This window comes from Lithobates pipiens, unplaced genomic scaffold (genome assembly GCF_037356315.1).
Source record: "Lithobates pipiens isolate NorthernLeopardFrog02 unplaced genomic scaffold, aLitPip1_a1.2 Scaffold_18, whole genome shotgun sequence".
NCBI classification, from domain to species: Eukaryota; Metazoa; Chordata; class Amphibia; order Anura; family Ranidae; genus Lithobates; species Lithobates pipiens.
In genome coordinates, this window is record NW_027507758.1 from 490,932,612 (window position 1) to 491,220,969 (window position 288,358).

General features: G+C 44.4%; 1 protein-coding gene and 1 pseudogene across 6 annotated transcripts; both read right to left on the bottom strand.

Annotated features, from left to right (window-relative positions):
* Positions 1-29,853: 29,853 nt before the first annotated feature.
* On the bottom strand, positions 29,854-177,547 carry TFDP2 (transcription factor Dp-2). 6 transcript variants are annotated; one of them, XM_077488579.1, is made up of 11 exons: positions 177,430-177,547; positions 142,919-142,974; positions 79,036-79,160; positions 76,562-76,609; positions 70,511-70,673; positions 68,757-68,900; positions 63,603-63,671; positions 55,881-56,032; positions 55,394-55,560; positions 40,485-40,587; positions 29,854-37,806 (listed from the first exon to the last, which is right to left on the bottom strand). In XM_077488579.1, exons 2-11 carry the CDS (start codon positions 142,919-142,921, stop codon positions 37,647-37,649), a joined length of 1,134 nt encoding a protein of 377 aa, XP_077344705.1. In that variant the 5' UTR covers positions 142,922-142,974; positions 177,430-177,547; the 3' UTR covers positions 29,854-37,646. The 6 variants fall into 6 exon arrangements, with proteins under 6 accessions (XP_077344705.1, XP_077344704.1, XP_077344703.1 ...); XM_077488578.1 differs by lacking the exon at positions 177,430-177,547 and adding an exon at positions 176,797-176,935; XM_077488577.1 differs by lacking the exons at positions 142,919-142,974; positions 177,430-177,547 and adding an exon at positions 176,797-176,952.
* Positions 177,548-274,774: 97,227 nt separating this feature from the next.
* LOC143990679 (5S ribosomal RNA) lies at positions 274,775-274,893 on the bottom strand (annotated as a pseudogene).
* Positions 274,894-288,358: the final 13,465 nt, after the last annotated feature.

The following is a 288,358-nucleotide window of genomic DNA, read 5'->3' on the forward strand; positions in this document are numbered from 1 at the left end:
GGAGAGATCTAGCGTCTAATAGACCATAATTTTTTCAAAAAATTACATTCCCTGAGATAACAATAAAAATGATAAAAAAATATATAAAAATGAAAGGAACAGTTTAAAAATAAAAGAAAAAAGCAAAATAAAATAAAAACAAAAACAAAAAAAAACATCCCTGTCCCCCCCCTGCTAAGGCGCAAAGTCGAATGCAAGCGTCGGTCTGGCGTCATATGTAAACAGCAATTGCATCATGCATGTGAGGCATCACCGCAAAGGTCAGATCTAGGCTACAAATTTTAGTAGTAGACCTCCTCCGTAAATCTAAAGTGGTAACCTGTAAAGGCGTTTAAAGGCTTTTAAAAATGTATGTAGTTTGTCGCCGCTGCACGTTTCTGCGCAATTTTAAAGCATGTCGTGTTTGGTATTCATGTACTTCACCTAAGATCATCTTTTTTTATTTCATCAAACAATTGGGCAATATAGTGTTTTTAGTGCATTAAAATTTTAAAAAGTGTGTTTTTTCCCCAAAAAAATGCGTTTGAAAAATCACTGCGCAAATACCGTGTGAAAAAAAAATGAAACACCCACCATTTTAATCTGTAGGGCCTTTGCTTTAAAAAATACTTAATATTTGGGGATTCAAAGTAATTTTCTTGCAAAAAAAAAAATATTTTTTCATGTAAACAAAAAGTGTCAGAAAGGGCTTTGTCTTCAAGTGGTTAGAAGAGTGAGTGATGTGTGACATAAGCTTCTAAATGTTGTGCATAAAAGTTCAAAACTCCCCCAAATTACCTAATTTTGGAAAGTAGACACCCCAAGCTATTTGCTGAGAGGCATGTCGAGTCCATGGAATATTTTATATTTTGACACAAGTTGCAGAAAAAAAACATTATTATTTTATTTTTAGATTTTTTTGCGCAAACTTGTCATTAAATGATATATTGCTCAAACATGCCATGGTTATATGTGAAATTACACCCCAAAATACATTCTGTTGCTTCTCCTGAGTGTGGGGATACCACAAGTGTGGGACCTTTTGGGAGTCTAGCCACGTACGGGACCGCAAAAAACAAGTTTTGATTTCACTCCTCACTGCCTATCAGTTTCGGAGGCCATGGAATGCACAAAATCCCCCCAAATGACCCCATTTTAGAAAGTAGACACCCCAAGCTATTTGCTCAGAGGTATGGTGAGTATTTTGCAGACCATGATTTTTGTCACAAAGTTTTGAAATTTGAAAAAAGAAAAAATATATAATTTTTTATTTTTTTTCTTCATTTTCAAAAACAAATGAGAGCTGCAAAATACTCACCATGCCTCTCAGCAAATAGCTTGGGGTGTCTACTTTCCAAAATAGAGTCATTTGGGGGGGTTTGTGCCATCTTGGCATTTTATGGCCTTCAAAACTGTGATAGGTAGTGAGGCGTGAAATCAAAAACTTACGCCCTTAGAAATCCTGAAGGTGGGGCTTGGATTTTAGGGCCCCGTATGCAGCTAGGCTAGCAAAAAGTCCCACACATGTGGTATCCCCGTACTCAGGAGAAGCAGCAGAATATATTTTGGGGTATAATTCCACATATGCCAATGGCATGTTTGAGCAATATATCATTTAGTGACAACTTTGTTAAAAAAACAAAAAAAGTTTGTCATATTCCCGCAACTTGTGGCAAATATAAAATATTCCCTGGACTCAACCTGCCTCTCTGAAAATAGCTTAGGATGTCTACTTTCCAAAATGGGGTAATTTGGGGTGGGGGGGGGGGGGTTTGTTCCATCTTGGCACTTTATGGCCTTCAAAACTGCGATAGGTAGTGAGGATTGAAATCAAAAATTTACGCCCTTAGAAATTCCGAAGGCGGTGCTTGGTTTACGTGGCTAGACTCCCAAAAAGTCCCACACATGTGGTATCCTCATACTCAGGAGAAGCAGCAAAATTTATTTTGGGGTGTAATTACACATATGCCCATGGCATGTGTGAGCAATATATAATTTAGTGACAACATTGTGTAAAAAAAAAAAAAAATAACGTTTGTAATTTTCCCGCAAATTGTGCCAAATATAAAATACTCCATGGCATCAACATGCCTCTCAGCAAATATCTTGGGGTGTCTACTTTCTGAAATGGGGTCATTTGGGGGGATTTTGTGCCATCTTGGCATTTTATGGCCTTCAAAACTGTGACAGGTAGTGAGGAGTGAAATTAAAAATGTATGCCCTTAGAAATCCTGAAGGCGGTGCTTGGCTTTCGGGGTCCTGTACGCAGCTAGGCTCCCATAAAGTCTAACACATGTGGTATCCCCATACTCAGGAGAAGCAACAAAACGTATTTTGGGGTACAATTCCACATATAACTATGGCATGTGTGAGCAATATATAATTTAGTGACAACTTTTTCAAAAAAAAAAACTTATTTTTTTGTCATTATTCAATCGCTTGGGACAAAAAAATTAAAATATTCAATGGGCTCAATATGCCTCTTAGCAATTTCCTTAGGGTATCTACTTTCCAAAAAGGGGTAATTTGGAGGGGGTTTGTACTGCCCTGCCATTTTAGCACCTCAAGAAATGAGATAGGCAGTCATAAACTAAAAGCGGTGTAAATTCCAGAAAATGTACCTTAGTTTTTAGACGTGACAACTTTTGCGCAAACCAATAAATATACGCTTATTGACTTTTTTTTTTTTTTTTTTACCAAAGACATGTGGGTGAATACATTTTGGCCTAAATGTATGACTAAAATTGAGTTTATTGGATTTTTCTAATAACAAAAAGTAGAAAAAATAATTTTTTCTCAAAATTTTCAGTCTTTTTACGTTTATATCGCAAAAAATAAAAATTGCAGAGTCAATCAACTACCTTTAAAAGAAATCTCTATTTGTGGGAAAAAAAGGATGCAAATTTTGTGGTTAACAAGACTCGTGGCCACTCATCAAAATTAGAAGAAAAGAGGTTTAACCTTAAACTACATAGATGGTTCTTTACTGTAAGAGCGGCAAGGATGTGGAATTCCCTTCCACAGGTGGTGGTCTCAGCGAGGGCCATTGATAGTTTCAGGAAACTATTAGATAAGCACCTGAACGACTGCAACATACAGGGATATACAATGTAATACTGACACAATCACACACATAGGTTGGACTTGATGGACTTGTGTCTTTTTTCAACCTCACCTACTATGTAACTATGTAGGAGATGGGTACAATTATTATTATTTTTTTAAAGGCTTCATCAATGCCTAGATACACAGTGAAGTCTATTATTAGGAAGTGGTACAAGACAGACCCTCCCTGGATCAGGATATCGTTCAAAAGTGGATAAAAGACAGGTGGAAACTGGTCAGAGAGGCTACCAAGAGGACTACAGCGACGCCAAAGCTGTTGCAGGAATTTATGACGAAGAGTGGCCATTGTATGCATGTGACAACAATATCACAAATTCTCCACGGGAGGGTTGCAAGAAAAAAAGCCACTCCTCAAGAAAGACCACATGCAGCAATGACTAAGCTTTGCTAAAATATACCTTGAAGATTCTGAGACCACGTGGAAAAGATGTTCTGGTCAGATGAGACTTAAGCCTCATACACACGATGCGATTTTTGGCCAAACGAGCGTCTGATTTTTGTCTTGAGGACGTGTGCCAGGATCTTGTCTTGCATACTTATGGTACACAATTGTCACAACAAACCCGAACGTAGTGACGTACTACGAGGAATTTCAGCTCTTGAGCACCACCCTTTGGGCCCCTTCTGCTAATTTTGTGTTTGGTGAGCATTGATTCCGAGCATGCGTGTTTGTACTTTTGACTTATGTGTGACAGATTTTGTGTATTGACCATGCCAAAATCTGAGGTCAAACCATTGTCTGACAAAAATTTACTAGCCTGCCATCCAAAATTTGTTGGCTGAAAGTTGGACAACAGTTGTCAAAAGAAGCGTACTAACAGTAAGATTTTAGGACAACAGTCTGTTAACAGACAATCCCCTGCCAACAAACGTACAGTGTGTACAAGGCTTAAAATTTAGTTATTTGGCCTCAACACCAAACAAAATATCTGACGGAAATCCAATGCAGTTCACCATCCAGACAGCAAAAATTACCACATAGTGCTTGAAAGAAAAAAAGGGCAATGTCCTTGCAAGGCCCAGTCAGAGCCCAGACCTAAACTCCATTGAAAATCTGGGAATGACTTGAAGATCTCTAGGGTAGGTCATCTATCTTTTCGCACACTCTTGTGCCTCAAATACTCGTCAGCAGAATTGGCATGCATGAAACAGTTGGAGGGTATTCCTTCCGTGGGTGGATGTCTCTTTGGCGAGGACCTCAACTCCTTTATCAAGAAGGTAACTGGGAGTAAGAGTACCCTTTAACCTGGTAAATGCAAGGCTACCCTGAAGTTAAGTCCCCAACCTTTACCCAGAGGAAGGGTTTGTCCCTCACTACCCCTCTTCCAAGTCCACACAGAGAAAACTGTTCAGACGCAAGCTGTGGACACCAAAATCGACTAACCCCAATTCCAAACCTTCTATTTCCCCACTGTCAGAATACACAGATCAGCGCTGATCGAGCAGAATTTTTCCAACAAGGCAGTTGAACTGATTAGTAGATCGACTTCTGTTCAACCATAGTGGCCACACATGGATCAAATTCAGCTGATCCCTGCTGATCTGGCCAAATTCAGATTCATGTACTGTATTCTTCAGTCCTCTACCCCTTCCCGCTTTATGACTTACAACCTGCCCAACAATTGTAGGCTCTTCAAGTAGTCCTCCAACAATTTCTTTACTTGGGGGTCTTTATATCAGTTCCAGTCACAGAGAGGTTTCAAGGCTTTTACTACAACCTGCCTACAGTTCTAATGGTGATGTGTGTCCCATCTTGGACCTCAAGGTCTTCAACAAATAGTTTATATATCTGGAAGTTCAGCATGGAATCTGCCTGTCCGGTTGTTGCCTCCCTCCAACAGGGGGATTTCCTGGCTTCTTTGGACATCAAAAGATGCTTATTTACATTTATCCTCCGTACCAACACGTTCTGTGCTTTTCCCTAGGCCAACAACAATTTCAATTTGTGGGACTTCCTTCTGGCTTGTCCATGACCTCTCAGGTCTTTACAAAAGGTCACGACTGATCCTTGCCCTACTTTGTTCTCAGGGTGTTGTGGGGTACTTGCACAGCCTACTGTTGTAGGCTAGATCTGTCCAGGTTCTATCCTGCAACATTCAGCTGATTGGCTCAACTGCAGCAGGCCTTCAGACTTAAATCCCCAAAAATCTGCTTCGATTCCAACTCACCACCTGGAAAACTTAGACCTTCTCCTGGATACAGCCCAGGCTCAAGTGTTGGTCTGTTGATGGCCCCCAATGCTGTATGTTCAAATTAATTTTAGGCTGTTAAAACACTGTATCCTGGCTGCATGGGGCAAGCAGATGTCTCTAAATCGACCCATGCGCCTGTTGGCAGAGGCCAGATACTCTAATATAGTGAATATACAATCTGGTGTTGGAGTCTGCTGGGATGGGGAGGTGTACTTGGGACAGAAATTGTACAGGAGACTTGGATGGAGCAGAAATCCCGACTTCTATCAACATCTTTGAACTCTGTGCTATTTGCCTCTCTTCAGAAGTGGACAAGCTAACTTCAGGTACTGTACATGGGTTCAGTCAGACAATGCCAGGGCTGTGACTTCCATCAATCACAGGAAGAGAACAGAGCTGATTCTGCTCTGGACAGAATGTCACATTCCGGGCTTGTCAACCGTATACAATCCAGACATGGTAAATTGTCAGATGAACTTTCTTAGCCAGCAGCTGGACTTGAGAGAGTGGTCCCTACACCTGAAGGTGTTTCTGGATGTTTTTCAGAGCTGATGGATCTCCAAGCGTCACCCACAAGGTGGAGAGGTTCGTGTCTCAATCATGACATCTGAGGATCTTTGGGGTGGAAGCTCTGGTGACCCCATGGGATCAGTTCTCCCTCATGTATGTCTTTCTTCCTTTAAAGATCCTCCCTTGCTTGCTCTGCCAGTGAGTTTGAAAGTATCCAAATGCTACTTGTGGCCCCAAATTGCTTGGGAAGAATGTGGTATGCAAGCATACTCTAGCTTATAGCAGAGGTTATGTTGCCATTACCAGACCTCCCAGATTTAGCGTCGCAGGGTCCAGTGTTCCATCCTGCTTTTCAGTTGCTGGCTTTGACGGCCTGGTTGTTGAAGTCCAAGTCCCTATGCTTTTGAGTGTCAGGGCCTGGAAGGCTTTGTGCTTGGTGTGAACAGCAGAAAGTTAGTCCTGGCCAATACCCCGTGAGATGTGGCTTTTTTTTAGTCAGGGCTGGATCAGCAGTTGGTCCCGAGTAGGATCAAGGGCTAAATATCTACCCTGGCTATTTTTTTCAGTGTCTGTTGGTGTCTAGTGAAGACTTTTATATAGGGAGATAGCTCAAATTGTTTTCTCAAAATGCTATCCTTGTCTGACCTTACTTGCTAGGTGGTTTTCCTGGTCACCATCACCTTTGCCAGGAGGGTTTTTGGATTGGCTGCCTTGTCTTCTAAGGGATTCCTTCCTGGTCATTTACAAAGATAAGGTTGTCTTTTGTCCCACATTGAAACACTCTCTGAATGGAGTTTTGAGCTGTTCAAAAGCTACCTTGCAGTCATGGCCACCCTGAGATAATGGTATTGCCTTTGTACTTCTGGAAGGATCTCTCAGGTGGCCCCTTGTATTTAATTCCACCAGCACTAGGTGGATCTGTCAGGTTGGGGTTTGGGCTTATTCGGCCAGTAATAAGGTTCCTCCCTTTCTGGTGATGGCTCATTCTACTAGATCAGTCACTACATCCTGGGCTTTTTAGCATCAAGCTTCTGCATTGCAATTGTATAAGGTTGCAACCTGGTCTCCCGTTCACACATTTTACTGCCGATGCTATCTTTGGACGCACAGTGCTTCAGTCTGCTGTAGTCTCTGAATCTGCTTGTGACCTGTACATGAACATGAAATTAAAGATTTTTGACCCCTGTAAAATCCATTTTTATGAAGTAGGACACAGGCCCTCTCTCCCCTCTGTGGTCCTCATATTGCTAGCTACACAACTGAGGCTTGCTGGGAATGGAAGATGTTATATGGGGTCATTGCAGGTGCCTGCCTTATAACCATTCATGTCTGAATCTGCCAGTGTCCTGTACTGTGCTCCAAGAAATAGATTTTACAGGCAAGTCAAAAATACAATTTTCCCATCTTCATTTTGTCTTTTCTATCCTATTGTCTCATTGTCCTATTTTTGTCTTTATTGGTCATATCACTGAGGTAACGTCTTGCTTTTAAAGCCTGTTTCACTCTTCTGCATTGCAATAACAGTGTGAATCTCTGCAATATTCATTGTTTTGATTGACACCCCAACACACCAGCAGGTGTGTAGCACACAACAATGTATGCTAGTGCATTGCACTAGAAAAGGGTCGTGAAATTTTAAACACATTAGAGTGCTTTGCCAGCCCATTCACCTTGAATAGGTTGCTATAACACAATGAAAGTTAAAGTGAAGCTCCACCCAGAAGGAGAAGCTCCACTTGCCAGCCTCTGCCCCCCCTTCACTGCCAAATTTGGAGGGGGGGGAGTGGGTATCTGGTTTTGATGGGTACCCACTCCCACTTCTGGTTGAGTTTGCTGCAGCAAACGCAGATGGAATTTCGGCCCCCTCCACCTTCTCCCGCAGCTGGCCAATGCGGGAGAGCGCACAGCGGGCGTCGCACAGTAGGAAACCAGCTGTGAAGCTGCAAGGCTTCAATGCCGATTTCCATTAGTGGAGTGGGCAGGGGCAGCACCCAATAGCCGATTGAAAAATCAGCTTGGGTGAAGACACCACTGGATTCTTAGTAAGTGTCCTAATAATAAAAGTCATCAGCTGACCGAGTTGAGGGACCTGTTTTTGTGATTACTGGATTGACAAACACGTAAACAGGCCAGACATTTGTCACACAAATATTACGAGCATGGCAACAAATGCGGCCGTATCATTGCAAGGGCCCTTCACAAGAAGCACGCTCAAACTTACATTTAAAAGCTTTGCTCCACATCCGGAGACATGTCGGTCCAGTCCTCCAAAATTGCCTCAGGGTTCCAAGAATACTATACCCAACTTTATAACCTGTCCCTCGAACCTCCCTTAGATCCCCAGACACCCAGGTCTGTTGCCATCCAAGATTACCAAGCCTTAATGCGCAGACCTAGAACTGCCAATCTCCCCCATGGAGACAGAATCGACGGTGAAGTCCCTGCCCAAAGGGAAGAGCCCTGGACCAGATGGCTACACTGGTACTTATTATAAAACTTTTCTGCCCCTCTTAGTACCCCACATGTGTACTTCAACTCAGTTGCAGAGGGGATTCCCATCCCACCTGAAACGCTTCTGGCACATGCCACGGTGTTGCCAAAGGAAGGCAAAGACCCAACGATCCCCCAAAGCTACTGACTCATATCCTTCCTTAACGTTGAAGTTAAAATTCTAGCAAAAATCCTGGCAAATAGACTTGGGAGTCTTAAGCCCCAGATTATCCATCGTGATCAAACAAGGTTTATTACGGGAAGGGAGGCAAGGGATAACTCCATCAGAGCAATCCAACTCATACATTGGGCCCGCACCGGTCCCGATCCAAAACCATACATAATCCTTTCAACAGATGCCGAAAAGGCTTTCAAAATTGTCGATTGGTCGTATCTACAGACTGTGTTGGAGGCCCAAGGGATGGGGATACGCATGCTGACCTCAATTATGGCCTTATACTCCACTCCCTGCACACAGGTCAAAGTGAATGGAGTGTTCTCCTCCCGGTTCCCAATTTGGAATGGCACGAGACAGGAGTGCCCCCTTTCTCCCCTCCTCTTCGCCCTGGTACTTGAGCCTTTGCTATGTACTGTAAGAGCGAATGCAGCTATAAAGGGCCTAAGGGTGGGAAACACTGAACACAAACTGTAGGCATATGCGGAAGACGTGCTCTCCCACCTCTCTGAACCCCTTATCTCGCTGCCAAATCTGATGAGAGAACTAAAGAAATTCGGGACACTCTCACATTTCAAGATTCATTTCTCTAAATCGGAGATTCTACCTATCCACTTGACCCCTTTATTGACAATCAACCTACAAGCCGCTTTTCCCTTCACGTGGGCCAAATCTTCCATTAGATACTTAGGTATACAATTAACAGATCATTTTGATACCCTTTATGCAGAAAATCCCCCCCCCCCATAATTAACACAGTCAAGAAAGATCTCTCCCAATGGACCAAGACCGCCTTTACATGGCTAGGTCGTATTAATATAATAAAAATGAATATTCTGCCACTCATACTTTTCTTTCTACAGATGATACCAATCCCCTTGCCAAGAAATTTCTTTACAAAGATAAATAGTATTTTGTCGGAGTTTGTGTGGAACGCACAGAAATCTAGAATAGCCCTGAAGCTACTAAAGCGCTCAAAACAGACAGGTGACTTGGGGATCCCAGATATCTTGAAATACCATAGGGCTATCATCCTTCAGAGGGTCCTCAACTGGCGGTTCCACACCCAATCCAAGCTATGGGTCTCCCTGGAAAAATGGTTGGCAGGGAGAAATTTAGCTTATGCACCATGGCTGTCCCGGGAACATAGAGGATTATCGGATACTACATCCCCACTAACAGTACACGCTCTTTCAACCTGGGACAGATAAAAACTTGACTTTAAATTTATCTCCTCCTATGTCCCCGCTGGCCCCAATGGGGGGATTCCTATGGTTCCCACGAGGCGAACAAATGGCCTTCTTTGGCCCCTGGATGGATGATGGGAACGCCAGTTGCGGGAAAACTGATGAGCAATAGTAAATTGGTAAGCTATGGGTCCCTACAAACGAGGCATAGCGGCTCCAAAATGAACTTCTGGAGGTATAGACAGCTTCACAATTTTTTCGAGGTCCAAGGCCACTCAATAAGAGACATCTCATCTCTCACTCCCTTTGAACAACTTTTTGTAGAAGACGAACCAATCCCTCACATGATTTCAGAAATGTACCACCTACTAAGCACTGACACCGAAAACACGAGAGCAACATACATACTTGCATGGGAGAGAGACCTGCAGCTTGACTTTTCTATAACACAACTGTCACACCTTTACAAACTCACTCACTCAAGCTCTATGGAATCCAATACCCAAGAAATTAATTCCAAAAAAAGTCACGCTGGTACAGGGTTCCCGGCAGACCTAGCGCGTATCTACCCCTCGGTGTCGGATCAGTGCTGGAGGGAATGTGGCCACAGTGCACACTCCTACACATTTGGTGGGAGTGCCCTCGAATCAAACCGTATTGGGTAGACATTCAATCTCAAATAAAAGAAATCCTAGCCCTAGATATTCCACTATCTCTGGCATATTACCTCGTGCACATCCCCCGAGTTCCGATTAGTAGATACTACCACACCTATTAAATGCGGCTAGACGCCTTCTTCTAATCTATTGGAAGCAATCCAGAATCCCCTCAAGAGAAGACTGGAAAATGATAAGGTAAATGATATTAGAGAGGCCGAACATTGGATAGCAACGGGCAGAGGCAGAAGGGAGCGCTTTGACATGTTGTGGAAACCTTGGATGGACTACGCGTCCGATACTAATCAAATATCCTCCAGCTTGGACCTGGCTCTGTTGGAGCTAGCAGAACCATCCCTGAGATCTCGCATAGATAGAGACATTGTTGCCAAGTAAATGACGCCCATCACCCTGCCCTCCCTCTAAGGTGGCCAGCCTTGCTGAGACTTGCCCGGTGCGGAACCAACAGACTTCTTCAGGTCGCAAGTATGCTCCATCTCCCTTCCCCATTCTATCACCCTCTCCCCTCCTCTCACCCTCCCCCTCCCTAAAATTTTTTCCCTTTATTCTTTTCCTTCTTTTATTATTTTGTACCCCTTTAACTACATAATGTCTCCTGGATGCTGGAATGTGGTTTTTAGCTGTGTTTTTTTTACACTAACTAGACTTATGGTGGCATTGACAGGCTGGGGGGAGGGGAGCCCCCCTAACTGGGCGTGGGCCTTTGTCCCCTCCCCCCAATATTAAGAGACCATTGTGGGTATGCTCGGTTGGAGTGGCGAGCCAGGAGAGGATGACAGGGGCAGTGTGGCCCCCCTCTCCTGGATCCGCCGCCAAAGGGATGCCCTCTGATCTCTCGAACTTGCAAAATACCCTGGGAGAGACGGAGCTGACCTTAGGCCGGGTTCCCCTCCTGGGGTTAGTAAAGATCCATGTTACGGCCATTGTTCATAAAATGCAGTGCCACTTTGGGTATAGGAAAAGAGTTACAGGCACCAGCCTAAATCAAGGCATAAGCTCTGAATATTTTGCTAGGTTCTTCTTTCACCTATTTCCTTAGACAGGTTATACATGTATGTGTGTTTTCTTGCTATACGCCTACATCAATGCGGTTCATGTAAATCTGTTTTGTATGTAGTCCTTTATTAAACGGTTTCTAAATAAAGATTTTACAAAAAAAAAAGTCATCAGCTACGGTATTTGTAGCTGGTGACTTTTTTTTATTTTTTTCTGCAGGAGCCTGGAGTACCTCTGTAAGGGCACATTTACTGCAAAGTAAACTTATCATCTCCAGAATTCTTGTTTGTTCAGTTTCTGGATCACAAATCTTAATTAAGTTTCACAGTAGTGCCAAAATCCTTGTTGTGGATTGAATAGATATTGGACCATTGTGGTACTCCTGAATTGACGAGCATCAGAAGACTTTACACCAAGTGCTCTTTATCTCATCATCTATTGTGATGAGATAGAGATATAAAAAATATATGTGCGTATACTGTATCTATGTCACTGTATAAACAAAGTTACAATTAACCCTGTCAGCAGTACTGAATATGGGGAATGTCAGGTTTCCTCCAGCAGGGAAGTCTATTCACTGTCTCAGACAATGGCAATCTGGCATCAAGGTCAGTGAATACAGATGAAGGAAATTGTTCTTTGTTTTGTGGTCTATTCTTTCTTTCCTGTTCTTTTTTTTTACAGTACTCTGTTAAGCCAAGCTGCTTATGAGCTAACATGTTTCAGTAACCCATCTGTTACACTGTTTATTATGGAATACAACATTATAAAAAGTGAAGGAAGAGAGACATTAACAAAAAAAAAAAACTGACAGACTCAAAACATTTAAAAAAATAAAAAAAGTCTCTATTCTATTACGGTAAATCTGCCTCCAAGTGTATCTCATGGAAAAGACCAAGTTAGACTTACCGGTAACTTGTTTTCCAGAAGTCTTTCAGGACAGCATCTGAGAGATAGTGACTCTTCCCTCCTCCTTAGGAAACACCTTCTTCCTCCAAACTTTAAAGGGAGGCACCTCCCTACCACACCTCAGTTGTAGAAGAGAACCTCTGACCCCAGCTGGAACACAAACATATACGTTAGTCACAGCGTAGCATAATAAAATACAATAGGGTGGGATGTTGCTGTCCTGAAAGACTTCTGGAAAACAAGTTACCGGTAAGTCTAACTTGGTCTTTCCCAAGGCATCTTTCAGGACAGCAACTGAGAGGATAACAGAGACTTACCCCTTAGGGCGGGACAACAGCTTGCAGGACCTTTCTGCCAAACGCTTGATCGCTGGCCGAAGTGAGGTCCAGTCTATAATGTTTCACAAATGTGTGAAAACTCGACCATGTCGCCGCCTTGCAGATCTGTTCAGGGGTGGCACCAGCTCTCTCTGCCCATGTAGACGGCAGAGCCCTCGTTGAGTGTGCACAAATTCCTGCCGGAGGGGATAACCCTGCTTGGGAATATGCCTCTGAGATAGATAATTTCAGCCATCTAGCTAAAGAAACTTTAGAAGCCTGGAAACCCTTTTTATTTCCTGAAAAAAGTACAAACAGTGAATCTGAACGTCTGAAAGGCTCTGTCCTTTCTAAGTAACACAACAGAGTCCTCCTGACGTCCAACATGTGGAAAAGGGTCTCCTTCTCTCCTTTTGGGTTAACGCAAAAGGTTGGAAGTACTATGTCCTGAATACGGTTCTACCTTCAGTAAGAATTTTGCATCTGTTCTAAGAATAACTATCAGGAAAAATGGACAGATACGGTTCTTTAATTGATAGAGCATTTAGCTCACTGATCCTGCGTGCAGAGACAATGGCAATCAGAAAAACGGTCTTTAATGTGAGAAACCTAAGGGGCGCCTCATCCAGGGGCTCAAAAGGACCCTTTGTTAGAGACTGCAGGACTACCGACAAATCCCATCTAGGAAAAACCTTAAGAGGTGCTGGTCTAGACCTCTTGAGAGCTCTAAAGAATCTGATTACCAGCGGATCTGAGGCCACAGATCTCTCTAAAAACACCGTTAGTGCCGCTACCTGCACCTTCAGGGTACTACCTGCTAGTCCCTTGTCTGCTCCATCTTGTAAAAACTCCAAGATGGAGACAAGGCTCCCTGGAACCTGGGTGGATGAAATACACCACGTGTTATAAAGCTTCCAAACCTTAGGCCGCGTACACACGGGTGGACTGTTCGCCCAACTTTGTCCGCTGAACAGTGTTTCAGCGGACAGTCCACTCGTGTGTGGGCTTCAGCGGACAGTTTCAGCGGACTGTTTGACGAACAAAGTCTTACGGAATTTCCGTAAAACTGTTCGCTGAAACTTGGTTTCAGCGGACAGTCCGCCCGTGTGTGGGCCAGTCCGCTGTACTTTCGAAATGAGCGGACTGTTCCCGCCCGGAGAAAAGTCTGCTCATTTCGAGCGCGTCTCCAGGTAGGCGGGGCCCGCGAAGGAGACGTCGGGGGTGCTGCGCGGCCCCCCCTTCCCCAAGGCACCCCCCATGTTGAGGGCACGCGGCCTGGTACGGCTCAGGAGGGGGGGCGCGCTCGCTCGCCCCCTTTCCTGGCCGGCCGGGTAGCGTGCTCGGACAAGGGTCTGTTGTGGACTTTGGGGGGACCCCACGCCGATTTTTTTCGGCGTTGGGGTTCCCCTTTAAGTCCATTCCAGGCGGCGGAGCCCGCAACGTCTCCGTCGCGGGCCCCGCCTACCTTGACACGCGCTCGAAATGAGCGGAATGTCCTCCTCGTGTGTGGGCGAGTCCGTTCATTTCAAAAGTTGCGTGGACTTAGTACGACGAACTTAGTCCGCTCAAAAAGTGCCGTGTGTGGGCAAGTTCGTTCATTCAAAAGTTTGAGCGGACTGTTTGACGAACTTAGTTTCGGCAGACAGTCCGCCCGTGTGTACGCGGCCTTAGAGTAAATGACCCTTGTAACCCTTTTCCTACTTGCCAACAGAGATGAGATCAAACGACTGGAAAAACCCTTGCTCCTAAGGAGCTGCTTTTCAGAAACCAGGCTGAGAGTGCCAATCTGGCCACTCCTGGATGATTTACTGGGCCCTGTAACAACAGATCGTGCCTGAGGGGCAGATGCCAACAAGGCTTGATTGTCAGTCCTAGAATGGTCGAAAACCAGGCCCTCTTTGGCCAAAAGGGCGTGATTAGTATGACTGGCACCTTTTCCTTCTGAATTTTCCTTAAAATTAACTGGATTAACTGAAATGGGGGGAAAGCGTAGCAAAGACGGAATTCCCATGGATATGATAGCACATCTGTGCCCAGCGACCCATCGCGACTGTCCAGGGAAAAGAACTGAGGGACCTGGGCGTTCTCCTTTGAGGCGAACAGGTCCACCTCTGGTAGCCCCCCCATTTCCCTGCAATCATTGCGAAAACCTCTGGGTTTAGAGACCATTCCGCTTCCTAAATAGGGTTTCTGCTTAGGAAGTCCGCTAACCTGTTTAGATCCCCTTTTAGGTGGACTGCTGATAGTGACAACAAATGCCTTTTCGCAAGGATCTCCATGGCCAGTACTTGGAACGACCTGCTTCTTGTACCCCCCTGCCTGTTTAAATAAGCCACCACCGTGGCATTGTCTGTTAGGACCTGAACATGCTGGGACTGAAGATCCTGAACAAACGACTCCAGAGCTAAGGCAATGGCCTTGAGCTCCCTCCAGTTTGAGGACCTTACTGCCTCCTCTTTGGCCCCGGTTCCCTGAGTGAAAAACGTTCCTAGGTGGGCTCCCCACCCCCAGGAACTGGCGTCGGTTGTTCGTCTTTTCTCGACTGGAAAAGCCCAGACTAACCCCTCTGATAGGACATCCTGTCTCTTCCACCAACAGAGACCTTTTCACCTGGGTTGGCACTCTTACCTCTGCCTCTAGGGATGCCACTGTGTGATCCCAAGATTTTAGAAGAAAAGCATGCAGACACCTGAAATGCAGCCTTGCCCACTGGACTGCCGGCATTGTTGAGGTTAGAACCCCCAAAGCTGACATAACCTGTCGTACCGTCAGACATTGACTGGTCTGCAGCAAAGACACTGCACCGTAAATCCTGTCCTTTTTGTCTAAGGGAAGGAAGATCTTTTGATCCACCGAATTGATTAGGTACCCTAAAAACCGAATCTCCTGGGATGGGTTTAGGGAAGACTTTTGGAGGTTCAAAATCCACCCCAGAGCCTCCAAATGGTTGCAAGATTTGTCTAAATTGATCTGCAATTCTTCGCTGGATGGGGTGAAAAATAGCAGATCGTCTAAATAAGGAATAACTGCGATTTCCTGAAGGCGCAGCGGAGCTAAAGCTTCTGCCATCACTTTGGTAAAAATTTGGGGTGATGATGACAGAACGAAGGGTAAGGCTCTGAACTGGAGATGATGAACCACACCCCCCAACCTCACCGCCAGCCTGAGGAACCTCTGAGACTGGGGCGAGATCGGGACATGCAGGTATGCATCCTTTAAATCCACTGACGCCATAAAACAACCTGGTGTCAGAAGATTCCTGACTGAGAAAATCAAGTCCACCTTGAACCTTCTGTACCTGATGGACTCGTTTTAAGGCTTTAGGTTGAGAATTAACCGAAATTTTCCTGTCGGCTTTTTTACTAGGAAAACATGCGAATAAAACCCCTCCTGCTGTTCTTGTAGCGGTACTTGGACTACTACACCCTGCTGCATCAGTTCCTCGAGAGAGGACTTCATGGCCAGGGCCCTTAACGAGTTCCGTGGGGTGTTTGTAATCAAGAACCTTCTTGGGGGGTTCTTGGCAAACTCGAGTGTGTAACCCTGCGAGAGAGTGGTCAAAATAAACGGATTTGAATTTATCCCTGACCACTACGGAAGAAATTCTTGTAGTCTTCCGCCCACCCGCAGAGATGAGTCATTGAGATTTTTCGGCCTGTGTAGGAGGACGGAAGAGAATTCCGCCTCTACCTTTCGGTTTCGGGGCGGACCAAATTTTCCTTCTCCCCTGCAACTTGCTGTCTTGATCCTGAGTTTTGTGAGGTCGAAAAAGACGTTTTGGTACCTGTTTTTTCTTTTTGACCGGGAAGGATCTCTTTTTATCGGCTGTCCTGTTAAGAATATTATCGAGGTCAGGGCAGAAAAGAAGGTCACCCGAAAAGGGTATCCCACACAGCTTGTTTTTTGATGCTGAATCACCGGGCCAGATTTTAAGCCATAAGGCTCTTCTTGCAGCATTAGTTTAAGCTGCTGACCTGGCTGACATCTTAATTGCCTCAGCTGAGGCGTCTGCAATATAAGCAACTGCCGCAGTCAGGGTAGGAAAAGAATCTAAGATTTCCTGTTTGGGGGGAATCTGCCGCTATATGCGACTTTAGCTGGTTGACCCAGTATTTCAAATTCCTGGCTACACATGTTGTGGCCATTGCTGGCTTTAAATTGCTCATAACTGATTGCCATGATCTCTTGAGCAAAAGATCCATGCGTTTGTCCATCAGATCCTTCAAAACTCCCATGTCTTTGAAAGACAGATCCATGGACCTTGAGACCTGGGAGAAGGCGGCATCCAGCCTGGGCACCTTGTTCCACACTGCTGCAGGGTCCTCCTCGAAAGGAAAACGCCTCTTGTGGGCTTTGGAGAAAAAGGGATCTCTGGATCTTGCCATTCTTTCCTAATGGCCTCAGAGATGACTGGATGAACTGGGAACGTTCGGCCCTTAGGCTCGTTCAACCCAGCATACATGCGGTCATGGAGTGATAATTCCTTTCTTTCCTCACTTAAGCCAAGCGTAGCATGAATAGCTTTAAGGAGCCCATCTACCTCTTCAAGGGACAGTTTGAATTTAGAGGGGACCACCTCAGTCTCCTCCAACTCCTCTTCCGAATCTTTAACGGAAAGAGCAGGGGACTGCTTTTCCCTATCTGAAGGGTCTTCAGGCAGAGATTCCAACACTGGGATAGAGAACGACCCATGGGAGGACTCTGAAGTGGAAGGCTGACTAACAGCCGGGTTTACTAGTGAGTCACGAAAATTCTGAATCGTGGCGTATAGCTCCTTCCTTACAGAGGCAACCAGATCCTCACATACAGAGGCTGATTCCTCTTTAACTAAAGAAGTAATGCAGGCAACTGCATAAGGTTTTCTTCCAATTTTCTCCCAATTTGGCCCTGCAAGAAGGACATCTCTTCTTTGGGTCAGAGCTTTTAGCCTATGAAGAAAAAGACAAAAAAGGGAAAAAAAACAGGGAACCCTTAGTGAGACCTAGTCTCTGCTTTGATAAGGATCACCACACAAGTGCACTAAGAAGAAACCAGTCAGCCTCTAGTGCCCAGACAGGCCCCTTGCCACCAGGGGGGGAAAAAAAAAAAGAAAAAAAGAGAGAGACCAAAAGCCAGGAAATAGGAGAAAAAGGCAGACTTTAACCGCTGCCTCCTACCTGGACTTTGCTGGTGCCTGTGCCTGAAACAAAAGTTTTCGCCGACCCAGTGACCCGCTTTGTCGTTTCTGGCGCGACCGCCGAAAGAACATGGCGGTGGCGCACGCGCGCCACCGCTCCTACGAACGTGCGGGCCACTGAATCTTCGGCTCTTTCGGAGCACTAAGAGGTGAAGAGGAGCCCGCTTGCTACCGCTGCCGAGGTCTGGGTAGGTCGGGAGAACAGCGGGTCCCTAAAGGAGGAAAAAAGGGAAGGAAGCCTTGTCCCTCAGGAACACCCAAGAGACCTTGACTCCCTCCCAAAAAGATGTTCCCTCTGGGCCGGAGGAAACACAAGAACTGAGGTGTGGTAGGGAGGTGCCTCCCTTTAAAGTTTGGAGGAAGAAAGTGTTTCCTAAGGAGGAGGGAGGAGTCACTATCTCTCAGGTGCTGTCCTGAAAGACGCCTTGGGGAAAAAAAAATGTTGGATTGAGTAGAATGGTGAAAATCTGTCTTTTTTTGTTTTGCTGAGGAAGGTCTTGGAGACAGGTCAGGTGTCCCCATTGGAAGATTTCCCCATTATTCTCAGTCAAGTAACAACTAAAATTTCTGTTTTTCCATCACTTTCTGCTCCATTAACAGTGCCCACCAGAACAAACCGCATGATGTTTTCCAGTGCAGAAATGTACAATAAAAACTTGACAGGAGTTCTAGTCCTTTCACAGTCTGTCAAACACAAAGATTGGATACACTTTAAAGCACCCTTTCAACTTTGCAAAGCAGAATAACCTCCCTGATGTGCCTTAATTTACTTTTAATATTTCTGCATCCTCTGGGACTGTGACATCATAATGGGCGGGGACATCATCCGGCGATGTCCCTATATAAGTTGCCACGTGCCTGTCATTGTGGCCAGAGACAGCGACGAGGCAACAGCTTAAGAAGAGAAGACAGCGACAGAAGACCGGGCCACCGCTTGTAAAAGAGCTAGAAGAAGGCGCGGTGGCCCGGCAAGAAGAACCGAAGAGGGGGACAAGACCCCCGAAGTCGGAAGAAGAGGGCGGCGGCGAAAAAGAAAGCCGGGCTCCTCCGCTAGTAAAAGAGCTAGCAGAAGATGGCGGAGGAGTCCGGTGAGAAGACCCCCGAAGACGGAAGAAGACCCTGTCCTGTGCAATAATCTATTTTAACCCTTGTGTGTTGTGTTTTTTTTTTTACATTTTTTTCACAGGTGAATGGGTAGGGGTGCATTGTACCCCATACTCATTCACATAGGGTGGGGGGCCGGGATCCAGGAGGCCCCCTTATTAAAGGGGGCTCACGGATTCGGATAAGCCCCCCGCCTGCAGACCCCGACAACCAACGGCCAGGGTTGTCGGGAAGAGGCCTTTGTCCTCATCAACATGGGGACAAGGTGCTTTGGGGTGGGGGGCCGCGCCCTCAACCCCCCCCATATTGAGGGCATGCTGCCTAGTACGGCTCAGGAGGTGGGGGGGCGCTCGCTCATCCCCACCCCCTTTCCTGGCCGGCCGGGTAGCGTGCTCGGATAAGGGTCTGATATGGACCTAGAGGGGTACCCCCACGCTGTTTTTTTGGAGTAGGGATTCCCCTTTAACTCCATACCAGGTGACGAGGCCAGCGACGCCTCCTTCACTGGTCCCAGCTACCTGGAGCTGTGCTCATAATGAGCGAACTTTTCTCCGGGCGGGAAAAGTCCGTTCATTTCAAAAGTACGGTGGACTAGCACATACACGGCCGTATTGTCCGCCGGACTAGCACACACACGGCCGTATTGTCCGCCGGGCATATTTATGTGCAAAACTACTTTCTTAGTCCGCTGGACTTTGGGGTAAAAAAAAAAAAAGTCCGCCGGAGCCCACACACGGGTGGATTGCCCAGCGGACTCAAGTCCACCGGACTTTTTCACCGGATTGTTTGATCGCGTGTATGCGGCTTTACACATACCTTCTATCCACCAAGTTTTTAGCCATGATGCTTTCTTGTTACACTCTCAGGTCATCTCCATTGTGGCATATTTGGACAACCTCCCGTTGAGAGAAATGTATCATTCCTGATAATCCCCATAAAGGGAAACCAGCTTCTTGTTCCACAATATTTTGGTGTCTCAAACAAATAATTATTCAAGATTATGATAATAATGGTCATGGTGGTCCTTTTCCGGTCACTCTACTTCTACCAGGTCATCAGGTTCTTCTTGGGCTTTTCAGGATCAGGCAACTGTTTCCCAGATTAGCAAGGCTGTCATCTGGTCTTGTGTTTGCACATTCTCTAAGTTTTACCAGGTAGATTCTCAGGCATATTCTGATACCAGCTTTGGGCATAAGGTCCTTCGGGCAGCTCTTTTAGCTGCAAGCAGTCTCCAGTTTCATACTTGGGCCTGTTAGTGTTTGTTTGCTGTATTGCCCACCCCTCAGTTGGATTGCCTTTGTACACTTCATATAAAGTTTATACAAAGAAAAAGGGAGCCATGTATGATGCGTTGAATCGTGAACTTACAACAGTCGGGAATGGACAGCTAGAGGAGAGGTAAAGCACACTGGCAGCGGTCTGTTCTTGTGTGATATTACCCATACTCTCAGCACAGCTTTCTTACCAAACTGAGGCATGCTGAGCACGAAAGACCAGTCACTGTTTTTTTTTTTGTTTTTTTTAAGTGCCACACCAAATCTTCCTGTAGGTGGCAGTATAACCTAAATGTCTCCGAATCCTGTATTCCTTAAAGTAGATATTTAGCCAAAGATTATGGATGCCAGGAGTACAATTTATTTTGCATGACTCAGACCGGTTTTCAGCCAACAGTGGGCTGATGTCACTCAGCTGGTCAAGGCTCAGAAAAGATTTACCCAGAAGCTTGGAGTGGCAGCTACCGTTTCCCCTAAAATAAGACCTAGCGTGATTGTCGACGATGGCTGCAATATAAGCCCTACCCCCCAAATAAGCCCTAGTTAAAGTCCTTCTATGTCTTATTCTCAGGGTAGGGCTTATTTTTGGGGAAAGAGGATGGGGTTTATTTGGGGGGTAGGGCTTATATTGCAGCCATCACCGACACTCATGCTAGGTCTTATTTTAGGGGAAACAGGGTAGCTCAGGCTCTCAGCATGCTGCCAAGAGCCTGAGCTCAGCCCCTCCTGCCCCTTCCACATTCCAGCACTCTGGTGAGCGCTGGAGGGGCAGAGCAGACTGCATTACGGTTAGTCACCACACTCTGGGACCGGGGCTGCAGCCATCTTGATGAGTATAACTTTTTATTTTTCTGTATTGCCACACTTCTCTTTTAATGAACTTGGAAGGAGTTTTAGGATGCATACAAAAATCTATTTTTAAAAAAATATTTGCAATAGTGCAAATACAACTGTCTCCCCTTTCTAGCACAAATATTGCTCTTTTCTTCTGAAGCCGAGATATAATCCTTCCCAGTGAAGAAAAGAAGCAACTGGGGGCTTGTTCAATAAGGCAATACCGAGTGGTGATGATGTGCACAGTGCAGGATTGAATAGCATCCACAAATTACCCCCTGACCCCAGTAAATTAATAAAATGATATCTATCTGATACTTCCCTGTTATGGGGCTACTGCTCTTTGCATTGTTTATAGAATAGTGCTAAGTTTGACCTGCAGGAGATAATATAGCATTTGCTGACTGGTTGGTTGCTATGGTGATAAGACTGCCACTTATTTCCGTTAACGGCAGGTTGCCAGAACTGCAGAAAAACCTGTGGCGTGAAAAAAACATTACCTGAAAAAAAGTTGAAAAAGTTTACATGCCTTAAGTAGTTCTAAAGTCAGAAGTTTTTTTACCTTGATGCATTACCTTCCACTTGCTCCCACCACCACCCTCCCTAGATACTTACCCAAGGCCTGTATCAATCCAGCGCAGTGCCCATGTGCAGTAGCACTGGTTCTCTCTCTTCCCTCTCACAGGCTTAGAGATAGCATTTGGAGCCATTGCTTCTTGGTGCTGTCAATCAAATGATGTGAGGAAACAGGTGGAGGCGGGGCCAAGCCACACTCTGTGTCCATAGATGCAAACAGCCCAGCTCAGGAGCAAGTCTGCAGGTATGCCACCATAGGAAGTGGCTTGCTAGAAGAGGAGGAGCCAAGAGTGCAAACAGTGCTGCTTTGTGCAATACCATTATACAAGTATATGTTTTAGTTTATTTAAAAAGCAAAAGCCTTTACAACCTCTTTAACTTTACCAACACCTTTTGCCTTTTAAACAACTATCAAATTTAAAGGATCATATCCACTGTCATAACTAACCTCCCCAAAATTATGAGCTGGCTGGTGCCATACTGATCCAGACATTTAACACTCTGGGGTGATTTACTAAAGGGAAATCACTCTGCACTACAAGTGCACTGCAAGTGCAGGCGCCGTAGATCTGAGGGGAAGCTCTGCTGATTTTATCATCCAATCGTGTACAAGCAAAAACGCTGTTTTTTGTTTTCCTTGCACGTCCCCCTTTGGATCTACAGCGACTGCACTTGAAAGTGTACTTGTATTGCAAAGTGGATTTGGCTTTCGTAAATAACCCTCTTTTAATCTTTGCAACATGGCCCCTGTCGACCCAACTCTGAAAAGCCAGCGTTTCAAAGTACAGTAGAGCCTCGGGCAATTGACAATTAAATGACAAATGTGGAGAGTTAAGCTGGCTATACACATTAAAACCTCTCATTCAGCCCCACATAAACAGCCTTAGTCCCTGTTCACACCTTTGCCAGACTCCGCTTGCTTAGCGTGATCCACGCTGAGCAGGTGGATGACGAGTCCATCTCCGTTTAGTGAGCAGAGCGGAGACAGCCACAGTCCCAGTCTCCTCTATGGGGATATTACATAAAAACGTACTGTTTATCGGCTTTTAAACCAATCATATCTGATCTGATCCACCAAACAGATGAAAAATAGGGCCACCATCCGTCTGGATTTTGCAGGCAGGATCAGATCGGATAAAAGCAGACATTCATCGCTCCATAGGGGTGAATGGAGCATCCGATCAGGTCCGCCTAAAAAACTGACAGACGGACCTGATCAGACAGCCCGTGTGAAAGGGCTCTTTGTGGACGAATTTGAAGTGCAAGCTATTGTCTTCCGACAGCCCATAGCGGTGGCTGTCAGAATACCCCAACATCAGCTGCATCTAATTGAATGCAGGCACTTCTCAGCCAAGAATCTCCTCACCTGGTTCCTTTGACAAAAGTAGATTGAAATATTGACATCTGTTGAGCAGGGTGGTGCCAATAAGCTCACCCACATAATTAATTTGGTCCATTTTAGCAGAAATTGTTGATCCATGTACAGCCAGATTTAGGACCCATTTATAAAGCAGCAGATTTGCCTTATGCCTTTTGTCATTTGACTTTCTAGTACACACCTTTTCTCTAAAGATGAACACACACACACACACACATATTACAATGTGATTGCGCAACCTACAAATTGCATACAATTGTACAGATATCTTTAGGTATGTGGACTTTAAATTCAGTGGAGGAAATATGTCCATATGAATGAGGCCAACTGTTAAAGCTAAATGTAAATACTATTTTTATTATAAAATGTGCGCATGGCAATGGGGCAGTAACATTTTAAAAGTTGGTTTAATGCTAAACTTTTTCATGGCTCCTAGAGGAAAAGCTAATTTACTTACCCAATCCTCTGCTCCTTCCTCCAGAAGGCTCCTCTGAGTTACTAGATCGGTCCCAGCAGGGGCAGCCAATGCATTAAAGGTGCACAGTGCCGCCGCTCCCCCCCATATCCACACGTCTGCCACCTTGCAGGACACCAGATGCAAGAACTCCAATGGCGGGGGGCGATAGAGCCAGAGGCTCTAATAGACTTCAAAATAGGATGGGCTTAGTTCGCAGTGATCTGCATCCCGAGCCCACCCAGTTGTGTGACAATAGCAAATTAATATTTGCTATTTTCACACTGAATCTCCTCCCAGCAAATCAGGAAAGTGGGTCTGTAACCCGTTTCCCAATTGGGCGAAAGGGGGGAAGCATTCCCCATTGGCCAACGGAGGAGGAAGGAGACAGAAGCCGCCAAGCAGGGGAAGGGGAAACCGCCCGTGATGCCCGCAGAGGAGAGAAGGGGAAGCCACCCATGATGCCCACGAAGGAGAGAAGGGGAAGCCCGGGGGGGGGGGGGGTTGTGGCTGTTGGGTGCAGTTTTCAGCCGCCGCCAGAGTTAGGCTAATATTCATTACCTACTGGGACATCCCAGAGCAATAGCCTTGAGGGGAGGCACCCTGGCAAATAACAGCCAGACCTTATACAGCAACCCGCAGTACACTGCGGCCGAAAGCCAAATCCTTGGCTGCTTGAACATCCACTTGATAACATTTTGTGAACGTGTGCACTGAAAACCAGGTAGCAGCCTTACAAATGTGAGCCACAGATACCTGATGGCGAAAAGCCCAGGAGGTTCCTACACCCCGGGTAGAATGAGCTTTATGTTTCAGACCATAGGCCTGAAGCTGCCTGCCCCTTCTTAGGCCCCTTTGGTAAAACAAAAAAAGGAGTCTGATCTTCAGATCTCCGCAGATCTAGACAAATAAACCTTGACTGCCCAGACAACATCCAAGGAATGCAGCCGTCGATCTTCTGCCAAACGAAGCTGAGAGAAAAAGGATGGTAAAATAATGTCCTGATTCAAATTAAAGTCTGGCACCAGTTTTAGCAAAAAGGATGGAACAGGTCATAACATGACCCTGCCGGGGTGAAGGATTAAGTATGGTCCCCTGCACGAAAAGGGCCGCCAAGTCCGACACCCTTTGAGCCAAGGTGATGGCCATCAGGAAGGCTAGCTTGTGTGACAGCAAGTCTAATAGAATTTCCTTGATAGGCTCAAATGGTTGTTTCTGTAACACAGACAGCACCAAGTTCAAGTCCCAAGGACACATAGGTGACCTAATGGGGGGAAGCAAATGAGTTGCCCCTTGCGTAAAGTTTCAGTCCAATGAACGGGAGGCTAAAGGCCTTTGAAAGTATACCGACGGGGCCGAAATCGAACCTCTGATTGTACTCAAAGCCAATCTGATTTCCACAGCTGACTGTAGAAAAGAGAATTCTCCGAATCACGTATTTCCGTGTATACCATTTTCTGGCTTCACACCAAGCAATACAAGTCTTCCAGACCTTGTAATATATCTTCCTAGTGATAGCTTTTCTAGCATTCACTAGGGTAGACACCACTGGTCCCGAGATGCCACGGCCCTTCAACACCCTATAATAATAATAGCCATACCGTCAAACTTAGAGACTATAAATTGGGGTGGAATATAGGGCCTTGATACAGTAGATCGGGGCACTGTGGAAGAGTCCATGGCCCGTCTATTGTCAGTTTCACAATCTCCAGGAACCAGGGCCTTCTGGGCCAGGCTGGTGCCACGAGAATGACTGGAACCCCCTCTCTGCGAATGCTGCGCAACAAATGTGGAAGGAGTGGGATCGGGGGGAAAGCAAAAACCAGGGAGTACTGACTCCATGGAACTATCAGAGTATCTACTCCGATTGCCAGAAGATCCCTTGTTCGGGACACAAACTGCTGTAGCTTGTTGTTGAACCTGGATGCCAAAAGGCCAACCTCTGGCTATCCTCAACGCCGGCAAATTTCCTGGAACATCCTTGGGTTTAGGGACCATTCCCCTGGGCAGATCTGCCTTCTAGTTCTCTACTCACAGGATTTGTCCCTCTGCCCAGGCTAGTATGTGGTTCACCTCCTTCAGAGCTGAACGACTCCTGGTACCGCCTTGGTGGTTTATATAGGCCACTGCAGTGGCATTGTCAGCCTGAACCCCGATAGGGCAGTCCTGAAGCTCCCCCGTCCAGGGCTATAGGGCCAGATGTACTGCCCATAACTCCAGAACTTTGATGGGCAGGATTCTGTTCTGTCCTTGACCATTTCCCCAGAGCTGTGAGCCCCTCTAAAATGTGGCAAGCCCGAAGAGTAGAACCACAAACTGAAAATGACATTCCTCTACAGCAAACTGCAGGAACCACTGATGAGGCCGATATAAAGGAGGTGTATTTACACGTAACCTATCGATGGAGGCTAGAAAGTCTCCCATCTGGAGCGAGGCTACAACTGAGCAGACAGACGCCATTCAAAAGGACTGGATGAGTAGATACTGGTTCAGGGATCTTAGATCCAAAATGAGCCTTGTGTCCCAGTTTGGTTTTTGAACCATAAACAGGTTCAAATAAAACCCTGCGCCACTTTCAAATACAGAAACCTGTACAATCACTCCTTGATGCACTAAATGATATAGTGCCTAAAACAGTAAGTTTCTTTTTGGAGGATCAAAGGGAACGCTGGATCTTAGAAACCTCAGAGGGGGAACCCTCCGTAACTCCAACTTGTAACTGCGTGACCCACTCATCCTGAACCACTGTTCTCCAAATGTCTACAAAGTGTAGCAGCCTTCCCCCCACCCAAAAGGAGGGCTTGGTGCCGGGTTTAGAAGAGCTTTGGACCCAGGGCTTATTCTGGCCCTGGCCTTGTGGCTTGCCCCCAACTCTAGTGCTCTGTTGGCGGCAGAACCGCCTTGGCGCTGAGACACCTGGGGAAGCAGTCCCTGAGGTTTTAACCGGAGGATGCCTGGTGCTTCTCTTCACCGGAAGTAGAGAACTCTTCTCTCTGGAAATCTTTTGGATATATTTTGTCCAAATTATCACTAAACGCTCCCCATGAAAGGGGAAACCTGTCAATAACTTCTTACAAGGAAGCTCAGCTGACAGGTTCTTAAAATGGTGTTCCACACACAAAAAAAAAGAAAACATTTGTAATTTTTTTAAACTCACCTCTAAATGCCTGTTGCTAGGGGGTCCCTCATAGTCTGCCTCCTTCAGTGCCTAGGCTGGTGACATCACTTCCGCTCGGCGCAGGAAGGGCTCAGCTCTGCCCCTCCCTCCTGTCAGTCATCTGGTGAGACGTGACAGGCCCCAGATGACTGTGCAGCCACTCACGGCGTGCAGCGCCGCTTGCGCATGCACAGTGGGTGCCTGGCTGTGAAGCCACAGCCGGGTGCCCACAGTTGCAATGCTGGCACCGGCGAGCGGAGGGTGAGCGGGGCTTCGTTCCCCCGCATTGCTGGACCCTGGGACAGGTAAGTGTCAGATTATTAAAAGTCAGCAGCTGCAGTATTTGTAGCTGCTGACTTTAAAATTTTTTTTTTTTACGGGAACTCCTCTTTAAGCCACAAAAGTCTGCGCATATGTACAGACAAGAGAGCCAAACGAGAAACCTGCTGTATTGAATCCTTTAAGGCATTAACAGAAAAACACAGCGCTCAAGGAATATCTGTCTTATTTTCAGCAAGATCATCTGGTTAGGCCTGTTAGGCCATCTGACCTGATACAGACGGACAGATACTAATTTCTGCAAAAGCTGGCTGAATAGTTGAAGAGGCCAAAGAAAAGGAAGCCTTTAATAATGACTCATTTCTTGACAACAGGGCCTTTCAAGCCCTGTGCGTTATGCACCGGACAAGTTAAGTTCTTGTTTAAGGAAGAGACTGCTGCATCTCCGGCTCTACTTCTTAAACTTTTCATCCATGGGATATAAAAGGTAAAACCTCTTAGGAGGAACAAGAATCCTGTCAGGATGCTCCCAATCAGCATACACCACCTGTTTCAACAGTGTGTGTAAAGGGAAAGCCTGTGCGGTCTGAAGAGGCCTCAGGGACCCCAAAGAGGACCAGGGGGGCTCAGTAACCTCTGCAAGAGGCAACTTAAAGGCAGAACAAACCATCTCGATAAAGAGTCTGGATCAAAAGCCTCTGTGATTGAGAGGCAGATACCAACTGGATATCTTATCCAGATTGCTCAGAAACAGACTCATCCGCCAGACCCTCCACAGAATTCTGAGCTTTTAGCTCTTCCCCATCCTCAACCCCTTCCTGCTCCAAACTAGGAGGCTCAGGGTAGGGAGATCCATCACACTTCTTGCCACCCTGCGGGAGGGAGGCAATTATGACAGCAATCCTGTGCTCTAACCCGGCTAGGGCCAAGGACAGTTAATCCTTGGTGATAAAGGGTGAAGCAGCAGTGTTGACTACAGGCACAATACCAGTTAGGCGCAGCAGCTCAGATTGCCCAGAAGCCTCTACTCTTTCAGGGGATATAACACTAGGGATATGACTAGGTTCATCAGGAGCTACTGACAACATAGGTGTGCCCTTCCCTGTAGTGCTAGTCCCGCTCCTCTTTTTTTAAAGACATTTACGAGCCACAAAAAGGGAGCACCTGGGTGTAGTATTAAACACACCTCAGACGGGAGACCCTTTAATAGGGCTCACGAAGCCCCTATGCAACAATCCTGCTAAGCACTTTAGCCTGCCAAGCAACACCTGGTGGCTCGCATGACCCGGGTAATTAACTGCTGCAAATGCCTGGTTCAGAGCCTGCTCTGTGTTCCACAGCTGCCTTCTGGAAGCACTGCATGCTTGGCATACACAGCTTAAATAAGCTAAATGTGCACCGGGAAGTTCTGCGCACGCACAGTCCCGGCAAATGGGCGTGGCTGTATTTGCCTTTGTGATGCGAATCACGTGCACCCAGATTAGGCTACGGTGCACGCCTATGGTGAAGCCGCGTGCACCATGGCTGCCAAACTGCAGTGCTCTTGCAAATGCACGTTAGCCATGGCGAACCAAGGCAAAATGGCACACCGTCGTGCGCCATCATACAGGTAAAAAAACAGCCAGACGCCAGCAAAAAAGGTACACTTTACAAACACCCACAGCTAGCCCAAAATTCCCCTGTATGGTCACTGCACACAGGTGTCCAGCCTCTAGCTAGTTTGATTGATTGTTACAATCACTGGGACACCCCACAATAAGTAAATAAGGGGATTTCACTTGCCAAACCAGGCGCAGGGCAGCTTAGAAACTAAGAGTCCAATCTTCATCACATCGGGTTCTTGTCACTTGAGGACCTTCGAGGACTAGGTACCCTTTTCATGTTTAGGGTCCACTCCCTTGGATCTGTACAGCACCCTGCAGAAATGCCTTACCGCTGTGGTGTCCAGGATTCCACTTCGGGGGTTGCATTACAGGCAAAACCTTGCAGGATCTTGTGTCTTCTTTGTACGGCTCAGGTACCATTTATCAAAGGATATAGAGCCTGTGTCAAATGGATCAAATCAGTCAACCACTTGATTCATTTAAGAACCCATTTGTGGGACTAGAGACCTGGAGCTCAAACAACGTGCCCATCCACCTTGCAGACACTGGTAAAAAACGGATACACTTCCAGTATGGGAGGGGTTATATAGGGGATCACTTCCTGTCTAAGACTTTGTCGACCAGTGTCCATTCCCCTAGAGATGGCGTATAACCCAGTAAGTAATAAATATTAGCCCAACTCTGTGTTCCACGATGTATGAAAAAGAAATAGCTTTTTGGCTTGTGGTGCTCAGATGCAGTGTAAATTCACGTTAGGCTCAGTTCACAGTGCCACGACCTAAAAGTCATGCAACTTCGGGAATGCCTGTGTAATCTTCCTGTAATGTTGTATCCAAATCACATTAAGATGAGGATTCAACTTGGAAGCAACTTTCATTAAAGTCTATATGCACAAGTTGCCCGACGATGGGGCTCTGCGTGGATCTGAAAGGTTGCCGCATGTGTACCTTGTGACCATATAAAGCTTTTGACCCTGCTGAGGAATTCTTGGTGTGTTGATGACATTTCTCTATTCAAGTCAGATTGACGTCGCCTTGAAGTTATACCAGAACCTTTTCTAAAGTTGGAGCGACTTCAGTAGTGCTAATTAAGAAAGCTCTCATTGACTAACATGGGATTTCAAGCGTCACACAACTTGGGGTCTCACAAGTCGGATCCCAAGCCGCGGCAGTGTGTACCGAGCCTTAAAAAATATGGGTAAGCACCAATGAAAAGAAAAACACAGACTAACATATGCAGGGGCCCCAAAGGCTGCAGGTTAGGCACTGGAGATTTTACAGATATTCAACAAAGACCTATTCTTTTATCAAGAAATTCGCAGCAGCTTTTAATTGGATCCCTTTTTTGGTTAGTAGGGCTGAATGCTGGGAAATCAAAGTGCAAAAATGGCCTGCAGGCTGGATTTTTAATTCATAATTAGTTACGAGTAATAATCGTTTCCAATAATGAACAGAAAACATGAAAATAAAAATATGTTTACTGAGATAAACACTTCATATGGTACACAGTTTCTTGGAAAGATAATGAGCATTTACAGCATTAAATACAACAAACCCTCCTCACTACCATACAAGCCACCAGTTAGACTTTCACCTCAGTCCTCGGCAGCGATGGAGTCAATAGCATAATTTTGTCACACACTGGCCATAAAACATCATCACACCGCTGCAGAGATATAAATATTTCAAACAAGCAAAACCCTTTAAGATAACAAGCGACCCAAAAATTTAGCTTATGTCACCTGCACAGAAGCAAAGTTACTTTGCACAGAATGTTAAAAAAAAAAATAAAAAAAAATAATGACTTCTCCCAACTAAATCGAAAATTGGAGGGAAGAAATGTGTCCTTTCCCATAGTGGCCTGGCATTCAGTTCAACAGAGAGCAACAACTGAAATCAGATTGGCTGATATAGGTGACAGACCGTGATATGCCTCCATTTGTTTTTAGTTTTTTTCACAATTCAGCCCAACTTGCCTAAGTAGAAATAAAAATATGAAAAAAGCCTGTGCTGCCCAATGTAGGCAGTAAGATTCCAAAATTAAAGTGGAACTAAACCCAATGATTTTAAATGCATCTATAGCCAAAACTTTGGATTTACTGCTATCCTGAGCTCTGTCCAAGAGATTCCACCTTCCTTACTGTCCTAGAGGTTCAAACATTCCCTTACTTTTAACTCCAAGGCTTCATTCACACCTGCATATGGGTAATTTCTGCATGGAATGCAGGTCCTTGCTAGAAGATCCTATGTAAAACACTCTACGTACATTTAGGTGTGTACAATTCTGCAGATTTGTACAGCCCCAGACATGGCTGTGTCTTACTCTTATTGTACACTGATAAACGCAGTGCATGTTTGCCTTTGTAGACAAAGATGTGCGTATGACCCTGTTGATTCCTATTTTGTTCGGTTTAGATGTATACAAAACTATACTCTGTACACATACACATGAATGAGCTCTTAAAAAGTAAGTTTTATTCCGGCTATGTCCTCACTTCCTGTATGATACAGGAAGTGAGGGGAAATCTCTCCAACAGAGCCCCAGACAGCAGTAAACTCTGACAAGGGGAATCCTTCCCCACTCCATCCTCTAGAAAAAAATGACAATGGATACACTTGCAGTGATGCTCAACCTGTGGCCCTCCAGCTGTTGCAGAACTACAAGTCCCATCATGCCTCTGCCTTTGGGAGTCATGTTTGTAACTGTCAGCCTTGCAACGTCTCATGGGACCTGCAGTTTTGCAAGAGCTGGAGGGACACAGGTTGAGTATCTGTTTTAAGAGCTTATTCATACTCAGAGCGACATATGATTTGACCGCTCTTCAGAGCATTTGACAGGTGGCGAGGAGTTGTTGTACCACCTCCCCACTGCTGACTTTAAACTCTTGTATCCTGCACTAGTGTGCTGCAACGGCGTGCATTGCATGCGGTTACAGGATGCTTGCAGTGACCGCATTCACTTTAAAACAACAGGAAGTATACATGTGTACACGCCCCGCCGCTGCAGCTAAAGAGGGCAATGATTGGGAAGAGGAAGGGGGGTTTTACTGTCCCCCAAACACTAGTGCGAACGAGCCCCGTTACCAAAGCAGTTGCAATTCATGGCACACCACAGTTGCAGTGCGCCGATGTCAAGGTTAGGGGGGTTTAGTTATGCTCAAAATTTTTCTAGGCTAGAAGGCTTCTAGAGGACATGCCAATAGCAACCAATCAGGATCCTCGTTTTATCTTCAACTCTGCACTGGGGAAATAATAGCTGGAAGTGAATGATTGCTATAGGAAGTAAGAATTTTTTTTATCACATTTTTCATACCGAAGCTCCTAGGTTACTATGAACACAAGCATGTGATTGGCTGTTGCAGACATTTGTATTTCTAACTTTATATATACGAGCACATGTATTCTCATGTATTGCCTTGATAGCTCTTATAGAATGTAATACTTACAGGGGATGTTAAAGTGTACTTAAAGGCAGGCCATTTTTGCTAGTTTATAATAAGGTAGGTAAAGGTTAAAAGATAACCAGATTTTTTTGTAAATACCTGTTGATCTTGCCAGAAATGCAGTGTCCTTGTCACTTCCTCTGAACTGATCTTCCTCGAAGGAATATCTTCCTTCCTAGTTGTTATCTTTTGTAGACAGCCGATTGCCCTGCGCTCAATGTAATGAGGATGAAGAGATGCAGACCTGTTTATAGTCTACATCAGGAGAGCAGCCAAGCGTGAAAACCATGGCTCCCTCCATAGATGCAGTGGAGCAGTAATGTAACCACCCACAGATAAGAAGCATGTTATTTACAGGATTACCGGGTCAAAATAAAGCAAAATAAGCTTGAAAAAATCAAATGCAACCACCAAGGACAAGTATACTGCAAGATATTACACTTTTGGTTGTGGGTTTAGATCCACTTTAAAACTCATATCAGGTTATTTTTGCTTTGGAGATTTCTCTTTACTTCCCGTTTTAATGATGCAATGACAGCGAGGGAAATTTCAGTCTTAAAAATTGTCACCTGAACATTTGTTCCCGATTTCCTTCACCTCTTGCTCTCATAAAATTCCAAAAAGTTAGGATTCTCCTCCACTATCTGTGTTGGGATGGTCATCAGGACAAAGTGGGGTGAACCCCCCAGAGGGGACATTGACAGCAATGGAGACTTGGCAGTGAATCTAACCCCTCTTCAATATATAAAAAAAATATTGCATTTACATACACTTTAAAAATCTGTTATGGGGACTTCTTGGACCAAGAAGCAATTTGTAAACAATATTCCTCAATGGACCAAAGAAACTTATTTTATTAAATTCTTATTTGTATAATAAAACTTTCTGATTTATCGGTGGATATAGAGAGGCAAGGCTATGGAGAACAAACAAGACTTCATCTAACTAAAATGAAAAGGTTCTACTTTTATCTCATAAATGCAAATAAACCCACTGGAATATAAAATAAATTATACAATTTTAGCCATAGTTTAAAAGCCAAAAAACTGTAATTTAAAATGTCCAGCCTTTAAGAAAAGGTCCTGCTCCTCAATCACCCTACGACAATCATTGAAGGGAAGGAGAAGAGTATGTTAGGAATTCTCCCAAGACTGCCAATGACAATTTACTAGCTACTTTAGCCATACATAAAGATAATTTGTCAAATATTAAATGAAAATTCCAATTGATGTATTAAAATGCACATGCTTGGCTTTGGCGCTGAGGTGCGGGTGCGCCACTCATTACTGGTTCAATGCATTGGGTTTCTAGTCAAAGTGATCTGTACCTCAGTACGCATGCTGCTTAAAAATGTGCAGCACATAGATCTGAATCAGTCCTAAAAGAAACTGGTCATGAGGCTGTCTATACTCCCCTGATACTGAAAATACTAGTTGCCTGGCCGTCTCTGGTTTCAATATTTTCTGGAAGAAAAAACAATAATGGCTCTTGTACTTTTTCTAGAAGCAGAGCCCTTTATTCAGAGTGATCACAATTGTCTGAACTATAGTAGCTATGAATTTTAAACTTTAAATACAAATCCTACTGGTTTATAGTGATCATTTGCTGGCTCTGATCATGTACACTTTGAATTCTTTTTAGTAACAGTCCAATGTTTAAAACCACTGTATTGTATTGGTGAAAAAAAAAATGATATATCTGCAGAGAATGATACTCCAAGTATGAACATCATTTCTAAACGCTTCTTTATGTGCCTACAATGCTATAATTGTTGTGTGTGTCATCAGATTTTTAAATATTGGCCCATGTATGGTCAACCAACCATCTGGTTGAAGGGTTAATTTACATAAACTGAAAACGAGAAATGTACTGATATGATAGGGTGATTCCAATGTTAATTAAGCAGGCACTGTGTGTCTTCTTTTACAGAGAGATTCTCAGACATGCATAATTCAGCAGATTTGTATGTTGGATGGGAAAGTAAATAAAGGATGTACATGTATTGCCTGCATGCACTTTCTCACACTGGTGCTATAGAAATAAATGGTAAGCTCAATAGATCTCTAATGCAGAGCATGTAGAGTGTCCACAAGACTGAAGAACTTCCACATTGCGGCAGTTTAATCAAACGTATATATGATAATTATTCCATTTGATTCTTTTCACCTATACATGGTTGAGTATGGTGTACTTTCAAGAGATCATGCAGCAGTTTCTGAGTATGAAAGTGCACAGCCAAGGTCTTACATCAAGCTTAGGCTTAATTCACACCAGCTTCAGCTAGCAAATGCTAATCCAAAGAGCCACGTGTACAGGACACATTTATAAAGCATACAGAAAGTACCAAGGAGCTACATTGAAGGCAAAAAAAGACAACCGTCATTTCTTGTACTTAGCCGGCTGATCAAAAAAAGAAAAATGAACTAATTACCCCACCCACATAATTACGGTGGATGGAGTAATCCTTCCCGCTGCAATACTGTATTCTGAAAGCGGGACTCCATCAGAAAACCCTGATCAGCGCTGATCGAACAAGAATTTTCCTTCATTCCCATTTAAAAGAACCAATTGTTAGATTGACTTTTCTCTAGCAGGAACAGCCAGCCATAGATGGATTGAAATGCAGCTGGTCTCTACTAAACAGGCCAAATTTTGATCCATTAATGGCCAGTTTAACTCACTGACCTATAACAGAATAGATCATGAAGTCCAGAGTTCCTATCTGTGTCATTGTTCTCAATCAGTGACTCAAATCACTGAAGCCTGATAGAACAGCCAGGCCAACTAGAAGTCAGTAATGGGCACCTCCCTATTTTAATGTTGGCTTTACTTGAAGCTTTAGGAGCTTCTTATAGCGGTTGGAAGTTTGCTAAAAAGCTTACGCTACACATTGATCTTCAGATTGTCTTGTATGATACGAGGCATATGTAAACTAGGCCTTATTGTGTGGTCAGATGGAAAAACCAATGTGCAGAACAGTCTAATTTGACAGCAATGGTAAGCAAACCCCCAGACTGGACTGAAAACTCTCAAAATCCCATACAACATTCTGTGAGTACATGTCTCTTTCTCTCATGGTGTGTATGTAAAAAAATGAGACACTGCCCAAATCTCCATCCTTTCTATTAGTCTACTGATATAACACAAAGGGACTTGCAGAAAATACCATGTTTATTCTATGGGAGGGAAATGGAAATGTGGAATTTTAGAGGAAAGAAAAACAAAACAGTGGCGTTAATAGCGTTAAATTTGTGGTAATATAAGGCTACAGCAGGTTTGTGATGTAAATGATGAAATTATGGAATATAAATGAGAAGCAACTCTACTACAGCCTTAAAAATGTCACTTATTCAAATGTGTTGCTGATGACCTCCCTGTTAGTACCAGGTTAGTGCCAGAATATTCCACCATTATGCTGTGGAAAGTAGGACCGACCCTCTGGAAAATGTATGTTTAGACAGTATGGGTATACATGGATGTAAGTAATCTCTTCATTGGCAATATACAGTGTTCTCTGCACTGCTAGCAGAAAAAATATAGAATTGGGTACACGATACCAACCAAATCACTGCTTTAATGGCAAGGGAGATGTATAGATATATCTATAGATCTCCATACAAGAAAAAAAGGGAATGCAGCTTAGGAACAGGACAAATGTAGGTCAAACATACCCGCCATTGTACCCTAAATTGATCTCTGAAGCATCGCAAACTTATATAAATATGAACTGGATACACCTGAAAGTGAGCAATACTATCCCATCGGCACAAGTCCTAAAACAGAGTAAAACTAACATTTTTTAAATATTGCTGTCAGGTAGGTTTTTATGACAGAAGAGACCCTACCAGTCTCTTCTGTCAAATGCTTCCCTGCGCCTGTCCTGTATTGTACACTGAGCTGCGCACGCACCACTCATCGTACAATTATGGCACTGCTCTGTGCCTTGATGATGTAACTACCATGCACATGTGCAGGAGTGATGTCATCGCGGCTTAGCCATTCAAGCAGACAAACAGACGGAACCTGGATGAAATGCCAAGAGAAGATGGTAGCTCCTGGAACCAGGAGTGCCAACAGTGCAACACTGAAGGGCATAATTTGACAGGCAAGTCTGTGATAATGTGCTAATATGTAGTGCATATTAGCACAATATGACATAGACCTCCTGGGGGTCCATTTAATTAAAACAAAAAGTTTAATTCCACCTTAATCTATTGCTGCCCATGTAACTTACACAACAAAACAACCATCACATGAAAACCATTAGCTGTTACTATACTGGTACAGCAGCCAGAAAGATGCAGGTTAAGCAGATCTTGCATTTCAGGTGTCTTATGTCTGCCTTTCAAACTACCATTAAATCTCCAGTCTGAATATCCAGGATGGGATGTTCAATACACATTGAGTATTGATGTCAAAGACTGGCATTTTATGGATTTAAAATTAGGATATCTATAGGTCACAATGACGGCAGCCATGATGGATATCACCCAGTATTAATGGGAACCTGTCACGGACCAATAGATATGTGCAAAAAGACTTCAACATGCTCGATCTATGGCAATAAACCTGCATCTGTTCATTGAATCACTATACTGGAACCAATTGGAAAAGTCTGGGAATGGATGCTTCTATCGGAGCCTTCTCACAAGGTGCTTAGCTTTGACACAGTGCCTTGTTTATGAGAATGCCCTCTAGCAGTTCACTCTAATGACTTAAAAAAACTTTATGCAGAAGTTCTCTTGTATTCCCCTTGAGCTCTGCCTCATCACACAAAATGGCTGTGTCAGTTTTGTGCCACATAGACAAAATGCACTCACACACCCTTTATTTTAATGGAAAAAAAAAAAGAATCCAAATTTGTTAGCAGATCACTGTATAGTGAAGATACCTATGCAACATTGCTGAAAATGACGAATCAGTGAGTTTTAAGCATTTTGCTTCCACCTTTTGGTTGTAAGATGGTTGAAATATTACAAGATAAGCCCTCCCAAAACTTAATGAATTCATTGGCATGAGATGTATAGCTCATTTTTTGGCTTTTTAAAACACTCAGGATACCAGTCAAGCATTCCTTGTAAGACCCAGCTGGAAGAGGATGGAACCACTGTTGAGCATAATGTTATCAGAAGCTGAAGGGTGATTCAATCCAGCTACATCGGCACAAAACAGAATTATATTTGGGAGGACTTACCCTAAAATAAAATAAAAATAAACTGAAATTCTATCTTTACACAATTAGGAAAAAACAAAAAACAACTGTCAATATAATTTGCCATGGCAGCATAATCTTCCCTTTTGAACATCAACAAGGATGATCCTAAAACGTTAAGTCCTTGTGTTTTCGGCAATCGGTCGACAGACAGAAATATGTCCCCCCCCCCCATTTCTGCAGAAGTCCGTACATAGCAGCATGTGTTCCACAAGTCATTAAAAGGCATTTTGCCTAATGTATCTAGATGTTCCATATCACTGGAGTGGCCTTAGGCTTGAGATAGGAGTTGAATAAGTCATTGCTGCAGCAGTCCTATCTTAGGAGCAGTGGAAATAAATCACTTCAAATACCCTGCACGTGATCCTCTTAGATCCAGCTCAAACAAAACTAAACAGAGTTGCTGGTGCGATCTGAACATTGCTTGGCAATCAAGAGGCCATCTTGAAGTACTCTGCACATATGACTGCATCCACTGCTTCTCTTTATAGAACTTAGTCTTTGATCTCGATGGGATTCATCGATATTTCTCTGGAAGACTAGACTAGGAGCACACGCTTACATATAGCTTCGCCCGTGTGCACAACATACAACCATGTTACTCCAGAGAGGAAGAATCGTCGTCATCATCCTCTTCATCATCAAATGAGCAGGGGGTTTCCCCCCGGGATTCAGTGTAATGGGATGTTCCTGAACTGGAGTGGTGGCTGCTGTTTGTGAGAGATACTTCTGTGTCGAAAAATAATCCTGGATTCATGCTGTGTGGATATACAAAAAAGAAAAGTAATAAACAAAGGACAAACTCAAAAGTTAATTTAAGAAGTTAGTCCAGTCAGCAATAAGAAACCCATTAATGTGAGTAATTTGTTGTGTCAGATGGATCCAGTCAATCAGCAGTTACTACTTAATTCATGTTCTAATACAGTAGTCTCCAAAATGCAGCCGGATGTGGCCCTTTGCTTGCCTCTATCCAGCCCTTGAGGCACTATTTCATCCACAACTGACACTAATGATGCGGCACTATGCCTTCCACTGACACCAAGGATGGGGTGCTATTGCTCCCACTGATATAAATAGGGCACTATTCCTTCCACTAAAACCAATGATGGAGCATGGTTTACTTGCACTGACATTTGGGCATTTTCTACTCCCACTGGCCACAGTCCGGCCCCCCATAAAGTTTGAAGGACAGTAAACTGGCCCTTTGTTTAGAAAGTTTGGAGACTCTTGCTCTAATACATTGAGAATACAGGAGTCCCAGACACTACTCTCACACTCAAGCAGTGGCCTGGGTCCCCAGCAGTTCAAATACCAGTTGCACACTGCTCTATTCACCAGCACTCTAGCCTTCCGAACTGTTCTGCTAACGGTGCAGGGGAGGAAAGGGGACTGCGGAATACCAATCCTGCTGCATTGTGTGAGAGTAATGGCCTGACTTTCTAATATGCTGCCCACAGCATTATGCTTTGAAGAAAAGATAGTTTCACTAAGAAGCAATGAATTTTTCCCTTCCAAAAAAGCCCATTCTATCTGCATTTGCATATCTGCAGTGACTGTAAACTAAGTTAAACGTTGTCCCATATTCTCTGTATCCTATGTGCAAATTCATTATTCCTTGTAGCAAACCACATCAACAATTACACAGACATTTCAATGCCTAAATGTAAAGGGCATTTCCACACATCTTTTATTTCCAGTCCTTAACTGATCTCCACCCAACATGCAATTTTTTCGATAAGCTGTACAATGGGAAGCCTGAGTAACATTTCCTGTTAAAATAGCCATGTGCTACAGCATTGAGTAAATCTGCTAAACTGCAGGGAACGCTGGGCCACACAAAAGTTTCTTTCAGTATTATAGTACTTCTTAAAGGATAAGTTCACCTTTCATAACATGTTACACCCATATAAAGGGTGTACCATGTAACATGTTAAAGATACAGAAGCCACACCCCTGGATCCCCTGTTTTAACAGAGTTCTGTGAATGGATTAACTACAAGTACCAACAGCCTTTGCGGCTGTTGGCTTCTAGTTCTTGATGAACTGCTCAGGGCGATGTTGAGTGCTCTAGGTAGTTCATTGATGCCTCCCATCAGTGTGTAACCACCTGCCCGTATGAGGTATGAGCAGACAGCTTATACAGACCGTCTGCGAGATTCCTGCATTGCACCCGCGATCAGCAATGCTTTGAAGGCTCCTAGTGAAAAAAATAAAAATAAATACACGTTTTTACCTGCAAAAAGATGTGCCATTTTTTTATATTTCCTGTTCCCTGGAACTTTAAATTAATCATCCAGGTAGCCAGTAGCCCTAAACCCAGCTCCAGATCTTCAAATTTCTATTTAATTTATATTTAATCAAGGAGAGCCATGCACTACTGGTTTAAAAATTGAAGGTTACCATCAGACATCAACTTGTGTCCTGTTTGATCAATCTGAAGCTTGGATAAGGATAAGGATGGGGGGGATATCTACCCCATGTATGAGCTGCTAAAAGCAATGGCGAGTATAAAAGCCCCAAACGCCTGAGGTCTATGGCATGGGATGGAGTGTTACAAGAGGTCTAAACTAATTTCCAAAAGTAAACTAGTATGTCTACAGAGATGATCATTAGAACTTCCTTTGTGATCATATTCGTTTAGAATGCTATGAGCAGGGCAATAGGTTTAACCAGCAGTGGAATTTGTGAGTGCCTTGGTACCCTGGTGATGCTTCCCCCATTATTGCAGTTGCTGGCAAATCCTGGCTATCAAAATGACAGACAGGAAAGGTTGCATAAATACAGAGGCTATTAAAGCTGCTGCTGTCAAAGATCCTGTTTCTTTAATGCAGGTTAAGCAGCATAGTGCTTTGTGCTGTCGAATCTGTATCTTTCTATGCTGTAAAAAACCTGGTTTATCCTGTCTGTTCCTGTATCCCTCTATGTAAACTGACCATGGTAATCAGGGCTGCTGATTCATGATTGACGTGGTCAGTTTACGTGCCTCCATCATCCCGCAAGTCTCTCCTCCCTCTCTGCGATCTCCTCCCTGCCCCTCCACTCCTGCCGCTATTAGTAGCTGGCAGTAAAGTCAGAGTAGGATTATTGCCAGCCCCTCTGTCAAACCAAGATATACTACACAGTGTAAATGTTTGTTTAAATTGATCTCAAGTACCCTTTTTCAGATCACTGAACCTTGCGCTGCTCTCCTCCCCCGATCTAAGTGCTACAGTGGGAGGGGCTGAGTGGACAGCACAGCAGTCACACGATCTCCCAGCACGTTATAGGGGGATCTCAGCCCCTCCCACTGTAGCACTTAGAGCGGGGGAGGAGAGCGGTGGTAGGTCACGTGACTGCACAGAGATAACCTTATTATTTATTTATTTAGACAGAAGATTCTAATTCTAGCTTACCAAAGATTTGGACTCCTAAAACACTCAATTTGCTTTATTCATACCTTGTCTGTGAATAGGTGTTCGAACCCGCAGCAGGCACTGAAGAACACTGTGATGCATTGAAATTAAGACCTTGTTCCACCCAAGAGTTTCCTGTGGCCATCTCTGTTATACAATAAAATACAGTGCATATGAGAAATCTTCAAACAGGAAACATTTAAATTATAAAGTCAAATTAAAAGTATTCAAAGTATTTTTTTTTTAAACATATTTTCTAAGAGTAGACAAAGATTATAATCCCTGCCTTTTTTTTCTATGTCTTTGCTGAGCAGATTTACCCCTTTCTATGTGTCCTGGTGACCATTGTCACTGACAGAAACTGATGGGAGATTCAAAACTATACAGCTATCACAAACACAGGAGGTAAGTGGAAATCTTCCAATGGAGCCACCGGTTTGGGTGACAACGGTCCAGAACACCTACAACAGTTTTGATGAAAATTGAGGGGTATGCATATCTAAAGTTTAAAAATATAGTTTTGAATACATTTTGTATCGCTTTATCACAATATCTGCAAGATGGAGCGGCAGTAGCTTTATGATTCTTATAGTAGTGGAATCACTTCATGAACACCAATAGCACTGACTAAGCACAACTGCATGCATGGGGTTTCTACACGTCAATGCTAAAATACTGCAAATGTTTTATTAACATTTTACAGCCAAAAAGGTGACAGGCATTTCCAATATATAAAATTCAGTTAAGAGGCTCCGTGTAGTTTTTGGAGGTCTTGTCCAGCTATACCATTACTATCAGCTTTACGTACCAATGCATGCTTCCTAAAAACCCCAATTACTTTCTATCCATTAAACAGATTTAAATTGTTAGAACAGGCCTGACACTGATTGATGGCAGGGGGAAGCAACTAAAATTCTAAAGACATTGATGCAAAGAGACTTAAATAGGTTAGTTTACAGAAGGTGCCAAACTAATGCACTGTATTTGAGATCCTAACTTATGTATGGGACAGTTAAAACCAATCAAATGGTCCCCATCGACAGGCTGTTCCTACAGCTTCAGCTACAGGACTAGTGTGCTCATAGATCACATACAGGGAGGTAATAAATATCTCTAGTGGCCGCACGGTGTTCATGGGCAAATTTTTCATTCAGGGATGACAGACGTGTCAATAAAAATGGCTATTAGGGCACTTGGCATTCCTTATGCTTCAATCCAATTATGTTTTCTCTCTACCTGCATCTGGCCATGCATGAGAAGAAACCTCTGACCTCTACTAATCATCCGAATAGCCTGCAGGACTGCTCATAGCCTATGGGGTACATTATGTAAGCAATATCAGAGTATTACTCCAATGTACTTAAATGACAAGTCCTAACTAACCTATACTCTGAGAATATAGAGGATACCATTGCAGACCCCCCCCCCCCCCTTCTGATTGTCATGCTGATCCAATGGCTCCAATAGCTTCTGAGTTCGTCACCTGGTACAAGTATACAGATCAGGAGTCTTGAGTTCGCTATGACTTCCCAATCTAAATGGTGGTTCCTGATGAGCGGTTAAGTATTTAACTCAGGGACAGCAGGTTAATGAGCTTTCTTGAAGGAGGTCAGCAGATGTAGCCCCCATATTTGTCAGATGAGATTTCCTTCAACCTAAAATGTCTTTAGGACAGTCCTCTTATCCCAGTAAGCACAAGTCCTGTTCTTATCGGTCACCTATGTCATTCCACATAGAGTGAGCTATTAAAGTTAGGTTTGGTTGTACTGTTCTGCAAGACCTTGACAATCTGGAATTTCATAATAAGAGCTAAAGACAAATTGCTCCTAGTGGAGGCTGCGCAACACCCTGGATGTTAGTGGGAAGATCTCAAGCAGTTAGCAAGTTGTTGTGAGAAATGACTGGCCTTGGCCTAGTCTGTAATAAACACACACCAAAACATCTGTCGATATGAGAGGCTCTGCTCCACTCTACATCACAGCCGCTGCAAGAGTAATGGCTATAAAGCAGGGGTCTCAAACTGGCGGCCCTCCAGCTGTTGCAAAACTACAAGTCCCATCATGCCTCTGCTTGTGGGAGCCATGCTTGTAACTGTCAGCCTTGCAATGCATCATGGGACTTGTAGTTTAGCAACAGCTGGAGGGCCACCAGTTTGAGACCCCTGCTGTAAAGCCTCCAATTCATTTCCCAGGAAATGTTATTATAGGGAACATTCCCTTCAATTACAAATAAGGGCTACTGTGTGTTTTTCATTACCAAATACTTGTAATATAATTATAAGCAAGGGTTTATTTTTCATGGAGGACCTAGTTGCATGCCTATTTATAGGAACTGCAATAAATGTCATAAAATGTATAGGTTTCAACAGTAATTCTGCATACAATTAACCTTCAGTTTATAAAAATGCAATAACAAAAAGAACCTTTTATGTGGATTAACTCTATAACATGATGTCCCATAGAACTATGCTGTCGGACCCTGCTACAGCTTCCAGGGCATCATTTTTTTATATTTTATTTTAATTAGTTATATATTAATTAAATGTAATGCTGCACTTTCTGTTTTTTGGGGGGAGGGGAGGGTTATTTCTGTTTGAGCACATAAACTGAGATCTTGCAGAGGTATGCATACAATGGCAAATAAACATTTGACTTGAAATAAGACTGAATAGACTGGTAAAGGCACTAAGTGAGTTCAGCACCCTGAAATGTATCTAATATAAACATCAATTCATGACACATGAAATATAACACCACACTCTAAGACCCCTTTCACACTGGGTCGTTTTGCAGGCGCTATTGCGCTAAAAATAGCACCTGCAAACTGACCTGAAACAGCCGCTGCCGTCTCTCCAATGTGAAAGAGGGCTTTCACACTGGAGCGGTGCGCTAGTAGGACGGTAAAAAAAGTCCTGCTAGCAGCATCGTTGGAGCAGTGAAATCAATGGGGCAGCATGGTTATACCTCTGGCAAAGCGCCTCTGCTTTGCAGTGGTTTTTAACCCTTTATTGTCAGCTAGCAGGGGGGTAAAACCGCCCCGCTAGCGGCTGAATAGCGCCGCTTTACCGCCGACGCTCCCCCCGTCCCAGTGTGAAAGGGGCCTAACCTTAAAGAGGAGCTCCAGTCTCCCCCATACATTTTTAAAGTCAGCAGCTACAACACTGTACCTGCTGACCTTTAATATAAGAACACCTACCTTTTCAGGGATCAAGAGTTGTCCTCACCCAAGCCGATTCTTCAATCAGCTTCGGGTCCAGGCACCGGCATCTTAAGTAAGAGGAACCGGCAGTGAAGCCTTGCGGCTTTATAACCTGTTCCCACTGAGCATGCTGAACCATGCTGCTCTTTGTTAACCACTTTCAGACCGGACCATTTTGCTGGTAAATGACCAGAGGTCTTTTTACACTTTGGCACTGCGCTGCTTTAACTGGTAATTGCGCGGTCATGCAATGTTGTACCCAAACAAAATTTGCGTCCTTTTCTTCCCACAAATAGAGCTTTCTTTTGATGGTATTTGATTGCCTCTGCGATTTTTATTTTTTGCGATATAAACGTAAAAAGACCGCAAATTTTGAAAAAAAATGATATTTTCTACTTTTTGTTATTAGAAAAATCCAATAAACTCAATTTTAGTCATACATTTAGGCCAAAATGTATTCAGCCACATGTCTTTGGTAAAAAAAAAGTCAATAATTGTATATTTATTGGTTTGCGAAAAAGTTGTCACATCTACAAACTAAGGTACGTTTTCTGGAATTTACGCAGCTTTTAGTTTACGACTGCCTATCTCATTTCTTGAGGTGCTAAATTGGCAGGGCAGTACAAAACCCCCCCAAATGACCCCATTTTGGAAAGTAGACCCCCTAAGGAAATTGATAAGAGGCATGTTGAGCCCATTGAATATTTTATTTTTTTGCCTCAAGCGATTGAATAATGACAAAAAAAAAAATATTTTTGTTTTTTTTACACAAAGTTGTCACTAAATGATATATTGCTCACACATGCTATGGGCATATGTGAAATGACACCCCAAAATAAATTCTGCTGCTTCTCTTGAGTACGGGGATACCACATATGTGGGACTTTTTGGGAGCCTAGCCGCGTACGGGGCCCCGAAAACCAAGCACCGCCTTCAGGCTTTCTAAGGGCGTAAATTTTTGAGTTCACTTCTCACTACCTATTACAGTTTTGAAGGCCATAAAATGCCAAGATGGCACAAAACCCCCACAAATGACCCCATTTTAGAAAGTAGACACCCCAAGCTATTTGCTGAGAGGCATGTTGAGTCCATGGAATATTTTATATTTTGCCACAAGTTGCGGGAAAATTACAAACTTTTTTTTTTTTTTTCACAAAGTTGTCACTAAATGATATATTGCTCACGCATGCCATGGGCATATGTGAAATAACACCCCAAAATAAATTCTGCTGCTTCTCCTGAGTACGGGGATACCACATATGTGGGACTTTTTGAAAGCCTAGCCGCGTACGGGCCCCCGAAAACCAAGCACCGCCTTCAGGCTTTCTAAGGGCGTTACAGTTTTGAAGGCCATAAAATGCCAAGATGGCACAAACCCCCCCCAAATGACCCCATTTTGGAAAGTAGACACCCCTAAATTTAGGGGTACACTAGTGAGACTAGGTAATAAATGGCGGGTGCCCTGAAACTATAAAAAAATAACTAACCAACCAGCGTCACCTGTAACAGTTATATGGTGATCACTGGTGAAAGGGTTAACTAGGGGGCAATCAGGGGGCTTTATGCGGTAGTATATGGGGGTCCCTGGCGCTATAAAAAGCTGCGGCGAACCTAAATACCTACCTGCCTAACTAGCGTCACCTGTGACACTAATACAGCGATCAGAAAAACGATCGCTTATTAGGCTGGGTTCACACTGGAGCGATGCGGGAACGCCACGAATGCGCGGCGGGTTCCCGCATCGCATGCCTCCCGGCGGCAGTTCACACTGCCCTATGCGAACTGCTGGGAGTGTCAGTGAAATGTTAATGACACCCCCAGATCAGTTCGCATATCGCAGTGCGATCTGCAAACTTGGATCGCATGGTGTGAACACCCATGCGATCCGATTCTGCTGCGGACCAAAAAAAGGGTCCCGTGCGAGTTTGCGGCGGGTGCGACACGAATTCAGCCATACTATCTGTATAGCTGAACTTGAATCGCACAGAGATCGGATGTGATTTGCACTGCAGTGCGGTGCGAATCACATCCGTTCTCATAAACCGCTGCAATGTGAACCCAGCCTTAGTGACACTGGCGACGGGGGGTGATCACGGGGTTAAACCTTTATTGGGGGGGTTAGGGGGTACCTTAGAACTAAAGGGGGCTAACCCTAACTGCCCTAACAGTTATTAGTCACAAATGACACCCGCTGGGTGATCAGGGGGTTAAACCTTTATTAGGTAATAAATGGCGGGTGCCCTGAAACTAAAAAAATAACTAACCAACCAGCGTCACCTGTAACAGTTATATGGTGATCACTGGTGAAAGGGTTAACTAGGGGGCAATCAGGGGGCTTTATGCGGTAGTATATGGGGGTCCCTGGCGCTATAAAAAGCTGCGGCGAACCTAAATACCTACCTGCCTAACAAGCGTCACCTGTGACACTAATACGGCGATCAGAAAAATGATCGCTTATTAGGCTGGGTTCACACTGGAGTGATGCGGGAACGCCACGAATCCGCGGCGGGTTCCCGCATCGCATGCCTCCCGGCGGCAGTTCACACTGCCCTATGCGAACTGCTAGGAGTGTCAGTAAAATGTTACTGACACCCCCAGATCAGTTCGCATATCGCAGTGCGATCTGCAAACTCGGATCGCATGGTGTGAACACCCATGCGATCCGATTCTGCTGCGGGCCAAAAAAAGGGTCCCGTGCGAATTTGCGGCGGGTGTGGCGAATGGCTGAACTCGAATCGCACAGAGATCGGATGTGATTTGCACTGCAGTGCGGTGCGAATCACATTCGTTCTCATAAACCGCTGCAATGTGAACCCAGCCTTAGTGACACTGGCGACGGGGGGTGATCACGGGGTTAAACCTTTATTGGGGGGGTTAGGGGGGTACATTAGAACTAAAGGGGGCTAACCCTAACTGCCCTAACAGTTATTACAGTCACAAATGACACCAATGCAAAAAAAAAATAAAAAAATGACATTGGTGTCACTGACTGGGGGGCAGGGGTAATTGGGGGGGTGATCGGGGGGTAAAGGGGGGGTGTGAGTGTGCCTGGCATGTTCTACTGTGTGTGTAGAGTGTTGGTGCAACTCACCGATTCGCTCTCCTCCGTGTCGGAACGAAAAATACCGACACGGAGGAGAGAATACATCACTTCCTCTCCTGTGTTTACATTACAGGAGAGGAAGTGATGTCACGGGGGATTTCTATTCGTCGGGAGCGATCGCGAGGGGGTGGCCATGAATGAATGGCCGCCCCCTCGTCCCGGATCGCTCCCGGACGAAAACCGACCGCCGCAGGCACCGGGCGGGGGCCCGATCGGGCCCCCGACCCGCGGGAAGGCAGGGACGTACATGTACGCCAATATGCCTGCCGGTGCCATGCTGTCGACGTACATCGTCGTGCGGCGGTCGGCAACTGGTTAATGGTCCAGCAGTCTTCTGGGACTTGTAATGTGTCCTAGAAGGCTGCGGGGAAGGAGGGTGCAAACTTTCATTCACATCTATGCAGACCAACCTTGGTATATGATCTCATCAGATTGTAGTGGGAACAGTGATTGGGGTAATAGCATTAATATCCACTAGCCTGTAACATATTCTCAGTTTCAGACTGTCTTCCGCAGCATATCCCCAGCTAAAATGTAGCATATCCACACTCTCTATGCCCCTGTACACACGGTCGGAGATTCTGCCAACCAAATCCGTCTGATTTTTTCCGTCAGATTTAGTCTGACGGATTGTGTCCGAAACTGTTGCATACACACAGTTGGACTAAGTTGTCGAAAAATCCGATCTTTCAGAACGTGATGACGTAATTTTGTTACGATGGGACTGGATTCAGGCTAGTAGCCAATAGCTTTGATGTAGGAATTTGATCTGAGCATAAGTGGCACTTGGTCCGATCAAAATTCTCTACACATGATCGGATTACGTCCGACCGGCCCAGTTGGTCGGGAAATATTTCCAACATGTTGGAAAATTGGGTCGGACGGAGATTCGGACGATGCATACCACACACAGTCGGATTTTCTGACGACACGGTCCGATAAGACGCATTCCGACGGATTCTCCAACTGTGTGTACGCGGCTATACCCTTATTTCCTCTATTAGGTCTGCAGTTTCTGACAGATCTTTCAAACATTACATATACTGAACATTATGTGCTGATGTTGATGTCATTGGTGATATCAGGGGCCACATTTGGGCCCCCTTTATCATAATTTAACTAGTTGCTGACCGCCGGCCGTCAAATGACGGCCAGGCGGCGCAGCTATTGTGGCGGGAGGCCGTCATATGACGGCCTCCCGTTTAAACAGGGATGCGCGCGATCGTGCGCGCGCATCCCTGTTTCTTCGGTGGCGGCGTGTCACGGAGACACCGCTCGCCACCGAAGGGGCTGTTTACCACGTGATCGGCCGTGATGAAGTCACGGCCGATCACAGATGGTCACACCCCCTACGTGCATGGCGCATGCGCGCGATCGCGCTGCGCGTGCACGTCGGTGACGGCGTGTTCCCCGGGAACACTGCTCGTCACCGACACTGGTAAACAGCCATTGGCTGGCTGTTTACCCACGTGATCGGCTGTGATCCTTTCACAGCCGATCACTAAAATGTAAACAAACCGCGGTAACGGGATGTTACCGGGTTCTCCTCCTCACACACCGATCGTGTGTGAGGAGGAGATTGCGGTAACATCTCGTTACCGCATACAGTGTACACCAAACATACTGATTGCCCCCCCCCCCCAATAAAGAGGACCTGTCACCACCCCTCATAGTACCTGTCAATCACAGTCCATCAGAGTACCTGTCACAGTCCATCAGAGTATTTGAGTACCTGTCCCAGCCCATCAGAGTACCCGAGTACCTGTCCCAGCCCATCAGAGTACCCGAGTACCTGTCCCAGCCCATCAGAGTACCCGAGTACCTGTCCCAGCCCATCAGAGTACCCGAGTACCTGTCCCAGCCCATCAGAGTACCCGAGTACCTGTCCCAGCCCATCAGAGTACCCGAGTACCTGTCCCAGCCCATCAGAGTACCCGAGTACCTGTCCCAGCCCATCTGAGTACCCGAGTACCTGTCCCAGCCCATCTGAGTACCCGAGTACCTGTCCCAGCCCATCTGAGTACCCGAGTACCTGTCACAGTTCATCAGAGTACCCGAGTACCTGTCCCGGCCCATCAGAGTACCCGAGTACCTGTCCCGGCCCATCAGAGTACCCGAGTACCTGTCCCGGCCCATCAGAGTACCCGAGTACCTGTCCCGGCCCATCAGAGTACCCGAGTACCTGTCCCGGCCCATCAGAGTACCCGAGTACCTGACCCGGCCCATCAGAGTACCCGAGTACTTGTCACGGCACATCAGAGTACCCGAGTACCTGTCACGGCCCATCAGGGTACCCGAGTACCTGTCACGGCCCATCAGGGTACCCGAGTACCTGTCACGGCCCATCAGGGTACCCGAGTACCTGTCACGGCCCATCAGGGTACCCGAGTACCTGTCACAGTCCATTAGAGTACCGAGTACCTGTCACAGTCCATTAGAGTACCGAGTACCTGTCACAGTCCATTAGAGTACCGAGTACCTGTCACAGTCCATTAGAGTACCGAGTACCTGTCACAGCCCATCTGAGTACCCGAGTACCTGTCACAGTTCATCTGAGTACCTGTCACCGCCCTTCAGAGTACCCAAATACCAGTCACCAAACCATCAGAGTACCTGTCACCAGGCCATCAGAGTACCTGAGTACTTGTCACAAGGCCATCAGAGTACCCGAGTACCTGTCACCAGGCCATCAGAGTACCCGAGTACCTGTCACCAGGCCATCAGAGTACCCGAGTACCTGTCACCAGGCCATCAGAGTACCCGAGTACCTGTCACCAGGCCATCAGAGTACCCGAGTACCTGTCACCAGGCCATCAGAGTACCCGAGTACCTGTTCCAGTCCATCTGAGCACCCGAGTACCTGTCACAGTCCATCTGAGTACCCGAGTACCTAGCTCCAGCCCATCAGAGTACCCGAGTACCTATTTGCAGCCCATGTCTCATAGAATATACGTTGGGGTGTTTGCTTTCCAAAATGGGGTCATTTTGTGGGTAATTTCACTGTCCTGGTGGTCCAGGACCTTCAAAAGTGTGATGGGTAGGAATGAAATGAGATGTGTCATTTATGCTCCTAGAACGCCTGAACGTACTACTTCAATGTTTGGCCTCTCTATGTGGCCAGGCTGTGTAAAAGTCCTACACATGTGGTATCGCCATACTCGAGAGGAGTAGCAGAATGTATTTTGGGGTGTAATTTTTGCTATATACATGTTATGTGTTAGAAATATCTTATAAATTGACAATTTTGTGTAAAAAAAAAATGCGTTTTAATTTTTTTCCACATATTCCAAAAACTTCTGGAAAAAAATGAACCGTTCAAAAGACTCATTATGCCTCACAGATTATACGTTGGGGTGTTTGCTTTCCAAAATGGGGTAATTTTATGGGAAATTCCATTGTGCTGGTACTCCAGGGCCTTCAAAAGTGTAATAGGTGGTTGAGAAATGAGATGCGTAATTTTTGCTCATAGAACGTCTGAAGGTACTACATCAATGTTAGTGCTCTGTATGTGGCCAGGCTGTGTAAAAGTCCTACACATGTGGTATCGCCGTACTCGGGAAGAGTAGCAGAATGTATTTTGGGGTGTAATTTTTGCTATATACATGCTACGTGTTAGAAATATCTTATAAATTGACAATTTTGTGTAAAAAAAATGCGTTTTAATTTTTTTCCACATATTCCAAAAACTTCTGGAAAAAAATGAACCGTTCAAAAGACTCATTATGCCTCACAGATTATACGTTGGGGTGTTAGCTTTCCAAAATGGGGTGATTTTATGGGAAATTCCATTGTCCTGGTACTCCAGGGACTTCAAAAGTGTAATAGGTGGTTGAGAAATGAGATGCGTCATTTTTGCTCGTAGAACGTCTGAAGGTACTACATCGATGTTGGTGCTCTGTATGTGGCCAGGCTGTGTAAAAGTCTCACACATGTGGTATCGCCGTACTCGGGAAGAGTAGCAGAATGTATTTTGGGGGGTAATTTGTTGTATACATATGCTGTGTGTGAGAAATAACCTGATAATATGACAATTTAGTAAAAAAAAAAAAAAAAAAAAAAAAATATTCATTTTGCAAAGAATTGTGGGAAAAAATGACAACTTAAAAAAACTCACCATGCTACTTACTTAATACCTTGGGATGTCTACTTTGTAAAAAGGGGTCATTTGGGGGGTATTTGTACTTTCCTGACTTGTTAGTGTCTCAAGAAATGAGGTACACCTGATGTACTGAAGGCCTGATCAGAAGTGATGAATTTTTAGTGATTGGCACCATAGATTGTAGACTCTATACCTTTCACAAAGACCAAATAATATATACTAATGTGGGTTATTTTTACCAAAGATATGTAGCAGTATAAATTTTGGCCAAAATTTATGAAGAAAAATTACTAATTAGCAAAAATTTATGACAGAAACGAAGAAAAAGGCATTTTTTTCACAAAATTTATGTTTTATTTTATTTATAGCACAAAAAATAAAAAACCCACTAGTGATTAAATACCACTAAAAGAAAGCTCTATTTGTGTGGAAAAAAAGGACGCAAGTTTCATATGGATACTGTGTTGGATGACTGAGTAATTGTCATTCAAAGTGTGAGAGCGCTGAAAGCTGAAAATTGGTCTGGTCAGGAAGGGGGTGTAACTGCACTGTACTGAGGTGGTTAAGGAACACTGCTTTTGAGTATACAAGTTACAGTGTCATCGGGTCTGTAGCTGTAACATATTACAATTCTCAAAATAAATCAACATATTCAAAATTTAGCAACAACATAACTATAGTAGGTACTGAATTACGCAGCAGTAAGAGAAACCAAATCAGACAACAGCTAAATGATCCAGATCCTTCAGGGAAGGAGTCTATCTATGACCAATCAATAGGGTTCAGCCCAGGGGCATCCAGCCGCTAAGCCCAGAGTTTCTCAAATTTATCTGGACACCCTATGTTGGTAAATGTAGCATTCTAATCTAAGCATCTCTCCCATTTGTTTTTATCTATTCTGCCAGTACTGGTGGTTCTGACAATTTTCAATGTGAGTGTCACTTTACGAGCTTGGAACAGGGCTCTGGCCATAGCTTCACTACAGAACCCCCAGACCAGAAGATCACTGAGAATACCCAGTAAGCATTAATTAGGGATGCTGCATTTTTTCCCACATAAATCCACCAAAACGCACCACAAATGTATGTAAATGCAACTTGGTAAAAAAAAAAATCCCCCCCTCCCAAAAAAAAAAACACTGCAACAACATTGCATTACAAACGCACACTGAACGCAAGGATTGTGGTGTAAACGAGCCCTGAAAAAGAACTTGTCTCAAATGAGAGAAGGGGAAAAACGTCATTAGCTTTTATTTCTATCTGTGGCTCCATTGGATATTTCCCCTTACTTCCTGCCACAGTAAAGCCTAGTACACACAAAAACGAATAGGTTAGTAAAGTACGAAAATTCTTGTATGACAGAATAAAAATTCGGAAGGGATGTCATTTATTTGTATTGTATTTTCTTTTTTAAAACATTTGTATTGTATTTTCAGACATAAACCACACCAATTAAACAAAAATGTTCGGAAAATTTTGGACGAAAGCTGTGTACCAAAAGTCAGATTGTCGTACGATCGTGTCAAAAGCAGTATTTTTTGTACGATATTCTGATCATGGGTACAGGGCTTTAAAATGCTGTTATCAAGACAGGAAGTGAAGAGAAACCTCCTCAAAAAAAGATACCAGAAAAAAAATCCCACAACTTGTCAGATGTTCTGTATCCTACTCTCATCAAAACTTACAAAAAAAAAAAAAAGTTTTGGCTGGTGGGGGTGGGACAACTTAAAAAAACTTAAGTTAACTTACAGCCACGATTCACAACTCTCTATATATAGAACAGACATGGAAATAGACAATTTTTTACAGGCATTACGGTCATTACAAGCATAAAGTACAATTCTAAAAGTATATGTGGGTGTTCTGCCCCTTTAAGATGGTAGTACTCTCTTTAACAACTATGAATGGGATTTCCCCTGTTCGTACTGGTTGTTCTCAATGATCAACAGGAAAAGCCCTTTCATTAAGAAGAAATGTCACCTAGGAGGCAATGAATAGCCGGCTCTATGCTTAATATGCACAAGGAGTCTACATTCAGCTCTGCCCTATCCCACACACAATGTCCTAGACTAAAGGAAGCTCCATCTCTCAGCTTCTTTGCATGGGCTTCCCGAATCCCAAATGACGCCCACTACCCTGTAACTCTTTCAGTTTTCTCAACTAACCATCTGTTGAGGGGCGAACTGGATGACACTTTATAGGGCCACAAGCAGTTTATTGAGAAGCTGGTGACTGTATCATAGAGATCAATGCGAGAAATGACAGTGAACCTCCAAAGTTTGGCAAGTTTTCTTTATTGAGTTATTTTCTGTCACTTTATTAACAAAATTAACATAAACACTATGATCAGATCCTTATTACATAATGGTGAAGGTGTCCTTAATTTAAAGGAGTGTGTTCATATTGAACCTATCCTTTAGGGCCTTTCTGGCCGTGGTCAACATTTGCTGCAACAATCTTCAATGTGTGGCTAGCTAACATAACACCCTTTTTTCCATAGGTCCACTCACCAGTCAGAGTACCCCTGATCCAATGCGTGCCCCAGTTTTCAAACCTTTTAAGTTGATGGGCCATCTACATAACTGAATGAAAACCATGGTGCACAAGTGCTTCTCTGCCAGATGAGCAGGTTTTCAAGATAAGGCTATGCAGTGCTAGGAGACTACTCAGGGAAGGTGGAGGACCTGAAGAAAGTGCACATATCCTTTAGAACAGCGGTCCTTTTTGGCACCAGGGGCCACTTTCACTGCAGCCAATTTTGCCAGGGACCAGTGGGGACTATTCACAAAGTCTGTCCTCAGCCCCCCCCCCCCCCATTTACAGCACAGTCCCCCTTCACATTACAGTGCCCCCTTTACAGAGCAGTCCTCATCACATTAATTTAAAGGGGAGCTGTGATGTAAAGGGGGCACTGTAATTTAAAGGGGGCACTATAATGTAAAGGGGTACTGTAATGTAAAGGGGTACTGTAATGTAAAGGGGTACTGTAATGTAAAGGGGGCTGTGATATAAAGAGGACTGCACTGTGAAGGGGCACTGTAATATTTAGTGCCCCTTTGCAGTGCAGTCCCCTTTATATTACAGTGCCCCTAGCAATCATAGCCTCCTTCATCACAGTGCCCCTGAACTACCCCCTTTCCTCTCCAACATGACACTTTCCTATTCGAATATCTGCCTCCCCTGCACAGAGCTCATACCTTTGCAAGGGCAGAGGCTGTGATCAGTACGTGCTTCCTCTTCGGGCTCCCTCGCCCACCCGATGAGGTCTTTCAATCAGGGCAAGGTGTGGGAGGAGCTCTACATTCCAATCTGCAGCCGGGAGAGGACAAGCAGACATGGCCGCACAGTAGGAGGTGAGCGATGACTGTGGACTGTGATAGCCCTGTGCGGCCCGGGAGTTGGGGACCCTTGCGTTAGAACACCTAACATAAGTCTGTGCATTGCAGAGTGCTACCAGTGTTAACAATATTTTGATAATCGCGGAATTAAGGAACACTTTTATTCAAAGAGGAACTAAAAAGGCAAACTTTTTTTATTCTAATTTTGGATATAGAGTAAAAGAAGGGTTATAACCCTTCAGGTTTTTTTCCCCATTGCGTTCCACTGGCAATATTTCGCTTAATTTCCTGTTCCACAGCCGAAACAGGAAGTGAGAAGAGTGATTTCACTACAAAGTGAGGGAATCCCTAGTTGTCAACAGAGTCACCAGAACTAGTGTCCCCCATTTAATGATTTCCCCAATATTACTGTTCTGAAAACCACCAAAATTGGGATTTTCTTTCACTTTCAGGTGAAGAGAGAGTAAATATCCATAACAGGGTCATAGACCATAACAATTCGTGTGGTGTTCTAATCCGTCTCCACCCTGTCCAGAACTAAAAGAGGTTTTGCATTTATTTATATTTTAAATTTATTTCTTAATAGCCACAGGAGATATTTATTTTTTATGTTCACATGAAAAAGGGCATTCTCAGCTAATGGGATATTGGTGATATTGTTATTTGGTAAAGTGTTAGAGAGAGATTGTGGGCTAGTAGCGATGTGAGCTTGTACATCTTAAGTATTCTAAGAGGTATAACTATCCCTTTGTCTGAAATTGCAGAAACTGATGACTTATGTCTGGATAATAATGATAAGGTACTGATGACCATATCATGCAGTATACTCTCATGAATGAAGATCCCAGTATAGTGCCCAGGTGACAGAAGAAGAGGAGAAAATGTAAGTTATTTTTGTAAACTTGCTTGCATTGTCTGGGTATACTACTAAAAAGTGCTCATATAGTGCCATCAATTTGAAATCACAGGATAAACATCTGATGTGTATGGATCCACCTCTCTCTCCATGAAAAGACATCACTCCGATAAAATTCAAGCAAACCAGAGGAGCCAATGTCTGGTGTATCCACTCTGCCACCTGCTGTTAGTAACCTTACAATAGCTCTGCAAGCTATGAGAGCTCAGCAGTGACCCAGAACACATTATCTGCATTATAGACAAGAACAGAAAGAACAACAAACCTAAAAAAGGACTGCAGAGTTTATTGATTATTTACCTGTCACATATCCTTCTAAGGCTCTTGGAACAAACGATTTGGCAAGACTGAGGTTTTCTTTTGTGCATTTGCCAGACTCGAGTCCAAATGACATGCCCATCCTCTTCAGAACCTCAATGTCATCGTGGATTTCAAAGGTATTGTCAAAGTTAAAGAGGTATTCAAACCTGCAAAAATATAGGCATTTCCATATATGTTCAGAAAGGTTAAAAAAAAAAATTTAATAAAAAAAAAAAACACACAAAGAAAGCTAGAATAGGAGGATAGGTAGAAGGTGGTCTGGAGAAGACTCAACACAGAATAAGGTGATGGGTGCAAGAGATGAGGACATATAGTAGACATAGCCTATGGCACTCGTTATCAGGATGTGTGGCACTCCAACAGCTGGAGGAGCTCAGGTTGCCCATAAGTGATGAAGAGAACACATTATTCACAACTGAAAGATGAATCGCTACTATTCCAGTACTTGGCTATCAATCACACTCACTTGTCACTAGATATACTGCAATCAATGACAGTCTTTTTACTGGTGTTCACAATGATAAAGGGCAGCTTGATGGTGGAGTTTACAGCTGGTGGCGTTTGGCTTTGTTGCTCAATTTGTCTGTTTCTCTGAATCAAATGCTTGAATGCAATTTGCTAGGGTGAAAAGGAAACATAATCAGGTGATGAGTCTTGCACTTATATCTGGATAATAATGACAAGGTACTGCTAAGTCACACTAATGAATACATAGCACCAAGTGACATTCATTTATATTCAGAATGGCAGTGTACAGAGCAATGATGATCAGCAAAGTGCATGGGCGATCAGCTGTTAATCATGTTTATATCCTCTGCAGTCACACAATTATTGAGTAAAATTCAGTGACCTACAGCAGCCAATCAGATGCTCACAAATCAGCTGACTGGTTGATACCGGTTGTTGCAATCTACACAGCAACACTGCATTGTCTTATCGACTAACACCAACAATTTAAAAATGTCCTTGTACGCCTTGGTCTGTTGTACATCCAAATCACAGCTGCTCAATGTTTGAACAATACTGGTTAGAGGAAACTTCTAAAGAGAGAAAAATGAGAGTCTGGTTTCTTCTTCAGGAAATGACAGTTGCCCGATTGTCAGTCTAACCCTTTTACCCCCATACTTGGTCTCTGACCCAGAACAAGTACTCCGATAAGAACGTGACTTTTTTCTGGCCTTCCTGATCTTTATAATTGATTAACATTAGACAGCTAGCAATTTAGGCCATAACTTATAAAATGTTAGTATCCAGTTATTATATGTGCATTTAGAAATAATTCCAAGCCTTTAAAAAAAAAAAAAAAAAAAAAAACTATCTACTGAGCTAACAAAAACCACCTGTAGAAGGAGTCTATTCCACATTTTCACAGCTCTTACAAAGAAGAAGCCTTTTCAAATTTGGAGATTACATTTCTTTTCCTCCAGACAGAGTGCTCCTTGTCCTCGGTGATAACCTTAAGGTGAATAACGCTACACCAGGTTCACTATATGGACCACGTATGTATTTATACATGTTGATATTTCCCCTTCATTTCCTCTACTCAAGAAACCATAAACTCAGGTCAGCTAAATGTTCCTCATAGCTGAGCTCCTCCATGCCTCTTATCAGTTTGGTTGCCTATATCTGCACTTTCTCCATTTCCCCCCCGATATCCTTTTTGTGAACTGGTGTACAAAACTAAACAGCATATTCCAGGTGAGGTCTTACTAATGATTTGTACACGGGCAAAATTATATATCTCTTTCTCTGGAGTCTAGGCTTCCCATAATACAAGAAAGGATTTTGCTTGCTTTAGAAACCACAGCTTGGCATTGCATGTCATTATAAAGCTTATGCTCTACCAGAACACCTAGATCCTTCTCCACCATTGATTCCCCCAGTTGTACTCCCCATAGTATGTATTATGCATACATATTTTAAGCCCCAAGTGCATAACTTTACATTTTTCAACACTAAACTTTACTTGCCACACATTTCCCCAATTAGACAATGAATTGAGGCTGGCTTGTCAAGAGTAATTTCAGTGATTTATCCATGAATTTCCCACCCTTTCCTCAAAATCTATAGTCATTCAATCCCTCCAAATACAACCCAAGGTGGATAAAGTTCCACTTTTTAAGAGAACAGTCACCCAGTCAAGAAGTCCTTCTCTACAAAATGACAATTGAAACATATAAGTATATACAGATGAAACCAAAGAAATAGCAGCCTTCACTATTGCAACCATAAATAAGGCCTCGGCATAAATAATGATCAGGTTAGAGGAGGATTTAGAACAGTACAGGTTATCCTGGATGTCCGATGAACAAGTTACTAGCAGGGGTAAAAAAAAAAAAAAAAAATTGATAACATTTACAAATGACCAGATTAAGTAAAAAAGTGGTTATGGAAAATGTGGACACAGGGATATGAAAAATAGATGTAAAATGCCATTAAACCCACATCATTTAAAACTATCAATAAATGCTGTATTACATGCTGTTGATACTCACTCATTCGCTATGGTATTCATTTTCTGTATTCTGCAAAAAAACTGGTTGATCCTGTTCTCTATCTCCCCCTTCTGTCAATTTCCCCATTGCAGTTGGGGATTTCGTAGAGCAGCGTGGATAGTGCACATGCTCAATTTTCTGTATATTTTCTACCCTTAACAGCCCATGTTACTATAGAGTCACATACATGTGGGTGTATATTCAGTGGTAAATAACATGCCATTTTTTCGAAATGTCCTCTTTCGTGCCAACTAACCAGCTAAAAACAATGGGGTGGATATTACATCTTGACTGATGGAGGCTTCACCTCCCTGTTATTCTAAGACACAGGCTGGAGGGGCGTAACACGGCCTGTGATTGGCAGAAATCCACCCACACCATGTTATTGCCAAAAATGATAAAGATTTAATTTCAAATATATATTTAAAATGATTTAACACAGTTTATTTATATATTTTTTTTATTTCTACTCTGTATTCCAAACTAGACTAGAAGCTCCTCCTGCTTATGTTTCCCTGCAGACAGGCTGGGAAAGATCTGGGTCATGTGACACACACACACACACTCACACACACACACAGTGCCATCATCCACAAAAAGAGACTGGATAATGTAAAATAAACAGTGTGTGTTTAGTACAATTTTAAATAGAGGATCTTCTTTTTAACCACTTCCAGACCGCCGCATGCTGATACATGTCCTCACTTTGAAGACTGATATCGTTATGGCAGCAGCTAGCTGCCTTAACCCTGGTATCCCCATGTTCGGTCGGCGGTCTGGTACAAGATAAAAGTGGTCTCTGTGGCCGATTCGCAGTAAAATCACTTATCGGTGGCGGGAGAGGGGCCCACTCTCCTGCCGCGATCCGGTGCCCTCTGACGCTTACCAGAGCCGTCAGCAGCGGCGGAGGCAATCGGATCCTTCCCGTGGCTGTGCATGGAGGCAAGTGAGGGGAAGATGGCCCCCACTCGTCAAAACATCACTTCCACCCATAGCTCTTAAAAGGGACATTTTTGTTCTTCATTTTTTTAAATGCATTTTAGTGTAAATATGAGATCTGAGGTCTTTTTGACCCCAGATCTCATATTTAAGAGGTCCTGTCATGCTTTTTTTCTATTAAAAGGGATGTTTACATTCCTTGTAATAGGAATAAAAGTGACACTTTGTTTTGTTTTAAAACAGTGTAAAAATAAAAAAATAAAAGGTAAAAAAAATAAGAAAAACACATTTTTTAAACGCGCCGTAGCAAACGCATATGTGAGTAGCGCCCACATATGAAAACGGTGTTCAAACCACACGTGAGGTATTGGCGTGATTTGTAGAGTGGGAGCAATAGCCCTAGGCCTCCTCTGTGAACGCCAAACATGCAACCTTTAGATTTTTTTAAATGTCGCCTATGGAGATTTTTAAGGGCATAAGTTGGTCGCCATTCCACGAGCGGGCACAATTTTGAAGAGTGACATGTTGGGTATCAATTTACTCGGTGTAACATTACCTTTCACAATATATAAAAAAAATTAGGCTAACTTTAATGTCGTCTTATTTTTTAATTTAAAAAAAGTGTATTTTTTTTTTTTTAAATGCGCTTGTAAGACCCCTGCGCAAATACGGTGGGACAGAAAGTATTGCAACGACCGCCATTTTATTCACTAGGGTGTAATAAAAAAAAAAGTATAATGTTTGGAGGTTCTAAGTACTTTTCTAGCAAAAAAACAAAAACAGTTTTTAGCTTGTTAACACCACATCTAAAAAAAAAAAAAAGAGGCCCGATCCTTAAGTGGTTAAATCCAATTAGACAAGTACTTTCTTGGTAAATTGGGTGGAATTCACCAACTTTATTTTTATATGTAGCTAGCTCAGCATAATCACATGAGTGGACAAGTCATACGTTCCCACAAGATCAGGACACACACTTAGTAAAATATATCATTGTATTGAAGTGCTGTGCATATTCTGATTATCCGATGGTCCAATCTAAGCACAGAGATGAAGGAAGAAAACTGGTGAAAGAGATCTCTATGAAAGAAAAATGGTATTATATTTTCCAAGGCACATAAAACTCACTGTTACAGCACACTGGGCCCTGAATGGTGGGGTTTGATATAAAACGGTGCTTATGAATACTAAACAGCTTCTCATTGTAATCACATGTGCCTCTGATCTTGAAAGGAAAGTGGAAATTTATTATGTATATGAACTATATGAAAGGGCCTTTCATGGCTATAATAACAGTTATAATAATGAACAGAGGAAAAATAAAGATGTAAAGGGGAATACTCTAGGCAATTCAGTATTGTTGTCCTCCTGAACCCCATTACAGTGTACCAAAAGTGGAGACCACAGTAAGATTGCATACAATATCACTTTCAGAAACAAATGATTAATATTCCAAAGAAAGATATACATTGTAAAATATATATCATACTAGATGCCCGAGCTTAAAATTTTCCAAGTCACTAATCTAGAACAAGCATGCACCAAGTAAAGTAAGTAATTTTCAGACTGGTCTGGTCACAGACAAAAGATTAAAGGCAGAGAAAATTAGGGAAATAGGATCTTTAGAAGCTGATGTCAATGATGGAAGCTTAAAAACTTTAACCAGTACAGGTTGCCTTTATTGTCTGTTGAAGTTTCCGAAAAGCTTGCATGTAAAAGACACAAATAGTGAGGAGCCAAAAAACCGAGGAAAGAACCAAATTCAGACCAAACCCCTTGAAATTAAAGAAAAATATTTCTGTTGTATATTAGGATTTCCCACCAGTAAGAGATAGAGAGTTGATTCTGGCCTGCTATATGTAGTAGTAAGAACACACTTTAGCTAGACTTAGTAATGTGGTGAGAACAGTTGAGAGGGAGGTCTGTATCTGATGGGACTCAACAAACACTTCCATTGTCATACTCTTCATTCTTACTATACTGCAAAAAGCAAACGCGTGGCCCTGTGACCGCTATTTCACATGATTCAAACTTCCAACAACAATCACACACAGAACACGCAGTGTTTAAATACAGCAGCTACGGAGCGGAATTTTATGTGTGTTTTAATGCCAATATAAAAACACAACAAATTATGACAATGAAAAAAAAGCCTACTACAGAGAGAGGAACGATAAACGGATAAAAATCAAAACATATGTGGTGATATGAATCCTCTCACGCCATTCTAGTTTAAAGCACAGCAAATATTTGCAGAAATGTAGGTGTACATAAACATAAAATGTGGAATAACTCTGTGAAATCCAATGAGAAGAATACACAATGTCACGATCTGGGGCCAGGATCAGAGACCAGTAGCTAAAGCAGTAGGGGTACTCTCACCAACCAGCAGGATAGGTATACAAGCAGGTCACCCTGGTGAATGGCACAGGCTCATCTAAGTACTAACTGGTGTTCAGCAGAGCTCCTGATTTTGGAGACGGGTTTTGTTGCATGTTAGTACCAGGTTGCGGTCCTCAGGATCACCCCGCCAGGAGGTAAGCAACCCAGGGTACAGTAGCAGATAGAGCAGGTAAGGATCAAACAGAAGAACAGTCGGTAAAGAAGGCAAGGGTCAGTAACAAGTGGTTGCAGGTTGGGGTCAGGCAGAAGCGTGGTTGAGGAACAAGCCAAGGTTGGTAATGAGTGGTAGCAAAAAAAAAAATGGACAGTAGCAGGGAACACAAGAGCAAGATATTGGCTGGAGGGAGCCTAATAATTAAACAGGAAGTGCAGAGACATGGCTTAAAGTTCATGGAAGTTCATGGAAGGAACAAAGAGTTCATGGTCAAGCAGAAGTCACGAAACAAAGCAGGGTTGTCCAATGGATCAGACAGGGTCTTGCCCAGCATCTCCAGGTAGCTCAGCAAGAAGAGACGTTGCTAGACATGGCAGAGGTCCTCGGTTCAAGTCAAGGCCCTAACACACTACTGAGTCAGGAGTTTGCTGAATGTTCTTCTAATAGGCTACTATTATTAAAGTGACCTGGAGCAGGCCTCAAACATTTCAATGGTAATAGAAGTGCTTAAAGTGATTGTAAACCTTATTTTTTTTTCTTTTTTATATAACATATCATACTTATCTCCACTGTGCAGTTTGTTTTGCACAGTGTGGACCCGAACCTCGTCTTCTAGGACCCCCCGGTGGCGCTCTCGGCTCCTCCTCGCATCGGTAAACCCCCTGGGAGAAGCTCTCTCCCTAGGGGTTACCTTGTGGGCGCCCTCCCGAGTCCAGCATTTGGGAGCATAAACACAGAATGCCAGACTCAGGCCCGTGTCATTGGACTATCAATCTATGCAATCAAGAGCCGAGAACACCAGGCAGAGAGGTAGAGAGCTTCTCCAACAAGGGAATGAATGGGCTCAGGTGAGTAAAACGGGGGGGGCCAGTCAGTGTCAGAGGTTTTTTCACCTTAATGCATAGGATGCATTAAGGTGAAAAAACACAAGGGTTTACAACCTCTTTACCTGCATAGATCTTGTGGTACCTGCAAGTCCTTGTTAATCTGTAAATAATTTCCTATATCCATTTTGATCCCCCTTGGATCATTGGATTCAGGTGCAGGGAAGTAAAGGTAGAGGACAGTACATACAGTGATCCAGGCAGGCAGAGGGCAGGATAATGATTAAGCACAGGTCGAATGTGTGAAACACATTTAAGTGACTAAATATCTGGTGTCCCTGGTGTATCCTGGTGATTTTCAATAAAGGCACTTTGTTTTGGAACCTTTGGATGTGCAACCATTTTTTTTCCCCCCAAGTATCCTACGGAGGCGGGCCAGGGTGAGCACTCCTACTTGGTTCCATTTGGGTCATTGCGCACACCTGGAGTGGCAGATTCCTTCTTCTTGAGAGGGCAGGATACACAGAGAGCCAGACAGACAGCAGGGCACACTGATTTAGACAGGCGGCATGCAGGATATAAAGAGATACAGGCAGGTGGGCTGAAGGACACACAGAGATCCAGGTATGCAGACAGCAAAACACACAGTGATCTAGGCAGACGTAAAGCAGGACTCACGATAATACAGGAAAGCAGAAGACAGGACACATGGTGACCCAGGCAGATGAAGGGTAGGACACAATTATCCAGGCAGACAAAGGGAAGAGCACAGTGATCTTGGCAGGTAGAGGGCAGGGTAGTGGTCACCAAGCCAGCTCGTCCCCAAGTAGAAAGCAATCCACATAAGCAGCTTTCAAGTAATGAGGAGACACGATATAGAGCCTACAAATGATTGCCACCAATGTGTGCTCAGCAGGATCATTTCTGTTTTCCTCCCCTGATAAGCCAGTACCAGAGGCATCTGCCGTGTACTTCTCCTACCTCTCCCCATAACACAAAATTTATTCATGATGTAGTCACTCATTTTTTTGAACCACATAGCCAGTAGGAATGAATATGGACTGCCAGATTATGCTTGCACATTCAACTGCTCTGATAGCCTTAAAATCTCTTCCACTGAATCTTCTAGACAAATACAAGCAATATCTGTATGTTCACTCCATTATTTTTGTTCCAATTTTCATAGGCCATTTTCATTAGGATTGAATGGGCCAACATACAAAAACCACTTAAATTCAGGCTTTCATTATTTATCTGCCAATGCAGTTTGGACAGATAGTATCGAAACTTAAAATAAGGCCCATTGTGTTTTAATAATTCCAAACTAATATTAATACAAGGTGATGGTATATGATATCTCAATAACGATTAGGTACCTGCAGCAGCAGCTCCTGGAGCTGAGCAGTCTTTTGTTTGATGCGTTCTATTCGCCTTTGTTTCTCCATCTGAAATTCCAGAGGATAAAATGATCAGTGTAAATGATAAGCAAATCCATTATCAATCAGGACAATGCAAACCTTTCTAACAAATCTGCTGGGTGATCACCTGTACTGGTTTACTTAAACCCTGAAAGATAGAAAGTCCTTTTTGTAGAATTGAAGAGCAATTCCAATAAGCAGATGCGTCAAGATGAGTGTAAAAAGTTAATTGCCTTTATTTATATGCTTATGTTTTGACTAAATACTAAAGTGGCATTTACAAAGAATTTTCAGGGGGTGGCATACCCCAATCTTCCTACTACATTGTATTCAATAGTTAAAAAATAAAAGTGTTTATTCCTCAATACGGCTATGGCATGCATTGAGGCTGCACACCAAAATGCAGAGATCTTGCCTCAAGTTTTCTCAAAGTAAGAATCCATTTCTTAACGCTTTAACACCAACCAAACCTAAAATTGGAGTTTTAGGCAGGTTGAGCTCTCGATTTAGAGTAACATTGGTCCAAAGAGGTAGGAAAGGCTACAGAACAAAAGCACTTCTGTAGCGTTACGAGAAAACAGAAACGGCATTCCATATACTGTTCGAAACACAGAAAAAACATTAAAGCGGAATTCCACCCATTTAAAAAAGTCAGCAGCTACAAAAAGTGTACCTGCTGACTTTTAGTAAACACTCACCTGTCCCACGGCCCAGCGATGTGGCCGCTCGAAGCCTCGCTTCTCTCCCCCTCCTCTCTGTGGCCCTGGCAGTGCAATTGTGGGCTTCACAGCCAGTCGCGTACTGTGCGTTGTGAATGGCCGGGCAATCTTTTGGGACCTGTCCCAGAAGATTGCAGGGAGGGAGGGGGAAGTTGAATTTCTGCCTGGCGCTGCAGTGCCAGGAAAGGCAGTGGGAGCTGGGTACCTCTGAAAACTAGGTACCCGCTCCCCCATCCCAAAAAAAGACATGCCAAATGTGGCATGTCAGGGGGTCATGAGTACTTACAAACAAAAGTTCAAAAAAGTTCAAGAGGGAACTCTGCTTTAAAATGTTCCCTCCCCCATTCTCTTACCTATCCTGCCTAACTTGTAAACGTAAAGAAGTGTGTAGTTACCCATTTTTAATCTGATCTGGTCACGTGAACCCACAGCTCCATATTATTTTAGCTTTTTATTTTTACTTCCCTCCACCTAAAACATTTCAGTTTGTTGTTCAATTGAGTTGTACAGTTTATATATCACATTAAAAGGTGGGTATAGTTCTGAAATGATTTATCTTTGCCTAATTTTTTACATCACAGAAACCGGCCATTTTAACAGGGGTATGCAGAATTTTTATATCCACTGTAGGTATTAATAGGGGCTGCAAAACAAAATTTCACAATTTCCTGAGATGGTTAGGAATCCTTAAGGTGATGGGGACCTTTTACTAGATCACTGCAGCCCAGATAGGGGAGTGCCATCTAAACTCAAGATCCCCCCTAAAAGTAGCTTGCAAAACTCTGACATCTATCCAGATACAAGGTTATAAAGGATAATTTACTTATATTGTGAACAAAAACACCTTTATAAAATATTAGTTCTTGGACCTTGCTTTTATAGACTTTAATTATTTCAAAACACAAAAAAAGCATAATCCTGTATGATTTATTGCAAACAAGTGACCAGGGCACCGGACCATGAATTCTAAAAGTTTATTTATTAAGCATTAGCTAAAAAACTTATATGAATGTCTTGGTGACCGCGGCTTGAGGATCAGCTTATCTGGAGGATTTCACCCTTGGCCTTTAGCCTCCCATCCAGGTGTGTTGGTCACCGAGATCTCAGCTGCCCCTGCTGTCCAGTGCTTTTTTTGGCCATCATTCGTTGGCTTCTACATTCCATCTTTGCCTTTAACCAGGCTTTTTACCACAATGCAGTGGTGTAGCGTGGGGGTGCGAGGGGGGCTGTGGCCCTGGGCGCAACATTTAGGGGGATGAAATCTCACATCAGTGTGTGTCACTCCAGGTTCTGTCCTCCTAATTTCCTGTGTCCCTGCGCTCTAGCCTCCATGTTCAGTCTCAAGCTGCCCAGTGAATGGGCGGAATGGGGTCATGTGCGGCTTTACTCTTCCACCTCTGGCTCGGCGCTGATGTCATTGTAGCGCACTAGCACCTTCAGCTCAGCTCTGCTCCGCTGGTCGTTGGCTCCCTCCTTTCCATCGGCAAGGCTCCTTCTGGCAGACCCCTCAGACCCCCAGCTTTCCCTATACCGGCCCCACGTCCTCCTGCAACCTGCGGTACCACCAACCTCTGGACGCGGCAGCGCCTCTGCCTATAGCCAGCAGCCATCGGGTGCTACATTTCCAGATAGGGTTTCCATTTTCCCCAGCATGGTCACTGGCGCCCTTCCGTGCTCCACCAGCGAGCCTTCTGGATGTTGTTAACTCCTCCACACCTTTAGGCTTCCAGTGGTATCGTTGGCTGTATTCATTGGGTTTTTAGTGCAGTGGACAATAGAGTGGTCAATGCAATGCATAGTGTAGTGGTCAATGTAGTGTAGTGGATAGTGAAGTGTCAGTGTAGTGTAGTGTATTGGTCAGTGGAGTGTGGTGGACAGTGTAGAGTAGTGGCCAGGCCAGTGTAGTGTAGGACAGTGTAGATTAGTGATCCGTGTCGAGTAGTGGTCAATGTAGTGTAGTGGAAAGCGGACAGTGGAGTGGTTAGTGTAGTGTGGTGGACAGAGTAATGGTTAGTGTAGTGGTCAAGTAGGTCAGTGTAGTGGATAGGTAGGTCAATGTAGTGGTCAGTATAGGAATCAGGTAGGTCAGTGAAGTGGACAGGTAGGTCAGTGTAGAGGTCAGTGTAGGAATCAGGTAGGTTAGTGTAGTGGTCAGTGTATGAATTGGATAGCTCAATGTAGTGGTCAGTGTAAGAATTGGATAGCTAAGTGTAGTGGTCATTATTGGAACTAGGTAGGGTCAGTGTAGCAGAGGGCAGTGTTGGAATCAGGTAGGTCAGTATAGGGGACAGGTATGTCAGTGTAGGAATCAGGTAGTGTAGTGGCCAGTATAGGAATCAGGCAGGTCAGTGTAGTGGTCAGGGTAGTGGACAGGTAGGTCAGTGTAGTGGCACTGGCCCGTATAGGAATCAGTTAGGTCAGTGTAGGAATCAGGTAGGTTAGTGTAGTGGTCAGGGTAGTGGACAGGTAGGTCAGTGTATGGGTCAGTGTAGTGGACAGGTAGGTCAGTGTAGGAATCAGGTAGGTCAGTATAGGGGACAGGTATGTCAGTGTAGGAATCAGGTAGTGTAGTGGCCAGTATAGGAATCAGGCAGGTCAGTGTAGTGGTCAGGGTAGTGGACAGGTAGGTCAGTGTAGTGGCACTGGCCCGTATAGGAATCAGTTAGGTCAGTGTAGGAATCAGGTAGGTTAGTGTAGTGGTCACTATTGTAGGAAGGGAAGGGACTTGGGGAGAGCTAAAAGTCTGCAGGTTAGGGGGCGCAAATTACTTGCCTTTTCCTGGGCGCTGACAACCCACGCTATGTCACTGCCACACTGGCTGTCAGGCAGTTTTCCTGCATGCATCCTGCTCCGGCTCACCCCCACCCAGCCCGCTATCTCCCCCTGATCTGTGCTGTGACAGTTTGTGGATTCCTCCTCACCTTCTCCACTATGTTCCAAGACATTCATGTAAGTTTTAGCTGATGCTTATTAAATAAACTTGTAGAATTCATGGTCCAGCGCATTGGTTACTTGTTTGCAATTTTCTGTGGATCTTTCCTTGATCTTTTATAGATTTTTAAGAGCTGCTGGGATCATAAACTGGAACTTGTGTTTTTCATTTTTAAGAAACTCCACGACAGTTGCTAATCCTCTACAACCTTTAGAGTTGACAATTGCTTATAGCAATCCATTGTGAGAGCGTGACTTGGTGTCATACAGAAAACAAAAGTACTGTTAGATTTATTGTTACTGGAGCAGAAAATATATACAGTACAAGAACATTTATTATAAGACAATTAAAGAGAGGCTACTAGTTACTGGCCGCATCATTTAGAAATATATACAATTCTAGTGGATAAAGTAAATCCTGTAAGACTGCAGTATCTTTACATAATGCAGAGTGTGGAAATAGCACAGGATAATGCAGAGTATGTAACACTGTCGCTCCTGCAATGAGACACGGTAGGCTGAAGCACACTAGTAATGAGCTGCTGAGTCAGCTGCTCCCCACAGTTGGATACCAGGACCAGGGCTCACTACGGCTAAGCCAGGCCTCAAACACAACACTGCATTGAAATGCTGGTTTACAGGCATTCACAAGGAAATGTCCTGAGATTCTAAATAACCTACACGCCATCATCACGCGGCTTATAGTTTTGGCAAACATTTATCGTTATATCCAGAAGTCATTCAATTTTTAGAAAAACATATATGCATGCAATATCCAGAAACTATCACCTCTCTCTTCAATACTATTTCTTCAGTGGGACTCCATGGTGGGGGCCTTCAAGATCTCAATAAAGAACTGGAAGGGTTCTGGTACAGGTAAGGGTGCTTGAAGTGTTAAAATCCAGGTGATGGCACTTTACGTTGACCCAGTTCTCACAACCTGCTAAATGGTTGCTTAAAGGACCCTGTCACTATTCCAAAGTTCTTGAACAAGGTCATACCTGTAAAAAGAAGAGCATGAATACTTTCCTCTCCTGCCATCCACAACACAGAACAGCTCCTTTTTTTGAAATATCAATCCCCAAACGGTTGAGAAATGACACTTGCAGAAGCGTCTCTCTTTTCTTTCACAGCTCCCATTGGTTCCTTTCACGCCATTATAGGAGACAGCAGTAGTGACATGGAGGAAAAAGGAGAAAGCTGTGGGGGACAGAAAGATGGGCACTTCAAGATTCCCAGAGGAATTTCTCATGGGCAGAGTGTTGTCTGGCTGTTTAGGCACAGGAGAGGTAAGTATATACACTCTTCTTTTACAGATAGAATTTTGCTTGGGAACTTTAGTGTAGTGACAGGGTCGCTTTATAGCTGAAGTTCATAGTCATATATAGTGCATGCAATGTTGTAGAATAAGAGTATGTAAGTCATAGGAGGAGAGAAGTAGGTTTTATTGATCGAACATTACCTCCAGATTCTCACATTCCTGGACGGAGTTTGAAGGCAGACCAATCCACTTAATTTCTTTTTTCTCCTTAGAGATAATATTCATGGCCATTAGTACATTAAGTGCATCGTAAACTCTTCTTCGGATATTCTTCTGATCATAAGCCTGAGACGTAAACAAACAATTTCTAATAAGTAACTTATTATTGCTTGGAAGGCTAATTTCACTGCAAATGAGTTATCATTCAATATCATATCAATATCAAGGATTATAAAATCTCCTGTGACATATCATGGTAGTCATATGAGGTAGAGAGAGTATGTCAGCTGGAAGACCATACTCAACACTGCTACGCAGCAAAGCTAAAAATTAAACCAGTTTCTAATATATTATATATTCTAACATATTAATAAAAACAGACCTCTTAGCTGCAAATTTAAAGTGTTTGTTAACCCAAAAAAGGAACCCTGTTCCCACAAAGCATGTTTATACGTGCCTCCGTCATCTGCAGCCCTGCTCTGTCCTCTCTTCTGTCCAATCTCCACTCCCCGCCTGTCTCGTGTCAGCCCCCTCCGCTCCTGCTGCTGCTGCTCCCATCCTCCTCTCCTCCCATCTAATGTCAGCAGCAGTGCTTGGCCCCGCTCGTTGGAGCAGTCAGCCAGGCAGAGGAGAGAGCCGAGGAAACACCGGATTGCCGGGAGCTGCTGTGATATAGGTACAGATCGGCATTTTTTTTTAAACACAGGCAGAGGGGCACTTATTTTTATATTAAAGAGGGGGTTGGAGCTTTTTATAGAAGTGTGTTAAACACTTTAAATAAGAACTGGGAAAAACTATTTTGGGGCTTTGCCTGCACTGCATAGGTAGGCTGCTTGTTTTTTGCCTAGGGGTGAGAAGGATGGAGATGTACTTACCTAACCTACTGATCCTCCAAAAGCAAGACCAGTCCCTGTCACTCCTGCTTGTGCGTGGACTGTTCCTGATGTTATCACGCCTATAGACCGGCTCTGGACATGAGGACAACAGGAACAGTCCACCACTGGATGTGGGGGAGTGTTGTTTTCCAGAGGATCAAAGGATTGGGCAACTATAGCCTTTTCATGCACTTCTAGATGAGCAGTTAACCCATGCAGTGCAGACACAGCCCAACTGCATGGGAGAAAAAAAAAAAATTCCCTAGAGTTCTTTACGAAGCAAAAGGTCTCTTCCACATACCTTGTGATTCTGCCAACACAGAGACATATACATTAGAACAATGAATACACTGAGAACAAGTTTACCTGGAGTTTGCACCATCCTTCTTCAATCTACAGCGACATTTGCAGAGATCAAGACCTATCATGTTTGTGTACTAATTCAAGAAACAAAGATGTGCAATACAAATTTCCCTAACACTTGTCTTATTTTGCCTTTACCACTTCCACCGTCCTTTGATAGTTATGAACCCATGAGCAGCTGCCATTTTTCTCCTTTTGTTGGAAGCCAAGGACACAATGGTCGTCACCCAAATAAGCTATCAGGGAATTTCTTTCATAAAGTTTTTTCATTGTGCTACTGTGTGATCAGGAATTGCAACAACTATCCTGTTGGCTTCAGAACTGAATATGACCTGCTATATGGGCTGGAAACGACTATACATTGTGAGTTTTGTACAGATAAATTAGAATTTGAAGTCACACAGTAAAAATATAAATGTATCATAACATTAATTGTCAATGCTTGCTAGGCATACAATAAGAGCAGATAAACAGCAGGATGATACAAATTCCACTCACCGAATCACTGGGCATGTGACCTGTAGTATTGGTAAATTCAGCCACCAACTCATCAGCCACCTCATTGTACGACGTAGTGCCTTTGGTCTGAACCTTTTCACAAACTTTCATAGAGAAATGGCGAAGACCCTTTCCACTCTTCTCTCCTCTTTTGCTCCTCTTGCTTTAGTTTGTAAAAATGAAAATTACATAACTTAGTCTTGCAAATGAATATTATGGTTGAATATTGTTATCTTCTAGATTGTAAGCTCTAATGAGCAGGGCCCTCTGATCCTTCCTGTATTGAAGTGTATTGTAATTGTACGGTCTGCCCCAATGTTGTAAAGTGATGCGCAAACTGTTGGCGCTATATAAATCCTGTATAATAATTACAGAATACATAAAATTGGGGGCGTTACGTAAAAAATAATGTAAAAACTGGAAAGCTGATAAAGTGTATCAACTACTTCACACTCTTTACAAACCTTGGATCAACTTTTAATACTCACAAAATGAGAACGTAAAACACTGATATATTGCATTTTTGTGATATCTTTTGGACCACCTCTTCCTCTAAATCTAAACAACTGGGTAATAAGACAGTTTCCTACATCGGATCGCCGCACTTTTGTATAAACCTATCCTAAACCAAACTACATACAGAATTTATTCCATATACTACAACACGACAGGCCTTGATGACTGTACATGGGATGGAGGGGCAAGTATGGATAATATATGAATATATATGTTCAGTTACTCGCAATTTTCTTTCAACAAAAGGGTATTTGACTAACTGATTGGAAAAAGAAGAGGTGGTTCAAGTCCACATCCCCAATACAATACGTAAAAACAAAATTCCTCAAAAGTGGGACTTTAAAGGACCATAAACACTCAAAAAAAATTAAAATTTTTACAAAAAGTAAATAACATCATACAACATGAATAAATCTGAAACACATCATATACAAAAATAGTCGATGGATAATTGCTAGAGGCCTAAACCAACTGTCAAGGAGACAGGTGAAATCCAGCACGTTTCAACATGTGAGGTAAGAAGGAATGGGCTGGGAAATTACAAGTGAATACAACACTATATTTGATTTTTTTGTCCTAGGTTCATTGCTATTAATCTATCTAGCCAGCCCCCCCCCCCCCCCCCCCCACATCAGGGGCAGCAAATTTGAAGTATGAGAGGTCTCTATGGCTCCATCCACGGCAGAGTTGTATTTCATAACATTAATGGCTATTTTCAGTTGATGTAGGTCTGTGAAAGAACTTCTGCTGGATATGTGTATTTCGATATATTGGTCAGCTCTAATGAGTGTTCCTTCACTATGTGCATAAGCCTCTTTTGTGCATTAAAAATCTGAATTGTTTCACATTCAGATCTGTGCTGGTCTGTGATCTGTGAGTGCTCTGGACCCCCTTTTGGGAGGTGGTTTCCAGATTAGTTCATTAGATATAGGATATTTTTGAATTCTATGTGTAATTATGTCTACATTAACATTGTAGATTGTTTGTATTCGCCTGGAAGTTCCCAGGCAATTCCTTTTCCCCGAAGAAGACCCTTACCTCACATGTTGAAATGTGATGGATTTCACCTCTCTCCTTGACAGTTGGTTTGGGCTGCTTCCATTTATCCATTCTTGGAATTTTTTGTATATTATTATTATAGAGGATTTATATAGCGCTGACAGTTTACGCAGCGCTTTACAACATATATTGTATATCATGTGTTTCAGTTTTATTCACGTTGTATGATGTTATTTACTTTTTGTAATAATTTTAATTTTTTGAGTGTTCATGGTCCTTTAAAGTCCCACTTTTGAGAAATTTTGTTTTTACGCAATTTTCCTTGTTCCATATATCATGTAGCATGCTTGACTCAACAGAGATTCTCTGCATACACTTCTTCAATCCAGGGGATTAGGAGCCCTACACTGTGGTAGTTTATGCATGACTGGTAGCTACACTCCATTCAGCCTTTGTTGTCTACATAGTAAACTCCATATAACAGCAGATCATCTATTCTACAGCAACCAACAAGATTTCAGAAAAGAGTGTGGGGTTAGAACAGCAAAACAAAGAAAACAATAGTACAGAGGGAGGAATAAATTAACTATAACTTAGAACAAAAAAACATGTTTAACTCTATCAAGCAGGAAATGTTATAAGCTGAACTGAACAAAGTATGAACCAATTGGGTTGGAAATGCCAAGATGACTGCCTGGAAAGAAGAAACCCTAATGATGTGTCCATAACTCATGGTGCTGTATTATAGTAGATATCGGCAACCTTTTCCACATTAAATGTGAATTTACAAGCATTAGATAACCACTGTAGACCCTAGATCAGCCCCAATTCCTGCTCCATCAGAAACACATGGGTTTTACACCACAAATGGTGGTTTCAGTAGGACACGGAAGAGGTTAGGTGGCTTTGTTATACAAAAACATCTACAGCCGCAGGCAGGAATACACTGGGACTGGGGGGAAGCCCTGCAGTTGAACACCAGTAACCTCAGGCAGACCTCTGAAACATCATGGAGGTGGGTAGACTGTGGGCAGACCAGGATTTGTTAAGAACAGCCTAGTGAGCCGTCAATTACAGTCACACTATATTAGTGTAGGGAACAGGGGCCCACCAGAGGATCCTGTGGGCCGGCACGCCTGCCATGTGACAATGCCATGGTTGTCACTGAAAATAGCACTGGCACCCATGCCTTAGGTTGCCCATCCCTGGTATATACAAAGTGGGCATATAAAGATTTCTGTCAACAATTTATTCCCATGTATTGGCAAAGAACAGAAGTTTCACTGTTCAGTACAAAATCTTGGAAATATTACAAAAATGTTTTTTATTTCCAGTTATTTTATGCTGCTGTGGATCCTTGATTTCTTTTTATAGGCAGCACATATGTAAAGAAGGTCTACACAGTGTTTTATGCATTATTTAATGAACAGGCTATACAAATATAATGCTTTGCATGTAATAATTCCCTTTTTTGGATAAAATGGAAAAATCCGGTCACGGAAACAGTAGCTGAAGTCCTGGGTGTCCTTCCCAGAATGTACAGCAAGATGCTAAGTACAACTATATTCTGCAGTGTCTGAAAGAAAAGGTGCTGCAGATGATAGAAACGCTTCCTGACAAGTGGTTGCCACAGTGGCCAGGCACTCTGCGAAAGCATCCAGAGGGATTAGTTCCAGATTCCTTGTTAGGAACAGCAGCAGGAAGTGAAAAGAACTGGAAGAGTCAGAACTCTGCCAGGGACCAAACAGTCTGAACTGCTCAGCATTTACTGCTTTCACATAGAGGGTTTTATAGCAGCTGCTTATTTCCATTGTACACTAAATTGTACGATGTGTGCTCAATATTCGCTCTGCATACACTAAAATTCCACAGAACTGTACATTCTGCTAGAAATACTATAATAAGGGGTTAAACAACAAATAAAACCGACAAACTGAGGACATCTCTATATGTGACTCCTTTTGATTTACTGAGAGCCACAGTTACATAATTTCTAAAAATACTTACACATAGGCTTTAACAGCAGTTGAACGCTCTGAAGCCTCAGTCAATCCAAAATTTGTGCTACAAAGAAGCGAGCTGCCACCAGTTTGATAAAACATGTCTTAAAGGGAAAGTGTTGTGAGAAAATAATGAAGGCTGCCATTGCCAACTCCTCTAGTTTCCTGGTTGTCATGCTCATGGCTTTAGCTTTAATGCTGTCCAAGTCACCGACCCACAACAAGTACAGAGATAAGGAATTCTGGCACATCATCGAGCCCCATTCGGGCCTACCTGACTGGGCCCCCCCGCTCGCCAGTCATGGAATTCCAGAATCTAGGCAATTGTGAGTCATGAATCATATGGTTTTCCATAGATTAGCCCAGGGTCAGCCACCTTTTCCCATTAAGTTTCAATTTACAAGTATTAGACAACCGGTGTGCCAGTGAACAGCAGCGCATTTTAAGCATATAGTTTATTTTTGCACCCATAGTTATACTGCTAATATTAACAGGTGAACACACAAAACATTTAATATTTACCATTTATGTGCACAGTAAGACCCCATTCACAACTGTGTGAGTTTGGACATCAAAGTTGCATCACTAGTCCTACGCCATGTTTTCCAATGATAAAGATTCAATGTTAAGCCCCAAAAGTTGCATGTCTGTATGTTTTACATGCAACTGTGGTGCAACAGTGGGTACAAATTTGCAGAGGGACAACAAGTCACATCAAAGTTGCACTCCAAAGTCGAGCTACTTTGGAGTCATACAAGTGTGAATGGAGCCTTAAAGGAGTTGTAAAGTCAGAAGTTTTTTTTTATCTTCATGCATTCTATGCATGAAGATAAAAACCCATCTGTGTGCAGCAGCCCCCCTAATACTTACCCCATCTCTGTCCAGCGATGTCCACAAGTGTTTTTGCTGTGCAGGACTCTCCCTCCTGATTGGCTGAGACACAGCAGCAGCACCATTGGCTCCCGTTGTGGTCAAAGTCAGTCAGCCAATCAGGAGAGAGAGGGGGCGGGCCGGGTCACAGCTCAGTGTCTGAATGGACACAGGGAGCTGCGATTCGGCTCGGGTGCTCCCATAGCAAGCAGCTTGCTGTGGGGGCACTCAACCGGAGGAAGGAGCCAGGAGCACCGAAGGGGGACCCGAGAAGAGGGGAAACTGGGTTGCTCAGTTCAAATCCATTAAAACAGTGGAGGCAAGTATAACATATTTGTTATTTTTATTGAAAAAAACAAAAAATTTGTATCACTTTAAGACGGCCGTTAATGGTGAAAATTTCTTTACTGCGACCACGGCTTTACTAGTCCCTAGCGATAACCGCATGTATGATCTAGCAGGCTGGTTGTACCCAAGTTCATCGATCAATCAACTTGGTACATTCAGCCTACCCATACATGGTTCGAATTTCAGCTGGTTGAGAGTTGAATCATCTATGGCCAGCCTTATGCCACGTACACATGATCGGATTTCTCATCGGAAAAAGATATGATGGCTTTTCCGATGGGATTCTGCTCAAGTTTGCCTTGCATACACACGGTCATGCAAAAGTTCGCTGAAATTACGACCGTCAAGAACGCAGTGATGTACAACACTACGACGAGCCAAGGAAATTAAGTTCAATGCTTCCAAGCATGCGTCAAATTGTTTCCGAGCATGCGTAGGAATTTTGCATGTCGGAATTGCCACAGACGATTGCATTTTCGGAGAGGAACTTTTCCAAACCGAAAAATTGAGAGCATGCTCTCAATCTTTTGCTGGTTGGAATGCCGCCAGCAAAAGACCAATGGAACATACACACGGACACATTTTCCGACTAAAAACGCTCATCGATTGTTTGCAGGGCGAATTTCCGGTCGTGTGCATTAGACTTCCTTCCAATGAGATTCCTATCCCTATCTTTCATGGCTTAGTTGAGCTACACCTGGCTTGCAGGATGTTAATTTTAACTGCATGCACACTTCCGAATTAAATCTTGTAATGCAGCTTTGAGATGGACTAACACAGTGTGAAAAAATCTGTTTGCACATGTATATTATGATTCCAAACAGAGATTAATGCAAAGGTCCATTTTTTCAAGCATAAGAACTAGACACCATTTAACAAACTTTACTACATTTATGATTTAATGAGTAATATCAAATGGATTTGTATACATGTGACTATTGATCTTCTCGGTGTCACTGTAAATAGCCTTGCATGCCGACCTGTGCATTAGGTCGATGACCCTTTGATTATACAAATCTGCATAGGTGAATTAAAAAATCTTTAACTGGTTTGTGAATTGATTTTCTTCATCTCTGGGCATGGGATAATTAGGAATAGTAGTTCAAAATCATTAGTCTTGCCAATTTACCCACCCTCTAAACCCAAACAGCCACTCAGAAGTCCAGAAATGGACTTTCCTACAAGATTTCAAAGGAACCTCAACATCCAAAAATCTCAAACTTTGCTAAACCATCTCTCCAGACACCTGACATCCTCTTCATGTACTCAACTGGACCTCTAACACCACTCTTAGCAGATAAAAACTCTCAACACTCACCCTTCAGAGAAGTCAGCCTCTATGAACTCCCGGGAACGCTTCCTGTCCCTACAAAATAAGAGACACAATGATGTTATTTTGCAAAACTACACATTTGGCAAATAGTGATTAATGCTCTTATTGCTAAAATTACAACTGGTGAAATGTAGGGATGTAGATCAATAGGAGCAGACGAGGCTAAGCTATCAGGTAGTGAATTAGGGGAAAAGGGTACAGAAATCAGTATGGGGGATCACCCATCAATATTTAGTTTTCTGTGCTAAAAAGGTTCCCGAGTATTCAATCCAATATTTTTGGGCTCAGAGCAGCCAGGGCAGTTTTCCCCACATCTAGCATTACACATAATCCTTTAAATTAGGCCATTCTACCTATTAGTCATTCATGTGAGCATCTGCCTATTCCTATTAATGTGAATGATTTTGAAGTTTGAAAATAAACTTCGTGAAGACCCCCACATCTTTACGTCCTTGAATTCTGTGACACCTAGCCACTATGCCCTGTAGGTAGGCACCGCAGTGTCATACATTTCACAGAGCCTGTGTTTTGTCAGAATGGGTAATGGAAGTGACGTTCCGTCGCCGCCATCTTGCTACACCCTGCAATCCTCCATAGTAAGGATACACTGAGAAAGGGGAAAGTGGACATCTTGTGTTGCATTTTTCACTTGTTTTTAACAGTAAATTGAGTTTATATAGTGAAAGACAGTACTTGGAACTCCGTCTGACTGGTTAGATGTTGAATTTTAACAGCAGTGAACTTCTGTCAGATCAGCAGACCTATGAGATGAGCAGGCTTTGCGCCGCTTTTAAAATTCAACACCTAACCAGTCAGATGGAATTCCAAGTACTGTATTTCACTATATAAACTCAATTTACTGTTAAAAATAAGTGTAAAATACAAAACTCTGGTGGATGTAGCAAGATGTCTGCTTTCCCCCTTCTCTGTGTATCCTTACTATGGAAGGGTGCAGGGTGTAGCAACATGGCATCGACGGAACATCACTTCCATTACACATTCTGACGGGTCGCCAAATCTGATGAAACACCGGCCTTCTGAACTACAGAGGTGTGAAAAAGGTGTCACAGTCAGCACAGGAAGTACTAACTGCATGCAGCAAGGTTGCATGGGATATGTAGTTCTTTGAAATTGAAAGTAAACCGAGAAATGAGCAGAGGAGAGGTCACAAAGCTGGAAGTCTATCAGCTGAACAGTGACTATATCCCATCAGATGCAGCCACTGCTCAAGTATTCAATTAACCTCAGATGCTTGAATGTGAAAGTCAGCAGCAGAGAACATATTTGATTTCTCTTGTGCAGCCAATGGGCTGAAGAACAGAAATTTATGCATGTATATCTAGCCTTAACCCCCTAGAGTATTTTTGGGAAGCTGATTACTTCATAATTTAAAAGTAGCTGTGCTTAAAAAGGTTCCCTTCTAACATGTTAAACACAGTACTTGTGCAGTCTAATCTGTGCGTTTCTATGCTGCAAAAAACCTGGTTGATCCTGCCTGTTCCCGTGTCCCCCTTAGTGTGCAGACCACGGTAATCATGGCTGCTGATCCATGATACCGTGGTCAGTTTATGTGCCTCCATCATCCCGCTGCTCTCCTCTCTCCCCTTTCCTCCCCCTCTTTCCCCTGCCTGTCAGCTGTGTGTGTGAGCCGATCTCTTCCCCTCCCGCCACTATTAGTAGCTGGCAGTAAAGTTAAAAAAAGATTACTGCCAGCCCCTCTGTTCTACAAAAGCATACTACACTGTGCACATTTGTAAAAATTATGCCTCTAAATACCTTATTTCAGTTGGTTTCTGGCCAGCACATGACCTCTGGCCACTCTCCCCGATCTAAGGACTACAGCGAGAGGGGCTGAGCGGACAGCACAGCGGTCATGCGACCTCCCCGGCTGATGCGAGGAGGATCTCCCCCTCCCGCTGTTGCCCTTAGATCAGGGGAGGAGATGGGCCGGAGGTCATGTGACCAGCCAGAAAGTGACATAAGGTATTTGGAGTCATAATTTTATACAAACATGTACACATTGTAGTACGGCTTGGTAGGACAGAGGGGCTGACAGTAATCTAAGTTCTGTGGAGAAAGTACTGGGCTTTCAGAGAGTGCATAGCATAGAAGGTTCATCTCACAATCTTTCATCCATGGTTTGTTCAGCATACATCTATTTATAATGATACATTGCAATCTAGGTGACTGTTTAAACACTATTAACTGCTGAATATTCAAAATAATGCACTACTATAGGTAGGTTAGAGATGCTTCCACATGATTGAGCCATGAAAAAACATAAAATGATGATCAGATACAACCAATGGTTCATTTGTTCTTCCCATGTAAGAAAAAAGAGAAGCAATACACAAAGAACACATAAATACACAGCAGTATGTGCTATGCCAAGAGTCTAAACCCCCCAAAATACAGTAACACATTAGGAACAAAACATGCATCCAAAAGATATGAATTACCCGGGGATCCAGCTAGTTGTGTCTGTGATGTGGCTCTGAGTGACCATGGCTGAGGTAGCCGTAGAGAACTGTCTCCCTATGAGAAGATCTGCTCCGGCGTTCAGTCTCTGAGGAGTGCTTATAATCTAGAAAAGATAAGTAAAAACATTACAGTATTTATTCCAGCATGGTATTCATATTATCTGGTCTCAATTTCCCCAGAATGAGTCCTTATGATTCTTTAAAGCTACAGAGGTGGTTGTCACATCTTTAAAAAGGAAAAGGTTTGGGACTTTAAATGAAGCATGTGGCATATACCGTAGCTACTAAAAGTGGTCAATGCATGATGACACATTTATTCTTTCATATACATACAGATATCATGATGGCATATTAATAAAAAAAAAAAAAAAAAAATTTATATATATATATATATATATATATATATATATATATATATATATATACACACACACATACATATACACACACACACACACACACATATACATATACACATGTCATGAATACCACATTGCAGTATAAATTATAATTGTTGTGGACTGGCTTGTAATCCACATAATAAAAATATATATTAAAATATTTAACTATTGCAGAAAGTTCATAATAATCTAAGCTTTAAACAGATGATTATAATGCATCTAAAAAAAACTTGACGTGTGCATTTCATAACAATGTAGGGTCACCAACAACTTAGACCCAGTGGTTTAATTTTAGGAAAAAGGCATATAACAGTTTTTATATTACATGAGCCCACAGTAAATTTATTGACAACATGGAACTCTAGTCTAAATTTGTTTTTCAGCTTTAGGTTTAAAAAAGGTCAGGTTTTTGACCATGGCCCGAGTCCCTATTATGGAGGCTTACTCCTTAGGTTCTGATTACTATCACCAGAACAGAAAGTAAAGAAAATCTAATATCTGACAGTTGTCACCCAAACAGCAAGTAAGCTCACAAGACCAGTGACAACTATGAAAGGTCAGATTTTCTTTGTTTGGGGAGGTTAACGCTCACGTTTGTTGTCTGTGGTTCTGTTGTGTCTCTGGATATGAAGAGCTGCACTATTAATCGTTAAAAAATCGTGATCTCAATTCAACCCCCCTCCTGATCTTAACACAGCATTTCTTCCATTGAGTGCAGAGAGTTCTCTGCTCACAGCTGAAAAAAAAAAAAAAAAAGAAGAAGGGCAGCCTGCCAAGTTTCACAACATTGTCAGCTAACTATAAACAAAGTATCTCTCAGTTCTTTGGATTAAAGAGGAGCTGCACAAAAAAAAAAAAATATTAAAAGCCAGCAGCTACTAATATTGCAGCTGCTGACTTTTAATAATATCACACTTACCTGTCCCAGGTTCCAGCGATGTCGGCGGCAGATGACGAGCGATCGCTCGTCTCGCTGCAGCCACCGCCGCCATCCTCTGTCAGGGAATCGGGAAGTGAAGCAAGAGGGCTTCACTGCCCGGTTCCCTACTGCGCATGCGCGAGTCGCGCTGCGCTGGTTCCCCGCTGTGTCTCTGGGAACTGTGTGTTTCCCAGAACACAACGGGGGGCGGAGCCATGCGGCGGTGGGCGGAGCCATGCGGCGGTCTGGCCGGAAGTGGGTGCAGTTACCTGGATTATCCAGGTAACTGCACCCCCCTCCCCCCCGAAAGGTGCCGATTGTGGCACCGGAGGGGGGGAGGGATAATACTAGCGGAACTTCCCCTTTAGGGTGAAGAACCGCTTTAACTTCTGTCTGTAAATTAGGTCAGTTTAACCACTTAAAGACCAAGCTTTTTTTCTAACACTTGTTGCTTACAAGTTAAAGTGGAACTTCAGTCTTTTTTCATCTTTCCATCTATTAAATCTTCTGCCCTTGTTGTTTTAACTTTGGATAGTAAAAAAAAATTTTTCTGCCAGTAAATACCTTACACAGCCCACTTCATGTTTCTTGTCTATGACATCATGCACAGCTCCCCTTCTCCTGAGAGTCTGCCAGGAAGGGAGGGGGAATGAGTCATAAGAGGGCAAATGAGAGCTGCAGAGCTGGAGGTGTGCCTCTTTGCAAATCCAGCAAATGAACAGGCAGCAGCTTTAGCTGCCCACAGTTAAAATGGTTGCAGACAGACTTAGTGAAGGGAGATAGATAGATTATATATATATATATATATATATATATATATATATATATATATATATATATATATATATATATATATATATATATATATATATACACACACACACACACACACACGGCTGTTGCAATATTTTATATCACACTGTATTTGCACAGCAGTCTTTTAAATGCACTTTACTTTGGAGAAAATACACTTTAATTAATTTAAAAAAAAAACAGTAAAGTTGGCCCCTTTTTTTTTGTATAATGTGAAAAATGTTACGCCGAGAATCGTGATCCTTATTCTAGGCAAAAAAATCTTGAGTCTCATTTTAGCCAGAATCGTGCAGCTCATGAAGTGAGGGGAACATTTCTGTAATGGAGTTGCAGACAGTGATAGGACCTGAACAGAGGTTCTAACTCTTCTCCACACCATGTTAAGAGCCGGTTCACACAGGGGTGACTCGTTAGGCGACTTAGCCGCCTGACAAGTCGCGTCCCGCTCTGTGCAATGGAACCGTTCTAATCGGAGCAACTCAAGTCGCTCCGACTTAGAAAAAGGTTCCTGTACGACTTTTGGGGTGACTTGCATTGACTTTGGGGCGCTGCAAGTCGTGCCGCCTCAGTGTGAACCGGGTCTCAGTTAGAAAATGTGTTTTCTGCATTAAAAAAGTGTTACAGGTGAGGTCTGGTGGACAAAGTTGGATAACGGCTCTTTATGCCTCTAGAAAACGCCAAAGAAAAGTACCTGTGGTAATATATTCTCCCAACCTTGGAGATTTGGGTGTTCCCACACCTCATGTTGCATTCTCAATAATTCAAGCATGAATGTGGGAAGGCCCAGTAATGGGCCCAGCTGATTCTTTACCTAGAAACTCAAGCTCATGAGAGAACAAAGATCTGAATAAAATAGATGTCCTATAACCTGCAAACATGCTTAATTATTATGTATTCGATTATCAAGCTGCCATATGCCATGGAGCAGTAAAGAAATGAAGATCCCACTAAGGATTTCTGTAAGCTTTTAGATTCTTTGTACACATTTTGTGTTCACCTTGTACCATTTAATGTACTTGGGGACACTTGACATAAGGCAGTGTAACAGAACTGTAGCAGACACATTTCGGAACAAAGACTATTGGCTTCTACAGGTCACGTCACTTTGCTCTAAAAAAAAATATTTTACTGCTAAACCTGTGTATACAGTGGAGAGGGATTAGAAAACCTGTGAGGTTTTAATTGCTTTATGTGCCCCGTTAGGGAGATTTACCCTCTCAATTTGTCGTTTTTACTGTTATCACCGAAAATGAAATAAAAAACGTTTGAGTTGCCCCCAGAACAGGAATAGGATTAAATATCTTCCCATGGGTACACTAGCTCTGGTGATCCTGGTGACAACCAGGGATTCCCTCACTTCAAAAATGAAAAAAAAAATAAAAAATCTTAAATAGTTTTATACATTCAGGTGACATTTCCTATAAGCCCATTACAAAAAACCTTTTAGCTCATTAGTTAAAGTGATTGTATAGTCGAATTTTTAACTTTTACCTACAGGTAAGCCTATAATAAGGCTTACCTGTAGGTAAAAAAAAGCAGGGCATTTGCACAGGGGATTCTTGGCTGAAAGCCCGGCAGACGCCGGATCCTGCCGGAAAGAAGTCTCCTGGGCGCAAGCGCGGAAGTGAAGACATTGCAGCTCCAGCCACTCACAGCGCTGGAGCCACGATACCCGGAAGACACGCCGAGGAAACATGTCAGCTACCTTGGCGTGGACTAGGTGAGATACCGACGCCTCGTTCTAAGGTAAGTGCATACTAGCTCATTATGCCTTTTGCCTTACAGGGGTATCAAAAACAAAAAAAAAGTGTCAGCGGGTTTACTACGGCTTTAATGTTTTACTATTTTTTGTTTTTATTTCTTTGTCTTTCTGCATACCAATAATTTGGATTAGCTGGGTGGCAATTCATCCATCTCTGACGTAACCCAACTTGTTCTATCCAGATTTAGTATATTGAATAAAAAAAGAATAGTATCTCGCCACAATGACACCATTCTTTTCATGGAAATAGACAAAGAGGAGTGGTCCGCCCTTAATGACTGAGCTATAACATTGGCCAAACAACAAACCTGCGTTTTTAGGCATGTTCCCATTGTCTTAAATTAGAACGTGTGTGTGTTTTCTGAAAGCACATCACAGATGCAACACTTTGCCCAAAACAGAGGCCCCCCTGCCCAAAGCACTCCCCACCCCCACATTAAGGGGAAGGGGCACTCGCTAGTCTCCCCCCCTTTTCCTGGCCTGCCAGGCTGCATGCTTGGATAAAGGTCTGGTATAGATTGGGGGGCCCCACTGCATTTTTTTTTTCTATTTTGGTGTGGGGTTCCCCTAAAATCTGTACCAGACCCGAAAGGGCCTGGTGTGGATTGGGGGGGGGGGGGCTGGCCCACGCTTTTTTTTCTTCTGATTGAATTTGTTTTCAAAACAGATAAGATGTGCGATGAGATGATACGTTCCCATAGAGGGCAAGGAGCCTGGAATTTGCATCTGAATTGCACCGCGGTGCTCAGAAAATGCACAGGACTCCAATTAAATTTGAAGAGAATTCGCATGGACGCTGCACCGCATAAATGTCCACTCCATTGAAAGCCGGTTTGGTTCACATGTCATGTGAATCGAATGCAGTTCAAAGCGCATCCAATTCACATATGTGAACGGAGGATAATACAAAGTAAAAGACTAGCTTCCTTTCCTATGGCAGAGAATAAATCATGCTCATTATTACATAACAAACACCTTTTCTAGCTCAAACTGGGAACGTGTAGTAGAGCTAGAATTGATTTGCTCCTGTAGACATACATCGATTGTCATTCTATAAAGCTGGATCAGGCCATCATTCTCCTAAGAGGGAGCATACTTGCTATGATAAATTATTGATTTATTTTCCGATCGATGCCTAATTGAAATATTCATTCTATGTGTACAACCTATTCAATCAATATACCAAACACACGGAATTGGATTTCAAATGACATTTGGAAGGTACCATCGCAAGTGTCAGGTGGCACCTCTGTTTTCCCCATGCAATCACATAATCAGATCAAAGCCTCTCCGTATTGCCAATCGATGCAAAGTGGTTGAAAATTTTACACACTGGACAATTGACTCAGCTTGATCAAGTTTAATCTAAGTCAAATCTAAAGTTGATTGGAATGGAAGATAGGTCTATTCAATTGTTTGCTGATTTCACTGAATCACAAAACGATTAGATAGTAAAAAAGTGAAGTGTGTATGGCCACCATAACCGTGAGCAGAATCAAAAACCATGGCAGATCATTCTCAAAGAACAGCCAATCCGTAGAGTTGGCTCTAACTGACCTCCATTGTTCACCTTGAGAAATGGTCATCACTTTGAATCTGTGCAATCTCTATACCCACTACAAAAACAGGATATTGATCTTTATCAATGTCCATATTCCTGAGCTGATTATCTGACAAAATGAGGGTCTAGAGCAGGGATATGCAATTAGCGGACCTCCAGCTGTTGCAGAACTACAAGTCCCACGAGGCATAGCAAGACTCTGACAACCACAAGCATGACTCTTAAAGGCAAAGGCCGGATGGGACTTGTAGTTCTGCAACAGCTGGAGGTCCACTAATTGCATATCACTGGTCTAGAGGTCCAATCACTCCTACACATCAAAGTATCATCTCTCTCTAGGTCTGTGTATTGTCCAGCCAGTGTGACAACCCCAATGCTTCAGGCTGTCTGAACCTAAGACTGACCAGAGAAAAGAAATGAAGTATTATAGCAGGCTAGATATTGGAACATAAAACCAAAAAAGCAGGTACAAAAGATTCTTGTCCAATCTGATGTTTAGATCTCTACCTATTAAAGCCTTTCTAAAATTTGCCATTCATGGCTCTGGCTGATTGTTCTATACACTGCAGCTATGGATGGGTTAATCTTTGCAAGCCAGAAGCCCGCAGTAGGTGCATAGAAAAAAAAAGACTAATGATTGTCACATGGGAGATCCGAACACCGGTCCAATCCCTTCCCATCCAGTCACAGGCCCCCCAGAACACACGTCACTGCTGTTCTTGGCTGACCTCAGGTCCACCTCTCGGCTTTGATCTCCACCGGAAGCTAAGCTGGGACCCCAGGCTGCGACCCTGCACTAGATGCTTTACTGCAGGTTTCAGAGACCTACAGAGAAAGACAGGCGTGCAGTGACAATCATTCATACATCCTCTCCGGCTGCACAAACATTTAAAGCCATAGCCTGCATGGCTGAAACCTTTGGATACTATGGTGTTTTCATTCATGGGGGTAGGAGGAGACTAGCTAAATTAGAGCACTTTATAGATTGGATGGTTTTGTCTCACAATGTATACAAGGTCAGAGGAGTACATGATGTCATTCATTCTGCTGTGATGTGGAATATGAGTGTTGCCTGTCCTCAACGCACCGACACAAAACTGACAAAACACAGTAAGCAGAAATCAGATGTTTTGGTATTGCAGAATATAGTATGTTACATGGATTACCTTCCAGCAAGTCAATCTTCTTCCACCCAATAATCCCATAACAGAATCCTGGCAATTGTAATATAAAGAATTCCGATAAGCGGCTTAGTGATTAGCACTAGGGTTAGGGTTGCCACTTTTTCTTCAATCCAAACCCTTTAGAGGCACCCAGCTATTTTATTTGTATGCAGTAAAGGATTGGAACAGACCTGGGACACCTTTGGGCACTCCAAAGAAAATAGTAATATGACGCACAGTGTCCCCTCACTCACCTGCCAAGCCTTTTTCCGAGCCACATTCCTGTCTGAATAATGTGTCTGGGTTTCAGGTGGACTGGAACCCGGACACATGACTCAAAACCCGGACAAGTGGCATCCCTAAATAGGGCCCTGGGTTCAAATCCCAACCAGACCTCTACCTGCAAGGAACTTGCATGGCCTTCAGCTCGCATTCCAAAAGACATTCTGATAGACTAGTCAACTCGTGTCTAAACTGGCCCTAGGAGGGGTGTGCTTGTATATTAATATGTAAAGTGCAGTGTAAATTGCCAGTACTATATAAAATACCAGTAATAAATTAATTCAAATAATAATTGCAACTGATATACATACAGACAGATGTTAAGGACTGGATTTGCTATTTGCCACAGCAGGCTTACATTTATAGATGACAAAAACAAACAGGCACAGGGTATCTGTATAGTTATAAGCAATAAATAAATCTCATATAAACTACTGATACAATGCAAAAAGGTTTAGGACCAATAAACAATAGAAATGTTCAGTCTGAAAGAGGTGATCTAGATTCTAGAAGGGTGTGTTTTCTTAGGCTTCAAAGATTGTCACGTGATTTACTAAGACTGGAGAGTGCAAAATCTGGTGCAGCTGTGCTTAGAAACCAATCAGCTTCCAGGATTTTTTTTGTCAAACTTTAAATTGAACAAGCTGAAGTTAGAAGCCGATTGGCTACTATGCACAGCTTTTCCACTATGCATTTTTAGTAAATCAACCCCCATGTCTTTACCAGCTATAGTGTCCGAAATCCATACGTCAATATACCTCCCCTTTCTGCTGTTCTATGTAATGTGTGCTGCCCCCTTCTTATGTTCATTGTAATCTGTCCCCCCTTATGTTCATTGTAATCTGCCCCCCCTTCTTATGTTCTATGTAATCTGCCCCCCTTCTTATGTTCTATGCAATCTGCTCCCCCTCCCTTCTCGTGTTCTATGTAATCTGCCCCCCTTCTTATGTTCTATGTAATCTGTTCCCCCCTTCTTATGTTCATTGTAATCTGCCTCCCCTTCTTATGTTCTATGCAATCTGCTCCCCCTCCCTTCTCGTGTTCTATGTAATCTGCCCCCTCCTTGTTATATTCTATGTAATCTGCCCCCCCTTCTTATGTTCCATTTAATTTGCCCTCCCCTCTTATGTTCTATGTAATCTGTCCCCCACCCCCTTCTTATGTTCTATGTAATCTGCCCCCCTTCTTATGTTCTATGTAATCTGCCCCGCCCCTTCTTATGTTCTATGCAATCTGCTCCGCCCCTTCTTATGTTCTATGCAATCTGCTCCCCCTCCCTTCTCGTGTTCTATGTAATCTGCCCCCTCCTTGTTATATTCTATGTAATCTGCCCCCCTTCTTATGTTCTATGTAATCTGTCCCCCCCTTCTTATGTTCTATGTAATTTGCCCCCCCTTCTTATGTTCTATGTAATCTGTTCCCCCCTTCTTATGTTCTATGTAATCTGTTCCCCCCTTCTTATGTTCATTGTAATCTGCCCCCCCTTCTTATGTTCTATGCAATCTGCTCCCCCTCCCTTCTCGTGTTCTATGTAATCTGCCCCCCCTTCTTATGTTCCATTTAATTTGCCCTCCCCTCTTATGTTCTATGTAATCTGTCCCCCACCCCCTTCTTATGTTCTATGTAATCTGCCCCCCTTCTTATGTTCTATGTAATCTGCCCCGCCCCTTCTTATGTTCTATGTGATCTGTTCACCCCCCTCCTTATGTTCTATGTAATCTGCCCCCCCTTATGTTCTATGTAATCTGACCCTCCTTCTTATGTTCCATGTAATCTGTCCTCCACCACCTTCTTATGTTCTATGTAATCTACCCCCCCCTTTTTATGTTCTATGTAGTCTGTCCCACCCCCTTCTTATGTTCTATGCAATCTGTCCTCCACCACCTTATGTTATATGTAATCGCCCCCCTTATGTTCTATGCAATCTGTTCACCCCCCCTTCTTATGTTCTATGTAATCTGTTTGCCCCCACCCCCTCATTCTTATTGTTTTATGTAATCTGTCCTCCACCACCTTCTTATGTTCTATGTAGTCTGCCCCCCCCCCCCATGTTCTATGCAATCTGTCCTCCACCACCTTATGTTATATGTAATCTGCCCCCCCTTATGGTCTATGCAATTTTTTCACCCGCCCCCTTTTTATGTTCTATGTAATCTGTTCACCCTCCTTCTTGTGTTCTATGTAATCTGTTCACCCCCCCTTTAATGTTTTATGTTATCTGCCCCCCTTCTTATGTTCTATGTAATCTGCCCCCCTTCTTATGTTCTGTGCAATCTGTTCACCCCCCTTCCTCCTCATGTTCTATGTAATCTGTTCACCCTCCCCTCTTATGTTCTATGTAATCTCCCCCTCCCTATTTATGTTCTATGTAATCTGTCTTCCCCCTCCCTTCTTATGTTCTACATAATCTTGCTGCTGTTCCATGTAATCTGTGCTTCCCCCATTCTTCTGTTCCATGTAATCTGTGCTGCCCCCCCTCTTCTGTTCTATGTAATCTGTGCTGCCACCCTTTTCTGTTCCATGTAATCTGTGCTGCCCCCCTCTTCTGTTCTATGTAATCTGTGCTGCCTCTCCTTCTCTTCTATGTAATCTGTGCTGCACCCCTTCTCTTCTATGTAATCTGTGCTGCACCCCCTTCTCTTCTATGTAATCTGTGCTGCACCCCCTCTTTTGTTCCATGTAATCTGTGCTGCACCCCCTCTTCTGTTCCATGTAATCTGTGCTGCCCCCCCCCCTTCTGTTTCATGTAATCTGTGCTGCCCCCCTCTTCTGTGCCATGTAATCGGTGCTGCCCCCCCTTCTGTTCCATATAACCCCTGCTGTGCCCCTCTTCTGTTCCATGTAATCTGTGCTGCACCCTCCCCCCTCCTCTTCTATGTAATCTGCGCTGCCCCCCTTCTGTTCTATGTACTCTGTGCTGCCCCCCCTTTTGTTCTATATAATCTTTGCTGCACCCCCTCTTCTGTTCTATGTAATCTTTGCTGCACCCCCTCTTCTGTTCTATGTAATCTGTGCTGCCCCCCCTTCGGTTCCATGTAGTAATCTGTACTGCCCCCTTCTGTTCTATGTAAAATGTGCTGCCCCCCCCTTCCTCTTCTTCTGTTCTGTGTATTACAAAAGTGATCTGCAATTTTTACACCTTTCACTTTCCTATAAACCTGGCCAGTTTCAGGCCTTCCTAGCTTTGGCTGAAGATGATGGCACATGCACACCACTATGAGAGAATGACGGGTCTGCTTACCAGTTCATATTGTCCTTTGTTACTAGTGGAGCACAGTGTTTCCAATAAATCTCCTCTTGGCCAGACTCAAAGGCTTTCCCGACAGCTCGAGGCAGACCTTAGTATACAGCATGCTATGAAAATGTGTTCTTGCTTTTACCTGCCTTTGTATCAGCCAGCACTTCCTTCCTACTTACTGTAAGTCACACACTGCTTTTTTACATTTGTGGGAGCTTCAGTCTCACCAAAACCATGAAAACATTGAATATGTAAACTCATCTCCACCCAACGAGAACCTGAATCATTACTGGGCCCAAATCATTCACTCTTATGTACAAAATTCAATCACTACATCCCTAATATATTCTCCATTCTGTGGGTAGAAAACATTTTAGTTATTTTTACTGAAATATGTTTAATGTAATGTGTCCGGGCAAAATAAAAAACATATGTAGGACATCTCTGCAGCCATTGCACCTTTCTCCATGCTTCTTCCTTTTAAAAAGACAAGTAGGAAAAATAGTCAGTCATCCTGCCAGAAATCTCCTGATATCTTGAAGTGAGCAGGCATGGCTGCTGCCTGGACTCCCAAGAGCCTGTCTACATACTGTCTATGGGGAAAAGGCTCTTGGGAGAAGTAGATCTGGGGGGAATTGGCCTGTGCTCATCAATAGGGACCGATGTTGGTCACCCTGACGATTCCCTTCTCCTAGTAGCTGTCCTAGCAAGAATTTTACAAGCTTGGTGATGATGCCACAGGGAGTAATAAAAGTTGTTTCTCACTACAGAACAAAGCTTAAAGTGTTACTAAACCCACAACAGTAAAAGCAGTCTGTATATGTAGTGCTCGGCAGGACACTGACTCAAGTCACATGACTGCTATATACTGCTGACGAGAAAAAGGTATATGGCAGTTCATATTTACTAAAATAATTGTACTCCCATGTTCTGTGTACTGTGTACTGTGAAAGACCATATCTAGTGAATGCAGGCTCCTGGGTTTAGTAACACTTTACAGAAAAAAATACCGGTCAATGATCTAGAAGGGGAGGCTTGGGGGTCAATTTGGGTCATGTCCAGGGGCAGACTGACCATTCAGCCACTCTGGCACTGCCCGAGGGCCCCGGGCCACTAGGGGGCCCCCATCAGGGTGGTCAGCCTCAGAAAAACCAGGGACAGTATGTAAAAATCTGTGTTTTTTTTTTTTTTACATCTGTCTCTGAAATGTCCCTTACCGACATCCTTTTGGTCTAAAAATCCAGAGATTATAGCTGCCCCACCTATCCAGTACCTTCTCAGCCAATAGAAACATGTCTGTGTATACGGTGTGTACATGTATGTGTATACTGTGCGATTGTATACGGTGTGGCACCATAATCTCTTCTGATTGCCTGGGGGCCCCATAATCCCCTATTGCCCGGGGGCCCCATGATTTGTCTTTTTAAAGTGGATTTCTAGCTTAACCCAACTACTCTTAAAACTGCCTCCCCCCTCCTAATACATATGTTTACTAACCTCTGTAAGAAAGATGTTTAGATGTTCATACTTACCCAGTTTCAACTCCAGTCCAGTCACATGATCTCCCATGTCTGCCAGCAGCGCTGATAGCGCTCTGACAGCAGCTAGTAAAGCCTAAAGCGGTCATGTCACCTATAGGCTTCAGTGGCTCATCCACTGTCTGTGGTCCCTCCTCTCCCCTACAGTCGCACTGGCCGACATAGGGGAGTGGGATCACGTGACCTGACCAGAGCAGCCTGAAAATAGGCAAGTATACACAGGGTTAGGAAGCATAGGTGTACGGAGGGGGGAGGGGATGGTTTTAAGAGTAGTTAGGTTTACCTGAAATAAAAAACATGTTATAGTTATCTGCTATGTACACCCTCTCTTCTGGGGTCCCTCACTTGCACTCTATGCACCTCTTCTGTGTCTGCCCCTCTAGAAAGTCACTTTCTATGGAAGTAGACGTGCAGACTTGCTCCTGAGCCAGGCTACGTTCATCCTTAGACACACTGCATGGCTGAACCCTGCTCGCAGGATTGAAGGGTGGGGGGCGATCCTGCTACTGGGACTTTTTTTACAAAGCATTTTTGAAGTGTACACAAGACCGGAAGGGTACACAAGACTTAGTCTGCCGGACTTTCTGGCAGACTAGGTCCGATGGAATCAGGCTGGACAATCTGAATGTGTGTGGGCTAATCCAATCGTTTTTTGTTTAAAAAAAAAAAAATCAGAAAGAATCAGAAATCTAGAAATAGAACAGGTTTCAAATCTGGCCGATGGACTCAATTTCTATTGGGAAAACCGTTCGTCTGTATGCTGGTCCAATGGACCAAATACGATGCAAGGGAAGCTATTGGCTACTGGCTATTGACCTTCTTTTTATTCCCATCTTATGTCATCACATTCAAAACTAATGGACTTAGTCCGTTTGTGTGTTGCCAAGTCCATTCGTTCGGAAAGTCAGTCGGAACTCCGCCGAAAGTCCGTCGGACCTAGTCTGCCGGAAAGTCCAGTCATGTGTATGTGGCATTAGGAATGAGGTGTATGCTTGTGTATATTGCTGCTTTCCAATGCTTATTTCTCCATAAAAGTCAATGTGGATACATATCAGCGATGTCCCAAGCTGACCTCAGACTGACTGATCTCAAATCCAAGCCTATTTTCTACATTTTGTTGAAGCCAGTGTACAACGCACACTAGTCCTTCATTTTCATTTTCTCATTTATATATCCAGTACTGGGAAATGGAGCTCTGATGATAAACTACTCATGGATGACATATCCAGGCTCCCATAATGAATGAGTGAGGCCAACATAATAACGTGCACAAGTGTTTGTATTGCACGGACATCAGCATACAAAGTATTTTTGAAGGATCTGGAAAGCAGGGTTTGAATTTAGAATTAGATATAATCGAGCACTGACGCCAAAGTTTGTTGATTTTGTCATGCATTGTGTACTTCTGCTTTTATTCTGTATGGAAGAAAGCTAGTGTGGATTTTGAGATGAATATATCATGTATTGAAAGAACACAAACTGATTGCAGCCTTAACCAATTGTTCCTATAAGTTTGTGTATATTTGCCATTAAATTTATGTAAAACTGATCTCACACATGCAGTTTCTCACTTTTGCCTACTGTACAAAGGCTTTTGAGATTGGCTAAAGTGTATCTGAAGCCCTTTTTTTGGTTTAGTTTTGGAGAGAGTAGGTAATGGATAAAACCTCCATCATGTTTTTGTTGCTTTTGACCAACTATAGACATTTCCATTCGCTTCCTGCTCTGTAGACACAAGTGTTCTAAGGATGGTAGTGCCACTATATCTTGTACAGTCCTTCGAAAGATTTTTGTTTTGCAACAGCCGTGTTTCAGGGGCTCAGTTCTCCCACTTTCAACCAAGGCTAGAAACTAGACAATAGAGAAAAAAATACAAAAATGCCTTATAGTTTTCAACATGTTTTAAGGCATTTTTGTATTTTCTCCATTGTCTATAGTTTGTAGCCCTGATGAAGGCAGGAGGGCTGATCCTCTAAAATGTGTTGGCCGTTGAATTTCCCCTCCCTTTCACTTCCTGTGGATCATGGTCACCTCTTACAACAACAAAAACCTGGCTTGGGTTTTAACCTCTCTCTATTCTCTCCAAAACTAACAAAAGTTTTAGTTTTAGTCTGACAACTGTGGTTTGGTTTGATTTCTTCACACATATCAACAGGAATACATGGGGAAATGCACATGTGACCTGTGTACACTAGCTCAGCCATGCTTCAGAGTCTGAAGGCCATGTACCCTAATGTTAATTTACCATCGAAACCACAAATTACCTGTAGAATGTCATAGCCTCCTAAGGCATGCTTTGTTGACAGTGACAGGGCCAACTACAAAAAATGTCTGGTTTTGTCACACATAGTACCTTGCTGTGATAGCATTGATGTGGGGAGCCGAGACTGTTAAAAAGTACAAATAAACCTTTATTTAAAAAAGCTGAATTTCCCATAACTTGTATTCTTTCTAAATATTTTCAACCTGTCAGAAGGGAAACCTGGAGGCTGCCATAGTTGACCTCTACTGACAATGCCAATTGTCTACCTGTCATGGTAGCGATGTGAGCCAATGACCTGGAACAAGTATTTCAGATAAGGACATCTTATAGTTTCTGACTTTCCTGCATACTTTTTCTGGGCCAGTGACTCAAAGTACTGAAGCCGGTAGGTCAGCATAATGGTCAAGGAAACAGAATTGTCATAAGGCACTTAGCAATTTCAGCACTTATTTCTCACACGACAAGTTTACTTTAAGACATCAGAACAAATCATTCCCAATCAGGTCCCTAATACTGTTAAAGAAAATACTGCCACAGCCGTCTGGCCCCGTGAAAACCAATTAAGCTGTTTGGTTATCGTGCAATAGTTGCCAGAATTCCGCGGGTAATGTTACCTTGTGTCTCTCCTGCTCAGCGGGTTTGTTAGAGGAATTATTTTCACATGTGCAGTCAAACATTCCGAGCGCTTACAAACAGAAAATTTGCTTTACTTTATAAACACTTACTCCCACCCTGACTTAACCCATTCTGTAACTCGTGTAACTGGATTGAAGAAACCACGCTCACTGGACAATCTTTAAAAGCAGTAGTAAAAAAAATACGGGATGAAAGGAGGATTCACACATTATCCTTACACTAGATTTAGACTTGATCATTCAAGCAGGTTTATGATGTACGAATGACCTTGGTCCTGGGCCCAGGAACACAGACTGAAAATCTGATTGGACAACATTTCATTAATCTTGGTCTTTTTAAATACATGTAGAACTTCTGCAACTACAAAATACTGACAAGTGTCATCAATTAATTTCAACAGAAATGTTGTCTTTGCCATCGATTGTTAAATCTGTTATGAATCAGGGGGTTGTCCATGTCTATGTGGAGATGAGGAGGTTGTCAAGCCTTTAGTCATCTACAGACATCAGATGGGCACAGACACATGATCTGGTCACTGAACAAATGTACACACTCTGGCTATTTTTTAGGCAGGCTTTGCCGACCATACAAGTTTATGTGATTGGAGAGGGAAATGGATTTGTCTGGGGGACAACAGATGTAATAGGCTTTTCAACCTGTGGTCAGAGGCTTTGTGATTTTCATCTGATTGAGATAAAAACTCATGGATTGGGTGACTAATACCTTATCCACAAGTGCTAGGAAACCTAGCTATTCCTAGTCTAAAAGCTACCAAACGCAGTTAGAATTTCAGCCAATTCAACATGAATCAGAACCACCTTATGAAATAAAAAAAGGCAACTGAGCATTTGAATTTTGTTGAAGGAGCCGGAAGGAAAATTATTGGCCAAACAGTGCCTGCATTTAATCAGATGCAGTCAGCGTTCAGGTATTTTGACAGCCATTGGAGCTGCCAATGGAGGTTCCTCAATCTATGCTGAACATGAGAAATCTAGGAGGCATATGATCAGCTTTTAAGGGCAAGTTCACTTTTACACACATTTCCTAAAAAATTCCCCAAGCACCACTATAAAATGCTGTGCTTTTTTTCCCCCAAATAAATGCCCAGATCTTCAACTGTTGACATCATTGTCTCCACCAACCAGTCCTGCAAATGGCAGGCACACCCAGCACTGGATGTACGGTCCCAGCAACATATGAAGGAGCACTCCCAAGCTTTTCTCCTCGCCTGCATATTTTAAGTCCGCTCACGCTCTCACTTTGGCGTTTCTGTGCAAGTACAGGAGAGTGGACTGTGCATGCCCAAGTGGGGATAGAGGCTGGGAGTGCTTGCTCATTGATTTCCGGGGGCCACACAACCAGCACTGTAAACAACTCTTCTTTCTATCGTGAAAAAGATCAGCTCAAACGCTACTAAATACAAGAACATGAATTCCTCTAAAATTTACAACATACTAAGTTCAGCATGGAAGTTTTTCAGGTTTACTCTACCGATTCCACTCCTTGAGCTGACAACCCTTATCTATTCTCTATATGAAGAGAAGAGATTGAATGGCTCTGTATTATGGCACTGAGCTGCGTGACTGACAAGAATAGCTGCCCAGCTACAATATCTTTTTGCAGCTAAAACAATTAGCACATACGTGTTTCCAATGTTTACTTAGCGGTTTGCTTCACACATTTCGTAGGCACAAGGTTTGAGATGTGTATAATTTAAGTTCCTGGGGCTGAACACCCTCTGTAGCCATTAAATGGGGCTCTATTCTGCCTGTTGGATTTTGAACAGATTTTATATTATGAAGAATGGTTAATAGGAGTGAAGGCATTCCGAGGCCAATCAACACGGTCAGTACTGACAGGGGAATCCCTCCTGCCAAACAATGATCTGCTCCAGGCGGGGGCAGGCGCAAGACAGTGATTACTGCTAGCAGCTATCGATAATCACAAGGGAATCTGGCAGGCTGGTTGTACCCATGTTGATCATTTGACCATCTTGGTACATTTAGCCTGCCCAAACAGTTTGAATCTCAGCCGATTCCTACTAAATCGGCCGAGATTCGAACCATCTATGGCTGGCCTAACACTACCGCTTCCCCAGAATGACAATGCTGCTGTACAAAGGTGTCTTTGTTGCTCCTCCATCCAGAGTGGAGATACCCTAAGGCCCCTTTCAGAAGGAGCGGAATCCATTAAGCGGATCCACCTGCTCAGCAGGGCATTTCTCCGCTGATCCTAGCTGAGCAGGCAGATGACAGTTCCGTGACAGTTCAGTTCCACTATGCAGTGGACACAATCGGGTCTGGCTGTCCATTTCTCTATGGGGTGGTTGGATGGAAACAGATAGTCTGTCCATTTCTATCCCATCTGACTGTCATTGGATCAGTTTCACTGGATAAATGGGGAACAGAACCCCATCCGTCTTAAGCAGACCAGATCGGATGCTGGTGGGGGTCAGCAGACACTGTCCCCTGCTTTATAGAGAATAGGTGGTCTGATTGGGTCCACCTGAAAAATGGACAGATTGGTCCTTTGGTGTGAAAGGGGCAAAGACAGGAAGTGTGTTCCTGACAGGTTCAAAAAGTGAAAACAAAAGGGTAATAAAGCCTAAAGAAAATGAATGCAGCCACCACATTTAAATAATGGTAATCTGCAATATATTACATTTCTGTTTTGGATTTTAATACTGCTTTAAAGCTCCAAGGTGCTAGGGACAGAGCCAGGAATTATGGCCCAACAAGCTTATCACTGGAGAAATGTAAGAATACAGCAGATGACCAGCCCCACTAAACTAATGCCCTGTACAAACGATCCGAAAATCAGACAACAGATCGTCCAGCTTTTTTCGCTTATTAGACACAAATAGAAATTGAATATGTTACTAAAGTCACGAAAATTCTCGTACGACAGAAAAAAATAAAAAAAAATCGGAAGTGATGTCATGTCACATGTTGTAATGTATTTCTATTGTATTTTCAGACAACTGTACTGACTAAATTAAAATCGTACAATCTGGTATCGTATGAGGAAAGTTTTCGTTCTTGTCAGATTGAATAATAATTGGATAAACTGTCATGATCTGCTCTCGAAAACTCTGTACTAACGATCCGATTATTATATGATCGCATCGAAAGCAGTATATTTCGTCCCATTTTCGGATCGTGTGTACAGGCCATAACTCAACTAACACGTCACTGTTGGACAGACTGAACCTTTAATATATTCAGTATCTTGTAGTTTTATATATAGAACGTCTGGCGGATTACCTCATTCGCCCTGCAGAACCTCCGATTTGGCTCTGCTTCTGAACAAATCTATCAGCCCATAGGAAAAGTATGTTTGAAATATGTCCAGAACAGAAGCAACTAGGTATCTGCTACAAGTACTGCTACAGTCCCTAAAGCAGTATATGGAGAACAATATTTATTCCTTCAAAACAAAGCCAGTTTCATCTGAAAGGGACATTGTATTTATTTATATTTATTTATTATCGATCTATAGATTTTTATTTCAGTGTTTACCTGGCAGTCATTTTCTATTTTTTATCTGACTTTACCATTTACATGGTTGCTAAAATAAATGTTATTATTGTTTTAAATGTAAAATTTGTAGACTAGCCACTACAATCGTTCTTCTTTCACAATTGAGAGAAGAGATCAGCCATATAGGGAGCACACAGGCTGGCTGGTGACAGCTGCTTAAGTACAGCCAATGTGTAGAGCCTGCATATGCAATGCGCAAACATAGGCAGAATAATAATAAGCCAAAGATTTAAAAAAAAAAAAACAATGCTTTTAAAGGGATTATCATACTGTTAAGATTATATATTAAACAGCTTAATTTTACCTGTATATTTAATAAAATTAAATACTTTATCCTTTAAAGTGAACTGTGACAAGGTTATGGACATTCCAGCATGTATATATTCTTAAAAAAGCAACAAAGGAGCAAAGAATCTTTACTTTTCTCTGTAGCTGCAGATACAGTATAGCAAATCATCCTCAAAATTCACAGCAGAAGCAATTAAAGTGGTTGTAAACCCTTACAAACCACTTTGACCTACAGGTAAGCCTAGATTAAGGCTTACCTGTAGGTCCAAGAAATATCTCCTAAACATATACGGTTTAGGAGATATTTACAAAAAGACAGGCCCTGCTTTCTACGGCGCATGCACCGTAGACAGCGGCGAGCAGGCCGCAGATCACTGCGATATGCCGCTCGTGTCGGCTCCCGTGCGCATGTGCAGGAGTGACGTCATCGCGGCTCTGGCGAATCACAGCGCCGGAGCAGCGAGACCCGGAAGTCACTCCGGGATACATGGCAGCGACGAAGATGAAGACGGAGGACCGCTTTGGAGGCTTTGTTCTCAGGTAAGTTATTCATAATGAGCTTGTATGCTATGCATACTAGCTCATAATGCCTTTGCCTTGCAGGTTGCATTTTTTTTTATTTTTGTTTTTATTACCTTTACTTCCTCTTTAAATCATTAAAAAGGAGATCTATGGTCATGGCAACAATTTAAGAACATCAGCATTGTAATAGTAATACAAATGATCAATATTATTAACAATCCAATATAAGCTTCTCTGAAACATCTCCTTTGATCTTGTTTGTACTGCCTGTCTGATGGCCAGCTCTTTCCACAACTTCCTAGACCCCCTGCATGCTTTGCAGCTTCTCTGCTGCTATTCACATTCGATGTCTAAGGACTACATATCCTATGGTACCTTGCTGTCCACAAACAGCGATTTCTTTACTGACTCCGCCTTCTCAAACTTCTCCTATCAGCACCTCTGTAGATCAGAAGGCAGGCTCTGTGAAATGTGTGACACAGCAGTGCCTACCTCACAGGGCATGGTGACTATGTGGCACAGGATTTATGGAAGGATCCCAACTTTATTGTGGGGATCTATCCAAATGCCAGACTGCCAGCTGGCTCAGCTTCACAGCTGAGAGCCTGAGTCAGTTGCTCCCAGCCCTTTCCCCGGTCCAATGCTCTACTCTGCCCCTCCAGCCCTCACTAGAGTGCAGTGACTTCTAGTCACCACTTTCAGCTCTCTAAAGACCAAGAACTGAGCGATCAACGGTCATGTGATCACTCAATTCTCCATATTAGAGCCTTAGAGCATTGGGCCAAATGCTGCATCCATGTAGGTTTGATTTCCCACACTTCTCCTTTAACCACTTGCTTACTGGGGACTTAAACCCCCCCTCCTGCCCAGACTAACTTTCAGCGCTGTCGCACTTTGAATGACAATTGCGCGGTCATGCTACGCTGTACCCAAATGACATTTTTATCATTTTGTTCGCACAAATAGAGCTTTATTTTGGTGGTATTTATTCATGAAAAAAAAAAAACAATATATTTTCTTCTTTCTATTTTAAAAGAAATCCAATAAAATCGAATTTTGTCATAAATTTAAGCCACAATGTATTCTGCTACATGTTTTTGGTAAAAAAATATTTAGTTAAGTGTATAATTGGTTTGTGTGATCATGGACATATGTACGCAAATGATCATGTACAGATGTGTGCAGGTGATCACGGACATATGTGTGCAGATAATCATTGGAACATGTGATTTTAGCGGGACATGCGTTTTTCTTATTTTTCTTATTTCGGGACATGTGTGTTTTGGGGACATTGTGTGTTTACACTAGACTGGTGATCAGCGAGTAAAAAGCTGTAAAAACAGCTCATACTCGCTGATCACCAGCCGGCTGCAGCGATCTGCTCTCCTCTCCTCAGTGACAACTTCCATGTGAGGAGAGGAGAGCCGATAGCAGAGGGTAAGGCTAGGTGGAGCGTACGTGCCACATCCGGATAGTGTGCTGGTCACCTGACCGGTTTCGTCATTCACTGACTTCTACTGAGGTACGCGCCATAGAAGGCAGTGAAGGACGAAACCTAGCCATTGCCCTCTACCCGGAAGTGCCTGCAGTGTCCGATATATACCAAACCTAAGGCTAGCATGTTAGAGGCATCTGGTGAGTTTGGCCCCCTGGGAGAGTGTGGTGCACATGCTGTAATATGGATCTCTTTATTCTCTGGTGGAAGGCACGCTTGGATAACAACTATGGATTACCTTTAACACCTCGGATATATTGAACTGTCCCTAACACCCTGAATGCTTTTAATACTTTGAACTGTTCTACCTTAACCGTCTGCTACATATTAATTTATAACTAGGGTGTCTGCCACTGGTTTATATTACCATATTATTAATTTCATTATTAGCGCTGTTTTAGTATTTATAACATTCAGTGTTTGGACTGTTTTTATATGTACACTGCATGTTGAGAGAATATATATATATATATTTCAGTAATTCAATTCAAAAAGTGATACTCATATTATATAGATTCAGTACATACACAGTGATATATTTCAAGCATTTCTTATTTTAAATCTTGATGATTATGGTGTACAGATAGTGAAAACCCAAAAAGGAGGATCTCAAAAAAGATTTAATATTACATAGGACCAATAGAAAAAAGTATTTTTAATACAGAAATGTTGGCTTACTGAAATGTCTGTCCATGTACAATATAATATGCACTCATCACTTGGTCGGGGATCCTTTTGCATTAATTACTGCATCAATGCGGCGTAGTATGGAGGCGATCAGCCTGTGACACTGCTGAGGTATTATGGAAGCCCATGTTTCTTTGATAGTGACCTTCGGCTCATCTGCATCGTTGGTTCTGGTGTCTCTCTCATCTTTTTCTTGACAATACCCCACACATTCTCTATGGGGTTTAGGTCAGACGAGTTTGCTGGTCAATCAAGCACAGCAATACCATGATCATTAAACCAGGTATCGGTACTTTTGGCAGTGTGGGCAGGTGCCAAGTCCTGCTGGAAAATGAAATCAACATTTCCATATAGCTGGTCTGCAGAGGGAAGCATGAAGTGCTCTAGAATTTCCTGGTAGAGGGCTGCGATGGCTTTGGCCTTGATAAAACACAGTGGACCAACACCAGCAGATGACATGGCTCCCCAAATCATCCATGAACTGTGGAAATTTCACAATGGACCTCATGCAACTTGGGTTCTGTGCCTCTCCACACCTTTTCTCCAGTATCTGGGACCTGGATTTCCAAATGAAATGCAAAATTAACTTGTATCCAAAAAGAGAACTTTGGACCACTTAGCAACAGTCCAGTCCTTTTTCTCCTTAGTTCAGGTGAGCCACTTCCGACATTGTCTCTGGTTTAGGAGTGGCTTGACACAAGGTATGCAACAGTTGCAGCCCATGTTCTGGATACATCAATGTGTGGTGGCTTTTGAAGCACTGACACCAGTCATAGTTCACTCCTTGTGAATCTCCCCAAAATTCTTGAATGGTCTTTGCTTCACAACCCTCTCAAGGCTGTGGTTATCCCTGTTGCTTGTGTATGCGCACCTTTTTCTACCACACTTTTTCCTTCCACTCAACTTCCCATAAATATGCTTGGATACAGCACTCTGAATAGCCAGCTTCTTTAGCAATGACCTTTTGAGACTTACCTTCCTTGTGGAAGGCATCAATGACTATCTTGTGGGCAACTGTCAAGTCAGAAGTCTTCCCTATGATTGTGTAACCTACTAAACCAGACAGATCATTCAAAGGCTCGGGAACACCTTTACAGGTGTTATGAGTTAATTAGCTGATTAGAGTGTGACACCATGAGTCTAAAATGTTGAAGTTTTTCACAATATTAAAATTTTCTGAGATATTGAATTCTGGGTTTTCACTAGCTGTAAGCTATAATCATCAAAATTAAAAGAAATAAATCCTTGAAATACATCACCCATTTATGTTTTTTTTAAATTGAATTACTTAAACTTTTTAAGGATATTCAAATGTTTTGAGATGCACACACAAATATATATATATATATATATATATATATATATATATATATATACACACATACACACACACACACATACATACATATACACACACACACACACACACACACACACACACACAGATCAGCTATAACATTAAGACCACTGGCAGTTAAGTGAATATCTCATTACAATGGCATCTGAAAATTGGCGATATATATTAGGCAGTAAGTGAACATGTTGTCCATGAAGTTGATGTGGTGAAAGTAGAAAAAAAATTAAATAAAATGAGTATCGCCGTTTGTTGTGTATGGGGCTGTGAAGCAAATGGTGACCCATGTCCACAGCCAAAAGCTTCTACAATGGTCACTTGCACATCAGAACTGGACTATGGAGCAATGGAAGAAGGTGGCCTGGTCTAATGAATCACATTTTCTTTTACATCATGTGGATGCCTGGGTGCGTGTGCATCTGTGCATCACTTACCTGGGGAAGAGCTGGCACAAGGATGCGGTACAAGAAGGCAAGTCGGCAGAGGCAGTATGATACTTTGGGCACTGGGTCTTGCCATCCAGGTGGATGTTACTTGGTGTCCATGATTCAATGGGTCAGGGCTGTTTTAGCAAAAGGAGGGCCATACTCAATATTAGGTGGGTGGTCATAATTTATATATATATATATATATATATATATATATATATATATATATATATATATATATATATATATATATATATATATATATATATATATATATATATTTTATTTTTTTTTTTTTTTTTTTTTTTTTTTTCCCTGCCTCTTTGTTTTTAAATGTTTCAGACAAATCAAAAATATGTACCGAAAATAGATAAACCTGACTGCAGTTAACACCAACTGTAGCGGTTAATACGGTTATGAAATGTAGAGGAGTGAATATCCAGGTTGCTGCTACACAGCTGTGTCATGGCTAACACATCAGTTCTGAAACGCCAGTGCCACCTACAGGCAAAGCAAAGGTACTCCACCACACCAACATCCAAAGCTCTGCTTTTTTTTTTTTTACCTTATATTCTTAACTGCACACTTTCAGAACAACTTGGGGTCACTTTAAGTTGCCTAGGGCACAAAAAGCAACACTTTCTTTTAGCTCCAGGATTCCAGAAGAGGATGAGGACAGTACGTATTAAGAAGCAGTGTTAATTTTGGCAGCAAATTTAGTTTTAGTCCCATTTTAGTCTTCTGCAATTGTTTTAGTTTTAGTCATATTTAGTCGACTAAATCTACAGTACATTTTAGTTGACTAAAATCTAATGGGTGTAATTAAATTGTAATGCATTAGTTAACCTTTCTCTACAATTTCCTAACTCATCATATACTGCTGTAGTGAAAAATCAATTATTTATGGTATTGAAGTATGAACATGCACTACAGACCAGTGTTAATTTTGAAGTCAAATTCAATTTAGCTTTAGTCATTTTAGTTGTATTTTAGTCATCTCAATTGTTTTAGTTGCATTTTAGTTAACTAAAATAGTATTCAATTAGTCGACTAAAAAGTTTTTTTAGTCGCCAAAATTAATACTGATAATACCCAATTAGTCAGGTTGAGAAAAAACACATCCAGTTGTAAATAGTGCTCCCTTATAACCCTAGAGCAGTGATGGCGAACCTTGGCACCACATGCACTCTTCAGTGTAGGTGAGCATCATGGGAAATGTAGTTCCAAAACATCTGGGGTGCCAAGGGTCACCATCACTGCCCTAGAGGATTGATGATTTAGGGGTGGGGGGGGGTCAAGGGCACACTTTTAGTGTTAGACTATGGGTTAGAGGGGTATATGTTAAAGCATCCGCAGGCAACATCAAGCCCGCCAGGCCATTTCATGTGGCCCTTGCACTTTTCCTGCAGCTGGCACCCTCCTAGCCTCAGCCTCCACCTTCTCTCAGCAGTCGGCAGCGGAAAAGAACAAACTCCTCCGCCAGATCCTGCGCTTCTTTGTGCAGCTGCAGAGAGGCTTGCCTCTACCCCCCACCAGCCAGTCGGCAGCAGAGAGGACAGAACTCCTTCTACAGATCACGTGCCTCTCTGTGCAGCTGCAGAACCCCCTCGCCTTCACCTTCCCTGGCTTCAGCATTGAAACGACTCTGGAAGCTGACTCCAGCCCTACTCCAGAACCTGCTTTCCAGCAGCAGTACAAGGGTAAGGGGGGGTTGCACTGTGATGTAAGAAAGGGTGAGGGGGGGTCTTAACTTCTGATGTAAGGGGGGTGGGGTGCACTAGACATCTAGTCTTACAGATAAAACTGGTCCTTTGAGGGCAACCATAATGCTGATGCAGCCTGTGATGAAATGGAGTTTGACACCCCTGCCCTACAGTGTTGTTTTTTATGCTTTAGGGGAGATGTAAATTCTTGTTATTTAGACCAGGATCTCAGCGACGTTTAATTCACAACTGGATTTCCAGTGCTGTGAAAGCAAGCTACGTATTGTATTCCCTATGGACCCAATCAAAAGAAAGTGCATTGAATGGGACCACAATGCAACCCTGGTCATGCTTTACCATATGTTGCAGTGATGTATAGCAAAACACACCTTACTGCAATACACGGACACTCAGGAGCACCGGATGTAAGATCCTCACCGCTTTCTGGTGCTTGGGGAGCTGCATGTGCTAGGTACAGCCAATACAAGTCAATGGCTGTACTTGGGTAAACGCAGATGGCACATTACGGGAGAAGCATTTATGCACATGCGTGGGTAGATGCAGACGCTATCAGCATTTACCTGAGTGTGCCATTCCCTTGTATTGGTAACTGTACCCAAGTGTTCATGTGCATGAGGCCTTGCATTGGTGGCTTCCAATGCTGATCTTTCTGAAAATGCTAGTTGCCTGGCTTTTACACCAACTCCCTGACCTGGAAGAACACTATGCAGCTCAGTAAAATCTTGCTAATTATACTGTAAAACACCAACACTGACTGCTTTTTATACCATTGCGAGGCTGCAGATCGGTCTGCTTAGGAGTACTTTTGAGTCCATTTAACATTCTATTGCACTCAGCCCTGGTGAAGGTGGGATTGTGTGACCCCCCAACATACCTTGAATGCTTGCTGTAACTAGATGGACAATCAAGGCTTTGGACTCCCAATGATTTTTCATTTGGCGCTCTTTTTGACTTATTACACATAAAGGGAATGGCAGCTTCTGTATTTCTCTGTACATTCAGTACATAATTTCTCTATTTTGCAAGCCTCCTGTGTTTCCGCCTGATTTCATAATCCTAAAAGGCCTTCCCAAAATCTAGATCAAAGGCAAAGTATCTCAGTACATTTCCTATGATGTCATTATAGACCCAGCAGCACAGAAAAATGTCCTGCACAGACAACAAAGGACTCTAGAGGGCGATCATGAATATATTATTCAAAAGATTCAACAATCGCACAAAAACAAGACTAAAGAAAATGAATTATGACCACGTAATAAGTGCTCCTTAACCACTTCCTGCCCAGGCCAATTCTGACATTTCTCTCCTACATGTAAAATTCCTAATTTTTTTGCTAGAAAATTACATAGAACCCCCAAAAATTATATATGTTTTTTTAGCAAAGACCCTAGAGAATACAATGGCGGTCATTGCAACTTTTTATCTCGCACGGTATTTGCGCAGCAATTTTTCAAACGCGTTTTTTTCAGAAAAAAAAACAGTTTCATGCTAAAAAAAAAACAAATCAGTAAAGTTAGCCCAATTTTTTTGCATAATGTGAAAGAGGAGGATACGCCGAGTAAATAGATACCCAACATGTCACGCTTCAAAATTGCACGCGCTCGTGGAATGGCGCCAAACTTTGGTATTTAAAAATCCCCATAGGCGACGCTTTAAAATTTTTTACTGGTTACATGTTTTGGGTTACAGAGGAGGTCTGGGCTAGAATTATTGCTCTCGCTCCAACGTTCGCGGCGATACCTCACATGTGTGGTTTGAACACCGTTTTCATATGTGGGCGGGACTTACGTATGCGTTCGCTTCTGTGTGCGAGCTCACGGGGACAGGGGCGCTTAAAAAAATTTATTTTTCTTTTTTATTGTTAATTTTATTTTTATTTTTTTAGTTTTACACTTAAAAAAAAAAAAAAAAAAAAAAATTGATGACTTTTATTCCTATTACAAGGAATGTAAACATCCCTTGTAATAGGAATATGGCACGATCGGACCTATTTACAGTGAAATATGGGGTCAATAAGACCCCATATCTCACCTCTAGGCTGGGCAGAATAAAAACAAAAAAAAAAAAAAACGATCCTGGCTTCCTAGCCAGATTGGCGCCGTTAATTTGAATAACGAGGCCGGGCGTGACGTCATAACATCGCGCCCGGCCTCCGAACGATCATAGAGACTCCGGGGACAATCTAGTCCACCGGAAATCTCTATGATCACATCCTGGGGCCGGCGGATCCTGTGACCGACTCACCGATGGAAACGGTGAGTCGGTAGAAGCACCGGAGGGCGGCGGGAGGGGGGGGGGCGTCCCCTCCCGCCGCCCGTAAGAACGATCAAGCGGCGGAACAGCCGCTATGATCGTTCTTATGGTGTAGGGAATCGCCGGCTGAAAACGGCAATATCTAAATGATGTCTGTGGACTCAGGCATCATTTAGATATAACCACCGAAACCCCAGGCCGTCAATAGACGTACTGCGGTTTTGAAGTGGTTTAAGTGATTGTAAAGGTAAATTTACAACAACAAAAATAAATAAAAATAAACCTCATACTTACCTGCACTGTGCAGCTCATTTTTTGCAGAGTGACCCTGAACCTGCTCTTCTGGGGCCCCGGCAGCTCTTTGCAGCTCCTCCCCACATCTGATAATCCCCTCGGAGAAGCGCTTCCCAGAGGTGGTTACCTTGCGGGCGCACTCCCGAATCCAGCATTCGGCGTCCTTAGAGGCCAAATGCAGGAACCAGCCCCGCCCCCGGCACTCGAGTCATTGGATTTGATCGACAGCAGTGGAGCCAATGGCTGTGCTGCTATCAATTTATCCAATCAAGAGCTGAGAACCCCCGGGCAGAGAGGCAGCGTGCCCCCGATGGGTCAACTTCGGGGGTTCAGGTAAGCAAAATGGGGATCCGGTCACTGACAGGATAGGACGCATTAAGGTGAAAAAACACAAAGGTTTACAACCCCTTTAAAGTTAATCACTGGATCGCCACAGAAAAAATACCTGGACTCAGTCAAAGAAAACAAACTTTTTTTGGAACTGAATTTAGGAAAATTGTCCTAAAAATTGATGGGTTTTAGGTGCTACAGGATATGGATTACATACAATGCCTTGAAAAATGTATTCATAATCCTTGACGTTTTCCACATTTTGTCATGTTACAACCAAAAACGTAAATGTATTTTATTGAGATTTTATGTGATAGACCAACACAAAGTGGCACATAATTGTGAAGTGGAAGGAAAATGATAAATGGTTTTCAAAATGACTTACAAACAAATATGTGAAAAGTGTGACCTGCATTTGTATTCAGCCCCCCCTTACAAACAATAGGTTTTTCTAGAAATTTTAAGTGTAATTCTACTTAAAGCAGAACTTTAACTATAACAATTTGATAAAAAATAATGTTCTCTAGCAAAGAACATTCCACATTAATAGTTATTCTACCAAAATCAGTGTGGGCTGTAAACTGCCATCAGCATTGCGCCCGTTTTTTCTTGCTGGAGGCTGACATTTTGCTGAAGCCCAGGGCCCCTTAGCAGCAGTAAATCATAAAATGAAACTAAACATATCGATTTAACGGTTTTAAAAAAAATTATACGTTTCCAGAATGAAGGGATTGCTCACATTTGCTAGTGTCCTCAATTCAACTGCCAAACCATCAAATGACTGGTGTCATGACTGATCACATGTGCAGCACCAGGGCAGTTGCAGATCAAACAGAAGCAAATTCCTTGGCTGTAAAGGATAGGAGGGTTTAATTCTGCTTTAAGGCTGTCAGCAGATCGGCCCTTACAAACTCAGCTGTGTCTAAAAATGGAGAGCAACCGAGCATGTGCAGAGCAAGGTAAGATTTGAAAAACAGTATAGGACATTTTTTATGTTTTACATAGCTATACCTGCAAAAGGGGCCAGCCTAAAGTGATCTAGGAGGACTTAAATTCCAGCTTCACTTAAATACATTCCTGAATAGCCACAAAGGATAGAAATCCAATTTGTGTGTACCAAATGAATTTGCAAACCCAGTTATTACCTTGTAAAAAATAGTAGTGACACCATCACTGTGCTGTACATATCCTGCATGGAGAGCAAGGCTGTAGGAGGGACACAGCAGACTCCACCAACTACAAGCTGCCTGAAGAAAACTACAGGAAGGGGTGGAGACAAGACCAGGTACACGGCACAAGAGAGAGAGAAGCGGCAGTGACCGCTCTGTATTACAGGAAGCTCTTACACAGCGGTAATGTTTCACACTGGAATATCGCACAGATCTGAAAGACATACAGCAAGCACACAACAATTCATGGAGAATACACAAATCTTCTATTTATTATTATTATTATGGTACTTATATAGCGCCATCAATTTACGCAGCGATTTACATATACATTGTACATTCACATCAGTCCCTACCCTGAAGGAGCTTACGATCTAAGGTCCCTAACTCACATTCATATACTAGGGCCAATTTAGACAGAAGCCAATTAAACTACCAGCATATTTAGACAATTGCTTATCCAAAAGTTCAGCTTTAAACTAGTACTGAAGGATACGCATTTGCATTCACAGCATTAAGCTACAAATGCCCCAGTAAAATTACAACCCCCCAACCTCCTTCCCATCCACAGACACCTACCAGTGTCGGTGTTACTACAGGGGCTGATGCAGTTTAGTGTCCCAAAATTAGCTGCTAGTAGGCAGCCCCATTGAAAGTAATGAAAGGCGGATGGCTCTCATAGCAAATTGTGCTTACTCGTATTTAAAAGTGGAGGTTCACACAAAAATGGAACCTCTGCTTTTCGGAACCCTCCCTCCAGTGTCACATTTGGCACCTTTCAGGGGGGAGGGGGTGCAAATACCTGTATAATACAGGTATTTGCACCCACTTTCGGGCATAGGCTCCTATGCCTCTTCTCCCCCCCCCCCCCCCCCCCCCGCTGTCTGCTGGGAAACACGAATTGCAGAGACAGCAGGGACCATCCGGACTCACGCATGCGCAGTAGGGAACCAGGCTTTGAAGCCGCAAGGTTTTACTTCCCGATTCCCTTACTGAAGATGGCGGCGGCAGCATCCGAAACCTGAGTGACATATCAGCTTCGGGTGCCGACATTGCGGGCGCCCTGGACAGGTAAGTGTCCATATTTTAAAAGTCAGCAGCTGCAGTATTTGTAGCTGCTGACTTTTAAAAAAATAAAATAAATTTGCGGGACTTCCGCTTTAATAATTCATGCTGCAATCACATGCAAGGATTCAGCACAAGTATGAATGTACGCTAAAAGCCTCCTTAGTGTAGGCAAGGGTTTGACCAACATATGCGCCCATATGATACCAATATTTCAGCTACCTCTCAGGTGGATAATTAAAAAAAAAAAAAAAAAAAAAAAAATCAGTTATTGCTGTCATGTAAACATCCCTTGTGACAGTAATAGTTAGTGACGGGTACTCTTAATGGAGGGATCAGGGGTCTATAAGACCCCAAACCCCTCCACTTGAAAGTATTCAAAATGTCAAGATCTGCATTTTTAAATACTTTATATATTTTTTTAAATAGGTGCCTTTAAAATGCCAGTAATTCGGGAAGTATCGAACAAAGCATTGGCTTTGTTCGGGTCTTCAGCCAGCCGGCGGAAATACCGGCTGGTTGCTTGGTCCTCCCGGTGGGACAGGTGAGCCTGGGAGAGCAGTGAAAGGCGGCAGAAGGGGGGGGGGTGACCCCTCCCACTGTTTGTAATAACAGCCGAGCGGCTGCTGAGCCACATCGGTTGTCATTACAATAAAGCTGACCGTCCGCTCTAAAGAAGAGTACCAGGGTGATGCGTGCACCGGTAAAACCCCTTGAAGTAATATCGGGTATTTTTGTGCCCGATGTCCATACTTAAAGTGAATATCGGCAGCCTATAATCGGTCAATCCTTAGTGCAGACATCTAAAAGCCTTAAAGATTGCTGCTGCGTACCACCATTTTGGATATGTCATCAGCAGCCCAAGCAGAACCAGAAGTCTCTGTCAAGTGACACTGTAGTATTTTCCCTAAGAGCTCTTTTACAGCAGGGTCTGCTCCGATCAGCAGGGGATCCATGAGCAGACCTCCTGCTGAATCCGAGTCAAACAGGAGGGATAGCAGTTTTTTATTTTTACATCTGTGTCTATTCAGATTGTGTCCAGTGGACGACCCGCAATAGCTCTATAGGTGGTTGGATGTAAAAGGACTCTGGTGTTAGTTTGCATCAGGCTACCTCCGATCCATCATGTTTAGACTAGCAGTGCACCGAAATTTTGGTGTCGAAACCAAAACTACAACTACAGGATGCACTTGGGCGAAAATTACAGCTTTTAATTATAATATAATTACCGTATATACTCGAGTATAAGCCGAGATTTTCAGCCTCTTTTTTGAGGCTGAAAGTGCCCCCCTCGGCTTATACTCGAGTCATCGCTGTCTGCCCGCTCGATCAGCGTGTCGAGCAGACAGACAGCGGCCATTCTGATTCAAAAGCCGCGCCTCCGGCTCCGCCTTCGCCTGTGATAGGCGGAACACTGAATTTCCCAGCAGCCTGTGTTCCGCCTATCACGGGCATCTTCTCATCCTCGTACTACGGACGAGGATGATACGACGTCCGTGATAGGCGGAACACAGGCTGCTGGGAAATTCAGTGTTCCGCCTATCACAGGCGAAGGAGGAGGCGCGGCTTTTGAATTTTACAATGGCCGCCGACGAAGAGGGCACGGGACGGAGGCAAGGCAAGGCACGGCACGGCACGGGACAGGACAGGACGGGACGGGACGGGACGAAGGCAAGGCACGACACGGGACAAAGGCTCGGGACACAGGTAGGCTGGACACACACACACACACACACACACACACACACACATGGAGACACACACACACGGATGGATGGATGGATGGAGACACACACACACACAGGGATGGATACACACACACACAGGGATGGATGGATGGATGGATGGAGACACACACACACAGGGATGGATGGATGGATGGATGGAGACACACACACACAGGGATGGATGGATGGATGGATGGAGACACACACACACAGGGATGGATGGACACACACACACACAGGGATGGATGGACGGACACACAGGGATGGACGGACACACAGGGATGGACGGACACACAGGGATGGACGGACACACAGGGATGGACGGACACACACACAGGGATGGACAGGCATGTCTCACCCTCGGCTTATACACGAGTCAATAAGTTTGCCAGTTTTTTTGGGGGTAAATTGGGGGCCTCGGCTTATATTCGGGTCGGCCTATACTCGAGTATATACGGTATAATATTAAATTGTATTATATTCGACTTTTTAATTGATATCATGAATTTAAATGAGTATGAATATTATTGTTGGCCATTATGGCACCTTTAGCACAAGAAAAGTTCAAGAAAAATGTATCCCTTTAAATTCTATGTATGTATGTCTTCACACTGGTCTATTGGCGCTTCCATTGTGGTGTTCAAAATCCTGCTCGCTGCATTTTGGGTCAGTTAAAAAAACTGCACCAAAAATGCACCTCCCAGTTAAAATGCATTGAAAACACAGCAAGAACGCATCAATAACGCACCTGTGTTACGTGATGCCGTTTTTGAGTCAACCTATGAAAAACACACCATAAGCACAGTAAAATCATGATAAAATTGTGGCAAAATCACATGCGTTTTTGGCTCCATTATCGGAAAAATTACAACACCATTTTCAGCCCATATGTTTCAGCCTCCAAAATTTTGGGGCCTGGATAAATGGAAAAGTATTAAGTCCTTTTACGTTCTTTTTTCCTAGACAGACTCAGAGGTAGTTCAGTGTGAACCATGGGTGCTCAACCTGTGGCCCTCCAGCTGTTGTGAAACTAAAGTCCCATGAGGCATTGCAAGGCCAATAGTTACAAGCATAACTCAAAAAATGCAAATGCATGATGAGACATGTAGTTTAGCAACGGCTGGAGGGCCACAGGTTGAGCAGCCATGGTGTAAATAAGGGGTCTAAAACTAGCGGCCCTCCAGCTGTTGCCAAACTACAAGTCCCATCATACCTCCGTCTGAGAGAGTCATGCTTGTAGCTCTCAGCCTTGCAATGCCTCATGGGACTTGTAGTTTTGCAACAGCTGGAGCTTAAGACCCCTGGATGGACACAAGTCTGACCACCCATAGAGCTTCCCTTTCACATGGGCTTTCTGATCAGGTCCACCTGTCAGTTTATCAGGCGGACCTGACCAGAAAGCCCATGTGAAAGGGAGGGAGTTGTCCTAAGGAAATGGTTTTCATAAAGTTGACAAATTTACTAGAAACTTCAAAGGCACTTTACACGTGAAAGTTTTATGGAAAGATAAAAAGCTGAAAGCTAAACATTTCAAATACTCGCTCTTTCAAAAATTGCTAAATTGGTGACAGGAACTCTAAGAATCCCTCTTGGTGTCAGGACTTCCCCACAGATTTCTGTTGGCCCAACAAATTCCATGAAAATGACTCTGGGCAAGATTACAGAAGGAGATGCCTTGATGTTGGATTTATAAAGCTACAGATTTGTGAACTATAAAATTCTTCAACATACCGCAGGAATGGGGAAGATCATTTTATAACTTCCATGTTTACTCAACACTATCTAGAACATATAGAGAGTCGCAATTTATAGGACTTCAGTTAAGATTGTCGCTCCAGTGACAACACATGAAAAGGAAAAAGCAGAGTCGTTACAAGTTCCTGTCATCTCACACACCTGCTATGAACAGCTGTCATAAACAGACATCCTCTGTATTGTAACTGACGAGTGCAGCAGCCGGCACGGTGTAACCATTTCTCCTTCTCACACATACAATGGCTGATGACATCCTGCTTTCTAATACACAGCTTTCTGCGGAGGAGCTCACACAACCAAATAAGACACACAAGTACTCAGCAACACAATACATACAGCCAGGAAGGGTTAACCTATATCTAAAGCCTAAACCTTCATTAAATTTGTGTCTAGAGTGGGATTTGTTTTTTTAGCTGTTTGTCCCCCAAGTGAAAAAAAATCTCCTCTTAGTTCTCACTGGAATAAGTGTCCCTATTTGAAGATTTACCTTCTATTTCTGTGGTGGTGACATCCAAAATGTTGGACTTTCCCTTATTTTCAGTCCTAGTTAGAGATTGTAAAAATAACTAAACTATGAAATTAATTGAAAGTAGGGGATTGGTTGGGATGTTATATGAAGCCCAAATAAGGAAAATAAATAGGTATACAAAGATATGTTTAATGCTTACTGATTGATATACATAGAATCCACAGTAAATTTATGTAGCACTGTTGACAGTAAAAGGCACCCTGGCAGTTTATGTAAACAATATCGACATCATTCACAATATATAGTAATAAACGCATTAGTAAAGAGTCCATACATGGTAAATATAGATTGTCTTGGAAATTATAATAAAACGAAATGACAAAAGTCAGGGCCGTCTTTAAGGCAAGGCAAAAGGGGAAGCTGCCCCGAACCCCATCATTGTTGTGGGGCCCAAAGCACCTAACTCATACTTGCCAACTATTCCAGTTTGAAGCGGGAGTAAACCTGCTGACATTTTTTTTCCCTACACCTGTAAGGGAAAAAGGCAAAATGAGCTAGTATGCCACATACTAGCTCATTATGAAATACTTACCTTAGAATGAGGTGCCGGCATCTCACTCGGTCCACGCCGAGGGAGCTGACATGTTCCCTCAGCGTGTCTTCTGGGTATCGCAGCTCCGGGGCTGAGTGGCCAGAGCCGCGATGTCGTCACTCCCACGCATGCGCACCGGAATTTTCTTCCCTGCAGGGTCTGAAGCCTACCGGACTTTCAGCCAAGAATCCCTGGAGCACATGCACCGCTGAAGTCAGCGGCTCATTGCGAGGGGAATATCTCCTAAACCGTACAGGTAAGCCTATAATAAGCCTTACCTGTAGGTAAAGTTACAAATATGACTATACAACTGCTTTAAATTCCCTGGTCCCTTGAAGTGTCCTAATATCTCAGTGTGAAGTTCTGTTACTAATGCTGACCAGCTCTGCCCTATTGCCATGTACAGATGACTCACCTGCAGACCCTGTGTTTACATGTAAATAACCTGCATTGATATGTACAGTAAATCGCGGCAACATGAATATGTAAATAGCTGCGGACCAGCAGCATTGATATGTTAACAGAGGCAGCATTCATTTGTATTTCATGCTCCCCGAGGTCATATCCACCATAAATTCTGCTGAATACTGCCCACGGGGGAGATAAAGGGACATATTTTAAAGGTGCTGCCTACAACTGTGGTCATTCAGCCTAACATCAGCCTGTTCTGCAAAAGGTAAGAAAATTAGAGATGAAAACCCTTTTTCAAAATAAGGTGCCACAGCATTGTGAATTTTGGCGAATGTGAATACGTACATCTCAGCCGATGCATGAGGGTGTCATCAACAATTCATTGAACTGCTGAGTACCTGCTAAAGGGCAGCACGTTTCTGTGGTGTCAGGAAAGAGATTTTGCATGCATTCACAACACACACAAAATGTGAATGTAGGCTAAATGTCTCAGTTACATTGGTGGTCAGTGGGAAACGTCTCCTTATATTGAGGCTTGGTGTGCAATCCTTTCATTTACACTAGTGGCCAGTGTGAAGGCCCCCCTTACATTGTTGGTCAGTTTAAATCCCTCCTTACATGGGTGGTTACTATGAATGCTCCTAATATATTAGCGATCAGTGTAAATCCCAATTACATGGCCAGTGTAGTAAGTCCTTTTTATATCGATAATTGGTAAAAAAAAAAAAAAAGAAAATCTAAACTTGCATTTGTGGTCAGTTTTGAGGATTCCAATGTAGAAGCCCCCTTTAAATTGGTGGCGAGTGTAAATCCTCCCCTTACATTGGTGGCCAGTGTAAAATCCACCATTACATTGGATGTCAGAGTAAATTCTTTATTACATTAGTGATCAGTGTACATTTCCCTGTACATTGGTGGTAGGTGCAGAGTTGACATTACACTGGTGGTCAGTGTAAATACCCCCTAACATTGGTGGTCAGTGCAGAAGTGTCCCCTTACATGGAGGTCATTGTATATTCCTCCCTGTACTGGTGGTCAGTGTAAATCCCCCCTCACATTGGTGGTCATTGTAAATTCCCCAATACATTATTTGCCAATGCAGAATTCCCCACTATATACTTGCCAAAGTTTTCCAACTTTGCGCTATACGATTAAGAGTTTGCCACAGTGTACTGCCTCCTAACTAATCCCAGCCCCCCCCCCCCCAATCACTGCCACTGATCACACCCCCCTCCCCCAGCATTGCCACTGATCCCAGGAGTGCTAGGAACCCTAGAAGCATTTTGCCTATTGATGGGTCCCCTCACCTCCCCAGTCCAAATAAATGTTAGTAACTAGTGAGCAGTATTGATGTCAACCAACCTCTTGCAACCAATCATTGAGCGGTAAGGATATGCAGTAACCACTATCCAGTAACCTCTAGCAACCAATCAACAAGCTAAAGTCATGTGCTGTAACCTATAGCAAATAATCAGTGAGCTATAATGTAAGCTGTAACCTCTAGCAGCCAGTGAGTAGTAGTCATACACTGTAACCTCTTGCAACCAATCACAATTGCTGCCTGATCTGGATTGAGTAAACTGATTTTGAGTCTAACTACTATTTCTTTATGTCTCAGAGCAGGCGGAGAGCGAACTTGCATGGGGGGGGGGGGCCCAATCAATATTAAAGACGGCGTTGACAAAAGTACATAATACTGAAGGATCTCAAAACATGATTGCAATAGTGTAGCATATGACTGGAGCTCTACGCATTTCGTGGCTGTTAGCACTCATCAATGGATTCTATGTATATCCATTAGGAATCATTAAACATATTTGCATATGTATTTTCCTTAGTTGTGCTTCATATAAAGTCCCAACCAATCCCCTTCTTTCAATACATATATTAGGGATGGGGGCATATGAACTTACCCACTCATTGCCTCATATATAGTGCCAATTTCTCCTTCATTAATATGCGGTCATCACAGCAAGTCTTCAAATTGTAGGACTTCCCCTCTAATTTTTTTTCAGGCAATAAACTTAAAAATGTTGGAGTTTCCCTTACTTTCCACTCGGGTCAGCAAGACAATCGTAGAGGGTGAATAACCCTAGCGGCACACAGACAGCAATAAAAATGTAGGAGATATTTGCAATATATATTACAGGTATGCAGATTGTAGAGTATTGTTTTTTTATATTGCTACAAAAGCTTAAACCTCCTATTTCAAATAACATCAACCAAAACAATTAACTTAGAGTAAAAGCCCTGGCACAAAATAGTATTTAGGGCCCATTTAAAATTTTAGCTTACCAATTCCTAATATAATTGCTTTTACAGAGGTAAGGAGCATTAGCAGTAAAAAAAAAAAAAAAAGTCCCTCTGCATGGTAGGCGTAGAGCTGCAATAAAATTTTACAGTCGAAAGATGTAAATTACTTTGAGTCCAATTAGGGTTTCATGCACTATTTAGCAAATAAAAATAGCATCAGCAGCAGAAAAGTGTGAACAAACCTTAAATTTGAATGGTGCAAATAAACAAAAAGTTTTCTGTCTATACAATATTGCTTAGCCAGAAGTTTGTAAACTGCAAGGCTCAGATAGCTTCTATCTTCTGCAGAAAAGCAGTAGGGAGTACACTGACTGCAAGCCAACTTGAGGTTATCTGTAAGCTGTTCAAGTCAGGACAAACTGCAGTAGTTCTGCTTTTTACTTTTCCAAACCTCTATCACTCCTCAAAGATCCCCCTACTTCTCATCCAGCCCTCTGAACTCCTCACAGAGCCTTCTAGGTCTCCAAAGGTTTAGCGTTCCGCTAAGATCCCCCCTACTTCTTCTCCAAAACTCTATCACTCTTCAAAGTTCCCCTACTTCTCTTCCAAATCCATGCTACTCCTTTAACACACACCCCCCACCCCCTACTTCTCCTCCAAACCACTGTCCCACCTCAAAGATCCCCCTACTTCTCCTACAACCCACTGAACTCTTCAAAGATTCTCCTACTTCTCCCTCAAAGTGCTATCATTACGCTAAGATCCCCCCTATGTCTTCTCCAAAACTCTGTCAAAACTCTCCTCAAAGGTCCTCACTACCGCTCCTCCAAATCTCCCCCCTCAAAGATTATTTTACTTCTCCTCCAAAGCTCTATCATTCCTCTAAAATCCCCCCCCCCCCCCCCCCCACTTCTTCTCCAAAACACTTTCACTCCCCAAAGCTCCTCCTTACCCTATTTCCAACCCTCTGCTACTCAAAGATCAGCCCTACTTCTCCTTCAAACCTATATTGTCCCTCAAAGATCCCCCCTACTTCTCTAAAGCTAGCCATACAACTTTCTTATTTAAATTTTCTTTAGATTTGCCTTCCTCTACATAGTGCAAGGGCCTGCCTGAATGCATACAAATTGAAAGTGTATAGGTTTGACCTCATATTATATGGTTTTGGTAAATATAAAAGGAAAGTTGTACAAGAAAATTGTATAATGTATAGTCAGCCTTAATCTCTGCCACTCCTCATAAATCTTCCCCATTTCTCCTCCAAATCTCTACCACTCATTACAGATTCCCCCTACTTCTTCAAACCTATATCGTTCTTCAAAGATTCCCTCTACTTCAACTCCAAACCTATATCATTCCTCAAAGATTCCCCCTACTTCTCCTCCAAACCAATATCATTCCTCAAAGATTCCCCCTACTTCTCCTCCAAACCTATATCATTCCTCAAAGATTCCCCCTACTTCTCCTCCAAACCTATATCATTCCTCAAAGATTCCCCCTACTTCTCCTCCAAACCTATATCATTCCTCAAAGATTCCCCCTACTTCTCCCCCAAACCTATATCATTCCTCAAAGATTCCCCCTACTTCTCCAAACCTATATCATTCCTCAAAGATTCCCCCTACTTCTCCTCCAAACCTATATCATTCCTAAAAGATTCCCCCTACTTCTCCTCGAAACCTATATCATTCCTCAAAGATTCCCCCTACTTCTCCTCCAAACCTATATCATTCCTCAAAGATTCCCCCTACTTCTCCTCCAAACCTATATCATTCCTCAAAGATTCCCCCTACTTCTCCTCCAAACCTATATCATTCCTCAAAGATTCCCCCTACTTCTCCTCCAAACCTATATCATTCCTCAAAGATTCCCCCTACTTCTCCTCCAAACCTATATCATTCCTCAAAGATTCCCCCTACTTCTCCCCCAAACCTATATCATTCCTCAAAGATTCCCCCTACTTCTACTCCAAACCTATATCATTCCTCAAAGATTCCCCCTACTTCTCCTCCAAACCTATATCATTCCTCAAAGATTCCCCCTACTTCTCCCCCAAACCTATATCATTCCTCAAAGATTCCCCCTACTTCTCCTCTAAACCGATATCGTTCCTCAAAGATTCCCCCTACTTCTCCTCTAAACCGATATCGTTCCTCAAAGATTCCCCCAACTTCTCCTCCAAACCTATATTGTCCCTCAAAGATCCCCCCTACTTCTCTTCCAAACCTCTGTCACTACATAGTTACATAGTTAGTCAGGTTGAAAAAAGACACAAGTCCACCCAGTTCAACCACAACCACCGCTAGACACCCTACTTCCAAACCTTTACAATCCTCTTAATTCTAACCCCAAACGTTTATATTTTTCAGAAGCACTGCTTTGGTGAAGGAATATTGATTGTAGTGAATATATAAAACAAAAAAAAAAAAAAAAAAAAAAACTATAAAATTTCTTTCCACCCATAATATTCTCTCTTTTTTAACCACTTGAGATCCGCGCTATAGTCAAATGACGGCTACAGCGCGGATCTCAATTTCCGGGACTACGTCTATTGACGTCGTCCCCTTTAAGAGCTCCCCGCGCGCTCCCGGGAGCGCGCATCGGGGAAAATCTGTGTTGGCCGTGTCCCCTGGACACAGCCAATCACAGATCGCTGTAAACGGCCAATCACAGCGGCCGTTTACAGCGCGATCGCCGCCTCCAATGGGTGATGATCTCAAATGTAAACAAATGAGATCATCACCCATTGCCGAATCTGTCTCATCACACAGCGATAGCGTGTGAGGAGAGAGATAGTGTGAGTTTAAAAAGTTGACTGTTTTGTGCCAGATCTACCCTGCCAGTGCCCAGATCTACCCTGCCAGTGCCCATCTGTGCCGACCCGGCAGTGCCCATCTGTGCCGACCCGGCAGTGCCCATCTGTGCCGACCCGGCAGTGCCCATCTGTGCCGACCCGGCAGTGCCCATCTGTGCCGACCCGGCAGTGCCCATCTGTGCCGCCTCGGCAGTGCCCATCTGTGCCGCCTCGGCAGGGCCCATCTGTGCCGCCTCAGCAGTGCCCATCAGTGCTACCATGGCTAAACGTGTCTTTTCCGCTGAGGAGGCGTACCAAATTATTTCCATGGCCGACGAGAGCAACGGGGAGCTCTCCTCTTCAGATTCCTTTTCGGATTCGGATTCTGAAGCCGACGTAAATTATGAGCCAGTCCTCAGCAGTGAAACACTGACTGAATCCGAGGAGGAAGATATCCGGCCCATCAAGGCTTTCTAGTGAGGCAGTGCCATCCACCAGCACCGCAGTGCCGTCCACCAGCACCGCAGTGCCGTCCACCAGCACCGCAGTGCCCCAGCAAGAAAGGCCAAGTACCAGTGGGGTGTCATCTCAGCCCCAAAGGGTTAGGAGCCATGCTGGCCTTCCCTATGCCCTTCAGAACCCCTTGTGGCTTCCTCCTAATTCAGGAGAGGCCAATGTTCCCCCTTTCACCGCCCAGCCAGGAGTCCAGGTGGACACGGAGAATTTTACGCCAATAGATTTTTTTAATTTAATTTTTACGGAGGATATGTTATCATCAATTGTGGCCCAGTGCAACCTGTATGCACAACAATTTATTTTTCAAAATCCGACCTCTTATTAAGCCCGTCCCTACGAATGGAGAGACCTAACGGTGGAGGAGTTCAAGTTTTTTTTAGGCCTCACATTTAATATGGGACTCAACAAAAAAAATCAATTACGTAACTACTGGTCAACCCACCCCCTCCACCACTCACCGCTCTTCTCCGCGGTAATGCCCAGAAGCAGGTATCAGATGATCCTGAGGTTCTTACATTTCAGTGACAATTCCCAGTGCCTTCCACGAAATGATCCAAATTATGACCGGCTTTACAAAATTAGACCAATACTGAATTAATTTTCAGAAATATTCCCCAAATTGTTAACCCCGGACCAACACATATGTGTGGATGAGTCCCTTATTAAATTTAGTGGCAGGCTTAGAATGAAGCAATTTATGCCCAGCAAAAGAGCCCGCTATGGGGTGAAGGTCTACAAATTATGCGACCGAGCCACAGGGTACACATATTCATTCAAGGTGTACGAAGGGAAGGACACCCAGCTACAGCCCCCTAATTGTCCGGACTACTTGGTATCCAGCGGAAAAATTGTTTGGGACCTCATATACCCCCTACTAGATAAAGGCTACCACCTGTATGTAGATAACTTCTACACATCTCTGCCCCTGTTCCACAACCTTCACCGGAAGAAGACGCCAGCATGTGGCACTGTAAAAAGGAATCGGAAGGGCTTTCCTCAAAGTCTGGTGAACAAGAAGCTGTGAAAAGGAGAAACCGCAAGTCTGAGAAACAAGGAAGTTCTGGCAGTGAAGTGGAGGGACAGAAGGGATGTGTATATGTTATCTTCTATCCACAACGATACCTTCGTGGAAATCCCCAGAAGGAATGGCCCCGTAAAGAAACCCAAATGCATTTCCGAATACAATTTGTTCATGGGAGGAGTCGACTTCAACGACCAAATGATGGAACCATATCTTGTCACAAAACGGACATACCATTGGTACAAAAAAGTAGCAATTTATTTTTTTCAATTGGCCATTTATAATTCCTATGTCATTTACCGCAACGCCACCCAAAACCCCAAATGTTTCTTTGGCTACCAGGAGGAAGTTTTCACTGCCCTTATTTTCCCAAACGGCCCACCAGAAAATATCCGATCAGACGTTGTTAGTCGACTCTCCGAGCGCCACTTTCCCGATAAAATCCCCCCCAAACCAACAGGCAAAAGACGCCAAAAAAGATGTAAGGTGTGTACCAGAGCAGGAGTCAGAAGAGACACATCTTATTATTGTGCACAATGTCCTTCCCAACCAGGCCTCTGTATAGGCGACTGTTTTCGGCGTTACCATACTTCAATAAATTTTTAGTGAAGTATGGTAAACATAATCCTCAGTTCCTGCCTTCATACACCTTCACACCCCTTATGCCACTGCCTGCTCTGTAACTGACCCTGGCTTGTTATTTGACCACTCTTATGCCTGCCGATTCTGTACATACCGCTGCCTGATCTGGAACTGACCCTGGACTGTTATTCGACCATGCTTCTGCCTAACGATTCTGTACATATCTCTGCCTGATCTGGAACTGACCTTGGACTGTTATTCGACCATGCTTCTGTCTAACGATTCTGTACATATCTCTGCCTGATCTGGAACTGACCTTGGACTGTTTGACCACGATATTTGCCTGCCTCTTGGACTGATCTTGTATTCTGCAACTGGACTAGTGGGATTCAACACGGGGTCTCACATATGTGAGGGGCTCCAGTATAGTTTTTCTGGAAGAAGAAAACAATTTTCTTTGTTTTCTTATTCCTAGATTAGGGTCTGGAGACTCGGAGGCTTCAAAGAGATTTGGGAGGGAGAAGCCTCTACCCCTATCCCCATTCTGTCCTGAACGAGGCTCTACTTCTGTCTGCTGCCTGTAGGACTTACTGCCATCATGCCGCACTGACCACACCACAAGGACCTGCCTACTGCCAGGACCAATATTTTTGGCACTGCTGACATCTCTGCACTGACCCTGGACTGTAATATGGACAGTATCCCTGCCTGCTGTCTAAAAAACTGTTCGCTGTTGCTGACCAAGTCCCTGCCTGCTGCCTGGACCAGTGATATCCTCCTGTGGACAACTGCGCTTCTAAAACCACAGGTAATCTTTTCTTTACCCTTTGCTCAGCATAATGTATTTGGGGGTGTAATTCTTGGTATGTGTCACTGGAACGCCGACGGTGTTTCTTGCATGTTGCGCCTCTGTATGTGGCCAGGCTGTGTAAACGTCTCACACATGTGGTATTGCCATACTCAGGAGGAGTAGTAGAATGTATTTTGGGGTGTTATTTTTGCTATGTAAATGCTATGCGTTGGAAATATCTTATAAACGGACAATGCGTTTTCATTTTTTCCACATTTTCCAAAAACTTCTGGAAAAAAATGAACCATTGAAAAGACTCATTATGCCTCATAGATTATACGTTGGGGTGTTAGCTTTCCAAAATGGGGTCATTTTCTGGACGTTTTCATTGCCCTGATGTTCCAGGGCCTTCAAAACTGTAATAGGTGGTTGAGAAATGAAATGTGTAATTTATGCTCCTAGAATGCCTGAAGGTGCTACTTCAAAATTAGGCCTCTGTATGTGGTCAGGCTGTGTAAAAGTCTCACACATGTGGTATCGTTATACTCAGGAGGAGTAGGAGAATGTATTTTGGGGTGTTATTTGTGGTATGCACATTCCGTGTGGGAGAAATAAGCTATTACAATGAAAATTTTGTGGAAAAAAAAAATCGTAATTTTGCTAAGAATTGTGGGAAAAAATGACAACTTAAAATAACTCACCATGCCTCTTACTAAATACATTGGAATGTCTACTTTCCAAAAAGGGGTCATTTGGGGGGCATTTGTACTTTCCTGGCTTGTTAGGGTCTCAAGAATGGAGATAGGCCTTAGTACATCAGATGTGATCTTTTTTTGCAAATCTTTATGCTTCATAGCTTGTAGACTCTATAAATTTCACACAGATCATATAATATGCAATAATTTGGGTTATTTTTACCAAAGATGTGTAGTAGTATAAATTGTGGCCAAAATTTATGAAGAAAAATTGCTAATTTGCTAAATTTTGTCACAGAAACAAAGAAAAATTCTTTTTTTTTCAAAATTTTCGGTCTTTTTTCATTTATAGCGCAGAAAATAAAAAAACCGAGAGGTGATCAAATACCACCAAAAGAAAGCTCTATTGGTATGAAGAAAAGGACAAAAAAATCATTTGGTTACAGTGTTGCATGACTGAGTAATTGTCATTCAAAATGTGAGAGCACTGAAAGCTGAAAATTGGTCTGGGACTGAGGGGGGGTTTAAGTGCCCAGTAAGCAAGTGGTTAAAGGATTATTTTTTGCTTGCACACATATTGTTCTTACAGTTAGGATAGTCACATCTATCCCCGACAGAGACATGTACCCAAATACTTTTTTTTTTTTTTTTTTTAATGATTCTTCTAGGTCACCTGTGCCTTGATTTTTTGATCTCTTTTCTGAGAATGCCTCGATTAATATTATGAACATCGGCCAGAGTACCCCAATCTGAGGCAGTCCAGCCCCAAAAAGCATTATCACAGGCAGAGACATTTTCAGCCTCTATTGTCACACCTTGACCACAAGTACATGGTTAATGTTGGCAGTCTGATAAACCCAGGCCATAGAAATAGAGGGTACAAAATTGCCAGCCTCATTATCAGAGACGTAAATAAAAATTGCACATATATATTATAAGTATGCAGGAACATATCAACAACAAGAAAAGCATCATTAAAAATTCAATATATTAGCAACTATAAAAGCAGAAACTTTCTTTTGCTAGAATACAGATACATGAGTGACTGAGGCATTCAGGACTGAGGAGGATAAGTGAGGAGTATAGTCAGAAGTACAATGGAGTGCTAGTAAAAGGACATTAGATGTTTAGCCAAAAAGAACATCTGACTGAGGTTTGAAGGACGAGCGAGAAGTAGAACGTGTGTGTGGAGACATGTTTAGTGTTCATATCATATTCACAGTTTCTGTAACTACAATTGCAAGACTACCAGATCTAAAACAAGTTCATACTTAAAAAGGAAGAGCAGGAAAAAGCAGAGAATGTGCAACAAAGTGCACAGAGGTACTTACACCTAGGAAAGGAGTGAATGAGAAGGGCCAGGTGGCACTTGTTCTGAGGTGCAATGCTTGACAAAGAATAACGATGGTAACAGGTGTGGGATAATTACTCAGTTACAACACACCCATCATAATGGTGATTTCCCCACCCCCACCATCATGCACATAACCATCCCCTTCATCTGCTGTAGTGAAGCACATTCTTTGAGCCAGAGGCCACACAATGACGATGGACTTTAATTTATAAAAATAAAGTGCATGGTAAAATATTGTAGGTACCATTACCTGCCAGATCGGAAGTAAGGAGATACTCCCACATAGGTCAATGCATAGAATTGCCAGCAAACCAGGGGCCTTCAAATTCCAATCTAAAAGGTATTAGGGCAAGTTAACACCACACGCAGTCTATCAAAAATGCATTGATGATTGCATGGTTTCCAATGGCATAGTTCACACCAGTGCAGTCAGTTCCAAGGTTTTCCAGAAAAAACAGTAGAACATGCAGTTTTCCTGTACTGGATGAAGTAAAATGCACTGGAATGCACTGAAACGCATGAAAAAAAAACAAACACACTAAACCCAATTAATTGGGGGGGAAAAAAAAAAAAAAACAGGAAAAAAAGCACCCAGAACACATCCGGAAAAGCATTAAAAGTACATCAAAAATGCACCGGAACACATCAAAAATATATTAAAAACGTGCATGCAAAAACGCATCTGGAGTGTGTTTTTGTGGTGTGAACTAGCCCTTATTAAAAGCGATCACATCCCAGAAAAAAAAGAAAAAGAAAAAAGAGTGCAACGCTTTCCAAAAAGAAAATAACCATGTAATATGGTCAGCTTGAGGATGCATCTAAAATGGCTGCATACACTAGCCTTAAAGTTGAACTATAGCAAACCTTTTTATTTTTCCATTTTGGATACAGCAAGGGAGGTTTATAATCCGTCAAATTTTTTTTTTTCACCATCTATGTCCCATTGTAGAGATTTCCCTTCACTTCCTGTTCCATAGCCAAACAGGAAGAGAGAGGAAATCCCTGTAAATCAGGAAATCCCCCAGGTCATCAGAACTAGTGTCCCCATTGGAAGATTTCCCCTCTATTACTTTTCTGGCCATGATCCACAATTTGGGCAATTCTTTTTACTTTCAATGATAATGGTAAACAGGACATATAGAGAGGGTGAATTTCCTTAAGGCTCCGTTCACACAGGGGGCGACGCGAGGCGACACGACTTGCCGTGCCGCGACCTGACAAGTCGCCCCTGTTCTGTACTACGGAACCGTTCTAAGAGGAGCGACTCGAGTCGCTCCGACTTAGAAAAAAGGTTCCTGTACTACTTTTGGGCGACCTCGGGGGCGACTTGCATTGACTTCTATACAGAAGTCATTTGCAAGTCGCCGCTGAGGTCGCGGCAAGGCAAGTCGTGTCGCCTCGCATCGCCCCCTGTGTGAACCGAGCCTAACACGGGCAAAAAAGACAGCAATAAAAACTGACAGGGGGTTTTCAGGCGCTTTAGCTCTAGAAATAGCCTATATTAAGCGCCTGAAAAACGCCTCCCTTTCAATTCCAGTGTTTCTTTTCATACTGGGGCGGTGCGCTTACGGGATGTTCCGAAAAGTCCCGCAAGCAGCATCTTTGGGGCAGGTTGGGAGCGCTGTATTTAGTGCTCCCAAAACGCCCTGCCCATTGGAATGAATGGCCAGCACTTTCAAAGCACCCGAAAAGTGCATTGAAAGCGCTGCAAGAAGGGGGTTAAAAGAGCGCAGCTAAAATGAGTGGCGCTTTAGCGCTAATGGCTAGCGCTTTCAGTGTGAAAGCAGCCTTATACGTAAACCACTTGCCGACCAGCCGCCAAAGTTGTACTGTGGCAGAATGGCACGGTTGGACGAAACAATGTTATGCAACGTCGATTCTCCCTGTAGCCACTAGGGGCATGCCCCCTGTGCCGATGCGAGTGCCCAGGCGGTGTCGCGATCACCGCTGTGATCGTTCGTTGCAAATGGAGAACCGGGATCGGTGTATGTAAACACAGTTTCCAGTTCTCTGAGGGGAGAAGAGACAGATCGTCTGTTCATACAGAGTATGAACAGCGATCTATCATCTCCCCTACACATTCCCCTCCCCCCTTCAGTTAGAACACGCACTAGGGTACACAATTAACCCCTTGATAGCCCTGTAGAGTTAAACCCCTTCCCTGCCAGTGACATTTTTACAGTAATCAATGCATTTTTATAGCACCGATCGCTGTATAAATGCCAATGGTCCCACAAATGTGCGCCATAATGTCACAGTCCCGATAAAAATCGCAGATCACCGCCATTACTAGTAAAAAAAAAAAAAAAAAAAAAAAAAAAAAAAAAACAATAAAAATGCCATAAAACTATCCCCTATTTTGTAGACGCTATAACTTTTACGCAAACCAATCAATATACGCTTACAGCGATTTTCTTTACCAAGAATGTAGAAGAATACACATCGGCCTAAACTGAGGGCAAAATTTTTTTTTATGTATTTTTGGGGGATATTTATTATAGCAAAAAGTAAAAAATATTGCGCTCTTTTCAAAATTGTCACTCTTTTTTTGTTTATAGTGTGAAAAAATAAAAAACGCAGAGGTGATCAAATACCACCAAAAGAAAGCTCTATTTGTGGGGGGAAAAAACAGACATCAATTTTGTTTGGGTGCAACGTTGCCGACCGCGCAATTGGCAGTTAAAGCTCCACAGTGCTGAATCGTAAAAAGTGCTCTGGTCAGGAAGGGGGTAAAATCTTCCGGGGCTGAAGCCGTTAATGTACATTTCCACTTTTGCAGCCAAATTGGTGCAACACCTACTTTATATTTGTTACACATTTCCATTCACATAGTATAGGGTAAAGAGAAATACATATTAAAAAAAAAAAAAAAAAAAAAATTTTTTTTTTTTAATATGCTCCATTCCGGACCCTCAAGCAAGAAAAAAATGCTACATGGTTCTTTTTATTTGTGAAGGGGCTGTGCAGCATTGTTTACCATAATTAACCCTCTAAGCAGACAGATCCAGAAAAGAAAGAAAAAAAAAAAAAGTAGAACATGCTGCATTTTTCCTGCACTGAACTGGAACTAAGTAAAATGCATCAAAAACTCACTGAAACGCATAAAAAAACAAAAAAGCAAAATGTGGCACTGGTGAGGGGAAAGCGGCAGATAAGCGGAAGTTCCACATTTGAGGATGAATAATTCCACAGTGCATGCAGCTACAGTGGTCACCTAGGGTTTGTTTTAAAGATGACTAGGTGTGTAAGTATTTATAAACACTTTAGAGCAGGGGTCTCAAACTGGCTCCCCTCCAGCTGTTGCGAAACTACAAATCCCATCATGCTTCTGCCTGTGGGGGTCATGCTTGTAACTGTCAGTTTTGCAACAGCTGGAGGGCCTCCAGTTTGAGACCCCTGCTTTAGAAAGACATTGGGGTTAATTTACTAAAACTGGTGCACAATCTGGTGCAGCTCTGCATAAAAACCGAACCGCTTCCAGTATTTTATTTATTTTTTATTTTTTATCAAAACTTAACTGAACAAGCTGAAGTTAGAAGCTGATTGGCTACCATGCACAGCTGCACTAGATTTTGCACTCTCCAGCTTTAGTAAATCAATTGTCACCTTGCCCATTCAGGTATAAAGCTCAACTCCCAGTGACTTTCTACACATCTCTCCAGCATTGTCAATCATATCTTTGTTGAAGCCACCAAAATACCGGATGTCCGAGCTCTGAGGGAGAAGCGATACTATTCCCTCCACTATACGACAATGCTCAAGCCTAATGATTGGCTGCTAGGCCCTAGCACTGCATCATGCAAGGAAGTACACCATACTGTATATCTGCAATGGTGGCCATAGAAGGAGCATCATGGGAGCACTGGAGAGAAGTGTATAAAGTGGCCAGGGGTTGCATTTACACAGATGATGTCAGATTGCTTTAAATTGGCCACATTAAAGTGTCGCTTTAATGCCCATAGCCAGACCACACGGTCGCTTTAAGTTTACAGCAGCATTTTGTTTTGTAGGCAAAAACACTACATTTTTGGCAGTGGATGGGCAAGTTTAAAGTGGTCAGACAGGGCAGGCTATTACAGATTCTGTTACTTTGCCCTAAAGGGGCAAGGTGGCAGAATCTCTAATGTTTAGAGCCTGGTCACAAGTTCACTTTAAGTTTAGAGGAATGAGTTTTTGTTTATTAAACTTCTAAGTGACCTACCTGTTTAACGATCAATGCTGGCGTCGTCCTCATCTGGGCCAGTTCTTCACCAGTCTTCAGGGTCCCTGGCGCCAGCATGTTTACTAAGGGAAGCTGGCTGTGACTTTTGTGGCTTCACAGCCAGGTTCCCACTGTGCTTCGTGAATGGTCCTGCAGTCTTGTGGGACCTGTGATGTGTCCCAGAAGGCTGCAGGCAAACCTCCTGGTGGGCAAAGCTCCTAGGTGATCCAAGCAGAATTGGGAGCGGGTGCATTTTAAAACCAGGTACCCACTCCCTCCCCAAGAAGAAGAAAAAAAAAAAGTGTGTCCAAAAGGTGGTAGTGATGGAGGGAGGCCGTGGAAAAGCAGAGCTTTCCCTTTTGGGTGAAGCTCTGCTTTAAAGTGGGGTTACACAAACAAAACAAAAATAATCATTAATATTCCTAAAAAAAAATGCCCCCTCCCTCCTGTCAATCATCTGGGACACGTGACAGGTCCCAGATGATTGCACGGCCACTCGCAGCGCCGCTCGCACATGCGCAGTGGGTGCCCGGCTGTGAAGCCACATCCGGGCACCCACACTTACAATGCCGGTGCTGCCGAACGGTGTGGGGGGGGGGGGGGGGGGGGCTTCGATCCCCCGCATCGCTGGACCCTGGGACAGGTAAGTGTTCGATTATTAACCACTTGCCGACCGCCGCACGACGATGTACGTCGACAGAATGGCACGGGCAGGCATATGGGCGTACATGTACGTCCCTGCCTTCCCGCGGGTCGGGGGCCCGATCGGGCCCCCGTCCGGTGCCCGCGGCGGTCGGTATTCGTTCAGGAGCGATCCCGGACGAGGGGACGGCCATTCATTCATGGCCACCCCCTCGCGATCGCTCCCGACGAATAGAAAGTCTTCGTGACATCACTTCCTCTCCTGTAATGTAAACACAGGAGAGGAAGTGATGTAATCTCTCCTCCGTGTCGGTATTTTTCGTTCCGACACCGAGGAGAGAGGATCGGTGAGTTGCACCAACACGACACTACACAGTAGAACATGCCAGGCACACTCACACCCCCCCGATCACCCCCCCAATTACCCCTGCCCCCCAGTCACAGTGACACCAATGTCATTTTTTTTTTTTTTTGCATTGGTGTCATTTGTGACTGTAATAACTGTTAGGGCAGTTAGGGTTAGCCCCCTTTAGTTCTAATGTACCCCCCTAACCCCCCCAATAAAGGTTAAACCCCGTGATCACCCCCCGTCGCCAGTGTCACTAAGGCTGGGTTCACATTGCAGCGGTTTATGAGAACGAATGTGATTTGCACCACACTGCAGTGCAAATCACATCCGATCTCTGTGCGATTCGAGTTCAGCCATTCGCCGCACCCGCCGCCAATTCGCACGGGACCCTTTTTTTGGTCCACAGCAGAATCGGATCGCATGGGTGTTCACACCATGCGATCCGAGTTTGCAGATCGCACTGCGATATGCGAACTGATCTGGGGGTGTCATTAACATTTCACTGACACTTCCAGCAGTTCGCATAGGGCAGTGTGAACTGCCGCCGGGAGGCATGCGATGCGGGAACCCGCCGCGGATTCGTGGCGTTCCCGCATCACTCCAGTGTGAACCCAGCCTAATAAGCGATCGTTTTTCTGATCGCTGTATTAGTGTAACAGGTGACGCTAGTTAGGCAGGTAGGTATTTAGGTTCGCCGCAGCTTTTTATAGCGCCAGGGACCCCCATATACTACCGCATAAAGCCCCCTGATTGCCCCCTAGTTAACCCTTTCACCAGTGATCACCATATAACTGTTACAGGTGACGCTGGTTGGTTAGTTATTTTTTTTATAGTTTCAGGGCACCCGCCATTTATTACCTAATAAAGGTTTAACCCCCTGATCACCCAGCGGGTGTCATTTGTGACTGTAATAACTGTTAGGGCAGTTAGGGTTAGCCCCCTTTAGTTCTAAGGTACCCCCCTAACCCCCCCCAATAAAGGTTTAACCCCGTGATCACCCCCCCGTCGCCAGTGTCACTAAGGCTGGGTTCACATTGCAGCGGTTTATGAGAACGGATGTGATTCGCACCGCACTGCAGTGCAAATCACATCCGATCTCTGTGCGATTCGAGTTCAGCCATACAGATAGTATGGCTGAATTCGTGTCGCACCCGCCGCAAACTCGCATGGGACCCTTTTTTTGGTCCGCAGCAGAATCGGATCGCATGGGTGTTCACACCATGCGATCCAAGTTTGCAGATCGCACTGCGATATGCGAACTGATCTGGGGGTGTCATTAACATTTCACTGACCCTCCCAGAAGTTCGCATAGGGCAGTGTGAACTGCCGCCGGGAGGCATGTGATGCGGGAACCCGCCGCGCATTCGTGGCGTTCCCACATCGCTCCAGTGTGAACCCAGCCTAATAAGCGATCGTTTTTCTGATCGCTGTATTAGTGTCACAGGTGACGCTAGTTAGGCAGGTAGGTATTTAGGTTCGCCGCAGATTTTTATAGCGCCAGGGACCCCCATATACTACCGCATAAAGCCCCCTGATTGCCCCCTAGTTAACCCTTTCACCAGTGATCACCATATAACTGTTACAGGTGACGCTGGTTGGTTAGTTATTTTTTTATAGTTTCAGGGCACCCGCCATTTATTACCTAGTCTCACTAGTGTACCCCTAAATTTAGGGGTGTCTACTTTCCAAAATGGGGTCATTTGGGGGGGGGGTTTGTGCCATCTTGGCATTTTATGGCCTTCAAAACTGTAACGCCCTTAGAAAGCCTGAAGGCGGTGCTTGGTTTTCGGGGCCCCGTACGCGGCTAGGCTCCCAAAAAGTCCCACATATGTGGTATTCCTGTACTCAGGAGAAGCAGCAGAATTTATTTTGGGGTGTCATTTCACATATGCCCATGGCATGCGTGAGCAATATATCATTTAGTGACAACTTTGTGGAAAAAAAAAAAAATAAATAAAAAAGTTTGTAATTTTCCCGCAACTTGTGGCAAAATATAAAATATTCCATGGACTCAACATGCCTCTCAGCAAATAGCTTGGGGTGTCTACTTTCTAAAATGGGGTCATTTGTGGGGGTTTTGTGCCATCTTGGCATTTTATGGCCTTCAAAACTGTAATAGGTAGTGAGAAGTGAAATCAAAAATTTACGCCCTTAGAAAGCCTGAAGGCGGTACTTGGTTTTCGGGGCCCTGTACGCGGCTAGGCTCCCAAAAAGTCCCACATATGTGGTATCCCCGTACTCAGGAGAAGCAGTAGAATTTATTTTGGGGTATCATTTCACATATGCCCATGGCATGCGTGAGCAATATATCATTTAGTGACAACTTTGTGTAAAAAAAAAAAAAATATTTTTTTTTTGTCATTATTCAATCGCTTGAGGCAAAAAAATAAAATATTCAATGGGCTCAACATGCCACTTATCAATTTCCTTAGGGGGTCTACTTTCCAAAATGGGGTCATTTGGGGGGGTTTTGTACTGCCCTGCCATTTTAGCACCTCAAGAAATGAGATAGGCAGTCGTAAACTAAAAGCTGCGTAAATTCCAGAAAACGTACCTTAGTTTGTAGATGTGACAACTTTTGCGCAAACCAATAAATATACAATTATTGAATTATTTTTTACCAAAGACATGTGGCTGAATACATTTTGGCCTAAATGTATGACTAAAATTGAGTTTATTGGATTTTTCTAATAACAAAAAGTAGAAAATATCATTTTTTTTCAAAATTTGCGGTCTTTTTACGTTTATATCGCAAAAAATAAAAATTGCAGAGGCAATCAAATGCCATCAAAAGAAAGCTCTATTTGTGGGAAGAAAAGGACGCAAATTTTGTTTGGGTACAACATTGCATGACCGCGCAATTACCAGTTAAAGCAGCGCAGTGCCAAATTGTAAAAAGACCTCTGGTCATTTACCAGCAAAATGGTCCGGTCTGAAAGTGGTTAAAAGTCAGCAGCTGCAGTATTTGTAGCTGCTGACTTTTAATTTATTTTTTTAAATAGGCACCCCGCTTTATGTAAATAAAACCAAATGGCAGTTAATTACACCTATTAATCAATTTTGATTTACCAATATCAAGTTATCTGCTCTCAGCTCTGATCTTTATGTGCTGCACAGTCATTTGGGGCTTACTTAAAGTGACCTTTTTTTACCAGACAATTCATTTCAATAATTCCATCAGATTATATTGGCATTTATTGTATTTTAGGCATGTTATTTACCCATAAAAGCCTACTATGAGTAGACATCCAAAAGCCCCAACTGCTACATGATGCAATATCAGCAGCCCCAGCTGACTCAGAGCTGTTACAAGTTTCTCTATCACAGGGATCTTCAAACTATGGCCCTCCAGCTGTTGTAGAAATACACATCCCATGAGGCCTTGTAAAACAACATTCACACACATGACTAGGCATGATGAGAATTGTAGTTCCTGAACAACTGGAGGGCCATAGTTTGAAGACCCCTGCTCTCTTGTAGTCCCCTTTACTTCTCACCCAGCAGCGACAGAAAAGATTATGTATAGAGGTGAAGACAGAAGCAGAGGAGCTGGGTCAGCACAGAAAGTAATTTAACACTCCCAGAAGAAGGGGACATTATATGCAAGGAGGGGGCTGTGCTAGGAAATTGTCCTGTTACATTTTCCAAGTACAGAGGTACATTGCATGGGAATAAAAATCATTTATGGAAAAGAACAAAAAACATTTTCAACTAAGCATTTAAAATAAATATTTTTTTGTGCTACTAACTGCAGCTTTTAAAGTTAGTTACAGGATCTCCTTAAAAACGTATTGTCATTTCAACCTTTTTTTTTTGGGAAGATTATTTCAAACAATTATATCCATTTGTAGTTTCTACTCCGGGCAATTTAGTTTTTACATGTGACCAATAGCTCCTTGTTAAGTAATGTTGATTGCAGTGACCTTGAACTAGCAACAAAATTTTGATCGAAGCTGGTCATAGATGGATCATGCAGAACCGTTCGAGATTCAATCCATCTATGGGCAGCATGGTTGTACTGAAGTCAATCCATTGATTGACTTCAGTACAACCAGCCTGTGAGCTGCCAGCAGCAATCATTGTGTTCTGCCAGCTGGGAAGGCTCCCCACTGGCAGAACACAATTGTGCTGCTGCTGCTGGTGGGATCCCCCCCCCCCCCCAATCGACACTGAAGGTGTTGATCGGGGAATCAAGCAATTTTCTTTCCTGCAACCCATTGCAGGAAAGAAAATTGTATCATCTATGGCTTGCTTTACAGAAGTGGATGGAGAGAGGAATTATTTTTGTTGCTATGTGTTACTAGTGGGAGATTAACCCTCTCCATTTGTCCTGTTTACCATTATCATTGAAAGTGCAAGTAAAAAGAAAAACCCCAATTTTGGGCTGTCCCCAGAAAAGTAATAGAGAGGAAATCTTCCAATGTTGACACTAGTTCTTGTGAGCTGGGGTCCCCAAGGAATTTCCCTTAATTTGTAGGGATTTCCTCTCACTTTCTGGTGTGATTATGGGACAGGAAGTGAAGAGAAATCTCTGAAATGGACCACAGATAAAAAAAAAAAAAAAAAAAAAAAAAAACACTGACAGGGGTTATAACCCTACCTACCCTAGCCAAAAATGAAAAAAATAAATAAATAAATAAATAAATAAGTTTTGCCTATAGTCCTACTTTAAATACAGCTAGCGTTTTTACAGTTTCAGTAACCCACTGCATTAGTGCAGACATTTAAAAAAAGAAAACATCTCAGCAGTTTTATAATAGAACCTTTGCTCAGTTCAGAATTGAATTTCTGTTAGCAAATGAAGCCATCATACCTCAGCAAAATGACATATTAAATACAGTATGCTTGGCCAAGGGTCAATGTGCAGCAAAATCAGATGAGATGCTCAGTGTTACAGAATCATTTTAAATGTTTCTCAACTGCTAGAGCAAGAATATTACTACTTTGTAGTATTCTAATTACCGCTTGACGTTGGCTCCCATATTCTACATAGCCACCCACTTTAGGCCCTTTGAAGCTTCATCACTTGAAAATACAGGACTAGATCAGCAAATTAATGTCAACTTTCCTGCTACATTGCTGTTCATTAATAATCCACTTTTCCCCAACCAGACTGGCAAACCCTTGGTCCTTTGCTTGTTGGTTTAGTCCTTACTACTCTCACGTACACCATTTCCTTACTTGATGCCACTTGCCTGAGTGGTAGGCCCTGTGAGAACATGACGCTCCTCAAACAGAATATTACAAATACCTCAAGATCAAACACTGGATCTCCATCCTCACTGGAAACTAAATCTCTTTGACCACGTTGGCTTTAATTCTCAGGGGTCCCGAGTTTTCTCTCTCCTATACTCCACTTAGAACACTTGGTAGCCCTCTCCCTCCTCACATTTGTCAAGGATTGGGAACAAGGTTAGAAGAATCCTGAAGCAACACAGGATTAGATTAAGATCTGGTCTAGGAAATCCAAAAGCTTTTTTTAAAGCGACTATATCAGGGTCAGCTTACAAGGTCCTTTTTCTGTGGTTTTCTCTACCTGCACGTGTAGCAAAAGCTGTACCATCTTATAGTGACAGAGGATTTAGGAAAGGTTGTCACAAAAGTAATGTCTTACATAAAATGGCGGTCCTGTCCAAAACAAATCCTATTTGGTCCAGGAACTTTGGCCCAGAGTTCACACCCTGTTTTATATTATCGAAGGACCGCAGGATAGCCTCCCTACATCAAACTATTCCGGGGCTCACTACCACCCAGCAAAAACTAAGCACTTTTCTCTTTCTAGCTTCCAAACACACTACTGTAAAAGCCTGGGGGAAAAAAAAACGATTTAATAAGGAGCACATGAATATACTGCTCATTAATGAGAAACTACCCAGTGCTCTTATCAATTCACAACCTAAAATTTCTAAAAATTTGGGAACTCATACAAAGTTCTTCCTTCTTTGATCCCCCACTAGCACAAGCTGTATATTAATGCCATGCCTCACCTTAAGCTCTTAGCCCTTGTACACACAGTCGGACATTCCGACGGAAAATGTCCGATCGGACCGCGTTGTCAGATAATCCGACTGTGTGTGGGCTCCATCGGACTGTTTCCGTCAGAATATCCGACGGACAAAGTTTTAGAGCTGGGCTATAAAACTTTCCGACAACATGATCCGATGGGACTTTGTCCGATTGTGTGTAGAGAATTCCGATCAGACAAAGTGCCACGCATGCCCAGATCAAATTCCTAGACCAAAGCTGTTGGCTACTAGCCTGAACGTAGTCCAGTCCTAACGAAATAACGTCATCACGTTACGTACGATCGGATTTTCCGACAACTTTGTCCGACCGTGTGCATGCAACACAAGTTTCGGATTTTGTTGTCAGAATGTCCGACTGTATGTACAAGGGCTTAGGGTTGCTTCACATGGACGTGTCCGTGTATGGAGCCCGCTCTGCTCAGCGGCGGATCAGTCCATCAATCCCTGCTGAGCAGGCAGATGACAGGTCTGTCTCTGCACACTGTGTAGGGATGGACCTGTCAGAGCGCCGCTCTCCCCTATGGGGGATCGGATGAAGACGGGCCGCAGAGTCCATCGTCACCCTCTCTGATGACGGATGTAAAAATAGGTTTTTCCTCCGTCACACTGTTAGGATCGTAGCGGGTCAGATGTCACCTAACATCCGTCCCTCCATATGAGGTCCGTTCAGGTCCGCCTAAAAAACCGACAGGTGGACCTGAACAGACAGTCCGTGTGAAAGAGGCCTTAGGCTGCATTCACAGCAGAGTGTATCATTCTAAGGCAGAAAGTTACGCAATTTTGCTGAAATTTTTACACAGGTCAAAAAGGTCACCAATGTAAAAAGCAGAAAAATGCCCAAATCTGCCCGAATTGAGCTACAAAACATGCTCCAGAACCTTTTTGAGGTTCAGGCATTTTCGAGTGGAGCTGTGAACCATCTCCACACAGAATTGATTTTTTTTCTCCATCAACGTTTTGGAGCTTCAGGCTTTAAGCTACAAAATGCTGAGATGTGACTGGGGCCTCAAGACTTTGAAGGATACCTTCCCCTTGATCTAATTTGCACCAATTTATTTCCTCTCCCATTCCTGTACACCCCCCCCAATCCCCACTGCTCTCCACTCTTCCACCCAGGTCTTAATGCAGATTACCAAACAAGTTTTAGGTTTATAGTTTTGGATATTGCATGGATTTTATTAGTGAGTTCTTCATAGCTTCAATTACTTCACTGCTCCCTTTGTTGATCACTAGCTCCTAAATATTCTGCAATTCTGATGTCCAGTCATAGTTCATTTTCCACAATGTAATGGTAAGAACCCATGCAGTTGTTACTCTACTATGTCACAGCTGCTGTGGTCAGTCTACACAATTAAACCACAGTCCATTCATTCTTGGCGAGTTATGTGCAGTTGTGTGAATGACTGAGCACAGGCCTGTACTGATCAGCTGTGACGCCATCAATAGCAGAGGCCAAAAATGTGTTCTTGGTCTGTAGCCTATACTGCACTAGGGGCATGAAAGACAGAACCTGGGTGGATGCAACTACTTAACAACAGTTCTTCCTTAAATTATAGTTAAATGCAAAAACTTTCTTTTACATTTGACTGAATGGAGTGGGTATTGGTTAGAATGAAGTTCAGCTTTTTATTGCTGTATGTGTCCTCATTAGGAAAGTTTCTCTCCGATTGCCCTGATCACAGATGTCAAATGGGAAAAAGTGAGGGTAAATCCAAAATGTTGATTTGCCACTTTCCAGAAGGGAAACAAAAAATCAGTTTTAACCCTCCTCATCCTATCCACAAAGAGAAAACAGTCCTGACTTCAGATCAACTTTAAGATGGACAAATCGAGACCTCAACTATGAAAGAAGGGCCTCGTAGCAACTGCTTATCGTTTAAAGATACACTCCCAGGTATTATATATAAGCAGCTTTTCATTTTTATTTTCAACCTCCAATAAATTAACATCTGAAGAGGTATGACACTGCATAGGTGACAAATACATAGAACACTATCATATAACCACAGCTGGTCCAGAGGAAGGCAATAAAAAAAAACGAAATCAATCACAATCCAATTTGCCCCAGCGGGGGGAAAGAAAATCCTTCCTGATCCCCCAAGAGGCAATCAGATATACAAGAATCCCTGCTGTTATCTATAAATATTAGCTTTCGGTTATATTTTCTACATTTAGGAATGCATCCAGCTCTTTTTTAAAACAATCTACTGAGCTGGCCAGAACTAGTTCTTGAGGGAGTCTAGTCCACATTTTCGCAGCTCCTAGGCTCCTTTCACACTAACGATCCGTTCAGGCCCGCCTGTCAGTTTTTCAGGTGGACCTGAACGGATGGTCCATAGAGCTCTATGGAGCGTTGGATGTCAGCGGTGACATGTCTGCTGACATCCGACCGGCTCCGATTCGAAAAAGTGTGACGGAGGAAAAAGCTATTTTTCCATCCATCTGCGGATCGGATGACGACGGGCACTGCGGTCCATCGTCATCCGATCTCTCATAGGGGAGAGCAGCTCTGTGACAGGTCCATCCCTGCGCAGTGTGCAGAGACAGACCTGTCATCTTCCTGCTCAGTGGAGATCGGCGGAGCGATCCCCGCTGAGCAAGCGGATATCCACGGGGTGGATCACCACTGATCCGCCCCGTGTGAAAAGGGCCCTTACTGTGCAGGAGTCTTTCTGTATTTGGAGATTAAATCTCTATACCTCTAGACGTGAAGAGTGCCCCCCTGTCCTCTGACAATCTTAAAATGAATAACTCAACAGCAAATTTTCTATATGGACCACTTATGTATTTATACATGTTGATCATATACACCTTAATGTCCTCTTTTCAAGAGAGAATAAATTCAGTTCCTCTAATCCAAGGATCCTCAAACTATGGCCCTCCAGCTGTTGCAGAAGTACATATCCCACGAGGCATTGTAAAACTCTGAAATTCACAGACATGACTAGACATGATGGGAATTGTAGTTCCTGAACAACTGGAGGGCCATAGCTTGAAGACCCCTGCTCTAACCGATCCTCAAAGCTGAGCACCTCCATGCCTCTTATCAGATTGGTTGCCCTTCTCTGCACTTTCTCCAGTTCCCCGATATCCTTTTTGCGAACTGGTGCCCAAAACTGAACTGCATATGCCAGTAGAGGTCTTGCTGATTTGTACAGGGGAGGAAAAAAAAAAAAAAAAATATCTTTCTAGAGTCTATACTTTTAATACAAGAAAGTATTTTGCTAGCTTAAGAAACTGCTGCTTGGCATTGCCAGCTATTAAATCTATGATCTACCAGAACACCCAGATCCTTTTCCACCAATGCCTCTCCTGGCCATTCTCCTCTTAGTATGTATGACACATGCATGTTTTTAAACACCCCCCCCCATTGCATAACCTTACATTTCTCAACATTAAACCTAATTTGCCACATAGTTGCCCAATTAAACAGTGCATTGAGGTTGGCTTGTAAATGTTACTTTCAATCCAAAGTTCTTTATCATTTATAGGTCAAGAAAGAATGGTCCAAAATCTGAACGTTGGGTACACCATATAACCTTAGACCATTCAGAGTATGAATCATTAAAAGAGAAATCTGAGATTGAGAAATGAGCGATCAAACACTGCTAAATCGCGCAGTTCTCAGTGCTCCATGGAGCAGACAGCTGGTGACCAGTTACTGGAGCTCTGGACTGTGGAAGGGGCAGGAGCAGGTAGCTCAGGCTCTCAGGGGTCCGCTGAGAGGTGAGCCAGGTGTCGGTCCAGTTTCCTGGGTGGATCCCAACCATATGGTCACAATCTTTCCCCAGCCTGCATCAGCTTGCTGTCAACTGAAAATAGGTCACAGGAGTGCAGAACCAATTGCACTCCTTTGAACCACAGAAGCACAGCCAAAACAAGCTGAATTTCTCCTTTACCACTACTCTCTCAACTATCTGAATACAATAGAGATTTCTCCATTCATGTGTTTGGTGTGGATGGGAGAATCATTGTCTCTTGTGGGCTGAAAGTCCAAAATTCAAGCAATCTATGCTCAGCTTCAGACCTGAGCTGAAGATAGGCCATGTTTTCCAAAACCATTATGAAGAGTAATGTTAGGGCAGTATATTTTCAATGCATAAATTGGTATACATATCACATTATTATTTAGGGATATACAATGTGTAGCACTTCATTTGATCCTAAATATGTCCAGTTATAGTTCAGGAATATTTGGTTCTATTTTAATGCCCATAATCTACATGCAAAATTCTATAACAACAACCTGGCTCTTCAACAATTTAAGAACCTATAAATCTAAAAACTGGCTCCTGATCAACTAACCCCAAAGTGAGCGGGTTTCTGGGATGATAGAATACTAAACTGTAATACTGGGGCGTGTATGGTTTCATATATGCTGCAAAGAGCTACATACATTTAGTAGCTGCTGCATGAACACAGGAAATAAATAACCCAGTTATTACATTTTTTTTCAACTGGCATTTAGCATCGGAAATAAAACTGTGTACTTGGCTGCTACAAGTTACAGAATTGTCCTTGTGGAGCTAAAAATTCCTAAATATTTTTTGCTTTTCTTGCTTCATAAGCCAGAGAGGAGCTTCCTGCTGCGCCTCATGATAACCATACAATAGGATGCTAGAAGACAACACTGCTGGATGCTTATCTGCAGAAGAGGAAGTGAGGAGGGCAGAAAATTGCTTCCTCCGCTGGGTAGCGCAGATCCAATGTACATATAGATGGACACCCTGTGTCTTTGTTTATATCTGCTTTATGTCTACAGTCTTCACTGTGATGCCGAATATTTCTTACATAACTGCAATAAATGAATAACTAAAATAAACTAGTTTTCATTCATTCAGATTCAGGGTGCCAACACAACCAATAATATACAGTATATGCGCTATTACAGTCATTCTCAACCAGGGTTCCGTGGAACCCTGGGGTTCCTCCAGCTGTGGCTGATGAACCACCTATTTGATGATGCCTACAGAGTTCAAGGTTCAGCACCACTTAGCAAAGCCAGCAGCATGACACCAAATATCTTTTTAGCTGTCTTTAAGGGTGGCATTCTAAACGCCACTTTAAGGGGGACATTCTTTTTATTGACCACTAATATAAGGACCACTGTTCCTATTGAGCCCTGATGATTTGGTTTTATTAAGGGTTCCTCGAGACATGAAAATTATTTTTGGGGTTCCTCCAGGGTTAAAAAGTTGAGAAAGCCTGCACTATTATAACAAATCACTGACAAAGGGAGGTCTGATAAATTGGAGGACCAAAGCAGGCTAATCACAGGGATCAGATTGACTATGCACCTTTTTCCGGTACTCTGATAACAGGAGTATAGATATGCTTCTCCTTAGCCTGCAAGGCCCATTTGTAACCACTTCTCCTCCCATAACTAATAAAGCTGGGCAGTTCTGAACCAGGGAAAAAAAACATGTGTTGGTATAATTCCCTCTTCAGTTCGTTGGCCATACTGTCCAAAAACATGAAGAAGCAGAGAACAAAGACAAAAGATTGTCAGCTCCTGCGCTGTGTATAATTATAGAGAGATAGAGAGATAGAGAGAACTAGAGCTGCACGATTCTGGCCAAAATTAGAATCACTTTTTTTTTGCTTAGAATAAAAAAAGATCACGATTCTCGAGCTAACTTTACTGGTTAGGTTTTTTGTTTTTTTAATTAAAGTATTTTCATTAAATTCCTTTAAAAAAAATTGCATTTGAAAGATCGCTGCGCAAATACAGTGCAACATAAAATATTGCAACAACCACCATTTTATTCTCTAGGGTGTCTACTAATATAAATATATATTATTTATATTTATTGTTTGGGGGTTTCAAGTAATTTTCTAGCAAAAAAAAAAATGATTTTAACTTGAAGCCAACAAATGTCAGAAAAAGGTTTAGCGTTTAAAGAGGAAGTAAACCCTTCCAAACAACTTGGACCTATAGGTAAACCTAGATTAAGGCTTACCTGTAGGTCCAAGCAATATCTCCTAAACCTATATGGTTTAGGAGATATTTGCCCGAAAATGGGCACCGCTGTCTACGGCGCATGCGCCGTAGACAGCGGCGCGCAGGCGCACTAAATGCGGCAAATCCAAGAATGGATTTGCCAAATTTGTCGACTCCCGTGCGCATGCGCGGGAGTGACGTCATCGCGGCTTCGCCGTATGACAGCGGCGGAGCTGCGAGGCGCGACTCCCGTGCGCATGCGCGGGAGTGACATCATCGCGGTTGCGCCGCTGTGATTCGTCGGAGCTGCGAGACGCCACAAGCAACATGGATGCGGCAGACTACAGGGGACAGCGGCGACTTCGCTGGCTCCTGTGTCAGGTAAGTGACACATAATGAGCTACTATGCGATGCATAGTAGTCCATTATGCTTTACCTTTGCAGGGAAAAAAAGAGGAAGTAAACCCATCAGGGTTTACTTCCTCTTTAAGTGGTTAAACTTCCCTCATTTACACACCAAAGCGTATTCCATTGACAAATTGTTACAATGTTTATACTTAAGTTCAACTGATAAAGAATGTTTTGATTCTTGGCAGACTGCCCAGTTTTTCTCTTCCTTTCTTTTGAAGACAGCTCCCAACACCAGGAGAACACATTAGCTCAGCGGGAGGGATGCCCCCATTAACACTCACTGTGTTTATGGGGGAGTAGAGGAATTTCCTCAAGGCTAACAACCTTGGTTGCAGGAAAGAAAATCAAATAATCTATGGGCACTGACACCAATGATGGGGCTCCACTAATGATGGGGCACTATTCCTCCAACTGACACCAGTGATGGGGCACCAATTCTCCCACTGACACCAGTGATGGGGCACCAATTCTCCCACTGACACCAGTGATGGGGCACTATTTCTCCCACTGCTACTAATGATGGGGCACTATTCCTCCCACTGATACTAATGATGGGGCACTATTACTTCCCCTAATACCAATAATGGAGCACTGTTTACTCCCACTGACGCCAGGATATTTTCTTCCCCCACTAGCCACAGTCTGCGCCCTGCCCAAAGTTTGAAGGACAGTCAATTGGCCCTTTGTTTAGAAAGTTGGGAGGTCCCTGCTATAAACCATGCAGAGAATTCCACCAAGTGCATTAATGCACCATGAAAGGTGCTCTCCCAGGTACCACTGCATGTCATAAAGAGTACCCTTCTGGCTGTCTCCGTACACCATGAAAAGTGCTCTCCTGACTGCCACAGTATACCATGGATGGCAATCTTCAAAAGGCCCACTGTGAATCATGCCGGTAATGTTCTGGATGCAACAATAAAGGGTGTTCTCCAAGATGCCATTGCAGGGTATTCTTCTGGGTGCCACAGTATACCATGAAAAATGCTCTCCTGGGCATTTCAGTATACCATGCAGGGTGCATTTCTGGGTGCCACAATATTCTAGGTAGGTGCTCTCCTGGGTGCCTTAATATAACACTCAAGGTACTCTGGGTGCAGCAACATATGCTGGGTATATTCCTAGCTGCCACAGCACACCAAGCAGAACACTCTCCTGGGTGCCACAAAATTCTATGTAGCATACCATTTTGGGTTGCACAGTGCACCATGCAGGGTACACTCCTGGGTGCCACAATACACCAAGCAAGATAACCTTCTGGGTTCCACAGGACACCATGCAGGGTGCTCTGCTGAATGCCCCAGTACACCATGCAGGATACTCTTGTGTCACATCGGGAATGATGTAGAAGTCGTCAGAATGCTCAGCGCACAATTGCTATGCGTGGAATTATGACATTTTGAGGCTGACATTTCTGGTATTTTTAATGACCAATCCTCAGTGCAAAGAGAGATGATGCTGATAATGTGTATAAGGCATAAAGCCATGCTTGCCTACATTTTTTACAGCTGCAGAACCAGTAACGTGTTGTCGTACCTTACTGGTTATACTGTTCTCATTTTCCTAATCAAATAATCATATCGCTTATACAAGAAATTAATCAGCTACTCACCATTTGGAGCTTGGCAGAGAAGCAGTCCAGGAACGCTGTTATTTAGTCATTCAGCCCTGGGAGAGGACAGATATAGGAGGTTACAGTGTCTCACCAGTGGGGAAAAATATCTTCTTAAATAAAATACGTTATAAAAGACCTAGACAACATAATACTGTAAGGTAAGGCACTGTTATGGTCTCACCATAGAGATGAAGTACACAAATGATTGTCAGGCTAAATGGCCTAATCTGCAATTCCTACCATATAGGGAGAGTATGATCTTTAGGCGTGGGTTTCAAGTTCAAACTTCAGTTTCAGAATGATTGGGTTTCGTATGGTTTGACTTTCATTTTCACAACACCCAATGTAACAGACAAATGAATGGCATGCATGCAATAGATATCAACGGAAAGCTGGGTAGTAATGGCAGAGGAGGCAATCAGATTTACAGCTAAACTCAAGGCAAACCACTAAATATAAAGAACATATATGGAAGCCGATTTAGCTTACCAAACGATTTGTATTTTAGTCCTTTCAAACCAGAGATTTACACAACACAGCTAGGAAAGTCACAAGCCTTCTTCCTCTGTGGTTAACCAACACAACCTGGTCACTTCCCACCCTCGGCCTGTGACTGATCAGTGAAGGAGCAGTAGTACACTGGATGAGGTCATCCCTCTGCTCCTCTCCCACAATTTTTCTTATCAGCATTTGTGCAATGTAGCACATCGGACTAGCTCTTAGTACCGCCTCTCACTCTCCCCGGCTGAGTGGAGCCGTGTGGGGGGGGTTACCGAAACTGATATCCAGACAACATCAGGTACAATTTTTAATTCCACAAAATATATATTGAGAGGTCTGTGAAATTTGACATATTGGCCAGTGTTTTTTGTACACCGATTATGAAAGAAATATAGGGATAGCAATCGCTGAAACTTTCTGAAAGTGCCTGGCTGGAAGCCTACTAATTTCTCCCACAACATGTCTCTTTCATAAGCTAAACTCTTCACAGAAAAAAATTGGTGATGTAAATGCATGCCAGCAAATTGCACTTCTGAGCAGCCATTGAAAGGAAGCCAATATGTGGATTGATCTGGTGGAGGGTTCTAGGTGAGGGCAGTGAAGTGAAATACAACCAAACTTAGATCAGTGATGCAAGTTCCTGTTTTAGGATGCTCTAAACCAGAGTTCCGTAAAACCCAATGGTTACTCTAGAGCAGAGGTGTCAAAATAAATTCAATTGCGGGCCGCATCAGCATTATGGTTGCCCTCAAAGGGTCAGTTGCATCTGTAAGACTAGATGTGCACAACACACCACTCACCCTTATATCAGATGTCAAGCCCTGGAGTCAGCTGCTGTAGTTCGCTGAATGCGGAGACCAGGAGAGGCAGGGATGAGGGGGTGTTGCAGCTGCATGGAGAAGGGCAGGATCTGATGGAGGAGTTCTGTCCTCCTCTCTGCTGCGGACTGCTCAGACAAGGTAGGGGAGGAGACAAGGGGTGTTCCTCAGCTGCATAAGAGGTGCGAGGGCCACATGAAATGTACTGGTGGGCCGGATTTGGTCTGCAGGCCTTGTGTTTGACAAATGTGCTGTAGAGGGTTCCTTGAGCAATGAGTAATTTCTGCCTCTAAGGTGAGTTCTTTTAGTGGGTATATATGGGAGGTTAGCTTCTGTGGTGGGCTATGTCAGCACTGTGGCTAGGTGCCCCATTCGCCCACTTAGGTTTTAAGGTGCGACACCTTCAGCAGTGGGCCACATCTTGCCATAGTAGTTTTTATTTGGGCCATCTGTAGAGGGCTTCTTTTGGGGATTGCTCTGGCCTAGACCCCTGAGTTGGCATCCTGTACCCTGTCCATTCACATTGGGTGTGCAGGGGGGAGTGATTGTTATCAGAGCTGGGTTTGGGGAGGTGGTTTAGGGGATACTATATATTGGGTGGATGTACATGGGGGTGTTGGCTTGTAGAGGGACCAGCTTGGTGCCACACGCTGAGGTTTTATATTTCAATAAACTTGATAGGTTACGCTAGGTGTGATAGATCTTTTTGTTTTTTGTGTTTGGAGTCTCAGATGAGTAACCAATAACAGCAGTGATATTTTTACCTATCTCTAAAAGAGAATACTTCCCAGTGAGCACAAATGTTAGGGGCATACTGACCACCACACTAATGCACTGTGAGCTGTATACAGTATAAGGTAATCATTAGCGGGGATTCCCTGAGCCCGGAAAGATTGTGCAAGGGTTCCCCCACGTCATTATACATATCTGTTTAAAAGAAGCCATTTCAGACAAATGGTTTGTGAACCACATGCAGCCCTCTCATTCATTCTGTGCTCCCTGAGTGCTTTAAAATTTCACCTAAATGAGGCCTCCAGAAGATAAAGTCTATAATTCTTTATGTAATCTTCCAGGTCAATATGAGGATTCTTCAAAACGTTTCTGCGCTTTTTTTTTTTAATACGTTTCCCAGCCATCTTCACCACAGCGTGACAACTCTAAAAAAGTCAGCTGGTTGACCAGACAAACTAGTCACATGGCACTCAGACATGACCAATTACTACTCCTCCCACCCTCACCACTTCCAATGAAAATATAAAAAGTGCAGAAACTTTTTGAAGACTCGTCATATTTTAAAGCCCCTTTCTCCGAGATAATCAGTTACAACTGTTACTACGGTATATCACTAATTACTATATTGCGATATTTTTTCTGGAATCAAGTAGGTTTTCAACAGGCCAGATTTAAAGAGTTCAGCTTTAAAGAGACATGTATAGTGACCAGACACTGTTATCTTATTTGATGTGCTCCATGAATGATCTGAGATTATATATTTTAAAGCAGTTCAAAAGTTTAAGAAGTTATACAATTTTTAACATTAAAAGAATCGTCATGCAATATACTAAAAAAAACACATATCTGCCTGACTGAAACCAAACCATTTTTTGAACATTTTCTTAACCTTCCTCCCCCCATTCCCACCATACTCACCTATTTTACCCCCCCAGTTCTTCTACTGTAAACTCACGCAATACTGGCACCGAGTCCACCAGTGTTTTGCCACAATGTTTACCTATGGTTGATGCATCTTCTACTTCTCTTTGCCTGCATGTGTGCAGTAGAATCCCACAGGCTTATATAGGGTTCTACTGTGCATGTATAGGAAGACTTGGGGCCAGAATTTACAGACTGTCCTGACGATTTTCTCTAGTCTCCACTCCAGTGATCTCCTCCAATCTCCAGAAATCAATTCACAGGACAGGAAGACTCACATCACAAATAACTTCATTGCCGCTCTCTCCAGTGGATAATGGGAGATGTAGGCTCCACAAATTATTTGTGAGTGATGGGAGGATTCCGGTACTGAGAGATAGTTGGCTGCATATGCAAGTCCACTGTAAGTGTAGTCTTTGGGTCAAAATGGCACCAATATCTGGCACATGTACAGTAGTGGCAGGAAGGTAATGTATTGCTACTTACTGTGTGTGGTTTCATTGATATTTAGGTGTAGACCACCACCATACACAACGGCCATACCCAGTGGGAAGGCACATCAAAAGTGGTTCCTGCAGCAGGTGACTATGTTGCTATGGGACATAATTTCCATCAGCTCACACCACCTCCCCACCTTCAAGATTCTGCCAACCTCCTTCTCACCACTGCTCCCGATACCCATCCTCTTTCCCTGCTCTTACCACCCCCACACCAAAGTCCCCCTCTGCGCTTACTGCCACCATACCAATGCATACTTCTTTGCTCTTTACCACTGCAAGAAAGCATCCTTTCTTATTCAGTATGTACAGACAGACACACTTTTGCAAGTCCCTGCTTTAAAGTAAGCGACAGGGTTTCAGTTTGAGCTTCCTAAGCCTACAGTTTAAAGGGTGTGTGTATATTATCTATCTATCTATCTATCTATCTATCTATCTATATATATACACATATACACACACACACACACACACACACAAATGTGTTTTTGTTCTCCAAAAGGTTGCCATAAATCTTACTGCCAGTTCTGTTCTGGACTTTCTCAGTGAGCTTTCCATGAGCTTCATGCCCACTAAACAGTGGTCCAATCAACAGAGCTGTTCACGGAGTTTGAGCGCTGTTGGCTTTTTTTTTTTCTTCTTCTTATGAATTACAATGTATACTGTTCTTTGTAGCTTTCAATAGAACATGTAATTGTGCTTTAACCACTTCAATGCAGGGCATTTTCACCCCCTTCCTGCCAAGGCCAATTTTCAGCTTTCAGCGCTGTAATGTTTTGAAGAACAATTATGCAGTCATACAACACTGTACTCATATAAAATTTTGATCTTTTTCCACAAATAAAGCTTTCTTTTGGTGCTATTTGATCACCTCTGGATTTTTTGTTTTTTTGCGCTATAAACAAAAAGGAGCAACAATTTTGAAAAAAATAAAAAAATTTTTTTACTTTTTGCTATACTAAATATCCCAATGTTTAAAAAAAACAAAAAAAATAAAATAAAAAATTTCTTCCTCAGTTTAGGCAGATATATATTCTTCTACATTTTTTTGGGGGGGGGGAGGCAATAAACGTGTATTAAATGGTTTGCGCAAAAGTTATAGCGCCTACAAAATAGGAGATAGATCTATGGCATTTTTGTTTTATTATTTTACTAGTAATGGCAGCGATCTGCGATTTTGTCAGGACTATGATATTGCGGCAGACAGATCAGATACTATTTTGGGACCACTGACAATTATACAGTGATCAGTGCTAAATCATATGAAAAAAAATCCTTTATATATCAAACTCCTGCTTACAGTAGGAAAATGTAAACGGCACATTATGGCAGAAGGCGGCATCCTATGGCTGGCTGTACAGCTAATAAAGTGACATTCTACATCTGTCCTGCCAGAAGTCATAATTACAGTATGGAAGAAGAGTTCTCGTCTCAGCTTTTTCCTCACTGGCAGTTAAATACACAAGCTTACTTTTCCATACAAACCGCTTATGTCCAGTCAACCCAATGCCAGCACAGAGCCAAGCTACACAGATCTGTGCCTCCTCCTATATCTCTCCATCCACCCAACGTCCCAACATGGCATTCACTTGTACACAGCTGGTCTGAAAATCCTAAAATTCAAACTACCTATCTGCACTGTATAGTTTTAAAATATAATGAATTCTGAAGTATAAACACTACAAACGTGCAATACGAACCCTTTTAAAGGGTAATGTAAACAAATAATGTCTCTAACTGATAGCCTCATGAGTTTTGAAGATGTGGTCACGTCACAGCTGTACTGTTCGTTGTTCTCCTTGCTGGAGAAGAAACTGTATCCTAGGACACATAAAGGCGATCAACTCCCTGCTTTTACTCCATTTATCCTGTGGATCTCAGCTTACCTTCACCTCTTCTGCTGCTTCTTGATCATTACCTCACCACCAGTCATCAGCTGGGCAGATCTAACATGAGAGAGCAAAGACCTGCTTCTCTACCAAAATGGCCATTTCCACCATCCAGACAAAGCAGGGGATGGAGCATGACAAGCCGGACCTTGAGACAGTGAAGTGCCTAGTCCTTTGACCTCCACATGACTTTTTTGTAGTTTGAAAGTGTTACCAAACTCAGGATCCTGCATCCACTATATCTGATCTCCCACATGTGAAGCTTGCCCCCAAGGCTCTGTTCTATCAGGAGATTGATTGGGAACAGTGGAAGAAGGGAAGGATCAGAGACGACAGGATCAAACAGCCTTTTTACACAATGCAGAGAATTAAACCCTTAGGTCCTACAGTGAGTATAACAAGTATGCTTTACTGCATATACACACTGATTTTATGGTTGTGGGTTTAGTAACACTTTAAGAGTATGTATAGCCATCTTTTACATTTTTTGGTGGAGTAGGGGAGAATTGGATCCTCTGTAAGCATTTTATTGGGGGGGGTGTGTGTGTGTGTGTGTGTGTGTGTGTGTGTGTGTGTGTGTGTGTGTCCACTGGGAAAATGTACCCTCTCTATTTGTCCTTATGACTAATGCCACTGGGACAGATCGTAATGGGATATCCAAAGTTTTATCGGTTGTCATCAGAATAGGAGGAGAAAAGGGGGACATTGCCTTGGAGACCCCTGTTCCAGTGACAGCTCTGTGAGGCTCCATCAACACTGGTGTAAAAAATGTTGCTTCTACAGGAGTTTTGTGTTCGGCCTGTTGAAGCAGCTCAACATTATCCTGTGTTTACGCACATTAGAACGTTTACAGGCATAATTTTGAGATCAACGTTTAAAGGCAGGAAAAAAAAAAAAATCTGATTGGAGCTCAGTGGCAGAAAATACGTAAAAAAAATAAAATATATTAGAGATATATATATATATATATATATATATATCCATCTTAAACTCGTCTAAACGTTCTAAATGAGCATTTTCTTACTCCAAAGAGAACAGACGGGTTTTTTTTTTAAGCCCAGTGTGCATGGAGCCTAACAGGGCAGTTTCTCCTCACTTTTAAAAAGGTTTCCCCATCACCTATTGTTGTGTTTTCAAGACAAAAATTGGAAGAAATGTACCAGATACCACCAGTGAAGCAATGTATTGGGTATGTAATCTTAGTCCTAAGGTCATCCAAAGAACTACATTTATTTATCTGAAGCTATTAAGACCCCTTTCACACCACACCGCCCATAGCGTGGGCGGTAAAACGCGCTATTTTTAGCTGTGTTTACCGCCGGATTTGCGGCGCATTTCGGCCGCTAGCGGGGCGCTTTTACCCCCCGCTAGTGGCCGAGAAAGGGTTAAAACTGCCAGCAATACGCTGCAATTGCCGCGTTTTGCCAGCGGTATTACATTGCTGCACCATTGATTTCAATGGGGAGCAGTGGTGTAGGAGCGGTAAACACACCGCTCCTTCACCGCTCCAAAGAAGCTGCTGGCAGGACTTTTCAATGACGTCCTGCCAGCGCACCGATATAGTGTGAAAGCCCTTGGGCTTTCTCACTACAAACAATGGTGCAGCTTTTTTAGGGCGGATTGCAGGCGCTATTTCTAACGCTACAGCGCCTGCAAAACGCCCTGGTGTGAAAGGGGTCTAAAGCTTAAATCTGAACCAGGGCTTATGGTCTTCCAGCATTACACTGAAAAGAGCTTCTGGTAACAGGAACTACTGTATTTATCGGCGTAGAACACGCACTTTTTTTCCCTCTTAAAATCAGGGGGAAATCGTGGGTGCATGTTATACGCCAATCCCCACCAACTGTGAGCCTCTCGGCCGTTCTCGGTGGCTCTCGCAGTCCTGCGTGAGCCGCCGAGAGGCCGAAAGCCGTCAAGAATGGCCGAGAGCTACCGAGGGCCGCCAAGATACACAGGACATCCGGCTCCTTATCTCGGCGGCGCTATTTTTAAACGGCAAGGCTGCAAATGACACTGACAAGGCTGCATTGATGGGCATTTAAATGTACGTTTTTCTCCTTAAAATTCCCTCCTAAACTTGTGGTGCATGTTATACACCGGCGTGTGTTATATGCTGATAAATAATAAGTGCAATGCCATTAAAACAGCTATGATTGATGAATCTGCTGCAAAATGGTGTTATGTTTATATTTAACATGTCATACATTTACTGAATGTGCATGACCTATTTCCCACAACGGCACACCTTCCTTAACCCATTTCCTGGCCGGCCGCCAATTTCTGTACACTGTGATAAAAACTGATGCCAAGACAGAACGTAACATGAGCATATGTTATGTATTTTTCAAAGCGTTACATTAACCTATTAAAATTACAAACGTTTCTGAAAGATGACTTCATGAAAACCCATTAATTTCATGTCATTCTGATATCACTTGGCAAGGAGTGGATTGTTCTGATAAAGTGGACCTGTTGTCTTTCTAAGCCGGGCAAAGTGAAACGTTGGCTTTCACAAAGAGCTCACTGGCAGTACTCATTCACCTTCCATTTGCTCCTTTGTTGCTCCATTTGGCTGCAGGAAATAAAGAAAAAGCTCTGGTGCTCCAGATAATAGAGGGGTCATCGGGGGCATTGCTAGGTCTGCACGCCAGTGGTAAGCAATTTTTTGCAGGCAAGGGCTGGTGTTGGCGTTTCAATCATTATGGCACCATGGTTGATTTGGTGTCAGGGTGATCAAAGCGCATTGTTTCTATTCTTACATTGTAATATATAATGAAGTGGTTCAACTCACCATAATGCAGAATCAGTGGGAGCCCCGGGCGTGTCACTTGCCACATCTCCTGCCACCAGATGCCTCATATCACTTGCCACCGTCGCCTGTCACCAGATGCAGCTTAACTGGCTACTGTCACCTGCCCCTAGATGTGGATTGTGACTTGCCACGTCACCTGCCACCATTTGCAGATTGTCACTTGCCATCATTTGCTCCCACATTGAAGTGGCCTAGCTGTGAGGGTGGAAGAGTGGTGACGTGCAGGCGGAGAGAGAAGTCATCTCTGCTCGTCCGCCCGCTCGTCTCTCTCCTCCACCTCTAATGCCGCCCGCCCGCACAGCAGTGACCCACTGGTTAGGCAGGGACGCAAGAGACTTGGGGCTATGGGCTCCAGATTCGGGACTCCAGCATTGATAGCCACACCTATGGGGTCATGATTTAGCCTTCCTTACATACTATATGCAAACAGCACTAGTGTTGTCAAATAGGGATGGGAGAGTGTCCTCAGCCCTGTACTTCAAGTTGCTTAGGCTAACCATAGACCTACACACATCCCCTCCAATTTTACCCAATCCCCACCAAACAGAGACATTTCCCCTGGTGGCTATGGTATTCAGACAGCCATAGCACCTGCCTATCTGAATACCTGAACAGTATCTGTATCTGACTGTACCACAACATTTTTTTTTTTTTAAACAAAGTTTAATCGAGCTAACAGAGCGCCACTGCCAACTGGCCCAAATTGGCGTGGTTTATAGCCAGCCTGTCTTTTTGCTTCCAGCAACCATTTAGTAAGGAAGCTATATTATACAGCCAAGGTGGAGATGGCAATAATACAAACCCGTTACCTTAATGAGCGAAGCACCTTTAAGTATAACGAAAGGCAAAACTTTTTTAGTTTTGGATAGAGTGGAAAGCGAATAGAACACCGGTCAGTTTTTACTGCTGCTCATGCCCCCATTAGGGAGATTCCCACCTCTATTTCTCCCATTTATCATGATCACTAAGGCTAGGTTCACATTGCTGCGATGCGGGAACGCCGCGAATCTGCGGCGTTTTCCCGCATCGCATACCTCCCGCCGGCAGTTCACACTGCCCTATGCGGACGGCTGGGGGTGTCAATGTTATGTTAATGACACCACCAGATCCGTCGGCATATCGCAGTGCGATCTGCCAACTCGCACAGGAATCGGATCGCATGGTGTGAACCCCCATGCGATCCGATTCCGTTGCGGACCCAAAAAAGGGTCCCGTGCGAGTTTGCTGCGGGACCGCTGCGAGTTCAGCCATACTATCTGTATGGCTGAACTCGCAGCGCTACGGAGATCGGATGTGATTTGCTGTGCGAATCACATCCGGATCTCCCCCCGCAGCGGTGTGAACCCAGCCTAAAAGTGAAAGTAAAAGAAAATCCCACATTTTGGGTCGTCTCTAGAAAAGTAATAGAGGGGAAAACTTCCAATGTGGACACTAGTTCTGATGACCTGGGGGTCTCCAAGGAATTCCCTTAATTTGCAAGGATTTGCTCTCACTTCCTGTTTGCTTAAGTAACAGAAAGTGAAGGGAAATCTCCACAAGGGGACACAGATGGGGGGGGTAAATCAGTCAGGGGTTATAACCCTACCTTACTCTAACCAAAATGAAAAAAAAAATTGTCTATAGTTCTACTTTAAGGGCCAGTTTGCACTACTTGCACACTAATCCACAGTGTTTTAGTATGCAGGCAGCTCTCCATTCCGGCAGCAGTGAGTCAGTGATACATAGTGCTGTGATGTGTGTTTCAGCGCATCACAGTTCTTTTTCCGGGTCAATTTTATTTGACCGCTTAAAGATCGCCTAAAGACCACCTACCACAGATATATTGCAGCAGGGTGGCTCTATTGTACAAAATGACGTACCTGTATGCCATTTCATGCAATAGACAGCGGGGGGGCGTGCGTGCGCTGATTGGTCAGAGGGGGAGCCAATTAGCAAGTCCGGCAGAAGCGATGTCTGCCGGGACCCGCCGATCATTCCCCAGAGAGGTAAACAAGACAGATCGCTGCTCTGACAGGGAAGAACACGGTGATCTTGTGTTTCTGTTAAGCAGGAACACAAATCTCTGTGTTTCCCCAGTCAGTCCATCCCCCACACAGTTAGCAAGCACGTCCTGAGGACACACTTAACCCTTCGATTTCACCTTTGGTGTTAGCCTCTTCCCTGCCAGTATCATTAGTACAGTAACCCTGCATATTTTTAGCACTGATCACTGTAATAACATCACCTGGTTCCCAAAAAAGTGTCAGTTAAGCCGCGTACACACGGGCGGACTGTCTGGCCAACTTAGTCCGTCAAAACACATTTCAGCGGACAGTCGGCTCGTGTGTGGGCTTCAGCTGACTTTTTCAGCGTGCAGTCTGGCGTACTAAGTATTTCGGAATTTCCGTAATATTGTCCGTCATACTTTGGTTTCAGCGGACAATCTGCTCGTCAGTAGGCTAGTTCGACGGACTAAGTATGGCGCATGCTCAAAGGATTTACACGGCGAAAGGTTGCATTGCTGTGTATTGGACTTCCTATTTCTAGTCCCGTCGTACGTGCTGTACACGTCATCGCGCAAGCTTTCGACGGACTGTTTGTGCATCCGTGTGTGGTCAAGTCCGTTCATTCGAAAGTAGGACGGACTGTCCGTCGGATTGTCTGACGGACTAAGTTGGCCATACAGTCCGTCCTGTGTGTATGCGGCTTCAGGTGTCCGATTTGTCCACCTCAATTTCGTAGTCCCACTAAAAATCGCTGATCACCGCTATTACTAGAAAAAAAAAATGCCATAAAAATATCCCTACTAATTTCTACCAAAAATATGTAGCAGAATACATATTGGCCTAAATTTAGGAAGAAATTAGATTTTATATTTTTTTTATTGGATAGGTCTTAAAGCAAAATGTAAAAAATAGGGTTTTTCCTCAAAACTTTTTTTTGTTTTTAGCTCAATAAAATAAAAAACGCAGGAGGTGATCAAATACCACCAAAAGAAATCCATTTGTGTGAACAAAAAGACAATTTTATTTGGATACAAAGTCCCATGACTGCCCAATTGTCAGTTAAAGTAACGCAGTGCTGCATCAAAAAAAAATATTTTCCAACTCATGAAGGGGGTTATACCTTCTGGGGCTGAAGTGGTTAAAGTACACAAAAGTGACACCTCATTTATGTCACTGCATAGTAGCATGGTGTGTAGAACTGCTGTACAGTGACATGCAATGCCTTCCTATACATTGCATGTCTGCAGATTATTGCGCCGCAGCTGCTGGATGTATTGCTGTGTGAACAGGACACATAGAAAACAATTGTTTGTGTGTTGTAGCAGTGACCAGCATTGATCCAGTGTGGTAAAATGGAGGTCATCGCTGTGTTTACAGTACATAAGGGTTCACCTTAAAGCCAGCCATAGACAGTTCAAATCTGTGCCAGTTCACCAGGAACCGGCTGAGGATTCGAACCATGTATTGGCACGGCGATTGCACACACGTCGAACAATCGATCAGCTTAAGTACAACCATCCTGCCAGATTTAACAAGTGATTATCGTTATTGAGATGACGACTTTCCCCGCCCCATCACTTGGCGTAAAATAAAGTATGTCATTAAAGATGGAAGATAAAAAAGTTTGCCATTCAACGCTGCTCCAGTTTTGATAAGTTCCCCTCACTGTGTTTTGCACATATTCATAGCACTTTGTGCTCATTCTTGCGAAAATAATTTTTATTGTTTTTTAAAAGGGTATGACATACAACACAGAGCCTATTGGGCATACCCAGGCGCAACAGGTCTCAAGGATCAGAACTAAACAGCTAACTGTAAATCCCCCTCCCAACCCTCTCCCCCTGTGCAACATGCCCACCCCCGTAAATTAGGATAAAGAAGTCCACACAAAACCATCAATACGAAGGTGATACTCCTACATTCTCCAATATCATCTACCAACCTATCAAGGCAGCCAGTCGGATTTTACATGTGAATGCCGCTAGCAATAATCACTATGTTCTCCCAGAGCGGACATCTTTCCCTGCCACGAGAACACAAATGGCCACCTGTGGTTGCAGGAAAGAAATTAGCTTTGTCTATGGCCAGCCTAAAGCCCCGTACACACGAGCGGACTTTTCAACATCCAAAGTCCGTCAGACCGAGTCCGTCAGACTATCCGATCGTGTGTGGGCTGCAACGGACTTTAGCTTCGCAAAAGTCTGACGGACTTTAGAAATGAAGCATGCTTCAAATTTTCCCGACGGAACTCCGCCGGACCCGGTCCCCTTCGAAAAATTCGCTAGTGTGTGTGCTACTCCGACGGACTAAAACCGACGCTAGGGCAGCTATTGGCTACTGTCTATGAACTTCCTACGTCGAATCCAGTCGTACGTCATCACGTTCGACTCCGTCGGAGTTTGGTGTGATGGTGTGTGGTCAAGTCCGTTCGGTCGAAAAGTCCGCCAGAACTCCGTCGGAAGTCCTTTGGAGGTCTGTCAGACTTAATCCCTCTCGTGTGTACGGGGCATAAGACAGAAATTTGCATGATTCCCCAATCAACACAGACAGTGCTGACCGGGGAATCCCTCCTGCCGAGCCATTGGCTACAGTGATAGTGACAGAAGACAGTGATTATCGCTAGCGGCTATAGTAGCCACTAGTGATAATCACAATAGAATCCGCCAGGCTGGTTGTACCCAAATTGTTTGATCAAAATTATACATTCAGCCTGCCCATCAATGGTTGTAATCTCAGCCAGTTCCTGTTGATTCAAACCATGTATGGCCGGCCTAAAGAGGGAAAATAGCAATGCCCTCCTACACCCTCACCAGCGTACTGCACCTCTTCCTGTCATCAATTCACAATAAATACATTTTACATCTGAGTACATTAGGCCCAACTAGTTACACAGCAGCCTGGGACAGGTTTAAACAGAAATCGACCTGCCAATAATGCTGAAAGCCCCTCGAATTCCAGTTCTGCATATTTTAGTAAAACTGTGGCCAAGATGTTATTTTTCCTGTGGGCATGGCTTAGTCCACTGCCAGAGGACCTTTACCCCTCTCCCTTGGCACAGCCATCCAAGCTGCTGCTTAGCGTTTCATCCAGGCAGAGATCTAAATACAGTGTTGAAATACAAGGATTACAGGAGGCCAATATCAAAACAGAGCTGTGTACTTACACTAGCTTTATCTCCATATACAAGTGGAACTCGAAACATTTGAATATCGTGCAAAAGTTAATTTAATTTCACTAATGCAAATTAAAAGGTGAAACTAATATATGAGATAGACTTACAGCTCATGAAAACCCCAAATCCATAATCTCAGAAAACTAGAATATTGTGAAAAGGTGCAATCAATATTCTAGGCTCAAAGTGTCCCACTTTAATCAGCTAATTAAGCCATGACACCTACAAAGGGTTCCTGAGCCTTTAAATGGTCCCTCAGTCTGGTTCAGTAGGCATCACAATCATGGAAAAGACTGCTGACCAGACAGTTGTGCAGAAAACCATCATCGACGCCGTCCATAAGGAGGGAAAGCCTCAAAAAGGTAAAATGCAAAAGAAGTTGAATGTTCCCAAAGTGCTATATCAAAGCACATTAATAGAAAGTCATGTGGAAGGAAAAGGTGCACAAGTAGCAGAGATGACCGCAGCCTGGAGAGGATCATCAGGAAAAGGCCATCAAAAAAGTGTTGGGGACTTTCACAAGGAGTGGACTGAGGCTGGAGTCAGTGCATCAGGAGCCACCACACACAGATGGATCCTGGACATGGCCTTCAAATGTTGTATTCCTCTTGTCAAGCCACTACTGAACAAGAAACAATGTCAGAAGCGTCTAGTGGTCCAAAGTCCTCTTTTCTGATGAGAGCAAATTTGGCATCTCATTTGGAAACCAAGGACCCAAAGTATGGAGGAAGAATGGAGAGGCACACGCTGCAAGATGCTTGAAGTCCAGTGTGAAGTTTCCACAGTCTGTGTTGATTTGGGGAGCCATGTCATCTGCTGGTGTTGGTCCACTGTGCTTCATTAAGTCCAGGGGTCAACGCAGCCGTCTATCAGGAGATTTTGGAGCACTTCTTGCTTCTTTCCACAGACAAGCTCTATGGGGATGCTGACTTCATTTTCCAGCAGGACTTGGCAGCTGCCCACACTGCCAAAAGCACCAAAACCTGGTTCAATGACCATGGGATTATTGTGCTCGATTAGCCAGCAAACTCGCCTGACCTGAACCCCATAGAGAATCTATGGGCATTGCCAAGAGAAAGATGAGAGACATGAGACCGAACAATGCAGAAGAGCTGAAGGCCGCTATTGAAGCATCCTGGTCTTCCATAACGCCTCAGTAGTGCCACAGGCTGATAGCTTTCATGCCACGCGCATTGAGGCAGTAAATGCTGCAAAAGGGCCCCAAACCAAGTACTGAGTACATATGCATGCTTATACTTTTCAGAGGTCTGACATTGTTCTATGTTCAATCCTTGTTTTATTGATTGCATGTAATCTAATTTTCTGAGATTGTGCATTTGGGGTTTTCATGAGCTGTAAGCCATAATCATCACAGTTATGACAAATCACGGCTTGAACTAGATTTCTTTGCATGTAATGAGTCTATCTCATATATTAGTTTCACCTTTTAAGTTGCATTAGTAAAATAAATGAACTTTTGCACAATATTCAAATTTTTCGACTATCACCTGTAAATGTACACTTTAAAAGTTGAACTTTAACAGGTAAAAAGGTAAATACAAATAGCTGAGCTGTTTTACCTGCCAAAGGATTTGTATTTCCGTCCATCTAGTCCAGTCTGATCCAGTAAGAGCAGATTTGAGCTTTCTTAGCCATAGTTCAGTAAAACTAAGGACTTGTTTACACTTGTGGTTGGGTGGGGGGGTTCAATAAAAACACAGTTGAGCTGTGCTTTAACACCCCCCCCCCCCCCCCCCGATTACATATCGTCTCCTCACTGGCTGTCAAAAAAGTGAAAACTGTCTGAAAAGTGACCTGAGCTTACAGGTTAGGAGAAGCAGCAGACTGATGAACTAAACTCTGCTTTCTCCTCACGTCAGCATGATTCTTGCACTATAGAACGCCATTCATTGGGTCTTTGTGCTGCTTCTCCACCCTCCAGTCTGAGCTTTGCTGTACAGGGATTGCAAGAAGATTATACAAAGTTAAATTCAGGCACTTATACTGCTTGCGTTATAAATGCATTAATTTAATAAATGAATACAGGGCTGCACTAACTAGTGTTTTATTTTATCTGTCAGGAGCTCAGCTTTAATAAATTGTGTTTATGTCACAAACCTGGGCATCACAAACTGACTATATGGTGAAAGGATGCATGATCAGCAGCTACCTTCCCTGCAAAAAGTATGTCAAACGATCAGCAGATGTAGAGATAAGAATAGCCGAAGGTATATGGAAATCAAATTTTCCTTGTCAAGTCCTTGCTTCCTGGAAGGCTCACTATTGGTCAATTGAGGTGATGGGTGCCTCCGTGACCTGAAGGCTCAGGGCCAAACCTGACTGTCTCAGGAAAGACAAAGATCTGAATACAGCTTTATCATCCCGTATCTTTAGATCTACCCATTACCCTGACTGCAATTAACCACTACATTTTCATCATGGTTTTCTCAATTAGAATTGCCCAGGATTAGGATATGATCACTAAACTCAGGTGGCAAAAGGAGACATCCGGGTTCCATTTCTTGTAAACCCCCTGCCTTAAAGAGTAACTCCACTTTTGTTGAGAAAAAAAAAACCCTCACCCAGAGGGGAATATATGTACATTACAAGGATTTTTAACAAACTTTGTTGAGGAGTCCTGCCTTTTGTTATTCTGAAGAAATCCCTGTGTGTTTGTCTGTGTCCATGTGGAAAGTGAGTCTAATGGGAGTGGTTTCATAATTATCTGCTGCACCCGCAGGGCACCAATGAGGAAAATTGCAGGCTCTGCATTCCTTTAGATGCGATTTTCCAATCGGGAGTATGTCACCAAAAATAAAATTTTTGTTGCAGGGGGATGCCTGAAATCTCACTTGTATCTTAGTGCAGCCTTCTGGGAAAATCAGTCAGCCAATCACATAAGCAGGAAATGTTTCTGGGGGGCGTTCTGTACACATTCTGTGCAGAGAACACCTCCAGGTTGCCATATTGTATTGCATTTTATAGAAAATGACAGAGCTGCAGCTTATAGAAAGAATGGTCATTTTTAATAGCATTCAAATACAATTGCAACTCAAGTCATATTGTAAATGCTATATTATTTATTTTTTGTTATTATTCGGTTTTTTTCCCCCCACAAAAGTAGAGTTACCCTTTAATGTTGCAACTTGAGAGTATATATGATCCTCAAACACACAGATGCTCAGAAATGCATTCACTTCACTTTGTATCACAAGAGTTGTTGCAGAGTCATACAGAACTGGCACATAACCATTGTTTTGAATGGATAAAATTTCCAAAAACTCAAAATCCTTTCACATGAGCAGCATAAGTTATGTCGCAAAGGGAAAAAGTTGTTAAAGAAAAAAAAAAAAAATATATGTACATTTCTCATCTAAAAACAGACATAAATGGATGACATCCATTTATGGCTGAAAAATGGAAAAAGGACGCAAATCCTTTCTAACTTTTTCTGCGGACATGCCTGGGTATATGAAAAACAGATGCATGCGCATGTAAAACGGAACAAATCTGTTTTTGGATTTTAAAAAAAAATGATATCAAATAATGTAAAACAAGATTCAGTATTCATGCAGTTTTTTTTTTTAATCAGTTGTTGTGATGGCAATGTTGATGCTTGTGTGAAGGGTTCCTTAAAGTGGTTGTAAACCCTTACAAGCCACTTTGACCTGCAGGTAAACTCAGATTAAGGCTTACCTGTAGGTCCAAGAAATATCTCCTAAACCTACACGGTGGTGCACTGAGAGCGCCGCTGTCAACGGCGATATGCCACGAATGGCGGCTCCCGTGCACGGGAGTGACGTCATCGCGGCTTCAGCGAATGACAGCGGCGGAGCAGCGAGACCCCACCGAGAAGATGGATGCGCCAGACTACAGGGGACAGCGGCGACTTCGCTGGCTCCTGTGTCAGGTAAGTGACACATAATGAACTACTATGCGATGCATAGTAGTCCATTATGCTTTGCAGGGAATCAAAGAGGAAGTAAACTCATCAGGGTTTACTTCCTCTTTAAGCCCTATACACACTATCAGATTTTCTGCTGATTTTTTCCTTCAGATTTACCAAAACCATATAATATGAGGTCAAACCTTAGGAGTGTCAATGTTTATGCAATCAGGCAGGGCCTTGCACTACATGGTTTTGGTAAACCTTAAGACAAAAATCAGCACAAAACCTGTGTATGGGGCTTTACACCACATATTCAGTCATGTCACAATGCTGAATGCCTTTTTTTTTTTTTTCTTAAGGCCACATTCATACCTATAGGAACTACACCTCTCAGCAATGCCAGGAATTTAAGGCCCTATAGCTTCAGATGGTAAGCAATGTAATGACAACAGGAGCAACTGATGTGTAACGTAGTTCTGTATCAATGCAACTTTTCAAATTCATGTTTTCATCCTATAACTTGCAACATTAGGATCATGGCACATAAGGACAGCAAGGAAGCAATGAGAGGAGCCAGATGAGTATTTACTTTGAAATAAGAAAAGAAAAGAGCCAGCCTTGTGCAAACAGTTGTGTAGATTCTTGCAATATGAATAGTCTTCAAATAGCAGCATCTAGTCACAGATGAGCGGGACTCTCCAGAGGTCACAGAGGAACTCACAATAATCACTGCCAACTGACGCGTTTCGAAAGGAAACATCCCTTCTTCAGAGCTCAGTATTTACTTTGCCTAGCAAATCCTTTCACTTGCAAGTTGTCAGCAATGACAGGAACATTAAAGTTTGAGGATGCAAAGTCACCAGCACTCCAAATAAATTTATTCCACATACAGTAGGTTTAGAAATTAATCACCCCCATTAAAATATTCACATTTTGTTGCTGTGCAGCCTGAAATGAAGACATTTTTTGTTTTATCCAGCTGTATTTACTGCAATGTATAACAATATAAAAGAGCTTTTCTGGAGCATTTCAGTCCCCAAGCACACTGGAGCTAAAAAAAAAAACTTTTTCTGGACATAAGATTGCTGCCAAAAAACACTGGATAAAAAATGCTCTTTTAACAGCATTTTGTACTAGCGTTTGAGCGTTTTTTTGCGTTGCCGTTTATGGACTTTTTTTAATAAAAATATACCCAGGACACTAAAAAAAGGTCCCACAATGCATTCCCAAACTCCCACAATGCAGTGAAAAAATAGAACGCCAAGCACTAATTAACACGCTTTTATGAGCATTTAATCAGTGTTTATAGAGTTTTTTAGATTTTTTTTTGTGGTCAGAAAAACGGCAGTTTGAAACACGATTTTTAACCAGTTCCCGAACGGCACACAACAATGTACGTTGGTAGAATGGCACGGACAGGCAAACTAGCGTACAGGTACGTCCAGTTGAAATGACTGCCCTGCCATCGCATTCGCGCCACGCATACCGGTCGGGACCCCCGTGAGTCCGGTCGCGGGTCCCGCGGACTCGATCACCACGGGGATATCCGCGATCGTCTCACAGGAGGCTGAATGGGGAGATGCCGATGTAAACAGCATCTCCCTGTTCTGCCTAGCAACAAGTGACATTGATCTCTGCTCCCTGTGATTGGAGCAGAGATCAGTGTTCACTAACACACAGTCCAGCCCGCCACAGTTAGTAACACGCCCTAGGACCCACTCAACCCCTACACTGCCACCCCCTGGTTAACCCCTTCACTGCCAGTATCATTTACACAGGAATCACTGCATTTGTATAGCACTGATTGCTGTATAAATGACAATGGTCCCAAAAATGTGTCAAAAATGTCCAATGTGTCCGCCATAATGCCACAGTCACAATAAAAATTGCTGATCCCCGCCTACTAGTAAGAAAAAAAGATCAATAAAAATGCCATAAAACTATTTCCCTATTTTGTAAACGCTATAAATTTTGCGCAAACCAATCACTTATTGTGATTTTTTTTTACCAAAAATATGCAGAAGAATACGTATCGGCCTAAACTGAGGAAAAAAATGTTATATATATAAAAAATATACAATATATATATATATATATATATATATATATATATATATATATATATATATATATATATATATATATATATATATATATATATATATATATATATATATATATATATATATTTATTTATTATGTTATTTTTTTTGGGGGGGGGGGGGTATTTATTATAGCAAAAAGTAAAAAATTAGTTTTTTTCAAAATTGTCGCTTTTTTTGTTTATAGTGCAAAAAATAAAAACCGCAGGGGTGATCAAATACCACCAAAAGAAAGTTCTAATTGTGGGGGGGGGGGGGGGGGGGAAAGGACGTCAATTTTGTTTGGGAGCCACGTCACACGACCGCGCAATTGTCATTTAAAGCGACGCAGTGCCGAATCGCAAAAAGTGGTCTGGTCTTAAGCCAGCAAAATGGTCCGGTCTGAAAGTGGTTAATGGCGTTCAGAGAACAGCCCATAAACTCCACTGCTGATGGAAGCTAAAAAACTTCCATGTGTGCATGGACACACAGGATAACAGAGTGGAGTTTATGGGCTGTTAAAAAAAAAAAAACACCCAAACTCCAAAAAATGGCTGTTTATGAGCTCCAGTTTGCATGGAGCCTGATGCAACTGAAGCAAACAATCAACTATGGGTGGCAAGGCACTGTCAAAAGATCTTCGTGATTAAGTTGTGGACAGACACAAGTCTGGAAATGGGTATAAATTTCAATTTTATCAATGCCTAGGAGCACAGTAAAGTCTATTATTAAGAAGTGGGAGGTACCTGGTATCTGGTACAACACAGACCCTCCCTGGATCAGGACATTGCTGGAAACTGGTCAGAGAGGCTACCAAGAGGACTACACCAACTCTGAAACAGTTGCAGGAATTGATAAAAAAGAGCGTTCACTGTGTGCATGTGACAACAATATCACAAATTCTCCACAAATTGGGCTTGTATGGGAGCGTTGCAAGAAAAAAGCAACTCCCCAAGAAAGGCCACATGCAGTCATGACTGAGTTTTGACAAAACGTATCTTAAAGATTCTGAGGCCACGTGGAAAAAGGGAGTTAGTTCAAATGAAACTAAAATTAAATTAATTATTTGGCCTCAACGATATGTCTATTGGAAATCCAATAACGCCATTCCTACAGTAACACATGGAGGTGGTAAAATCCTGGCATAGGGGTATTACTCTGCAGCAGGGACTGGAGCACTTGACAGGATAGAAGGAGAAATGGATGGGGCCAAATTCCGTCAAATTATTAAGGAAAATCTGCTGCTGTCTGCCAGAAAGTAATCAACCCAAAAGCACACAGCAAAAAATGACCACCCTTTTTTAAAGGAGAAAAAGGTGAATGTCCTTACATAGCCTAATCAGAGCCCAGACTTAAAGTGGTTGTAAACTCTCCCCACAACTTTCTCCCATGTGAATCAGCATAAAAGACCCTAATGAACACTGCTTGCAGATATCTCCTTACTTGCTTTGTATTGTAATCCTTTTTGTTCTTTAGAATGTCACTGAGCATGCCCATATCTCCCCCGATTTACGGCACACTCCGTGTGCTTGTCTATTATCAGGAACACTGAAATCCCACAAGACTGCATAATCACCCAGAGCTTCCTACTACTCCCCATGTGACATCACATGGAGTGGAAAAAAGGCATCCGACAGCATTACTGCAGTCTTATCAGCTTACGCTGATAAGACTGACATAGGCAAACACTAGATAATCGGCACAAGTAAATACTATGAAATAAAACAAGTCAGCTATGAGCAGAGAAGTAGGGTTGCCATAGAAACGTTGGATTGAGGAGGGGGCTTGGTTAACAGTACAGGAAGTGCTCAATGTAAGGGCAGAAATACACTCTACTGTGGACTCAGAAAACCATAATTAAGATGGCGCTGCCTTACCCCTATAAACAAGTTTTTTAAAGTTTCTTTAACCACTTCCATACTGGGCATTTTCATCCCCTTCCTGCCCAGGCCAATTTTCAGCTTTTTAGCGCTGTCACACTTTGAATGAGAATTGCGCGGTCATGCGACGTTGTACCCAAATTCAATTTTTATCATTTTTTCCCCCACAAATAGAGCTCTCTTTTGGTGGTATTTGATCATATCTGCTTTTTTTTTTTGCGCTATGAAAAAAAAAAAAAAAAAAAAAAAAACAAACACACACAACACAATATTTATTACTTTTGCTATAATAAATATCCCATTTAAAAAATCCTAAGAAGCATATATTGGTTTGTGCAAAAAAGTTATAGCGTCTACAAAATGGGGGATAGATTTGTCATTTTTAATTATTTATTTTTACTACCAATGGCGGCGATTTTTATCGTGACTGTGACATTGCGGACAGATTGGACACTTTTGACACTATTTTGGGACCATTCACATTTATAAAGCGATCAGTGCTATAAAAAAATGCATATTTATAAATGTGACTGGCAGGGAAGGGGTTAACACTAGAGGGCACTGCAGGGGTTAAATGTGTGTCCTAGGGAGTGAATCTAACTGTGGAGGGAGGGGACTGATGAGGGGAGGAGACAGATCGGTGTTCCTCTGTACAAGGAACATCCGATCAGTTCTCCTTTCCCCTGACAGGATGTGGATCTGTGTGTTTACACATACAGATCCACGTCCCGGCTCTGTTACCGAGCAATCGCGGGTGCCTGGCAGACATCGCGGCCGCCGGGCACACGCATCGGGTCCCCAGTGATGCGGCGAGCGTGCGCTCTCCACAATGCTGGGAAGCAGAGGACGTCATATGAGGCCCACCCGGAGGGAGGAACAGTTCCTGCCGCCGTCATTTTACAATACGGCGGTAGGGAACTGGTTAAACAATAAGTAATATGCAATATGGGCTGGATTACAGTGGCTATAGTCTGATAATTACTTATTATAATGGACTAAATGAAAAGACGCATCAGAGTGGGAGAGTTTACTTCCTCTTTAAAATCCATTGAAAATCTGTGAAATGGTTTGAGGAATGCAGTCCACAAACGGTCACCATCAAATTTAACTGAACTTGAGCAGTTCTGCAAAGAAGAATGGGCAAATATTGCAAAGTTAGTAGAAACATATCCCAATAGACAAAGGGTCCTTTCACACGGGGCGGATCAGTTCTGATCCGCCCCGTGGATGTCCGTTTGCTCAGCGGGGATCACTCCGCCGATCCCAGCTGAGCAGGGAGATGACAGGTCTGTCTCTGCACACTGCGCAGGGACGGACCTGTCACTGCGCAGGGACGGACCTGTCACAGCGCCGCTCTCCCCTATGGGAGATCGGATGACGACGGACCGCAGTGCCCGTCGTCGCCCGATCCGATGACGGATGGAAAAATAGCTTTTTCCTCCGTCACACTTTTTCGGATCGGAGCGGGTCGGATGTCAGCGGACATGTCACCGCTGACATCCGACGCTCCATAGACCTCTATGGAGCACCCGTTCAGGTCCGCCTGAAAAACTGACAGGCGGGCCTGAACGGGACGTTAGTGTGAAAGAGGCCTAAAAGGCTGTAATTAAAGCAAAAGGTGGTTAAACAAATAATATATACTTGTCACTTGGCTGTTACAAGTTGCACTGAATACAGACAGATAAAACAAAAACCGCGTCTGTCATCAGGCTGCAAATCGACAAAATGCGATTTTAAAAAGGGGGCGATTCTTTTCTATACCCGCTATATTTATTGTGAAAACAGTGTAACATAAGTCATAAAATGGCCCCTTCTTCAAGGCAAGATGGAGTCAGTAAGCGTGAACATGACACACATATATAAAGCCTCCTGATGTAACCCATAACGGGTATATACACACACAACATGTGTGTCATCTTCATGCTTACTGTCATTAAGTCAGATTGAGGAAGGGACCCAGCAAGGCCTGAAATGTCCGCTTATGACTTACTTGAGGCTGTTAACATAAAATTGTGAAACATTTATTTGGATTGCTACTGGCTTGGTTTCTTCTCATCCGCTTTTGGCACAGCACTATCCTTAGCAATCACTTCAAGCACACACTGATTATTCAGAGGTCACATACTGTGAGGAGTGCAGCTTCTATTTGGACTTCATTAAGGATGGCAAGAGGACATGGCCCTTAATGTCATACGTTTAACCGCTTCCCAACCAAACCGCTGCAGTTATACCACGGCAGGTTGGCTCCCCTGCGCGAGTTGTCGTAGCTATACGTCAGCTCGCGGGATCGGGATAGCGGAGGAGTGCCGGTGCTTGTGACCGATGGGTGCGATGACCACCGGCCACGAGCAATCGTGAAGAGGACAGACAGAACAGGGACGAGTGTTTCTAAACACACACTTCCCTGTTCAAACAGAAGTGACAGATCGTGTGTTCTTATTAGCTAGAAACAACGATCCGTCACTTCCACTAGTTAGTCCCCTCCTCCTTCAGTTAGAATCCCCTCCCAGGGAACACAGTTAACCCCTAGTGTTGACCCCCTTCACTGCCAATAACATTTTTATAGTAATCAATAGGGTGTCCCGATACCACTTTTTTTTAAAGACCAAGTACCGATACTTTTTCCTTTTTTTTTTTTATTATTTATTGCAATTCTTTTTTTTTTTTTAATCAGCCCTGTTGGGGGGAGCTTTGGTGAGATATCAGGGGTCCCGACATCTCCCCTTTGACTTTTCCTTTCAGAAAAGGATCCGGATTTACCAGCCTACCTACGCTCTCCATCCTGACAGATCGAGGGGGTGAACGGAGGGGGACTGGAGGAGGATATGGGGACAGTCAGCGGTGATCGTGTTGGAGAGTTACAAGCACCGATCACTGCAGATTTCACTTTCGCTAAAGCAGCTGAAAAGGTGGGGTGGGGGGGGGGATTAGAAGTGGAGAAACTGGCCGGCTTTCAGACTTTGAAATCTTTACAGGGTGATCACCGCCATTACTATTAAAAAAAATAATAATAATAATAATGCTATAAATCTATCCCCTATTTTGTAGATGCTATAACTTTTGTGCAAACCAATCAATATCCGTTTATTGCTTCTTTTTGTTTTTTTTTGTTTTTTAACAAATATATGTAGAAGAATACATATCAGCCTAAACTGAGGGGGAAATTTTTTTTTTTTTTTTAATATATAATTTTGGGGTATATTTATTACAGCAAAAAGTTAAAAATAATGCGCTTTTTTTCAACATTGTCGCTCTGTTTTTGTTTATAGCACAAAAAATAAAAACTGCAAAAGGCGATCAAATACCACCAAAAGGTTTGTGTGTGTGTGGGGGGGGGGGGGGGACGTCAATTTTGTTTGGGTACAACGTTGCGCGACCGTGCAATTGTCAGTTAAAGCGACGCAGTGCCGAATCTCAAAAAGTGCTCTAGACAGGAAGGGGTAAATTCTTCCGGGGCTGAAGTGGTTAAATATCTTCTGTACAAATAATTTCCATAAACTGATAAACATTATTCCATGAATTTTGTTAAAACAGCATTTACATAAACCAGCTTGTAATTTATGCCTATTGGCCTTTAAAAACAAAAATGTGCCAGTTCCTGTGGGCTTCAGGCTGTCAAGTGTAATCACTCAGCCTAAATGAGTGCTCCCCCTTACACATTGCTTACAGCATGATTATCTTGCTGATGGGTGGATCGTGTGAACCAAACACATGAGATGAGCGGAGTAGCTGAAAGGTCTGATCCGTCACAGACCAATAATCAATCAAGGCACTGCCAGAGTGACATATATAGGTTCAGGACTTACATCAACATTGCCACAGAAGGCATTAACACGCAGGGAATGGTTGACCAGACTCAAACTGTAATTTTTAACGTTTCAAACAGAAATTAGTCTACCTTTCTCTGAAAGAGATCTCATGGCCTGCATTGCCCAGAAAGAGATCTCATGGCCTGCATTGCCCAGAAAGAGATCTCATGGCCTGCATTGCCCAGAAAGAGATCTCATGGCCTGCATTGCCCAGAAAGAGATCTCATGGCCTGCATTGCCCAGAAAGAGATCTCATGGCCTGCATTGCCCAGAAAGAGAACTCATGGCCTGCATTGCCCAGAAAGAGATCTCATGGCCTGCATTGCCCAGAAAGAGATCTCATGGCCTGCATTGCCCAGAAAGAGATCTCATGGCCTGCATTGCCCAGAAAGAGAACTCATGGCCTGCATTGCCCAGAAAGAGAACTCATGGCCTGCATTGCCCAGAAAGAGAACTCATGGCCTGCATTGCCCAGAAAGAGATCTCATGGCCTGCATTGCCCAGAAAGAGATCTCATGGCCTGCATTGCCCAGAAAGAGATCTCATGGCCTGCATTGCCCAGAAAGAGAACTCATGGCCTGCATTGCCCAGAAAGAGAACTCATGGCCTGCATTGCCCAGAAAGAGAACTCATGGCCTGCATTGCCCAGAAAGAGATCTCATGGCCTGCATTGCCCAGAAAGAGATCTCATGGCCTGCATTGCCCAGAAAGAGATCTCATGGCCTGCATTGCCCAGAAAGAGATCTCATGGCCTGCATTGCCCAGAAAGAGATCTCATGGCCTGCATTGCCCAGAAAGAGATCTCATGGCCTGCATTGCCCAGAAAGAGATCTCATGGCCTGCATTGCCCAGAAAGAGAACTCATGGCCTGCATTGCCCAGAAAGAGATCTCATGGCCTGCATTGCCCAGAAAGAGATCTCATGGCCTGCATTGCCCAGAAAGAGATCTCATGGCCTGCATTGCCCAGAAAGAGATCTCATGGCCTGCATTGCCCAGAAAGAGATCTCATGGCCTGCATTGCCCAGAAAGAGATCTCATGGCCTGCATTGCCCAGAAAGAGATCTCATGGCCTGCATTGCCCAGAAAGAGAGCTCATGGCCTGCATTGCCCAGAAAGAGAGCTCATGGCCTGCATTGCCCAGAAAGAGATCTCATGGCCTGCATTGCCCAGAAAGAGATCTCATGGCCTGCATTGCCCAGAAAGAGAACTCATGGCCTGCATTGCCCAGAAAGAGAACTCATGGCCTACACCGCTCAAAAAGGAGAGATCATGGCCTACACCGCTGTGCATGCGCGGGAGTGACGTCATCGCAGCTTCGCCGAATGACAGCGGCGGAGCTGCGAGACCCCACCAACAAGATGGATGCAGCGGACTACAGGGGACAGCGGTGACTTCGCTGGCTCCTGTGTTGGGTAAGTGACACATAATGGGTTACTATGCGATGCACAGTAGTCCATTATGCTTTACCTTTGCAGGGAATGAAAGAGGAAGTAAACTCATCAGGGTTTACTTCCTCTTGAACATTGAAGCATGATGGGCTATAGCAGCAGAAGACCACACCAGGTGTCACTCCTGTCAGCTAAGAACAGGAAAAGGCTACAATTCACACAGGCTCATCAAAATTGCAAAATAGAAGAACGGAAAAATAAAAAAAACACTGCCTGGTCTGATGAGTCTCCATTTCAGCTGCAACATTCAGATGGTCGGGTCAGAATTTGGTGTAAACATGAAAGAATGGATCCATCCTTCCTTGTATCAACGGTTCAGGCTGGTGGTGTATTGGTGTGGGGGATATTTTCTTTGGTACACTTTGGGCCCCTTAGTACCAACTGAGCATTGTCTAAGTATTGTTGCTGACATGTCCATCCCTTTATGACTACAGTGTACCCATCTTCTGATGGCCACTTCCAGTAGGATAATGCACCATGTCACAAAGCTCAAATCATCTCACCACCGTTTTCACCAGATCTCAATCCAATAGAGCACCTTTGGGATGTGGTGGAACGGGTGATTCAAATCATGAATGTGCAGCCGACAAGTCTGCAGTGAATGTGTAATGCCACAAATGTTTCCAACACCTTGTTGAATCTATGCCATGAAGAATTAAGTCCGTTCTGAAATCAAAAGGGGGGTCCAACTCGGTACCAAGGTGTAGCTAATAACGTGGCCGGTGAGAGTGTTTGTGTGTATAATAAATAATATTATATTATACAAAATTACTAAAAGTATTGGGACGCACATGAACTTTAATGGCACCCCAGTCTAATGCTGGCCATACACTATATAAAAAAAAAAATCGGGCAAATCCAATTTCGAAAAATAAACGGTCGGACGCAAACGATGCTGCCATCATGTAATGACCGATAAATCGTTCAGTGGACATAAATTTATTAATTTTCTGTTTGTTTTTTTTACATATACCTAGTGCAGACAGGTCGGACGGGAAACAGATTAATGTTTAAATTCATCGTTCGTTCGGCAGAAAATTTCTAAACTTGTCCTTCGTTTTTTCGCCTCAAAAACGTCCAAAAGATTAAATAAATTAAATAAAATTTTATGCCCATTAACTGGCTGAAAAAAAACGAACAAACGGTCTAATGGCTACATTTCTGATGGTTTTTCGTATAGTGTATGGCCAGCATTAGTCCATCCTCTTGGTTCAATATTGAGTTGGCCCACCCTTTGCAGCTATAACAGCTTAGACTCTTCTGGGAAGTCTGTCCACACAGTTTAGGAGTGTGTCTATGGCAATATTTGACCATTCTTCCAGAAGCGCATTTGTGAGGTCAGGCACTAATGTGGACGAGAAGGCCTGGCTCGCAGTCTCTGCTCTAATTCATCCCAAAGATGTTTCATCGGGTTGAGGTCAGGACTCTGTGCAAGCCAGACAAGTTCCTCCACCCCAAACTCGCTCATCCATGTCTTTATGGACCTCGTTTTGGGCACTGGTCCAAATCATTTGGTGGAGGGGGGATTATAGTGTGGAGTTTTTCAGGGGTTGGACTTGGCCCCTTAGTTCCAGTGAAGGGAACTCCTTAAGGCTTCAGCATACCAAGACATTTTGGACAAATTCATGCTCCCAACTTTGATGGAACAGCTTGGGGATGTTCAAACATAACTGCGCACCAGTGCACAAAGCAAGGTCCATAAAGACATGGATGTGCGAGCTTGGGATGGAGGAATTTGACTGGCCTGACCTCAACCTGATACAACACCTTTGGGGTGAATTAGAGTAGAGACTGCGAGCCAGGCCTTCTCGTCCAACATCAGTGACTGACCTCAAAAATGCGTTTCTGGAAGAATGGTCAAATATTTCCATAGACACACTCCTAAACCTCGTGGACAGCCTTCCCAGAAGAGTTGAAGCTGTTATTGCTCCAAAGAGTGAGCCAAGTCAACCCTACGGACTAAGACTGGGATGCAATGCAAGTTGTGTGCGTGTGTATAAATAGACACACACAAAAAATCTACTTACAAATCCATTGTTGCATACACTATACTGAAATCTTTGTATTGCTCTTTCATACATCCCTATACCATACATAAATCCCTTAAAAAGAACAAATCGTCATGACCTCAAATGTTCTAATTCCAGATAAAACGTTTCCTACCTACCACGTGTATATTAAAATAAAGTACCATCTTTGCCTACTGAGAACCACATTACCAGAATTTAGTTAGTTGAGATAAAAATTACAGAAATGTTTCCATCCTTTGCCTTCATCAACAATTTTTGAAGTCATTTTTAACCATGATTAGGCAGTTTCAGTCCTGCGAGCCGGCCATGGTTGTCAGTCTACACAGTCATCCTCTAGGTGGAGCTTTACTACAAGTGGTAAGGCTTGGAGGACAGCAGTTACCATGTGTCTGATGTAGGCGAGGGCTCCAGAGAAATAAGAGCTGATGGTACCACTGATTTCCTCAGACATACACCTATGATCAGAGGAGGTCTCATACATCTTGTTGTCTACAGGACTTTGTAGTCCAGTTACTAGAGCGCCATGCTATGTAAATCAATCTTACCTTCATTTAGAAAGCAGAATAAAAGAACTTTTCAGATGTTTATGTGTACAAGGTGCCTGCAGGCTTTCACACCTTGTCTCTGAACTATCCTTTCATTGTTCAAGCTGACCCCAACAGCAAACACACCTACAAGGTGCCAATACACACTATGCTCATCCAATCCGGCTAACTACAGTCAGACCAAGGAACGTTCAGGACTTTGGGTTCCTCCATGACCCTGCCAAGCAACTTTGGGCAGAAGACAAATGGCCGAGATGTGCATGGTGGACTCGCATCCAATGTTTAACACAGACCTTCAGGCTTGCAGAGTTTCTCTCCTGTACTGAATTTGCTTACACCGATTTCACTGCACACTGTGGGCTTCTCATAGATGTGCATTAGAAGATGGGGAATGTCAGATAGAGACCATCTCATTTCCTGCCTGATGGACAGCCACCATCATCTAGCCATTTCCTCCTCAGCCGTATTTCCCTGGCCTACCCCTTTTATTTATTGGATTTCAGTTCTCTCAATGGTCAAAGCTTGGCATCAAATGTGGGTGTTATCTAGGAGAGTTTGCATTCAAATACAGTCTGCGTAGGAACACCCACTCCTTCACACAGATACCTACATATCAAGGAATTGTTTGGGTTTCCATAACTCCTCCCAAGAGCCAGCCTAGTGCTTGCATTAGATCTGAGAGCTCTTCAGGGGGGTTCTGGGGCAGTGTACTATGATGTTTTCAGGAAGCCATGTACACCACTCTGATTGCCCCTCCTAGTAGCCATGATCTGCATGCATTGCATAGAGAAGCACAGAGATCCAGTGAAGATATCACTGGATCTAAAATAAGGTATTTGCAGATTAAACTTCAGCTTTAAATCACTGGCCAAAAGCAAGTATGCGATTGAGTAGCTTTGACTTCTCTGACAGTATACGTATTCTGGATCAAATGAAACCAAAGGATCTGCATGACAACCAAGTAACTAGCATTTTTACAAGGGGCCAAGCACTTGTAGGCACAGATTTCCTCTGCTGACCTTTATTCAAAAAGTTGCAGCTTTTGTCTTCCCAGTACACAGAATATATGATATGTACTATGTGATGTCAACCAATAAGATGTCACACAGCATTCAAGGCTGTCTATTAGCTGCTTCCATTACAAGGGTGTGAATGTGTGATCTGCTACTTTGACGGAAATTGTATTCAGTGTACTTTTTACTGCAAATATTTTTTTTACTGTAAAGCAAATACATTTCATAAGCTCCTCATTAACCCTTTCAAGCTGGCCCTTTAAAAGTTTGTAACCTTGAAGGCATTACATGTGCTTCTGGGTCATGTGATCACTGTAATCGGCTGTGACAGGGGTCGCATGGTCGGGAGCTTGCCTCACTGGCTTCCAATTAGAAACATGATCAGGAGCTGTTGGTGACAGCGGGGGGCAGGGTACTGGGGCGCCAGGTGAGCATGCTCCTAGCTCAAACAAGGGAAACTGGCTGTACCCACATATGTGGCACTCAGTGTTAAAGACCAACGCTGTGCTGTCAGATTTGTGTGTATTGTCGTAAGTTAGGGGGTTAAAGATCAAGCTATCAGAAAATTTTACTAAAATTCTCCTACCAATGGAAAATGGCTTTGCCGTACAGATAACTGTATTAACCAATCAGAAATTCACTCTTATTAAAGTGCATCTAAAGCCAGAATGTTTTTTTTTGTAGTAGTGGATAAACTAAGGAATAGTTAGAACCCCTGTCAGGTTTGTATTGCTGTTAGGATCCCCATTATTCTCCATTTGTCCTGGTGAAATCCAAAAATTTAAGTTATCACCACAACAGAATAGGGTCACATGTTATGATGACAACTGAGGACATTCCCCATCTTTGGAGAGATTTGCTCATTTCCTGTTTTATCTACAAGACAGGAAGTAAAAGAAAATATCCCCAATGGAACACAGAAGGCAAAAATTTAACTAAACAGGTGTTTTAATAATTCCTTACTCTATCCAAAATGAAAAAGAAAAAAGTTTTAAGTTGCTAAGAGCCTTAGGACCCATTTAAATATATGCGTATACATATAGGTGCATTTCTTTGTAGCACTGAGCAAGGCTGTTTACACACATTAAAATGCGCTTCCTTGTGCGTTGATAAACATTGTTGATATGCATTTTCAATGCCAATTTGAATTGCATAGAGCCATTCAAGGCTTGTAAATATCAATTGCAAATGCATCAATACATTTTGAGGCATTGCCACTGACCTCTACAGGCATCCTAGCACAAAAGACTATACAAGTATGGGGAAGTTGGACAAGTGCATTCTAGGCTTCGTGTGCATGGGAGCTTTAGGCCATAAGTTTCAGCATTTTCCCCATGTGGAGACATAGGTGGTCTGTACATTCGTCAATAGAAATCAATGGCTGTATGCACTTATACACCGGTACTTGTGTAAACATGCGCAAGTACCAGTGTATAATGTACTTGCACTATACGCAAGTACACCCTTGGTCATACTTCTATAGGTATGCACATGTTTATGCAAGTGCTGGCATAAAACATTGTACAGCCATTGATATCTATAGGCAGGCATATGCAGCACCTGTGTCTCCTTGGTGGGAAAATATGCCTGAATTTTACATTGTATGGCCTCTGGCACCCATGTGCAAGAGATTTTTGTTAGTTGCAATTCTTTATTTAAACCCAAATATAAATCCTGTGTGCCCAACCTGTGACCCTCTGGTATATGATGTGCGGCCCTTGCACCGCAGCAATCTATAGTAGGGACATTGATTGGGGTAATATCATTAATCTCCACTGTTCCCAGTTTCATATTGTCTTCTACAGCATATCCCCAGCCAGAAATGTAGCGTGTTTACACTCGGACCCTCATTTCCTCCATTAGGTCTGCAGTTCTGACAGTTCTATCAAGCATTACATATATTCAACATTATATATGGCCCTTTGGTGATGTCAGGGGGTGGCATTTGAGGCCCCCTTTAGCTCATAAGTTGACAACAACTGCTATAAGCAGATGGAATACATCAGAATATGCATTGTCCTTCACAGCCACAAATGTATAAATATAGAGAGATATATGGGTATGATGTATACACAGGCACACTCAGGCCTAAGGCATCAGAGGGTAGATAGTAAGGATGAACTCCGGTGTGTTCGCACACTCCACATGCAGAGCCCGCCAGGAAGTCGGTGCAGTGCTGCGGTAATCACAGGCAGCATGACATTGCCCGATGCGCGGCTCCAGAGATCGGGCAATGTCTCACTGCCTGTGATTAGCGCAGTGCTGCACCGACTTCCTGGCAGGCTCTGCACGTGTAGAGTGCAAACATGCCGGAGCTCATCCCTAGTAGATAGTAGCGCCCAATGCATTGATAGATTACAGTGCACCAACACACTATATATATATATATATATATATATATATATATATATATATATATATATATATGCATATGCATGCATGCATTAGGCCCAGGTGTGCATGTACATATATCACACACATGTGATCTATATCTAGATTTTTAAGTTGGTGCACTGTATACATTACGTGTGTGTGCACCAACTTATATATCTAGATATAGATCACGTGTGTGATATATGTACATGCACACTTGGGCCTAATGCATTGTCTTAGATATAGAGATAGATAAATATATCTATTAGATAGATATGATATATAGGTGTGTGCAGAATGTATAGATTAGAGATGGGCAGCATGGAGTGTCCTGAGCTCCATTCCCCCCTCCACCATTAATTAATAATGGTCCAGTAGCAGGCAGTGCCTCCCCCACTCTGCAGGCAGCATTACTAGAAGTAGGTCTGAAGACCAGTGGAATGTCCCCTCCTCTCCAGGCGCAGACAATGCTGTCCCCTTCATTAGCATACAGCTGACACTTGGCTCTTTTCACAGTGACTGTCCCACTGAGCCGCATGTGGTCCCCAGAGACAGTCTGACCCAGGAAGCAGGCTACATGGAACAAATGGGGACGCTAGCCCCCACTTAACCTCTTCCCTGCCAGGCAGCTGTCTGTGCTCATCCCCTGGCATGGATGGGGTTAAACTTTAAATATCCCCCCCTATTATGCAAGTTTCAATAATAAAAACAATAAATAAAAAAACACAATGTTACAAATAATGTTCCCAACAAATCAGTGCTATGAATTGCCAGAAACTTCAGGAGGATGATCACAGTATAGACCCCATGCTGGCTCCTATCTCTCTATCACACACACACACACACACACACACACACACACACACACACACCAGAGTAGATACAGAGAATTCTTTAGGGAAAAATGAAAGTAACCAAGGGTGGGGAAGGTGAGATGATTTTCCATGACCCGGAGTCCTCCGCTATGATCACCTACCAACAGGCTGCCATTCATTAGTCAATGGGAGTCAATGGGACACATGGACCCAGGCCATGCTGAACAATAAGAGAGAAGCCTGCAAACATCTCTCCATACACAATCATTAGGATCCCCCAACTTTTACCAAACTGCAATGCATGCTGATCCCCCCTCTCAGTGCATTCCAAGGCTCCTCCATACACATGGGACTGTTTGCAGAACTTCATTCACAGCAACCAGCCCCATGAGTCCAATGGATCAGCTAGAAATGCATTGGAAATCCCACTGACCCCAGCAGTGTTTACATCCCCTGAGGGGAGCACAATGAGCCCCAAATCTGCCCTACTGCTGAAATGTTTGATAAATAAAGCAGTATTCAGTGACCCTCCCCCTCTGTAGAGCATGCTGCAGGAAATGAGTGCATTGTGTCTGGATCAGAGCCTGAGAATGCACAGAACCAGGAGGTGGGGGAGGAGAGAAGCAGAGAAATGCAGGGGGGTGACCCTGGTGCAGACACTTACCTGGGGACAGGACACGACTGGGCTGACTATGCACTGCTCACTACTGGAGGAGCCACTCTTTGTTACCATACCCTGAAAACTTGAAAATGAGGCAGGCATGAGCAGCCGAGCGCAGAGCTCATCCAGCCAGCAGTCAGAGCTCAGGGCTGGCAGCTGCTAAACATTCCTCACACTACAATAGTGAGCGAGGAGGCTGCTGAGGATAGAGAGCAGCGGGCTGACCCCGGTGTGCACATGTGCCTGCCTGTTACTTCATCTATTCCCATAGACTGTACAGCATTACAGGCACTGCTAGTCTGCTGCCAAGCTGAGGGCATCCCACGTGGGAAACACAATTCCACCTTTTGCACAAATCAACAATAATAAAAAAAAGTATTAATAATACATTCCTCTGTATTAGACTAATACAGATGAATTTATTATTAATACTGTGTATTATTATAATATTTTTTTAATAATAATATTTTTTATATTATTATATTTTTTTTCTTTTGCATGAAAGTCTGCAAAGCGTTGCAACTGCGACCAGCGGATGACGAGTGCAACGTTAAATCGGAACTGAAGTCTTCTGATAATAGACTGCGAGTGGGCAGACATGCAACATCCCTTCTGTGTTAAAATACACCTACCTACCTGTCTGCTCACTGTCTTCTATGGCATGTACAGCGCCAACACCGTCCCATTGTTCAAGAAAGGAAGGGTGACCCCTGTTAGTCGCACATCTATGGTGTCCTATTGCAATGAACAGAGTAGGAACCTCTGCCTGGACACGCCCCCATTGCATTTCACTCCACCCCCGGAGCTTAGTCTATGATCCCCATCACCTCAAGGGGGCGGAGTGAAACACATTGGGGGTATGTCCAGGCTGCGTTTGCCACTCCATTGCAATAGAACACCATAGATGTGCGACTTCCATGGGTCACCCTTACTTTCTTGAACCTTTGCAGGAGCCAGGATGGGCTCCATCCCCTGTCAGCACTCTTAACAGCAGCAGCATTGTCCATATACCCCCTCCCTATCGAGTCTGAGCTGCCCACACACTTTTCCCAGTCCCATTGTGCCAGGGCGACTCATTCCTGCCCATGCGGATGAGTTACGTCACCCCAAGACAGGTATGCAGATACCTGAAGACTAGCACCTAGAGAGAAGATGCTGGCGTCAGTGAGGGACTTCCAGGGGTCACCCTTACTTTCTTGAACCTTTGCAGGAGCCAGGATGGGCTCCATCCCCTGTCAGCACTCTAAATACCTTAATAATATTTAAAGTGGTAATAAACCCAAACGCAAACATATATTATAATGCTGCTTACCAATTTCGCATTCGTTTTCTTTTTAGGTCTAGTTCACACTGGCATTGAAAGCAGGCGTTCAAGGGGTATTTTTAACACCCCTCAAGCACCTATGCAAATGATACTATGGACAGCACACAATGCTGTTCACATTATCAAAACACGCGTAAGGCCCATTTCACACGGGCTTGTCCGTGTACAGACTCCGCTATGCGAATCAATCCGCTTATCCCCGGATGGAGATCGGATGAAAACAGATCGCCTGTCCGTTTTCATCCGATCTGATTCTCCAGACAGATGTAAAATAGGGTTTCCATCCATCTGGATTTCATGATGAGGATTAAGGATGAGCTCCGGCGTGTTCGCACACGTCACGTGCAGAGCCCACGAGGAAGTCGGCACAGCAGTGCGCTAATCACAGACAGCGAGACATTTTCCTGATGTGCTGCTGCAGAGATCGGGAAATGTCTCGCTGCCTGTGATTAGCGCAGCGCTGACTTCCTGGCGGGCTCTGCGCATGGAGTGTGCGAACACGCCGGAGCTCATCCCTAGAGAGGATTGGATCTGATATCGGCGGATGTTAGCAGACATGTCGCCGTTGACGTCCGCCGCTCCATAGGAGAGCATGGTGCGTCCGATCAGGTCCACCCAAAAAACTGACATTCGGACCTGATCTGAAAGCCTGTGTGAAAGGGCCCTTAGTGTCAACTCCTTCCATTCAAGTCTACCGTAACATGCCGCAACTGCGCAGCCACACGGCTGTGGCGTGGTAGTACATTACAGTTAATAATAGGCATTTGTGGTACAGTTTTAATCTACCAAAATGCATGTCAACCATGCAACAAACACACATGGGCGTTTGGGGGACTTTTTTTAATGCTCATTAAATGCTTATCAATCGCACCTTTTAACGTTTATTAATGCTATAGGCTCGTTTGATAAGCGTCAGTATTTTTAGCAAGTGTGAACAACCCCTAAAGAGTAACTACACTTTTGTTGAGAAAAAAACATTCCCCTCTGGGTGCTGTATGTACATGACAAGGATTTTAACAAACTTTGTTTTGTAGATTCCTACCTTTTCTTATTCTAAAGAAATCCCTGTTTGTTTCTCTGTGCCCATGTGCTTAGTGAATGTAAATGGGAGTGTTTCATAATTATCAACCAGCTGCTCCACCTGCAAAGCTCTAATGAGGAAACTTGCAGGGTCTGCATCCCTTTAGACGGGATTTCCTATTGGGATGCCTGATATCTGACTTGTATCTTAGACCCCTTTTACACAGAAGCATTTTTCAGCTGCTACAGCGCTAAAAAAAATTGTGCCTATAAAGTGCCTGAAAAAAAAGCCTCAGCTGAAAACCTGAGTGCTTTCACACTGGGGCGCTGCGCTGGCAGGGCGTCACAAAAGGTCCTGCCAGCAGCTTCTTTGCAGCGAATTCAGCTTCAATTTGTTAGGGCCGGTTCACACTGCTGCGATGCCAGACACTGCATGTGATTCACACCGGATTGCATTGCAGATCACATGCGATGTCTGTGCAATGCGAATTTCAGCCATACAAGCTGAATTTGCATCACATTCAGACTAAACTTGTGCAGGACCCTTTTTTTTGGTCCCTATTAGCATCGGATTGCACGGGTGTTCACACCTATGCGATCTAATTCTGCAAATCTGTTTTGCAAACTAATTGTGGGGTGTCGTTAACTTAAAATACACTATGCAATCAGTTTGCATGAACGGGTTTGCGATTAAGACTGGGTTCACACTAGAGAACGCAGTGGCTCACAGAAGGAGTCTGGTGCGTCTCCCGTCACTGTTTCAGGTCCGATTTCAGCCCAAATGTTTGGCTGAATTCGGACCTGAAACAGACAAAAAGACACACAGGACTTCTGTGCAATTTGCACCGGAGCCGATGCGGAGATGTGTGAACCAGCTCCACAGAGAGCCCGTCACAATCACCTTCTATGCGAATTGGATGCTGACAAAAACGCATCCAATTTGCAATAGTGTGAACCCAGCCTTAGATGCGCTGCAAAGCCTTAGCCTGAGTTCACAATGAGCTGCGGGAATGAAGCCGTGTGAGTTCAGCTGACCTTGCACGATTTCATCCCGCATGTCAGTCTCGATTTCGGCCGCGATTTCAGAGACATCTTTGTAGGTTTCTGCACAGATGTCAATGTAAATCGCAGCCCGAAATCGCAAAAAGTAGTACAGAAACTTCTTTTTGAAATCTCTGCGGTGGCACAAATGCAGCAATGCCCGATTAGGACGGTGTCATTGCCGCCGATTTGACACGTCAAATTGCATGTCAAATCATACCAATGTGAACCAGGGCTCAGTGTATTTAAATCTGCTAGTTAATTTAACACCCACCCCCCAAGACTGACAAGTGTTTTTTAATTAGGGATCTGAGCACAGCTGCATTGTTTTTACTGGAGCCAAATTTACTCAATTCCCCCTTCAACACAGACAGTGTTGACAGGGGAATCCCTCCCGCAGAGCCATTGTGTTCTCCCTGCAGGGGGTGGGGGAGCCGTCCCAGCTGGGAGAATACAGTAATTATTGCTAGCAGCTATAACAGCCACTAGCAATAATCGCATGTAAAATCCGGCAGACTGGCTACACCCAAGTTAATTGATCGATCAACTTGGGTACATTCAGCCTGCCCATACATGGTTCGTGTGTCAGCCGCTCCCCGCTGAACCGGGTGAGATTCGAAACGTCTCTGGGCAGCTTAAATCTCAAAAAAGGCGTTTGCTAATAGAAGACAAAAATTTGTTGAAATTGGGTGGTAATGGGTGGAAAGTACTGACATCAACACAGAAGGGAGGAAAAGAACTGCATTGCCCATCCACACTGAGCAGCGCTGGAGCTCATTCTGACAAAACCTGTGCATGCACAACGGAGGAAGGATTCCAGGGATGTGCGGTGAGGTCAGTGATTGGTGAGGCACTGGCTAGTATCAAAGCAAGATACACACAGGTTACATATGCCGCGATCGTTACAGCGAGAGAAATAATTCTAGCACTGGACCTCCTTTGTAAATACCCTTTCACACTGGGGCGGAGGCGGCGCAAGAGGTAAAATGCCTGTATTTTTACCACCAATTTCGCTACGATATTCGGCCACTAGCCGGATGCTTTTACCCCCCCACTAGCGGTCAAGAAAGGGTTAAAACCACCGCAAAGCTCTGCTACAGCAGTGCTATGTCAGCGGTATAGCCACGCTGCCCCGTTGATTTCAACGGGCAGGAGCTGTGTATACACCGCTCCAAAGATGCTGCTAGCAAAACTTTTTTTACCGTCCTGCCAGCGCACCGCTCCAGTGTGAAAGCCCTCGGGGCTTTTACACTGGAATGTGAGGAGCGGCTTTCAGGGCGCTTTGCAGACGCTATTTTTAGCGCTGTAGCGCCTGCAAAGCTCCCCAGCGTGAAAGGGGTCGTACTCTAAACAAGTAAACTGTAAACATTTTTAAAGCTTCTCCTATGGAGATTTTTAAGTACTAATGTTTGGCGCCATTCCACAAGTGAAGTATGCTGTACTGTACACATATTATTGCAACCTTACAAAATCAAGTTTTTTTTATTGTTTACCTGGATGATCACTTTAAATGACATGCCTGTAGGCCAACCATGCCTTTCACAAAGCCTAGTAAGAAAAAGGTAGCATTTTGAGTGGTCAGCACTACCCTGCACATAAGGTAGGACTAGGACGGACAATACGTGGAGTGCACCCCCATCATCGCAGAAATGAGTGTAGAGCTTCTGTATTGCTTGTCCACAAATACACCCATGCACAGCGATCTCTCTCACCCTCTATCACAGCAACACCACCCTGCATTCCCCCTTCTTCTAGTCATGATCTGTCTACTTTGCATAGAGAAGCACAGAGGCTCAGTGATGACATCACTTGGTGTAAAATAAGGTGTGTAATGAAAGATAGAAGCTAATTGTTTGCCATGCAAATCTTCTCCAGCTTTAATAAATTCCCCTTCTATGTGTTACTGTATTTTGTACATATTCATAGGACTTTGTGCTCATTCTTGCTACTTAAAATAATTAACTAAGCTACTCTTTAAAATAAAGGTAAGGCTGGCCATAGACGCTTCGAATCTTGTCCGGTTCCTGATTTGAACCATGTATGGGGAGACTGAATGTGCCCAAGTTGATCGATCAATCAACTTGGCTGCAACCAGCAGTCTGGATTTTACATGTGATTATCGCTAGTGGCTGGTACACTTGTTAGCAATAAACACTATGTTTCCCTGGCGGGGACGGCTTCCCACCCACTCCCTCGCTAGCATAATACAATGGGAGGAATTCCCATCAACAAACGTGTTAATGGGGAGAATTGAGTGAATTTCTAGAAATTAGCTTTGTCTATGGCCGGCTTAAGGCGCCATAAGGCACTGATCACTGCCTTTTACTTGCCAAACATTTGTTGCAGGGGCTCCTTTAGATTATATCACAGTAAGCAGGTTCTTCTGGCTTTCAGGAATGCCCACCACATCTCTCTATGTGGGGTTCTCAGCAAACCTTTTGATTGTCACTGGCATTGCATTATACAGTGGTGGTGTGACGTCACATTCAGCTACCCATCACATTTTGCTACCTGCTGGAGTGCGCATGCGCTTCTCTCGCCACACTTTGGGCGCAGCCTCACTTGGTGGGGCTTGAACCTGGACTCAGGGGTGGAACGCATATGGCGGTGTCGCGCATGAGCAGTCCAGCGGGTAGCCAAATGTGATGGGCCGCCATATGTGATGAAACACCGGCATGAGAATTGGAAGTTGCATGATGGTGCCCTTCACAGATTAGTTTCATGGGCCGCAATCAGTGACAGGTAGAGTGATAGGTCTGCTTTGAAATAAAGTCCATAATCTTATCTGCAGTCCTCCTCTCCAGCTGTTATACTGTATGTGTTCATGCTGGGAAGGATGGAGGCTAGACATCACAGGGGGGTTAGCTGAAGATCAGCCATGGAGGCAAAGCTGAAATTTCTAGAGAAAAAACAATAGGCTCATAAAATGGCCATCTTAAAATCACACAGGGAGGGCAATAGTAGATGTGAAACTGTAATGCAGTGTTTACAGCAATCAGAGGATAGTACATAGTAGCCATTCTCCATGAAGAGGTTATTCGCACTACATTGCATGCATTAATGCTGGGTTCACACTGTAACACGCAGCGGCTCACAGTAGGAGTCCGGTGTGTCTCTATTCATAGTTTCAGGTCCGATTTCAGCCCAAATGTCTGGCTGAATTCGGCCCCGAAACGGACCAAGAGACGCACAGGGCTCCTGTGCAAATCGCACCGGAGCTTCTGCGGAGATATGTGAACCGGCTCCATAGAGAGCCAGTCACAATCTCCCGCTATGCGAATTGGATTGGGGAAACCTTCATCCAATTTGAAATAGTGTGAACCCAGACAGTTTTATGTTTAAAGAATAACTCCACTTTTGTTGAGGAAAAAACATTCCGCTCTGGGTGATCAATGTACACTGCAAGGATTTTAACAAACCTTGTAGCAGAGTCCTGCCTTTTTTTATTTTGGAGGAATAGCTGTTTGTGTCCATGTGCACAGTGACTCTGTATTGGAGTGGTTTTGTAATTATCAACTGCTACACCTGCAGAGCTCTAATGAGGAAACTTGCAGTGTCTGCATCCCTTTAGACGTGATTTCCCTTTAGGAAGATGTCGCCAAAAATGAAATTTTTGTTGCAGAGGATGCTCAAATTTGTATCTTAGTACAAACGTCTGGGGAAATCAGTAAGCCAATCACACAAGCAGGAAATTACATTTCTGGGGGGCATTCTGTACACCAAGAGGTGTTGCAGAGGAGGAAGTAGAGTTGTAAGTGACACTGAAGGTGCCGTGAGATAGGTAAGACTCAAACAGCCATGGATACCAAGCAAATTGTTTTTTTTTGAGGAGGGGGTGATCAACTGTATCAAAGGCAGCAGAGAGGTCCAAGAGTAAGGCTCCATGCACACTGAAGCTCAAAAAAGCTTTTTCTGGATGCCAGATTGCTGGTAGAAAACGCTGGTTGAAAAACCTGCTTTTAACAGTGTTTTATACTAGCGTTTATGAGCGTTTTACAGCGTTAGCGTTAATGGGCGTTTTTTATAAAAATACACAGAGGACATTCCAAAAATCCCACAATGCATTGAAAAATAGAATGCCGAACACTAATTAACGCATGTTTATGAGCGTTTAATAGCGTTTATCAGCGTTTGCCGTTTTTTGGCGGTGAAAGACGGCACTTTGAACGCGAATTTCTGGGGTTCAGAAAAAAGCCCATAAACTCCACTGCTCATTAAACCTAAAAAACGTCCATGTGTGCTGGACACATAGGCTAACATAGAGTGCAGTTTATGGGCTTTTAAAAAAAACACCCAAACTCCAATAAACTGCAGTTTATGAGCTCCAGTGTGCATGGAGCCTTAGGCCGCGTACACACGCGCGGACTGTTCGCCCAACTTTGTCCGTCCAACAGTTTCGGCAAACAGTCCGCTCAAACTTAGCATGGACGGACATGGCCACACACGACGGACGAACAGTTTGCTGAAACCGTGCGCGATGACGTGAACGGCACGTACGACGGGACGAAAAATACGACGTCCTATACACTGCATTATAGCTTTCGGCGTGAAAATCCTTTCTGAGCATGCGCGCAACTTTGTTTGACGAACAAGCCTACACACGAGCGGACTGTTCGCTGAAACAAGGTTTCAGCGGACAGTTTTACGGAATTTCCGAAAAACCTTGTCCGTCCAACTGTCCGCTGAAACTGTCCGCTGAAAGCCCACACACGAGCGGACTGTCCGCCCAAACACTGTTCAGCGGACAAAGTTGGGCGAACAGTCCGCGCGTGTGTACGCGGCCTTAGAGTACGGAATAATGACCATTGGTTTTAGCTGTTAGCAAGTCATTTGTGAGTTTTAGGACATCAATTTCTGTGGAGTGCTGTGCACGAAATCCAGACTGAAGGGGATTAACTACTTTCTGACCGCCGGCAGTCAAATGACGGCCAGGCGGCGCACCCAGGGCCGCTGATAGGGCAGTACAGTCAGCCCTGCTGTACCGGGCCCGGCCAGCAGGGGGGCCCAGAAATCTTTATTCTTCAGCTTTAGTAAAAGCCCTTTGCCCAGGTGAAAGCATTGATAATGCTCCTAGGCTTGCTGTAACATTAAATCTATTTTACCTGGGCCCCATCAGTACAGCAGAGGAGCCCAGGAGGTGATTAGCAGAGAGGGACTATTTTTTCAATTTCGGGGTGCAGGTGTCTAAAGCCAGCGTCGCACTTTTTTAAAGTTCCTGCTGGCTGCGGCTGATGACAGCCGATCTCTGGCGGAATGATTCTCCTTTCCTCCCTTAGTAACTGAGGAGGGCAGAGGACGGGCTGTATCTGAGCGGCGGGAGATGAGAGAGAAGTGGTTGAGAGCGTAGGCAGCATAGGGATCCCGATGCACTGGCAGGCTCCCGTTTTCTGGAAGGTACAGTAACAAACATACAGAGAGGTATACAGCGTCTGTACTGTGTGATCATCATCATGATAATGATGATAATCACATAAGCACAGCGAGATGTTCAGATCTTGTTTACATTTGTGTTTGGGGGGAGGCAGTAAAAATGTGCAGCTCAGCCACAGTTTTACCATCTTCCAACCACTCCCCCTTTATGCTGCAAAGACACTACTGCCATAGTGCTGCAGTAGTGACGGGATGTTGTGTAAAACAACCTGCAGGTGTATTACAGAAGTAGTGCCTTTGCTGCATGAGGGGGGAGTGGTTGGGGGATGGTAAAAATGAGTCTCAGCTGCATATTTTTACTGCCTCCCCCACCCAAACACAAAAGTAATCAAGACTTAACAGTTAGCATCTCCCTGTGCACTGCCAATCATAAGTGGAGGCATTACCCACAGCCACACATATACATGGATAAAAGTATACATGTGCCGAATGTCTCGACCACTAATGATTGGCAGGGCACGGGGGGGGGGGGCCCTGTCAGGTAGGCTATATGGGGCCCCATGATTTCTAACAGCAGCCCTGGGCACACCTATTGTGGCGGGAGGCCGTCATATGATGGCCTCCCGTTTAAACAGGGAATGCGCGCGATCGTGCGTGCGCATCCCTGTTTCTTCGGTGGCGGCGTGTCACGAAGACACCGCTCGACACCGAAGGGGGTGAACAGCCATTGGTTATGGCTGCTTACCACATGATCGGCCGTGATGAAGTCACGGGCGGCCGATCACAGATGGTCACACCCCCACTGTGCACAGCGCATGCGCGCAATCGCGCTGCGCGTGCACGTCGGTGGCGGCGCGTTCCCCCGGGAACACTGCTCGTCACCGACGCTGGTAAACAGCCATTGGCCGGCTGTTTACCCACGTGATCGGCTGTGATCCTTTCACAGCCGATCACTAAAATGTGAACAAACCGCGGTAACGAGATGTTACCGGGTTCTCCTCCTCAAACACCGATCGTGTGTGAGGAGGAGATTGCGGTAACATCTCGTTACCGCCTACAGTGTACACCAATCACAGTGATTGCCCCCCCCCCCAATAAAGAGGACCTGTCACCACCCATCATAGTACCTGTCAATCACAGTCCATCAGAGTACCTGCCACAGTCCATCAGCGTATTTGAGTACCTGTCACAGTCCATCGGAGTACCCGAGTATCTGTCACAGCCCATCAGAGTACCCGAGTACCTGTCACAGCCCATCAGAGTACCCGAGTACCTGTCACGGTCCATCAGGGTACCCGAGTACCTGTCACGGTCCATCAGGGTACCCGAGTACCTGTCACGGTCCATCAGGGTACCCGAGTACCTGTCACGGTCCATCAGGGTACCCGAGTACCTGTCACGGTCCATCAGGGTACCCGAGTACCTGTCACGGTCCATCAGGGTACCCGAGTACCTGTCACGGTCCATCATGGTACCCAAGTACCTGTCACAGCCCATCAAAGTACCCGAGTAGCTGTCACAGCCCATCAAAGTACCCGAGTACCTGTCACGGTTCATTCGAGTACTCGGGTACCTGTCACAGCCCATCAGAGTACCCGAGTACCTGTCACAGTCCATATGAGTACCTGAGTACCTGTCACCGCCCTTCAGAGTACCCAAATACCAGTTACCAAGCCATCAGAGTACCTGTCACCAGGCCATCAGAGTACCCGAGTACCTGTCACCAGGCCATCGGAGTACCCGAGTACCTGTCACCAGGCCATCGGAGTACCCGAGTACCTGTCACCAGACCATCAGAGTACCCGAGTACCTATTTGCAGCCCATGTCTCATAGAATATACGTTGGGGTGTTTGCTTTCCAAAATTGAGTAATTTTGTGGGTAATTTCACTGTCCTGGTGGTCCAGGACCTTCAAAAGTGTGATGGGTAGGAATGAAATGAGATGTGTCATTTATGCTCCTAGAACGCCTGAACGTACTACTTCAATGTTATCGCCATACTCGGGAGGCGTAGCAGAATGTGTTTTGGGGTGTAATTTTTTCTATATACATGCTATGTGTTAGAAATATCTTATAAACTGACAACTTTGTGTAAAAAAAAAAATGCGTTTTAATTTTTTTCCACATATTCCAAAAACTTCTGGAAAAAAATGAATCATTCAAAAGACTCATTATGCCTCACAGATTATATGTTGGGGTGTTTGCTTTCCAAAATGGGGTCATTTTATGGGAAATTCCATTGTCCTGGTACTCCAGGACCTTCAAAAGTGTATTAGGTGGTTGAGAAATGAGATGTGTAATTTTTGCTCGTAGAACGTCTGAAGGTACTACATCAATGTTGGTGCTCTGTATGTGGGCAGGTTGTGTAAAAGTCTCACACATGTGGTATCGCCATACTCGGGAAGATTAGCAGAATGTATTTTGTGGTGTAATTTGTTGTATGCATATACTGTGTGTGAGAAATAACCTGATAATATGATAATTTTGTAAAAAAAAATAATAATAAAAAAAAATCTTCATTTTGCAAAGAATTGTGGGAAAAAATTACAACTTAAAAAAACTCACCATGCTACTTAATTAATACCTTGGAATGTCTACTTTGTAAAAAGGGGACATTTGGGGGATATTTGTACTTTACTGACTTGTTAGGGTCCTTTCACACGGGGCGGATCAGTGTATATCCGTTTGCTCAGCGGGGATCACTCCGTCGATCCCTGCTGAGCAGGGAGATGACAGGTCCGTCTCTGCACACTGCGCAGGGACAGACCTGTCACAGCGCCGCTCTCCCCTATGGGAGATCGGATGACGACGGGCCGCAGTGTCCGTCGTTACCCGATCCGATCCGCAGATGGATGGAAAAATAACTTTTTCCTCCGTCACACTTTTTCGGATCGGAGCGGGTCGGATGTCAGCGGACATGTCACCGAGGTAGAGGTAGAGGTAGAGGTCTATGGAGCATCCGTTCAGGTCCGCCTGAAAAACTGACAGGCGGGCCTGAACGCATCATCAGTGTGAAAGGGGCCTTAGGCCTCTTTCACACCGACGTCCCGTTCAGGCCCGCCTGTCAGTTTTTTAGGCGGACCTGAACGGGTGCTCCATAGAGGTCTATGGAGCGTCGGATGTCAGCGGTGACATGTCCGCTGACATCCGACCCGCTCCGATCCGAAAAAGTGTAACGGAGGAAAAAGCTATTTTTCCATCCGTCTGCGGATCGGATCGGGTGACGACGGGCACTGCGGTCCGTCGTCATCCGATCTCCCATAGGGGAGAGCGGCGCTGTGACAGATCCGTCCCTGCGCAGTGTGCAGAGACGGAGCTGTCATCTCCCTGCTCAGCGGGGATCGGCGGAGTGATCCCCGCTGAGCAAACGGACATCCACGGGGCGGATCAGAACTGATCCGCCCCGTGTGAAAGGACCCTTAGTGTCTCAAGAAATGAGATACACCTGATGTAATGAAGGCCTGATCAGATGTGATAAATTTTCAGTGATTGGCACCATAGTTTGTAGACTATAACTTTCACAAAGACCAAATAATATACACTAATGTGGGTTATTTTTACCAAAGATAGGTAGCAGTAAAAATTTTGGCCAAAATGTATGAAGAAAAATTACTAATTAGCAAAAATGTATGACAGAAACAAAGAAAAAGGCATTTTTTTTCACAAAATTTACATTTTATTTTATTTATAGCACAAAAAATAAAAAACCCACTAGTGATTAAATACCACTAAAAGAAAGCTCTATTTGTGTGGAAAAAAGGAGGCGAGTTTCATATGGGTACAGTGTAGGATGACTGAGTAATTGTCATTCAAACTGTGAGAGCGCTGAAAGCTGAAAATTGGTCTGGTCAGGAAGGGGGTGTAAGTGCACTGTATTGAGGTGGTTAAGGAGGCTATTCTTAAAGCGGGAGTCCACCGGGACTCCGCATTTTTTTTTTTTTTTTAAAAGCCAGCAGCTACAAATACTGCAGCTGCTGACTTTTAAATAGTGACACTTACCTGTCCAGCGCGCCCGCGATGTCGGCACCCGAAGCCGATCGCTCGCTCGGCTGCCGGGTCCCGCCGCCATCTTGGGTATGGGAATCAGGAAATGGAGCCTTTCGGCTTCATTTCCCGGTTCCCTACTGCGCATGCGCGAGCCGCGCGGCGCAATCCGGACGGTCCCCGCTGCCTCTGGGAGCTGTGTGTTTCCCAGCAGGCAGCGGGGCACTTGCTGAAGGGGGCGGGCGCTTGCGGAACGGGGGCGTAACCTACGCTCGTTCCGCAGAGAGCTAGCCCGGAAATGGGTGCAGTTACCTGGATTATCCAGGTAACTGCACCCCCCTCCCCCCTGAAAGGTGCCGATTGTGGTGCCGGAGGGGGGGGGGATTCCGATGAGCGGAGGTCCATTTTAGGGTGGACCTCCGCTTTAATGAGATAGTCGCTCAGTTGGTTGTAGACTAAACGTTCAAGGAGTTTGGAGGCAAAAACCTACTTACATCCAATATCCACCTGGAGGTTATATCCAGGTCATGAACCTGATATTTCCTGGGTATATTATACCGCAAAGTTTAATTGACTCACTAGGTGTACACCTACCTGAGTTCAATCCCTCCGGTAAGCATTTGGTGTTTCTGGTGGTGGATCTACTATCAAACTTATCAAATTAGTACCATATTTGATGTTCACATATGAAGTTAAAGGTTGTCACTGATCTTTTTGGACATTGCACTTTGAAGTTTCTCTTTCTCTTTAAAGACATATTTTGTGCTTCAATTATAAATTGTTGGACATTTTTTCACTAAGTTCACATTACCAGTTTACCTATATTATTTGTAGTGGTTTATTGACCTTTCACTTGTTAGCGCTGCATTTTTTTTACCTTTTTGTCACTTTTTGACTTGATCTTCTGTTGTGCTGCTTGCTATTTTCCTTATTCTTTAGACAGCGCGGTATATATGCATTTATAGTTCACGGTATGGTATGGGAGGGACTAGTGCATGTTTCAGAGGGTTGGGGAAGATGCCAGAGGGTGACCGTAGTATTTGAGAAGGAACGGGGTCCAGTGGGCAGGAGGATAGGTGGGTGTTAGGCCGCGTACACACGGGCGGACTGTTCAGCGGACAGTTTCAGCGGACAGTCTGACGAACAAAGTTTTTCGGAATTTCCGTAAGACTGTCCGCTGAAACTTGGTTTGAGCGAACAGTCCGCTCGTGTGTAGGCTTGTTCGGCAAACTAAGTCTCGCGCATGCTCAGAAAGAATTTACACGGCGAAGGTTGCATTGCAGTGTATCGGACGCCGAATTTCTCGTCCCGTCGTACGTGCCGTTCACGTCATCGCGCAAGTTTTCAGCGGACTGTTCGTTCGTCGTGTGTGGTCAAGTCCGCTCATGCAAATTTTGAACGGACTGTTTGTCAAACTGTTTGACGAACCTAGTTGGGCGGACAGTCCGCAAGTGTGTACGCGGCCTTAGTAAAAAGTTTATTGACTTCCTCTGTAGTAGTTGGGTTAAACAAGAGTTCTGATTGTACAGGAGAAAAAAGAGTGTAAAGTGAGGGAGTTATCAGTACAGTGGAGGAGATCGAGACAAATTGTCTCAATCTTATTTTTGAAGTGATCAGCAATCTCCTGGGCATTGAGTAAGTTAGTGGGTGGATGTAATGGCGGACGAAGTAGAGCATTAAAAGGTAGAAAAGAGTTGACGGGGACTGCGTGAGAGGGTGTTAATGAGAGTGATAAAGTTAGTCTGTTTGGCAGCCAGGAATGGTATTTTTCGAGGTGAGATTTATATTTGTCAGTTAAAGAGACACAGTGCCATATCGCAAAAAATTACCTGGTCGTTAAGGGGGTAAATCCTTCTGGGGCTGAACTTCAGTTAATCAGTTAGTGGTGGGCCAGCTGAAAACAATTTTTTTTTTAAAAGTCAGCAGCTACAAACACTGTAGCTGCTGACTTTTAATAGGGACACTTACCCGTCCAGCGAGCCCGCGATGTCGGCCCCCTGAGGCCGATCCGTCCATCGGATTGGCTGCCGGCGCCTCCATCTTAACGAAGGGAAACAGGCAGTGGAGCCTTGTGGCTTCACTGCCCGTTTCCTACTGCGCATGCTTGAGTCACGCAGCCCTTTGTGAATAGCCCCGTTGTATTCTGGTCCACACACGTCCCAGAAGGCAACGGGGCCTCTCTCCGAAGAGGAGGAAGTGCCGTGGAATAGGAAGAGGCAAATTATGAAGACTGCCTAACAACAGCGGTTTCAGGTAAGTTTAAAAAAAAAAATGTTTTTAAAAAAAAATATTAATGCAATTTTTTTTAGGGTCGCCCTCCACTTTAAAGGGGTTGTAAAGATTAGTTTTTATTTATTTTTTTTATAACAAAAACGTGTCATACTTACCTCCTCTGTGCAAGGGTTTTGCACAGAGTGGCCCCAATCCACCCCAGTGGTGCTCCTGGCTTCTCCCCTTCTTGAGTGTCCCCACGGCATTCCCCGCGGGCACTTGTGTAGGTGCGTACTCAAGTCCTGATACTGCGTCCATTAACACAGACAGCAGGACTTGGCCGTGCCCCTGGGTCCTGTGTCACTGGTTTTGATTGACAGAAGTGGGAGCCAATGCTCCTGCTGCTATCGGTCTAGCTAATGGGGACCCGAGACAGCGGCTAGAGCTGCTCTGCTTGTCCCCTCGCTCGAATGCTCGGGTTCAGGTAAGAAAAAGGGGGGCTCTAGAAACTGTCTCAAGGGGCATGCTTTAGGGCTATCTGTGTCCAGGGCTGCTGTTAGAAAACGGGCCTACCTGCCTACAGCCTACCTGACAGCCCCCCTCCCCCCTTCGAAAATATAAAAAAAATACTTTCACCAAAAAATACACAAAAATCATTATTAGCAGATACAAACATAGAATAACTTACAACATTTCTGCTAAATCGAAACACTAAAACCGTATTGAGTTAATAAAGTTCCATGTGTAAATGTGGTCTTGGGGTTCATTCACATGGGTGCTGTGGCCTGTAGTGTGAATCAGCATTTTTTTTAAATGTGGCTATTGCTGTGTGCAGGCAGGCTATGTTACACTATGGGGATGCAGCAGCTGTATAAACACAGCCACAGATTCTAATTTGACTCTAAGGTGTGTGGATGCCGGTGCATGGCCCTAAACAGTATGCAATCGGGCCCATGCAGCCACCGCATCCCCATAGAGTAACAGACACAACAAATCGATCATTCATACTGTTTGAGCCAGAGAACCCATGTGAATAAGCCCTTACTTTTTTTTTAAATGATTTTTTACAACTTTTAAAACAGATTTTTTACATCTTTTAAATTATATTATTTATAATGTATACAGTATATTTTTAATGCTGTTGGGGGGCTTGGGTGATATATCAGGGGTCTAAACAGACCCCTGACGTGGGTGTATCCAAGATGGCGACGGGAGAGGACGCTCTGTAACTGAGCTCCTGGAGTCCGGCCGATATATCCTGCTTTTCTCTGGTACTTAGGCTGTAATTGGGCTGTGGATCAGTCCGGAAGTGCACAGTGGAGGCTCCGGGACATGCCCAGCAGTAAATCCCGCCATTCCAACTCAGCAGTGGCTTCCCTGGACAGAGCGAAAACCAGAGGACAGGCCCCCATCACCGCGCACATGGCATCTCAGACGGAGGCCTCAGATTCCTCCCCTGCCGCGGGGGGGGGGGGGGAACTTGAGCCGCCATGCAGATCATCGCCATGAGCCAAGCGGCTCTTATGGACAAAATAGACCACCTGCAGACGAACATGGACTTCATCTGCTGAGATCTGGAGCAGCGGGTCTCTGCAACGGAGGATACAGTAAGGGAACACACTGGGTACCTACATGCCCTGAAACTTAAAATGAAAATGCTGCAAAAGTCGCGCTGAAAATGCAGAGAACCAAAATAGGTGCAATAATCTATGGATCATCGGTCTCCCGAAGGGGGCATAAGTTACTGACCCAACTGCATTTACAGAGCACCGCCTCACAGTGCTTCTGCCTAAGGCCCGCTTCTTCCCCTTCTTTAATCTGGAGAGGACCCATCTCATGCCTGCTGCAAGAGGCCCTCAGGGCTCCCCACCCCGCATGTTTATCTTTAAATTGCTGCACTTCAAAGATTGAGATATGGTGCTGAGGGAAGCTAGGGCCCTACAGGAAATGAAAATGCTAAACTTATGATTTTCTCTGACTAATCCGCGGAGACCCAGCGCCAATGCAAGTTGTTTGATTCAGTGCGGGCCAAACTGCTGGCGAAGGGCCTCAAATACAGCATGCTATTTCCAGCTAGATTGTGGGTGGAAGATGGAGAGATGGTCTGCTTCTTTACCTCCCCTGAAGAGGCGTCCTCCTGGATAGAGATGGTCCGTAGGCAGTAGGGAGCTCCTCTCCTTTCCCTCCATTTGGTGTCTTTTCTCCTCAAGTGCTTAGGATGGTCTAGCCGCCTGTCTATGCTGATCTACCTGCTGGGACGACTCCCGTTTTCTGCTGCTATCCAGTACTAGGATGATGGTACTTTGCAGAATGCCCCAAGAGTACTGTATTGGATGTCCTCCAGTAATACTACACAGTTTGCATCCTCCTCCCTCGGATCTCTGAGCTATATGCAACCTGTTCTGTTGCCTGGTGTCTGAGGAAGGGGACGTTTTACCAGGGAATATGAAAACAGCTGCACACATTATATTACACTGTCCTGCTCTATTCTGTATGTTGCCCTGGGCAGCACTAATGGCACTCAGCCTGCTTGGTGGCACATTCACCTGCCTTATGGAGATGTGCTGTGCGTGCAAGTGGCAGCATTGGCTAGCATCCACAGCCTATATGTTACAGTTATTGGTTCACTTCAGTTTTTGCATGTGCTGGGAGACTGCCCTGGCTCTGATATCTGGATTCCTATATCTGGTCTATGTACTGTACTCCAGAGGCACGGTGTCATGGTTATGCAGTGATCTTCCTGTGTTTGCTTACCTCCCCTCATGTGTTCAGACTAGAGGCCAGCCACTTCCACCTGGTGGTTTTTATAACCTCTCCTCTAAGCATGGCTCCACCCCAGGTCCTATCAGGGAGCCCTATATTAACCTGTGCACTGCAGGCCATCAGTGCTGATCAACCATTGTGTATACCTTTGTGTGTTAGTTTCCTGCCGTGTGCTCTTCTACTGTTTTCCGTTACAGACTTTGGCGTGTTTGACTATCCCTGTTTGCCTGTGATCCTGACCTTTTGGCGTGTCCCTGACTATTCTTGTCTGCTTGTGGCCCCAACCTTGGCTTTGTCCCTCACCATCCCTATCCTCCTGTTGCCTACTGTGGGTGTGAGCTGGGGGACCCTGGGGGTCGCGACCTGGAGCCAGTGGCAGCCAAGTCCATCCTCACCACTAGAGGTGCTGGTGAACACCTGCTGGCTCTTAGACTCCGCGCCCCAGGGAATCTTACGCTCTAACCCCAGTGGGATCTGTCCCCCGTCTGCAGCAGTCAGCCGTAGGGTACACAACCTTGCGGTGCACTCCTGATCCCTACGGCGTGCATCTGTCACCTCGCCTCAAGGTGACCTGACACACGGGCTCCAGTGCCCTCTTGCACATTGTGCCCCTCATACTGCCCTTTTCTGTTCTGGGTCTTGGGCCTCCTCCATTTGAGGTGGGTTAATTTTTTTTCATGTTTATGGTTTTGTTTTTTCATATACATGCTAGTACATGTCAGTATGCCTTCTGCAATATGTGTCTATTGTTCTGTCTGGGAAAACTTATAGCCCTGTTATTGTATGGTGGTGCAGTGGGCGGCCAACCTGTGGCATCTGTGGCCCAGGTTCGCTCTGCAATTCCTCCTTGTATAGGTCTGATTATAAGACCTTATGTCTATCTGTAAAATAGTGTCCTGGAACACCAGGGGCCTGAACTAAAAAAAAAAAAAAGATCAGGGGTGTTTCAGTTTCTACAGCGACAGTCTCCCCATATTTATATACTCCAGGAGACTCACCTGACTAGGGGGCAGACTTCTGAGTCTTAGGTTGGTCAATCATATCACTCTACAAATTCTAACCTCTCGCGAGGAGTTAGCATATTAATCCGCAAATCTTTGCCCTTTTGTCTACTGGCACTGGATGTAGATCCTGGGGGTTGCTTTGTTAATATTCATGCTACTATAAAGACTCTGCAAATTGTTATTGTGGGATTGTATGTACCCCCTCCCACCTCGGTTGCCTTCCTGTACCAGCTGGTGTCCAGCCTCTTGCAGCATGCCATTGATAATATCCTAATATTTGGGGACTGTAATATGGTCCCATCTTCAGGATGGACAGATTATCCCAGACATCCGGCTCTGCTACTGAATTAATGGCCTGAGCAGAAGCCTTTAATTTCACGGATGTCTGGCGGTGGAGACACACCAAGCTGAGGGCATATACCTACCACTCTGCAACCTACAGATCATTCTCTAGAATTGATCTGGTGTACTCCGGGGGTCTGTCCTCTCCAGGATGCAAGATGTTACTAATATGCCTAGGGGTATATCTAACCATGCCTCTAACTTGTCCTGCTTGCCAGCAAAGGGTCTGTGGCATTTCTCTAGATTCGGGTTATCAGACTCGAGGGTGGACATGCCGTGTAAGGCAGATATGATCACGTTCTATAACTCACAGGATTGCTCTGTCCCTATTCCGGTCACCTGGGATGCATTTAAGGCCTGTATGAGGAGCAGTTTTCAGGAACATATTGGGAGGGTCCGAGGGGGTCGCAAAGAACTACAGGAGGCCAAAGCTAAAGCTTTGGCCTTGGTGGCTGTTTATGTTAGGGATCGTGACCCCCAGGTCTATTCCTCCTTTCAAGCAGCCTGCGAGATGCGTCCCTTATTCATATCTCTACTACTAAAATCCCTCTGCTCCACCAGAGTCAAAGGATTTTTGAACAAGGGGCAAGGAGTGGTGTCTGCTTGCCTGGTTGTCGAGGGAGCACCACTCCCAGGTGTCTATTTTCCGTATTCAGTCTTCCACGGGGGACATCCTAACAGATCCAATGCAGATTAACGCCCGGTTTGCCTCTTTAATCCACCCAGACCAGTCTGGGTTTATGCCGGGCAGAGGGACAGATATAAACATACACGGACTATTGATACATATGGATGGTGCTGCGGAGGACAGTCTGGGGGGCAGTGGTATCCCTGGTACCTCTGGGCTGTCCTTCACACGTTTGGGTTTGGGCCTGTTTTTATCAAGTGGCTGCGTCTGATGTATGCCTCTCCCAGGGCTCGGGTACACACGAACAACTCTCTTTCTCTGCCTTTCCACTGGGCAGGAGCACCAGACAGGGGTGCCCGCTTTCACCGGGGTTGATTGTGCTTGCAATGGAACCCTTGTCATCACGGATACAAGCTGAGTCTGCAGTCAAGGGAATCCCCGAGAGGGCGGTGGAGGAGAAAATATCCTTCTATGCAGATAACATTATCCTGTATTTGAGTGATGTCTCCTCTTTCCTCCCAGTGGCCCTACAGCTAATTTATGTTTTCGGGTCGTATTCGGGAATTAGGACTAACGGGGATAAATCCATCATATATCCCTTGAATCCCCCACAGCATAGACTACCTATGCAGAGCCCACTAGTCTGGGTGGACAACTTTAAATACATGGGGATACGCATGGGCAGACTGGTTACTGGTTACTTGGACCTCAACCTCATACTCCTGCTGACGTAGTAGTTCTCACGGCATTGTACAGACTGGAAGTCACTTCCCCTTACTCCGGTAGACAGGGTAAATTTAATAAAAATTATTTTTCTCCCAAAAATTTTGTATTTCTTTAGGAACTGTCCACTCCTGCTCCCAGCATCGTTCTTTAAAAGACTATAGTCCATAGTGAACTCCTTTTTATCTGGCTAGGTAGGGTGCCTAGACTGTCGATATCCACACTGCAGCTATCAGTAGGACAAGGTGGACTAGCCCTCCCCAACTTCCAACAGTATTACTGGGCGGCTATCCTAGTGACGGTGCGCTGGTGGTTCTCACAGCCCAAGGACAACACGGCATTGACCCCTTGGAGGCAGCGATCCTGCGGTCATATGCAGTGCTCAGCAACCTAGTGTTCCGTGGGGTTAAGGCCCATCCTGAGTTAACAACTTTAATGCATACAACAATAACAATCTGGCATAACGCTAGGGTGTCGCATCGTACTCCAGAGACCTTCTCTCCCCACACCCCTCTGTAGGGTAACCCCCAACCTCCCTCATATGCGCAGCGTTCCCGACCTTCAGGTGTGGGCTTCTCGAGACGTAGTAGGGCTGAAGCACCTGGTGACAGGGGGTAGGTTGAGTATGTTAGCAGAGCTTAAAGCAGTGTATAATCTTCCCAGCTGGCTGTTCTTCAGATATTTACAAGTGAGACACACTATCCAATACCAATTCCCCAGTGGTATCACCCTCGAGTCAGATCCAGTGGAGCGGGGTCAACTAAAGTCCACACTATAATTCCATCTCATGGGGTCCCCATCTTCTAAATTAAGGAAGGTTTATACGAAATGGCCATGAGATGTCCCATCCCTTTCTGATGAAGACTGGGAAAGTGTTTCCTCCTAAGTTACCAGTCTGATCTCTGCAAGGGATTGTTTCATACAACTCAAATTTTTACATAGAGCTTACTATACGCCACGCAGATTGGCAGCTATCTACCCGGATAGATCCTCCTCCTGCCCATGATGTGGAGAGTAGACCTGGAGGCCTTCTTTATACATATCCTGCCCCCTTCTGCAGAACTTTTGGGAACAGGTATGGGGGATGTCAACCAGGTTACGGGGACAACACCCACACTAACTCCTGAGGTCATGTTATTGAATGTGATCACCGACCCCAAGGTGAGAAAATATGCCAATGTGTTCATAATATAGTCCATGTACTATGCTCGCAGAGAAATTTTACTGAAATGTAAGGCTGAAGTGCCGCCCACCGCCACCACCTGGCGGAATACCCTGAATAATGTCTTGCCTTTCTATAAAATACTGTATATCAACAGGAACTATCTGAGTAAGTTTGACAAAATAAGTTTGAGAAAATATGGTCCTCCTGGATAGACTCCTGGGGCTCTTTACAGCTGGAGAATTCTCCTCCCTGCCCGGAAGCGCAACCATAGGATTGCCCGCAATACTGGGTCGGTTGGACCTTAGCCTGGTGGTCATTGCCCCCCCCCCCCGGTCTCTCCCTCCCCCTCTATACATCCTCTCCGCTCTACTTTGTTCCACCCCTCCTTCCTTCTCTCCTTCTTTCTCCCCTTCTTTTCCCCTATGTCCCCCCCCCCATTGTCTTCCCCTCTGCTCCCCCCCCCCCCCCCAGTGGGAATCTTCTAGTGTCTATCCAAGACTTACTGGTTTGGGTTAGAGTATTATTCTCCTAGTAAATATCTGATAACCCCTTTTTCTAGTAGCCCTGTTGAATACGGTTGACTGGTATTCTTCTATACAGACATATGTAAGCAATGCATACTGTGAATGTTTTTGTACCATCCTTTATTTCTTTTTTTACCCTGCAATATTTTGTGATACTGACATGTGAAATATTGTTTTTCAATAAAGTTCTAAAAAAAACAGACCCCTGACATCTCACCTTTGAGACAGAGAAAAGAAATTAAGGACACAGATTTTCCAATTCCTTTCTCAGCAGCCTCAGCACTGAAGATGGATGAACAGGAGACCGAGGCTCCTGTTTATTCATAAACTGAAGCATAGTAAACACAGTTTACTATGCTCAGTTATCAATGGACAGAGGAGCAATCTGTACCGATTGCTCACTGTGTTCATTCAAAAAAGAAAGTATTTACCAGCCCCTTCTCGTGTTCTCAGCCCTAACAGCTGGCACTTCCCCCTGTGTACTCGCAGTGCCCAGTGGGAAATGAAAGCTGGCAGCACTGCGGGGGAGAAGGGGGGCATCACACAGGGAGGGGGGGTGATCAGAGGTGGGCAGGACAGGGAGGAGGATTGGTGCGGTGGGGCGGGGGGCCAATTACAGGAATGATGCACTATGAAAGCAGTTGAAAGTCCACCGGAGGTAGAGGGGGAGAAACTGGATTTCATCTGCTGCAGGGAGGGAGAGCAGCTCAGTGCATTGTTCCTTTAATTGGTCGGTAAGTGCCCGGGCCCCCTACAGGAGGACCGGTGGTTCCCCTATTTGCACCCCCGTCTGTGTCACCCAAGCCACTTTCTATTTCAGTGTGAAATAAAAATTGGTTTGAATGTTCATTTAACAAAGGGGCCAATATAGAAAACTGACACAGATCCCCGCCTGGCCAGTCATATTGTACAGTTCTCGGGGTGCGGTCTGAAGCTGGCCATAAAAGGATCGAAATTAAGCCGGTTCAGCAGGGATTGGATGAGTTTCAATCCATCTATGGCTGTTCCTGCTTGACAGAAGTCGATATCACAAATGTTGGAATGTTGCAAACGTTTCACATGATCAGTGGCTGCAGCGCTGACCAGCTTATTCTAACAGCGAAGGAGTTCTTGCTGTCAGAATACAATAGCACAGCTGGGAGGTATCCTCTATCCACCCATCTACATTGTGAGAATGGCGGAATCCGGAATTCGCTGGCTGATCCGTTGAATCCACTGACTGATCAAAAGTAAATGACCCATCTATGGGCAGCTTAAGAGGAGTGTAGTACAAAGGACTGACCTCACAAGTGTGTTGTTGCTACTGCACCATTCAGTCACAGCCTTGGGCAGACCTTGACTTTATCATGCGTTGGAGAAAAGTAAGGTCTTAAGCCAGCCAAAGATGGATCAAAATCCCTGCTGGACCAACCAAATTTTGATCCGTCTATGGGCAAGCTGGTTGTCCTGAAGTCGATCCTTTGATCGACTTCAGGAAAACCAGCTTGGCCTTTTTTTTTTTAACCTGATCACTGCCGGTGGCTATAGCTGCCAGCAGTGATCATTTTATTCTGTTGGTGAGGCAGGCTCCCTGCCAGCACAACACAATAGTGCTGTAGGAGGGATTGCTCGGTCAATATGGACTGTATTGGGGGAATCGATCAGTATTCTTTCCTTCAAGCCATGGTTGAAGGAAGGAAAATTGCATAATGTATGGCCTGCCATAGACCTGGCTATGCTGTCTGTCAGTGGTATTTGGATTGAAAAGGATGGCTGAGAAAATTACAAATCTTTTGCGGGTAGGAGAATTGACACTTCTGTACCATGAATTTAACTATTTGCATACACTTACACTCCAATATATGTTGCAGTGATATCTTTTTAGATGCATTGCATTGTTTACAAAATTATTTTAACTTTAATGGCAAAACGCAGGTCACGGCACCGAAACGCAGCACGCTGGACTTTTTTAAGTGCAAATCAATACAAAGGAACAGTGTGTACAACGCCTATTAAAGAACAATGGATTTTCTCTCACTGGAAAATGAAGCAATAAGCATGACAAAGTCCAGCCTGAATGAGCCCTAAAGGTATATACTTTAGTCCAAATGCAAAACGAAGCTTTACAAACATACTAGGAGCTTAGGCTATCTGCTTGGAGCTTTATTTTTTATTTTTATTTAAGCACTGCTGATGTGATCCAATCCATCCTATTTCTTTATCTTGGTAATTCTGAGATCCAGGAGCCACTTTCACTTACCTGTTTGCAATGCAGGGGGGCTATTCCCAAAACACCCACTGTACATTTCTTGCTGTTCTTCACATACAAAACACATGTATCAAAGCAATGAATCAAAAATGTTTTTCATGGCCAGCAATCATGTTCAAACCAGCAAAAGAGGTTTGACTGACAAATCAGATCAGTTTACTCTTCAGCTCACAGGAAGTGACAAGAACACTGCATTCCTGGCAGGATCAGCAAGTATTTTTCTATACTTGTAGAAAATGTTCTCAGCCTGAGAAAAGAAAACAAATGCAGTCACCCCATTCAAGGACTGGTAAACTGCAATATATTGCATTTTCTTGGATTTAGTTATCTTTTAAAATGGTTCTAAAGGCTGAAGGCTGTTTACTAAACCCAGGAGCCTGCATTCACTATATCTGGTCTCCCACAGTACACAGAACATGGACATGCAATAGTTTTAGTAAATATGAACTGCTAAATACCTTTTCTCATTAGCAGTATATAGCAGTCTTGTGACTTCTATCAGTGTCTGGTTAAAGCTTTAGGAGGTGTTTTCATTCTACTCTGACTGTCCTATGGCCCCTCACTCCTCTGTCTGGGCTGTACTGATTGGCCCTGGGCTGATCACATGCACTCTCCCAAGAAAAAAACTCTAACAATGCACACCATACTGAGCATGTTCAGAGTGCCCCCAAAGGCTCTGTCTTATCAGGTGATGGATTGGGGACAGTAGAAGAAAGGGAGGATCCGAGAAGATAGGATCCAACAGCCTTTTTACACAATGCAGAGGCTTAACCCCTTGGGTTTCACAGCGAGTATAACAAGTATGATTTAATGCATATACAGATTTGTTTACTGTTGTGGGTTTAGCAACACTTTAATGCTTTCTCTGCTTTAAGGTTAATAAAACAACAACAACAACAACACACACACACACACACACACACACACACGCACACACGGGTGCGAGCCCACATGAGTTCTGCCATAGCAAGAAGCTTGCTATGGGGGTACTTGACAGGGGGCAGGAGCCAGGAGCACCACCAAGGGAACCCAGAAGAGGAGGTCCATTGCACAGAGCAGGTAAGTATAACATGTTTGTTATTTTACATTTTAAAAACTCAGCATTTACAATCATGTTAACTAAGAAAATAATACAGAAAAAATTGAGACCACGAGTTAGCACACAGAAAAGAACAGGGAGTCAAAATTAAAAACAAGGGATGGGTTTTTCAGACACAATAAATTCCAGACAAATCTGTAAACTCTGGTAGTGGTGCTAAAAATCAGGGACACTTGATAATTATGTAATGCATATTATGTTTGGAAGTTTTTTAATGTGTGTTTGCATAACAGAATTGGAAGATTTCTAAAGCGGAACATTACCTAAAATCTTCTGCTTTTCCTCCTCTACCACCTTCGGAGGAGGAAGGTCACCACCCCCACGGCCCCCCCCCCCCCCCCGCACCCTGCCTGCACAACCTCCTCGGACACAGTCAAAACCTCTAGAAGGCTGGGGGACTAGTCCAAATGCGCAGCACATCTTTCGCATGTGCAGCGAGGTGCTGGCTGTGAAACAGGAAGTCACAGGCAGCTTTCCACAACAAGATAGATGGTGGCACAGTCACAGGGCCCCGAAGACCAATGAAGAACCTACTTGGGTGATAGCAACACTGGACTCCTGGACCAGTATTATTATTATACAAGATTTATATAGCGCTATCAGTTTGCGGAGTGCTTTCCAACACAAAGGCAGATGGTACAGTTACAATACAATTCAATACAGGAGGAATCAGAGGGCCCTGCTCGTTGGAGCTTACAATATAAAAGGGGGGGGGGCACCTGATACAAACAGTAATAACTGTGGCAGATTAGGTAATGGAGATGGAGGGGAAATACAGTTGTTAAGTGGAGGTGGGATAAGCTTCTATGAAGAGAAGGGTTTTCAGGGATCGCTTAACCACTTGAGACCCGCGCCAAGCCGAATGACGGCTACAGAGCGGATCTCCTTTGCCGGGACTACATCTATTGACGTCGTCCCGTGCACGAGCGGCCTGCGCTCTGTGATCGGCGAGTCTATGAGACTCGCCTGATCACCGATCCGAGCAAGGGCTCGATCCCGACCCCTTATCACGTGATCAGCTGTCAGCCAATGACAGCTGATCATGTGATACAACGGAGCCAGTAATCGGCTATTATTCCTCCTTGCGCTGACAGCGCGAGGAGAAAAAAAAAGAGCCAATCACCGGCGGCCGTGATCGGGACATCAGGTCAAGGCCAGCCCTGCCAGTGCCCACCTGCCCCCTGCCAGTGCCACATCAATAAAAATGTGTCCCCCCCCTGTCAGTGCCACCCAGCAGTGCCCATAGTGCCACCCAGCAGTGCCCACAGTGCCACCCAGCAGTGCCCACAGTGCCACCCAGCAGTGCCCACAATCTGCCTCAACAAAGGTGCTGCACCCCAGAACCACATATCTGTGCCCATCAGTGTCATCTACCAGTGCCCAGAAGTGCCGCCCATCAGTGCCCAGCAGTGCCACCTATCAGAGCCACCTATCAGTGCCCATCAGTCCCATCTATCAGCGGTACCTATCAGCGCCCCTTAGTGCCACCCATCTGTGCCACCCATCCGTGCCATCTTATCTGTGCCCATCTTTACCCATCAGTGCCGCCTTATCTGTGCCCATCGGTGCCGCCTTATCTGTGCCTATTAGTGCCGCCTTAACTATGCCTATCAGTGCCCACCAGTGCAGCCTATCAGTGCCCACCAATGCAGCCTATCAGTGCCCACCAATGCAGCCTATCAGTGCCCACCAGTGCAGCCTATCAGTGCCGCCTCATCAGCGCACTTCATGAAGGAGAAAAATGACCCGTTTGCTAAATTTTATAACAAACTATTAAACATGATTTTTTTTTTTTCATCTTTTTTTATTTGTTTAGCAAAAAATAAAACTCCCAGCTGTAATTAAATACCACCAAAAGAAAGCTCTATTTGTGGGAAAAAAATGATAAAAATTTCATTTGGGTACAGTGTTGTATGCCCGCGCAATTGTCATTCAAAGTGCATCAGCGCTGAAAGCTGAAAATTGGTCTGGGCATGAGGGGGGTTTAAGTGCCCAGTAAGCAAGTGGTTAAAAGTGGACAGAGTAAGAGAAAACAGAACAGATTGGGGTAGGGAGTTCCATAGGATGGGAGAGGCGTGAGAGAAGTCCTTTGAGGAAAGCATGGGAGAAGGTGACTAGAGAGCAGGAGGTCTTGGGAGGAACAATTTGGTTGGTATTTTGAGATTAGGTTAGTGATGTAGCTGGGGGCAGAGTCGTGGAGGGCTTTGTAAGTTATTGTTAGTATTTTGAATTTCATTCGCTGGGTGTTTGCCAGCCAATGGAGGGATTGCCACAGAGGGGTAGCAGACACTGAGGGGTTTGTAAGGTGGATGAGTCTGGCAGCAGCATTCATGATGGACTGAAGGGGGGTAGCCTATGTTGAGGTAATCCAATGAAGGGGAGATGCAGTAATCAAGGTGAGAGATGACCAGAGAGTGAATTATAAGCTTTGTGGTGTCATTGCTTTGGAAGGTGTGTACTTTGGAGATGTTGCGGAGGCTGAGACAGAAAGCTTGGATGTGGGGCAGAAAGGATAGTTCAGAGTCCAGGACAAAATCTAGCACCCTTTCATGGGGGAACAGGTTGATGGTTGTGTCATTGATCTTAATGGAGAAATCAGGAGAAGGGGCACGTGGGGGAGGAAATGTTATTAGATCTGTTTTGGATAAATTGTTTTTTGAGGAAGTGGCGTAACATCCAGTCTGATATGATGTTCAGTAAATTAGTGATGCGCGAGACTGATGTTGTGAACTGAGGGGTAGAGAGATAAATTTGGGTGTCGTCAGCGTAGAAATTATATTGAAAGCCACGGGAGGCTATCATTTGACCCAGGGAGGAGGTGTAGATTGAGAATAAGAAGTCCAAGAACAGAACCTTGGGGACCCCTGACGGAAAAAGGAAGAGGATGGAAGGAAATGGAATTGTAAAGCCCCGTTCACACGAGCGGACTTTTCAACATCCAAAGTCTGACGGAATGATTCCGGCAGACTATTCGATCGTGTGTGGGCTGCAACGGACTTTTGATTCACAAAAGTCTGACAGACTTTAGAAATGGAACATGCTTAAAATTTTTCCGCCAGAACTCTGCCGGACCCAGAAATCCGCTTGTGTGTGTGCTAGTCTGACGGACTAAAACCGACGCTAGGGCAGCTATTGGCTACTGGCTATGAACTTCCTTATTCTAGTCCAGTCATACGTCATCACGTTCTAATCCGTCGGACTTTGGTGTGATTGTGTGTGGCCAAGTCCGTTCATTCGGAAAGTCCGTCAGAACTCTGTCAGAACTCCGTCAGAACTCCGTCGAAAGTCTGCCAGACTTAAGTCCTGTCATGTGTACGCGGCATTAGTAACACTGAACATGCAGTGGGATAGGTAGGATGGGAACCAACGAAGAATACAGTCATATTTTAAGGAGGAGGGGGTGGTCAACCATATCATAGGCAGCTGAAAGGTCCAGAAGTAGGAGTACAGAATAGTGTCCATTGCTTTTAGCTGTTAGTAAATTTTTAGGAGAGCAGTTTATGTGGAGTGTTGAGCGAAATCCCGACTGAAGAGAATTAAGAAGGTTATTCTTAAAGTGGGGTGCCCCCTAAAAAATAAAAATAAAAGTCAGCAGCTACAAATACTGCAGCTGCTGACTTTTAATAATCGGACACTTACCTGTCCCAGGGTCCAGCGATGCTGGGGAACGAAGCCCCCCCCTCGTTCCCCGCTCTGCTCGCGGTGCCGTCGTGCGTACTGTGGGCACCCGGCTGTGGCTTCACAGCCGGGCACCCACTGCGCATGCACAAGTGGCGCAGGGCGAAGTGATACGGCGTACAGTCACCTGGGACACGTAACAGGTCCCAGGTGAATGTGCGGCGTGAGGGGAAGTGATGTCACCAGCCCGGGCAAGGAAGAAGGCAGACTATGAGGGACCCCCTAGCAACAGGTATTTAGAGGTGAGTAAAAAAAATTTTTTTGCCAATTATTATTTATTTTTTCTTTTTTTTATGAATTTTAAGCAATTTTTCATTTTTTGGTGGCAACACCACTTTAATGAGGTGGTCACTCAGTTGTTTGTAGACCAGGCATTCAAGGAGCTTGGAGGAAGAAGGGAGCAAGGAGATTAGGTTGTTAAGGTTTGTGGGGTCCAAGGAATGCTTTTTAAATATGGGATGACTAGTGCATGTTTTAGAGTGTTGGGGAAGATGCCAGTAGAGAGGTAGAGATTGAAGATATGAGCTAGAGAGTGTAGGATAGAGCCAGAGGGTCACAGTATTTGAAAGGGAAGAGAGTCCAGGGGGGAGGAGGTTAGGTGGGAGTTAGAGAAAAGTTTAGCAATACTGTTTATGGTAGCTGGGTTGAATGAGGGGAGTAATAATTGTACCTGTGGAGTATTAGGTGGTGGAGGTATCTGCACAGAGAAGATCTCCTCACTAATTGTATCAATCTTATTTTTGCAGTGATTTAGCAATCTCCTGGACAGTGAGTTAGTCGGTGGAGGCAATGGAGAATGAAGCAGAGAGTTGAAGGTAGAGAAGAGTTGACGGAGACTGGATGAAAAGTTGTTAATAAGAGTGATAAAAAGGGTCCGCACCTATTTGAATGGTTCCAAAGAGACTTTTACAGGGATAAATCTTCAACTCTATGCTGCTAAGTCAGGAACGGTTGCCAGTGTAGCACTGCTAATACTGATCTTCAATAAATATTGACTTCCAGATCACTGACAACTACATTAAAAAAGTTTTAGGTACTTTTATATGGCAACAAAAGCCCAGGCACATTCAGTCTCAGGCATTGTTCTAAGGGTGTAAAAAGTATGGGCCCCATTCACTTTAGTGAGCTCAAAACAAGAAACTGTTTATTGTGCATTGCAATATGATATTGGGGGGGGGGGGGGGGGGGTTGATCAGGATATCCCCTAGATTTGGATAATCTAAAGCACTAGACTGGGCTCTAATCGCTTCTTAATCTCTCATCTCTGATGTCTCTCTCTGTATCTTCTGAACATAGACTATGGTGGCTGGCCTCAGAGTTTTGGCACCTTGGTGACAGAGATTCAAGATATATCTAAATTTTTGTGTTCCAAGGCAGGACAATATGGAAAGCTTCTTATAAATACTCTCCATATAACCAGTCACTCATCCAATTCTCTTGTGGGGCAAAATTGCAGCTTGTTTCCTCTAGGCCAGATAATCTTAGGCCGCGTACACACGGGCGGACTGTTCGCCCAACTTTGTCCGCTGAACAGTGTTTCAGCGGACAGTCCGCTCGTGTGTGGGCTTCAGCGGACAGTTTCAGCGGACAGTCTGACGAACAAAGTTTTTCGGAATTCCCGCAAGACAGTCCGCTGAAACTTGGTTTGAGCGGACAGTCCGCTCGTGTGTAGGCTTGTTCGACAAACTAAGTTTCGCGCATGCTCAGAAAGGATTTACACGGCGAAGGTTGCATTGCAGTGTATTGGACGTCGTATTTTTCGTCCTGTCGTACGTGCCGTTCACGTCATCGCGCACGCTTTCAGCGGACTGTTCGTTCATCGTGTGTGGTCAAGTCCGTTCATGCAAATTTTGAGCGGACTGTTTGTCGGATTGTTTGACGAACAAAGTTGGGCGAACAGTCCGCCCATGTGTACGCGGCCTTAGACTCCAGCAGCCAGCATCTTCATGAATATCTCCCAGAAGGGGTGATCTCTGCTTTTCTCCTAGCCCAAGGCCCAAAGGCCTGGGGAGAGAGACAAATCTTACTACCATGACATCCTCACTGTCAAGAGAGGGAACAAGAAGTGTCAAAAGAGAAAACAGGAAGTGTCCAACATATCTAACAGTTCTTCCAACATGCATCACCAGGCCCCTCCCATCCCCAAGCCTACTGATTTGCTAAGTCATTAAACATTCATAACACACCAAAATACTGCTCTAGCACACCCTGCTGAAGGAAGCTCAAACAGCAAATGGCAGACAAAAACAACTGCAAACAAGTGACCAAGGCGTGGACCATTAATCTTAAAAGTGTATTTATTTAGCATTAGCTAAAACTTACATGGAGGCCTTGGAACACAGTGGAGATGGAGGAGGTGAAGGGTATCTACAGACCAACATAGCACAGATCTAGGGAGACAGCAGACTGGGTGGTGTTGAGCCAGAGCACGATGCATGCAGGCAAGCCAGCTGATGGCCAATGTGGAATGTGATTAACCCCACACCGAGGAGCCTGATTCAAGGCAAAGATGGAATGTGGAAGCCCGCAGATAATGGCCAAAAAAGTGCTGGACAGCAGGGATGGCCAAGATCTCGATGACCAACAAAACTCCTCGGTGTGGGGTAACCACATTACACACTGGCCATCAGGAGGCTTGTCTGCATGCATCCTGCTCCGGCTCACGACCTCCCAGCCCGCTATCTCCCCCTGATCTGTGCTGTGACAGTCTGTGGATCCCCCCTCACCTCCTCCACTGTGGTCCAAGACATCCATATAAGTTTTAGCTAATGCTTAACCCTTTCCCGCCGAGCGTACGCAGATATGCGTACTCGGCTTCCGGTGGTTATACCGGGATGATGCCCGCACCTGCAGGCATCATCCCGGTACCGTTTTTTGCAGCAGGTGATTGGCTATCCAGGCATAACAAGCGATGCGGCTAAAAGCCGCTCGGCTGTTATGCCAGAGGAGCGGGAGGGGACGTCCCCCCCTCCCGCCGCTGTTACCGGTGCTCCCGCTCGATCGGGAGCACCGATTCGTGATCTGACGCCTCCGGCTGCTGGGGAGGAACTGGAACGAAGCCGTAATCGGCTTCGTTCCAGTCTCCTCATCGTAAACACGGAAGCGACGTCATGACGTCACTTCCCGTTTACTCGGCTGCCAATGGCGCCGGTTTTAAAAAAATATCCGGTATTCAGAATCGCCGTTTTTGCCCATCTGAATACATTGAAGTGTAAAGGAGGGGTGGGGGGTCTTTTAGACCCCCGATCCCTCCATAAAGAGGACCTGTCACCACCTATTACTGTCACAAGGGATGTTTACATTCCTTGTGACAGCAATGAAAGTGATCAATTTAAAAAAACAAAAAAAAAAACAATTTAGTCATTTTAAAAAAAATAAAATAAAAAAAAAAAATATTTTTTTTTTTAAAGCGCCCGCCCCCCGCGAGCTCGCGAAGCAAAGAAAACGCATACGGAAGTCGCGCCCGCGTATGTAAACGGTGTTCAAATCACACATGTGAGGTATCGCCGCGATCGTCAGAGCGAGAGCAATAATTCTAGCACTAGACCTCCTCTGTAACGCTAACCTGGTAACCGTAAAAAAAATTTAAAGCGTCGCCTATTGAGATTTTTAGGTACCGTACTTTGTCGTCAATCTACAAGTGTGCGCAATTATAAAGTGTGACATGTTTGGTATCTATTTACTCGGCGTAATATTATATTTCACATTACGCAAAAAAATTGGGCTAATTTTACAGTTTTTTTTTTTTTATTCATGAAAGTGTCCCTTTTCCCAAAAAGTTGCGTTTAAAACACCGCTGCGCAAATACCGTGTAACATAAAATATTGCAACAATCGCCGTTTTATTCTCTAGAGTCTCTGCTAAAAAAATATATATAATGTTTGGGGGTTCCAAGTAATTTTCTAGCAAAAAATATGGATTTTAACTTGTAAACACCAAATTCCAAAAATAGGCTTAGTCATGAAAGGGTTAATAAATAAACTTTTAGAATTCATGGTTCAGCACCTTGGTCACTTGCTTGCAATTCTCTGTGGATCTTCTCCTGATCTTTTATATCAAGAGCATCTGATCATGCACTGAGACTTGTGTTTTCAATTCTTAAGAAACTCCATGACAGTTCCTAATCTCCTGCAACCTTTTTACTGCCATTTCAAGAGTTGACATTTGCACATTCCTGGCAAACCTTTTTGCAGCCATTTCATGTGCATGAATAATTCCATCCAGCAGTCCATTGTGCGCGCTTGAGTTATTGTCTAATGACACTTTTAATTGTTGTTTTTAACAGAGGAAAAAAAAAGACTCTGCTTAGAGATCATTCCTGCTGAGGTACAAATAGGCAAAAACACTGCATCCCTATACTATAAGGTTTAAGGATTGGTGTCAGGAACACTATCTCCCAAAGGTAGGTACTTCACTGTAAAGATGCACATTCTTCCTTCCACTACAGTTCACACAGTGGCAGTAGATGATTCTGCAGCTTTACCTTTTTTCTGGAGCCAGGCTAACCCCAGTGGCTGCACCTTCTACATTACCTGTATGTCTTTGCATAGGGTGGAGCAGCATTTATTTTTATTATTCGTGCCAATAAGGAGACAGACAGAAAGAAAACTAAGAAAGGGTAGTACAGCTAACAGGTTTTTCCTGCTGTTTGTGTGCCCTTTGGAAACGTTTGCCATCACTTTCTGTTCCAAAACCTCCCAAATTGAGTTAAACACAGTTTTAACTGGTTTTAAACATTTGGGAAGCTATTTTCTGAAGCAGGGCTTCTGTGCCAAAAGTGATAAAAAAAGAAGTGAAATTAAGCATTACCGACTTCTAGACTATCTCCTACCACTGACCTAACTTTACCTGTCAACCCTGTCCCAGCCTGACTTATAACACTTGAGGCCGCGTACACACGCGGGGACTGTTCGCTCAACTTTGTCCGCTGAACAGTGTTTCGGCGGACAGTCCGCTCGTGTGTGGGCTTTCAGCGGACAGTTTCAGCGGACAGTCTGACGAACAAAGTTTTTCGGAAATTCCAGTCCGCCCGTGTGTAGGCTTGTTCGTCAAACTAAGTCTCGCGCATGCTCAGAAAGAATTTACACGCCGAAGGTTGCATTGCAGTGTATAGGACGTCGTTTTCTAGTCCCGTCGTACGTGCCGTACGTGCCGTTCATCGCGCTTGGTTTCAGCGGACTGTTCGTTCGTCGTGTGTGGGCAAGTCCGTCCATGCTAATTTTGAGCGGACTGTCCGCTGAAACTGTTTGACGGACAAAGTTGAGCGAACAGTCCCCGCGTGTGTACGCGGCCTAACACTAAAAAAAGACCATCATCACTTACCCTAAAGAAAGGACAAAAGAAAATAGCAGGTATGGTGGAGCCATAGGTGTGTATACATAATGTTCCAGGTGTGCCTGGGCAAACCCTAATTACCCCATATGGTGCAGATTCCCCCTGCTGCCCAGGCTCCCGTGTCATTCCCCCCCACCCCTTACCCCCCAGCACTGCGGGCCTCCAACCCTCCTCTTTTTCTGGCTGCTACAGGGCATATTTCAGAATGAAGAGCAGGGGAAGGGACTGGTAGATATGTTGTTTACGGCCCTTCCTTTTCTGTACCGATCATTCACTGTATTCATTCATAACTGAAGACATAACTGAACACAGTTTACTATTCTTCATTTTGTAAATCAGCACAGATCACTTCCCATTCATTCACTGCCCAGCGCAGCTGAGTCTGCAGAGAAAGGGACTGGGGATCTTTGTCCTCAGTCTCTTTCCCTGTCTCAAAAGTAAAACATCAGGGGTCTGTTTAGACCCTTGATATTTCACTAAAGCCTCCCAATGGTGCTCCTAAAAAGAATTGTAAAAAAAAAATATTGTAAAAAATTATTAAAACATTTGTAAAATATAATATAAATATAAAATAATAAAAATAAAAAACTACTGATACCATCCACTGGCCTACTGACACCATCCACTGCCCTACTGACACCAACAACTAGTGACACGTCCACTGCTGTACTGACTGACACAAACCTCTGCCTTACTGACATGTCCACACTCTACTGAACCTGTACACTGCTCTGCTGACACCATCTTCTGCCCTACTGACCTCATCTTCTTCACTACTGGCAAAGTCCACTGTCCCACTGACACCATCCACTTCTCTACTGACACCATCTTCTGCCCTAGGGGCAAAGTCCACCGTCCCACTGACACCATCCACTGCTCTACTGACACCATCTTCTGCCCTAGTGGCAAAGTCCACCGTCCCACTGACACCATCCACTGCTTTACTGACACCAACTGCGCCACCGAAACGTCCACTGCTGTGCTGACTGATTGACACCATCCACTGTCCTACTGACACCAACCTCTGCCTACTGACATGTCCACAGCTCTACTGATACCGTCCACTGCCCTACTGACAACATCCATGTTTTAATGAATTTTAAAATTCATTTATAAGAGTGCGCGTGTCTGTGTGTATATGTATATGCTTATGTATATTGTATATGTTTAAGCTGTGCGTTGCACACCCTAATGCAATAAGTTGGGCAAACCTATGAGTCGAGCATGTCATTCAATTCCCCCCCCCCCTTTCCCTATATGGGAGAACTGGTGCCAGGTAATCGCCACATCGGGGCAAATGGATTGTTCTCAGCCCTGTGTAAACTCAAATTAAAGTGACTTGGAGCTTATATAAGACTTTCTTCCTTTCGCTGAACAATAGGAGTGAAATAACTAGACTTGCCCTCTTGCACTTTAAAACGAGCCATCACTCGTCTCTTTAGCTATAGGAATTGTGGAGTAATTTGTCTTTAAAGTTAACAAGAGAGACAGAGAAATCTTAACTTTTGTGCCATTTTTTTCTATTGCACCTTTAAAATAACCTTCCGGTCTGAGGGTTAACAATTACTATACCTACAGCTCAGTAAGTTGAGATATAAGAATAAATAAAAGAATAAGGAAGGTGGCATACTTAAGATATTTGGCACCTGAGGCTGCACTATAAAACAAAATTATTTTCAGTGTTAATAATGCATAGCTCCCAACTGTCCCTGATTTGGAGGGACTGTCCCTGATTTGGAACAAAGTCCCTCTGTCCCTCTTTCCTCCTTATTTGTCCCTCATTTTGGTCTGATCTATATAGTTTTATATAAAATGCACTTTTTATCAAAAAGTGTTTTCCAGTGCTAAACCTTTTATCCAATTTTCTAAATTCCTGCATTTGTAAATTCCAAAAGAATAGCAGTGGTAAAAAAAAAAAAAAATGCACTTGTGGGTTTAAGGGGGTGTGGCAGGAGGTGTTTCCTATGCCTACATACTTTTGCTAATAGGTGTTCCTCATTTACATATCAAAGTTGAGAGGTATGATAGATAATGAAACAAATAATTTACGTAGCGCCGGTACTTCTGAAGAGTACACGCTATGTTTGTAAATTTAGTTTTTCCTAAGACTATAGTTTGGTCTTGGGGTTAATTTCACTAAATTGTGATTTTGCCATCAGTTTGGCTGGACTATACTATGTTCTGCCTGGTCATAGGTGCATGTATCATCTCTGACAGGGATTGGAACGCAGTCTGGTTGGAGGCATTGGGTACCAATCTCTCTCTTGGAGCCAATCAGTGGGTGCATTGTCTCGCTGTGTATTCCGGGAGAGGGTACTTAAGGTGCCGAAGTCACGGGGTTCTGGGTTTCGGTCCAGAAGTATGTTCTGACTCCATGGTCCTGGTCCTCCTGACCAGCCCCCAGAGGCCCTCATGGCCTGGCTAGTCCGAGGCGCAGTAACTGGAAGGAGGATTTCAAGGTGGTCCGGTGCCGTATCGGGTTTGGAGAGGCCCAGCAACTCAAGACGCAACCAGGGGAGGACTCTTCAGAAGAGGGCCATGTATGAGGTTGGCTGCTCGGTAAGAGCCTGGAAGCTGAGCTGAAAGGACACCAAGTAAATCCGCATTCTTATGGTATCACTGGACCGGCTGCAAGATTCTGGTACCGTAAGGTAGTTCCTAATTTCATCCTTCAGTTACAACTAAGTTCCTGTGTGAGACTTTCTGTGTTCATCTAAAGTTTTACAACCAAGTCTGTGGCAGAGAGTTTGCTAAGTTTGAATCACTTATCGGATGCTAAATCCATAAACCAGGATTTATCCGACAGCTGAAGTATCCAGTTGCGAGTGGCTATTCCCTGGATCATCTAAAGAGAGACATTTCAAGTGTGAGCAGTTTTCCTAACAAGTGCCTGAGCTTTCCTACCCATACCCTCTATTCCCAACTTAAAGACTGTGTTTTGTGCCGCACTTTTGAACTGATGGGGCCTGGGCCTGGTACAGCCAGGGGGGCTGGCTGTACTGCCATATCAGCAGCCCTGACTGATGCTCTTGTGTATTCTGAAGATTAATTGTGCTACATTCCTTATAGCCACAGAGTTCACTGAGGGCCTGTTTTAAAGCGCATGTAAACTCAACAGTTCGTATTCCTGATATGTGCCTGCTGTACCATGTACTTGTATGACATGAATGAAAGAAAATTCTGTTCTCTTTGTATTGCTTCCTTTTTGTGTAATCCCTGGTGGTCCTGCCAGTCCCCCTGCCTTACTATTAGAAACTGACCACACTAGGTAGGAGAGCACACCATGTGGTCAGTTCTCTAGCTGTGCCTGAGTCTGCTCTCCTCCAATGATCAGAATTGTCCTAACACCCGCCCCCCCCCCCCCCCCCCCTGCACAGCCTTTCACTGGAAAGATCAATGTTCTGCTGTTTCTCCCCCCACCCTCCCCTACAACTTTTATGCAGCTGAGAACAGACAAGTATTTATAATGGGTTTTTTATTTTTATACACAAATGTTTTGCCTTTCATTTATATTTTAATCTGAATGGGTTGTGGTGTTTAATCTGAAAGGTGAGGGTTTACAATCTTTTAAAAGCTTATTTACTGCTTGTTAGCCTGGACACTACTTTAAAATGTTTGTAAGGGCACAATGTTTTTTTATCTTAATGCAGTCTATGCATTAAGAGAAAAAGCCCTCTGTGTGCCGCAACTCACATCAGCCCCCCGAATGCCGCGTACACATGACCTGACTTTTCGACAGCAAAGGTCCGACGGAACGAATCCGTCGGACAATTATATTGTGTATGAGCTCCATCGGACCTTTGCTGTCCAAAAATCTGACAGACTTTAGAAATAGAACATGTTTCAAATTTTTTCGCCGGAACTCTGACAAACCCAGTTCCTATCGAGAAATCCGCTTGTGTGTATGCTAGTCCAACGGACAAAAACCGACGCTAGGGCAGCTATTGGCTACTGGCTATGAACTTCCTCTAGTCTGATCGTACGTCATCACGTTTGAATCCGTCAGACTTTGGTGTGATTGTGTGTGGCCAAGTCCGTTCATTTGGAAAGTCCGCCGGAACTCCGCCGAAAGTCCATCGGGAAGACCGTTGGACCGAGTCCATCGAAAAGTCTGGTCGTGTGTAAGCGGTATTACACTTACCTGAAGTCCCTCTAGATCCAGTGATGTTGAAGGAGTGTCTCTGCTGCCCGGGACTCCCCTCCTGATTGGCTGAGACAGCAGCGAGGTGCAATTGGCTCCTGCTGCCGTCAATCAAAGTCAATGAGCCAATGAAAAGAGAGACGGCGCAGGCTGGGCCGTGGCTCCGTGACTAGATGGACAGAGGGAGCTGTGTTTAATAAGATCAGTAATGACTCGACACCATAGGTGTGTGCACAGAGTGTGCTGGGTGTGCCCGGGCACACCCTAATCCCCCCTTGGGTGTTAGTGTAGCTGCATACCGGCGGTCTCCCGAGATCTGCTCTGAAATGCTGCAAGAAAGTCTATAGCCCACGTTCCCTTTGAAACAGTTTCACATTGAACAAATAGCTAGATTGTAAGAGCAGCTCAGTATGTTAAACTGTCGTGTATTGTAACTGCTTGCAGAGACCAGCTATCAAAACTCTGTGGTGATGATGGGGGTGGGCTGGACCGAACAGCTACCAAACCCCAGCCAATGTTTGGGCTGCTTAAGAAAGGGGGTAGAGCCACATACATGGAGTGGCCCGTCCTGCCCCGATCCCATTGGCTGTTTCATAGCTGCTCGGTCCCGCCTGTCAGTGCTAATCGGTGCCCATCAGTGCTGCCTATGAATGCCAATCAGTGCCAACCAATGCCACCTATCAGTGCCAATCAGTGCTGTATATCAGTGCCCAATGAGTACTGCCAATCCGTGCCAATCTGTGCTGCCAATCCCTGCCCATCAGCGCTGCCTATCAATGCTCACTAGTGCTTATCAGTGCTGCCAATTAGTTCCCATCAGTGCTGCCAATCAGTGCAGCATATCAGTGCTATTAGTGCTGCCAATTAGTGCCACCTATCAGTGCCAATCAGGGCCCATCAGTGCTGAAAATTAGTGGCAATAAGTGCCACCAAACAGTGCATATCAGCACCCATCAGTGCTGCCAACCAGTACCGCCAATCACTACAACCAATCAGTGCCCATCAGTTCTGCCAATCAGTGTTGCCTATCAGTGCCAATCAGTGCTGCCCATCTGCACTGCCAATCTGTGCCCAGCAGTTGCTGCTAAGCACTGTTATATGTTCCCACGCCACAAAAAAGTGTAGCGCTAAATTACTGATCAATAAATTAACAATAATGGTGGGACCCACTAATGTATGGAAATCTCAAACTTCACTATTACCACAATACTGGTCTCTGTGATAGATAACATCACATATAATACACATCAGACAGAAAACAAGACATAAAAAATGAAACTTAGGAGGGATGGTGGAAACCCCTAGTATAGATATTTGCCATACAGATTAGCTTCAAGTGCAGTGATATGTGATTTTACATGTAATGCACATCAAAATGAGAATAAGACATACATGTTTTTAAAACTTAGCAGGGATGGTGGAAATGCATGGTGGTTGCAAAGGCAACTACCTTTTAGTTGGGAGGTTTACTTCACTATAGCACTTTGGAATTGTAATTTTTTTTAGATTGTTACACTTAATTCTATATGTTTTAGTTACTATTATAATGTGAATTTTTGCCAAGCTCATTCCCCCCTCCACCAAACGATTTGGACGATTTGCAAAGCATGATCCATAAAGACCTGGGTGAGCGAGTTTGAGGTGGAGGCACTTGACTGGTCTGCAGTCCTGACCTCAACCTGATAGAACACCTTTGGGATGAATTAGAGCGGAGACTGTGAGCCGGGCCTTCTCGTCCAACATCAGTGTCTGACCTTACAAATGTACTTCTGGAAGAATGATCAAACATCCCCATAGACCAGCCTTTCTCAACCTTTTCAACATGGAGGAACAGTTGAAATAGTTCTCCGGTTTCAGGGAACCCCTGCTAAAAATTTGAAATCTACAACTCATGATACATTAGTGCGATGGTCAGTGGGAAGAATGGTCCTTACACTTGGAAAGAATTACCTCCTTACAGATAGCTAAAAAGATCAATGTTGTCACTGGGAACTTGTCTGAGAGGCAGAAATTGCCATGACCAGTGTAACCCATATGTAATACCCTTTTTGACTGTTACAACCCTTCTATACTCCCCTTCCCCTTTTACCTTGAATAAAAGACCACACTATTCTTATGGAGTATAATGGCCATAACAGCCTTTAACAAACTAAGTAAAACTCCAAAATAACTTTATAATGTATAACAAAATAAATATATAACCACAGAGAAACAACATGTTTCAACCCCAATTTTATTGGTCAGTGACGGTGCTACCTCCATTTTCCACCGAATATGTATATCACCAGTACAAACCTTTACCAACCAATCGTAGGCCTCCAGCTGTACCGCTTGGAGACAACCCCTTTTCCCGCAGTGCAACCAAACCAGTATTCATCAACCTTCGATGAAATACACCCACCCCTTTTTCCACATCTGTTACAGCTACCGTCACTGACCAACAAACTAAACACCGCCAAAGCCTGAAAAGATGAAAACCTCAACCTTGAGGGCCCCTCCACACCCGCAGGGCCGCCTGAATTCCCTCCTGCAGCCCCAAAGACCAAAGGTCAATCCCCACATCTGTGAGGTGAACAGCATCTCGCCTTAGGTAGAGGCCAACGTTAATCTCTAATTCCCTATGACGAATGACCAAGCCCCCTTCCCAGGCCAGAAATCTCCCCACCACTTTATTGACCCTTATCCTCGCTTTGTTAAGCCTATCCACTGACTGGGCCATGCGCCATACTGTCCTTGCCACCATGTCAGATCATAGTAACAGCGTGTTTGGAAAAGCCGAACGCAAATAGACCAGATCCGACTTTACATCCTGGATCAGGTCCCTGACCGTACTTACACCCAAATCATTTCCACCGGCATGAATAACTAATACATCTGGTGGTCTGTCCAACCACGCATAGCGCGCAACCTCCGGGACCACCCAGCCCCACATCATTCCCGGCCTACCCAGCCACCGTATGCATGCCTCTCTTCTGGAGATCCCTAACTGTCTCCCGTCAGGTCTCACATCTCCTCTCCTAGCCCCCAACATACGTAAGAATGCCCCACAATCCAGACAAGGCGTGGATGGCCTCCATCTGAAACAAAAAAACATAAAAAAATTGATATACAACCCAGAAACAAACCCCAAACATAGGACACAATATCGAACCACCGCCCCCCAAAAACTCTCCATCACTTCAAGCAGTGCAAGTTTAAAAATGTATTATTATTATTTATTTTTTAATCATTCCCAAATCAAACTAGGCTGAATGTTGGTGTGGAATCGCTTGGATTCCCATCTGCCCAACTGTCGCACAGCCGCCTCATCCAACCCGCACCTGGCGGCCTCCGTGGCCGCCCCAATGCGGAAAGGAGTGTGAAGCGTATGCGGATCCCTCCAGACCCATCCTCCCCAGACAATTTCTCAACACTGCCACAAACTGGAATCAGGACAAGTGGGACCCAATGGGCATGCACCAAAAAGGGGCCTCCTCCCTCCAGTCTTATCCTAACGAGATCCCCCACAGCCCGTACCGGGCAACGCACAACCCGGCAGCGCATACAACCATACCTGTACCCCTTTTCCGCATTAACCGACCAGCGCACGACGATGTACGTCGACAGAATGGCACGGGCAGGCATATTGGCGTACATGTACGTCCAATCTTCAATGCCGCCCTGCCATCGGGAGCGCGCCACCGCCGGCGTGCTCCCGCACTGGTCGGGACCCCCGTGAGTCCGGTCGCGGGACCTGCGGACTCGATCGCCGCGGGCATACCTGCGATCGTGTCACGGGACAGCTGAATGGAGGAAATGCCGTGTAAACAGCATTTCTCCATTCTGCCTAGCAACTAGTGACGCTGATCTCTGCTCCATGTGATTGGAGCAGAGATCAGTGTTCACTAAATGAAAGCCCAACCCCCCCACAGTTAGTAACACACCCCTAGGAACACTTAACCCCTACACTGCCACCCACTGGTTAACCCCTTCACTGCCAGTGTCATTTACACAGGAATCACTGCATTTATATAGCAGTGATTACTGTATAAATGACAATGGTCCCAAAAATGTGTCAAAAATGTCCGATGGGTCCCCCACAATGTCGCAGTCACAATAAAAATCGCTGATCGCCGCCATTACTAGTAAAAAAAAAAATAATAAAAAATTATTAATAAATAATGTTTGCGCAAAACCAATCAATAATCGCTTATTGCGATTTTTTTTACCAAAAATATGTAGAAGAATACGTATCGGCCTAAACTGAGGGAAAAAAATGTTTTTTTTATATTTTTGGGGATATTTATTATAACAAAAAGTAAAAAATAATGCGTTTTTTTTCAAAATTGTCGCTCTATTTTTGTTTATAGCGCAAAAAATAAAAACCGCAGGGGTGATCAAATACCACCAAAAGAAAGCTCTATTTGTGAGGAAAAAAGGACGTCAATTTTGTTTGGGAGCCACGTCGCACGACCGCGCAATTGTCAGTTAAAGCGACGCCGTGCCGAATCGCAAAAAGTCGGTCTGTAAGTGGTTAATCGGTTTTTGATTTACGCAGTCACAACGATAACTTATCGGCAAACACCTGTACGTCTTGCCGCAACAAACCCCCCACCACTGCCCTGGAAGGGCTAACCAATTCCCCAATACGGAACGCCCCAAAAAAAGCCAGTGAAAAAGCCGCTGAAAACAATAACACCTCATAATATGAAGTACATGCCTCCAACTGACGGCAGATAGCCAACAGATTGGAAAACGTGACCGGCCACCGCGTATCCACCCTCCGATGTTCCTTCCGATACCCCTTCATGGCCTGCTTAACCCAAAACTCCTTCATCCAATCCACTTCCCCTTGCAGTTTAAACCAGAAAGCCCGCCCCGACATCTTCCTCTCGATGGCAGAAATCGACCTTCCAGCTTCCATGTTATGAGAGACAAAGTACAAAACTAACAACTTCACCGCGGACTTGTCCCTATCCACTCCTGCCTCTCGCACCAATGCAGCCCATTCCTTCCATGCCTTCAGATATGCCACCCACGTGGACTCACTTACTGACCGCTGGATCCATCCTGCGGCGCTTCCAACGCCAGCTCCCACATCCAACTCGGGCACGGGACTCCTTCCTCCTTCGCCGCTGGTGCCAAAGCCCTGAACTTGTCCCACTGGAAGCGAGACAAAGAATCAGCCAAAGTGTTGTCCACCCCCGGGATGTGCACAGCATACAGAAAAACATTCAATTGCAAGCAACTCAACACCAACTGTCGCATCAGCTGAATGACAGGTTGTGAAGATGCTGACACGCTATTGATAACCTGTACCACCCCCATATTATCACAGTTTAACCGAAGCTTCAGGTTCCGGCAGGCCTGCCCCCACAATTCCATTGCTAGCACCACTGGAAAAAGTTCCAGTAGCACCAAATTCCGAAGGAAACCTGCCATGACCCAGGACTGTGGCCATGGTTCGGCTCTCCACTGTCCCTGGAAAAACACTCCGTATCCCGTGGATCCTGCAGCGTCGGTCACCAATTCCACGTCAAAATATCTCACCGGGCCAGACATCCACACCTTCAAATCCTCCCTGTGGTCCCTGTTCAACCAAATGAAATGCATCGGAGACTTCACCCCTGCCGTAGCCGCCGACATCCGCCGACAGAAGATCCTACCCATGGGAATTATCCGGCATGCAAAGTTAAGTTTTCCCAACAACGATTGTAACGTATGCAACTGAACCTTCTTTAAACCGTGAATCTCTCTAATATCTTTTTGTAAGTCCTTCAACTTTTCTTCGGTAACCGACACTCCATAGCCATGGAGTCTATCACGATCCCGAGGAAGCTCAGCTCTGTCCGAGGACCCTCCGTTTTATCGGCCGCCAATGGCACTCCGAACCTCTTTTCCATGTGCTGCAACGTGGAAAGTAGAATCGCACACACATTCGAAGAGGGAGGGCCCACACAAAGAAAATAATCCAGGTAATGGATGACTGACTCCACACCCGCAACTTCCCTAACAACCCACTCTAAAAAAAAGAACTAAACGACTCAAACAACGTGCATGAAATGGAACAACCCATGGGCAAACACTTGTCCACGTAAAATTGTTCCTGCCAGCAACAACCCAGTAAATGAAAACTCTCAGGGTGAACGGGAAGAAGCCTGAATGCCGACTCTATATCAGATTTCGCCATTAAGGCCCCCTGGCCGCATCGCCGCACCCACCGGACAAAAGACGTTTATGACACCGTACAGGCCTCGGGGTCAATGAAATCATTCACCGAACCCCCTTTTGGGAAAGACAAGTGATGTATTAACTAAAATTTATTTGGCTCCTTCTTAGGAACCACCCCCAAAGGGGACACCACCAAATCCTTAAATGGCTTGTCCGCAAAAGGCCCAGCCATGCGACCCAAGGCTACTTCCTTGGACAACTTGTCCGACATCACGTCTGGATGCTGTAACGCCGTTTGTAATTTTTTTGCCAGTGGGGGTACGACCTGCAACCCGCAGGGCATTGTAAAACCCTATTCAAAACCCGACAGGAGCAACCCCGCCGCCACCCTATCCGGGTACTTACTTAGGAAAGGCTGCATCCTTTCCCACATCACCGACGTCGTACCTCTTGTGTGCAGGCTCCCCGGCACGCCTACTCTTTTTGAAACATCTGGCGAGTGTGTGGGCTCCACCACAACCCGAGCACTCATGCTTAAATTTGCACGTTCCCCCAAATTTGCATGAGCCCTCGTTAAACTGCGAGCACACTCCCCATTTTCCCGCGGTCGGCAGTCCTGAGGAGTGGCTACACTCGGCCCCCCCTTGAAATAACTGCGGCGGGGTCCGAGCCGAAGCCATAAGCCTCATCCAGAGGCTAATGTCTTTATGGTCCCAATGCAACGTGGGACAGACCGCCCTGCGTTGGCGGAATTGCTCGTCGTAGCGCAACCAAGCAGATCCTCCATATACCCTATATGCCGCCCCGATGGCATCCTTATAGCAAAACAACGCCAAACAATGTTCGGGGTTCTTCTCGCCAATGATGCTCGCCATCATGGCGAATGCCTGCATTCAATTACCAAACGTCCGCGATATCAGCTGGTATCTTCTCTTCTCCTCATCTTCCTTCTTCGTGTATCCGGCTTAACTCGATCCAAGTTGAACTTCTCCAGAGGCAACAGGGAGAAAATCTCCACAATTCCCCCTTAACAATCTTCTCTCTCACCTCCTGTTTCAAGTGTGCTCCCAATGGTCCCTCGAAGCACACATAGACCTCACATCTTGCGGCATCCGCGATTCTCATAATGTACGCTCTTGTGGCCACCTCCATGGCCCCCTTGTCTTCCGAACTCTCCTTCGCAGCAACCCACCACCGCCGGGGCCACCGGGACCACCCCTTCCCCAGCGGGCGCTACACCCGACCCTCCGTCTGTCACACCACCCAAGGCCCCTTGCGGTCCCCCGGGGGATTCCCCCCACCCCCCATCAAAGCGGCCCACCAACACCCTCAGACCGTCCAGCAATTCCTGCAACTGCCCCCCGACCCCTTACTCATAGGCCTACTCCCGCCCGCAGTTGGTCTGAGGTTCACAACAGCGGTGCGGGAGGTACCGCCTTATCCCCGTTAGCCGACACTACCCCCATCAAACATTGCAAAGCATCAGCAAAAGCAGCATTATCACAGGGCTTACCAGGCTGACTGGGCGCTTCCCCACAGCCGCAGCACTAGCTTCCACCACTGGTAACGAACGTCCGGACTCTTCCTCCTCATCCGACAGCTCTCCTTCGGATCTGCTCTCCTTCGGATCTGCTCTCCTCCATCTGTACGGATGCTGTTGTAAGCCCCCCAGGCGACGGACTCCTGGACGCTGTGCGACTTCGTTCTGCGACTCTTCCCTTCGGTGACACCACTCTCCCCATTGGGGCCTCCCTCCTCCCGGAGCCCTGCATGGAAGGGCCGGCCCTGGCGCCACTCCACCCCTGCGACCCCGGATGGCAACCGCCGGATGGCGTCCGCCTTCCCGCCGTGTCTCCTGGAACTTTGCCTGTTTGTCTTGCCGCAGCCAGTGGTCCCCAACCCCTTCTGTCCACCACCCACAGCCCGTGCAGAGCTGCCGGGCGAATCGCAGGCATCTGTCTGTCCGCCGAGGCCTTCCTTGCAGCCCTCCCCCATGCGGCCATCCCTCCTGCTGACCTCTCACCCTCACCCCTCGGCTCATGCAGAGCCACTGGGGGAAATGCAGGTGAAAACCTGGCTGCTGCAGTCTTCCCATGAGTCTTCCTTGGTGTAGTCCTCCGTCCCACTCTCCTCCCATCCTCACCCCTTTGCTTGTGCAGAGTTGCTGGGGGAAATGTCAATGGGGCCCCCCCAACCCCTCCACCCCCCTTCTTGCCCTTCTTCCCCTTTTCGGTAAGCCTGCTGTCTTTTTCAGCTCTCCCCCTCAGCTTGTGCAGAGCTGCCTGGGGAGCTGCACGTGTGTCCATCTCACTCCCCAGGGAACAGGCGCCATGCTGGCCCATGGCCCCACCCCCTGCATGCACTCCCACGCTAGCCAGCCTGCTCGGTCCAGCCGAGGGAGAATAAAGGCCCCTCTTCGCCGGGGGGTTGATCGCTCCCCCCTAGGGCTCCTGGTCCCCTTAGCTGGCCCCCCTACAGCCCCTGGTGAGTACCGTAATGGTGGCCGCGATGCTCGGCCACACGCCACCTCCGCAATGCCTCGAGTCCCGCTTTGCTCCGATAGTTTCGCCGCTGCCTGGCTCTGCAGCCGGGCGGGCCCTCTCGCTGCCGCCGCCTGAAGCTGCTGGAGAAGATCCCTGTCCACCTCGTGTGCTAGCTGTGCCGACTGCCTCCGCCCAGCTCCCCACCGATAATAATGGCCGCTCTCTGCTCCGCCCTCTGTCCCCTCCTACCTTAACCCCTTACAGTGTGCCCCTGGGCATACTGTCATGCCCGGCCCTACTCTACCAGTTCCCTGCGGTGCCTTCCAGCTCCGGACCTCACTATGCTGAAGGAATCCCTAGCACCCTCTGGAGGAACCCTAGGATTCCACGGAACCCTGGTTGAGAATCACTGCCATGGACACACTCCTAAACCTCGTGGGCAGCCTTCCCAGAAGAGTTTAAGTTGTTATAGCTGCAAAGCGTGGGCTAACTCAACATTGAACCCTACAGACTAATGCCCCGTACACACGAGCGGATTTTCCTTCGGAGAAAACTTGGATGGTTTTTTGGATGGTTTTTCTGACAGAATTCTGCTTAAGCTTGGCTTGCATACACATGGTCACGCAAGTTCTCTGAACTTTCGACCGTCAAGAACGTGGCAACATACAACACTAAGATGAGCCAAGAAAATTAAATTCAATGCTTCTGAGCATGCGTCTAATTGTTTCCGAGCATGCGTAAAAATTCTGCGCGTCGGAATTTGTACAGACCATCGGAATTTCCGATCAGAACTTTTTCCGACCGAAAAATAGAGAACATGCTCTCAATCTTTTGCTGGCTGGAATTCTGCCAGTAAAAGTCCAATGGAGCATACACACAGTCGGAATTTCTGAACAAAAGCTCACGTCCAACTTTTGCTGGCAGAATTTCTGATTGTGTGTATGGGGCTTAAGACTGGGGTGTGCGTGTAAAGGCCGGTGTCCCAATACTTTTGGTAATATAGTATATATACAGTGTGTGTGTGTGTGTGTGTGTGTGTATGTATATATGTATATATGTGTGTATATTTTATTTATATATTACACACACACACACACACACACGCATGTGTAATTGAGCTTTGAGGTGCACACCCTAATGCAGTAGGCTGCGCACGCTTATGCTGGACACATTTCTCTATGTCTGTTCATGATTTCCTTGGAGAAGCCTCTTTCAACTGTCTGTCTGTCGTTGTCAATGGACTGGAAAGGTCTAAATCAGGAGACTGCCATTTGGTGTTGGGGCACTTTAAGCGTCGGTTCACACTGAGGCAGCACGACTTGCAGCGCGACCGCCTCAGGTGACCTGGACAATCGGTCAATGCAAGTCGCCTCAAGTCGCCCCCAAAGTCGTACAGGAACCTTTTTCTAAGTCAGAGTGACTTGTGTCGCTCCGATTAGAACGGTTCCATTGTACAGAACGGGACGCTACTTATCAGGCGGCTAAGTCGCCTGACAAGTCGTCCTAGTGTGAACCGACCCTAACACTGATAAGGAATATATGTTTGCTAATTTTGTTACTTTCAAACTATATACTATGTGCCATAATCAAGATAAATCAGCATATCCCGTTGAGTTTGGTTAGGTGTTTTCTTTTATCCTCATAGCTGTGAACTTTCAATCTCCTTACGTTGAGATTCTTTACAGTACAATAACCCTGTCACCTTATTTATAGCGCATTTCACTTTGACTTCAGGAGGAAATGCTTTACAATCCTGACTTTAGTGTTGAAAATATTTTTATTGGTGCTTTTCAAGAAAAAACAGTAAAACAGTAAACATCATGAGATAAATGTATGCAAAGAACAGTAACAGAAATACATTTATGGGAGGCCAGTCAATGACTGTCGTCCATAGCTGGTCCCCGTCAGTAAGCTTGGAGAATTGGGAAGAGAACCTATTCTCTGATCCACAAGGTTATACCAATGAGAGATGCTCATGGGTTACTACATGAGGTAATGTGTAAGAAATAACATCAAAGAGACAGAAAGAGAGAGAAGAGAGGAAAGAGAAGAACAAAACAAAGAAGGAACAAGGTGGTAGGGGGGTGAACAGAACAGCAGGGAGGGAGGAGAGTAGAGGGAGGGGGAGAGGGGGTGAGGGTTATGCACAGGGGGGTAGGGTAAAAGGGAGCCCAGAGTGTCCCTATGTGTTCGAGATTTTGTTCAACAAAGTGTCAGAGGAGGAGAAGCGGAGCCAGATCGACCATTGGGTTATAAATTTGGTGTATGTGTCATTGTCCAATGCCAGCATCTCCTCCATTCTCATAGTATCATTCATAATTGATACCCACCGTGACAATGGGGGAGTATTCTTTGTCTTCCAATAAGCGGGTATCAGTTGCCTAGCAGAGGACATAAAGAAATGAAGCAATCTTTGCCTCTGCGATTTTATAGACCCGGGCAGTATGGAGAGTAATGCAATTTTCGGAGAAATAGGAACTGGTCTATCAGCTATAAGATTATAACATTCAAAAACCTGTGTCCAGAAGGGGCGGATCATCTCACAGTCCCACCAGACTACAATCCTGACTTTATGTAAAGTGTTTTAGTCATGAAATTTCTTACTGACTTTCAAGATTTCTGGCATAACATGTTCTTGTGATAATGGTCTTCTTTTACAAGTGTCTAAAACGAAACTGTTTTCTATTCTCCTTGGCAGCCAACTGGTATTTACAGTGCAAGTTTTACAATGAAAATTCAGATTTGTTAAAAAGGCATGCCGATGCTACACATGCTGGATTTTTTTTATAGAAATCTTTTTTAACAAACCAGAATGTTCCTTTATTGCAAACAATTAAGGCACGTTACATCAAACAAGTCCAACATGGACCAAATCCAAAGCAAAGAAAAACAAAATATAGTACTTGTACCGTAAGCAGACATAAAATGGAAATACACATCCAAAAAAAAAGGAAGACGGGAAAGTTACAGGGAATAAGACAAAGAGAAGGAAAAAGGTAATTAGAAGGATGTGGGACTCCCACTCTCCCACCCGACAGCCCCACCCTCTATCCCGTCCATGCCATCCATACCTTGGGGAATTTTTGGGGACAGTGTCTGTTCATGTAAGTGAGTTTATATAACGGGAGCACCGCATTGATGGACTTTTCCCACAAACCAACCGTAGGGGGGGAAGGGGTGTGCCACCTCAGTATAATTTCCCTTTTGGCATAGAACAGGAGGTAAGTCAACAGCAGTTTGGTATATCTGGGCCTCTGATCATCGTCCTGAATCCCCAGCAAAGCCAACTCCGGCAACAGGGGGAGTTCCAGCTGAAGGCGACCATTAATAGTGTCAACTACCTGGGCCCAGTACTCAGCAACTTTGGGACAACTCCAGAACATATGGAAATACGTGCCCACAGCCTGTTTGCATCTGGGGCAGTCCCGCGATCGCTGGGGGTACAGTTTATGAAGCCTTTGGGGGGTGTAGTAGACCCTGTGCAGGAATTTAACCTGAATCAGCTTTTCCCTGGAGGATATCAGGATAGCAGCGCTATCCGCCAGACAGTCCTCCCAGTCTGACCTATCCAGGCCAGGCAAGTCTGCCCTCCACAGGTCCCACAATTTATGCATCTTAGCAGAGTCCGTCCGTAACAGGCCAAGGTACAGATCCGACAGGGGCCTATCCACCCTCTCCTGCACTAGTATCCCCTCAATAGGGTCCATCTGCAGTCTAATCGGGGAGGGGAACTGGGCCCCGATGGCATGACGTAACTGGAGGTAGCGGAACAGCATCCAACCCGGCAAGCGGTACTTCTCCTGGAGGGCTGAGTAAGAGAGCAAGACACCATCCACGTATATGTTCCCTAATGTTCTGATCCCATATCTAACCCAAATCTGTGGATCCGGCACTCTCTGTACATGGGAAAGACCAGGGTTGCCCCAAAGAGGGCAGTGAGGGGACCAGTCCCGCGGGCCAACAAGCCCTCGCCTGGCCACCATCCATGCCCTGAGGGTAGTTTTTGTAGGTGCCGGGAGCTCGCTGCGTGCCCGCCTCCCCTTATATACCAAGTCGCTCAGCTCAGTAAATGACCCCACGACCTCCGCTTCTAAGCACACGGCAGCATTCCCTCTAGGAAGCGCGAGCCACCACCGAACCGATACACACCGCCGCCCAAAAGTACGCCCGATAATCCGGTAACGCCAACCCCCCACAGCGGGCAGGGAGCATCAGGGTTGCACGAGCCAGCCGGGGGGTCCCCCCCTCCAAATAAAGGAGCCCACGCATTTGTCAACCTCCGCAAAAAAGGACTTGGGCACCCAGGTAGGACGCGAAAAACATACAAGAACTTGGGGAGGAAAATCATCTTTAGCAGATTAATGCGGCCCATAAGGTTCAGAGGGAGGGTAGCCCAAGCCGCACACCTAGTCCGAAGCTGGGACAGGACCGGCTGCAGATTAAGCTCCCCAAAGCTTGACAGCTCCTTTCCAACCTGGATGCCCAAGTATCTGAATTGATCGACCCAGCGAAGAGGCACATCTACAGTGCGGTCCTGAACTTGCGGGTCAATTGGAAATAAGATGGATTTGGACCAATTGATGCGGATACCGGAAAATCTACCGAAGGTGTTAAAAATCTCAAGGGCCGCTGACAGGGAGTCATCCGCATCCTGGAGATACAGGAGGGCATCATCCGCGTATAACTAAATTTTTTCCTCCAGCAATCCCAACCGCAGCCCCCGCACCCTCTCCGAGGCCCTAACCAGCACCGCCAGGGGCTCAATCGCCAATGCAAACAGGGCCGGGGAGAGGGGGCAGCCCTGCCTCGTACCCCGCTGTAGTGGGAAGGATGTCGAGAGTCTATTATTGGTCCGAACCCGGGCCCGAGGTTCCCGATACAGTATCCGCAGCCATCTGAGAAACCTAGGCCCAAACCCGAAGCGACCCAAGAGTTCCCACAAAAAGACCCATTCTACCGAGTCAAACGCCTTTTCGGCGTCTAGGGAGGCGATGACCCGTTTCCCGCAGTTACTATGCGCTATGGATAAATTAAGAAAAAGGCGCCGGAGGTTGATGTCGGTGCCCTTCCCGGGCACAAACCCAGTTTGGTCTGAGTGGACCACCTCCTCTAATACCGCAGACAACCTGTTCGCCAGGATTTTCGCCAGCACCTTGACATCTACATTCAAGAGCGATATCGGTCGGTAAGAGGAGCAGTCTTCAGGATCCTTACCCGGTTTGGGCACCAACACCACCACCGCCTCGTACATAGATGCCGGTAGTGCCTCTAAACGGAAGCACTGAGCATACAGGGACACCAGCCGGGGGGCCAGTAGATCTAGATACTGTGAGTAAAATTCCCTAGGCAGGCCATCTGCCCCAGGGGTCTTCCCTGCCTGCAATTGCGACAGGGCAGCCTGGACCTCCTCCAAGGCAACATCCTTCTCCAGTGCCGAGCATGCCTGAACACTAAGGGACGGAAGGGGAATACCCTCCAGGTATCCAGACAGCTCCTGAGAGCTATAGTCCACCCTGGTCGAGTAGAGGTGTTGATAGTACTGGGCAAATCGTAGATTCACCTCCTCCGAGGACCGCAGCAGTGTCCCGTCCAAAGCCCATACCCCAGTAATGTGGTTGACCGCAAACTGTCCCTTAGCCAGCCATGCCATCAGACGTCCAGTCTTGTCCCCGTACTCAAAAAATTTTTGGGCTGTAACTAGCCGTGACTTCTGCATCCCCTCCACCCGATCTAGGGACAACCGGCGCAATGCAAATTGCCATTCCCCATAAGCCAGCTGATCAGGATTAGCCACATACCCTTCCTCCTTTTCCCTAGCCACCCGTTCTAGTTCATCCAGGGAGCGGGAGGCCTGCCTGCGAGCGGCCGAAATCCTAGCAATATATTCACCCCTAGTCCAAGCTTTAAAGGCATCCCACGTTACCAAGGGGGACAAGTCAGCCTCATTCTCCAGCCAGAAGTGACACATCCCCTCCTGTACTGCCTCCCGCACCCCCTCATCCTCCACCCAGTACCTGGACAGCCTCCATATCCGCTCCCCCGGCTGCCCATACGACAACCTAAGGAGCAACGGAGTATGGTCCGAAATTCCCCTGGACAGGATGTCCACCTCCACCACCCGCCGAAGCATGGAGCCGGAGGCGTACACCATATCAATACGGGACAAGGTACGGTAAGTATTAGAGTGGCACGTGAACCGCCTGGAGTCCGGGTTGAACCGGCGCCAGACGTCTGTCAGGGCGAAGCTGTCAGCCCAAGCAGCCAAACCAGGCGTCCACCTAGACGTCGCTCCCATCCTATCCACATCAGGGGTTGGAGTCAAATTAAAGTCCCCCATTATCAAAACATCCTCCACCCCATAGGAGACCACTCGCTGCATCAGCTCATGAAGCAAGGCCACATCCGCCGGGGGGGGAGATATAACCCCACTAAAACGCAAGGGCTGTCAGCTAGCAAGGCATGAAGGACCACATATCTTCCGGCAGGGTCAGTCTTGATATCCAAGAGCTGGAAAGGCAGCTGCTTGTGTATCAGGATACTGACCCCCCTAGAGTAAGTAGAGTGTGTGGAATGGTAGTGCGAACCAACCCAGGCCCTTTTCAAACCCAGAATCCGAGATCCCAACAGATGAGTCTCCTGTAATACACAGACTTGTGGGGAGTATTTTTTAAGGTAGTTAAAGACCAGCGTCCTCTTTTTGGCAGAGTTCAACCCCCGTACATTCCAGGAGATCATAGAAACCTTGGTCATTGTACTAGTGAAATAGAATGAGGCACACAGGACCGGACAGGTGCAGCGGCAGATAGCGCCAGTGCCCCCTCCAACCGAGCAACACTGAGCCACCCCCACCGCCCCCCCCCCCGTCCCACAGTCACCCATATTGGATATTTGAGCTTGCCTTAAAGGAACAGAACAACAAAACATAAGAAAATAAATCAGAACATAACAAACTAACGCCCACAGAGTGGGCAAACCCCAGTCAGCAACGGCCAACTTCCCCCCCCCCCCCACCCCGCAGAGCCCACCCAAGGTAAGTCTGCATGTTTCCCGAAAAACCAGCCCGAAGGCAACTAATAGCAGGAGGCGTGTGTGTACTCAAGAGGCAGCAACGTGCAACGCCTCTTCAGCTGCAACAGTTAGAGTCTCTCAATCTTTACTGCCCTCATGTCTGTGTAAAACAGCATCAATTCCAAGAGATGCTGCCTGAAATTTTAACCGTATCAAGAAGATCACCCGGCCTAAGCCAGGGGTGCAAACTTAAAGTACCTTGTGCTTTGCAGAAATGTACTGGAGAACCATCACTGTCCTGGAAAGCAGCGGGCACAAACGGACCGAAAGTGCACCGAAAGTGCAGGGGGGGGGGGGGGCAGAGGAAACAACCCCCAGCTTATGGAACTGTAGTTTGAAAGATTTCTTTGAAGGTCAGGGGATTCATCATAGTGAAGACACCAGCAAAATGCTCCAGCACCTCTTTCTCCTCTTCCATGCGTACAGTTTGACAGTTGGCCACTCCGATGTAAGTCTGCCCATTCGCAGCTATCTGGACCATATAAATATCTAGGGTCTGCACGGTACACTCCACAAGCTTGATATAAAGCTGGGTCTCCTTGGGCTGCAGTGCTCACCTGGGACAGCTGAGCTTCTCCAGGTGCTGGACAGGACATGATGTAATTCCCCAAGTGATTATCTAGGGGGGAAAACAGCATCTGCAACGGAGCCAGCGCGAGCCCCACAATTCCCCCCTCCTTCATGCCAGGCGTCCAAAGCAAGCACCAATGGAGTCCCCCCCTCCCACAAGTCCAAAAGCACCCAACCACCCCACTGCATAGGTCAATCCAACCAGTACTCACAGTCCAGCAGCCTAATAGACAAGGTAACTTGGTTCAGGTGTTCGGGAAGTCTTCATCCCCGTGGGGGGATAGTTTCAATCCACGCGGCCGCCTCCTTGGGGGACAGAAAGAACCTGGTAGTTTCGCCATCAATCACCCGGAGCTTGGCAGGGAAGAGTATGCTGTACTTGATGCCCTTCGCCCGCAGAGCCGCCTTCACAGCATCAAAGGAGCGGCGGAGCTTCTGCGTCTCCAGGGAGAAATCCGGAAACAGCATCAGCCGGTTATTATGGTAGGTCAGCTCCCCCGCCGCCCTAGCCGCCCGAAGCAGCTCATCTCGGTCCCGGAAATTTAGCAGGCGTAGGATGAACGTACGGGGAGGGGACCCCTGTGGACCGGGCTGCGGTGGCAGCCTGTGGGCCCTCTCCACCGTAAAGTAAGGAGACAACTGAGCCGCAGGGAGTAGGGAACGGAGCATCTCCTCCGCAAATACAGCCGGATTCGGGCCCTCCGCGCCCTCCGCCAGACCCACAATGCGCACATTATTCCGGCGGCATCTGTTCTCAGAATCCTCGGCTCGGTGCTCCAGTAGTTTGACTCTAGCGTGCAGGGAACGGATGGCGATGGTGTTTTGCCCCGCCGCATCTTCCACCAGTCCCACCCTGTGCTCAGCCTCCGACACTCGGGAGCGGACTTTATCCAGGTCCTGCCGGAGAAGGCCCACGTCCATCTGTACCTCCTCAATCTTATTAGTCAGGGCCGCCTGGCAGGACGTAACAGCCGTCTGACACGCAGCAATCGCTGCCATGACTTCAGGGATGCCCGGGGCTGATGCAGCAGCGTCCCCTCGTGCGTCTGTCTGAGACGCCATGTTACAGCGGGGCGGCCGGTTGCTAGGTCCAGAGGGAACCGGTCCGGTCTCCAGAGGGATATCAGGGGGAAATTTCAGTCTCTTACCCCCTTTTCCGCGCCCTGGGAGTCTGGAAGGCATTCACCGACCCCAACCACCAAAAAGTACAGCAATCCAAACGGTTTAGCAGGTTACAGGATAAAAAGGGCAGCAGAGCTCTCTGGCACACGTCTTCTCACTCCGCCATCTTGGACACATAGAAATCTTTACCGTGGAATCTTTCTTGTATCTCCACTAGAGATATATCAGTGGAACACAACTTTAATACATACATATTGTAATAAAACCAAGAAAATACATGTGATAGGGATGCCCTCCGTTCCAGGAAACTCCATCCTAGTCGCTGTGCTCATCTAAGTACTGTCACTGTATCTCCCTTCCATCTCGCACCAACCTGTATGGATGTGATGTGCTGCCACGTACACTGCTTGGCTAAAGGGAGAAAGTTAGTTAAGACACTGTGCCACAGTTGCTCTATGTCCCCTTGGGATCATCGGCCTGAATGGGTTAACGTCATTTCACCTCCACTCAGCAGGGGGAACTGGCGAGTAAAGGCGCTCAAGGGACTTGAATGGACTTGTAGGAGTCTACAGACTTTTGAACTACAATTCCCAAGAAGAGGCAGGTATAAAGTGGAGAAAAGGCTTTTTATCTTCGGCTGTAGACCGAGCAATTCCCTCTTGCTGCCAGGATATTGGAGATCGCTGTTTGTGTACACACTGCCTGGTACAAACTTGCGGCCTGAGTCAAAAGGGAACTGAGCACTGGTGTCCTGCGTGCAGAGATCCAGATTCACCTGGGGGCAGAGCCAAGAGGGAGCTGTTCGCTTTGGGACTAGAGCAACTCCGTGATGATACAAAAGTAGACCAATACATGGACAGCGAGGTTAATGCGGCTGCATCGCTGGAACTGGTGAGAGGGCACTACTGTCATTAAGCTGTAACTGCGAGGGAGACAGAGAGACTAGGCATTTTATTAGCAGCCTTTACCACTGCATGCAGTATTCACGGGGACTGTACAGGTACTTATGTACACCACTGTAAAGACTGAGCCCCAACGTTAGCTGGCTGAAGAACTAAGGAAAATGACTATCTCCTCAGCTGCTCTAGAAGGACTTCATGTGCTGCTTTTAGACAAGGGTACCTCTGCAGTAAGGTCTGGGTCTTAGCATAGTCCTTCATATACAGTGCACTCAAAAAGTATAGTATACTGGTTGCAGGAAAATGATTACAGCACTGATTACCATTGTTGTTAATGTTTTTTGTGCAATTGTTTAAAGCTGACTGATTCTCAGGTATAGATTTATCTAGTCATATAGGTCCTTAATCTAAACTGCTACAATATTGTTACTTCTTTTCCTAGAGAACTGTGTTTGACTCACACTCTTGTCCTTATCTGTATACACTGACATTTACTTTAATTTGTTACAATATAATTAATTTCTTTATTCCTAACCAGCCTGCTTTTTACTTCCACACACTGAACCAAAGTTGTGTGCAGGGTATTTATATTTGTGCTCTTAACAGTACTGTAGTACAAATTTGCTGTGTTAGATGTGTTAGGCCGCGTACTGTCTGCTGAACAGTGTTTGGGCGGACAGTCCGCTCGTGTGTGGGGCTTCAGCGGACAGTTTCAGCGGACAGTTGGACGAACAAGGTCTTACGGAAATTCCGAAAAACTGTCCGCTGAAACAAGGTTTCAGCGGACTGTTCGCTCGTGTGTAGGCTTGTTCGGCCAACTAAGTCTCGCGCATGCTCAGAAAGGATTTCCACGTCGGAAGGTTGCATTGCAGTGTATTGGACGTCGAAATTTTCGATCCGTCGTGCGTGCCGAAACGTCATCGCGCACGCTTTCAGCAAACTGTTCGTCCGTCGTGTGTGGCCATGTCCGTCCATGCTAAGTTTGAGCGGACTGTTTGCCGAAACTGTTGGACGGACAAAGTTGGGCGAACAGTCCGCGCGTGTGTACGCGGCCTTAGAGGTGAAGAGGTAGTTCAGAGTCAAGGCAAAATAACAGAGAACCCAATCTACCAAGCAGCACCTGCGGGGGTGGCCCTACAAATGGTTTGTGAGAATAATTCAGCTTAGAGTGGAGGAGGCAATAAACCACCCTCTTCACTCATGTCAATGTCTGTCCACAATAATAACCCTCCCTTTATAGGTGTCAGTGACATAAAAAATAACCCCTTCCCCCATCAGCGTCATTGTAAGCATGAAAAGGGGTTGTAAACCCTCAAGGTTTTTCACCTTAATACATTCTATGCATTAAGGTGAAAAACCTTCTGTAGTGCAGCAGTTCCCCAGAACCCCCCTTTTACTAACCTGAACCGATTGTTACAGGGACAAGCACAGCAGCTCCAGCCCCTGTCTCAGGTCGTAACTGGATAGATTCAATATACCCAGCTAGACTGTGTTCTCAACCTTGCCGGCGGTGACAGCCACACCTGCGGTCAAGGAGAACCCAGCGCAACCTAGCTAAACTGGTACTGAAACCAGAAATTTAGAAAATTAGCCCCAAAACCCAACTGTGGTTTCAGGAAAGTTAACTTTGAAAAAAACATAGCGCCTGCTCGTCAGGAGCCAACGCTACATATGTATTTTACAAAAAACTATTAATATTATTAATGTGGTAACTCCAGCCAACTTGTCACAGCTACAAGTGTACATTGCTCTGGAAAGATTGGCTATCTTGTCCTTTACCTGTAGTATACTGCAGCCCTATTCCCAACATGCATAGCTGCCTCCATCAAATACTAAACAATAAGGGGCCCTTGCCAAAGCTTCACTGATCACTTCAGGCTGAATGCTATTTATTTAAATTCTACAGTGTCTGGCCACACACAAGGTCAACATGACTTTTGATGCTGGACCTACATTGTGTAACAGGTTGATTTTTGGAATAAATTGTAGACTCAAACTGCAGACTTAAAACATTGCCCTAATCATGGGACAGTGCAAATATTTAAAAAACTGGGCCTTTCCTGGCAAATCCGAGACATTTGGCAATGGTAGCACAAGGATATGCAGAACATGCTGGTCAGATTACTTAAACCACCCACATGTCTTCTTCAGTATCAACACAAGTAGGGGTTAAAGACATCTCTGTGGGGTTCAGACGCAGAGATGATCTCCAACAAAGCACTTTTTTGAGAGCTGCTATTCTAAATACAAGAACCTTGACACAAAAAAGCATAGGAATTCTCCAGAGGAAGTAAATAGCGCAACTGGTAATTTACTTCTTGAGTGCCAAAAAGGTAGAAATCCACTTTAAAGCGGAGTTTTGACAATTTTTTTTTTTTTTTAAAGTCAGCAGCTACAAACACTGCAGCTGCTGACTTTTAAAATATGGACACTTGTCCATATATTGCCCGCGATGTCGGCACCCGAAGCTGATCTATCCCTCGGCTCTCAAGTGGAGGTGCCGCCATCTTCAGTAAGGGAATCAGGAAGTGAAGCCTTTATGGCAGGCATGTCCAAAGTCCGGCCCGCGGGCCAATCGCGGCCTGCGTTCCGGTTTCGGACGGCCCATCTGGTCATGTTCACATATATATCTTTTGTGGCCCCCAACAAATCCCCATTCACCGGGGCCACAAAAGATAGATATGCTGGCTGCCATAGAGGGGGCGGGACGAGTGCTGTGGATACAGGACAGCGTCCTGTGTAAAAGGAAGTCCCGTCCTGCACTGGAATTGGACAACCATTTTGTCCATCACAGGAGGCGGGACTTTCAATTAAAGAGGTCATTGATCGATGTCTGTCGGCGCTCATCCCGCCCCACTTCCTGTCTCCTCCAAGGCTGCAGAACGTGAATCAGGCTGCACTGATGGCAATGGTGAGTCTGCATTCATTGAAATGTGTGGGCTGCACTCATGGCAATATGGGGGCTGCATTCCTGGCAATGTGGGGGCTGCATTCCTGGCAATGTGGGGGCTGCATTCCTGGCAATGTGTGGGCTGCATTCCTGGCAATGTGTGGGCTGCATTCATGGCAATGTGTGGGCACTGGGCTGCATTCCTGGCAATGTGTGCTGTGTGGGCTGCATTCCTGGTAATGTGTGGGCTGCATTCCTGGCAATACGGTGGGGGTTGCATTCCTGGCAATACGGTGGGAGCTGCATTCATGGCAATACGGTGGGGGCTGCATTCATGGCAATGTGTGGGCTGCATTCATGGCAATGTGTGGGCTGCATTCCTGGCAATACGCTGGGGGCTGCATTCATGGCAATACGCTGGAGGCTGCATTCATGGCAATACGCTGGGGGCTGCATTCATGGCAATACGCTGGGGGCTGCATTCATGGCAATACGCTGGGGGCTGCATTCATGGCAATACGCTGGGGGCTGCATTCATGGCAATACGCTGGGGGCTGCATTCATGGCAATATGGTGGAGGCTGCATTCATGGCAATACGGTGGAAGCTGCATTCATGGCAATACGGTGGAGGCTGCATTCATGGCAATACGGTGGAGGCTGCATTCATGGCAATACGGTGGAGGCTGCATTCATGGCAATACGGTGGAGGCTGCATTCATGGCAATACGGTGGAGGCTGAATTCATGGCAATACGCTGGGGGCTGCAGATGGGCACTGACCCTTATTTTGCTTCACATGTCTTTATTTAAAATGTAAGATTTTTATTTTTTTTCCTGAGACTTCCTTTTTAAAGTTAAGGTGTGTGGTATAAGCCGATTAAATACGGTATATCCAAATAACACACCCGAGCTCATCTGTTCACCACACACAGCAAAAAGGCAAGAGAATTATTTTTGGGCCGTGTATTAGTGCTCGGATGAACACACTTAGACCGAATTTTAATGGTTTAAAGAATGTCAGACAAAATGGTCAGCCCTCGAGCATGTTCACTTCATCAAATCTGGCCCACTTTGAAAAAAGTTTGGACACCCCTGCTTTACGGCTTCACAGCCTGGTTCCCTACTGCGCATGCGTGAGTCCCGCTGCGTGATCCCACCGGTCCCTGCTGTTTTCTGGGACCTGTGTGTCTCCCAGAAGACAGCGGGGGGGGGGGGGGCATAGGAGGCGCCGGACATGGCACAGATATCCGCAGATACTGTGGCTATCTATGCCTGGATTAGACAAGTATCTGCTCCCCCCTGAAAGGTATCAAATGTGACACTGGAGGGGGGAGGATTCCGAAAAGTGGAAGTTCAATTTTTGGGTGGAACTCCGCTTTAAAGGTAGATCCCTATAAATTAAGCCCCCACATTAAAGTGTATGTTTCTCACATAGCAATTCATACCTCCCAACTTTCTGAGATGAAAAAAGAGGGACATCAGTTATGGGGCCCAAGAAGGATTATTAAGCAAAAAAATGGCTGGCTAAACCCACAAGTGTTTTTTCCTCACTATTGTAACATACCTAGCGATGGAGCCCAAAGTGGAAGGCCTCTCTTACAGCTCTGGCATGGGGAGGGAATGCTGAGAAAACTTCTGCTGGAGAGCAGTGATGTGCATCTGGATGGCAGAAGAGCAGGAGCTGATGACAAGCACAGCTACGGCTGGATCAGGTGCAGGGACAAGATCCAAGGCAGGGTTAGACCATCCAGGTCAGCAACTGGCTGGCAGATCAGACACAGACAGCAGGCAAAAGTGTAGTCAGAAGTCAGCCCAGATTAGGTAACAACAAGGCAGATAAGCAGAAGGATAAAGCAGAAGCGTATTCCAGGAACAAACCAGGGGTCGGTGCAGGCAGAGTTCAGGCAATATCAGGAGCAGATTGGGTCAGCAATGGATGAACAATACAGGAACAGATGTACAGATGCTTTGGAAATGTAATAGACCAAACGACACTGACACAATTCACTAGTGCAGTTTAAAATGCCCATCTGGCACCAATTTGCGCTCGCAAACCTGTGTGCGCATTCTAGTGCGCAAATGCGCATGCACACTCGCTAAACGGCCACAAACAGGGCTAACAGGAACCATGCGCCTGCGCACATGCCTGCATCTTCCTTAACAACTATTTTTCCTTTTGTATTGTTTTTTTTAATAAACAATAATGTGATAATAAAAAGGTTTGTGTGAAAGGTGAAGGCCTTGTTCACACCCATGCATTTTTTAACATAGTTTCTCATGGGTCACTTTCACATCTGTGAATTTTATGGAAAGGGCCAGGGACTTTTTTTTTCTGGTTTTTGGTTTCCTTAGGCTCGATTCACACTAATGTGTTTGATGCATTTTGCAGAAATGCAGGAAATTTTTTTAACATGGGTTCATATGGAACATGTTCACATCAATGCATTTTTGTGCCTCTGCATTTTTGGAAAGGGTCGGGGACATTTATCCCGCAAAATGCAGCATTTTGCATGTAATATAATTCAATGGACCCGCATCCAAAGCGCAAGTACAGCGTTTTTACCGTGATTTTGCTGCGATTTGCATTTTGCATTTTTTTTATTTCTTTTTTTTACACTGTATATAGATGGTTGCTAATAATGTGGATAATGACAGAACTCTGGATGGCCGTACTCCAATGCTAAAACAATGCTTTATTAAATAATATTTAGGACACAGCAAAGGACATCACAGTGAAAGATGCTAACAGCTGACACGTTTCTCACTAAGGCTAGTGCTTACTCATAGATGATTGCTAAGGAGGGGGCCGGCCCCCAGATCCCGGCCCCCAGATCCCAGCCCTCCCCATATGTGAATCAGTATGGGGTACATTGTACCCCTACACATTCACTAAAACAAAGTAGTGTAGTGTTAAAAAATACAATAGACAGCTTTTGACAAGTCTTTTATTAAAAATCTTCTTCTACTCTGCTTCTTCCTCCGGTCTTCCTCCATCTTCTCTCGCATCTTCATCCTCCGGTCTTCTCTTTCTCCCCCTGATTCTTCTTCCTCTGATGCTGCATCCTGCTGATCTGTCGGTGCCGATGTCCTGCATTTCTTAAAAAATAATGGGGGCGTGGCAATCAGATTACATCCTCCAGAGGCCAAGCCCCCTTGTGACATCATGGTCCCATCGTGCCCCGGGCAGTGACGGAGGAGGGGGGGGGGGGGGAATCAACGGCAGAGGAAGAAGAACACCAGACAAAGAAGACAGAAGAAGAGCAGTGGAAGAAGCAAGGGTAGAAGGAAAAGATCGGAGGATGAAGATGCGGGAGAAGATGGAGGAAGAACGGAGGAAGAAGATGAGAAGAAGAAGATTTTTAATAAAAGACTTGTCAAAAACTGTCTACTGTATTTTTTAACACTACACTTTTTTTTAGTGAATGGGTAGGGATACAATGTACCCCATACTCATTCACATAGAGGGGGGCAGGATCTGGGGGCCCCCTTGTTAAAGGGGACTTCCAGATTCCGATAAGCTCCCCGACAACCATCGGGCAAAGGTGGGAAGAGGCCCTTGTCCCGATCAACATGGGGAAAAGGTGCTTTGGGGTGGGGGGGTGCGCAGAGCCCCCCTCCATCCTCCAAAGCAACCATCTCCCATGTTGAGGGATGCGGCCTGGTATGGTTCAGGAGGGGGGGGGGGGCGCTCGCTCATCCCCTCCCTTTTCTGACCTGCCGGGCTTCATGCTCGGATAAGGGTCTAGTATGGATTTTGGGGGGACCTCCACACACCAACATTTTTAAAGGGCCTGATATGGACTTGGTGGGGGGGGACCCCACACTGTTTTTTTTCAGTATTTAGTTTTAGCAGGCATTTTTTTTTTTACATTGAGCGGGAAGCCAGCTGACAGCTGATCACTCATCGTTTGTTAAACGGAGTTTCACCCAAAAGTGGAACTTCTGCTCATCGGATTCCTCCCCCCCTCCGGTGCCACAATTGGCACCTTTCAGGGGGGAGGGGGGTGCAGATACCTGTATAATACAGGTATCTGCACCCACTTCAGGGAATAGACTCCCGTGGGAGTCACGCCCCATCCCGAACTCCCCCCGCTGTCTCCTGGGAAACACAGAGGTCCCAGGAGATAGCGGGGACCACACACAACATGCAGCGCGACTCACGCATGCGCAGTAGGGAACTGGAAAATGAAGCCGCAACGCTTCACTTCCTGATTCCCTCAATGAGAATGGCGGAGGCAGCAGCTGAGAACCGAGCGACTGCTCGGCTTCGGCTGCCGACATCACTGGACCCTGGGAAAGGTAAGTGTCCATTTATTAAAAGTCAGCAGCTGCAGTATTTGTAGCTGCTGGCTTTTAATAATTTTTTTGTAGGTGGACTCCCTCTTTAAGGATGCAGCGGCTGGCTTCGAAGCCCCCTCCTTAGCAACCAGCTATATACAGTGTAAAAAAAAAAACACGAATAGCTGTAAAAACGCGTGTCCAAAAACACGGGAAGCACCGCAAAAAGCACTGCAGAAATGCTCAAAAGCAACATGCATAGATGTGAATCGAGCCTCAGACTTTAACAGATCAAAAACATGTATTGAAAAACACAAAATGCTCCTGGAATATGCAAACTGCAACCTGCATAGGTGTTGAACCAGGCTATAGTGTAGTATAAGGCTGGATTCACACCTGCAGTTTTAGTGCTTTTTGCAGATTTGCACCAATGAACGTGTTCCATAGGAAACCATGTTAAATGGACTGTAGTGCAAACCTGCAAAATGCAAAAAGCACTAAAAATGCATAGGTGTGAATCCAGCCGTAGGGTCCATTCACACGGGGCGGATCAGTGCTGATCCGCCCCGTGGATATCTGCTTGCTCAGCGGGGATCGCCGAAGCGATCTCCGCTGAGCAGGAAGATGACAGGTCTGTCTCTGCACACTGCGCAGGGACGGACCTGTCACAGCGCCGCTCTCCCCTATGGGAGATCGGGTGACGACGGACCGCAGTATCCGTCGCCACCTGATCCGATGACGGATGGAAAAATAGCTTTTTCCTCCGTCACACTTTTTCGGATCGGAGCGGGTTGGATGTCAGCGGACATGTCACTGCTGACTTCCGACGCTCCATAGAGCTCTATGGAGCGTCCATTCAGGTCCGCCTGAAAAACTGACAGGCAGACCTGAACGGATCGTCCATGTGAAAGGGGCCTAACACTTTTGGTAGTTAAGTATTGAATTTACATTAGAGACCTACACATCTGTCCAAAATGAAGGACAACTGAAAAGGAAAGAGGAACAGAGGGATCTGGTTCCAAAACAGGGACATTCCCTCTAAACGGGGGACATTTGGGTTGTATGGCAATGTCGCTGGTTCCGACTAAGTTAACCCCCTCCATTAGATCTAAAGAGAAGTATGGGGCTGTCACAATGTATTGATTTATACTGTGTTACACGTTTGTGTTACCGTGCTAATTCATGAATGGTTGAAATAGCTGAGTGAAAGGGCCACGTGTAGGGTTGCCACCTCATCCCTTTAAACCCGAACACACATGAATTACACAGGTTCTGAGGCTAATTTAATGCGCATAAAATGCCATGTAGGCCTCGCCATTCAGAATTCTGTTGCTATAAGATGTATGCATTTGTTCTTTATTGTTTAAAAATGCTTTTATCTATTTTCTTTTAGAACAATTGCTGCAATCTACAAATCATTGTGCTTGTCAAACATAACTGAAGACTTACTTCCTTTATATTCAGAAGCGCTAAACAGACTCAAATATGCAAGTTATAGCTATTTTCAGGCACACACACATTCCTTTTCACTAGTTGCATCAACCTCCTTGGAAAAAGAAGAGTTAAGGTGTTCTCACCCCTCCCTGCCCATGTTATCAGCCTACAAGCAGAGACACATATGTAGAGTCATCTGCTATCAAGCCTCATTCAGATGCCTATTCCTTCACAAACAAAGCTGCATGATTTGTTCTGGGATCTTTTGAGGTGGCTGAAATCAACCATAAGCATAAGAAGGCCTTGGATGTTCAGAAATATTAATTACAAACATAATATTTAATCCATATGCACATACAGACATGGCCATAATATAATCAGCAGCCTCCCAGTAACCAACAGCAAAACCCCCGTCATGACTGTTACAATGCTTGGTATAAAGTAGTAATCATAGGATAGGCCTGGAAGTTATTTTCCCAATAGTCCTATCAGATTCAGACTTTTGGGGCAGGTTTGAATTTAATTAGTACCCAAGCAGAAGTTACTTAAATGATCACCTTGTAAAACAACCCATTTAGTTTAAAATAGAAATGAAAGTGATCACGTCACATCCCCTCTGTTCCCTTTGTTCTCAGCTGCATAAGAGTTGGGGGAGGAGAAGCAACAGAACGCTGAACTTTCCAGTAAATGGCTGGGGAGGGGGGCAATCATTTGGAGGAGAACAGCACAGCTAGAGAACTGACCACACTGTGCTCTACTGCTTAGCGTGGTCAGTCGCTAATAGGAACGCATAGGGACTGGCAGGAACACCAGGGATTTCAAACAAAGGAATCAATATAAATAGAAGAGGATGCTGTTTCATATAAGTACATGGTAGAGCAGGCACGTATAAGGAATATGAAATGCTGGGGTAACAAACACTTTAAGAACACGTTACTAGATTGAGACCCCTTTCACACTGAGGCAGTTTTCAGGCATTTTAGCGCTAAAAATAGCACTAGAAAGGCACCTGAAAACTGCCTCCCACCCATTAATTTGAATGTGTGCTTTCACACTGGGGCGGTGCGCTTGCGCAACGATAGAAAAAGTCCTGCAAGCAGCATCTTTGGGGTGTGTTTGGAGGGCTGTAAATAGTGCTCCAAAAACGCCACTGCCCATTTAAATGAATGGGCAGTGCTTCCAAAGTGCCTTAAAAGCAATTCCAAAGTGCCGCAAAACGGGTCTGGTTTTTTTTTTCACACAAAAATTGAACCTCCTCTTTTTGGAACCCCCCCCTCTGGTGTCATATTTGGCACCTTTTGGGGGGTGCAGATACATGTCTAAGACAGGTATTTGCACCCATTTCTGGGCATAGACTCCCACGGGAGTCTATGCCTCTTCTTGTCCCACCATGTTGTCTGCTGGGACACACACGGGTCCCAGAGACAGCGGGGACCATTCGGATTGCGCTGCGCGACTCGCACATATGCAGTAGGGAACCGGGAAGTGAAGCCGCAAGGCTTAATTTCCTGATTCCCTTACCGAAGATGGTGGCGGCAGCATCCGAGGGCCGAGGGACGGTTCGGCCTTGGGTGCCAACATCGCTGAACCCTGGGACAGATGAGTGTCCTTATTTTAAAAGTCAGCAGCTGCAGTAATTGTACCTGCTGACTTTAATAAAAAACATTTTTGCGGGACTCCCGCTTTAAAAAAGCACCCCGCCAGCTCCCAAAAACCGCAGCAAAAGCGCTGCTAAAACACCGCAAATACGACCGCCGCTTTAGTGGCTGTTTTAGCAGCGCTTCAGTGTTAAAGGGGTCTAATGCCTCGTACACACGGTCGGATTTTCCCATGGATAATGTTCGATGGGAGCTTTTTGTTGGAAATTCTAACCGTGTGTAAGCTCCATCGGACGATCTCCATCGCACAAAATTTGTGATCTGGTTCTCAAATTTTCTGACAAATGAATCTGTTGTCGGAAATTCCGATCGTGTGTACACAATTTCGACACACAAAGTTCCACACATGCTCGGAATCAAGCAGAAGAGCAGCACTGGCTATTAAACTTAACTTTTCTTGGCTCATCGTACGTGTTTCAATTTCTGACCAACTTTGGTTGGCCGCTCAGCTGTCGGCTAATTGCCAGCTCCCATCTCTCTCCACAGTTACTCAGCTGCTGATAATATCCTGCTTGTTAGTCCTGCCTACTTAAGCCATCCAGTCCAGAGGAGCTTTGCCTTCGCCTTGGCCAACATCACAGTGACGATCGCCTGCTTTCCTGTTTAACCACTTGCTTACTGGGCACTTAAACCCCCCTCAGTCCCAGACCAATTTTCAGCTTTCAGCGCTGATGCACTTTGAATGACAATTGCGCGGTCATACAACACTGTACCCAAATGAAATTTTTATCATTTTTTTCCCACAAATAGAGCTTTCTTTTGGTGGTATTTAGTTACAGCTCGGAGTTTTATTTTTTGCTAAACAAACAAAAAAAGATGCAAAAAAATAAAAATAAAAAATCATGTTTTAATAGTTTGTTATACAATTTTGCAAACGGGTCATTTTTCTCCTTCATTGAAGTGCGCTGATTAGGCGGCACTGATGGCTGCATTGGTGGGCACTGATGGGCTGCATTGGTGGGCACTGATGGGCTGCATTGGTGGGCACTGATAGGCTGCATTGGTGGGCACTGATAGGCTGCACTGGTGGGCACTGATAGGCATAGTTAAGGCGGCACTAATAGGCACAGATAAGGCGGCACCGATCGGCACAGATAAGGCGGCACTGATGGGCAAAGATGGGCACAGATAAGATGGCATGGATGGGTGGCACGGATAAGTGGCACGGATGGGCACTGATAGGTACCACTGATAGATGGGACTGATGGGCACTGATAGGTGGCACTGATAGGTGGCTCTGATAGGTGGCACTGCTGGGCACTGATGGGCGGCACTGCTGGGCACTGATGGGCGGCACTGGGGTGCAGCACCTTTGCGGCAGATTGTGGGCACTGTGGGTGGCACTGTTGGTGGCACTGCTGGATGGCACTGTGGGTGGCATTGTGGGTGGCACTGTGGGTGGCGCTGGGGGCACTATGGGCACTGCTGGGTGGCACTGATGGGGGGCACTTACTTTCATTCAGGATGGCACTGCGGTGGGCAGGTGGGCACTGGCAGGGGGCAGGTGGTCAGCTGTATTGCTGGCCGTGATCGGGACTGATGTCCCGATCACGGCCGCCGGTGATCGGCTTTTTTTTTCTCTCCTCGCGCTGTCAGCGCGAGGAGGAATAATAGCCGATTACCGGCTCCGTTCTGTCACATGATCAGCTGTCATTGGCTGACAGCTGATCACGTGATAAGGGGTCGGGATCGACCCCTTACACGGATCGGTGATCAGGCGAGTCTCATGGACTCGCCGATCACAGAGCGCGCCGCGCGTGCCCCTCAGGGGGCGCGCAGGCCGCTCGTAACCAGGACGACGTCAATAGACGTAGTCCTGGAAATGTAGGTCCGCGCTAATGCCGTCATTTGGCAATAGCGCGGATCTCAAGTGGTTAAAGACTTGCTTTGCTGACATTCCTTTCTGGCTCCAGATCCTGCTTGCTGTTTCTCTACATTGATCCCTGATTTCAGGCTTGGCTGACTATCCGTTCCGGTTACTGAACTCTGGCTATGTTTTGACTACATTTGTTCTTTTTACTTTAGTTATTAAACAAGTGTGATTTAACTGTACTTCTGTCTCAGTTTGATTTCATGGTTTCTGACAGTGGACAGATGTGTTAAATGCCTTAATGTTTGTCAGTGACATACAGCGCTATATTTATAGGAAATAAAGTTCACACATGAACAACAAAATCCCATTCCAACTGTGAAGCAGGGTGGATTGAGCATTATGGATTGAGGCTGCTTTCATAGATAGCTCATTTAATTCAAAATTGTATTAAAACATCAAGTCTTCAAATTATACCAATGAATAAAAAAAATAAAAGCTGCCTGTCATGTCATGCTTAATTGAGGTTGAATAATGTAAGACACTGACCCAAAACCCAGGAGTAAATCATAGAATTGCCTAGACAGAAGAAAATTGTACCAGTGTTCTGGTATGGTCAATTATCCTTGTAGTGGGGCTCCCCCTCCCACACTGCAAAGGTTACAGTGGTTGTAAACCCTTTACAACCACTTTTTGCTACAGGTAATCCTATAATAGGGCTTACTTGTAGCTACCCCGGATATCTCAAAAAACTGTACAGTGTAGGAGATCTGTATCTGTATGTGCCAATGTCATCGGCACATGCGCACTGAAGCAATGGCACATATGTGCTTCAGTGAGTGTGCCGTTGCCATCTCCTCCCACGCACAGGAGTGACATCATCGCAGCTCTGGCCAATCACAGCGTCACAGCCCCCAATACCCGGAAGTAACTAAGGGAGCGATGTCACCAGCTGGAGCGGGGTTCGAGGACCACTGCAGGGGCTTCAATCTAAGGTAAGTAATTCATAATGAGCTAGTATGCTATGCATACTAGCTCATTATGCCTTTGTCTTGCAGTTTTTTTTTGTTTGTTTTTAGTTTGTGGGTTTACAACCTTTTTAAATACTTATTAAGACCAGGGGGTTGCAGATGAGGATGTAATACTTACCCTTTTCGCCGTTCCAGAAGCCCCCTCAACTTGCCTCCTCTCTAAGCTGCCATGGTCACACGCTTACCCCGCCACATACAATAAACAGTTAAAAGCCTTCTGATGCCAAGAGACTAATGTCAAGGGACTGCCCACAGGCTGGAACATGGGGAGAAGAGGACAGTGCTAAAGTCTACTGAATCGGGGAGCCAGACAAGTAAGGCAGCCTCTTCTTATCCCCCCACCTGACTTAACAAGCATTTAGCTCTAGCATTGAAGGGATGGTCCTACTGCAAGGGTATTCTTTTGCCTCCAAAGCAACTTCCCATTATGCAGGCTCACTTCTACATTAAGCAGATCTGCTTGTTTACAAACTAGATCTCCTTAAAGATGGCTGTTGCACTTCTGTAATAATGAATATTCAGTTTAACCCTGTCCACACTGCAAAAGGATAATACAGCAGCAACAAAGAAAGCAATTTCACAGCAGTTATCAGCTACAGTGTAGGTTAAATATAATTTTAACAAAATCTTTGCTTTACTCTTATATTCATTAATGTATAATGTTTATGCAGCAGCTTATCTATTAAAATAGCAGTGAGCATAGCTGAAGCAATCTGCACTGATTCTGGCCTGATTTTAGTGCAGGGATACTGCTGCGTACAGTTCCTAAATGCTTACTGTTCAACTCCAGGTAAAGCATGTGTAAAGCTAAAACCTTTCAAGGTTGTTTTAATTACGCTAAGATCTGTTCTTGGATGTGCATGTTCTTTTATTTTTTACCCCTGCTTAACTATGTATTGTATGAAATAAAGTATCCAAGGTTCCCTTATTGTTCTATGCAATACTTCAGAACATTAAACCCATACAGATTGGGGTGCTCATAATTGCAGAGATATTCTTAAAAGAGAAGTAATTGTTTTATTTTTTTCTAAGAATTATACTTACCTAGCTGGATGCAAAATGGGTCTGATGATGCATCTGTCCCCCTCCGTCTCTAAGGCCGCGTACACACGCGGGGACTGTTCGCTCAACTTTGTCCGTCAAACAGTTTCAGCAAACAGTCCGCTCAAAATTAGCATGGACGGACTTGCCCACACACGACGAACGAACAGTTTGCTGAAACCGTGCGCGATGACGTGAACGGCACGTACGACGGGATGGAAAATACGACGTCCTATACACTGCATTACAACTTTCGGCGTGTAAATCCTTTCTGAGCATGCGCGGAACTTAGTTTGACGAACAAGCCTACACACGAGGGGACTGTTCGCTGAAACCAAGTTTCAGCGGACAGTTTTTCGGAATTTCCGAAAAACTTTGTTCAGCAGACTGTTCGCTGAAACTGTCCGCTGAAAGCCCACACACGAGCGGACTGTCCGCCGAAACACTGTTCAGCGGACAAAGTTGGGCGAACAGTCCCCGCGTGTGTACGCGGCCTTACACTGAGAAACAAGCGATAAAACACAGCCGACCCCTCGGTTCTCAGAACAAACCACACTCCTGTGATCCACAGAAGTACAGCCAAAGCAGCTTTGGCTGTACTTCTCCTTTAAATAATATGTTACCCCGAACATTTCACATTCCTGATATATGGCTGTTGTACCATGTATTTGTGTTAAAAACGATCCTGTTCTCTTTGTACTGCTTCAATTGTGTGAAATATCTGGTGATCCTGTCAGCCCCCCGCTTTCCTATTTCAAGCTGACCATGCTAGGCATGAGAGTACATCCATCTCAGCAAGGTCCGTTTTCTGCCTATGCTGGGAGAACAGCCTGCCTGTCCTCCATTGGTCAAACTTGTGCTCACATGCCACCCTGCACAGCCATGCATTGGGAAGATCTGTATACTGCTGCTTCTCCACCCTCACCTCTCTAAGCCCCTTTTACAGCTGAGAACGGTGATTATGTGATCACTTACAAAAAAGTAAAAAACATATTTATAATGTTTTATATGCAAATGTTTTGCCTTTCTTTTATATTTTAAACTGAATAGATTGTTTTACAAGGTAAGAGTTCACATACACTTTAACTGTAGAAAAATCTTTCTGAGAGTAAGTCAAGTCCTTCATCTTTTGCGTACGGGAATAAAGGTATACTGCCACAGCAACCTGTTTTGATTTAGAAATGTATTGTGTTTTGTTATATTCCTGTTTTCCCTCCTTCCATATTGTTTTATTTGTTTCATTCTTTACTTAGACCAGCCTTTCTCAACCTTTCCAACACAGAGGAACCCTTGAAATTACTTTCTAGTCTCAGGGAACCCCTACTAAAAATGACTATATCTACAACTCATGATACATTAGTGTGATGGTCAGTGGGAAGAATGCTCCTTACACTGGGGGGTCATTGGGAAGAATTACCCCCTTACAGGTAGCTAAAAAGATCAATGGTGTCAGTAGGAACTTATCTGAGAGGCAGAAATTGTTCATTGCTTAAGGAACCCCTAGCAACCTCTGGAGAAACCCTATGGGATCCCTGGGACGCTGGTTGAGAAACCCTGACTTAGACACTTCTTCATCACTTCTGTATGGGCCTACTTACGTCCAGTTTTACCCTTAGTATGTAAGGGGCCTTTCTAGAGTGTAGATACTTTTAGATCAAAATGTCTTCACCTACAATAAATACCCAGAAAATACATACCTTGTAGACATGTGCAGAGTAAAATATTACGTCAACCCCACGTCAAATTTTTTTTAAAATTTGACACAGGGTTCCCCTTAATATCCATACAAGACCTGAAGGGCCTGGTAATTGAATTTGGGGGACTCCCACGCTTTTTTTTTATTTATTTTTTTATTTTTATTTTTTTATCAATGACTTTCAATGAGTGTTCTCTGTATTACGGAGCCGACAATTCATAATAGCTGCGAGTGATTTTAAAGGACTTTTTTTCCTGCATAAATGACACTTTGTGCAGGGACAGTTCTAAGCACCAGAAACATGCGCCCTTCACAGGCATACTATAGACACCCCCCCTACGAAATTTAAAGGAATATTACACTTTTATTGTTTCACTTTAGTCATTATTAAAATCACTGCTCCTGAAAAAACGGGCGTTTTTAAAACTTTTTTTTGCATTGATCAATTTCCCCTGGAGCATGACCCGGGTCCCCAAACACTTTTTAGGACAGTAACTTGCAGAATCTTTTCTCTCTGTCAAATCTTTTTTTCTCTGTCGAATATTTTCTCTATATAATCTTGGACTAATAGAGGTAAGGTTAGGCACATTCGACCACAGGTTCTATAGACAGATTGTTATTGTCAGAGTCACGTCGAATCTCCTATTTTATATCGAACTGTTGTAACAACTAAAACGAAAATAAAGCATTTATTTATGTCGGATCTTTTGTTTTTCGGATTCTGTGCTTTCGTTATCGTTTGTCAAAACGAAAACAAAAATAGCTGAAATTCGGACGAAAATGCATTCGGACGAAAACTAATGCACATGTCTAATACCTTGTAATGCTAAGCTTGATTAAACTACATTTGATTTAACTGTTTAGTCTTCTTGGTAAATTGACACTGGGGTTGATTTACTAAAACTAGAGAGGGTGCAAAATCTGGTGCAGCTCTGCATAGAAACCAATCAGCTTCCAGATTTTTTTGCCTAACTGAACAAGATGAAGTTAGAAGCTTATTGGCTACCATACACAGCTGCACCAGATTTTGCACTCTCCCGTTTTAGTAAATCCACCGCACTGTCTGTGGATCTTGTTGATAGACTGGATCTCAGGAGATATGTTTTTTTTTTCCAAAAAGCAACATTTGAGATATACCAGAAGAAGCAAAGTTCTGTGAATGCATCGCCATCATCGTCGGAGAAAAAAACTGCAGTAGCGCCTTAACTTTTGGAAGGACAATTATCTCCCCGTACGACATTCTTTGTGAAATATCTGTCTGTCTGTGGCTACCCTAACAAAGAAAATTAGCTCCATAATAGATTGCTTTGTACCTATCAGTATATTTTTTGCTTGTGGGAAGAAACTGAAAAAAAAAAAACAACAGAAACCCGTATAACTCATGCAACCATTGGAAGAACAAACCTCAACTAGAGAGTGCTCACTGTCACAATTGTAGCCAATGAAAAAAAAGGAACGACGACCATCAACTCTCCATGAAACGTATTTTTTCCCCCTTCACAGGCCCCTCCATTATCATGATAAATATGTGCCGTTTAATATTTTAAGTGAATTTGTGAAATGTAATAACGGTGCCTTGCTAGTTTTTATTTTGTTAATGTTTTTAGTATGACAGATCAATTGATGCTGCTTACATATCTAACTTCAGAACATCTGCAGGAAGCAAGCAGTTAATTTTTCATCCCATGAGGTCATGGAACAGGTGGCATGTGGCTTTTCATAGCCTCATGTCAGATGTGCCCCATTTTGTATTTCTGCATCACCAACTTTACAGGGAGTTTATCCCCATGTGGGCTATTTTAAAATTTTTCTTTTTTTTTTTAAAGTAAATCTAGACTAAAATATTGTGTACAGTGTAGTCCACTCAATAAGCAATGATGGTGTGCAAAATTGGTGGTGGTGTGCCGCTAAGAGAATAAAGGTTTATTCTTGCTGCAACCCGCTGCACATTTAATCTTTTTTATTAAAAACCAAAATCTATAGCTACCAACTGTCTCTGATGCCCCGATTAAAGATTATCCTCTGGAAAAGTCTGGTCTAAAGTACTTACCCTGAGATCCTACTATTTCAAGTGTGATATTCAGTTCTTAAAATCAGGAATAATAATAATATTAATAATAATAATAAATTAATTTAATTAATTATTAAATTAAATTAATAATAAATGAATAGTGTTCACTGGGACCTTTAAGTGGGTAATCAGTCAGAAAAACAGTTTAATGTAAAGTTTTTTTTTTTCTTTTTTTTTTCCAATATCATTTTTTTTATTTATATCAAACATAGCAGTGCAAGAAATCAACAGTCTATTCCACATACTGACATTAAAAGGTAAAATACAGCATCGGTTACAAAAAAAAAGAAAGAAAAGAATGCTAGTGTTTACCATTATCATGTAACAGATTATCACATATTACGATTGTAATACAGAATATGTGTATCATAAACATTTGAGTTATGAAAAAAGAGAAAGCAAGAAGGGATATCCAAGGGAGGATTTAAGGTGGGGAAAATGGTGTTGCATTGTAGTTATGTTAAACAACAAAAATAATTAAGCATTCATATGCACAAACTATATTAGCAAAAGTATTAGGACTCCTGCCTGTACACCCACATGAACTTTAATGGTATCCCAGTCTTAGTCTGTAGGGTTCAATATTGAGTTGGCCCACCCTTTGCAGTTTTAACAGCTTCAACTCTTCTGGAAAGGCTGTCCACAAGGTTTAGGAGTGTGTCTATGGGAAGGTTTGACCATTCTTCCAGAAGCGCATTTGTGAGGTCAGGCACAGATTTTGAATGAGAAAGCCTGGTTTGCAGTCCCTGCTTTAATGCATCCCAAATGTGTTCTATTGGGTTGAGGTCAGCACTCTGTGCAGGCCAGTCAATTTCCTCCACCCCGAACTCGCTCATCCATGTCTTTATGGACCTTGCTTTGTGCACTGGTCCAAATCATTTGGTGGAGGGAGGGGTTATGGTGTGGGGTTGTTTTTCAGGGGTTGGGCTTGGCCTCTTAATTCCAGTGAAGGGAACGCTTAAAGGGGTTGTAAAGGTAAATGTTTTTTCACCTTAATGCATTCTATGCATTAAGGTGAAAAAACATCTGACAGTCCCCACGCCCCCAACCCCCGTTTTACTTACCTCACCCCTCGAAAGTCCCGCGCTCGTCCCCCGACGTCCTTTCCACCGTTCAGTCTGGCCGCTGATTGGCTGGAGTGGGTGGATGGAAAGCAGCGCAGCCATTGACTCGCGCTGCTGTCAATCACATCCACTGACGCGGAGCGCCCGGGGGCGGGGCCGCGTGATACAGCGAGCGGCTGTATCACGGGAGCACGCCCACAGATGCTTCTCACCATGTGAGGGAGCTCGCATGAACGTGAGAAGCACCTGCAGAAGGAAGCCGAGACAGCCGCCAAGGGACCCCAGAAGAGCAGGTTTGGGGCCACTCTGTGCAAAACGAGCTGCACAGTGGAGGTAAGTATAACATGTTTGTTATTTAAAAAAAAAAAAATTCACTTTACAATCCCTTTAAGCCGTCACCATACCAAGACATTTTGGACAATTTCACGCTCCTAACTTTGTGAGAACAGTTTGGGGATGGCCCCTTCCTTTTCTAACATGACTGCGCACCAGTGCACAAAGCAAAGTCCATAAAGACATGGATGAGCGAGTTTGGGGTGGAGGAACTTTACTGGCCTGCACAGAGTCCGGACCTCAACCCAATAGAACACCTTTGGGATGAATTTGAGTGGAGACTGCGACCAAGGCCTTCTTGTCCACATCAGTGTCTGACCTAACAAATGCGTTTCTGGAAGAATGATCAAACATTCCCATAGACACACTGCTAAATCTTGTGGACAGCCTTCCCCGAAGAGTTGAAGCTGTTATTTCTGCAAGGGGTGGGCCAACTCAATATTAAACTCTGCAGACGAAGACCAGGATGCCATTAAAGATCATGTGTGTGTAAGAGCCAGATCACACAGGGGCAGCACGACTTGCAGCGCGTCTGCCTCAGGCGACCTGCCCACGACTTCAGCGGCGGCTTGCAAAATGACTTCTGTCGCCTCAAAAGTAGTACAGGAATGTTTTTTTTAAGTCAGAGTGACTTGAGTCACTCCTATTAGAACGGTTCCATAGTACAGAGTCACCCCTGTGTGAACCGGCTCTAAGGGCAATACTTTTGGTATAGTGTATGTGCAAATGTCCAAATCCAGATATGTTTACAAAAACAAAACAAGAAAAAAAAACATGCATTTACCATACATGTGTTTGCAAACCGAAACATTATATGTTATATCAAGAATTTATACACAACACTATAAACAAATTTGTATTCCTAATTGTGACATAAGATTTAGATATAAAGCTTATTTCTTCATGTACAGTATACAGTAGATCAGTCTTTTGGTAGTTTATGTTATAGAAATCTTTACCTTGTTTTTAAATGACGCTCCATACACAGTGTTCCACCACCAAACGTGCTGTTATAGGTGTGCTCTCACCTCAGATGATGGACCCCATTATTGTACAAGAGGAAGTCAAATTGCACTTGAATAAACAAAATTCCAGGGCTGCAGATATCCTCAGTAAAATATTGCTGTCATCCACCATTTTTAGAAGGTCCCCAGCATATCATAAAACCACATACAATCTCCGTAGCGTAAAACCATTAATTATATTATCTTTAAAAGTAGAAATGCACTTTCAACATCAAAGCCTTTGTGAAAGTGACGCAACGTGTCAGATGGGTGGAGTTATGTGATGCCATCACGCTGACTGGCCACAGGCGCCATCTTGGATTCCTTTCTGAGCTGGTTTTATGTAAAGGGAGTCCTTTGCATTCTTTGATTCTGAAGCCCTGGGGTTACTTTTATTCAAGAGCAGTTGTTGTACAATAATGGGGTCCATAATCTGAGGTGAGGGCACACCTTTAACAGCACGTTTGGTGGTGGAACACTGTGTGTGGAGTGTCATTTAAAGGCACTGTGAAAATTTCTATAACACAAAGCACAGAAAGACTTTCTCTGTCATCTATACATGAAGAAATAAGGTTTATACCTATATATCACAATTAAGAAAAGGATATTTTATATAGCTTTATATATGTTTGTGTATATTATTTTGCAAATGCATGTATGGTAAATGCATGTTTTTTTTTCTTTTTGTTTGAGGATTATTTTGTAAACCTATCTGGATTTGTACATTTGCACACATGCATATGAGCGCTTCACTATTTTTATTGAGTTATATTTCTAGGTTAGTGTGAACAGCTCTATTTATAATGTAGCACTTCTCCTGTAGGAGCCACATGTTTACTGTCCAGGTCTTCCCCACAGGCTTTGCCCCACAGCCAGGAAAACAAGCACATTCACATGTTTCTTTAATAACCAGTCTAGGGGTGTTGTTTATTTTTATTTTTGGAGAACTCGGATAGAGTTAAGGGTAGTAGGTGGCATACTCCAAAAACTATGTACACTTGAGGACTTGGGTATTATTTCTGAACAAGCTATAATGAAGTCCGGTCTTGCAACAAACAGTAGACTTCAGCTTAGTGGTAGTAGTAGTAGTTAGAGATACAAGAGCAGAGTACTTTTAAGTAGAAGGTTAGGTGGAAAAAGCCCTTTAGGACACCAGCCACTGTCCCCTTTTAAATGAACCCACAGATGACTATATAGTACCAGACGGGGTAGCAAAAGCACAAAGGTCCCCAAGATCTCTAAAGCGTCTGTACTCACAAGGCCCAAGGACAGCTGGTAGCCTCCATCCAACTTCCAAGTGAAACCTTCCCGTGATACCAGACCAGATCTTCAGCAGACAGCCCCCCTCAGTCACTTCTCTTTAATTCCTGGGTCTCAGAATTCAACCCCTCAGGTCGCTCACCTGAGGTATCACCAACAGCAGCTTCACCCTGGAAGGCCAGCTTGCTCCCCAGGCTGGACTAACCCACTCTGAGAAAAGACACAGAGCTCAGTGTGCTCACAGAATATATATACGGTCTCCCAAGGTCTCTGGACATGATGGTATTAGAGGGACTTTGGAGATCTACAATAAAATGTTTACCTTTTGTACCTTTGTGCCCGATTTTTTTCAGAAGATCTGGTCTTGCCTACCAGAAGGGATGGCGGTGTTTCCCATAATAGATATTGAAAGAGAGGATTGTGGGGGATAGCCCCTTACCATGTAAGAAGTTCAAATAAGTGCCATCAAAGCAATAGGAAGTGCTGTTGTCCAGAAAGGCATCACAGTTGGGTGTAATTAAAAATCCTGAGGTAAGCGAGTGTCACATCATGGAAGTGTGTCTAGTGCAATGGATGCTCCGTATCAATCCATACAAAACGATCTGCTTCGAATTCAGCTTTAAAACGTTTTATTTATTAAAGAGTGGCAGTGGCATTTTAAAATGCAGAATAGAGTATTTACTGTGTATACTAATTAAGTGTCCTGTGGTCCTAAGGCCTAATACAATGTAGATCCCCTGGCTCCGCTGCAAGGTGTCCATGGAAATTATTTTAAAATCTCAGCAGCTATGTGGAATCCCTCCTACAACTTAACAAAAACAATGGGGATTTGTAAAATAGTGCGCCAAACGGTTGTTCTCTACCCATTCATCCAGTAACTTTCGTTTGATGTTTTGTAATTGAAGTCATGGCCTGGCTTCAGTAAAAAGCAGTAAGAGCTCTACAATCCTTTACTCATCTCTCCAGGTGACACAATAAGTGTGGGTGGCATGCAGGAATTCTCTCATGTGCCACAGGAATGCGTATAAAAACAAGGTTGCAACAGTTAAGAAAAAATTCCAGAAAGAAAATACGTTTTGAAAGACTATCATGGCTGAATGGATGAAAAGCATTAGCAGAAGTAATGTCTTGAGTTTGTTTAAAGCCTGTATTCACAATGCTGCTTCTACAGAGTACTGACTGAATGCCTCTGTGTTTTGTGGCACTGTAAAAAAAATACCTCCTTGTTTACAATTATAGATTGAGGGGAAGAAGGAAAATGTAATGACCATGATGGTATACTTCCCAGCCTTTCGGAATTAACTTTGGAACTACATTGCATCTAAGCATCACAAACCAAAAACACTCTTTAATACATTTTTAAGATTCAAAGCAAACTCCCCCATCCATCAATGTCTCCATGTCTTATTTTGCTTAGAGATCACTTTGAAAAACACCCCCTAGAGAATTTCTCGCTGTGGCCTTCCTAGTAAGGGCAGATGATTTATGAAGCATTTACTTCCTGGAAATCCATCTTCCCTTAGCTGAGGCATGCAAGAGAAGGGTGTGCTTAGCTGAGGAAAAAAAACCTCCTCCCCTCCCCTCCTAAAGTCGCCTGTAATGTACAACATAATTTGCCAAGTTTAAAACAAGTAAATATGATATACTGTCCCATTTATTTACTAATGCTAGCAGCATAGGGATTTAAAATATTCAATATTGGTTGAGAGAGTGAAGTTCCACTTTAAGGCTGAGTTGCAGACAGATATAAAAGTATACGTTATCATAACTGTGTACTCAATAAATTATTTAATTGATTTTTTTAAGCATATAGTGTAAGTACCTGACTCTAATTTGGGATCAACCTCTTGCAATTCCCTATACAGCAGAACTAAGCTTAGTAGAGGAAGAGCAAAGAGTGGGAGCCAACAAGGAAGCCATTACTAACTGGGGTTCTGTGGAGCCCTAGAGTTCCTCCAGAGGTTGTTAGGGCTTCCTTGAGCTGTGGCTGATTCATTTACCTTTGATGGTGCCTGCATAGTTCCAATGCCACTTGGCAGAGCCAGCAGCATGACACCAACAATCTTTTTAACGGTCTTTATAGGGACATTCTTCCCATTGATAACCAATGTGACTGACAGAGACTGCAATGTTGTAATGGAGCATGGTAGAAGACAAATGAGGTACAGTGGGGAAAATAATTATTTGATCCCCTGCAGATTTTGTAAGTTTGCCCACTTACAAAGAAATAAAGGGTCTATCATTTTTTTCATAGGTGCATTTTACATGATAGAGACAGAATATAAACCAAAAATCCAGAAAAAAAACACGTGATACAAATGTTATAAATTGAGTTGCAGTTCAGTGAGTAAAATAAGTATTTAATCCCCTACCAACCAACAATAATTCTGGCTCCCACAAGCTGGCTACAGTATGTGCTCATGTGGTATACAAATTAGTCCTGTCAATTTATGAAGGTACTCCTAACAAGAGTTCGTTATATATGTATAAAAGACACCTGTCCACAGAATCTCTCTTTCATTCAAACCTCACCATCATGGGCAAGACCAAAAAACTGTCAAAGCACATCAGAGAGAGGATTGTAGATTTTCACAAGGCTGGAATAGGCTACAAGACCATCAGCAAGAAGCTTGGTGAGAAGGAGACAACTGTTTAAGCGATTATTTGTAAATGGAAGAAATACAAAATGACCATCAATCGCCCTCTGTCTGGAGCTCCATGCAAGATTTTGCCTCATGGGGTAAGGATGATCATGAGAAAAGTGAGAAATTAGCTCAGAACTACATGGGAGGAGCTTGTGAATGATCTCAAGGCAGTTGAGACCATAGTCACCAAACAAACCATTGGTAACACAATACGCCACCATGAATTGAAATCCTGCAGTGCCCGCAAGGTCCCCCTCCTCAAGAAGGCACATGTACAGGCCTGTCTGAAGTTTGCCAATGAACATGCAAATGATTCAGAGAAGGATTGGGAGAAAGTGCTGTGGTCAGATGAGACCAAAATTGCTCCCTTTGGCATTAACTCGACTCGGCTATTTCTCTGCTAAAGGTACAGGCTGATTTTGCTGCATTGAAGGGACCAATGGATGGGGCTATGTATTGTAAAATGTTGGATGAGAACCTTCTTCCCTCAGCCAGAACACCGTGGATGGATCTTCCAGCATGACAATGACCCAAAGCATACTGCCAAGGCAACAAAGAAGTGGCTCAAGAAGAAGCAAATTAAGGTCATGGAGTGGCCTAGCCAGTCTCCAGACCTTAATCCTATAGTTAATTTATGGAGGGAGCTGAAACTTCGAGTTGCCAAGCGACACCCAAGAAACCTTAAGGATTTAGAGTAGATCTGTAAAGAAGAGTGGAACAAAATCCCTCCTGAGATGTGTGCAAACCTGGTCACCAACTACAAGAAACATTTTACCTCTGTGCTTGCCAACAAGGGTTTCTCTACCCTTAATACTTAAAGGGGTTGTAAGCCCTAATTTTTTTCTTTTTAAAAATAACAAACATGCTATACTTACCTACACTGTGCGGTTTGTTTGTGGCCCCGATCTACCACTTCTGGGGTCCCCCGGTGGCTCTGGTAGCTCCTCCTCGCATAAGGTGTCCACGTTGGAATACACACTCCCGAGTCCTGCTTTTGCGTGTATTCTCACAGAAAGCAGGACTCGGCCCCGCCCCCGCCCCCAAGCGATGGCATCATTGAACTTGATTGACAGCAGGGGGAGCCAATGGCTGCGCTGCTATCAATCTATCCAATCAGGACACGAGACACCAGCTAGAGCTGGTGTGCTCGTTCCTGGCTGGAGAAAGAGTGCGTTCAGGTAAGTAAAACGGGGGGGGGGGGGCACTGTACCCAAATAAAATTGATGTCTCTTTTTTCCCCACACGTAGAGCTTTGTTTGGGGGTATTTGATCACCGCTGCGGCTTTTATTTTTTGCGCTATAAATAAAAAAACTGACAATTTTGAAAAAAAACACAATATTTTTTACTTTTTGCTATAATACATATCCCAAAAAAATGATAAAAAAACAAATTTAGTCATCAGTTTAGGCCAATATGTATTCTTCTACATATCTTTGGTTAAAAAAACGCAATAAGCGTATATTGATTGGTTTGCTCAAAAGTTATAGAATCTACAATATAGGGGATAGATTTATGACATTTTTATTATTATTATTTTTTTACTAGTAAAGGCGGCGATCTGCGATTTTTAGCAGGACTGCGAGAAATCAGACACTTTTGACACTTTTTTGAGACCAGTGACATTACTAAAGGTGATCAGAGCTAAAAATATCCACTGATTACTGTATAAATGACACTGGCTATCAAGAGGTTAAGTGTGTCCTAGGGAGGTGTTTCTAACTGTGGGGGAGTGTACTGACTGGGAGAACAGAGAGATTGCTGTTCCTGATCACTAGGAACAGACGCTCTCACTGTACTCTCCTGTGAGAACGGGGGATCTGCTTTGTTTACATTGGCAGATCCCCATTTTGCCTCGCTGAGGAGTGATTGCGGGTGGCTGGTAAACATCACAGCTGCAAGAACCCGCACATTGGCTCCAAGCATTAGCTCCCCCGCTGTACAGCCACAGTATCTTGTGCATGAAACGACATACAGGTACGTCATTTCGCACAATATGGCCGCCCTGCTACAGTATATATGCCTTGGGCGGTCCTTAAGTGGTTAATGTGCTTCTTCTTCAGTCACTCCTTTGTTGCCTTGGTGGGATGTTTTTTGTCATTGTCATGCTGGAAGACCCATCCACTGTCTTCTCCTGGGGGGGGGGGGGGGTGCCTCTGATGGGAGAATACAATAGATTATTCCCATGTCAGAACTGTCTGTGTTGATGGGGGAATTGTGGATGCAGGAAAAAATTTGCACCATGTATGGCAGCCCTAAGCCAGCCAAAGCTCCAATCACCCAGCGTGGCTGCCATTAGGGTTGCCACCTCATCTCTTTAAACCCGAACACATATTAATTACACCCGCATTTCAACGAATAAGTCGTCATCTGGGGTCGACTTATTCGTTGAAAAACGTTGGGTGGACCCACTTACACACCGCTCATGTACCTGTACTCATGAGAAGCATTTGATGACCTTTTACCATGTGAGTTTACCATTTTACTACAATAAATAATATTTTTAAAAGGTATCACGCTTTGCGCTTTTTTCTCCATCTTTTTCGCATGCCCCGTGGATACCGAGCCTCTGCATTCACCAAGGAATATCATATTTAACCTTTAATTCACTTGAGGTCTGGGAATGTCCAAGTTAAGCCATTGACTGGATCCAGGATCAGCTGTACCCATCCAGTTTGCTGACCATTAAGCCTTTGAAGACTTGAGTGGTATATGCCCCTTCAAATCATTGACATCCAGGAAGCCTCCTCTCTTTTCCGTGGTGGTGCCTTCAATCACATTTTCTCCATTTGGAATTTTACACCTGGGTTGCATGTTCCTATCTGAGTCTTTTTTTGGATTGCTCCTTACAATCTTGGACTTGACATATGCCTTTTATTTTCTTTGTGACAATTGAATGCACTTAATTTTTATGTGTTTATGGTTGTATATATATTTTTACACTCCAGTTAGCACTTTAACTTAGTAGTAATTCACTATGTGATCATCTTCATTGATAAACCACTTACCTGATAGAATATTAGTGCTACACATTTTTTATCTATTTAGATTGCTTTTTGTCTACAGCTGTGCTGGAAGCCATTATTCTTATATATCAATTTAGTCACAGCGCGGTATACCCTTTTTCTTTTTTTTTCTCTTTTACTAGAGCCCAGACTTGAACTTGATTGAACATCTCTGGAGAGATCTGAAAATGGCTGTGCACCGACGCTTCCCATCCAACCTGATGGAGCTTGAGAGGTCCTGCAAAGAAGAATAGGAGAAACTGACAAAAAAAATAGGTGTGCCAAGCCTCTAGCATCATACTCAAAAAGACTTGAGGCTGTAATTAGTGCCAAAGGTGCTTCGACAAAGTATTAAGCGAAGGCTGTGAATACTTACAGTAGGTACAGTACACGTGATTTTTTTAATTTCTTATTTTGAATAAATTTGCAAAGATTACAAACTTCTTTCATGTTGTCATTATGGGGTATTGTTTGTAGAATTTTGAGGAAAATAATGATTTTAATCCATTTTGGAATAAGGCTGTAAACGTAACAAAATGTGGAAAAAATAGGATTTTTAGAACAGCTAATGCCGCGTACACACGATCAAACAATCTGGTGGAAAAGTCAGCCGGACAATGCGCCCGTGTGTAGGCTCCAGCGGACTTTTTTTACCCAAAAGTCCGGCGGACTAAGATTGGAGTTTTGCACATTAATCTGTCTGCCAGACTCACATTTCGGCGGACAGTATGGCCGCGTGTGTGCCAGTCCGCCGTACTTTTGAAATAAACGAACTTTTCCCGCCCGGAGAAAAGTCTGCTCATTTTGAGCGCGGCGTCCACCTGGTATGTACTTAAAGGGGAATCCCTATGGATGTTGTCCCCGCCCATTATGATGTCACAGTCCCAGCATCCTCTGGGACTGTGACATCATAATGGGCGGGGACATCATCCCGTGATGTCCCTATATAAGTCGGTGCACGCCACGTGTCCTGTCATAGTGACCGGAGACAGTGAAGAGACAGCGAACATCTCCAGAAGAGAAGAACAGAAGACGGCGACAGCGGCAGTGGCGACAGAAGACCGGGCCACCGCTTGTAATAGAGCTAGAAGAAGGCGCGGTGGTCCGGCAAGAAGAACCGAAGAGGGGGGAAAGACCCCCGAAGAGGGGGACAAGACCCCCGAAGTCGGAAGAAGAGGGTGGCGGCGAAGAAGAAAGCGGGGCTCCTCCGCTAGTAAAAGAGCTACCAGAAGATAACGGAGGAGTCCGGCGAGAAGACCCCCAAAGACGGAAGAAGACCCCCAGAGCTGTGCAATAAACTATTTTAACCCTTGTGTGTTGTGTTTTTTTTTTACATTTTTTTCACAGGTGAATGGGTAGGGGTACATTGTACCCCATACTCATTCACATAAGGTGGGGGGCCGGGATCCGGGGGCCCCCTTAAAGGGGGCTCACGGATTCCAATAAGCCCCCCGCCCGCAGACCCCGACAACCAACGGCCAGGGTTGTCGGGAAGAGGCCCTTGTCCTCATCAACATGGAGACAAGGTGCTTTGGGGTGGGGGGGCCACACGGCCCCCCTTCCCCAAGGCACCCCCCATGTTGAGGGCACGCGGCCTGGTACGGCTCAGGAGGGGGGGGGCGCTTGCTCGTCCCTCCCTTTTCCTGGCCGGCCGGGTAGCGTGCTTGGATAAGGGTCTGAAATGGAACTAGGGGGGACCCCCACGCCGTTTTTTCAGCGTAGGGATTCCCCTTTAAGTCCATACCAGGTGACGGGGCCAGCGACGCCTCCTTCGCTGGTCCCGGCTACCTGGAGCCGCGCGCAAAATGAACGGACTTTCCTCAGTGTGTGTGGGCGAGTCTGTTCATTTCAAAAGTACGGCGGATAGTCCGGCGGACTTATTCCGCCGTACCTAGTCCGCCGCAAAAGTACCGTGTGTGGGCAGGTAGCTCATTCGGAAAGTCCGGCGGTTTGTCCGCCAGACTAAGTCCGCCGGATAGTATGATACGTGTGTACGCGGCATTACCTGTAAAATCCCTTTCTTGGAGTACATCATGGGACACAGAACCATAGTAGTTACTATGTGGGTTATAGGCCACCTTCAGGTAATGGACATTGGCACACCCTAAGACAAGAAGTCCACTCCCTATCTAACCCCTCCCCACATCTGAGAGTACCTCAGTTTTTGTAGCAAAGCAATATACGTGTAAAAGGATTTTACAGGTAAGCTGTTATAAAAATCCTATTTTCTTTATCGTACATCATGGGACACAGAGCCATAGTAGTTCCTATGTGGGATGTCCCAGAGCAATGCCAACTGAGGGGAGGGAGACAACAAATGTAACGCACCATGAGACCAAAGGACTTATACTGCTGCCTGCAGCACACTACGCCCAAAGGCAATATCCTCACGTCTTTTTACATCCACCTGATAGAATCTGGTAAATGTATGGACTGACGACCAAGTTGCGGCCTTGCAAATTTGAGCCATGGAGGCTTAGTGATGCACTGCCCATGAAGCAGTAACAGCCCTAGTGGAGTGTGCTTTGATTTGAGTGGGTGGAATCTTCCTCTTTAAACCATAAGCTTGAACAATTACTTGCTGAACCCATTTATAAATAGAAGTAGAAGTAGATTTCGATGCTGCCTGTCCTCTTTTAGGCAACACAAACAAAAGAAAATTAGGATGAGGAAGCAGTACTACCTTATCCTTGGGAATAATTAAATATGGCTCTTTACAAGAAAGAGCAGCCAACTCTGATACCCTTCTTGCAGAAGATATGGTTACCAGAAAAATGAGTTTCCTTGTTAAAAGAACCAAGGGAATATGCCGTATCGGCTCAAAAGGCTGTTTCTGCAATGCTGACAGAACTAAATTCAAGTCCCAAGGGTTCAGGGGTGACCTAACCGGAGAATTAAGCCATGTTACCCCCTGAATAAAACTATGAACCAAAGAATACGAAGCAAGTAGTAGTTGAAAGAATACTAATAAGGCAGAGGCCTGGCCTTTGATAGTACTCAAGGCCAGCTTCATCTCTAACCCCATTTGCAGAAAGTCAAGGATTTTACCTATGACATACTTGCTGGGGTGCCAACCCCTGGATTCACACCAGGAGCCTTCCAAACTCTATAATATATGATTCTGGAGGCTGGCTTACTTGCATTAATCAATGTAGATACAACAGAACCTGATAGAACCACGCTTCTCCAGAATGTGGGTCTCAATAGCGAAACTATTAAATTTAGCGTTTGTAAGGTAGGATGGCATACCGGACCTTGCGAGAGAAGATCTGGACGTGGTGGTAGGGTCCATGGTTCGACTACCGCCATTCTTATGATCTCTGCATACCAGGATCATCTTGGCCATGCTGGGGCCACAATAATCACCAACTTCCCTTCCTGCCTGACCCTGCGAAGAAATCGCAGAAGCAGCAGAATAGGAGGGAATGCATAAATCAGTGAACTGATTCCACAGGAATACCTAGGCATCTGTTCCGCATGCTAGCGGATCCCTTGTTCTTAAAACAAAGTAGTCAATGTTTTTGCGGAACCTGGATGCAAACAGATCTACGTCCGGGATCCCCCATCTCTGTTATATTGCCAGGAAGATATTGGGGTGAAGGGCCCATTCTTTCGGGAACAACTGCTGGCGACTCAAGTAGTCCACCTGCCAATTTTCTATTCCTGGAATGAAGACTGCGGATGGGCAGAAAACAATGTACCTTGCCTAAGTTAAGATATGATTCACCTCTCTCTGGGCCGCACGACTCCTCGTGTCCCCTTGGTGTTTGATATAGGCCACTGCTGTGGCATTGTCGGATTGGCTCCTGACAGGACATTTCTGTAACCTGAGCGTCCAGACTCTCAGAGCCAAACGTGCTGCCCGAATCTCTAGAATGTTGATGGGCAAGGTAATTTCTGATCTGGATCATTTCCCTTGGACAGTTGCATCTTCCAGGACTGATCCCCAACCTGAAAGGCTGGCATCTGTTGTTACCACTTTCCAGGTAACTGGTAGGAAGGATTGTCTCTTCTGCATATTCTTGGTTATTAACCACCAACTGAGGCTCTGGCACACCCTTGGAGGCAGACTCATTGGGAAGTCTAGCGCTTGGACCTTCTTGTTCCAAGCCAACAGGATACTGTTTTGCAGCATCCTCGAAAGAAACTGAGCATAAGGAACGGCCTAGAACGACGCCACCATCTTTCCCAAAAGCCTCATGCAAAGTTGAATGGAAGGATTCTTCTTTGCCTTGACCACCCAAATCAGTTCCTTTATGGCACTGATCTTTACCTGGGGCAAGAATACCCTTTCTGGGCTTTATCTATAATCAGATCCAAGTATTCTAATCTCCTTGATGGTTTATGGAGGCTTTCTCTAGGTTGAGAATCCAACCTAGGTATTCCAGGTAGTTGATTGTGGTGATCATACTTTGATCTAAGCAGGCTACCGACTGGTCTATCAAGAGTAGATTGTCTAGGTATGCTATAATTGTTATACCTTGGGCCCTTTATCTGGCTAGAGGAAGGGCCAGGACCTTTGTAAACACTTGAGGTGCAGTAGCTAGACCGAAAGCCAGAGCTACAAACTGAAACTGAAGTTTTTCTACTTCGAAGCATAGATATTTCTGGTGAGCTAGCAAAATCGGCACATGGAGGTATGCATCCTCTACCGGACAAGTCAAACTTTTATTCACAGAGGATATAGCAGCGTCAATTGCTGGTATCTCCCATTTTTAAGTGAATTTCTCCTCCATAGGATAAAGTGTTGAAAACTTTCTAGGAGGAAAAAAATGCTTATCTGGGTGATCCCACTCAGAATACATTAGCTTTTCCAGCAATGAATGGAAGGAAAGGCATGCGCAGCTTGAGGAGGCTTTAGCGAACCCAAACAAGAAGTGGACTTATCAACCGAGTCAGTTAAGGGTAGCAAAAATGTGGAACAGACCATCTCAGTAAGAGATTGCACCAATAATATATCAGATTGTGAAGCTGATCCTTCCGCATTTGATCCATCAGAGGAGGAGTCATCGGCCTCTTCATGGTCCCATGAGGGAAATTCATCTTCCCTCGCCCTGAGATCTTCAATTTGAGGGTCCTGGGTAATGGAAGGGGACCTGTCGCGATTTGTCCCACACTGGGATGCTAACCTATCTTCCAAACCTATCATGGCTGCAAAAAAAAACCTCTTCAGTAATATAGACAGGGGCTGCAGTATTGGAAACAGTTGCAACATTTGACGGCTCTGATGGCCCACTCTGACCAGCGACCAGCGACCTCCGATCTCTCCGGGGAAGATGCCATTGTAGAGATGAGTTTAGGCTTTTTAGAGCTTGAAGAAGTCCCTCTTGAGCCCTTTTTGGAATGTTTCTACCTCCCCTTCTGACCATAGCCTGATGACAAATGCAGAGGTACTACCAGAAGAAACTGCACCCACTGCTTAAGCAAATAGTCCAGCAACTGCCACTGCTATTAGTGCTCAGCCTGGTGCTTTAGTAAATGTGCCAAGGAAATGCCTGTGTCACCACTTACATGCCCCCTTTCGCTCTTGTGTGCCTCCAACAGTTTGCAAACAGCAAAATGGAGCTTTTTAAAAGTACTCCTGTGCTGTGCTAAGCCACGCCCCCTTTGTATTCCCACCACGCTCCCTCCTCTTTTAAAAAAAAAAGAGTGTTTCCTGCGTGGGAAATATACTTTCCAGCATAGTCTTCCTCACACCTGAAGTCTTTAAAATGTTTTGTTTGCCCCACGCTACCATCTTGGATTCGGGAGCTGAATGCCACTTTCTGATCACTGACCGCCAGCCCCCAGATATAGTATTGCTGCACATGCTTAAAGAGTAAATCCACTTCAGGCGAAAAAAATATATAGCATGTAGAAAAAAAATTATATAGCTCTTACAATTGCTATGCAAGTCATATTGTAATTGAATGTTATTAAAATTATCTTTCCTTTTCAATCTGCAGTGCTGTTATGCCGCGTACACACGATCGGAATTCTCGTCGAAAAAAGCTCTGATGGTTTTCCCGACGGAATCCCGATGGAATTCGGCTCAAGCTGTCTTGCCTACATGTGGTCACATCAAATTCCGATCATTTATAATGCGATGACGTACAACACGTACGACGTGACTATAAAAAGGAAGTTCAATAGCCAGTAGCCAATAGCTTCTGTCTCATAGTTGAATCTGAGCATGCGTGATTTTTGGCGTGTCGGAATTGCATACACACGATCAGAATTACCGATAGAAAGTTTTTCCGTCTGGAAAATTGATAACATGCTATCAATTTTTGGCTGGTGGAAATTCGGACAGCTAAATTCCGATGGAGTATAAACACGGTTGCATTTTCCAATGAAAAGCTCTCATCGGTCTTTTTCTGGCTGGAATTCCGATCGTGTGTACGCGGCATTATTTTTTGTAAAATGCAATGCAATATGGCAACTTGGAGGCGTTCTGTCCACTGATTGTGTACAAAACTCCCCCCCAGAAATGTAATTTCTTGCTTGTGTGATTGGCTCGCTGATTTTTACCAGAAGTCTGCACTAAAGCCAGCCAGACGGTTTGAATCTCGACTAGTTCAGCAGGATCCCCGCTGAACCAGCCAAGATTCAAACTATGTATGGGCAGGCTGAATGTTCACAAGTTGATCAATCAAATTTGGTACAACCAGCCTGTCAGATTTTACATGTGATCAACTTGGGTTCAACCAGCCTGTCAGATTTTACATGCAATTATAGCTAGCAGCTTTTATAGCGGCTAGCAGTAATCACTGTGTTCCGGCGGGGATAGCTTCCCCTGCAAAACCCCCGCTGCGAGAACACAATGGCTCACCGGATTACCCTATCAACACTGACTCGTAGTTGCAGGAAAGAAAATCACTCCATCTATGGCCGGTTTCAGATAAAAGTCAGATTTTGGGCATCTACTGCAAAAAAAATGTCATTTTTGGTGAGATACTCCCAAAATGAAAACATACCTTAAAGGAATCTGCAACAAAGTTTGATAAAAATCCTTACAATGGAATTGCTTTTTAAGATTGTAGCCCGCAGGGAGGCTTTCCTGAAGCCTTTTTGGATGTGTGATTACATACCCCACAATGTCTGCAGAGTGCCATGGGCTGCATTATCCTCATCTAGGCAAGGAGAGAGGAAGTGGTAACGAGTAACACAAAAAAGGTACTTACTTTACAAAAGAATAAAATGTCACAGGGATGGGGGAGGACGCAAATATGATTTTTTGATTTTATTTATTTTTTGATGGTCCACCCTATGTATGTGTGTTGCTAAACGAGATCTGCTCACCCTCTCAGTGCTGGGCCTCAAGAATGAGGTATTCCTCCCTTGACCTTTGATATGATTGGTGCCTCAAATGAGTGACAATTACAGAAAATCATCTGCTACAAATTCCCCCCAACTGCTATATTTTTTTTACAGTTCTCACAGTAAAAAGAATTCAGAGACCATATGCAAATGGATGCAAATTGTGCTCTCTTTGGTCACGGGGCCCAGGCTAAAGACGTCAGTTCAGACAGTGTTGTTCAGTCCTGCCATATGTGTGTATATATGAGATTGCGTGAGCCTATCCCTCCAGAGAGGACCTGCGGCAGCAGAAAGTATGTGTGTGCATTCTGTTGACATGAGCTCACAAAGAGCGCAGTTTTCAAACAAAGAACATGCTGCTAAATAGGTCATACATAAAAAGACATATGTCTATTGTTAGGCAGAGGGGCAGTTTCATTCATCCGGCGTGGTGCCTGTAGGGGAGAAGCAATCCCAACAAAGACGCTCTTGTGAGAAAAAGCCATGCAGCGTAGTAGCATGCAGTATTATGTATGATAGCGAGATCCCTGGAAGGAAGCTTTTCAGCTTCTAATGATACTTCAGTTTACACTTAGAAAATAACTCACATTTCAAAGGACGGATCGTATCATTCACATATATATACATACAAACGTAGGTTTCTGTGTCACAGCCTTGAGTGCACCTGTCATTATATACAGTAGGCAGGCGTGAAAAATTTTGTAAATTAAGCAAGATTTTAGAAATATAAGTGTTAATGGTTTATTTTTATCAACTAACAAAATGAGTAAAAAAAAGTAAATGAACAGAAGAGAAATCCAAATCAAATCAATATTTGGTGTGACCACTCTTTGCTTTCAAAGTATCAATTCTTCTAGGTACAGCTTTTGAAGGAACTTGGCAGGTAGGTTGTTCCAAACATCTTGGAAAACTGACCACAGATCTTCTGTGGATGTAGACCCCCTTAGTTCCCTCAGTCTGTTCATGTAATACAAGGCAGACTCGATGTTGAAATCAGGGCTCTGTGGGGGCCAAACTATCACTTCCAGGACTTCTTGTTCTTCTTTACGCTGAAGATAGTTGGTTTTATGTTTGAAGTCGTTGTCCTGCTGCAGAATAAATTTGGAGCCAAACACACGATTGCCTGATGGTATGGCATGATGTATAAGTATCTGCCTGTATTTCTCAGCATTGAGGACATGCTTAATTCTGACCAAAGCTCCAACTTAATTTGAAGAAATGCTTCCCAAAATTGCAGAGAACCTCCATCATGCTTCACTGTAGCCTGCAGACACTTATTGTACCGCTCTCCAGCCCTTCGCAAACAAACTGCCTCTTGCTACAGCCAAAATTTTGACTCATCGGTCCAGAGCACCTTCTGTCATTTTTTGCACCCCAGTTTCTCTGCTTTCATGCATAGTTGAGTCACTTAACCTTGTTTCCAAGTTGGAGGTATGGCTTTTTGGCCACAATTCTTCCATGAAGATTACTTCTGGCCAGACTTCTTTAGACATTAGATGGGTATACCTGGGTCCCACTGGTTTCCGCCAGTTATGTGCCGATGGCACTGCTGGACATCTACTGATGTTGAAGGGAAGTAAGCCTGATGTGTCTTTAATCTGCTGCATTAAGTGTCCTTGGCTGACCACTATGTCTACGATTCTCAGTGTTGGCTGTTTCTTTGTGCTTCTTCAAAAGTGCTTGAATGGCACATATTGAAAACCCAGTCTGCTTTGAAATCTTTGCTGGCAGAGACCTTGCTGATGCAGTATTACTACCTCTCATAGTGTATGACCCATGACATAAAATTGTCTTCCACAACCTCACTATCAGGTAGCTGGTGATGACTGAAATGTTGTGGAGACTTTTCTTGCACCTCCTGCCCAACACTCCAGAAGGTGGAGACAGAAAGTGTGAGGGCATGGAGTGGAAAGTGCAAGAGTAGCTGGATGGTGAGGTCAGTGGCGGACTGACAACTCATGGGGCCCCTGGGCAATAGGAGATTATGGGGCCCCCAGGCAATCAGAGATTATGGGGCCACACAGTATACACAAACACACACACAGTATACAATCACACAGGTTACACATACATGTACACACAGTATACACAGATATGTTTCTATTGGCTGAGAAGGTACTGGAGAGGTGGGGCAGCTATAATCTCTGGATTTTTAGACCAAAAAGATGTCAGTAAGGGACATTTCAGAGGCAGATGTAAAAAAAAAACACATATTTTTACATACTGTCCCTGGTTTTACTGAGGCTGGCAACCCTGATGGGGCCCCCTAGGTGCGGTCCACTCTTAGGTGGATGAAGCTGGTGGTTGCACTCCTAAAAAAATAAAAAAAAGGATACTGAAGCAACTTGGCACCAGAGCAAGAGATGGTAGCAGAGCAGGTATGCAAGTAGTGACAAGTTGCAGTCAGGCAACAAGGAACCAAGTCAGCAGGCAGAGCAAGCCCAGGAAGCAGGCTAAGTTTGATAACAGCCAGGCAGCTCAGTACAGAATCAGCAGGAAAAGATGAGTCCAGTAAACAGGCCGAGGTCAGGGAGATCAGATGAACAAGGTTAATGCAGGAGCAAAGGCGAAGTTCAGGAGAAAGCCAGGTCATACACAGGTAAGCATTTTCAATTAATCAGGTTACAGGAATACAGGTACAAGCTGAAGAACAGTCAGTAACTTCTCATGGGGACAACTAGTTTAAATAGGCCACTGGGCGCCAAGTACACATGCTAATTCTTATGCGCACATGCACGCATATGTGTGCGCATGCGCAAATGCGAGCACAATGAACTAGAATATTACATCCTTTGCCTGTTTGCCTAGAAGTATTAGCATGTGAGCAATGCACACGTGCACGAAGATGAGTATACGCCCGCATTGGTTTTCTGGTGCTGGAAATCTGGTTTACCTTACAATCACCTTAGTAGCAGAGTCTGGCTGTTCCTCACCCAGTTTTAAGGCCTGGTTCACACCTATGCATTTTTTTGTGTGTTTTCAGTTTTGCAGAAACACACTACATTCCATTTAACATGGTTTTCTATGTATGTAGTTCACATTTGTGCATTTTATGGAACGAGGCAGGGACTTTTTTTCTGGTTTTTGGTTCCATACATTAAACAAAAGGTTAGCTTAATGCCCCCGTCCCAGCAATACATACTCACCTTTGCTTTGTTCTCCCGCCACTCCAGATGCAGAAAAACCTTGGCTGGCTTTAAATTAAATGTAAATGTATACCCAATTGCAAAAATGTAAATAAGCTTTAAAGTAGACTTTTATCCCCAAACATAAAAATCTATGCTGCATGCGGCATCACGCGCACATCCATACACATCATAAAAGTAATTTTATAATGTACATATTATTTGTCAACTTTTTACATCAACAGTGTCTTCCAGAGAGATCTGAAGCATGTGCCATATGAGAGCTGGTGTGGCTGGTCATTAATCAATAATAACCTGCCTCAGATCTCATATGGCGCATGTAGGGGGTCAGGTGCAAACTGCATCAGTGGGCACAGAATGAGGAAAAAGATGAGGCATTTTTTTTAAAATGGTGCAGCAGGTTTTCACACCTTAATGGGGGACAGGCCAAGGAGACTACAGACTAGGCAGATAACTATTACTATTTGTATTGTTTTTTAATTATATATTTCATTGCCGGTGTCAATTTTAGTGGGTGGGGGTGGAGGTGTGCTTTAAAGCGCATCTAACCCCAAGAACAATAAAATGGAATATATTGTAGCTTACAAGCGCTAAGATCTGGTGGCTGCATCAGTTTTCCTTATATTCAGGCTTGATTTTTCCCTGCTGCTTCTGCCAGTAAAACACTTCCTCTCCTAGGGGGGCAATGCTCATTTACCTTATATTATATCTACAGAGTAATAGCACTTTTACCCCAAGCTGCTAGCCCCTGATTTGAACTACAAACACAAAAGGTGTTCTATGGTTCACAGCGGAGAACTGGAACGGGTGATAACACTGTTAAAGATCTTGGTTCAGTGCACAGGAAGTGCACTGGATTTTTGGCAGGGTCAACAAGTATTTTTCTTTACTTATAGAATATATACTTAGCCTGAAAAAACAGCCACTGCATCTAAGGACTGGTAAAGCAAAAATTCAATAAAATTTGGGTGAGTTGGATTTCTGCAGTTTTAGGCGATATAGAGGTCTAATTCCTTTTGACTCTTTCATGTGTGATATGACCTATACTCTGATGCTTTAGTGGTTCTGAACAAGATACACTATGGGGTTTATTTACTAAAGGCGAATCCACTTTGCACTACAAGTGTACTGCAAGTGCACTTGGAAGTGCAGTCACTTTAGATCTGAGGGGGACATGCAAGGAAAATAAGAAAAAAATAGGATTTTTATAGCAGCTTACCTGTAAAATCATTTTCTTTTGAAGTACATCATGGGACACACAGTCATAGTAATTACTATGTGGATTATAGTCTACCTTCAGGTGCTGGACACTGGCACACCCTAAACAAGAAGTTGCCTCCCTATATAACTCCTCCCACTACTGGGAGTATCTCAGTGTTGTAGCAAAACAATACATGTGTATACTAGAAAGAGGGGTGGGGGCTCTATGTCCCGTGATGTACTTCAAAAGAAAAGGATTTTACAGGTAAGCTTTTATAAAAATCCTATTTTCTTTATCATAAATCACGGGACACAGAGCCATAGTAATATTACTATGTGGGATGTCCCAGAGCAATGCCAAATGAGGGGAGGGAGACACAACCAACGTAGGGCACTATGCGATCAGAGGATTTATATTGCTGCCTGCAGTACACTGCGCCCAAAGGCGACATCATCCTGCCTTTTTACATCCACCAGGTAGAATACGGTAAATGTATGGATTGAAGACCAAGTTGTGGTCTTGCAGAATTGAGCCGTGGAGGCTTGGTGATTCACTGCCCACGAAGCACTAACAGCCCTAGTGGAGAGCTCTTTGATTTGAGAGGGTAGAACTACCTCTTTAAACCATAAGCTTGAATGATTACTTGTCAAATCCATTTAGAAATAGTAGATTTCGATGCTGCCTGTCCTCGTTTAGGACCTTCAAGCAACACAAACAAAACATCCGTTTTCTGAAATCTGAGCAGCCGCCTTTAAGTAGACTTTGACTGCTCTCACCACATGAAGAGAATGTAGTGATTTTTCTTCCATAGAACAGGGTTCTGGAAAAATGAAGGTAGAACAGTATCCTGGTTTTGATAAAAACCTGATATTACCTTCGGTAAAAAGTTAGGATGAGGACGCAATACTACCTTATCCTTGTGAACAATAAAAATATGGCTCTTTGTGAGAAAGAGCAGCCAAAAAATAGTTTCCTTGTCAAACAATGTTATATCGGCCCAAAAAATGGCTGTTTTGTAATGCCGACAAAACTAAATTCAAGTCCCAGGGGTTACCTAACCAGAGATTAAGCTGTGTTACCCCCTGAATAAAGTTATGAACCAAAGAATACAAAGCAAGTAGTTGTTGAAATAATACCGATAAGGCAGAGACCTGTCCTTAAAAAGCACTCAAGGCCAGCCTTATTTCTCACCCCATCTGCAGAAAGTCAAAGATTCTACCTTTGACCTCATTCCTGGGGTGCAACTCCTGGTTTCACACCAGGAGACATGTTTCCAAGACTCCATAATATATAATTATGGAGGCCGACTCCCTTGCATTAAGAAAGGTAGAAACTACTGAACCTGACAGCCCACGCTTCTTCAATGTGGGTCTCAATAGCCAGACCATTAAATTTAGCATTTGTAAAGTAGGATGGAACACCAGACCTTGCAAGAGAAGGTCTAGCCGTGATGGTAGGGTTTATGGATCCCCTACTGCCATGTTTAAGATCTCTGCATACCAAGATTTCCTGGGCCTCGCTGGAAGCCACAAGAATCAACGACTTCCCTTCCTGCTTGATCCTGCGAAGAAGTCGTGGATGCAGGCAGAATAGGAGGGAATGCATAAATCAGTGAGAACCGATTCTACGGGAATAGCAAGGCATCTGTTCCGCATGCTAGCGGATCCTTTGTTCTTGACACAAAGTTGTCGATTTCTTTGTTGACCCTGGACGCAAACAGATCTATGTCTGGGATCCCCCATTTTTGACATATTGACAGGGAGATATTGGGGTGAAGGAACCATTCTCCTGGGAACAACTGCTGGCGTCTCAATTAGTCCGCCTGCCAATTTTCTATTCCTAGAATGAAGACTACCGATAGGCAAAGTACATTGTTTTCTGCCCAAGATAGGATATGATTCACCTTTCTCAGGGCCGCACAACTTCTTGTGCCCCCTAGGCCATTGCTGTGGCATTGTCGGATTGAATCCTAGCAAGACAATACCGTAAACTGAACGTTTAGGCCTTCAGGACCAAGAGCTGTGCTTGAATTTCTAAAATATTAATGGGCAAGGCCATTTCTGATCTGGGACACTTCTCTTGAATAGTTGCCTCTTCCAGGACTGTTCCCCAACCTAAACAAAAAAGGTTGGCATATGTTGTTATCACTTCCCAGGTAACTGAAGGAAGGATTTTCCCCTTAGTAGATTTTTGGATATTAATCGTAAACTGAGGCTCCGGCACACCCAGCCTACTGCACCTGGTATTTCCAGGTGGTCTCTCATCCAGGTACTAACCAGACCCGACCCTGCTTAGCCTCCAAGATCAGACGAGATTGGGCGCTATCAGGGTGATGTGGCCATAGGCTTTCGAATCAGACATATTGGGAATGTAGAGCTTGAACCCTTTGTTCCAAGCCAATAGGATACTGTTTTGCAGCAGTCTCAAATGAAACTGAGCATAAAGAACGGCCTTGAATGAAGCCACCATCTTTCTCAACAACCTCATGCAAAGTTAACTAAAAGAAATTCATCTTGCTTCGACCACCTAAATCAGTTCCTTTATGGCACTGATCTTTGCCTGGGGTAAGAATACCCTTTTCTGGGTGTACCTATGATCGGACCCAAGTATTTTAGCCTTCTTCATGGTTTTAAAGAAGATTTCTCTTGGTTGAGAATCCAACCTAGGTATTCCAGGTAGTTGAATGTGGTGACCATACTTTGGTCTAAGCAGGCTACCGACTGGTCTACCAAGAACAGATCGACTAGGTAAACCATAATCGTTATACCTTGGGCTCTTAATCTGGCTAGAAGAAGGGCTAGAACCTTTGTAAACACTCAAGGTGCAGTAGCTGGACCGGAAAGCAGAGCTACACACTGGAAATGAAGATTTTCCTCCTTGAAAAGTAGATATTACTAGTGAGGGAGGAAATAGGCATATGGAGGTATGCATCTTTGATGTCGATTGACACCAGAAGTTCTCCTCCTTATAGGATGAAGATAACTGATTTGGATTGACTCGAATACGAAAAAAGATTGGTTATATTCAGAAAGTGAATTTAGATTTTTGAGATCCAGAATATCTATTTGGATTTGGCAAAGTGAAAAAAAAAAGAGGTTTGAATCAAATTCCAAGCTCTGTTCTTACATGGGGACCCCCATGATCACTTTTTTCATTTTCTCTGGATCCTTAGAAACGTTTAATCTGAGAAAATGAGGGGACAGGAACTCTTGGAACTCCAGTGTGTACTCTGGAGCTATTGAGGAAGTCCCCCATTGCCCTCAACACTCTTCCAGCCAGATCCTTGAGAACTGCAGAAGAATTCCCCCTATTCGATTGAACCTGATGGTGGAAGCCGCCATGACTGCCTGGAGGCTGATGCCTCCTGGCACAGGAGAAGGAGCTTTAAAACGAAAATACATTTATTCCTTTTCTTAAATGGCAAAAGCAGTGCTTTCCACTAGAATTTCTTTGGCTGTATTATCCAAAACATCCCCAAATAGCTGTTTCACTGCAAAAAAGAAAGCTAACCAGGAGCTTCTTACAAGGCGCTTAGCGAAGGTTGCAAGGCCTGAATGATAGACTCTCTCATAGCAACTATTGCAAACATAAAGCTGCCTCCTGAACCTGCTGAGCAGGATAACCTTGAACATCTGTTTAAGCTGGTCTCTCAATTATTAACCAATTACTGTCAGCGCAGGCTAATGCCACGTACACACGACCGGACTTTCGATCGTGTGTGGGCTAGTTTTAAAAAAAAAAAATCAGACGGACCTAGAAATAGAACATGTTTCAAATCTGTCCGACGGACTAAAAATCGGGAAAACCGTTCGTCTGTGTGCTAGTCCGACGGACCAAATACGACGCTACTGGCTATTGAACTTCCTTGTTTAGTCCAGTTTACATCATTACATTCAAAACGAACGGACTTTCGAACAGATTTAGTCCAGTCATGTATGGCCAAGTTCGTTCAGAAAGTCTGTCGGACCTCTGCCGAAAGTCCGTCGGGAAGACCGTCGGACCTAGTCCGTCAAAAAGTCCAGTCATGTGTATGCAGCATTAGACACTCAATCTGCCAAGTGTTTTTTTTTTCCAATAGGAATTACACCTTTTTATCCCCATTGGATCCCTAAGCATTTGAGCATTGTCTGCCGGACAAGTCAAACTTATTTACAGAGGATATAGCAGCAAACACTCAGTTAAAGGTACATAGATGTGGAGCAATCATTCAGCAAGAAATTGCACCATCAATCTTAAGATTGGAACAGCATTCTCCCCCATTTGACACCACAGAAGAGGAGTCATCAGCCTCACCATGGTCTCCTGAAGGAATTCGTCTTCTTCTGCTCCTAGTTCCTCAGTTTGAGGGTCCTAGGTAATGGAAGAAAACCTGTTGCATTTTGACCCAGACTGAGATGCGATTACATTTGCTAATTTTTTTTTAAATTATCAAAAAATAAACGGGCTGCAGTGTTAAAAACAGTTGCAGACATTTCACGGCCCTGATGCTCACTCTGACCAGCCACCCCCTCTCAGGGGAGGATGCCATTTGTAGAGATGAGTAGGCTTTCCAGAGCTTGAGGGAGACCCTTTTAGCTCTTTTTTGAGGATGTCTCAAACCCCCTTTTGACCATAGCCCAATGCACAAAGCAGAGGTACTACCAGAAGAAATTGCATCCACTGCTTGAGCAATAGTCTAGCCACTGCCACTGCTGTTAATGCTCAGCCTGATTCAAATAGTAAATGTGTCAAATATCAAATGCCTGTGTCACCAAACCTCTTTTATGCTCCTCTTTACTGTTATGTCTCTCCGACAAGTTTGCAGGCAGAATAAATTGAGTTTTTAAACGCCCACCCCCGCATTGGAGGATGCCAACGCTGCGCTATGCCCCCCCCCACGTCGCATCGCACCCCCCCCCACTTTCTTTAAAGAAAAAAAAGTTTTTCCACGGAAGAACGGGCCTCCGATCCTCCAACATGATCGGCTGAGTGTTCAGATCAGGTGGGGTAAGTTTGGGGGGGTTTTGCTTCCTCCAGACCCCCCCCCAAACTTACTGGAGGTCTGCCTGCTAGCCGGTGGAAAAAAATTCTGCTGCTTCTGTGACACAGCATGAGAAGGTACGTGCTCCATACAGCCCCCAGTGGTGACACTTAGGCATGACAACATTTACTTTAAAGGAGACATTCCTTAGAAAAACTCCACTTACCTTTCCCGCTGCAGACCCAACCAACAGACCCAATCTTCACCCTTCACGGTGGGTTCCATTAACAAACCTTCAGGAACTGGGGAGCCTCATGGAACCCACAATCCTGGACCTGTAAAAAGCACCACACCAGTAAAACTTTATGGTCTTAATACCAAAATTACTGGATCCCGGGGTCCAGCTCTCTAAAAAGAGAAGCGTTACCGGCAAAACCTAGTTTCTTCAGATACAAGGTCTGGGTACCATTCAATTCGGCCTAAAAGACACTTTTAAAACAAGGATTGCTCCAGTGGAACTCAGCACAGCACATCTTTACTCGTGACCAACACCTTAGACACTGGCGAAAAAACTGAGATACTACCAGTAGTGGGCGGGGTTATATAGGGAGGCAACTTCCTGTTTAGAGTGTGCCAGTGTCCAGCACCTGAAGGTGGACTATAACCCACATAGTAATTACTATGACTTTGTGTCCCGTGATGTACAATTAAAGAAACAGCATTTTGATTGTACATGATTGGATGATAAAATCAGCAGAGCTTCCCCCTCATTTCAAATCTTCCCTTCAGATCTTAATCAAACTAAACTTGTAGTGCAAATTGGATTTGCCTTCAGTAAATCAACTCCTATATTACCAAAAGTATTGTGACACATGCCTTTAGACGCACATAAACTTTAATGGCATCCCAGTCTAAAGCCTCGTACACACGATCAGATTTTCCACAGACAAAACCTTTTGTCCGAAAGCGTGTGCCTGGATTTTATCTTGCATACAAATGGAAAGGAATTGTCGGCCAACAAACACGAACGTAGTGACGGACTAAGACTGGGATGCCATTACATTTCATGTGGGTGTAAAGGCAAGTGTCCCAATACTTTTGGTAATATAGTGTATGAAAGGTGTTCCTTAGAACTTGCCTATACTAGCTATGTTATCCTTTGTGTCTTAAGTTACGTACTCACCAGTGGCAGCCTGTAATGCACGCCCCCCCCCATCCCATAGGGTGAAGCCGTTGACCGCAATCTAGATGGGGTAAGCGCGGGGACCGTCTGGTCTGACCGACCATCTGAACGGGGGGGGGGGGGGTGACTGTGACCTGACTGACAGACCGAGGGGTGGCAACGGGTGGTGTGCCGCCCCCCTCCAAAAAAAATATATCACCAGCCGCCACTGGTATTCACCAGCTGTTAGAATTATACTTATGATGGGCTTTGTAAACAATGCTTGTGTACCTATGTAAACAAATGCCCTAATACCAGTATGTTTTCCCGACCTATCAATATGTTGTTCATCCCTTGTGTAAGCAGTAAAGTTGATCCAAATTGTCTTTTAAAGGGGCAGTGTAAAATTTTTTAATAAAATAAAAAATCAAACGTTTTTAAATGCCCCTGTCCCTGTGCAAGCATGAACGCACACATAGGTCCCACACACATACGTAAATAGTGATCACACACATATATGCGGCATCATCCTAATCGTCAGCGTGAGAGCAGTAATTCTAGTGCCAGACCCCCTGTTTAGCTCTAAACAGGTAACCTGCAAATGCTTTAAAGCTAATTTAATGCACCGTAGTTTTTCGCCATTCCACGGGTGTGTGAAATTTTAAAGCATGACATGTTGGGTATCTATTTACTCAGTGTAACATCATCTTTTATATTTTACCAAAAAGCTGGGTATTATATTGTTTTTGTGTACACTAAAATTCATTAAAGTGTATTTGTTTTTGAAAATTGGCGTTTGATAAACCACTCTACAAATATCGCGTGACATAAAAAAATTGTAACAGCCATTATTTTATACTCCAGGGCCTTTGTTTTCAGAAAATATATAATGTTTTGAGATTCTAGGTAATTTTATAGAAAAAAAAAGATTTTTACACGTTTGTGAGAAATGTCAGAATTAACTTGGGTATGAAGACAAGACCACTTGTGCATCTCCATTTGCTAAGGGGCATGGGAGTAATCTCGAGCCTATGGGGCAGTAAATGAACATGCCAAAAAACTGAGCCATAAACTGCTCTTAGGAAAATGCTTTTGGGGGAAGGGATTTCATCCAACCCAACAGAAATCTGTCTTCCAAGCTAACTAGTAGGCATTCATCGGATAGGGAAGTGCACGTGGAAGCAATGACATATGGGGGAGGGGGGAGACATGGTCCATCGTAGAATCCCTGTATAGAAATGAACAACGTAAGTAAAAGTAGTAAAGGGTGAGTAGTGAAGGAAGAGCGAGAAAGAAAAGGGGGAAGATATCGGAACTTCCCATGGGATCTGCTTCTGAGCAGGGGTCTCAAAATTTATTTTCAATATTTTTAAATCAGCTTTTATAAAAAAAAAATAAAAAAAAATAAAAAAAACTGGTGATACGGCTATGAGGTCCTTGTTGAGGCACTTCCTATTATAGAGTGACAACACTGTCCTTGTCTCCAAATGTGTTCCTGTGTTGTCACACTGGCTTCAGATAGAGACTACAAGTCGCATTTTTTACATACATTACACAAGCTGTTATAACCATCAACAAAGCAGTCCTAAGCCCCTGTACACACGGTCGGACATTCTGCCAACCAAATCCGTTGGATTTTGTCCGACGGATTTTGTCCGACGGATTGTGTCCAAAACTGTTGCATACACACGGTTGGACCAAGTTGTCGGAAAATCCGATCATTCAGAACGTGATGACGTTATTTCATTACGACGGGACTACGTTCAGGCTAGTAGCCAATAGCTTTGGTGTAGGAATTTGATCTGAGCATGAGTGGCACTTTGTCCGATCGGAATTCTCTACACATGATCGGAATATGTCCGATCGGACCAGTTTATCGGAAAATATTTCCAACAAGTTGGAAAATTGGGTCCAACGGATATTCCGACGGAATCAGTCCGATGCATACCACACACAGTCGGATTATCCAACAACACGGTCCGATAGGACACATTCAGACGGATTCTCCGACCGTGTGTACAAGGGCTAAGAAATGGCATGCAGCCATCGCTCGAGTGAATGTATGCAGACAGGAAGTGGTAGCAAAGAGTTTGCAGGGGGATCATAAGCATTGAGATGCAAACAAAAAAAATGTTTGAATAGTTTATAATACACAGCAATTTTTAGAACAAACTGTCATTCAGTTAGAAATTATATCTATTTTGTTGCAATGGGAAAGCTAAGAATTCTAAATTAGGAGTTTTCCAGGACATCGTATCCTTATACACATTGGGGGTGATTTACTAAGAAAAAAGCACTGCACCAGTTCATACATGAATTGGTGCTCCGGACAAGTCATTAATCGAATGTGCAAACGGCACACATTGAAGCGCAAATAGCAATAATAAATACCTGCATATGTAAACAGCAACTGTCGCTAGGGTAACTGCGGTTTTTTTCATTCACACCCAATACAATTGGTTAATTTCATCTCATTGGATGTGTCTTGTTAGGCAATTAGTAGGTGTTTTCAGTTAATTAACCCTTTTGATGTTAATCTCATTCCTATCACTTCTAATATATCTTTGAAATGTGTTTTTTTTTTCTTTTTTTACCCCAAATTTTTCAATACATTACAAAGAACAGAGAAGTGTTTCTAAACCCAATGAATTCATTTTTTCCGATCTTGATCTTTAAAGGTAACAATACACTGCGATCAGTGATGTTAAATCGATTAGATTTATTGCAAGAGCCTGTTTGATTTCCTATATTTTTAATTAATTGTTCAAGTGCATCTCCCTATTACTTATTTTGCCTAAATTCAAAATTCAAAAATACATAAAGGTTAACCAGCGTAAAAAAAACATTTACATTTACATTGCTTAACATTTAATAAAATTTTGGCCGGGCAGTGAACAAACTCATGTGAACGAGCGCAAGGGCCGCTTGCGCATGCACACATTGATCTCGCGCAGTTCTAAACGTACTTGCAGGCACAGCAGACTTTCTCTGACAAACTTACTTTCTCATTCTATTTTGGGCATATTTGTTACTTTAGCAGTTGTTACTAAACTTCCTCACATCACCCCATAGTATTGGCACCTCCATCTTCTGTCAATATTGAATTGGAGATGCCGTGCGCCATGTCCATAGTGGCGCACAGATTGCATTCTCCTGTGCTCCGAGATCGCTATAGTAAATGGGGGATTCAAACTCTGTTACCAGCACACTGTTTTGTAAATCGGAAAATGTGTGTTGCGCTTCACCATGGGCCTCTACTGATGACGCACGGCTTTCGTAAATCACCCCCAATGTATCTGTGTCCACCCCTATGTCAGACTGATTACAGCACAGATGAATCGATATATGCTACTCCGACCTCTCCAGCTGCGACATGCTGAGTAGGAGAAAACTCAGTTAAAAAATGTATGTTTTGCACCTGACAGCTGCACACTTTTGGGCTTGTACACTAGTGGTAGATCCAGGGTGAGACGCTTTTCAGAGGGCATTTGACAGGTGGTGATCCACGGTGAGTCGCTTTTCCGAGGGCATTTGACAGGTGGTGAAGAGTGTTATGTCACTTTTTCACTGCCTGTTTTAACCCCTAAAAGCCTGCACCACCGCATTGTATTATTCTGCCACTACTTGAATCTTTAAAAGAGAAGCACGTTTGTTTTTCTTTGTTATTTTTCCAGATTCATATTTACCTAGATGGATGCTGCATCTGTCCCCCGCCGCCTCTGCACTAAGAACCGAGTGATTGAACATCACCAATGGCTCAATTCTCACAGCTCTCTCTGCCCCCCCCCCCCCCCCCCACGCTCACTGGATCTCTGAGCTATGGAGGGGGAGGGAGCGGTCGTCTCAGACTCTCAGCGGCTTGCTGAGACAGGTATCAGTCCAGGCACCTGGCGGATCCAGACTTTATTGTCGGGATGACACGGTGCCTGGACTGATTCCTGTGACATCAGCAAAGAGCAGGTTTCGGACTGCTCTCTGATGAACGAATTGCACTCCTGTGACCCATAGAAGAAGCCCAGCTAAACAAGCTCAGGCTGGACTTCTCCTTTAATTTTTGCCATGTCATGTGTATGCCCCTTGTCCTGCAGCCTTTGCTAAGGAGGTGGAGGAAAAAACACAGCTCAACCAGCTGTTTTTACGGCCCCAAATCACAAACTTAAACCAAGCCTTGAGATCCCTTCATACTTTTCAACTGCATTGTGGTGCATTACTGCATGAGCCTTAAAGGGTTAGTAGAAAAACTGACCATGTAGATAAGGGGTGTCTGTAGATAAATCCAAACTGTGCAATAATGCCCTGCTATAGGTGTAGGTCATTTACATACCTCTTGAAGCCTGACTGGAAAACTCCCGGGATGTTGCTGGTACTTTGATATGAGAGCTCTAACTATTAACATTCACCATCACAATCACAGGAGTAAGCTCTCAAACCTTGAGCTTATAGCTACTGCATCAGGGGGGAGAGAGTGCATGTGAGGGGGTTTGAATCAGAGAAAGAGCTCACTCCTAGTTTTGCCACTTTTTCTTTAAATCAAACCCAAACACTTTAGCGGCGCTCAACAATGTTTTTTTTATAGTATAAACAATACATATATTTTGCTATTAAAGTGGAGGGCCACCCTAAAAAAAAAAAAAAAAATAGCATTAATATTCTTAAAAAAAAAAAAAACATTTGACATTTTTTTTTAACTTACCAGAAACCCCTGTTGCTAGGCAGTCTTCCTAATCTGCCTCTTCCTACTCCGCGGTGATCTTCAGTCTTCTCTCCTCCTCGCGTTGTCTTCTGGGGAATGGGGCACGCTGCATTCTGAGAAATGTGTGTGTCCCAGAACACAGCGCACCCCATTCACAAAGCGCCCCGTGACTCGCACATACGCAGTAGGAAACGGGCAGTGAAGCCGCAAGGCTCCACTGCCTGTTTCCCTTATGCCGCGTACACACGATCAAACAATCGGGTGGAAAAGTCCGGCAAACTCAGGTCCGCCGGACAATCCCCCCGTGTGTAGCCTCCGGCATACTTTTTTGACCCGAAAGTATGGCGGACTTAGAAAGTAGTTTTGCACTCCACTCTTCCCACGGGACTCGCATTTCGGCGGACAATCCGGCCGTGCGTATGCCAGCCCGCCATACTTTTGAAATGAACAGACTTTTCCCGCCTGGAGAAAAGTCTGCTCATTTCGAGCGGGTCTCCAGGTAGGCGGGGCCCGTGAAGGAGACGTCGCTGGCCCCGCCACCTGGTATGGACTTAAAGAGGAACTCCAACGCCGAAAAAAACGGCATGGGGGTTCCCCCCAGGTCCACATCAGACCCTTGTCCGAGCAAGCTACCCGGCCGGCCAGGAAAGGGGGGTGGACGAATGAGCGCCCCCCCTCCTGAGCCGTACCAGGCCGCGTGCCCCCAACATGGGGGGTGCCTCTGGGAAGGGGGGCCGTGCGGCCCCCCACCCCAAATCACCTTGTCCCTATGTTGATGAGGACAAGGGCCTCTTCCCGACAACGCTGGCCATTGGTTGTCGTGGTCTGCGGGCGGGGGGCTTATCGGAATCCGGGAGCCCCCTTTAATAAGGGGGCCCCCGGATACTGGCCCCCCACCCTATGTGAATGAGTATGGAGTACAATGTACCCCTACCCATTCTCCTGTGAAAAAAAAGTACAAAAAAAAACACAACACAGGGTAAAAATAGTTTATTGCACAGCTCCGGGGGTCTTCCGTCTTCGGGGGTCTTCCTCTTCCTTGCCATCGGCCTCTTCTTCCGACTTCGGGGGTCTTGTCCCCCTCTTCGGGGGTCTTGCCCCCCTCTTCGGTTCTTCTGCCGGGCCACTGCGCCTTCTTATAGCTCTTTTACAGGCGGTGGCCCGGTCTTCTGTCACCGCTGTCGTCGCCGCCTTCCGTTCTTCTCTTCTTCTCAAATGTCAAATGTTTTTTTTTTTTTTACATTTTTTTTAAGAATACTAATGCTATTTTTTTTAGGGTGGCCCTCCACTTTAATAGCAAAATACATGTATAAGGGGCGTCCTTTACTTTGCTTTTCTTTCTTTTGCTTCCTCTTTTCATTTCTTTCTTCTTTATCTAAAAAGGTTTGTTATTTTGACCGGTAGCAGGCTGCAGAAATCTAACCTTCCCGGTAAATGAGTGTTGTTGTATTGTAATGCTTGAACTGATGCAATGCTATATTTTTTGCCTTTGCTTACCGTGGTCTGTGACCGCTTATTTCTACTGCCTGTGCCTTAATGTTCCTTCTTTGATTTCTTTGTTTCACTTGAAATTTCAATAAAATGTCAGTTTTCAAAAAAAAAACATTGTTGAGCGCCGCTAAAGTGTTTGGGTTTGACTTAAAGAAAAGGTGGCAAAAAGATTTTTTCGGCGTGGGGGTTCCCCTTCAAGTTCATACCAGGTGGCGGGGCCAGCGACGTCTCCTTCGCGGGCCTCGCCTACCTGGAGACCCGCTCGAAATGAGCAGACTTTCCTCCGCGTGTGTGGGCGAGTCTGTTCATTTCAGAAGTAGGGCGGATAGTACGGCGGACTTAGTACGCCATATTAGTCCGCTGAAAAAGTGCCGTGTGTGGGCAAGTAGCCCGTTCGGAAAGTCGGACGGACAGTCTGGCGGGAAGTCCGCCAGACTAAGTCCATCGGATAGCCCGCTACGTGTGTATGCGGCATTAGTGAGTATGGAGGTGCCAGGACACGATGGACGGATCAACCTCGGCGGGACCGACATCGCGGGTGCCTTGGACAGGTAAGTGTTCTTATTAAAAGTCAGCAGCTACAGTGTTTGAAGCTGCTAACTTTTTTAAAAAAAAATTTACGCTTGAACACCCCTTTAACCACTTTCAGACCGGACCATTTACTGGCTTAAGACCAGACCAATTTTTGCGATTCGGCACTGCGTCACTTTAACTGACAATTGCGCGGTCGTGCGACCTGGCTCCCAAACAAAATTTACGTCCTTTTTTCCCACAAATAGAGCTTTCTTTTGGTGGTATTTGATCATACCTGCGGTTTTTATTTCTTGTGCTATAAACAAAATATGGCAAATTTTTTACTTTTTGCTATAATAAATATCCCCCACAAATATATATATAAAAAAAAAAAAAAATTCTCAGTTTAGGCCGATACGTATTCTTCTACATGTTTTTGGTAAATAAGCAATTATTGATTGGTTTGCTCAAAATTTATAGCGTTTACAAAATAGGGGATAGGTTTATGGCATTTTTATTAATAATTTATTTTTTACTAGTAATGGAGTCGATCAGGGATTTTTATTGTGACTGTGACATTATGGAGGACACATCGGACATTTTTGACACATTTTTGGGACCATTGTCATTAATACAGCAATCAGTGCTATACAAATGCACTGATTCCTGTGTAAATGACACTGGCAGTGAAGGGGTTAAGTGTGTCCTAGGAGCATGTTACTAACTGTGGGGGGCTGGGCTGTGTGTTAGTGAACACTTATCTCTGCTCCAATCACAGGGAGCAGAGATCAATCTCACTTGTTGCTAGGCAGAACAGGTAGATGCTGTTTACATCGGCATCTCCCCGTTCAGCCTCCCCGTGAGACGATCACGGGTATTCCCACTGTGATTGAGTCCACGGGACCCGTGACCAGACTCACGGGGGTCCCGACCGGCACACGCACGCGATGGCAGGGCGGCAATTTCAACTAAACGTACCTGTACGCCAGTTTGCCTGCCCGTGCCATTCTGCCGACGTACATCGTTGTGCACCGGTCGGGAAGTGGTTATATAAAATTTCTAATCATATGAAGTTAATAACAAGAGCCCCCATTACATCTGAACTCAAAATGTTCCCCTTTTTACATCTGAATCCACAGAGTTCCCCTTTTACATCTGAATCCACAGAGTTCCCCTTTTACATCTGAATCCACAGAGTTGCCTTTCACTGTAGGGGGGGACTCTGCAGACTCTGATATAAGGGAGAACACTGGGGACTCCAACATAAGGGATGCTCTGGAAACCCTGATTTAAGGGGGAACACTGAGAACTCTGATGTTACGAAGAAGACTCTGATGTAAGGGTAAACACTATGGCCTCTGGTGTAAAGGGGAACGCTGATGTAATGAGTGCTCTAAGAACCCTGATTTTCCTAATGCCGCGTACACACGACCGGACTTTTCGTCAACAAAGGTCAGACGTAACGAATCCACCGGACAATTTGATTGTGTGTGGGCTCAATCGGATCTTTGATGTTGAAAAATCAGACGGACTTTAGATTTAGAACATGTTTCAAATTTTTCCGACGGATTCCAGTTCGGTCGAAAAATCCATTCGTCTGTATGCTAGTCCAATGGACAAACAACGACGCAAGGGCAGCTATTGGCTACTGGCTATAAACTTCCTTATTCTAGTCCAGTCGTACGTCATCACGTTCGAATCAGTCAGACTTTGGTGTGATTGTGTGTCGCCCTTTGGCAGTCAGCACCTCTCATCCAGATGTATCTGAAGCTGCACGACTTCAAATTTCCAGCCCCAGCTTTCATTTTCTGAGGCACAGCGCCGGGGATTGGAGTGCGGGCAGACACAGAGGGGTGGGGGGAAGAGGTGCAGATTGAACCCTCTCTCCTCTCCCGTCTGTGTGTGTTTTTTTTGGGCAGTGTGAAAGTGGGTAACAGACACTTTCAGCTTAGACAACTGCAGCCAGCAACCCTGAGAAGCCATAGTCCAGTCTAGATAATGTGTCCAGGTCTCAGACGGTCTGAAACCCGGACACAATTTCAAACCCGAACTGTCCGGGTGAATCCTGGACAGGTGGCAACCCTACTCACTCCTGTGAACATTATTAGTTAAGCCTCTCTTAGCAATGTCTTTAGCAACTTCCTGGGAGCTCCCAACTGTCCCTGATTTTGAGGGACTGTCCCTGATTTGGAACAATGTCCCTCTGTCCCTCTTTTTTCCTCATCTGTCCCTCATTTTGGTCTGTTCTATATAGTTGTATAAAAAAATGCACGTTTTATCTTTCAAAAAGTGCTTCCCAGTGCTAAATCTTTCATCCAATTTCTAAATTGCTGCATTTGTAAATTTTAAAAGCTAATATAAAGGAATAGTAGTGGTAAAAAAAGCACTTGTGGGTTTATTTAACCATTTATTTTTTTGGTTAATTCTCCTTTAAGGGGTGTAACAGGGGGTGTGTCCTATGACTACATACATTTGCTAGTAGGTCTCCCTCATTCCCATCTCAAAATGTTGGGAGGTATGATTACAGTCAGGCTTCAAGAAGTAAATAAATGGCCTACACCTATAGCAAGGGCATTATTCAGCTTTTGTCAAAGCAGCACAGCTTGTTTTTATCTACAGACACCCCTTATCTGGATAGGCAGTTTTTCTGATAAAGGTGAACTAACCCTTTAACGTGTTATGTTAAGGCAGCCCATTCAAAATGAATGGACAGCCTTAGCCCTGTACACACGGTCGGAGATTTCGACAACCAAATCTGTCGGATTTTGAATCCGACGGATCTTGTCCGAAACTTGCATACACACGGTCGGACAAAGTTGTCGAAAAATCTGATCTTTCAGAACGTGATGACGTAATTTCGTTATGATGGGACTACATTCAGGCTAGTAGCCAATAGCTTTGATGTAGGAATTTTATCTGAGCATGCGTGGCACTTGGTCCGATCAAAATTCTCTACACATGATCGGAGTATGTCCTATCGGCCCAGTTGGTC

Bases quoted from the DNA above. Each gene is read 5' to 3' on its own strand.
- TFDP2 (XM_077488577.1), bottom strand. From the start codon at position 176,895: ATGCCTGCCTCATTTTCAAGTTTTCAGGGTATGGTAACAAAGAGTGGC. The intron at 68,901-70,510 runs GTGAGTGGAATT...TTTACGTCTCAG, and splicing joins GTCACATGCCCAGTGATTCG to GCTTATGATCAGAAGAATAT. The intron at 56,033-63,602 runs GTACCTAATCGT...TTTTCACCCTAG, and splicing joins TCCAGGAGCTGCTGCTGCAG to CAAATTGCATTCAAGCATTT.